The sequence below is a fragment of the Oryctolagus cuniculus genome, chromosome 5 (genome assembly GCF_964237555.1).
Source record: "Oryctolagus cuniculus chromosome 5, mOryCun1.1, whole genome shotgun sequence".
Lineage (NCBI taxonomy): Eukaryota > Metazoa > Chordata > Mammalia > Lagomorpha > Leporidae > Oryctolagus > Oryctolagus cuniculus.
Genome location: NC_091436.1, coordinates 44473098 through 44716890, shown reverse-complemented (window position 1 = coordinate 44716890; position 243793 = coordinate 44473098). Strand labels below are relative to the sequence as shown.

General features: G+C 42.5%; 2 protein-coding genes, 2 long non-coding RNA genes and 1 pseudogene across 21 annotated transcripts; 3 read left to right on the top strand and 2 right to left on the bottom strand.

The window, feature by feature from the left end:
* The first annotated feature begins 3949 nt into the window (after window positions 1-3949).
* TPD52L1 (TPD52 like 1) lies at window positions 3950-100161 on the top strand. Of its 17 annotated transcripts, none has more exons than XR_007922839.2 (9): window positions 3950-4180; window positions 67661-67776; window positions 77079-77227; window positions 86292-86393; window positions 91426-91464; window positions 94463-94523; window positions 94915-94994; window positions 95314-95369; window positions 99514-100161. XR_007922839.2 is itself a non-coding variant. In XM_017345350.3 (9 exons), the coding sequence occupies exons 1-8, from the start codon at window positions 4162-4164 to the stop codon at window positions 95024-95026; spliced, it is 540 nt and encodes a 179-aa protein (XP_017200839.1). In that variant the 5' UTR covers window positions 3950-4161; the 3' UTR covers window positions 95027-95072; window positions 99514-100161. The 17 variants fall into 17 exon arrangements, 14 of the variants coding, with proteins under 14 accessions (XP_017200839.1, XP_008261684.1, XP_069929733.1 ...); XM_017345350.3 differs by lacking the exon at window positions 95314-95369 and adding an exon at window positions 89857-89871 and having other exon boundaries at window positions 94988-95072; XM_008263462.4 differs by lacking the exon at window positions 95314-95369 and adding an exon at window positions 89857-89871.
* Window positions 24614-67765, bottom strand: LOC127492971 (uncharacterized). The gene is made up of 5 exons (XR_007922841.2): window positions 67057-67765; window positions 66116-66166; window positions 52266-52357; window positions 25489-25601; window positions 24614-24914 (listed from the first exon to the last, which is right to left on the bottom strand). It is a non-coding gene; the product is annotated as an uncharacterized lncRNA (long non-coding RNA).
* A 5908-nt stretch (window positions 100162-106069) lies between the features above and the next one.
* HDDC2 (HD domain containing 2) lies at window positions 106070-131039 on the bottom strand. 2 transcript variants are annotated; one of them, XM_002714715.5, is made up of 6 exons: window positions 130806-131039; window positions 128834-128955; window positions 127167-127269; window positions 119831-119899; window positions 110419-110557; window positions 106070-106446 (listed from the first exon to the last, which is right to left on the bottom strand). In XM_002714715.5, the coding sequence occupies exons 1-6, from the start codon at window positions 130887-130889 to the stop codon at window positions 106349-106351; spliced, it is 615 nt and encodes a 204-aa protein (XP_002714761.1). In that variant the 5' UTR covers window positions 130890-131039; the 3' UTR covers window positions 106070-106348. The 2 variants fall into 2 exon arrangements, with proteins under 2 accessions (XP_002714761.1, XP_069929732.1); XM_070073631.1 differs by having other exon boundaries at window positions 106401-107253.
* On the top strand, window positions 120100-121590 carry LOC127492970 (centromere protein N pseudogene; annotated as a pseudogene).
* Window positions 131040-136431: 5392 nt separating the features above from the next.
* On the top strand, window positions 136432-137919 carry LOC127493232 (uncharacterized). Its single transcript, XR_007923346.1, has 2 exons — window positions 136432-136583; window positions 137727-137919. It is a non-coding gene; the product is annotated as an uncharacterized lncRNA (long non-coding RNA).
* Window positions 137920-243793: the final 105874 nt, after the last annotated feature.

Below are 243793 nucleotides of genomic sequence, written 5' to 3'. Positions count from 1 at the left end.
ACATTACAGGGGACTTGAAGCTGGTTTAGACGAGGACTGTTGACAACACCATCCTTTTGGGCATTTGGTGACGACACCAAATTTTGGTCTACTGCATCCTCACTTCTGCAGAAAGATCAGCTCTTGAGTGAACCAGAAGTCACTAATTCAGCCAAACACGAGCTCATTGTTTCCCTTGAGGAGTAGCTGTAGAGATGAAGAACAGGAGGGTGAAGTTGGCTGTTCGACTATACTTTATAGAATTTAAGGGGCCAGCATTGTGGTGTAGTGGGAAAAGCTGCCATCTTTGGTGCCAGCATCCCATATGGGAGCTGGTTCGAGTCCTGGTTGCTCCACTTCTGATCCAGCTCCCTGCTAATGTGCCTGGGTAAGCAGCAAAATATGGCCCAAGTACTTGGGCCCCTGTACCCACATGGGAGACCCAGAAGAAGCTCCAGGCTCCTGGCTTTGGATTGGCCCAGCTCTGGTCTTTGTGGCAATTTGGGGAATTGTTGCTCCCCCATTCGTGGAGGAATGACACTAAACCCTGCGCTGTTCTTTTGTCTGCTCGGCCCTTCCCGGGTTTGCTGCTGGTCCTTCCCGGGTTGGCTGCCGACCCTTCCACCTCCGTGGAAGGGCGGCTCCCCCTGCCACTTTCCCCACTTCCACGGGGGAGCGGCACACTGCCGGCCGGCTCTCTTGGGGGCTGCTCAGATGTTATCCGGATGTTCCCTTTAGATGTTCCTGGTGCATGTTGTCTCTCTCCTCCTTTATAGTCCTCTTCCACCAATCCCAACTCTGCTACCCACACGCCGAGTATGCTGCTCTCCTCCAATCAGGAGCAGGATCAGCTCCTGCAGGTTATTGGTCGAACTGGAGGCAGCTGTGTAGAAGTTGTTTACTCTTCTCCCAGCGCCATATTGTGGGAGAGCAGATGCATAGAATAAGTCTTAATTCTGGTAACTTAGTCTAGTCCGAGTTGCTCCCCACAGGGAATGAACCAGTGAATGGAAGACCTTTCTCTCTGTCTTTCCTTCTCTTTGCCTATAACTCTACCTCTCAAATAAATAAATAAAGAATCTTCAAAAAAATTTAAGGTAATTCACCATTATAAGTGAGCAGGAAAAGGAAGGATACAAAAGTTAAACCTTCCTTTTATAACACATTCACTTCAGTAATAGTTTCCCTTGGCTAAACGCTTGTGTGGGGCCTAACCCAACTTACCCGGCTAGTTCCTTCATCCTTCCAGACTCAGCAAACATCCTCAGAGAAACATTCCCTTATCTTCTCTTGCCAATCTGAGGGAGGAGGCGTTGGTCTGTGCTCACAGCCTGGGCTTACCTCTGGCACACTTTCCACACTGCATTGCTTTTGAAAATAATTTATTTCCCTCTCTTTTTTGTCATCAGATCATGAACTTTCTGAACAAAAATGGCCATCTCCCTTTGCCGTGTTCTTAGCATCTTGCACAGCTCCTGGCACATGGAAGATGTTCATTAACTCTGAATGAATAGCAACATTTTATTATTATTATAAATAGTGATAACAGGCACTAAAGGGGCAGTGACTTAACATTTACAAATCAGAAAAATGAGTCAGTGTAGATGAAGGTTAGATGACTCAAACTGGAAACTCATGAACTATTTTTAGTTTATTTCAACAGCCAAGGGTCAACGCTAACCTGATGTTTAATTTCTAGGCAACTGCAAGGACCATAGAAATGGTTCAGTTACTCATGGGTCACTTCATGCATGCCTGGTCACTATCACCAAAACTAATTTAAAAGCCCTATGCTTGGTGTTCCAAAGAGAAATTGGTGACATCCTCAACACAATCAAAAATGTTGACTTGTTTGTACAAGAACCAGGAAATCATGAGTATTTCATCTTTTAAGGGAAAATGTGAGACTTCATTGTTTATTAGTCTATACTTTGAGAGTAACTGGAGCATGGATAAAATATAACCTACTGCTTAGTTCATTGTTTATTCAATATATCTTTCTTGTGCTATGAATTTGTATGAGGTTCTTTGGCAGAAATTATGGGAGGCTTAATATAATACTGACACACAACCCTGACAAGATTTATCACCTATTTCAAGAAAGAAAGAGAAAATTTAAAAAATCACAAAAAGTGGTAAACCATTGAAGACCAAATGTAGACAAATACTACATTGTATGAGGGTACTTCAAAAAAAAAATGCATAGAACAATTGAATCAAAGTATAGATAATTTGGCGCAAAAAATTTTTGAAATCCGTGAATAGTTTCATAACACACATTTCCCACAAGCTTTGTGAAGACCCCTCATATTTTACAGAGGATTTTTTTTTGTAGATGTTGAGAAAAAGGGGTGATCTCACATAGCTACAGAAGGGCTGAGGTGAGATATGAGCTGATCATTCTTTTTTGCTATACATTATTTATTCATTTGAAAGGCAAAGAGAAAAGGAAGGAGAGAGAAAGAGAGAGATCTTTCACCTGCTAGTTCACTCCTCAAATGTTCGCAACAGCCAGGCCTAGGCTAGGTCAAAGACAGGAGCCAGGAACTCTAACCTGGTCTCTGATGTTGGCGAGGGTCCAAGCACATGGGCTATCCAGAACGAAGTTCTATATGCTATATGTCTTCCCAGATGCATTAGCACAAAGCCGGTAGGAAGCAGAAGGGCCAGGGCTTGAAGCAGTCCTGATATGGGATGTGGCTGTCCCAAGCAGTGGCTTAACCTGCTGTGCCGCATTGCCCAGCCCTGAGCTGGTAATTCTTGTTCCTTGCCATGCTTCCTTCATCCTTCAAGATTCTGTAAGGCAAAGACCCTCAAAGAAGCCTTCCTTTATCACGTGGCCAGTCTCGGGCAGGGAGAGCCAGGGAAGTCTTAGACAGGACTGGGGTTTTCTAGTCTCTGCTGAAAACATGACTGCCCCATCAACCTACAAATACAGCCTGCAGGTTCTGGTTTAACATATATAGATAATATAAAAGCACATAATATATGTCACATTATATATTAATATATTCATGGAAAATGTGTTACAAAAAAATCTCTGGTTGGGTTTCAAAATAATTTTGCACCAAAATAAACTTGTCTCTTAAATCCACTTCCCCACCAATTTTATTGTTTTATTTTTGTGTGTTTGAAAGGCAGAGATAGAAGAGGATTTTTCATCCTCTGGTTTACTTCCCAAATGCTCACAACAGCCAGGTGTGGGCTAGGCCAAAGTCAGGAGCCTGGAACTCAATCTAAATCTCCCCCAGGACTGGAAGTATCCCAGGTAGCAGGAAGCTGCCCCAGAAGCCGAGCAGGAGCAGCATAGCAACCACTGCGTCAAACACAGGCCCCACACTAAAATGTCTGTAAGACTAAAACCAATGCTCTTAGTGCTTTCACTGTGACTGGGGGACTTGAATGGAGCGTTCAAAAGATTCATGGGGTTCCAACTAAGCTCAAATACGGTGGCTCTGCCTTCTTGTCTCAACTCCCATGCTACAAACAAGTTCCCCGTTCCCAGCCGGGGTGTGTGTGAGTACTTGTGTGGATTTTGCTATTTAAAATGGCCCCAAGCATAATGCTGTAGTGCTCTCGAGTGTTCGGTCCAAGATTACTATGACGTTAATTAGAAAATGTGTATGTTAAATAGGCTGAACCTTTGTTCTGGTAACAGTTAACAGTGCCGTTGACCTCAAGCTCGATGTCAATGAATAAACGATATACACAAATAAGGTGTAGTTAAAAGGAAAAGGATCTATATGTAAAACAAGGTTATGTATTGATCACTTGCCAGGTGTTGGGAACAAGGCTTGCAGCCCCTAATTCGATCTCCCAGAGGAGCAGGGATTCAGCGTTGTGAACTCAGGTCCCCTTCCTTCCTCCCAGGGCATTAACCACTACCAAGCCCATCTCCGCGCCAACTTCCCGTGGGTCGGTGGTGGACGCCTTCCGCCTGCTGTGCAGAGCGGCCGGTAGGTGGCGCTTTCCAGCGTGGCGAAGGCCAGGTGGACTGGAAGGGGCGGAGGTAAGCAGAAACTGCCAGCGGGGTCCGTCCGCGGTCACACATCCGTCCACGCCGCGACTGCAACACGCGTGCCTGGAGAGGGCGCCAGCGGCAGGGCCAGCTGCGTCCTGAGCTCTTTTCCAGCTGCCATCGGCTTCGCGTCCCCGCTGCGCGCAGTTCGAAAGTCGGCCACCATGGAGGCGCAGGCACAAGGTGAGTGGTCGCCAGTCGCCCCCGAGGGTTACGTCCTGCAGAGCCCATAGGGGCCGTTTTCCCTGCATCCGCTAACTTCGCTCTCGGAAAGGACGGATCGGTGCCACCCGCGTCCGAAACTCCGCGCCTGTCCGCGCCTTCGGGATCATGCCTGCTCCCCAAACTCGGGATTTGCTGTGGGGCTGGGGCTCAGTGAATGGAGAGGCCCCTCTGCAGGGAATGCTCCCGCGCAAGGCCCTAGCCCGTTCCACAGCCAGTCGCCCCTACGGCCCCAACCTGGCAGGTGCCCACAGGACCTGTTGTGCGAGGTCCGGAATCGGTTTCCTTCCCTTTGCCTCAGGGGACTGGGGAGGGAGAGCGCGCGACTCCCGTCGCCGGGGGCCGTGGGCTCGCGCTCCTCATCTCGCAAGTTGGCGGGTGAGCGGGACGCGCCCAGAGGTGGTGGCTCCGTGGGGCCCCGGTCTCCCGGCCGCGCGAGGGGCTTCCTGCGCCGGGACTGGCCTTCGGAGGCGAGGGTAGCGTCACCGCCCCCAAGACCCCCGGCGGATCAACACGTTGTGCCTGCGTTTGCTGCGGTGTGGACCGACCCGGGAGCGACCTCTGTTTCCCCAAGCGCGCGTGGGGTACTTGGCCCGGGTCTGGAGCAGCCCGCGGTGGCTTCGCGAGGGGCAGTCTCCGATCTAGGGGTCACACTTGGAGCGGGTGTGGGGGACTAAGTGGATGGAATCGTTTGAGAGTGAGGGCGAAGGGACGGTGGAAAGCGGCCGAGGTGGACGGACGAGGAGCTGGAGGCGGGGGTAGGAAGGAAATCAATTCGGGGCTCGGCCGTGGGAGCGGCGCCAGGGAGAGGTGGGCTGCGGAGTTGAGCCTTTTAAGCAATCCTCGCCTCCTTTCCTCACTGTAGGAAATTCTGGGGTGCCTTCTAACAGAAATAAAAGCCCGTATGGGGGGGGGGGGCGGTTCCTGACCCTGTGCGCTCGCCCCCTAGGGGCGGAAGTGCCCTAATGAGAGGAGCTGTGAGGGTGCGTGGGCCCGAAGTCACCCAACAGGTTTGTTGCCGGGAGCAGGAACCATACTCCTCCAGTCCATCCGCCAAGATCCTGCCCATGAAGCTGCTGCTTCCAATGGATTCCTTTTCTATCATCTAAATAGGAATGGAGAATTTAAGGGTGGGGGTAGGTGGTGTTAAAAAGGGTGCTCAATGCTTGTTATTGAAGCTTGGTAGGGAAGACTTAGTTCAGAGCCATCATGAGCGGTGTGGGGACAAGAGCAACTGGAGCTGGGCGGTGGGCTCAACCCCAAACACAGCATGGGGTGAGTGGGGAATGATTTGACCTATTAGGATTCTACTGAACACAGGCCAAGGCCATCAGAAGTCAGCTGGGGGATGGTGGATGGTGGGGAAGCTGACCAGATACTGGGTTCTGGCTGCACTCACTTAGCAGGCTTCTCTGCCAAAACGGGGTTTAACAGGCACAGATGGGCCCAGGAGAAGGTTCAGAAGGTTCAGAAGCCTGAGTGAGCTTGGGACCAAGCAAAGGATCTTTGTTTTTGGCCAAGTTCAAAAGCAGAGGTTGGGTTGGAGGCCTTCACAGCTGAACTGAAGGTGGTAGGAACAACACTGGAGCTGTCCAGCCTGACTTGCAGATGAGAAATTTGGAGATTCTTAAATGCCAGCCCTGGATGACCCCAATGATATTGGCATCTCTGGAGCTTTGGCATGGATATATTTGAAAGTGTCCTTGCTGATTGTATTATTCAATGCAAAATTGGAGAAGCCCTAAAGCAGACGGGAAACATTCATGCAAATTCTGGAAACATCTGAAGCTGCAGATTGAGAACCCCTGGTGTCACTGCTTTGCTTGATTTATTTAACAAATATTCCCACGTTCTCCTCTGCCAAGCACTGTGCTAGGCAGAGCAAAAACAGACTTGATTTTTCCTTGATAAAGTCTATGGTAGAGGAAGAGACATTAATTTGACAGTTACTTGATAAATAAAACCTAAAATTGCCAATGTCCCGAATGCTAGAAAAGAGGGTTGCATATTGCAGTGAGAACCTGGAAAAATTAGGCCTCGCAGGCAATAATCGAAGTAGTTCAGCTTATTTATTATGTCCCTACCTCTGATTTGTGTGACACATATGTATTTGTTTATTTTATATGAAATTATTTTGTATAAAATGTATTTGTTTATTTTATACGAAAGGCAAAGAGAGAGAGGGACATGTGGACAAGGGAAGAGCTCCCCTCCAGTGGTTTGTGCCCCAAAGGACTCCAGCGGCTACGCAGATGAAAGCTGGGAGCCAGGAACGCAGGCAGATTTCCCAAGTGGGTGGCAGGAACTCAATTACTCCAGCCATCACTGTTGCCTCCCAGGGTCTGCATTAGTGAGCAGCTGTAAATCAGGAGCCACAGGCAGGGATCAGCCCCAGGTGCTCTGATAGGGCACGTGGGTGTGCTAATTGGCATCTCTTAACTGCCAGGCCAAACGCCCACCCCTGCCTCACATATATTGACTCATTCATTGGCACAGCAGTCCCATGAGGTGGTTAGTGTTCTCTTGCTGGTTCTACAGAAAGGAAACATGCAAGGACAGAAATTCCGGGTCCACAGAAAAATGGGTAATGAGTAGCAAAGCTGATTCCGCAGTGACCCCGTTCCCACTCAGCTCCTGTAACTTTCAGAGCGAAGATGCAGCCGAAGTCTCTGCCTACCTCTCCTGCTGCCCTTGAGCACTCCGCCCCTTCTGGTGACTAGAGGGAGCGTCTGTGGGTGGGAGGGACACATGGAAGACACAGGAAAGACACGTGAAGCGGAGAAAAACGAACTGGTTTGAGGAATAGTTAGGAAGAAAGAAACCAGCATTATGTGGATTGGAAGGAGGGAGGGCAGGGTCAGAGAGGACCCCGGTTTCTTACTTGTTCAGCCTAACGGGTGATGTCTACGTCTTCAATCCTCATTTTCCAAGACTTTGAAAGAACTCATTTTCAGACAGTCTAGTTATTGAAGCAGCAGACATAGTAAGCTGGTTAATAATGAAGCGTTGTTGCAAACTGTTTATGTTAAAGGAAAATCGTCTTTTCACTTGGAGCACATTCCTGGCTAAATGCCTCTTAGATTCTAAGATAATCCGATGATTTCCAAAGTATAGGCTTCTACCTTCAGCACAGTTTATTTTAGAAATATCTAGAATGGGGCTGGCTTAATCTCCAGCAAAGCTGAGTGAGGCTAAGTGGGCAGCTGCTACTGAGATGTCCTCATTCAGGTGCTATGGACACTATTTGCATATCTAGCGCTGTAATTGCTGCAGCAGCTGGTCCTGGAAACTTTCTCATGACTGAAATTCTGCAAATGTATTCTTTGACTCTGTGCAAATCACTTGGTGATTGCTTCCAGCAAAACAGGCCATTCTGGTGTATTGGTAGGACGGAGATCATGAAGTAGGATTATGAGTGGAGTGATTGGATGAGAACAGACTGGAGAAGGGAGCGGAAGGGGAGTCTGCAGGAGGAAGCATTCCCAGCTGCTTTCCACTGGTCCTGCTTTAATACCTAATTGATACAGAGTCAGTGCAGACTTTTTTCCCAATGGTGCAAAAGCAATGTCCATTCAGAAGACACCATACTTTGAATTTCGGATTTTATTTATTTATATATTTTTAGATTTACAAGCAAGATTTATTAGTGTCAAAGACTTCCAGCCAGAGTGGCATGTGGTGGTGGTGGCGGGGGGGAGCTCCATGAGAGGCAAAACCCAAAGAGGTGGTGGCATTGGGGTTTTTAAGCACAGTTTGGGGGAATAAAACTTGACATTCAGTTACAAGGCAGGGACAAAGCCCATCAAAAGACCTGTCTGGCTTGCTTGTGATAAAACGAAAAGAGCCATCAGAATGGTGGGATACCTAATTTGTTTACAGTAAACTGGGAGCTCAGAAGGAATCTCCACTCCCTTGCTGTTCTGATAAGACTGGAAACATCCAAGGAATGGGCAGGCACTTTGACCTTACTAAAGACTACCCCAGGGAAAGCAAGCCCTTTGGACTCTAGATTTCCACCAGGACCACCCTGACTGCCCACTAACCCGTCTGAACCTCCATTTTCCCTCCCTCAGAAGAAGGGACCCTAACTTTTGTTAGGAGTATGGGATGATGACCGCTGTGGCTTCTTCAAGCTGAGTAGGGGTGGAGTGCAGTCAAGATAGGATTCCAGCAGCAGTTGGGGGACACTGTGCCAACTTGCAAAAACTGCTTCCATCTGAGGTTTCATGTATGTAGCCATCTAGAATTTCAAATCTGGAGAAAATGAATCTAACAAGCAGATTAAACTCCCAGGGTCTAAAACAAAGGACAGTGTCATTATTAGAGGACCTAAGAAAAGAGCTGTCTAAACCGTGAGGAAGTTTTCCCATTGAGAGGCAAATAGAAACTGACAGAAGGAGCTTGATAATAATCAGGTGGGCTTTAAAGCCTGGCTGGATATGAGGCCCAGACCTGCTGGAAGAGAGGGAGGCGTGAAACTCCTTAGGGAAGGTACGCTGTTGACTTCAGTCATTGAGCTGGCCTGGGAGGAGAGCTGGCCTGAACAGAAGGCAGGTGGCATCTCTAAAAGGAAATTTACAGTTCTGCCTGCAATGCTACTGACCCTCCTTGGCCATCCCCTCAGCAGCAGGGATTACTTTGGAAGCTGGGCTGAGTGAAGGGCTAAATTTCAGTTTAAAGCTAGCGGGGTCTCATGCTCTGTCCTGGGCGTCCTTCGACTCCAGGGCACTTCCGTTTCCAGTGACCCAGCTCTTGGCTGGCAGAGCTGCCAGGGCTCTTCATAAGCTGATTTCCGCTGAAGCCCAGGCTTTCCACATTGAAAGCCACTGCAGCGGACTGGCCTGTTGGGTCTCCTTGATGGCAGATCACTGTGTAAAGCAGCCACTAATTGGCCTGCCATCTTGTCTTTACATTGCTTCTGCTGCCTGGCTTGCTCCTCTTCCTCCCAATTTCTGGTAGACGAGAGGAAATCTTTAAGACGATGTAAGTCAAGGGGGTGCTCAGTCCCATTCCTAATCTTTGGTGGCCTAAGCTAGGAATCTATAGTCACAGGCATGTTCTGGTAGTGGCTTTTCTGTGAGGTAGACAGTGCCCATGAGGAAAACCATGTCCTCTCTTTAGAACTTGCTCTCTCCCTTCGTTTTGTTTGAAAAGGGAGGTTTTACCTCTTTACTGCACCCATGGCAAAGTAAATCTAGCTGTGAAATCATAATGTAAGCTCTCATTTTTGGCTATGCTATTATTACAGAAAAATGTTAGTCATCCTTTTATAAAGTCCAAAGATCAAACTGCACATCCTGGAGAGTCCTTCAGTATAGTTTCCATCTTGAAGAGCATAGGGAAATGAGGGAGCAAGTCAGCCTCTGCAGATCGCTTACTGTCAATAACTCTGTACCAACTGATTACTTAGCAAGCAATTTTAACTGTTAAATAACAACTTACGAAAACAAGTACTAAAGGTCCAATGCTTTCTAGAAATTTCAAGATAAGAGTACATTTGGAAACATTGCTTTAAATACCTAACGCAAGTGTGACTTGTTCGATCAGCAAACCCAAGTACAAACATGTAAATGACTTAAACATTTTTAGGTTCTTTCTACCAACAAATTTGAAACATCTGATACAGAGATTATTTAGATCATGTGAGCCAAAAAAGGTTTCTTCAATTAATTCAGCAGTTTAAATTTATGAGTAATCTTTTTATCTATAAGCCAATTAAAACAGAGCTCTTAATAAGTTTTCCCATGTGGACATATAATATGTACATACATATAATATACAAAGTAAAACAATAAAGCAGTTTCAGTAACAGCTTCTTAAAATCTTTAGCTATCTTTTTCTTAAAAAATTACCATCAATCTGTTAGAATTACTTCCTGCTGTTAGTAATCTGAATTAATCATACTTTTTCTGAGTTGGAACCTGTAGTACATTATTGGCTTTATCTGCTTACAGAACTCTCCCAAAGTATTGAACACAATTGAGGTCAGGGAAAAAGAAGTCCTTTGGAACTTGGAACCTAAGAGGACACATTTAAACATGGAACCAACAATGCTTTAACTTCATGAGCTGTAAATCTGATTTTTAGTGTTTGGAGAATCAACACTGTGGATGACAAAAGACTTTAACTACCCATGTTTAAAATTATAAACTCATTAGCCAACAAGAGGTACCTGCTTATTCCACACATATTTTTAATAGAAAACTTTTATTTAATAGATATAAATTTTGAAAAGTACAATTTTTGGATTATAGCAGTTCTTCCCCCCATAACCACCCTCACATCTGCAAACCATCCCATTTCCTACTCCCTTTCCTATCCCATTCTTCATTAAGATTCATTTTTAATTATCTTTATATACAGAAAATCAACTCTGTACTAAGTAAAGATTTCAACAATTTGCACCCACACAGACACACAAAGTAAAGTACTGTTTGAAGACTAGTTTTACTGTTAATAACTCATTAAGGACAGAGGTCCTACGTGGGGAGCAAATGCATATTCCACACAATATTTTGAAAGCACCTGTAGGAGTTTACAAAACATTTATCCCTTTTAGGCCTCTGGGCCTATCTTTTCATTTTTTTAAAGATTTATTTATTTATTTATTTATTTGAAAGTCAAAGTCAAAGTACTGCTGGCAGAGGTTTAGCCACTATGCCACAGCACTGGTCCCGATTCCTTTATTTTTAAGGAGCATTTACTTATTTGAAAAGCAGAGAGGCAGAGAGAGAGAGGGAGATAGAGAGAGTTCTTCCATACTCTGATTCACTCCCCTAAAGCCCATAACAGCCTGAAGTGGAACAGGCTGAATCAAGAATTCCATCCCACTCTCCCATGTATTGGCACAGACCCAAGCACTTGGGCTGCCATCAGCTGCTTTTCCAGGCTCATGAGCAGGAAGCTGCATGGGAAAGCAGACTTGTGGGGACTCAAAGGGGCATCTTTGGTATGGGATGCAGGTGTATCAAGCCCTGACTTTAACCAGTGTGACACAGTATCTGCCTCTCCTTGATCCTTTTAAATAACCTTTTAACATTTCATTATCTATTCCAAATGGAAATAACTTTGTTATGTCTGCCTTTCTGAAAGGCAAATTTCAATTTCAATTTGAAGTTAATAGAGAAAAACTTTCCATTTAACGCTTGTTATCCAAATGAAGAGTTTGTGTTAGTTTTCTATGTTTGCTGTTAAAAATTGGTCCCAAACTTGGTGGTGACAAACAGCAGAAATCTGCTATCTCATAGTTGTAGAGGCCAGAAGTCCAAAATCAATGTCACTGGGCCAAAATCAAGACATAAACAAGACTACACTGTTTCCAGAGGATGTAAGAATTTGTTCCTTGCCGCTTCCTGTTCCCCAGGCTCTGCCTCAGAGGTTACAATGCCTTCTCTCTCCGTGGCAGAACTCCCTCTTCCTCTGTCTTCTAAGGTCACCACTGATTTCATTCCTGGAAAAACCAGGAAGATCTATGCATCTCAAGATCCTTAACTTAAATGTTTACAATGACCTCTTTCCCATAGAAGGTCATATTCCAAGTTTTGCAGAGTAGGACCTGATACCTTTGGGGAGTATTATTTGTCTTACTACAATAACAAATTTTTATACTCAATTTTTATTTAGCTATTTTCATTTTGTTTGAAAGGCAGAGAGAGAGAGAGAGAGAGAGCAATTGTCCACCTGCTGGTTCACTCCCCAAATGCCAGCAACATCCAGGCTTGGCCAGGCTGAAGCCAGGAGCCCAGAACTTAATCCAGGTCTCCAACATGGGTGGTAGGGGCCCAAGTACTGGAGCCATCATCTACTATCTCTCAGGGTGCACATTGACCAGACATTCAACTCAGGAGGTTTCTCAGAAGTCCATGAATGATATAAGCTAATAACTATCAGGTTATTTGTTCTTGTTTGCCAATTCCATTAAGAGGAAAATGATACTTTGCTCATGGGACATTTATTTCCTCTAATCTTGTTTCAGGAAGTATTTAGGACAGCTTACATAAGAATATAAACAGCAATACAAGGTAAATTAGAAATAGATAAAAGAAAATAAACAAGGATAAGAACAGAAAATGAAGCAAGGGATTACACCTTAGAAAAATGCATGCAACTGTATCATTTTTATTTATTGACAGTGCATGGAAAACAGACTCTTGCTTTGTAAACAAAATACCATATTTTATGACCTGAGAGATAGTAGATGATGGCTCTAGTACTTGGGCCCCTACCACCCATGTTGGAGACCTGGATTAGGTTCTGGGCTCCTGGCTTCAGCCTGGCCAAGCCTGGATGCTGCTGGCATTTGGGGAGTGAACCAGCAGATGGACAGTCTCTCTCTGCCTTTCAAACAAAATGAAAATAGCTAAATAAAATATATTTTATGACCAAACAATAAATTAACACTTGCCTCACCCTACAAAATAAAGCAATAGGTCCCTTCTGTTATAGGTATCCGATTACTCAGGGTCAGGTGTTTTACATTTTATACTGTGTTTGATTTAATGTAATCTTGAGGCTCAAGTTATGGAAGCTGGATGTTACACATTTGGTATATGATCTTAAGAGTATTATTAAGACTTCATACTGTCTTATAAGCTATCACTTATGCTCTTATTTTCCCTCTAAGTAAAAGTTTTAAATCAGGTGATAGTGTATATGTTAGATGAAGTCAGTCAATCATACATTATTATTGCAATTAAAATTCTTATAAAATCTAAGCATACAAATTATGAATGTTGGAACCTATTTTGAATTGCCTTCCCTAACATATACCTTGTTTTCTTAAGTCTGTGAATAGGCAGAATCTAGAAAAGTTCTTCAAAAAAATGTATAAACAAGAGCGTCCACTTCTGTGACCTATCATCAGATTTGCTACTTAGCAAGGCAGTAATAAGTACTCCAGCAAATATCGATTTATTAAATAAATATTGCAACAACTATTTATTGATTATTGTAGTAGGAATAAATGTCCAACAAGCATTTAATATTGGGAGGCAGCAGAGTGGTTAAGGACATAGGGTCAAGGCAAGCCGCCTGGTTTTTCATGTGTCATCACTATTGATGTGACCATAAAGAAGTAATTAATCTCTCTGGGTCTTTGTTTCCTCTCTCTGTTAAGTGAGAATAATAGTAGCTCCAACATCATGTTATTGTAATATGGATTTGTAAAGGCAATATATGCAAGGTCCTATTTCTCTTGTTAACATATGCTAGGAACTTTGAATGCATTGTCTTACTGAGTCCTTATAAAGATACCATGAGTTAGATGCATTTTACCTTTAACTCATTTTAAAGACAGGGAAACTCTGGGCCAAAAAACATTAAGTGAGGAAGACAGGATTCAACTCCAAGTCCATTTGAGTCCAAAGTATGAGCTTAATCTGGCTCTGTATGTATGGGACAATACATGCCAGAGGGGAAAGAGAGATGGACTAGGCGTGGATCATCTTTTCAGAGAGGGTAGAATGAAGAGTTGAGAGTCATTTCTATGGTTAATAGCACATAGAGTGTAAGAGATAACTTAGTTCCAGCCTGATGAGATGTTTAGGTGTTGGAGTGTTAATTAGAACTAATTCACATGGAGGGAATAATAACAATATTATTTTAGAAATTTTTGTTTTTAGGCCAGATACCATGCTAATCAACATTTTTAAAAATACCATGTTTTTCAGGGTCAGGTGTTTGGGACAGTGGTTAAGTCGCTTGTTGGGGCTTCTGCATCCCATATCAAAGTGCCTGATTTGAATCCTGCTTCCTGCTATTGCACACCACGAGAGGCAGCAGATGATGGCTCCAGTAGTTAGGGTCCTGCACCCATGAGAGAGGCATGATTGAGTTCTGGGCTCCTAGCTTCATTCTGGCCTAGGCCTGGATGAGGCAGGCATTTTGGGGAGTGAACCAGTGAATGGAAGATCTGTGTCTCTCCTTCCCCTCTCTCCGCCTTTCAAATAAAATGAACATAAATAAAAATTGTAAAAAACATTGTTATTCAGTACATTATTCCATACAAAAAGTTCACAAGTAAAGTAATATTAATTTTCACTTTGTAGATAGATAAGGGAACTGGATGATGAAGTAGGTATACAACTTTCTCCAACTCATACAGCTTAGAAGTGTTGGAGCTGGGATTTGCAATCAGAGAGTTTGGTTCATACCTTGAGCTTTTAATTACTATTCTTTACCATTTCCTTACATTGATGTGCATAAGCAGTTAGCATGCAAATGTTCAAATCATGACATTGCTTTTTTTTTTTAAGATTTATTTATTTATTTGAAAGTCAGAGTTACACAGAGAGAGGAGAAGCAGAGAGAGAGAGAGAAAAGTCTTCCATCAGATGGTTCACTCTCCAACTGGCTGCAACGGCTGGAGCTGCACCGATCCGAAGCCAGGAGCCAGGAGCTTCTTCCAGGTCTCCCATGTGGGGGCAGGGGCCCAAGGACTTGGGCCATCTTCTTACTGCTTTCCTGGGCCATAGCAGAGAGCTGGATTGGAAGTGGAGCAGCTGGGTCTCTAAACGGCACCCATATGGGATGCCGGTGCTTTAGACCAAGGCGTTAACCCACTGTGCCACAGCGCCGGCCCCAAGTTGCTTTGTGTTTTATATTGTCAAAGGGGTTTCCAGAGGCCAGAATTTAATTGTTCTGTTCATACCAACTGGGAACAAGAATATGACTGAGTACACTGGGGGTCTTCAGTATGGCAAGGTAGGGGTGAGGGTTACTCATTTACCAATGGTTTGCTACTTTAATTCTGGTTTCCAGATGAAGAATATTTTAAAAGTCATAAAATTTGAATTATTAGGACCAGTGCAGCATGTTATCACTGGCTCAAGGAAAACCCAGTTTAGATGTGGGATGGTTCAGGGGTTTTCAAAAAGTCCATGGAAAAAAATATGCATTATGAAAAAAAAACTACACATATATTTCAAAACATTTTTGTACCAAAATAAACCTACATTTTTGAAAACAATTATTTATTTGAAAGGCAGAGTGATAAAGGGAGACATACATACATACATGAGCGTGTGCACACAGACACACAAACACAGACACACAGAGTGAAGAGTGAGAGGGGATCTTCTTTCTGCTGGTTCACTTTCCAAATATTTCCAACAGCTAAATTTAGGCCAGACTGAGGCCAGGAGCCAGGAACTCCATCTGAGTTTCCATCCGGGTCTCCCACATGGGTAGGAAAAACCAAGTACTTGGACCATCATCTGCTGTCTCCCAGGTGCTTTAGCAGGAAGTTGGGTCAGAAGTGGGGAGTAGCCAGGACTCGAACCAATGTGGGCATCCCAAATGGTGGCTTAACCCACTCTGTCATAATGCCCATCGCAAAGTTATATTTGAAATCCATTGTTCAGCAAGCTTTTTGAAGTACCCTCATATATTATTCCACTTGGTGTTCACCCGATCAGTCATCTCGGTACTTCAAAATAACTAAAGTCTCGGGAACTTGTATGACATTTTCTGGAAATTAGAATCTGCATTCTTCAGATGCCAACTCTCAGAACTAATTTCAATGAGTGCCCCCCAAAAGAAATTGTAGTGCCCTGTGAGTGTTATAATTACATTTTTTACATGTGTGTGTTTCATTCCTCTAACCATCTCCCAAACCTATTAGGACAATATCTACTTTAAGAACGTACTTGGCTGGCGCCGTGGCTCAATAGGCTAATCCTCTGCCTGCGGCGCCAGCACACCGGGTTCTAGTCCCAGTTGGGGCACCGGATTCTGTCCCGGTTGCCCCTCTTCCAGGCCAATTCTCTGCTGTGGCCAGGGAGTGCAGTGGAGGATGGCCCAGGTCCTTGGACCCTGCACCCACATGGAAGACCAGGAGAAGCACCTGGCTCCTGGCTTTGGATCGGTGCAGCTGCACCTGTGGCGGCCATTAGAGGGTGAACCAATGGTAAAAGGAAAACCTTTCTCTCTGTCTCTCTCTCTCACTGTCCACTCTGCCTGTCAAAACAAAACAAAACAAAACAAAACAAAACAAACAAAAAAAAAACCACATACTTAATCAAAGTGTTGGAACAAAGTAAATATTCAGGGGCAGGCATTTGTCATTGTTTACAGACACTGCTTGAGAAATCTGAATCCCATATCAGATTCCTTGGGATTGAGTCCTGGTTCCACTTCCAGACCAATTCCAGGTAATGTGCACCCTAGGAGGCCTCAGATGATGGCTCAAGTAGTTGGGTCCCTGCCATCCATGCAGGAAAATCAGAATGAGTACCAGGGCCCTTGCTTTGGCCTGACCAAGACCTGACTGTACCAAGCCTTGCAAGTAAACCAGTGGATGAAGATTCATTCTCTCTCTCTCTCTCTCTCTCTCTCTCTCTCTCTCTCTCTCTCTCCCTCTCATACATAAATAAACAAATTTTTAAAAAAATGAACAATCAGATGTTTTGTCCTTAAACTACCCTGGCAATCTCTGTTAAATCCTCATGGTTTAAAGTGGCAAGTGAACAAAAAAAGAATGCTTGTTTCTTTGATGCTGGCATAAATGCACACACAGTTTCTTGGGATGTCCCCAGCACCACCTTAAAGCCACTTATTGAATTAATTGAGTTAATTGTGTGGTTTAGGACAAATAAAAGATGGCCTCAATGAATGGATTTTTCAAGACTGTTATTCTGTTTTTCATTGTGTACTTAAGAAATAAATTGTAAAGTATTTAAAAGACTTGCATTAAATTAAGAATCATTAATCCACTGGGGAAGGAAGCAGAACATTTTAATGAATTTGAGTTGGCATAAAGGAAGCTTTCGATCTTCAAGCACAGATGAAGTCTAGTTTCTTACACTGTGAATCATTTATAAATATTGAGTTTTGATACAGAGGAAGTGAAATTCCCAGAATAAAACCACAAATCTCCAAGAATACTCTTAGTCATTGACATATTATATCTTTGCTAAAAGGCAAAAATCTAGCACTTTGCTCTAGCCTGTTAATGTACCATACACCGAATATGCATGTATATTACCAGGTTTCCAACTTACATGTTATTTGTATCTTACACAAATTACATTTTCTCTGACAAATATCTAAAGTACAGAAGCTCTTCAATCCCTTGGGATGCAATTCAAAAGAAAATGACAAATTAGAATGGGCATGGTGGGAAGAAATCTCTTCAGATCGCTCAGTTTTAAAATCTCTGGCTGTTGGATAGTTGTGGTTTTTCACTGATTTGCCCCTCCCTTCCACAAAATAAGGTAAGAGCAGTAATAAGAGCTAAAAACAATGTTGTAAATATTTCCCCACATTTTGGCTCCCCAGATGTATTCATCATTACCTAGAGACAGCATGGAAATATGACTTCCCTTCTTAAGGAGGCTAGTATAGTCCTTGGCTCCTGTTGTTCCGAATCTTGAACAGGTCCCTGACTAGAAGTTCTAAGATACCCATGGTACCTGCAAATGCTGTTTCTAGCAAACGTAACATACTGATAAAAACATGTTAACAGTAAGGGAGCTAGATGTTGGGTACACGGGAACTCTGCACTATCTCATGATTTTTGTTTTCATAAATTTAAAACTATTCAGAAATGAAACATTTAGAAAAATGATTGGTAGGTTTCCATAAGCACTGTAGGAGAGGAGAAACTTTTCCTGTATGCTTTTAGGTTAATTTTCTGGGGGCTTGTGAATTAAACTGACAACAAAAGAGATTAAAAGGAGAAAGGGTGTACTGATTTATTTATTTTTAAATTTTACCTGCATGTGGGTATCACGGAAAGAAGAGATGAAATTTGAGAGTCTTACATACCATCTTAATGGGGCATGGGAGCAGGAAAAAGGACAGTCTTGGGAGAGCAAATGACTTTTCTTTTTAAGATAAATAAGCCTGTAGGAGAACAGATGGGAGATAGGATGTTTGTAACAGAATCTAGAAGAAAAAGTTGCTCCCCTGGAGGGGATTTATGACAACTGAGTGCTTTGGGAGGCTCTGCCTTTGGGCAGATAAGGGATTTTAAAAACTTACATGGCTTCAGCATAAAATAGTTCTTACAGCAAAGTGGCATAATTTGAGATAGCATATCCAGACTCCTTTCAGCACCACTTGCTCATATTTTACCCAGTACTTGAAGGACATTACCGGCAAGGAAAATGGCTATTTACTGTTGCCTTACCCTATGTCTGGCATGGGTTCTGTCATTTATAAGAAGATACTCCATCAGGTCTTCATAGTCCATTCTCAAAGGTTCTGTCCCTCAAAGAAGGAAGCATATTCTGAGAATTAGGACTAGTAATTTTCACTGGGCATTAGTCATTTTTTTTTTTTTACTATAACTAAAACACCTGAGAAGATCTACTTAGGAAGAAAAAGATTTATTTTGACGGTTCACAGTCAAAGATTGGATGGCCCCATTGATTTAGGCATTGGCAAGCCAGGAAGCAGAGAGGCAGGGAACACACTCTAGTGAGAGCTGTCTTCCAAAGGCAAACCCCCAGTAACCTAAGGAGCTCCTACTAGATCCACCTCCCAGACCATAATTGGATCAAGCTCCCGTGCTTAACCCATCAACCATTAACATCACTACGTTAGGTAGCACCTGCATGAGTTGGGGAGTTCAGGCCATAACACACTATGACAATTTAGAGTATGAACAGAGATAAGAACATTTGGGAGTGCTTTTGCATTTTTTTTTTTTATTGAATGCATTGAGAAGAGGTGAGAGGGCTGTCAGCCAGAAGGCAAGCAATTACATCATGCAGTGCCTGGCACATACACTTAACAGATTCTCCTACAAATAGGAGAAGACCCACGACTCTGGCACCTCCTTTCCAGAAATTGCTTTGGCATCCATGAGAGAAAATAGCCCTGTACTCACCAAAAACAATTTTATCCATTTGAAAACCAAATCTTATCTAAGAAGGAAAAGGAGAAAAAGGGAGAGGAAGGGGAAGGGGAAAAAGAAGGAGGAGGGGAAAGAAAGAAAAAGACAAAGTGGGGCAGGTAAAGTAATAACCTATTTAGATCTAACTTCATCCCATATTTTTGGAATTTACTGTTAAATATGCTAGTGTGCAGTGACCCAAGAATTTATATTGAACTACCGTATCGTGAAGGTCTGACCTTAGGAAGAGAAGTAACTTGGTGCCACTGTTCTGTTCAGGTCTTCACCTGTCACAAGGGGCCCAGTGTCCTCCCATCGGATGATGCCCTGAGACCCACGACAAGCGGGAGCCTCCTCTCAGCACCCTCTCATTTTCCATGTTGCCCTGCACCTGCCTCAGCAGAGCTGGCCTCTGCTCTTCTCAGATTTTTGTTCCCCGTCACTGAGGGAAAATAAATGTTTTGGTTTAATGTACCAGGACTTGTCCTATCTGCTGCAGACATAATGGTCCCATGCAAAATCCACTGGATTTGGAGAAAGGGAAGACTAGGTTTTGCCTGTGCATCCCTCTCTCTGTCTCTGTCTCTCTCTCTCTCTCTGCCCTTCTCCCTCTCCCTCTCATACCAAACCCAGTTGGCAGTCCTCATCTTTGTTGAGCTGGCAGCCTTGCTTGGCACATTTGCTCACTATCTCCTCCTTGAGGCCTTTGTTCACTGGTTTGCAGGACACTGTACTTCCTTTGTATCCCTCCTCTTCACCATCCTTCTCGGTCTGTTTTGCCAGTTGCTGGCATGCCCCAGGGAGCTGTCCTTGGCCTGCTTCTCTTTTCCATCAGCATTCACTCTCTTGCTGATTTGCTTGTGGCTTGTAGTTTTAAATTTGATCCATAGGCCAGAAACCCCCCAAATTCTTTTTTCTGGCATGGACTTTGCCTCTCATTCATTCTGCCTACTTGCTATGTCTCTATGAGTGTTCAGCACACTTCTTTAGCTTAGCATGTCTAACGTGATCTCCTGGTCTTATTCATCCAGACTATCCCTGGTTCTCCCAGTCATCCCCATATCGGTTAATGGCAACTCTTTTTCAAATGCAGAAGCACAAAACCTAATCCCTAAGGCTTTGTTTGGTCCCCCTCCCCCAATTATACTGCATTTCCTGTCTATCACATCAGCTCTACTTTCCAAATATATCTAGAGTTGAACAAGTTCCCATTGCCTCCACTGATAATTGCCTTGGGCCAGGCCACCACAGTCTCTCACCTGGATTATTGTGGAGATTTCCTAATGGTCTTCTATCTTGGCCCTGGCCTAAGTCCAGTGGCCCCATTTAGTAACTAGACTGATTTTCTGAGTCCCAGTGTGTTCTGCCACTCTTTGAAAGTCTCCAGTCACTCCTTAGTGCTCTCAGAATAGACAATGTCTTTGCAGTAGCCTACAAAGATACTCACGCTGTTCCCTTTCCTTCCTGTTGTCCCAACTTAGTCTCCTAATGCTCTTCTCCTCAGTTCCCTTTGCTCCCCCTACACAGCCTTTCAATCTATTGATCCCTCTGCCTCAAAATTTCATCCTGGCTGGAATCTTCTTTTTTTTTTTTTTAAACCATTTTTGGTTCTTTACTCAAATGTTGTTATTCAGTATTACTCTTAAAACTGGCAACTAGACTCTTGTTACTGGGCATAGTTCTCCATAGTTCTTTCAAATTTTTGTACAACTCATCATCTGAGAAAGTGTTAACAGCGAATCTACTCTGGCCACTGCTATTACTGGTAGTAATAGATGATCTTATGTCTGTGACCCAGGAATCTTGCATCTTCTGCCAGTATCCTTGCAACTGACGGCTAATTTGTTGGCTTCCAAGTGGGGTAAAACCTTGCCCTTCATAATTCTTGACCCTTGTCCTAGGCCTTTGGCTTCTCAGAGCCCCACTTGGACCTCAGTCTCTGGATGAGCCTTTGTTCAGAGTAAATAGCTCATAGGTTCACCTGGAACAGGGCCTCCTCTTCTAGACCATGTCCTGGGTACCTGGAACTCTAGAATTCCCTTCCCAAGCAGCCCTGAAGGTGTTGCCATGCTTACTTGAGCCTTCCACGGACAGGCCATGCTGTTTCTCATCCCAAGAACTGGCTGATTTGGGTCGGCAGTGGGAATCGCTTGAACACACCAGCTATGAAATTAGTATCAGTTGCCTGACTGACACCAGCAGCTTCTCACTGGAACTTGATAGAAATGGAAATTCTTAGTCTCCACCCTAGGCCCATCACATCAGAAACATTGGGTGTGGGCTTTCTGTATTTTAGCACACCCTCCAGAGATTCTGAATCACACTCATGTTTGTGGATTGTGACATCAACTCACTGTCCACAGAAATATGCATAAAGCCTCTATCATTGCTTGTAGCAGACAGACCCCAAGGGGATCCCCAGTTGGCTCTGATTTCTGTTCGTCACATCTCTAGAATCCCTTCCCATAGAGCAGGGGCAAGACTTGCAACTTGGTTCCAATCAATTGGAATATGACAGACATGATGTGAGTCCCTTGATTCTGTTTTTATTTATTTATTTATTTATTTATTATTTGACAGGCAGAGTGGACAGTGAGAGAGAGAGAGAGAGAGAGAAAGGTCTTCCTTTGCCGTTGGTTCATCCTCCAATGGCCGCTGCGGCCGGCGCACCACGCTGATCCGATGGCAGGAGCCAGGTACTTCTCCTGGTCTCCCATGGGGTGCAGGGCCCAAGCACTTGGGCCATCCTCCACTGCACTCCCTGGCCACAGCAGAGAGCTGGCCTGGAAGAGGGGCAACAGCGACAGAATCCGGCGCCCTGACCGGGACTAGAACCCGGTGTGCCGGCGCCGCAAGGCGGAGGATTAGCCTAGTGAGCCGCGGCGCCGGCCTGATTCTGTTTTATTAATAAGTTTCCACCTTAGCAGACATAATCCAAGACCTTCTGTCTGAGTGGGGTGGAGTAAGCAGCATGTGGAAGAAGCTTATATGTAGAGAAACGGTGGGCAGCTGTTAGGAACTGGGTGTATTTTGGGACCCTAGGGAGGCAACAACAAAAACAAAGCTCTTGAGTTCTGTAGCTGCCAGGGAATGGGTTTTGCCAACAATATGCATGAACCTTGAAACGATTCTCTCCCAGTTGAGCCTCTAGATGAGAGTGCTGCCCAGCTGCACTGACTGCATCCTTCCGAGGCCCTGAACACAGGTTCCAGCCAAGCTGTGTGCGGATTTCTGATCCACAGCAACGCTAATAGAAGACGTGTGTGGCCGTAAGCAGCTAATCTTGGTGGCATTTGTTATGCAGTAGTAGATAGCAAACACAGTGTGGGGGTCTGTGTGGGAAGAGAGGATAGGCTGTGTATCTTGCTTTTTGTGCTTGCCTTGGGTTCTGCAAATGGTAGTGAGAGTTTTATCCTGGCCCCTTTATATGAAATTGCGCACTGCTCCCTTGCCAGCACACACAGATGCTTACTGTTTCCCTTCCGTGCTTTTTTGTTTTTTAGCAGTTATTGCCTTCTACCATTCTATATTGATATTTTGTAAATTTCCATATCTGATGTGCTGATTCATTTTGTTCCATGTCTCATCTCACCCTCCTGAATGTAAGTTCTGTGAGACCAAGATGTTCTGTTGGACATTGCTTATTCTCCAGCACCTAGGACAGGGCTTTGACCTCTAGTAGGGGTTCTGTCAGTATTAGCAAGCTACAAGCTTTTTGAGAGCCTGTTGATTCCTGATAAATGCTCTTCTAAAATCAACAGGCTCTTCCTGCTGTCTTCACTTAGTATCAGATAATTGCATGAATGATAAAAATAGATGTGGGGGAAGTAATATCAAGGAGTTAATAAATAAGTGAAAAAAATTGATTTCATTCCCTGGTCATCTTCCATTAAAAACTAAAAGAATAAATGGACCCTGGATTTGCTGTTCTTATCAGAGCCCTTCCACCAGTGTTGTTGTTGAATGTCAACAGCAGTTCTTTTCCAAACCATTGCAGTGTGGCTGCTGTGTGTTTGTATGGAAGCGCTAACACATGTTCCCAGGGGAACCCAAGAGGAAGAAAGAGTCCAACTTCCCTGCTAATCTCTGCCTCATTTTCCTTTCTCTTGTCCCTTAATTACAAGGTGGTTCCTGGTTCTGTCATTTGATCCAAAGGACTTTCCACTTTGAGTCAGGTACAAGGTACAAGAAATGGTCTCTAGAGGGCTTTGGTGGTCCTCCCCAGAAGAAATCTTAAGTTTTACTTGGTTTATTGCTTTTATTGTTCTCCATCATTCATCAGACCCTTCTGGCTGGCACGCTGTGGCCAGCGCACCGCGCTGATCCGAAAGCAGGAGCCAGGTGCTTCTCCTGGTCTCCCATGGGGTGCAGGGCCCAAGGACTTGGGCCATCCTCCACTGCACTCCCGGGCCACAGCAGAGAGCTAGCCTGGAAGAGGGGCAACCGGGACAGAATCCTGCGCCCCGACCGGGACTAGAACCCGGTGTGCCGGCACCACTAGGTGGAGGATTAGCCTAGTAAGCCATGGCGCTGGCCCCTAGCTTCTTCTTAAGAGGCTTGTTCAAATCCCTTCAACACAAGTTGATTTGTAAGTGTGTGTGTGTGTGTGTGTGTGTGTATTAATCTCTTCAATAAAGTATGTTTGCTTCCATTTCCTGTGTAAAAAGTTGGCAGAGAAATTGGCTATTTCCATTGTGTAATATAATTTCTAAAATCCTGCCTGGGATGCTGATACTCTTCATTTAGAGATGGCTACATAACCGCATAGGCCTTTCTCCTGTCTTAGATGACTGGTCATATAGGAGGAAGTCAGGAGCAAGAAAACAGAAGAAACCAAAAACAGAGGTACTGTCAGATAAGGGGACTCTTGCCTGGTGTTGAAGGGCATGGGTATTGTCACAAAGCTTTGGGTTCATTTCACAGTTTCGTCATTTCTTAGCTGGGTGACCTATAACTTACCCTCAACTCGGTTTGGTTATCTACTAAATGATGAAAAAGGGTGATGTGATGGTACTCATGACAGTTCTTGGATACTATTCTGGCAATGAAAAAGAAAGGTGGCTCATTTTCTAATTTCTCACAATATATATATTGAGCATCCCCCTGCTAGGTTCTGAACTGGTGTTAAGGGACAGATATAGACGAAACAAAGTCCCTTCTTGGTGAGCTTACCACCCTATTTTTGTCATAACAGTTATGTGTCAAATTACTATGTTTAATGAATTATTTTTTCAGAACATTCTTTGTATTTTTGTATACTACCTACCACAAAGTTAAAAATAGATTTCTGGTACTAAGGAAAGATGAGTAGGTGGAAGATAGAAATAAATATGTAAGTTGATGAAATTTGGACATCTGGCCCAAAAGCAAAATTCTTTTCTGAGGCATAAATTTTACCTACTAAAACACACTAGAATTTTGCTAGCATGATGATAAATGTTTTATATGGTTGCTGCTTTTGGTTTTTCCTTATTAACTAGGCTAAAAGGCTAATGATATGCATAACAGACATAGAAAGCAATAATTCATTGTTTGGATGCATTTTAAGGAAGGACAAATTTCATGTTGGGTTTATATTTTCATTGTATATCACAGTAATTTAATAAAGCATGAGTGGCAGTGCCCGCTGTGCTCATCTTTTCAGTTAGCAGATCTAACTTCTGGTCTTTGGGCTCCAGTGTTGAGGATAGCAGCACAGGTTTGTTCAAGGAATGCAAAGTCCACGGAGAAAGGTGCGTGTTCTGAATGGCAGGCTTTGAATGTCTTGGTGTCCGTTGCTTAGCAGCATTCCCAGATCTCTGAGTGTTCTGAAAAGCTTCTAGTTACTAGCGGAGATTTCAGCTCTTCCTGTTTCAGATGCTTCAAAAAATAAGGCACAAATTAAAACTTTTCATATATGTGTGTAGAAACATAAATACATGTATAGTGCATGTGTGTGTATGTGTTGCCATCATTGCCACCTTTACTCTGCCTTGTTTTGGTTTATAAAAACATGACTTTTTTTTTTTGACAGGCAGAGTTAGACAGTGAGAGAGAGAGAGAGACAGAGAGAAAGGTCTTCCTTCTGTTGATTCACCCCCAAAGTGGCCGCCACGGCCGGCGCACTGCGCCAATCCGAAGCCAGGAGCCAGGTGCTTCTTCCTGGTCTCCCATGCAGGTGCAGGGCCCAAGCACTTGGGCCGTCCTCCACTGCCTTCCTGGGCCACAGCAGAGAGCTGGACTGGAAGAGGAGCAACCGGGACAGAACCAGCTAGTTTATATGGATTTATGAGAAAACATATCCAACTTCTGCATACTGAGTGGCTCCTGAACTAATCCTGTGAAACGCTGATTTCCTTTTCTGAATGTGGCTCTTCCCAAAGTCCTCACTGATAGCCTGCTAGGTTTGAAATATTGATGAGTGTGAAGCCATTAATCTCCAGATTTCACTGACCTTTCTGTGGATGGTATTTTTAGCTTTGTTGAGGATTTTAGGCAAGGAAAATTGCCTCAAGAAATATCAGATTATGGGAGGATTCTTCTGTTTCATGGAACTCAGAATGGATTCTGTAAAATGAATATTTGGATTATTGGTGGCTTATGTAAATACACTGGTAAAAGATCATTTTTAAGTAAGATGCCAAGAAAGATTGGATAATTTAAATATATGCTTCTTGCACAGGCTAAATTACTACCAAGAGATATAATCGTTCTGGTAACCATTGTCTGTATAGGTCCTGTGTAAATGCCATCACTGTGCTATTCAACTGTCTCCATGTGCTAGTGGATATGGTACAGGCTGCTACTGATGGCAGTGGGTGAATTCCACTCTTCCTCAGACTCAATGGCTACTTCAGTGTTGGAGATTTCCTGGGACTTCCCCATTTTCCAAACCTACTTTCTGCTTCCACAGAGCCGAGCACTCATGTGGGTGGTTTTGTTCACCTGGAATGCTATTCCCTTTCGTTTCAACCTGGTGGATCCCACCCACATCAGCACCAGTAAACTCTTTGATTTTCTCCCTGGAAATAATCATCTTCACTCTCACAGTGTTTGGAATCTGTTTTATGCCCTTAAGGGACAGTATCATAATTTAAAGACAGAAGGGACTTCATAAAGGCTGTAGCACACAATCTCTGCGTTCTGTGGATGAAAGCACTTGCAAAAGCTGGGGATTGGCGTGGGCTGGTGTTTGTGGGTGGGAACACCAGAGCTGGATCTCAGGTTTTCTGGCTCATGGCCTGTGATCCTTTCTGTGATTACGGAGCCCTTCGTCTTCCTCAGCTCACTGTAGTGCTTCTTCCGGATGTCTTATTGAACGACTACTTGGAGGCTCATTTTTTCCATTTAAAAGTTAACATTTTGTGTAAGTTTCCACTTCAGGGAACTTAATACTACTGAATATAGCTTGGAGATCTTGTTCTTTATAAAGTGCACAAATGTGAATAATTACTTTTAAAGTAACATTGAATAGTATGATATTAACTGACATACAAATTTAATTAGTGTATTTGGTTTCATAGTTAAGTACTTCAATGTTCTAATTGATTAATCTTCCTAAGTACATAAATCTCAAAAATTAAACTTAAATATATGTGTAGTGACTCTAAAATTCTCTCAAATGTTCCAATATTACTTATAAATGTAGTAAAAGTTCCACTTAAAAACCACAAGTTTAAATTACTTACCTAATTAAATGTTTAAAATGATAACACTGACAGGTTCTCAATGACCAAATGATTGCAAACATAAATTAAATACTAAATATTCAGATGCCTTCCCCCCAACCACTAGTTCTGCATTTTCATTCATTCATTTATTCAATAATTATCTAAAATACATAAATAACAGGCAATAATCTAGCCTCTAGAAAACCAATAGCAAATAAAGAGAACCTTTTTTATCTTTGTGAAGTTATTAATTCTCAGGAAGAGGCAAACGTTAGCTAACATAAAGTGGTAAAACTTGCAGTGTGATAATTATTGGTAACCGCTAAGGAAAAAAATAAATTGATGAATGTACACGTGAAATGTGGGGCATAGGTGCAATGGTGGTTGTAGGTGGTTTTTCCTCTTTCTGGAATTAATACTCTGCACGGGACCCTTGTCAGTTAATTGGGGCTACTTTTCAACAGAGTGTACCTTCAGGTTACACTTGAGGTTGTCCAAGGACCAGTGATGGACTTAGGATCTTGACTGGGTATCCACTGGTGACTGGTCAATACTCTGACTTCTAATGAGAAACCTGCAGCCCCTTACATCACATGGATGGATTTTCTCTTTGACATCTAAAGTATGTAAATATACTTTTCTCTTAACTGTAAAGTCCTTTGATGTAAGCCTGAATACCTTCATATTCTTCAGATCATTCAGTCTTATGCTGAATTCCAGATTCCAGGCATCCCTCATCCCTCTTTTTTTTTTTTTTTTTTTTTTGCCTTGTAATTTGGACACAACTTCCCCAGTCACATTCCTGGTTGATTTTTGCTCCCCAGGAGGACAGTCAGCTTGAGAGAATAAGCAGTATGTCTTTGCTCTGATTGTGGTCTGTAGAACCAAGAAAGTTATTTGAGAAGAGCTTCAGTATGTGTTGTGTAAGGCAGTATAGTGGACCTCAAAGATATAGGCTCAGGTCCTCCCAGGCTCCTAGACTGGACATCCTCATGTACCATGTGAACTAAAGACCACTACATGAAGGCTAGTTTTCCTGACTATTAATGGTTGAATGTTTATTTTACAAATCTCCCAAAGCAACTTACAGATAGTCACTTTCCCTTTTTATTTAGATGTTCAGATAATTTATGCCACACCATTGTTTTATTTTTACAATGTTAATGATTCTAGAGTGTATATTTAAGGCATCTGGACTTTTCCCAAGGTAGTGTGAAAATAGCAGAATGAACTTTATTTCTTTTTGTCTATTGAGCTACCTTCTTCATTTCCTGTACCTTCAATTCCTTCACTCTAAATACTATTGATCTCTTTATGGATGGAAGTTCTGAGAAGACAGCTCTTACTTTTAGAAATAAATTAGATTTTTTTTTTTTTAAAGAGGGCTGTATTGTCCTGGGGAACAGCATTTGATGGACAACCTGGTTAAAGGAGTGTTTGAAAGCATTTGCAAGGAGGAAAGTCACTTTCTACCTGGACCTTGTGTGTACCAGAATCCACCACTGGGCAGAGTTGATGCCCTCTGATCAGCTTCACAAACATAGCCCCATTATTGGTGCTCATCAGTCCTCACTCTGCTACATGGGAATTTTTCCTATCACAGTCTTTGGGAATGTCTTAGTTTCCCTCTGTCCTTTAAAATAGTTATTGTAAGATCCCTAGTTGATTCCTATATGCTATAATTTTTTAGCTTATCATATATGATGTTGCAAGCTAGTTCATCTCTTTTACAGGAGTAGGTGGAAGGACGGGAAGGAAGAAAGGGAAAGCTAGGTCTATATTACTACATTTTCAAAGACAAATTTATTTGAAAGTGGGTCTGTCACCAGCATTCCCTACCACATGTTTTGGTTAGTTAGATGTACTTAGTGCCAAGTGTGCTTTTATAACTTTTTAAAAAAAATATTTATTTATTCATTTATTTTTGAAAAACAGAGTGGCAGAGAGAGTGGGAGAAACAGAGGAAGGGGGAAAGAGAGAGAGAGAGAGATCTTTTACCAGCTGATTCACTCCCCCATATAACTGTGACAGCCAGGTCTGGGCCAGTTGAAGCCAGGAGCTAAAAATTCCATCCTGGTGTCCCACATGGGTAGCAGGATCCCAAGCACTTGGACCATCATCTGCTGCTTTCCCAGGAGCATTAGCAGGGAGCTGGATTGGAAGCGCAGCAGCCAGGGCTCAAACCAGCACTCTGATATGAAGATGCTTAACCCACTATACTACAACGCCAGCCCTATAGAATTTTTCCAATTGAGCAAACCTTAACTTTGAAGATCTTAAAATTACAGACATTTAGGAACTTATAAATTAAAACATGGATTGTAATTTTACAATATCTTTATCTATTGTATGTATAGATATTTAGCTATTAAGTTGTTTCTTGATCAGAAAAGAGAGAGTGTTGATTACCCCATTCTGGAGAATTCATCTTACAATTTAAACGTGAAGTGGGCTTGTTTAACATCTGTATAGAATCCTTGTTTCCTGGTCCTTCAATAATATATTTGGATATTAAGAATGTTTTCCTTTCACTGCACAGAGTTCTTTTAAATAAAGAAACAGAATCACACCAGTTTCCTGCTCTAGGGGCCCACAGAGTTGCAGCCAAATGACTTGCTATTACCTTGGCCTTTTGTGTTTGCTGAATGCCTTTCAGTACCTCTAATTGAGAGCATTCACAGTACTTTCTGGTGGTGTGAAGGAGGCTGGTGGTGTTCTTGTGCAGATTACAATGCTAAAACCAAAAAAAGAGAGAGAGAAAAAGAGGGGGGAAAATGATGGCTTAACCTTATCTTGGAAGTAAGATCTGGAAAAGTAAAGAATCTGATGGCAATGAAGTCAGTAATTAATAGGATGTCAGAATTAATTAATCTATTTATACAGTCTGTTAATCAACCTGAAGTAATTAAGTAGCAAACCTGGATCATGTGTGATCAAAAGGATTAGGGTAAGAAACTATGCCAAGCTCCAATCTCAGGAAGACGAGGGGTCAAGAATATAAGATACCTCTTCAGGAGCACTTAGGAATAACCAAGAGAGATGAATAAGATTTAAGAGAACCCAGAAACATTTAGGCCAGGATGCAGCATAGGACTGAAGCAGTTAGGGAGCCCAGCAATGGTGTCGAGAGACAAACAAGCTATTTTACCTTACAATGCGCATGCTGTTTGTTTAGTAGAAAGAAGAGAGAAGAAACCAAACTAAGTTTTAACCAGCATCATGGACTTAAATATCAGACTTTGAACAGATAAAAAATGTGGGTGTTTTATTCTCGAGTTGAGAGCAGACCCAAATAGAAGCATGTGTTATTGGATGATAGTATTTATTTACTCACAAATATTGGGTGAGTGTCTTCTGTGTTCTAGGCATGGTCTGCAATCCAGGGATACAATGATGAGCCAGAATGGATGCTAAATGGTCTTTGAGTTCTCTCCCTTGCAGGTTGTCAAAGGCCAGGGTTTTCCAGGAGTACCAGTGTGATTCAGTATTGGATCTGCACTGATGTCAGGGACTAAAGAGTCTCTCAGACATTAAGATGATTCTAGGGCAGTTGGATTTTGATTAGGAAAGTTGGCTTTGAACTGCTGTTCCCCAGGTGACTCCTACCTAGATACCTCTTTGGGTCCTATGGGCAAGGCTACCCTAGGACTCTTTTGGCTTTGAGAAGGCACTGGCAGTCTCTGAAGCTTTACTTAATAGAAATGAGTTAAACATAATGACCAACAGCCATTTGGAGAGCAGGTAGGTAGAGTTGCTGAGTAACAGCCAGGCCACTTTATTAAGCTGACTGGGCATTGTACAAACCAATTTGAAAAGAATCTGCCTTCTCTAAGGCACATGTGCAAGCATCAGAAGCACTTAGAGGGCCAGGGAGAAATAGGCAAACACTGAGCAAGTGCACAGAGCTATGTCACTGCTCATGATATGTAAGCACAAGCTGTCTCTGTCAGAAGTCGTGAGCTGAAGTCGTGAGCAAAGTGTTGTAGGAGTTGCATTTTTAGGGAAAATGAGGTGGAGGTGAGTTCCTCTCTAATAGGCAGGAGAGAGCTGTTGAGGAGGTGGTTTTTGAGAGTTAGTTGAAGGTAGAAAGGGAGGGACCTGTCATCCGTATGTGAGATGATATTCACGGCATTGGGTACAGCATCTTCAAGTGGGCTTTGCTTCAGGAATATATTGAAAGAAAAGAACATTAAGTTAATTTGACAGCAAAGCTGAGGAGGTCAGGACGTTAGAGGTATGAGCTTGGCTGTCAGACACCATCATCCCTATAACGTCCTGGCCTTGGATCCTGAACAACTGCTAAGTAAGCACTGCCCAACAGGATTCTGTGTAATCTGCTGCAAAACCCAGCTGTGCAGTAGGTGACAGCAGCAGCATCTCATAGTTGAGCAAATGGAGGTTACAACATTTAAGTAACTTGTGTGCTAAGTGCTTACAAATTACAGAGTGTTTACAGACTGTATGTGAATTCACACACACATGTATGGTGGGATTAATACAAGGAATGTATATATGTGGCTTTTTTGGAGGAGGGGGTGCTTCATGCTAACCAGTGTTATAAACTGTGAGGATAGCCAAAAAGATCCATTCTTGCTTCTAAAGGGACTTCCATATAGTCAGAACTTACAAAGTAAAGAGAAAGGAAAAGAATATCTGGAAAGTAGCATCAAAGGTGGATAAAGCACACTGACACACCCAGAAGATTCCAGGGTGGCCAGACTGGGCAGGGCTACACAGTAGAATTTCTTGGAAGAGTGAACTCCAAATCCAGTTTTGTAGTTAGAAATGATAGGATGGGCTGTGGTGTGGATGTTGGTTTGGAGGTTGACTGTCCACAAAGGCCTGTTAAGGCTTGGTGCCCAGGGTGGCAGTATTAGGTTTTCAGGGACCCTTTAGGACATGAGGCCTCGTTGGGAGTTCCTTAGGTCGTCAAGGGCATTTCCCAAGAAGGTAGAAAGGTTGTTGTTAAAGCCTGACTCTGGGCGCATTTGTACTCTCTGCTTCCTACTCACCCTGAGAGACTTCCTCCAAACGTTTTATGCCATTGTTATCCATAGCCCTCACAAAGGTTGATGAATTTGGAACTTGAACTTCCAAAACTGTGAGGTAAATAAACCTTTTCCCATTATAAAGTTAGTTTCCTCCAATATTTGTTCTGGCATTGAAAAACTGACTAATACAGGATATAAATATTTGAAAGAAGCACAGATAGATAGAACGCTAACAAAGGGCCTTGAATAGAAGCAGTGATGTAGTTGCTATTTCTCTGTATGACTCTGCTGGAAGATCTTAAAGGAAGTATTTTTAATAGAGACAGCAAACAAAGCATCCAGCATCACTGGACTGTATAAGAATAAAACTGGAAAAGCATTTATGAAATCTGTGAAGGTGGCCAATAAAGAACTGTCAAGGAAGATAACCAAAGTGGTGGAGCATTGGTTTGGGATACTTAAAACAGAGTTAGGATACCCTAGTTAAACAGGTCTCAGGCCCATTCACAGCTAAATTTTTGAACTGAGTTATATCCACAGTTGAACTTCTGAACTGAACTTTTGAACTGAGCTGTCTGCACATACCCACCTGGGTACATGTTGACCTTGTGAACTGGGCCAAAAGCAATTTTTGGAACAAAATCTAGGCTTTGTTAACATTCATGAGGCCTTCCTCCTTGTTTCCTGAGACTGCCTAACCCCTTTCTTGCAAATTCATGTTGCACAATCACAACTTTTCACAAACAAGAGATGTAATTAACCAGCTCCATGCCATTCAAGTAATAAAAACTGCCACTATCTCATAACACCTCAGAGCATATATTCAAGACTATTTCAATGTTATGTCTCCTAAAGTGCAATCCTAATAAGCCCCCATGTCAGTTGGTAGAAAATAAGATAGGGACTGAGTTCCGGTAGTCCCAATTCCTGGCAACTTGGTTAACACTGAAATGTTGGCTAAATGTAAATGGGCAATGATAGTGACTGGGAATGTGTCATGTTAGCTAAATAAGGACTCTTGATAGAATATTGAAAGATAAACTTAGTGTAACACTAACAGTACCAAATTATTATTGTAAATCTTGGAGATCTACAGAGAAAAACAGGGAGTATCCAGCATAAAGGGTTCGGTTGCCAAGGACAGAATTCATGGGAGTAACTTGGTGTTTGTACAGCAATTAAGACACTGCTTGGGAATGCCCACATACCATGTTAGTGTGCTTGTTTCAAGTCCTGGCTCTGCTTCCAACTTCAGCTTCCTGCGAATGTGGTTGTGTCCCTGTCAACCATGTGGGAGAACCAAAATGAGTTGCTTGTTCCTGGTTTTGCCTTGGCCCAGCCCCAGCTGTCACAGGCATTTGGGGAGTAAAACACCAGATGCAAGAGTTCTCTCTTTTTCTATCTCTGTCTCTCTGTTGCTCTCTGCCTTTCAAATAAAATGAAAATGGATAAATAAAAAAGAAAATTGTGATCTAAATGTAAAAAAATAAAATCCACACATATGTTTTAAGGAAGGAGTTTGTAATAGAGCCAAGTTCAATGACCTCATGGTCTTTGTATGGCTGAAGTCTAGTCTCTGGCCTGAGATTTCATGACCAACTCAAAACTACTCCCCAGAAGTGGGGTTGGCTGCACGCTGCTGCCTGCATGGCTACTTGTTAAAAGCTGTTAGGATCAAGAAGCCACTGCCATCAGGACCAAGTTACTCTAGACTGTAGGACACCTGTTTCTGTGTGCATTAGCACAGGATGAGTCTCACTTTGTTTGTAACATTTTAAACAACTAATTGTTTTAAGCAGGTGGCATTATTTTTGTTTTTCAGAGATTATTTATTTGAAAGGTAGAGTTACAAAGAGAGAGAAGGAGAGACAGGGAAAGATCTTCCATCCGCTGGTTCACTCTCCAAATGGCCACAGTGGTTAGGGCTGCACCTGGCCAAAGCCAGGAGCCAGGAGCTTCTTCCGGGTCTCCCATGTGGGTGCAGGGACCCAGGGACTTGGTCCATCTTCTACTGCTTTCCCAGGCCCATTTTCAGGGAGCTGGATCAGAAGATGAGCATCTGGGACTTGAACTAGCATCCATATGGGGTGTCGGCACTGCAGGCCACGGCTGAACCCACTGGGCCACAGTGCTGGCCACATTAAAACCTAATTTTAAAATGTATTTATTTACTTGAAAAGCAGAGAAATTTCTGTGCACTTGCTCATTTCTCAAATGCCTGCAACAACTGGGGCTGGGCCAGGGCAAAGCCAGGAGCCTAAAACTGAATCTGGGTCTCCAACATAGGTGGCAATGACCCAAGTACTTGAGCCATCAGCTGCTGTGCATTAGCGGGAAGCTGGAATGGAAAGCGGAGCCGGGGATTAAATTTGGACACTTTGCTATGGATTGTGGTTGTCCCAGCTGGCATCTTACCTGCCTGCACTCACTCCTTGTTTTCTGACACTATGAAGTTAGGGGCAGAACCCTGGGACCTCAGCCACAGAAAACCAGTGCCTCCAAGACGTGCTTGGCTGTAGTGACAGCCTACATGGCAGCTGTCTCACAAGTCGCTTGGAAAAGGTACATAACTAACTTTCACCAAAGTCACGTTTCGCCCCGGCTTGGCCCTGAGGAGGCTGGCTTCCTGGACTTTGCTGTAAGGCAGACATGTCTGCACGGAGAGGGGAATCCTGGCTCTCATCTTGCAGGCCAAGGGGAAGGCATGTGACAGTAACGTAACTGGAAGGGAGAAAAGAATTGGTGTGTGGTTTGATTTCCTTGAGGTGCTAGTATGAAGGATTTTTGTCTTCAGAAGATTTTAATACAGTTACATGTGAAGAGAACACAATTACTTAGGGAATTGAGAAGAACAGTAGAACTTTAAAAACTAATAAGGGAAGAAAGGGAATGAACTGAAAGTCGACCAAGGCAACAAAATAGTAAAGAGGGAAAGAGGAGAAAACTACCAAGTGAACTAAGTTGTAAATAGAAAATGAGAAAAATATTTTAAAAATCAGATTCAGCTATATTACAACAAAATGGAAAAGGACTACATACTCCAATGTTGGGATAAAAATAAGAACATAGATAAGGGTTGATTACAAGAAATACACAATAAGCAATAGGTTTGAAAGGTTGTGGATTGAAGGGACAGGCAAAAATACACCAGACAAAGAGCAAACAGCACCAAAGTGGGAGCAATGTTGCTATGATGGGTAAAAGCATAAAACATTAAAAAAGTGGTGCAGTTTATAAAGTCATAAATTTGTATGCCCAGATAGCATAGCAACCATAGGAATAACCGAAAGCTATCCTAATTGCAGGGAGCACTGGTTAATAAGTCAGTCTTATTTATAATGGTGTGTTTTAGTGAGTAGATAGCAGATATTAGGTAAAGACAGAGGGGAATTGATCATTCACTTCCCAAATTAACTTAATAGGTATATGTTATAGAACTTTATGTAGAGTTTCATGTTCTTTTTCAAGCAACTTCAGTGCCATGAAACATTTAGAAAAAATTAAGTGCTTAGCCCAACTAAAAGCTTAAAAAATTCAAGAGCTTTTGCAGACCACATTATTTTATTAATGTTCAACGAAACTAGAAATTGGTATTTAAAATATAATAAAAAAATTTAGTAACTTGTCAGTGAAGAAACATACTTGGGCCAAAGATAAAAGCAAAATGCAATTCTGAACTACCAAGAAAACAATTAAAGGAAGAATATGCCAAAATATATGAGACCCAGAGAAACTGAAAGTAATAAAAATTAATACTTAAGAAACAAGGGAATAAGACCACTGTATGCTAAAAGAAGAGAGATTTGAAAGAGATGGAGGCAGAGGTTAATGAAATGGGAAACAAAAATAGAAAGGATAAGGAATTTCAAAACTTAATTTTTGGAAAGATACAAACCTATTGTGAACCTACTTCCAGAAAAAAGGAAAATAACATTAGAAATTAAAAAAGAAACATAACTAAAATGCTATAAAGAAATTTTAGAAGCTAGAGAATAGCAGGTATAACTTTTCGGAAGCTAAATTTTAAACCTAGAGCAGGTATATGAAAACTTTTTCCATAAAGACCAAATAGTGGCTATTTTCAGCTTTACGGCCTACATGGTTACAGTTGCTCAGTCTGACAAGGCTGGTCAGAAAGAACCACAATGCTTACAAAAACAAAGCAGGCATGACTGTGATCCAATAAAACTTTATTTAACAAAATAGGCAAGATTTCACCTGCTGACTACAGTTTGCTAACTCCTCAACTAGAGAAAAATAGCGACTTATAAACTATCAGGGTGATCCAAGATGAGCTTAAAATTTCATTAAATGACTTGATAACTACATTTAGTGTAATTCTATTTAAAATCCCAATAAAGATACTTCAGAATTGGGTGAAGTGCTCTTGGAGTACATAAAAGAATAGATTGTGAGAAAAGAATATATATTCTATCATAATAGAATATATCATGTTAACTACAATGAGAGGGGATTGCCTTCTGGGCTAGTAGTATATATCATCAAGTTGCTTTCGTCAAAACAGCTATTTGACACAATGCTATTTGACACAATGAGAATTACCACAAATAAAGAATACAGAATAGATGTTGAGAGTTTTCTATAATTTGTGGGAAATATGACTTATTTATAATAACCGACTATCTGAAAAATAAAATTTGACTTTTACTCTCTACATTTTAAAATTCTGTATGGATTAAAATTTTAATTATAAAAATAAAGCCAAGGTGGGTATGTGGCACAGAGTGCATCCTTTGTCAGGGCGCCTGGGTTGAGTCCCGTTTATTCCATTTCTAATCCAGCTTCCTTATAATGCACGTCGTGGGAGGCAGCAGTTGACAGCTCAGATACTCAGATCTCTGCTGCCCTAGGGGAGACCTGGAGTGAATTCGTGGTTCTTGGCTTTGGTCTGGCTCAGCCCTGGCTGTTATAGACATTTGAGGAGTGAACCAGTAGTTGGAAGATCTGTCTCTGTTTTCTCCCTGTCATCTCTGTCTCTCTCTCTGCCTTTCAGATAAAAATGAAAAATTAAAAAGATGTAAAACAGTATTTAAAGGTATTAAAAGAAAATGCCCATGCACAATACAGTAATTGAATAAAATATTTCAATCAAATTGCAAATGAAGAAAACAAAACAAGCATTTTATCCTATGTAAAACTTTAAATATTTGCATGGCAAAATATATCATCAAATTTAGTAGAAATAGATGGAAGAAAAAATTTCATAACTTATAATGTGGATTAATATTAATATGAAACATCTTCAGAAAGTACATGCAGAGCCGGCGCCATGGCTCACTTGGCTAATCCTCTGCTTGAGGCACCAGCATTCCAACCGGGTTCTAGTCCCGGTTGCTCCTCTTCCAGTCCAGCTCTCTGCTGTGGCCTGGGAGTGCAGCGGAGGATGGCCCAGGTGCTTGGGCCCCTGCACCCACATGGGAGACCAGGAGAAAGCACCTGGCTCCTGGCTTTGGATCAGTGCAGCACACCGGCTGTGGCAGCCATTTGGGGGGTGAACCAATGGAAAGAAGATCTTTCTCTGTGTGTCTCTCTCTCACTGTCTAACTCGATCTGTCAAATAAAAAAAATTTTAAAAAAAAGAAAGTACATGCATATATTTCCAGCTGTTATGGCATCAAAACTTTTTGGTTACATTTTTGCATGAACTTTTTGATGTACTCTCCCAGCAAGATGGAGAGGGTGTATAAAATATGATACCGTCTTTGTCAAATAGTGGCAAAAAGTGTGTGTGTGTATAATTACATATTGTGTAAATATATATACTCATATGTGTGCTTATAAGCTTTCCCTGCCAAGATATAAAAAGCTTGTGTGAAATTAAATCTAGAAACTGTCAGATGCACTTCATTTTTATTACCACCTCAGAGAGAAGATAAGGCATTGAACTATCCTCTCAAAATTAAAGTGAGTTTTTTTTTTTTTTTTTTGATGGTGTTGAAGAACACAAGGGTTTTAGCTGGGAGATGAGGGCAGAAGTAGGGAGAATTGTTTACATTTAAGAATAATTCATTGAGATTTTGTTTCAGAAGTTTCTTTTACAATGATATCTTGGTTTTATGGTGTCACCTATTTTATAAGAGTATTCCATAGTTATGCAAGTATGTTGTACATTCTGCCAAAGTTTTCACAGTTTGCTAGGTTTCAGAACAAGTTACCGTATCAGAAGACATCAGTGACTCAAATGGAAGCTTTACAGTGCTTCTCTCCCTATTAAGATACCCACATCATCAACTTGTTAATCCAAGTGGAAAGCATATTTTTATCCTCCAGTGCCTCTGTCTTCATATAGTAAGTAGTGATTCTTCTCCCACAGTGCTGTGCTGAGTACAGCTAGGAGTGCCTCACCATCCCGTTGACCCCATCCTTCTCTGGGGCATTATATAGAGAGCATGTGAAAATTTAGATTCAGAGAAGCAAGTCTATTTTCTATCAAGCTGTGTTGAGTTTGTGTGTGTGTGTATGTGTGTGTGTAAAATAATGACTGTAACAGAAATAAAGTTTCATGAATCGCTACTTGTACATGGTAAAGTATTCCTATTGACTTCTGCTCCATTCTATTCTATTTCATTTCATTTCATTTCATTTATAAAACCATTGATCACAGCTCACTGAACTGACATAGTGACTCATGCAATGGGTAGTGACCTGCAGGTTGAAAGAACACTGCATCAAAGGATTCCTATCAAAACTGAATGCAAGGCATTCCAGAGCTCTTCTGGACTGCAAGACAGTTACTCAGTGAGGTCAAACACAGACTGGCTATGTTTTGCTTCGTTTCATGCATACCTGTAAGATCAGCCTAGGTGGAAGACACTGTGATAGCAGGTTCCTTACGGTAGTTTTAAATCTGTACTAGGCAAACAAATTGGAGTGCTTTTAGAGAATTAGCTTGATATAGAGGCAAATAATTTTTTACTGCTGTGGTAGATGACAGAGGTAATGAGTTTTCTCCAACAGTTAGGACAGCCCGAGAAAGCTGGTCATCTGTGTATAAATAGAAGGCATCTCAGTTGATTTCACCTCCACCCTAAGCTTTCTTGGATTACCTTTTCCACTTACTCTTTAAAATAATATGCCCAAAGTGGAAAAGAAAAATTTCCATGCCAAACTAAACACCAGTTGTGTATATTCCTTTATAATTACCCCAGCTGGGCAACCTGTTAAATTAATTCTTTGAGCTGGTAGAGATCTGCTGTACACTGTGTTCCGAATACAGGATTTGTGTGGGTCATAAACACAGAAGTGACTTAATGTGCAGGCATTCAAAGTGCAAGTGTTTGAAAACCTGACTCCTACTCTGATTACAGAGGAAAATGAGGTGTGTTTCTGGGTTTGGAAGCAAAGAACCTCACAAAGCAGGTGGAAAATGGACTCTGCCTGTGCCGTCTCTAGTCTGCTTAGCTTAAGACGTGTGTAAGAAATATTTTTAGATATTCACTAGGAAGGAAAGGCTGCCGTAGCCTATTGTTAAGCGTCTTTTTTGATCTAACTTTGTTTTTCCTAATGATCAACATCAGTGCCTTTGATTTTGTGATTGTTGTCAAAAGACAGTTCATCACATGGGAAAAGAACAGAAATGAGGCTTGGCAACGCCTGTGCTTGGTGCTTTTCCATGAGTGTCCTTTCACCAAACACATTGTTGTTCCATTTTCACTCTGAAGTCGCTCCAAATCTGATATTGCAGGAACTTGATTTTATTTCCTGACCATGTAAGTAAATGAAGTAAATTGAGCCATTTCATTCATCAGGTCTATTTAACATCATCATGCAGAGAAGGCTATAAAATAAACTTAGCAAAAACAATAACATAATGGCTGACAAAATCCATAGCAAGAAAGGTACATGAAGATGTAGCCAAGTCAAGTAATAGGTACTCCAAAGTCCCCCTCTGATTTTCCTTGCTTTACTAGAAATCTCTACCAACATTGAAGTGTGTTGGGTGTTAGGATAAAAATATATATATTAAAAGAGCTCTCTGCTCCTACGGCATTTCCACTTCTATGACCGAAGATAAACTCAAAGTAACTCAAAGTGTCAGGTTGGACACTGTTTCTGTGAACTGCACAGTTCATAACTGGGCCTATTTCTATCAGCTATATCTTTTCCAGACAGAAATTAATTTGCATTTCTTGGTTGGTAGGACTGTGGAGATGTAAGCCACCAAGCTTGTAGTGTAAAGCCAACTATTGTCCCTGATACTCCATTTTCCATGCAGATTCCAGGTTATTCGCTCTGAAAATAGTACTGAAGTAGGTGGCAAGTGGGAGTCACCGCAAAACCAAACTGGTGACAGGAAACCAATCAGAGACTGGCTCAATCTACATCAGCATTATTGAGAGTTTTTAAAATAGTATAGAAACATCTATTCCTATCATCTCCACTCCACATATTGATTACAGTGATGTATTATGTCGTATGTATGATGTTATATGGAATCATCTAAATATGAATTTTAAAAATTATATTTATTTGAGAGAGAGAAAGAGCATCCCTGTCCACTGGTTTACTCTCCAAATGCCTGCAACAGCTGGGACTGGGTTGGGCTGAAGCCAGGAGCTGGGAACTGAATCCCTGTCTTCTATGTGGGTGGCAAGAACCCAATTACTTGAGCCATCACTGCTGCCTCCCCCGGGTATGCAGTAGCAGGAAGCTAGAAGCAGCAGCTATACCTAGGGACTGAACCTAAGTACTCCAGTGTGGGATATGGGCCTCCTAACTGGCCTCTTAGCCACTAGGACAAATGTCTGCCCCCTTAACATGCTTTTAAATTCAATTGTCTTCCAAGCTGTAATCAACATTTTTCTCTTAAATTGGATATTCCTTGAGTTTTGTTTTGTTTTTGTGGGAGCTTTTGCTGTTGCTTTTTGAAGCTACATTTTCTTTATTGTCAATAATATTCTTAATCTCATTTCTTCCTGGATGATTCTGCAGAACAGGTCACCCCCTGGCTCTTGGATCTCACCCACTGTCCACTTGTGTGATGGGTCTCCATGAGCACAGGCAACTGCTTCTCCTCTTCTAAGTTCAGAAGAGGGGGGACTGATGCCCTTTTCCAAGTTCCATCAACTTGTGGACCTACTTCCTTTTCCTTCATTCCAAGAGGAAATGGGGAAGCCGTGATGATGGGTTTCAAATGGTGTGACTGGTATTCTTTCTCTGACTGGAACAATGTAGAGGAATGTGGTGGAGTAGGACACCTGCAGCATTACAAATGCCCGGGCACCCCAGGGTTTCCCTTCTGGCTGGCTCTTCTCCCGTGTAGTCTGTCAAAACAGAGACAGGAATGCAGACATTCCGATTGCGCAAGACCAAACATGTTTGTCTCCCTGCATCTGAGGAGAGAGAGTGCCCTGGGCAAAGGAAGAAAAGAACAAATGTGGGCCACAGTCCCCCCTGGTCTGCAGAAATCTGTTCTTTCTCTCCCTTCCTTCTGTTCCCTGGAATACTGCTTTTTTAAAAAACAATGTAAGTTCAAGAAAAGTGGACCTGGTTATTCTGAGGCAGAACCTAAATATAATAGTTAAAGATTTGGGCAGAGTTATGAATGAGGACCCCCTGTAGCTACTGCATGCCCAACAGCTTTCCCGACAGTTCTGTAACATGCAGGTGAAGGAGAACTGTGCCTTCTTCTCCTTGCTCCCGCAGGGCCTTTGTTGCAGAACAGTGGAAATTTGTTTTTCTCATGAATTTAGCTAGCACTCATGGTCCCAAACATTTGTGGCCTTATGACTGTCACCCAGTAACACTGACACCTGCACGAGTTGCAGAACTTAGCAGAGCTGAGCAACCTGAACTTCTTGTGGGCCAATCTGTATCGATCTGAATTTGGAGAACAAAAGAAAATTCTGCTGTTCGTTGTTTAGCGGGGCCTCAGTCTGATTCCCAAATGTAATCCTGGTAACTGGGAGGAATCTGTCCCTGGAGAGAGACGGGCACAGGGCCTGCAATGTGACTTAGCTCCAACTTCGCTCCTTTCCGGAAGAAGACCTGCTGTGACCTCGCTTTGCCACCTGGGGCCGTGCTGCGCGTTCCCAGGAAGGAAGGAAGCTCACCTGGTGCTGCGGTCACCCTTTAGGAGTCCCCTCCTGCTGCCCTCTTTATTTCCCAAGGAAATAGCATCCGGTTTCTGTGTTCCCTTTGGTAACTTGCCAGCCGGCTCCTAGTCCACTTTTCTGAGGTAATGAGACTCCAGGGAGAAAAGAAATTATTAGCCATGGTCCAAACACTAACCAGGCACTTAGCTCTGTCTGCACTCAGTCACGTGGCTTTGCGTCTGTCCTGGTCCATGCCGGACCCACACACATACCTTGTTACCAAAGCCAGACCCACGTGGCCAGTGACAGCTGGATTTATCACAAGTGTCCCAGCTGATTTTCTTGGAAGGTTTTATTAGCATCCATGTCCTCTTTGCAAGCTGAGGGTGCTGATAGTGCAGTAAACTCTGTTTTGGTGGCTATTTATAATAAATCATTGCTAACATCTATTCGTTATCTGTATGTGTTAGGATACCCAACAGTTTATATAATTTAATTTCATTTAATCTTCCAAGCAACTATTTGCAATAGTCACTATTATTCCTGTTTTACAAAGGAGGATGAGTGAAGCTCAGAGGAGCTAAATGAGATACCTGCGATCATTCAACTAATGATTGTGTTGCTAGAGCTAGATTCAGGCCCATGTAACTCCAGAAGCTGACGTCTTAAATTATATTATGATTCTCAGTGTAATTTAAAAGGAATGGTTGGAGTTGCAGCTGAGAACTCTCTCCCTGTGGGGCATAGCAGAAGGACTGCAGGACTTTTTAACAAAATGCTAATGTTTATGTCCCCCTTTCCCATATCTCTCCCTCTCCTTGCTATTTGGATATGTTTCTGGGGGTAAGGATAGTGTCTTTCCCCACCTTTGAAGGTCACTGCCACACTGAGTTACTGCTTCTGCTGGGGTGTGCCATAGCCCTATTGTAACAGAAAACAGCTGAGAACCAGTGGGCTGGAGGATGACTGAGAAAATCCCCAAGCGAGTTTCTGTGACTCCCTGGGTGAGGAGCCCTCTCTGTGATGCCATAGCTTCAGGAGGCCCTGCACACACACACACACACACACACACACAACATACACATGCAGAACACATGCATAAGGACACTGCAGACAGTTTGTGAAATATGGAATTAAAAGATAAGTTTATTTTTATACAAAAGAGTTTTTGCAGTCCATGCAAAGATTTTTCAATATATGCATTTCCCAGGAACTTTTTGAAGACCCTGTATACATAGAAAATGTATACATATATTAAAATATATATTTGTAAAAATATATATACTGGATGCTGAATATTTATGTGCTTCCACGCCAGCATCAGAAAGGGTGCCAGCTGTATACATTCATTATACAGTACTTTTTGTTAAGCAGTCACTCGGTGCCTTGCAGAGTGAGCTGGGGAGTTGTTAGGGATGAAGGCCTTGCCCAGGCTTCCAAAGAGTTCACAACCTGATGGGCTTTTGCTTTTTCTTGAGGGAAATAGTGGGTGTTCTATTCATAGATCAGTTTTCTCAGGTCCTCATGATTCAGATAGAGAATTTATTGAAAAAGTTTCCCGAAAAGTAAGAAACAAGCTCCCATGCTTTTTAGTCTCTACTAGTGGATAAAGAACACCTTGTAAATTCAAGTTTTTTTTTTTTTTTACTTAATTATAGGATTAATATTAAATGTGATTTTTTTTGTTTGCCTTGGCAACTTTTGGTTTTTAATCACTAGAAATGGTAGCTGGCAGCTGCCCATCAACCCAAACTCAGAAACAGCAAAAGTAAAAAGGACTTGATTTTGGGTCTTTGGAATTCCAGTTTGGGAGACACAGGTTCATATAACCCTAAAAGGTGAGAGGTGGGCAAGAAAAGTGAGAGCGTATATGGGGTGTTGAATGTTAAGAAGGAATAGAAACTATGTGACTAACAGAAGATAAAGACTGTATAAACACAATGGCAGTGGCCACAAAACTTCTTTTTTCTGTATGCGAATGATACTCCAAAAAAATTTTTTTTTTTACTTATTTGAGAGGCAGAGAGAGCGTGCAGGTGAGAGAGAGAAAGAGAGAGAGAGAGAGAGAGAGAGAGATATCCTGTTTTCTGCTTTATTGCTAAATACACGCAACATCTGGAGTTGGGCCAGGCTGAAGCTGGGAGCTAGGAACTCAATCCAGGTCTCCCACACAGATGTCAGGGACTCAACTACTTAAGCAACAGCCACTGCCTCCCAGTGTGTCCATTAGCAGGAAGCTGGAGTAAGGAGCTGGACCTGGGTATTGAACCCAGGCTCTGATATGCAACAAGGGTGTCGTAACCCAGATCTTAACCACCAGGTCAAACACGCATTCATAATCCCTTGATATGGCTATTGAACCTCTGGGCAAAAAAGTCACTGTCCTGTCTTCTAGCTTGCTCCAGATGCCATCTGTCAAAGGGTGAGGGTGATTGAAGGTCACGCTGCAGTCGGCAGCTGGAGATCTGCGTGTCCTGCTTCCCAGTGACCTCTGACCCCATTTTCAAAAGCTCTCTCAGCGTTGCTTTCATCATCACTTTACTTTTCACAGTAGGGGAAGATCTGGAGAAACACTAACCCTACCTTTTTAGCATTTCTGAGTTTCTATTTAAAGTGGAAGTGCTCCTTAAAACTCATAGCCCTGAGTTTACCTGTGAAATACCTCATAGCATCAGCAGAGTCATCTGTTCTTTCCTAAGCCCACCACTCATCCAACCCTTTCCCTACTCAAACACCTGTGCTTCTCCACTTCCTTACTGAGGAATTAAGGTCCTCGAGGGTCCAGATCAAATACCCTTTTGTGGCATGTTTCCTTCCATCTTCCCTAGAACTTTAATCCCAGCTAATCAAGCAACTCTTCATTCTTTCCACATTTCTGAAATGACTGGTTCTGATACTTTGCCAGTGCCCTCTGTACAGGATACCCTCCCCAACTCTGCTAAAATCCTCTTATTTTGGGGCCAGCGCTATAGTGCAGTGGGCTCAGCCTTCATGTGGGCGCCAGTTCTAGTCCCAGCCGCTCCTTTTCTGGTCCAGCTCTCTGCTATGGCCTGGGATAGCAGCAGAAGATGGCCATGAATGGGCCTCTGCACCCACATGGGAGATCTGGAAGAAGCTCTTAGCCCCTGGCTTCAGATCAGCCCAGCTTCTGCTGTTGTGGCCATTTGGGGAGGGAACCAGTGGATGGAAGACATTTCTTTCTGTCTCTCCCTGTCTGACTGTAATTCTGTTTCTTAAATAAATAAATGAATCTTTTTTAAAAAAAAATCCTCTTATTTTGTAAGATCACTCTCAGGCAACTTTACCCCTATGAAGACCTGCAGGATCAGTTATCAGAATTAAAAGCTCTTATTTGTGCTAATAATATGCTGTTTAGACCTTGGCTAAAGCATTCGACACCCTCTATTTTGGTTTATAGTTATCTGGGTACATTGCGGATCTCTAAGACCTTTGAGGGTAAGAAGCACATTGTGTGCATTTTTGTGTCACCCTTCTTTTAGGAGAAGAGTAATTTTTAAATTTAATTTTATTTAAGTTATAAAGGTTTCATATATTTCAAATATGCAGATTTAGGAACATAGTGGGATTCCTCCCAAGCCCCATCCCCCACTCCAACCCTTCCTCCCCCTCCCGAAAAGAGTAATGTTTTTTAAAGATTTATTTATTTATTTGGAAGTCAGAGTTACTCAGAGAGAGAAGGAGAGGCAGAGAGAGGTCTTCCATCCGTTGGTTCACTCCCCAGTTGGCTGCAACTGTCAGAGCTGCGCTGATACAAAGCCAGGAGCCAGGAGCTTCTTCCAGGTCTTCCATGTGGGTGCAGGGGCCCAAGAACCTGGGCCATCTTCTACTGCTTTCCCAGGCCATCACAGAGAGCTGGATTGGAAGTGGAGTAGCTGGGACTCAAACCAGAGCCCATATGGGATGCAGGCATTGCAGGCAGCGGCTTTACCCACTACACCACAGCACCGGCCCTGAAAGAGTAATTTTTAAGTGGCTTAACATAAGTGAACTTTATACCTATGGAGAATGCACTTGTGTGGAATTCCCTGATACATACCACTGATACAAACCGGCATCGATGTCTAGAGTTTCTGTAGTTAACATTTGCACTTTTGATCCTTTGATGTACCGAGCACATTTTAACCTTAGGACATTTGAATTAGCTGTTAACTTCTTTCCTTTTGGAGCTTCACAGGGGAGTCCCTTCTTACGGGCAGTGTGATTGATCCTTCCTGGAGAGCCTTTGCCTGATTCTCAAGTTCTGCATTGAGGCAGAAGTCCTGTCTCTAGCCACTCTATGGCGATGCCCTTTTAGCACTGTCACAGCCAGATGAGTCCTTGCTTATCTGCTCATCAGGTGTTTCCAATGTGTGGCCTAACCTTAAGAAAATATTACATTATATATTATTTTATAAGGGGCAAGTTTATATGACTGACTAGTACTTTTTATTATATTCTACTTTTGCTAGGAAATAGACTTTACCTTTAAAAACTCCTTTCAGTACTTCTGCCTCTTAGGGTTCTGAACCCTGCACTTCTCAAAACAGTCTCTACCTCGGGCTTGGCAAGCTTCCCAAGGGCAGAGGCCCTGTCTGCTCTGATAATCCTTGTGTCTCCAATACCTAGACTGGTGCTGGGATCACATAGGGTGCCCCTTATATCATGTTGTCCTTGTGTTTTAAATGGTGATTTGTAACATTGAGTGTCCATCAGTATCACTTGTGGATCTTAGGAAAATACAGACCCACAAGGTTGACCTCAGAGTCTAGTTCTGTAGGCCTAGAATAATATTTGAAATTCAGTTTCAAATCATCAAGATTTAGGAAAGTAAAGAACGAATGATAAGCTTTTTGTAGTTTCCAGAGTCGTCATCGTTTGTAATGACATTGTTCCTCTGTATTTTATCTTAAATCTTCATTCCACATCCTTAATCCTGTGATGGTAGCAGAAAGTAAGAATTTACCTTAGCCACAAAATATCTGGGGTAATGCCAACGTCTTAATTATTGTTTCATTAAACTTCCTTGTTGTTTTAAGGTATAAACAAGTTTTGGTGTGTGCCCTACAAGGAAATGTAAGTAATTATCATGTTGGCCTCTGTTTTAAGAAATATATTGCATATCGAATGACTTATTGAATTATGTTTTCTCCTAGCTTGTATAAACTCCATGACTTTTAACACAAATTAGTAGCTTAAAACAGATGTTTGTTTTATCTGTAACATTTCTCTTGTGTTTATCAGATTTCCTTGAAATCATGCAAGTTGCCATGAAAACAGAACTTCCTTTTCTCCCCTCACATTTCCTATTTGCTCTCAGACTGCTTTGAGATGCTCTCTCCCACTTGTCACCGTGGTACCGAAACAGGATTAGAACATGACCTGCTGTCTCCCTCACATCACAGATGCAGCCCGGAGGCGCAAGTAGGAATTTGGTTCAGAACCACTTAGACAGCTAGTGGCAGATTCAGCATTCAAATTCCCCTTCCTTTGTATCACAGGTGTAGCCATCATGCTAAACATTGGGTAGAAAAACAAGAAAAGGAAGCAAAGGAAAAGAAACAAGAAAAAAAAATCCTTTGTCGAATCCTCTGGCCAGGTCTGTGCTTTTAATCAGCAGTCTTGGCTTGGAGCTCCCATTGGCATCTCCAGAAAAGATTTTGCCATCCATTTCTATACGAGGGAGAGCCGCGTTTAATTTGTACCGTGGGTGCCTGCTGAAGTTTCACTCCCTCTCGTTGCTGGCCTTCCAGCCTCTCTTTTTTTTATTTATTTATTTTTTGACAGGCAGAGTGGACAGTGAGAGAGAGAGAGAGAGACAGAGCGAAAGGTCTTCCTTTGCTGTTGGTTCACCCTCCAATGGCCGGCGTGCTGCGGCCGGCACACCGTGCTGATCCGAAGTAAGGAGCCAGGTGCTTCTCCTGGTCTCCCATGCGGGTGCAGGGCCCAAGGACTTGGGCCATCCTCCACTGCACTCCCGGGCCATAGCAGAGAGCTGGCCTGGAAGAGGGGCAACCGGGACAGAATCCGGCGCCCTGACCGGAACTAGAACCCGGTGTGCCGGCGCCACAAGGCAGAGGATTAGCCTAGTGAGCCGCGGCGCTGGCCCTTCCAGCCTCTTAATTATGTTATTTTCTCATCTTGGCAGGCCTGTTCTCTTCATAATCTCTCATTTAATAGCTCAAAAATGCACAAATCCTGGTAATCCTGTTCAATCCTGAGCAGGTATGAAGTGAGTTTGCAAACTCAGAACTGCAAGGAATGCAACTCTCCTTATTTTTCTGCAACTCATTTTCATTTCTATTTTGGGTTCCTTTTCTCCCAGGGATGATATTTGTACTCTAAATATCTGTACCCTAAATCAAGAGACACTGCCTTCTTCCTGCTTGCCAAGCCCGAGGTAAAAACTGTTTTGAGAAGTGCAGGGCTCAGAACCCTAAGAGGCAGAAGAATTGAAAGGAGTTTTTAAAGGTAAAGTCTATTTCCTAGCAAGAATAGAATACAATAAAAAGTACTAATCAGCTGTACAAACTTATCCCTTATAAAATAATATAATTTAATATTTTCTTAAGGTTTGGCCACTCTTTAGAAACAAGAATGAGTGCACTTCAAATCGTTACTCTCAATCAAGATGTACCCCCAAGGGCTGTAACCACTTGGTTAGTTGCTTTTCCTTACATTTTAGTACTAAGGATTCAGGTGATCAGTGAGTGGCAAGAGTCATGTGTGCAACTCATGGGTGAAGTGGGCATTAGAATCAAAAGAGAAATAAAATTCATGAAACCTTGGAGGCGAGGGGTTTTGTCATCTAATTTTCAGAGTTTAAAAAAGGCATTTGAGTGTCTGTTATGCAGCTGAAATAGTAGAGGCGCAAGGATCCCCAGAGACAAGGACACGAAAGAGGGAGGTAGGGCAGGTCGCAGCAGCTCACTGCTGGAGGCCACTTGGGAGAGGCTGGGCAAACACTGCCACTCCAGGTCAGCCCGGGGCAGGCCAGGGATCAGTTAGCCCTGGAAGCTCTGAGAGAGCTCTTGGCTGTGCTTATGCAGGAAGAAGCCAGGATCCGGGAAGGGCAATACAAAGACCTCTCAGGGTCTAGAACTGTATCCTGGGCTCCATGCCAATAGCAGGGCTCTCTGCCACGTCTGAGTGTGATCTTGAACTCTTGGCTCTCCGTGAGAAGGAGCCTGAGGTGTGGTTGCTCTCTCAGACTCGGGTCTGCAGTTGGTTTCCAGTGCATCTTGATTACTACCGGGCTATCCAAGAGGCCATCAGCTGCTGGGAGGCCCTTACAGTGCTGTAACTCCTTCGGGCAATTCGAGTGCCTGCTGTCTTTGCGAGGATGTCTCCTGTAGTGTTTGAGACTCGTTAGTGGCCAGGTTGCTAAGTGGTTTTTCAGCTGTTTACTGGAGATGGACAAATTGCAAATTTTCTCTCCATAGTCTCCATCACTACTCACTGACTAGTGAATTGAATTGCTACCTGATTCTATCTCTGCAAACACTTGCTTGAATGCATGGGGTAGGGGAAATCTGTTTACAAACCCATGACTATCAGTGTGTGACCAGTGTTAAAAACTGGAAGGGCCTAAGACACCCTGAGATCAGTTGGTTACTTAGGTAGAGTAAAAGCAGGAGAACCCAGATCCACCACTTCCTCTCTGCAAGCATAAATTTTCTCTTCCATGAATTAGGAATAGTGAAACACCCATGTGAAACAATGTGCATGAAAATCTTGATCTAGTGCACAAGTGTCGTTGTGAGCACAAGAGTCAGCCCCAGCAGGTATAACAGGACGTTAGGCTTGTCTCTCTGCCCAAGCAAGGCTTCCTCTGGGATTCTCAATGGAGCTCAGTTTTGCCCTACAGGGAACATCAAGCAGTATCTGGAGACATTTTTGATAGTCACAACTGGGAGGAAGGATACTACTGATAACTCATTGGCATAGGCCAAGTATACTGCCAAGCATTCTATAATGCTCAGGACAGGTTCCCCATGACAAAGAATTTTCCAGCCAAAAATTTCAGTTAAGTACTGAAGTTGAGAAACTCTAATTAAATACTCATAGTAAAAAAAGGATGAGGTTTGCTGATTTTCCCTCATCTTTAGGAATAAACACATGTTACCATACTAACATGTTCTGCACTTAAAAGGGGCCTCTGGCATTTTAAGAAACCACAAGCCTGTGGAATCTATACACGGCTGGGAAACTAAATCTGATTTTGGTGAGAGAGGACTTATCCTTGAGAACAGAAAAGTTGCTTTGAGTTCTATAAAGTAAAAGCCCCCCTAATTTAAATAGACAATTCAAACTCTGCAGTTGATTTACTGAACTATAGACTGAAGGAGTGAAGGCTGGATTGTATTGGCTTTAATGTTTACCAATAACAAAGCCTAAAAAGTGTCTTGCTAGATATGAGCGATTTACTAAATAATTATTGATATTTTCATAACATGTAGGAAAAAGAAAAGTCATTACTAAAGTTCTGTACATAGAAAGATTAATTTCAAAAAAGAAGAAAGATTAATTTCAAATCAAATGCAAGTCTAAAGGAAAAAATGGTAAGTATAGTTTGCCTGAAAAATACAAGTAAAATGTGTGAGAATTAAGCACTTATATCACAAAGTATTGGAAATAAAATGTCAATGGAATTTTGAAATGATTTTAGGGTATAAAAGGCATTGGAATCATAGGGTACTTTTCAAAGTTTGACTCATTGTTTTCCATGTTGATCCATTATTTTTGGTGATGTCTCCTTAGTGGATGGATCACCATATATATTTTCTATTTGTAGAAAAAGACTATAAGCAAGAAATGCACACAATCCTTAATAATTTCTCAATGCTATCACTGAAAGATTGAGACACTTGAAAAGACTCATCTATTCTTTTTACTTTTGCGCATATAAAAACCCTATCTTAGATGAGTATGGGTTAAAAAAAAAAGAAGAAAGACAATGGACCTTTGATTTTGACTTTTCAGTTGCAGCTTGTGAGATGGCTTCTTTTCTTTACGCTTTGTGACATTTTTGCTCAGGAAGAACTCACTGATCCAGTGATGTTTCCTGTTTTTCCTTGGTGATTTTTGGGTGATTTCACAGGATATAAAATTGTACTTCATTTTTACTCGACTGTATGCCTTTGTTTGCTAAGCACTTTTTAGCACCTATTATATGCCATGGCTGTGCTAGGTGCTGAAGGTCTAGACCGATTAAGACGGTGTCAGCTCTGGAAGTGTTTGTTTCTAAGTAGGGACTCACAGGCACTAACATCAGGTGCTAAAGTGGAACCAGCGGTCAAGGCTACGACCTGCACGAGGAAGAAGTTGTTTCAGAGGAACGCTTCACAGTGTAGGAACCATGTGACTTGGGTTTTGAGGATGAACAAGTTGGGACCCATGAAGATGGTAGGAAAAGGCATGATTCGTGAGAGGAGCATGAGCAGAGGAATGGCAGCAGGACGTACCCAAACCACAAGCTGGAGCATGGGCTACCCAGTGGAGAAAGGCTGGAAGGATCCAGTGTGGAGGGGCTCCTGGGTTGCTGGTCTAAGAGGGGTTTATTTTATTTCACACCCAGAGAAGAGTCTGCAGAAGCTCTACGGAGATTTCCAGGCCAGCTTCTCATTAGGTGTTGCAGGTTTCACTTAGAAGCCCAAGGAACTCAATCTAGGAGGATATGCTGTTTCTTCTTCTTCTTCTTCTTCTTCTTTTTTTTTTTTTTTTTTTTTTTTTTTTTTTTTTTTTTTTTTTGACAGGCAGAGTGGACAGTGTGAGAGAGAGACAGAGAGAAAGGTCTTCCTTTGCCGTTGGTTCACCCTACAATGGATGTTGCGGCCGGTGCGCTGCGACTGGTGCACCGCGCCGATCCGAAGCCGGGAGCCAGGTACTTCTCCTGGTCTCCCATGGGGTACAGGGCCCAAGCACTTGGGCCATCCTCCACGGCACTCCCTGGCCACAGCAGAGAGCTGGCCTGGAAGAGGGGCAACTGGGACAGAATCCGGCACCCTGACCGGGACTAGAACCCGGTGTGTCGGTGCCGCAAGGTGGAGGATTAGCCTATTGAGCTGCGGCGCTGGCCTGTTTCTTCTTAATATATGATTGCTATAGAAAATTTTTAAAATACAGGAAAATAGTTAAAAATAAATGAAAAAAATCACCCATGAGTCTACTTCCCAGTAATACTGATTGTTAAGGATGTTGTGAATATTTTCCTAATGGTCTCTTTCTGTGTGTTGAAAAAAGACATGCATTTCATATAATGTTTGATATAAAATTTGAAACCACAATTTTACTTATTTTAAAATTGACATGAAGTTTTGACCTCTATGTTGTTATTCATTGTTTTTCTGGAAAATGATGTTTTATGACACATAATATTCCTTTATTGGATTTACCATAATGTACACAAATCATCCTGTTTTTGTGGATGTCTAACACATCCCACCTTTTTGGTGTTGTCTACTTCAGCAGTGTTTTGCAATGCATCCCAGTTAATCCCATTAAAGTATAATAACTCACCAGTGATATTGTGTATTTGCATCTCCGCCAATCCCACCAAAGAGAATGGCAACAATAATTGTTGGTTGAGCAGAATCAGAATGAGGCATTTGCTACAATGGCAGAGAGAGTGATTTGAGTTAGATGGTGGAAAGGTCTCCTTTTTGATAATGATTGTGAAGAATACGTGTCAGCATGAGGCTCCTGCACCTCTAGTCCCATGTTCTGGATATTTTGAAAATAAGCAAAATTTATCAAAACTGACTTAGATGGAGTATTTTTGTCTTGCCATAAGATTTTCAGCTTCTGTAATCCTTTTGTATCTGTCTATATTAAATTTTTAATTAAAAATACAAGTTTAAGAACTGTTTAACAATTGTGCTTATTGTCACAGTCCAGTGACAGAGGAATGGGGAACAGAGTTCATCATCTTCCTCTCCCTGTCCAGTGTCAACTGTTGCAGTAGCCAGGATCAACAGTTTTCTGTGCATCCTTTTCACCTTCCTCAGTGTTGATACAAATGCTTGGGTAACCCTGTTTACATATGAAGGTATTTTTCTTCCTCTTCCAAGTAGATCATGTGCAATCATGACTCACCAACTTACTTTTTGAGTTCAGCAATATACCAAGGTGTCCAACATCAGATGAATAGACAAAGAAAATGTGGTATATATACATAATAGACTATTATTCAGCTATAAAAAAAAAGAATGAATTCTACCATTTGCAGCAAAATGGATGCAACTGGAGGACATCATGTGGCGTGAGATAAGCTGGACCCAGAAAGACAAACATCACATATTCTCCCTTATATTTACAATCTAAAATTAAAAAATTTAAAAAACAAGCAAAAAGAAAAAAAGTATATGTATTAGTATTGCTACAAATATAATTTTGTAAAATTTTGTTTTGTACCTTTGTGAAACCAGTGGTTAAGAATGCTATACTATACTACTATAATTTTAATGATCTGTAATTACTTTAAAATTTACTGTATATGGGTGAAATGGTCATTTTTTTCCATTCAATTATTGTTTATAGCCATTGTCTATATTCCTACTAAGCTAGGGTCTTTTTGCTATTTACTTGTTAAACATCTTATTTGGTGAGGTATTAAGCCTTTTTACTGTAATGAAAATTTAAAATATGTTATCTCAAAAACTAAAAAAATAAAATAGAAAAAGAAGGTGAGAGGGAGGGGGAGAGGGAGGATGGGAGGGAAGAAAGGAATATCCTTATATTCTTAGAATTGTATTTCCAATCACATTGAATCTGTTAAAAACTAATTAAAATTAAAATAAAAAGTATTCAATGGCCACCGCCCCCCCTCCCCCCAGGTTCTAGTCCAGGTCGGGGCGGGGGGGGGGGGGGGGGGGGGCGGATTCTGTCCAGGTTGCTCCTCTTCCAGGCCAGCTCTCTGCTGTGGCCCGGGAGTGCAGTGGAGGATGGCCCAAGTCTTTGGGCCCTGCACCCACACGGGAGACCAGGAGGAAGCACCTGGCTCGTGGCTTCAGATCAGCGCGGTCCGACTGCCGCAGCACACTGGCCACAGCAGCCATTTTGGGGGTGAACCAACGGTAAAGGAAGACCTTTCTCTCTGTCTCTCTCTCTCACTGTCCACTCTGACTGTCAAAAAAAAAAAAAAAAAGTATTCAATGAAAATTCCTCCTGGTCAAAATATGTTAATGGAATTCATTATTATTTTCCCATTTCTAGTACTTCTATTTTATGTTTTTATAATTTTTAAATACCAGGTAATCTTTCATTTTTAAAAAAATATTTTTATTAATTGATTTGATTTATTTGAAAGAGAGATAGCTCCCATTTGCTGGTTCACTCCTTAAATGCCTGCCGGGTTGGGTCAGGCTGATACCAGGAGCCAAGAACTCAATCTGAGTTTCCCACATGGGTGGCAGGTCCCAAGTGTTCCAGTCGTCACCTGCTGCTTCCCAGGGTCAGCATGAGCAGGAACGTGGAATGGAGAGCAGAGCTGAGACTTGAACGCAGGCACTCTGATATGAGATATGAGCTTCCTAAATGCCACACCAAACATCTGCCCCTATTTTTTTATTTTAAAATTACTTTTAATACCTGAAAAATAGTGTGCAATGTGGGTATCCTGTACTTGTTTGAATTGTTGCTCTCTTGATGGGCATTCAGGTTTTTGCAGTTTTCTACTGCTACCAGCAATGCTGCAGTAGATATTTTATGGGGATCTTTTTAGGTTCACTCCCCTTTTTCCATAAGATTGATTCTCAGAAGTGGAATCACAGGGTCAAAGACTCTCCAATCTCAGTGCAGTAGCCAAGGATGTGTTGCAGAATCCATTTCTTCACAATCTTGCCAACACAGGCTAATATCCCACCTTTGCATTTTTGCTAATCACTCAGATAAAAAAGTAGTATATCTTGGTGATTTTCATTTGTATTTCCCATATTAGCAGTGAGGTTAATTGTCTTTTCCTATTTCATTTGGCTGTTGCATTTTCTTTTTTATGACTTGAACTTTTCTAATTCTTCCACATTTTATTTTTTTTAAAGATTTGTTTATTTATTTGAAAGTCAAAGTTACAGAGAGGCAGAGGCAAAGGCAGAAGCAGAGGCAGAGAGAGAGAGAGAGAGAGAGAGAGAGGTTTTCCATCCACTGGTTCACTCCCCAATTGGCCTCAACTGCTGGAGCTGTGCCGATCCGAAGCCAGGACCCAGGAGCTTTTAGGTCTCCGACATAGGAGCAGGGGCCCAAGGACCTGGGCCATCTTCTGCTGCTTTCCTAGGCCATAGCCGAGAGCTGGATTGGAAGTGGAGCAGCCAGGACTCGAACCAGAGCCCATATAGGATGCAGGCACTGCAGGTCGCAGCTTTACCCACTTTGCCACAGCGCTGGCCCCCACATTTTATTCTTGATGAACACTTCATAGTTCAGAAACCACATATTTCCATTTTCTTTAGGATTTATTTTCTTAGCTAGGTTTCAGAAGGAAAGGGGATTTCTTCCTGGAATTGTCAGTGAAAGCTTCTGGAAATTCTAAAGATTTAATCAGAGTAACTGGAGAAAGGTGAGTGTTAGGAACTAATTCCTTTAAAGTCAAGGGAAAACTGTCAATGCCTCTGAGCAATGCTTTTCAGGGTTTGGCTGCAGTACCCATAGTCAACGTCTGTATTGATGACTGCTTCGTGGCATCACACAGTAGTCCTTATCACAGCCTTGACTTTGAATAAGGACTAGAGAGCATTAAAAACTCGGGCCTGCCTGAGATCTCTTTCTTACTATCTACCCCTTTCTTTAAGTATGCCTTGGGGTGAGTTACATTTTGTTCCACTTTGTGTTCATGGTGAATGTCTTCCATTGACAAGGAGATGATTTTACTATTTTCCCTGAACCAGCTCTGAACATAGCACTTCATAAAGATGGGTGAGCGTTCAAGGAACGACCCAGAGTCACATAGCCTGTCCACTGCAGCCGACTGCATGTCCAGCTGTGTCTGTCTCACTCCCTCAGGGGCTGGGCAGGTGAAAAAAGATCCCACAGCCCTTGGGTATACTTTGGGTGTCTCAGGAAGACTCAGGGAGCCAAATAAATGGATAAAGAATATATCTGTTTTTAAAAATGAAAGAGAATACAGTTCTCAAGTCTACTTTTGAAGGTAGGAGAAAAGAAGAGAAGAGGAAGAAGATGAGGACTTTTCTTCTTTTTTTTGTTATTTTATTTATTTATTTATTTATTTATTTTGACAGGCAGAGTGGACAGTGTGAGAGAGAGACAGAGAGAAAGGTCTTCCTTTGCCGTTGGTTCACCCTCCAATGGCCACCGCGGCCCTCGCGCTGCGGCCAGTGCACCACGCTGATCCGATGGCAGGAGCCAGGTGCTTCTCCTGGTCTCCCATGGGGTACAGGGCCCAAGCACTTGGGCCATCCTCCACTGCACTCCCTGGCCACAGCAGAGAGCTGGCCTGGAAGAAGGGCAACCGGGACAGAATCCGGCACCCTGACCGGGACTAGAACCCAGTGTGCCGGCGCCGCAAAGCGGAGGATTAGCCTAGTGAGCCGCGGCGCTGGCCGAGGACTTTTCTTCTTAAATGGAACAGGTGTTAATATTTATTAATGAGCTTGAATTCAAAATAATGCATTAACCAGAAGTTTGCCTTTAGCATAGTGAGATTGTCTCCCCTCTTGCTTAGGGCACAAATGTATGGCCTGGTGTTACATTTGGAGGTTTATCTTTTGTCAGGCTTAGCCTCTTTCTCCAAGTTCCATGAGAGGTGAATTTGACGTGAATGAGTGTGTGTATGTGTGTGTGTGAGGGATGTGTTGTGATGTGAGGGTGGGAGGCAGAGAAGAGGATGATTTGAAGGTTTGGTTGGCCCAGCTCTTTCTGGTTTGTCTCTACCTATTCCTGCAATATTTTTAGCTATTTTTCCTCATGCAATGTGGGAGTTTATTCAGAGAAAGAAGTTCCTGGAGTCCATCGGTCAGGTCCATAAATTTTTTTTTGTTTTGTCTTAACTGTTTGTTTAGTTTTTGTTCACAAATTTGTGGCTGTTGTATTTTTATGAGTTTATTTTTGGGTTGTTTTGGTGTGACTTGTATCTTATCCAATATGCAACCTAGGTTGCATGTGTCAAACAGTGCCTTTTAAGAGTAACAAGGAATGGTTTGAAATGGGAGAAATGTCCAAAATGCCCTAATCTTCTATTTGGAATGTAGGAGTTTGGACGAGCTGACATTTGTGAAAAATGTTTTGTATATTTTAATTGGCTTAGTGTTTTGCTCTGTGGTTTTGAGAGTGATGACAGAGGAGCTAAAACACAACAAATGAAGTCATGTGGCCTCATGTCAGGAATAAAAGCCCTGGTCTGAGCTGCTCACTCTTTGGTTGTGATTCAAGCTGCCCCCCAGTGGAGTGAAGTTCAGAAGCAGCCCCTGGAGGAGCACTTCTACCACCCTGTCTGTAAGGATCTTAAGCTTCTCTATTTCTGGCTTTCAGTTCAGAAAACCTGATGTTTCCTATGCTCATTCCCTTGACCTACTTCTAAAACAGTTTTTAAAGATCGTCTACAATGTTCACTATCAAGTAAAGCTTTCTTTTTGTTGATGTGTCCTAAACAACAATACTGAGGTTGGAAAACAGAACACAAGTATGTCGTGGTGACTTGAAGACTGACACCATTCTGCCATAGACAGTCGCAGAAATACCTGTCGATCGGTTTTCAACTTGTCCAGAGAGCGGATAAAATCTTGCTGTAGCTGCCTTCAGTTGCCAGATGGGGTTAACATTTCTACGGTCACCATCACGTCGTGAGGAGCCTGATTCATCTTAACCTTTCTCACCTTGCTTACGTGTGGCTTTTCTAAGAAAGCGACAACTTAGGGTTTGCTTCATCTGGAACTATTCAAATGTAAACTGGAGCAGGATGCTGTTAGAATGAAAGCTAGCCTCTGGCTTACTGTAGTCCTTGAAGGAGTCAATGCACTGAAACCAGAATGGAGTAATGGCACTGATGTGTGACGATTGTGGCATCTCTGTCACATATTATTTCCTGCCCTTATCAATGCCCATTGCCTTGGTCTAACATCTTGATCATTTCATCTTCAGTGCTGCAAGGAGAGAGAGGACCCCTTGCATGAGTGTCAGAATGAGTTTATAGACATTGAATGTGTCAGACCATGATGGTTAATTAAATTATTGCACACATATTTATAGAGTGTTTACTAGAAAAAAGGCAGTGGTGATATAAAGAAAAAGCACTTTACAATCTAAAGGAAGAAAAAGGCAACAAATCATGCAATTAAAATACAGCACATTAAGTGCTAGGATATTTTGAAATCATCCAGCTTTCCCTATTCTTCACAGTACTTATCACATAATCTTTTGCTGTTCTTTTGGTTTGTCAGGCAGATTTCATTCTGAGAATGTGAAAAGCACAGAATTTGCCATGGAAGATATTCGGTCTACTAGGCAATTCAGTCTCTCAGGAGACTTGTTAGTAGAAAGTATCATTAGAGAGGCTGATCACTATGGTGTGAAATGGCATAATAAAGTTTCAGGACCTAAAAAGCCACAGAAGATAGGGTGGAATATGATACCTCTGAGCTATGCGCCCACTTTGAGGATCCCAGCCTGGAGGTCTAGCTGATCTTACACTGTAGTTAAAGGTGAGTCCTGATGCACTGGCATTTTCGCTAGCAAGTCCAGCAAATGAAGGATATCCTGAAGTAAGCCACTCTCATGGATCTGGGCAGTATCATTGCAGCCACAGAAGAGGCCCTGCCCATCACTCCAATGCCTGGCAATACCTTCAGGACAGGACCATCCTGTGGGAATGGATTGATCATGCAACCAAAAAGCCTTGGATAAATGAGGCCAATCCAGGCTTGCTTGTGAGTCTTATCCTGAGGTGTGTTAGAGTACTGATCAGATGTTGGCCACAGAAGTGAAAAACAAGCCTATGTTACCCTGGAAACGTTGAACTGATTTGAGTTCCTTGAACACTGGAACTGTGTAGTATTTGGTTATCCATGGGATATCCCATATTTTCTGCTAATTTTAATTCTGTTGAATCTTGGTGACATCTATGATACACAGCTAACATAGGAATTTTACATCAATATATTTCCTTCTGCAGTAAGGAGACAGTCACATTGTACATATGAGTGAATGAGAAGTGGAAGGGAATGGTTCCTTATATTTGTTGACCACTTTATTTAATAGTATGTCACTTCCTTTTTTAGCCAAAGTTAGATTTTGGCCAGTCACAAACCTTTCTTCACATTAGAGTTAGTTTTAATCAGTATGTAAGAATTTGGACTGTCATCTAAATAGCGTATTTTACAATACCCAGAAAGACAAAGTATAAGGATTTAATATTCTACTATTTCAGAAGCATCTTTAAATAAAATGGTAGTAAAAGGCATAAAAATATTTATTCAGCTGATCAGAAACTCTCAAGCTGAGCATAACAGATATAATTGTTTCTAACCATATTATTAAATGAAACCACAGCTTTAGAAAACAGTACTATTAATAATGGTGACTCATGTGTTCTGCACTCTCTAATAGGGACAATACATGTTTACAGGACAGTATCTGAAACATTTGCATCAGAAACTTCTTCAACTGCAGTTACAGTAATATGTATTTTTATGTGTCTCAGTACAATTTATAATGCAACTTTTAATGATATTTATACTATATACAATATATAGTAGAATACATATTTTGGTATATGGTAAAAAAAGTCAACATTTTAGATCAAATTAAGGCACACAATATGACACTTGTTCTTCTAGTGTTTTGAGTAACTTGGTTTCTTAGAAGAGAAACCGGGTAGTAAGAGGAGAGAGGCTTTGGGGAGTGAGTTAAGTGGCACAAAAGCATTGGAATGAATGGAACATGATGGAGGAACACTGCATATGACAGTCCGGCTGGTTTAGAGGCTTTGGTGGGAAAATCATGGGCAATCTGATTAGAATCATCACTTGTAGCCAGCCATGGAAGGTTTTGAAAGCTAGCATAAGAATTTTCAGATTTGGGCTTGAGATCTGTCTATTGATTGATTGTCTTTTGGCTGGGTTTTGACATGCTGACAGTAATGTGTTCAAAATACTAACTCGAGTGTTGTGTAGATTTAGTGGTGGGAAAAGAGAATGCAAGCAGAGAGATGAAATTTAGCCAACATTTCAGTAGTCTGAGTATATAGGGAAAAGCCTGAATCATTTTCATAGTGACAAAAATTAAAAGGGTTAGACAAATGGCATAGATAATACACAAATGACACCAAGAAGACTTGATAATCTTGACTTTTTTTCACCTTAGGGAATTAATTCAACAAACTTGTTAACTTTCAAGTTGGGTAACATCTCAGACCTATTACAGTACTTGATGCCACCTTCCCAGTGTGCTTCTGGGGAGGATGAAACAAGAGAAGATAAAGTAACACACCTGGTGGATAGCACGTGGTTAAAAAGAAAAACACATATATTCTATTTCCTCCCTTAAGAAAATAATCGAGCAGCTGAGAGAAAGTTCCTGCAGGAGTGACAGCCATCATACAAGTCTGATTTCTTGGTTTCAGGATATATTTTGCATGATTCAGAGACAGGAACCCAGTACAGTTTAGGAGTGGTATGTTGTTATGCTGACTGGTTACAGCTGAGGATCTGGGGGTCCCTCACTAACTTTTCTCAATGTCAAGTACCATAAGAGAGCAACTAAGACCATCCCGATTTGTCTAAGATATTTTTTTAAAAAATAAAATGCTGATTTTCATCTACTTGAAAAGCACAGCAACAGAGACACAGAGAGAGGGATCTTCCATCTGCTGGATCACTGCTCAGGTGTCTGCAACACCCAGAGCTGGGGCTAGGATGAAGCTAAGTGCCTGAAGCTCCACTGAGGTCTCCTATGTGAGTAGCAAGGGCCCACGCACTTCATCCATAGTCTTCTGCCTACAAGGATTTATTAGTAGGAAGTGGATGGGAAGTAGTGTAGCAGGATCCTGGACCAGGCATTCTGATGTGGGATGCAGGCTTCCTAAACAGCAGCTTAACCTGTGGTGCCAAGTCATCGACTCCCTAAGATTGTTTTCTGTATGAGAGGAAAAAGGGGTTGGAACCTGGGCAAGAGGAGAGAAACTTCTCTCTCTCTCAGACACTGTCCAATTCAAGAAGAAAATGGAAGAAACTGTTTCTATAAGAAGGACTGAGAGTTCCCAGAGGGGTTGGTGAAGCAGGGGGTGTCACCCTTGCAATCTCCTGAGCTTCTACAGTTGTCTGATACTCTTTGTTAGCCTTTAATGTGATGTTCAGGTGACTGATCTTGGGCTTCTCTTTCTGGGAATATTTTCTCATCAGTGACTCTAGGCACAGGTGCATTTCACCCTTAGCTGTGATCTGCCCCTCCATCATTATGTTAGGAAATATTCAGCATGCCAGGGTGAACAAAACAGGTTTTCTGTTATTCTGTGCATTCTGGGAAGTAGACAGGACATGTCACCAAATAGACATGACACAGGACAGAGCAGTGAGTGCCTGAGAGTGGTCCAGGTGCTGATAAAGTGCTGTGTGACAGCTACACCAGTGCTGACAACATTACAGAGAAGCTTGATTTATTTCCCAGACACACTTTGAATTCCAACATTGGACTTTAGACCTGTGTCAGGCTACTTCATTTCTTGGAAAATAGCTTAACTTGTTTTAGTTTCTTGGGTTCAGGCTTAAGCCCTAGTAACCCCTGTCAACAGCTTTGAGACAGCCAAATCTTGGCTACCACCTATGGAGATGTGACCCAAAGGGAACCATGGGTTCTTTTTGGTCTGTGCTATCAGGAGACCCTTGTTGTTAAAGGCCAGGCATGTGGAGCTCAGCCTCTAAAAACAAGCCCATGGTTGTGGGGTCTTGGCTCATCTTCCCAAATACAGGCAACTCAGGAGACCAGGAAACTGGCCCTGTTCCCTCACCTGCAGGAAATTCCTGGTTGGCCTCTCCAGAAATCCTCATCGCAATTGCAGGGAAGTCCCAGCTTTCTGGTTTAACTAGGACCCCTGGGCTTTTCCCTGTGTGTGTACAGGGATATTTCCAGATAACCTGTCTTTAGGCCTAAACCTTATTAAAAGATTTGCCTTAGAACCCCAATAGAAACCGTAGACCAACAACTGATAGCTACAGTCTTCTCTGTCTCAGGGAATCCCAATGCCTTGAACAGTGCTGCTATGTTGATGTGTGCTGGAGGGAAAACGTGATTTGGTAACTAGTGCTCACTCCTAGCCCTCTGCAGTGCGAAGGGGACTGAGCTCAGGAAGCAAAGAAAGAAATTACCATTTATAGTTCAGGTATGATTTAGGCTCTGATCATTTATGTCAGACAAGATCTTAAACATTGTGCAAGTAACAAAGTGACCTGTGCACATTTAGAGAATGTCAGTTTGGGCCAACAAATACTTCCTTCAAGTTTTGATTAATTTAGTTTGAGGTCATGGCAACATACTGAAGTCATGGAGCTGAAACTTGGTGGAGAGTTCAGAATGATCTCTTTTACCTGAATTCTGTGGTACTATTGTCTTTGTTTATCTCAGAGTTTATTTGAAAAAAGAAAAAGACATTCACACTAGCTCAAGGGAAACCTGAGGTTTATTTTAAGGATAAGAAGAAGCTTAAGAAAATTCAGAAGTCAAACAGGCCTCAGCAGAGGCAGGCTAGTTAGATAAAGGGACCTTTGTAGCATTTAATTCTCAATAAATGTTTTTGAATGGATGGCTAGATGAGTGAATGAGCAGACGTCCTTGGGGAGCTCTGAGGAATATTTAGGTCTGTCTGTACTATTCTGCCCGTATCTACTTTAACCTTTCTCCCCTTATCTATCCTTTCTATCTTAGCTCAAAATCCCAAGAGAGGAATCCAGAGGCTACCCCTGGGTCAGGTGTCCATCCTTTAATCAATGGCCAGAAAGGGGAGTGTCCTCCTCTTCTCAGGACTGGACAGATTAAACTAGAACATTAAACTGAGCAGTGAGGCTAATTACAAGCTACCATGTAGTAGTGTTACGTAAAGCATCTGTGTCCACGGTGAAACTGAGCCGTGGTGCAGACCCAGGCCTTACAAGCAGTGTCTTGGTTGGCATTGTGGCAAAATAAATCAAGCTGACACCTGCAATGCCAGTATCCCGTATGAGCACCGGTTCAAGTCCCAGCTGCTCCACTTCTAATCCAGCTCCCTGCTAGTGGCCTGGGGAAAGCTGTGGAAAATGGTCCAAAGGTTTGGGTCCTGGCACCCATGTTGGGGGACCTGGATGGAGGTCCTGGCTCCTAGCTTTGGCTCTGACCCAGGGCTAGCCATTGCAGTCACCTGGGGAGTGAACCAGCAGATGGAAGATCTCTCTTTTCCTCTCTCTACTGCTCTCTGTAACTCCTGAGTTTCAATAAATAAATATATAAATAAATGATCTTTTTAAAAAAGAAAAGAAACAAGCAGCAGCTTAACCCTGGTACCAGTTGCTTGCCTCAAGGAACATTCTTTCCAACATCAATGCACCATCTTGCAATCACCTGATGAATCATTAATCAAAATATTTGGATGAATTTTCCAGGACAGAGCCAGGGCTCTTCCATAAGTCATTGTAATACTAGAGGAAAAGATGCCTAAGGAAAAGATACATAACCGCTAAGTGAATATGTTGTTGTGAACTGGCTATCAATTTTGGCAAACCAGCTCTAAATATATTATGGGATCCTTTGAGAATCTTTGATATGGTTAAGTTTTAGATGAGATGAAAAAGAATGAGAAAAGAAAAAAAGTATCCAATTACAAAACAGTGTTATCTCATTTTAATTACCTATGATATATATGTGTGTGTATATATAAATATATATATTAATGTAAGGTGCCAAAGATTTTAAGATAGCTATTGTATACCACTAAGAAAGAAAAAAATGCCAATTAATTATAAGGTTATAAGAAACATTCTGGGAGAGGGAGCAGGAGAGGGGAGGGTTGCGGGTGGGAGGGAAGTTATGGGGAGAAAAAGCCATTGTAATCCATAAGCTGTACTTTGGAAATTTATATTTATTAAATAAAAGTTAAAAAAAAAAAGAAGCATTCTGATTTCTGGGATGTTAAAATATCGGGGGAGGGGTAATGTGTGTGCTAAGGTGTGTAAGAAAATAGAAAGATGTGCATGCAGGTGGGATGGCCTTCCGGAGGTGGGAGTTTTTATTTGATTTGATGATTTGCTTTTGTACGCAAATTTCCGGCAAGGCCACTGTTTGCCTACTCCACTCTAGCCTCCCTCTCAAAGAATGGAAGCAGGTGACCCCAGCCCTGGACGAACCAGTTTTAGAGGGACGCTCCTGGCATGTTGTGCACTGGGGTTCAGTCCTTTGCTTTAGAATGTGAGGATGTAAAGCACCCATTGTGTTCTTCTTGACATTTGAAGCCTCTGCCAAAAAAACTTCCAGGACAAGAGGAACAAACGCTTTTGAAGTCCTTTCTGTTGTACCTGTGATTCAATAATAGGTGAGACATAAAGTCATTAACAAATGAATAAAAAGCACCTCAGTGACAGAGGTGCATGAAAAATATTTAGGACTTCATGGTAGTTTTATTAAATGTGCAGAAAGTAGAATTCTAATAAATAAGCTTGTTTTATGTCCTTAATTTTCACTGTTCTGGAATTGACTTATATTAGCTTTTTTGTGAATATAAAGATAATCATAAATCCATTGTAATAAGATTAGCTCAATAATTTTTCCTTTGGAGAATAAATGTAGATATTTTGATGTTTATGTTAAAAGGATACCTGAGTTATTTTTACCAAGCATCATGAAGCAATTATAATTAAGTTATAAATTTTATAGTCTTAACTCTATTATTTAAGACATAGTAAATTTGAATTTTAATCCTCTTTCTTGATTTCTTTTATTAAATATTTTTATTCTTTTGAAACTATACATTTTTCTCCCTTTGGTTATAACAGCCAGATTTGTTTAATTCCCTAATATACTACAGGATTATTTAACATTGAAAAGAAATTCTGTAACATTTAGCTGTTTGCCACAAATGTAGGATGTAGTTATTAATCTAAAATCATGGTTTGTAACCATTTTAACTGATAACTGTCATTGTTTAAACTGCTCTTCATTAACAAACTTTTTTTTAAAAGATTTGTTTATTTATTTGAAAGAGTTATACAGAGCCAGGAGCTCTGTATATCCCAAGCCAGGAGCCAGGAGCTTCTTCCGGGTCTCCCACGCGGGTACAGGGGCTTCTATTGCTTTCCCAGGCCTCAGCAGAGAGCTGGATCGGAAGTAGAGCAGCCGGGACTTGAACCTGCATTCATAAGGGATACTGGCAGTGCAGGCAGAGGCCTTACCAGCTACACCACAGCAGCAGCCCCAACATGTATTACTTATAAAAGAAGGAAATTACTTAGCATTGAAATTGGGATGGGGAGTAGGTGGAAGGGACCAGAGCTAATGAAGCTTAGATCAGCAACATACCATGTTAACTAGTGTGTGTTTGTGTGCTACTGGTGACACAGGATGTTAATGCACACTGTGAATTCAGACAGAAAGAATATTGTGGATACGTGAGACTCGAGACTGAGACCAGTTTCAGAGGAACTGTGCAAAATTGCACCCTGTTTTTTACTCTCTTTTCTTAAACTGTTCTGATTTTGCAAGATAATTTTTCTCATGCTCTTTTGACTTTAGACCAAATCCATTTTAATTGTTAATTTAGTTAACAAATTAATCCATTTAATTGTTAAATAATGATAATTGTACAAAAGAGTACTTAGAAAATAAGGGTAAGGTACAAAAATAGCCATGCCCAGAAATTCAGCATCCCAGAAATGGAGCATTATCATTAATCCTCTGAGGGTTTCTCTGGGTGCCCCCATTTCACATCTCTACCCCTCTATCATCAGAGAAAACCAGGATCCCCAATTTTTAAATCATAGTTGTGTTAGTCAGTTTTTCATTACTATAATGAAATACCTGAGACAGCTAACTATGACATGAGAAAGGATTATGTAGCTCGGTGTTGGATGTTTAAGTTCAAGACTAGGTATCCAATTGTTTTGTGTCTGCTGAGGTTGGTGGATGGCAACGGAGGAGCCCAGTGTGGAGGTAGGGTCATGTGGTAAGAAGAGGCAGAGAAAGTGGCTGGGAACGAACCCAGACTTTTTTTTTTTTTTAATCAATCCTGTTGCAAGAACTCAAGAGGTCACCAACACTTTACAGTACACCCCCAGTTACCTAAGGACCTTCTACCTTGCTCCACCTCCTAAAGTTTCTACCACCTCCCTGTAGCACCACTCTGGATGCACTTTTACACACAGGACTTGGGAGACACCCAAAAATATCCAAGCCATAATCATTACCTTATCCATTGACTGCTGAGTTTCAAGATGGGCCCCTTTCCTTGCAGATACCTATGGGGGACAAAGAGTTTAAAAAAAAAAAACTTAACATTTATTCTTGGATGTCCTTACATTCTTTTAAGGAGTTATTTATTTATTTGAAATGCAGAGTGACAGAGAGAGACGAGGAGACAGAAAGAAAGAGGTCTTCTATCTGCTGGTTCACTCCCCATGTGGCCACAATGGCCAAGGCTGGCTAGGCCAAAGCCAGGAGCCAGGTAATTCATCTGGGTCACCCACATGAATGCAGGGGCCCAAGCACTTGGGCCATCTTCTGCTGCTTTTTCAGACACATTAGCAGGGAGCAGGATGGAAAGTGGAGCAGCCAGGACTAGAACTGGTGCTCCGATATGGGATGGCAGCATTGCAGGGAGCAGCTTAACCCTCTGAGCCACAATGTCAGCCCAGGGCAAAGGATTTATCTCCTGGTCACCTGATTATCAGATGTAGCCCTGTGCAGGGGTCTCACATTAAACTCCTCTCCTGGGTGGCCTTGGCTTTGGTTCTGCCCCTTAACTCCCATGAGACTGTGAAAATCAAATAGGGAATTCACTTGTATGACAAATACAGAGTTAATTATATGAAAGCTTGTTTTGTTTATATCTCAGGTGTCCCATTTTCCCTTTATTTATTTGTGAGACAGAGGAGAGGAAGAGAGAAATTCCCCAAATTCTTGCAATGGCCTGGACCGGGCCAAGCCATGGCTGGGAGCCAGGAACCGAGATTGAGTCACCCAGGTTGGGGCAGGGACCCAATTGCTTGAGCTGTCACCTGCTGTCTCCTAGGTCTGCAGTAGCAGGAAGCTGGAGTCAGGAACTGGGGCCAGCTACCAGACCCTGGCACTCTGATTAGAGGGTGTGGGCGTCTTAACCAGCATCGTAACTGTGAGGCTGAACACTCACCCCTTACTGGTTCTTTGACTCCTTGGTGCTCCTCAGCCACTCAGGAAGGCGTCTGTCTTCCTTTTCTGGAATTTTTAGTTGTTTTCTCAGTGAAGTCATTGTATTAGTCAGCTTTTCCTAACTGTCAAATACCCAAAAGGAGCTCCCTGGGAAGGAAAAGGTTTATTTCAGATCACAATTTGGAGGTTCACAGTTCAGGATTGGGTGGCTCTGTTAGTGTGGCATCTGGTGGAGGCTGGCCTTGGTGGAGTGTGTGCAGAGGAGCCATCCCACGGTGAGCCTGCAAGCGGGAGAGTGATGCTAGGCCAAACTTGGCTTAACGAACCAACTGTGTTGCAAGAACTGCCTTCCAAGGGCAAACTCCAGTGACCTAAAGATCTCTCACCAGTCCCACCTCGAAGATGGTACAATTAGATCAAGTTTCCACTCTGAATCTTTCAGCCATTAACATAAGACTTCAGAATTTACACTTCTGCATAAGTTTGGGAAGCTAAATCCTGCTCAGTTCATTACCATCCATCAGTGTTTCTAGTCCACCTGGTTATGACAGAAATTGGCTAAACTTGTTTTAAAAATTGCATTGTTTTATATATTTTGCCTCAAGGTTTGCTGGAGACTGACCCATTGCAAGGAAGAGATGAAAGCACAGTAGCCAGTGCTGACTTCTCTAGCATGCTCTCTGAGGAGGAGAAGGAGGAGTTAAAGGCAGAATTAGTCCAGGTATGTTTAGTAAACTTGATGCTGTTTCTATCCCTGCATCTTGAGAGTTGCTATTAGTTTCAAATAAGTCTCATGTTGCAATTGTGTGGTTTTCATTTAATATATTTAATAAATGAGTGCATGGCAAGATGATTCATTTTTTTCCCATGGTATTTTTATAATGCTGACTGTCTGTTACCGTTGGTTACAGTGGTAAAATGAATGACTGGTCTGCTGAAGTTATAATCACAATTAGCTTTAAATGTGCACCACTTACTTTTTTTTATTACCAGAATATTCTGGGAGTAATAAATGACACACCTGATGGAACCCTTCATGACCATATTCTAGGTGCAGGCTCTTTCTTAAGAGTGGTTTATGTTTTAGGTCAGCAGCTTGGCTCAATAAACACTTCAAAATGATTTTAATGGAAAAGTCCATCATAGAAGCAATGGAATCTGCACTTTTGCAGAAGACTAAAGCTTAAAGGTGGAGAGGAAAGCTATGGTTAACTGAGACCCAGTTAGATCTTGTGTCATTGTGCTGGGGATATGGGCCAAGAAGGGCGGCGGATGCAGGGCTCATTGTGAAGACAGCCTTGGGTTCAAGCCTTTTGTTTGTGATGCACACTCAGCCTTGTACACACTCACCCTTAAACACCAGGCCAAAGGCCCTTCACTTTCTAGGAGGAGAGGGCTAGAGAAAGGGCTGCCCAGCTCCAGCAAGGCAGCAGGACAAGAGGAGCAGAGGCCAGCCTTGTCTCCTCATTCTGTGTCCTGTTCCCACCGGAAGCAGAAGTGAGGTCATTGCCTTCCTGCTCTGGCTGTCCCCAGGCGAGAGAGCATGCAGTTTGAGTTCCATCTTAATGCTACCCCCTTGCCCAGTCTCAACTCTTCAAGTTCTGACCCCTGGAGAGTGTGTTCTGACAGTTCATAGCACAATTAAAAACTAGATGCTTTTACAAGACATCCTGAAGTAAATTTCATTAAATATTCCTAATTTAAATTTTATTTTAATTGACATAATGGTTGTGTACATTCCCATGGGGTACAGTGTGATGTTTTAGTTCATGCATCTATTATATAGTGGTCAGAGCAAGATATGAGACATCCATCACCCAAACATTTGTCATTTCTTTGTGAGAGACATTCAAAAGCCTCTTTTCTAGTTTTGTTTTTAAATTCTTTAAAAATATTTATCTATTTATTTGGAAGCCAGAGTCATAGAGAGAGGGAGAGACAGAGAGAGTGAGGTCCTCTGTATGCTGGTTCATCACCCTAGTGGCCATAACAGCCAGGGCTGAGCCAGACCCAAGTCAGGAGCCAGGAGCTTCATCCAGATCTCCCACATGGGAGATGGGGCCCAAACATTTGGGCCATCTGCTACTGCTTTTTCCAGGCCATTAGCAGGGAGCTGGATTAGAAGTGGAGCAGCCAAGACATGAGCAGGTGCCTGTATGGGATGCCAGGATCCTAGGCAGAGGGTTTACCTTGTGTGCCACAACACAAGCTCCTCTTCTAGTTGTTTTAAAATAGTAAGATTCAATATTGTTGACTGTAGTCACCCTACTGTGCAAATAGAATGCCAGGACTTACTCCTCTTACCCAGCTGTAGGATTGCACCTATTGACCCCTATTGACCCCCGCCACTTCCCTCCCCAACTTCTGGTACATACTGCTCTGTTCTGTAACTTTTATGAGATAATTTTTTTTAGATTTCCCAAATGAGTGAGTCTTTCTGTGCCTGACTTTAAAATAATTTCACTTTCAATAAAGAGCAGCTTGTTCCTCTGGCACAGCCAGAAACGATTTCAGTAAGCTTAGTGCCTCAGATCAAGAAGCCTGGATTTTTTTTTAAAGATTGATTTATTTATTTGAAAGGCAAAGAGACAGAGAAAGAGAGAGAGAGGGAGGGAGGGAGGGAGGTCCTCTACCATCTGCTGGTTCACTCCCCAGATGGCCACACGGCCAGAACTGAGCCGATTTGAAGCCAGGAGCCAAGAGCTGCATTTGGGTCTCCCACATGAGTGCAGGGGCCCGAGGACTTGGGCCATCTTCTACTGCTTTCCCAGGCCACAGCAGAGAGCTTGATCAGAAGTGGGGCAGCCAGGTCTCAAACCTGCACCCATATGGGATGCTGGCACTACAGGCATCGGCTTCACCTGCTATGCCACAGTGCCAGGCTCTAGCCTGGATGTTTAGCTGGATCTGTGTGCAGCCACTGATTGACCCCACATACCAGAGAACACTGAGCAAAACGAGCCTTTTCAGACAATGAACTAGCTCCACATCTTTCTGCCTGAAATTCTGCTTCATGATCTGTATCCAAAGTTTGTGTCCTGCACACTGATATAACTAGCCAGTTCTAAGATAGGATAGTGATAGTTAACTTCAGCACAATCTGTGTTAACAGATTGACCACTATAAAATGCCTTGAATTTTTCAGGGTTTTGGGATTATTGGGATATATGTGCACAGATTAATGCATGTTCGTTTTTGTGCAGTGTTTTTATTTTTTTTTTTAATTTATTTTTTTGTTGGAGAGGCAGTTACAGAGATTTAGAGAGAGAGAGAGAGAGAGAGAGAGAGACCCCTTCGATCCACTGGTTCACTCCCCAAATGGCTGCAATGGTCAGGGCTGAGCCAGGCCAAAGCCAGTAGTCTGGAACTCCATCTGGGTGTCCCCCATGGGTGGCAGGGACCTATGCACTTGGGTCATCATCTGCTGCGTTTCCAGGTGCTTTAGCAGGGAGCTGGATCAGAAGTGGAGCAGCCAGGGCTTGAACTGGTACTCATACGGGATGCCAGCATTGCAGGCAATGTCTTAACCTGCTGTGCCACTACACCAGTCCCAGCATTCTGCATTCTTTTTTAAGATTTATTTATTTATTTAAAATTCAGAGTTACACAGAGAGAGAAGGTGAGAGAGAGGTCTTCCATCCGCTGGTTCACTCCCCAACTGGCTGCAACGGCGCCAATCCGAAGCCAGGAGCCAGGAGCTTCTTCCAGGTCTCCCATGCAGGTTCAGAGGCCCGAGCACGTAGGCCATCTTCTGCTTTCCCAGGCCACAGCAGAGAGCTGGATCAGAAGTGGAGCAGCCAGGACTCCAACTGGCGCCCATATGGGATGACAGCACTGCAGGCAGTGGCTTTACCTACTACGCCACAGCGCCGGTCCCAGCATTCTGTATTTTTCTAAATGTTCAACAATGACATATGCTACTTTTATAATGAAGAAAAAAGTAAGCATTGGATTTGTAGTGCCTTTTATTTTTAATTTGAGAGACAGAGAAAGCTCCCATCTACTGGTTCACTCCCCAAATGCCCACAGCGGCCCCCAACTGGGAGGGAATCCAGGAGCTGAAAATTCAACTGAGAGTTCCCACGTTGGGGACAGAAACTCAGTCACTTCAGCCATTGCTGCTGTCTCTCAGTCTGCATTAATAGAAGCCAGAATGAAGACCAGAGCTGGGTATGCAGCCCAGCATTCTGATAGGAGATGCTGATCTCTCTATGGGAATCCTGACACTGTGTAGGATCAGTTACTGGGATTCATGTGATCATACTTTACAGTGCTCTACCTCCGCATGTGCCTCTGACTTCTGGGCTCTTCCGAGATGAAGAAGTGCCACATGTTGCGAGGTGGCATGCTGACTTCTAGAGGCACAGGGCACAGCCGTCTGCCCCAGACCCAGTGAAAAGCAAAGGAAGTAGATCTTTGCCATTTTTCCTCTTTGTGCTTCCACTTCTCCCTTTCCTTCAGCCACCTCTGCTCTATGCTCATTCTTTCTTAAATCTGCTTTTACTATCCTTGCGTGTGTGCGCACACACACACATACCAAAGCACTTCTTTTACATCCCACATGCATTCAGATTTGACCTGCACTGCTAGGATTTAATTCTAAGAACACATTCAGACAGCCATTGAGGCGGTTGCACCTCTAGCTTTATAGGAGTAACTGGGATATCTGATAGACAACTCGGCTCCTCTGTCTTCTCTCCACAAACATTCTTCCTGGGACCCTAGTCACAAGCAGCTCTCTCTGCATCTGCGAAAGAACCTGCTGGGTCCTGTCACCACTCAAGAACCAAGGCATCTCAGGAGCCAGCCTGTTTGATCGCTGCCTTTGAGTCAGGCACTGTGTTGTGGCCATGAACCAAAGAGCCAGAGCAAGACTTCCTGTACCAGGATGTGTTAATCTCTGCTTTGCTGCAAGTGGGTCCTCAGTGTACCAGGTATCGCGTCTCCTCTCTGGTCCTCTCCTCTCCTTAGTGTCCCTGCATCCTCTGCCTGCTGGCTCCACTGGATCCCTGCATCTCCATCCTCCACTCTGCCTCCGCACCTTATTCTGCAGTGTTTTGTTGTTAATATTCCCATGAGGATGCCCTTAGACTTTGGAGAACCTCATAATTCCATTGCCCACATAGGCCAACATTTTTTGTGGGCTTACCAAGTGCTGGCAATAAGAAGGCTGCTTTTGGTGGGAGACATCATGTTTTGGAGGTTTATTCACATATATCAGTATTTCATTTCCTTTTATGGCATAAAAGCCGGTTGCAATTTGTCCATACATCCTTTGATGACCAGTTGAGGTGGTTCCACCTTTTGGCTGCCGAGAATAATATTGCTGTGAACTTGTGTGAACATGCATGTGTTTGGGTACATGCTGTCAATTCTTTGGGATATTTACTGTGTTAGGGTTCTACAGAGAGACAAAATCAACAGGACACACACATACAGTTGAGAGGGAATTTATCTACCAGGGGAATTGGCTGATGAGATTATGACAGCTGATAAATCCCACAACCAGTCATCTGTTGGCTGGAGATGCTGGGATACCAGTAGCACAGTCCAAGTCTCTAGGCCTCAGAATCAGGGAAGCAAGAGGTAAAATTCTTGGTTCTAGCTGAAAGCCTGAGTACCATGGAGCAGGTGAGTGGTGTAAGTCTTAGAAAGTTCTAAGGTCAGCCAGCCTGGAGCTCTAATGTCTAAGACCAACTCTCAGAGAGACTGATTGACCTTTTAGATTTGTTCTCCTCAGGTGCCCAGCCAGTTGATGGTGCCTGGTGTCTCTGATCTGACTCGGACTTGTTAATCTCACTTGGAAACACCCTTACAAACACACACAGAATAGCATTTTCCCAGGTTTCTTGTATTCCTTAATCTAGTCAAGTTGACACCTAAAACTAACCATCATGTACACCTAGTAGTAGAACTGCTGGGTTGTACAGTAATTCTGTGTTTAACATTTTGGGAAGTTGCCAGACTGTTTTCCATGTAGCTGAACCATTTTACATTCCAACCAGCCATGTACAAAGCTGCCAGTTCCCCTACATCTTTGCCAACATTTGTTATTTTCTTGGTAATTCCTTGTTAAACAATCATGTTTAATATAATCTTGGGTATAATATCCTACAAGGAGATCCTCTGGGAGTCAAGAAACCAAAGAACCACCCTATTGGTTTCTAACAAAGAAATAATTAATTTAAAATTAAAGGGGAAAGGATGCATTAAGTACCTATGAATTAATGTGATTTACCTGCACTCCACTTCATTCCAAATTTAATGTGGTTTACAACAGAACTAACCATATACAGTTCTGACATCATCTGTATCAGAATATCTGGAGATGTGTGTTAAATACTCAGGCCTCCTAAGCTTAGGACATCATAATCTTAGGGCATGAGGAAGGAAAATACACCTGAGAATATGCATTTTCCATATGCTGTCTTGGCAACTGACTCTTATGTAAACTGAAGTTGAGAACCACAAGTAGAACTAAGCCAAAAAAAAAAAAAATCCCATTAACAAATGAGACATTGAATTTCACCATCATCATCATTTAAATACTTTTGATTAAGACCTTGTTGTGGCCAAACTCTTAGCTGTGTAGAAAGAGAAGTGTTTGGTCATTTTGAATCTTGCAAGTTTATATAATTTAAGATTGTCGGTATTTCCTCTCCTGAAACTTGCTTAGTAGATTTTTGGTGTATATGTAGGTCTCAAGTAAATATGCTGAAAGTTTTGAGAAGTTTAAGCCCTACGTATTACTGAAGTGATTAGACTTTGTTCACAGCATCTGAGATGCTGTTTAGTAAATTGGCCATTTTATGTTTCTCTTTATCACGTTTTGGTATCAAGATTTAATTAAAAATCTAATAAAAATTCTGAATCCTCATAACTCCCATGTAATTAGTGAATAATTCACTGGCTCATTCATAGTATCTGGTGGAACATGGGTATGATACTGGGAATGTTAACATATTTAAGCCTTTCATCTTCTTTCTTTCATCTATAATCTTTTTTCTGTTACTTAAAATGTTCCCATTAATATTTTTTCAAAAGATTATTTATTTGAAAGGCAGAGTTACAGAGAAAGAGAATGAGAGACAGAGAGAGAGAGGAGTCTTCCATCTATTGGTTCATTCCTCAAATGGCTGCAACAGCAGGGACTGGGCCAGATTGTGGCCAGGAGCCAGGAGCTTCTTCCAGATCTCACACGTAGGTGTCAGCATACTTGGGCCATATTCTCCTGCTTTCCCAGGTGCATTAGCTGGGAGCTGGGTAGGAAGTGGAGCAGCTGGGACTTGAACCATTTTGGATGCTAGCACTACAGGCGATGGCTTAATAATCTGTGCCATAACGCTGGCACCACATTATTTTTATTACACAGTAGAACCTACAGCATATACCTTTTGTTAAGAAAGAAAATACCAGACTCCCAGTAATTTCAAGGACACAGAACCTGTTATGATCTAAAGGAAAGCAGAAAAGGGCTTTCTAGTAAAGAATTAATTTTTGACATGAAGCCCAAGCAAGAGATACAACCTTGAAAAATATGTTTAAAGATTTATTTTATTTATTTGAAAGGCAGAGTGACACAGAGAAAAGGAGAGACAGACAGAGAGAGAGAGAGAGAGAGAGAGAGATATTTTCGATAATGCTGGTTCATTTCCTAAATGACTGTTCTTTGGGGCTGGGCCAGGCTGAAGCCAGGAGCCAGGAACTCTATCCAGATCTCCCACATGCTAAGTACTTGGGCCATCTTCCCTGCTACTTTCCCAGTTGCATTAGCAGGGAATTAAACTGGAAGTGGAGCAACAGGGACTGGAACCGGTACTGCCATAGGGGATGCTGGTATCATAGGCGGAGGCTTAACCCACTGTCTCACAATGCCAGCACCAACCCTGAAAAATATCAAACAGCAGATCAAATGCAGAAGGATGCATAAACAAAGATGAAAAAATGTACTACAACATGATAACAAAAGAATGGAGGAGTTTAATTTTAAAATAACAATGTGCTCTCATTTAACAGAAAAGCTAGAAGCATTGTTCCTCTGGTGGTCCTGAGTATGCTGCTCTTGGAGTTGTCAGTGTGTGTGCCTAAGTGTGCCTACTGCAGACTCGTGCTTATTAGGAAAAGACAGAGTTCTATTGATTATGCCTGGTTAATGCAATGTATAACCTATTTTATGTTTTGGAAAGATTCTTGTGAACATATACAAATTTCTCCATCAACATCAAGAAATAGACAATGGTAGCTTACCAGGACTTTTATCGATAGCAAAAATCCTAATTATTGTTCTGATTCAATATTTCTGCCTGCCTTGCTGAAGTACTTACTTGTGGATCTGCAGATTCGCATTATTCCTGTCTGTGCACCATGGAGTCTTCCTTATACTAGTAAAATTGTTCTTTTTCCCAATAGCAGTCACCTTTCTTGACACTTTTCTAGCAGCTGTCTCTGGTGACTCAAGGGACATATTTGCAAAATGACTAACACAGTCAGTGGTATATTTTGTGGTCAAAAGTAGAGGGACACTTGGAATGTAAATGAGACAGAGCTTCTGCTTTTTGTCTGTCTGTTTGTTTTTTAAATAAGACATCTAGTAAAGTGGCAGACTTTTCTTATCTCCGGGCATGTAGGGGAGTTCTAATGATTCTTTTCTAGCTTAACAAAGAAAGTCCCAAGTCTTTATTCTTTTCTGAAAACAAAGATGTAAATTTAAACACTGTTACCAGAGCAATATATTCTAAAGTATGACAACCAATTTAAAATCGTAATTTTGTGGAAGTTCAAATTGATTTTCACAGACTATAACAACACTCACTGAAATCTGGATATTTTACAGAACTCCTTTGTTAGAAATGACAAGATGGATTTTATATTGCTGAAGAGATGGTGCTTATCTGTAGCATGGTAGAAAGAGGAACTATGTCCATTAAAAAATCTTGTACATGAATTTCAGTAGTAATTGTTTAAATAGATTTATGTTTGAAAGTTAAAGTGACAGAGAAAGATGGAGAAACAGAGAGAGAGAGATCTTCCATCTGCTGGTTAGCTCCCCAGTGCCACATCAGCTGGGATTACACCAGGTTGAGGGAGGAGGCAGGGACCCAGACACTCTTGCCTTCATCTGCTGCCTTCCCAGGTGCATTGACAGGAAGCTGGCTTGGAAGCTGAGTAGCAGGACTCCAACTGGGCACTCCAGTATGGGATATGGGTGTCCCAAGGGGACTGCTTAACCCATGGCACCACAATGCCGACTCAAGATGTTGTTTTATAAAAGAAAGTATAATAAAACATATTGTTCAAATATTATATCCAGGTACGGCTTCAGAGAAGTTCAGTGTTTTCCATTCATTTTTCTGTTGCTCTCGCACAGAATATCACCAACTGAGTAAATTGTAAGCAAAAAAAGTTCATTTGGCTCATGATTCTGGAGGCTGGCCGATCCAACATCAAGGGGCTGTGTCTGCTGAGGGCCTTTCCTACCTCATGATCAGCTAATGGAGAGAAGGAGGACGAGAGAGACAGACAGAGAGAGGATAGGCAGAACTCAACCTTTTGTCAGGAGCCCACCCTGAGACACCAAACCCACTCCCACAGAAACAGCATTAATCCATATCCTAATCATTAATCCTAATCACCTCTTCAAGATCTTAATCAGGTTGCAATGGCAACTAAATTTTAGCATGAACTTTGGAAGCAGTCATTCAACCCATAACATTTAGAAATAAATTGTTAAAAAGTGCTCATCTCCTGGTAGATTACAGATGATTTTTATTTTGTTTATGTTTTGCTGTACAATCTTTTTTTTTAACAAGGAGCACTGATTACCATTATGAACATTAAGACTAAACTCTGTATCATTAGCTGAGATATTAGCACGGCACCTGTACGGGCCACATTTGGTCCAGACAAGCATAGGACTGTAAGCCAGCAGATGCAGAATCTGCTGTGGGGCACCAAGAGCTCCAGGGGATGGACTTTGTCAGCTGGTCTGGCCCGTCTCCTTACCGTTTTCCCTCCTACCTGCAGCTGGAAGACGAAATCACGACACTACGACAAGTTCTGTCCGCGAAGGAAAGGCATCTGGTGGAGATCAAACAAAAACTCGGCATGAACCTGATGAATGAGTTGAAACAGAACTTCAGCAAAAGCTGGCACGACATGCAGACGACCACGGCGTGAGTAGACTGTCCGCAGAATTAAAAAATATTTACCTAGCTTGTGTTCTGTTTCTTCCTACCAGACTGAGCTGGAATTTGTAACTGGTAAAAAGATTTTCTCAAGAAGCAAAAATGAAGATGAGGAATCATTAAGTATGTGGCATGTGAAACAGACCATAAAGCAGCTTCATAAAACGAAACCTATTTCCACTCAGACTCCTTTTGTGGGATTTATGGTTGAAGTATTTTTTCTTTATTTCATTTTTATAAACATTTATTAAATGTATTTTTTTATTTTTCTCTTCAAAATTACAAGTAAGCAGGTATTTTTCTCTGAGAATCCTTGACATTCACTACATATTTTGCATTTCTATCAAAAATGGTTGGCAGCTTTAGTACAGACTTGTTGGAAATTAATTTAAGAATAAAAAAGTTGCACTGCTCATGTTTTAGGATGTACTTAAAAAAACTTTTAAAAAATTTACTTATTTATTTGAAAGGCAGAGTTACTGAGAGAGAGGGAGAGACAGAGAAAGAGATCTTCCATCCATCGGTTCAGTCCCCAAGTCTCAGGGACAGCCAGGACTGAGCCAGGCCGAAGCCAAGAGCCAGGAACTTCATCCTGGTCTCTCACATGGATGGCAGGAGCACCAGCACATGGGCCATCTTCCACTGCTTTTCTCAGGCCATTAATAGGGAACTGGATCGGAAGTGGAGCAGCAGAGACTTGAACAAGGGACACATGAGCAGGTGGTGGCTTTAGCCACTACACCACAATGCCAGCCCCAGGATGTATTTTTTTATCTTGATTACTCTAAGGAATGTTTAAAGCTGGATTTATACCAACAGAATGTTTCCTGCTTTGTCATGATCTCATCTTGTAGGGATAAGCAGCCTTGGTTATTCTACGATCATGGTTTCACTGGATTACTTTTAAAATGACGTGGAATATTTAACTATGTGGTACTTCTCTAATGTTTGAAGGCATTTTGCTTGCCAGGTGGCCTTGTACCAAAGAACAGATGATTACCACATATTTAATATGATTTTTCTTCATTTCATGTCCCTGGGGGCTGGGACTGGTGAGAAAAATCACAGACATCCTTTCTCTAACTTAACTTTAGCCCCAAAGTCCACCTTCCAGAAATTCTTGTCTTTGGATTATGTATTTTCTTCCCTAGTATGCCCTGCCAGTAGGCAAAGATACTGCCTTCCTAATTCTTAACTAGGAATCAGCTTTTCTTTGCTTATACTTTTCTCTGGATTTAGGAGGCCTGGTAATAGGAAGCGGTACTAATTATCTCACATTCGCCTACCATGTCCTAAGAACCAAGGTCTAAGACTTCTGTGCTCTTTGAATTAGGAGCTGGATCTGCAAGGAGCCTGAAGTCTCCCCACTGTAGCTCTCCCAGTTTCCAGCTGAAGGAGAGTGTTGCTCTCCCTCTGTAACATGGCCTTGCAGTCCTATGGACTGCTATTCTGTGTGCCCTAAGGACTGAACCTCACAGGTTCAGGGCACAGCCAAGAGTAGGGCAGCTCTTGTGGAGGTCATCAGAGTATCTCCAGGCTAACCAACCTGCGCCAACCTGATGATGACAATTAGGAAAGAAGATGAGAAACCATTCATTGATGTGCACCAATTCCAGATATATCTTGCACCACCTTGGGAGCAATCTCCTGAAAAGAATGGCTAGATTCTTAGCAAGCAATGCTTAATAAATAAGCTTGTCTATCAGAAGTTTTGAGCTCGTCTTTGCACTTTGGGGGCCAATACCAGTTAATGGCCGTGGAAGTGAGAGGCTGAATCTTCTCCAGTTCCATGGAACTGGTCACTTCTGCATTTGATTCAGGTCTGAGGTTTCATGTGACATAAACCTGAACTTCCTTCTGGGGTATAAGAGATATGAAGGTTTGCCCTGCTTGGCCTCCCTAATCACACTGCAGGGGTAGACTAACTGTATGGAAAGCGGGACAGATCTGTTGCTGAATGGAGGTGAGAGGAAGGAAGTGGAAGAAAGCAGAGGGTATATCAAATTTGCCCTGTGTCTGAAGGGGTGGAGGTGGAAGGTTAGCAGAGAGGGGAGAGATTCGTATTTGTTCTGGGATGTGCAATTAGAACAGGCAAGTTCAAGGAAGACTTCTAGCCACTTTACACTGGGGAGAATATGTGGTTTGCCTTTTCCCATGTTTGAAAAGCAAATTGGTTTTGCAGCCAGGCAGTCTGCTTTGTAATAACTTTTGGTTGGATGAAGAGAGCATATTTATTCTCTAGGGTTATGGAGTTTATGCTCTGGTCAGGAAGACAGAGTTTTGTTTTGGTTTTGGTTCAGTTTTTTACAAGTTAAGTGAAGAGTGATCCAAAGGAAAATACAGGGTATTGTGGGAGCCAGGTTTGGGGTCTCAGGGAAGATTTCAAGATTTAATCAGAGCTCTGGGGGATGAGTGGGAATGTCCTCCTACGGGAGGGGCAGGAGGAGCCGCCTGAACATGGATAGCACAGCCCAAGGAAGGCTCCAGGCAGAAGTGAAGGTGCCTCCTCTCAAAGGAAAGTTTCCAGTTAATTAGTGTTTTCTCAAGAGCTGGGAGTGGAGGGGTTAAGCTGTGGCATCTGTTAATAGAGTTATCTTGGCCCCAGGGCAGTAGAAAATCATTAAAAATGCCAGGACAATTCCATTTATTCAACGTGTTAATGAGTGTCCACTAGTAGGTGGTAATATGCAGAGGATAATCTAAGGTCCCAGGATATTAGAATTCAACAAAGACAGACAACATTCCAACTCTCATAGATTGTGGAGAAGGAAGTGAGAGAAGCAAGCAAGGAGATAAACACAGGAGGAGGTACCAGGAAGTGCTATGATGAAAACAGCACGGGGATGTGCTAGTGAGTGTCACAGAGCTGAGTGTGGACACTGCTTGGTGTGGGTCCCAGGCAGGGGAATCCTGTCCTAGGAGGTTGCTTCCAAGCTCAGACGTGAATGTCAAGAAATATCCAGTCTTACAGTGGTCTTGGGGAGAGCTCTGGAGCTGAGGAAACGTTTCTGCAAAGACCTGAATGCTGAACTAGCTGTAGGGACCCAAGGCACTCTCTAGAGTGAAGTGAGAGGACATGTGGTGGGAGCCTCTGGGACCTGCAGGCCATAGAGAGGAGTAGGGATTATCCTGGATGCCATGGGAGGGTTTGAAGCAGAAAGTGATCTGTTCTGATCCAACTCATAAACATAAACCTTGGGTACTTTGTGTACTGTAGATGGTGGAGGGCATGGGTGAAACTGAAGATCATTTGTGAGGCTCCTGTGGTTGTTTAGGTAGGGGATGACGTGAGGGAGAGTCATGGACCCAGAGGGGGTAGGATTTAGAGATTGGGCCAACAGGACTTCCCAGTGGTTATTTCCCAGTGGAGGTAGAATAGAGGGACCACATGTGACTCTTAGGTCATTGACTTGGGCTAATTGGTTAGTTTTGGTGCTGTTTACTGTGATCAGAGTATGGCATTGTGGTTAAGCTCCTGAGCTGTAGACTGGAGTGCTTGGAGTGCAATCTAGGGCCTTGCTCCCTCAGTAAAATAAGCTTATATTGGTACTTATCTGAAGGGTAGTGAGGATTTACTGAGGCAGTATTTGTAAAACATGCAGGACAGTGTCTAACACTAGGTGGTTAGGCAGTAGTTATTTACTGTTGTGAGAAAGCTGGAGAAACATGTCTGGAAGGGGAGGCCCAAGAATTCTGTTTCAGCACTCTGAGGTCTAACCTGTAATGTATAGACAGGTTTTGATACAATGAGGGCAATTCAAAGGAAAAGTTAAAGGCAGAGACATACATCTGGGAATCATCAGCATATACATATTGTGGGAAGCCACAGGACTCAGTAAGATTTCTCTGGTGGTTATTTAATAAATATAGATGATCATGGACACAATGACTTTCAAGAATGCAGTTAATTATCCTTTGTAGAAAACAATCAATCCTTTTCTTTCCTTCTTTCTTTTCTTTTTAGAATATTTATTTACTCAAAAGTCAGAGTTACAGAGAGAGAGAGAAAGATATCTTCTATCCACTGGTTTACTCCCCAGATGGCCACAAGGTCAGAGCTAGGCAAAGGCGAAGCCAGGAGCTAGGAGCTATATCCAGGTCTCCCACTTGGGTGGCAGAGGCCCAAGCACTTGGGCCATCTTCTACCGCTTTTCCCAGGCCATTAGCAGGGAACTGGATCGAAAGCAGAGCAGCCGGGACACAAACAGGCACCCATATGGGATGCTGGGAGTCACAGGTGATAATTTTACTCACTAGGCCACACCTGCTGACCCTCAATCCCTTTCTTAAGCAGGAGGTGTAAATCTGTCAAGCATATCATTTTGAGAGATTGTTTTCCCCAAACTCTTTTTTCCTTGGCTGCTGGGAGAAAAGGGAGGGTCTTAATCACATGTTAGGAGTCATAACAAAATCTGTTTTCTTCCTGACTTAATTAAGTCCCTGCTGTTAGTGCTCACAATGCCCATTCCAGGACAACAACTGCACCTCATATGAGGAGAACTTTGATGTCAGGAACTGATGAGCAGTGGTCGGGTTAGGGTGGGTAGAATTAGATTTCAAAGCACTAAAAAGAAGTTCAGCTGTCAGAGGATGTGTGTGATTCCCAGAGGCGGCACTTTGCATACTGATTAAGCAATCATGACCTATTTAGTTTGATTTATAATGAAAAGAAAATCTATGGTATGTTAGTGAAAACTCTTGGCGTATTTTTGTCTGCAGTAGGATTCAAATTGGAATAGGACCCAGTGAGTAGGAAAAATTACCTAGAAGCTTCAAATTATCTCCTTTATAGAAAGATTCCAGGACTACAGGAGCAGGTCATGGGATCATCTGTGTCCAGGGTTTGTTGTTGCTGGAGCTCTTGTCATAGATTTTTACATGGAGAGATTTGAAAGAATCTTAGAACACTCAAAAAAAAAGTCCCTCTCTTTTTTTTATTTTCTGTTGCATTTGCACTTCCAGGAAGCATTTAGGTGAAGAACCAGGAGTACTTGAATCTCTTCTGTAGGCAGAAGTAGCAATCAGGAAAAGCAGCTGCATGGTAGGTTGTTTGAGCTGACATGCTTTGTTGATTCAATGAGTATTCTGCTTTGCCAACTCATGAAATCCCCCCACTAATAAACCTCGCTGACTGAAGCCATAGGCCACATGGTGGGTCTACAGAGGGCAGAAGGTTATGGGATGGAATTTAAACTAGTCTGTATTTTTGAGAAGCTTAATAACTTCATCCTCTCTAACTTCAGCCTTTAAAAAGTCCTCAGTGCTTGAAATTGAAGTTTAGTTTATGATTTATTTGGTCTTTGATTTTGCACTTCTAAGACTTCAGGCCATTATGGTCGGGAATGATGAGTATCTCTTTTTTATGAGGAGCCTGTCAGAGCAATGTTGAGTTTGCAAGCGCTGATGAAGGGTATAGAGCTAATTTAAAAAGGTTGTGCACACCCAGCCTCACACTCGGATGCCTGTTCTTCCTATCTGTAGGCTTTCCTCTTACGACACTAGGCAGAGACATTTGTTCTCTAGATTTGGTGGTAAGTTTGTTCATGACATGGTTAGGGAGCTCTTGGAAGAAAATAATCCTTAATGTTTTTTGCATCTTTGGTGAAACTGCATGTGCAACCAGTAGAGGAGTGTTCCCTTTTAAATCCCATAACAGAAAAGACATTCGTGCTATGAAACATCTTCTTATAACAAGACTGTGGAATTTTTGTCTTCTAGTTGTGTATAGAAAAATGCATGAGCTCAAAATAGTTTAGAAGATGACGTGAATTCTCCTTTTGATTATTAACAGTGACTTTGAAGTTAGTAAGATGTGACAAGAGGACTGCATAAAACGTCAACAGAATACTTTTTAAAGTTATTATTTATTTTTTTAAATTCACTTGAAAAGCAGACAGAACAAGACAGAGACAGAGAGTTCCCATCCACTAGTTCACTCCCCAGATGCTCACAATAGCTGGCTCTGGGCCAGGTGGAAGCCAGAAGCCTGGAACTTGGTCCAGATCTCCCATGGGAGTGGTAGGGACCCACCTATCTGAGGCATCACCTGCCAATTTCTGGGGTGTGCATTAGTAGGAATTCATCTAGGCACTCTGATGTGGGATACGGGTGTCCCAGGTGGTGTCTATATCACTTAGCAAACGCCTGCCCCAGAGTAGTTTTTCTTTGGTTGCAGAGCCCCTTACCCTACACTACTGAAAGTTGCCTGTCAGTGTGCTAACCTGTCCTGGCCAGGAAATGCTGCCCATTGTAGTCACACTGGTAATGAAAAAAAAAGTCTCCTAGTTAATAGGAAGCCTCGGTTGTTCTCCAGAGCCAGGAACTTCACACTGGAAATGCCTGACTGCACCCGTAGCTGAAGTCTGGGAATCGAGCTGGACAGGACTTGTGTTTTCCTCCTTTGGATCCTGCTCTGGTTTCCTCAGGCATTGGACAAACATTGAGAATGAAGTAGATGTGACCCTCGGGAAGTTTAGGAGGTGTCAGAGAAAGACATTTTCAAAGAGCTGTGCAAAGAAGATTGGGGGAACACAGAGAAGAGGCACAGAACACAGATGTCTTTTTTAAAAAAATAATTTGTTATTTGAGTGAGAGAGAGATAGAGACAGAGAGTTCCTATCCTCTGGTTCAGTCATAAAATGCCTGTACAGTCTGGGCAGGGCCCAGCTAGAGCTGGAGCCAGGAACTCAATCCAGGTCTCCCCTATGACTGGCAGGGACCCATGTACTTAAGCCATCACCTGGGGCCTCCCAAGGGTATGCATGAACAGAAAGCTGGAATTGGGAGCAGAACCAGAACTTGAACCCAGGAACTCCAATATGGAATGTGCGTCTCTTAACTGCTAAGGCTAAATGCCTGCCCCAGAACACAGACTCCTTAAGTAATACTCCCAACTTGTCTGATGCACAATTGACATAAGTATATGTTACTATTTCTGCTTTTACTCAAGGAGAACTTATTATAACTCTGCTTTATGAAGTATGCAAGTTAGCAGTGCTGTAATCTATATTTAGCTTAAAATAAGAGATACTAATAATCTAAAATTCTAAACACTATTTCCATATAAATTACAAGGTTATCAGTCCAATCAGAAGATTAGTATTTAAGTTGTTTATTATTACTTGAATATTGTTGAACATAGTTATCTATGTTATCGCTGAAAAATGATTTTGCCTATCGGCAGTACTAACTGGAATCAAATTGAGTCAAATTTCATGGCATTAAAAAGAGAGTAAAATGCAAATACATCAACTTCTTTAGAGCTTATCAGTGGGCTGATAGGAGAATTTATTTTCAAGACTTAAGCTCCTGGTTTCTGGATGGCGATGCACATTACTAATTCAATTTTAAGATCGAGTTCAATCAAGTTGCAGCATCAGGTTACAGGGTCTGTGCAGTGAATAACTATGATGTGAGTGGTGCTCCTTGGTGCATTTTTGTTTGTTTGTTTAAAGATTTATCTATTTATTTGAAAGGCAGAGTTTCAGAGAGGCAGAGGCAGAGAGAGAGAAAGAAGTCTCCCATTTGCTGGTTCACTCCCCAAATGACCACAATGGGCAGAGCTGGGCTGTTTCGAAGCTAGGAACCAGGAGCTTCTTCCAGGTCTCCTCAATGGGTGCAGGGGCCCAAGCACTAGGTCATCTTCTACTGCTTTCCCAGGCCATAGCAGAGAGCTGGGTTGGAAGTAGAACAGCCGGGACTCGAACCGGCACCCATATGGGTGCCGGCACTGCAGGCAGTGGCTTTACCTCTAAGCCACAGCGTTGGCCCCTCCTTGGAGCTTTTAAGTACTCTGAGCCTGGGGTCCTATTTCCCATGGGGGCCCTGTTTGTTTTCTTTTTGTAATTAATTTTCCCACATAGAAACCTCTCTCATTGTAACATGAGTATATTTTTTAAACCTATGCAAAAACTTTTTCCTTTTACTATCACAAGTTACGTAAAAGTTTCCCCATCCTATAGGTAGTCCTATAGAGCTCTCCTTCCTGTTTTTATGCTCAAAATTGCAGGACAGATTTTTGTCTTGTTCTGCTTTGACTTGTATAATCTCCTGCCAGGTTATCTGTTCTCGATGGGTAATCTAGCATTCTCTCTGTTCCTGTGGCCCAGTTCAGTCACAGAAGACTGTTCTTTTTGACATCGTCCATTCGTTCATCGTGTGCTCCCTGAGTTTTTCCCTGTATGCCTCTCTGCCAGGTACTAGGGACACAAAGATGAAAAACTTCCCTGCCCTCAAGTAGGCGCAGTCTACTGGAGACACGGGCTCGTGCACAAATCTCACAGCGTGTTCGTAAAGCCATTTTGAGGGTGCGTGTTGTGGCTCAGTGGGTTAAGCCCTCATTTCAGAAAACAGCATCCCACAAAAGAGTCCCTGTCCAAGTCCTGGTCACTTCACTTCTTACTCAGTTTCCTTAATGCATCCTGGGGTGGCTCAAGTGTGTGGGCCATTTGGAGAGTAAACCAGCACGTGGATCTGTCTCTCTCTCTCTCGCCCCTTCAAGTAGATGAAAAAGTAAACTTTTTTTTAAACTATTTTTAAAAAGGCACCATATTTATATTTTGTTCCCTTATTATTCCCAGCAATAAATATTTAGAATATGTTAAGCAAGTAGTTATATTTTGCCTTTCCTGCTTAGTTTTACGCACATTAACAGTATAAGTTATTTCCCTTCATAGACTACATTTCTGAATTTATGTGTTACATCAGTGGCTGGTGCTTTCATTGACAAGCCTCTTTTTGTGGAATTATCTGCTCCCTTTAGCCTCTCTTTCTCTACTCTCTGTGCGGTCAGTGATTTGTGCTGGCAGACCTGCACATTGAGCTCTGTCTTTGCAAACGTAGGCTCCTCCTGAATTCAGGTCAGTGGTCTTTCTCGCTGCTGAACAGCAGTCAGCCTCATCCTGCCAAACAGGGTGCAAACAATTCCTTCTGTGGATCCTCTTCTTCCTGGAGGAAAGGGGATTTTCACCATAAGCACAGGGAAAGATGAATGTCTTACGGGAGATCATGAAATGGAAACTGCGATGCTTACTGTGGGTCTGTTCTGTTCTAGCTACAAGAAGACACACGAAACCCTGAGTCACGCAGGGCAGAAGGCAACTGCAGCTTTCAGCAACGTAGGGACGGCCATCAGCAAGAAATTCGGAGACATGAGGTACTGGGGGGCAGATCCTTGGGAGCCGGGCCAAAGGAGCGCTTTCTGTTGGCTGTTCTTGACATTTTAAAAGATGTCCACAGATAAATATGTTAGATGACTGATACACTTATGGATGACCAACATACACTTTTATATTGGGACATTTCTGCTTTGAGGATCAGCTTAGGGGACCTGGTCTCAGTGGCACCCTTTCCACTGGGACCTGAACCAGGAAAAATGGCGGATAGAGGGTAGTGAGGAGGGACTGCAAAAGAATGCAGCACATGATGTGATTTGCTAATCCTAATTTAAAGGATAAATTAAACTATATGTTCAGTGGAATGTGCCAGGTTACACTTTCGTATATATCCATGTAGTGTATCTTTTTCCACGCTAAATCCGTACATACAAGTTATATTTTTTTTATTCCAAAAGAAGCCATATGGTGTATACTTCCGGTGTTTTTCTTTCTTAGCAAGATACTGTTTAAATATTAATAAATATTTATTACGCTTTCATTTTTAATGGCTATTATCATCCATTGCTTAGCTATAGCAAGACTTTTAAATGAGTACTCTTGCATATTTTTATTATTTTCAGTATTCCACTATTATATAACACTAGGTTGGTCATCAAGGTAGGTTTTCAACTGAAAACCAAGTGTCCTCATAGTAGTTATCAGAAAATATGTGTCAAATGGGCCATTTATTTCATTATTTATTTCATTTATTTCATTATTTATTATGAGAGTTATCACTCTCATAATTTTTGTTTAAATACCTATCATAGTTTATTCCAAATTTGACTGATAGGCTGAATCAAATTTCTTTAGGAATCACTTTCATTTTTCTTTCTAGATCAGGCTCATCTAAAAAAATTTTTGAAGCAAATTTTCAATGTCTTTTTTAAAAATTTATAATCACTATACTTACTTCACTGGATTTTTAAATTCTTACATACTTTATTATCCTGTGACTTTGCCAACTAAAGGTAAATTTTTATGTTTGTGCTTAAATTATTTTTTCATCTTCAAAATTTGCTGGATTTTGCCAGTGTTCATGCACTATCTTACCAACTAGGCATTCATGAGGCTGGAGTTTAAAAAAGACCTTGGCAAAAACCTGAGTCCATTGTTTTTCTTTATTTTTACAAATAATATACTATCAAAAAGCAATATAAATTCCTCAGAGGCAGCATATGATAAACAGATAAATCTTCTAGATTATTAATTACTCCTAATGTTATTACAAATAAAATTTGAAGTCAATTTAGTGACATTAAAACATTTATCTTTTAAAGGCAGGAAAGATCCTATTACCTCTTATACCCAAGAAAATAGCTTTTGCGGTGTTTGTGAGAATTGTTCTCTGCATACTTGTCAGAGTCTTTTCACTTGAACACTGGGGCCTCAGCATCACACTGCCTGAAGTTTGCTTAAAATGCATCTTCACAGAATGCACTTCTCAGAGGTGGTGCCTCAGTAGGGCTTGGGGTGGATCAACGTTTGTAACAAGTTCCCAGGTGAGCTGGCTTCAGGTGGCCGGGTTATGAGGAGGATCAGTGCATCTTAACTCACCGTACCTGGCTGTTCTCACATCTAAAATGAGGGATAGGAATAGTACCACTGAGTTGTTATAAAAGCAGCAGAACAGAGTCTTGCTTGTATTATACACCCAATAAGTGCTAGTTTTTATCTTTATTCAGTGGTGAGTTGAGTTACAAGGTGACCCTACATAACGGAAATTAGAAGGAGTCCATTAGCAGGAGCTCACTGTATTTCTTAAAGGCTCCACTCATTGTTAAATAGTGAAGAATGACGACTCTGGCACAAATGTGAAATGGTGAGCTATTCATGTTCATACACTGACTGGGAATACTATCAAGGTTGCATTGATTGCTTTTCCTCCTGCTTCAATATGGATGTGTTTTAGCACACTGGATAACCTATTTCCAAATAACCAAGAGTTCCATACATTTTGTTAATCATTGTTTCATATAGAGGATAACACTTTCATTGTAAACTGGCTGGAAATATTTGAAAATGTAGCCCATGTTACTAGAGATTCAAATATAATCCTAAAATACTTTGTAGAAATTGAAGGCCTCATAGTTATATTTTTATGTAACATTTTATATTTTTATATTCTTTCAAACCATAATTGGCCTACCAAAAAGGATAACTCCCTGTGAAAACAAGTTTTTCAAATAGTTTTTAGTTTTGAATTATGCAACTAATACACATAAGAATCATCTTAAAGTTGATTAAGTTTAACTTAATAAAGACTTTTAAATGAAAAAATAGTTTGATTTTTTTCAAATGAATATGATAGTTTATATAATGATGGTGGGGAAATGTCAAAATTTTTATCACAGGCATTTTGCTTTAATTCCCCCTTCAGTTAAAAGTATCACATTAGTCTATATTTTTTGTTAGTTGCATTATAAAATTATTTTGTGCAATCTGGGAACAAATTTCTGAATTTATTCAAAAAGATTGCCAGCAAAATTTAAGTATTTCCAAAAAAAATCTCCCAGTTTTTCTTTTGAAAAATTCCGAATTAATAATCAGAGATTTTGAAAACTTACAATTTGGTCCTTTTAAAATGGAATGAAAGCACAATGTTAGGCTTTATTTTATATGTTTTGTAAAAATAAGTTATATTTCTGGATCCAAGTAAGAGTCTCATTTTAACCTGAAGTGACGTCACCTTGGCCCAGTCATGGGACCCTCCCCTCTCAATCTGTTCATCTGTAAAATCATGTTACTATTAGCCTAACCAAACATTTCCTGTGAAATTAAAATGAGACCACACTTAGGAAGGTAACTCTGAAGAAATCCAAGCTTTTTGGAGTTGTTTTCATTATAATACTGGCATCTTCTTGGAACTTCTCAATGAATTTGTTCAAACTGTGACCGCATGGGGATGGAATGTTTGGAGGAGGCATTTAATTTAATTTTATTAGAGAATCCAACCATTGCTGTGTATCCATGGGAATAGCAGAAGCCAAACAATTGGGTAAAATCATCTGTAACACACATGGAAAAGCCAATACAATTGTCCCTTATATCCATGGGGGATTGGTTCCAGGACCCCCACAGAGCCCAAAATCCATGGATGCAAAAGTGTTTGCGTATAATCTGAGTATTTCTTCCCATATGCTTTAAATCATCTTATAATATCCAGTACAATATAAATACTGTAAACATATCATCATATCCGTTGTTTAGGGAATAATGACAAGTCTGCACATGCTCAGTACAGAGACAATTTCCCTTCCCTCAAATATTTTTGATAGTCCATTGATTGAAGCCATGGATACAGAGTATCTGACTGTATACTCAGGAAGGAGTGGTGAATGGAGTTACCTAATCTTTGCTTTTGGGCTCTTGAATGAGGGGACAAGGACAGTGTGATCATTTCTTTGCATCCTATCTGCTAACCATGGCCCTCCTCTTCTCTATTGTGCTGCCTGGCTACAGATCTCACTCCATTGGGTAAGCACCACATGGTGGGTGGGGGTGGGTGGGCTCTGCCAGACGCCTGGCAGCTCCCTGGCTTCCCAGAGTCCTCTGTTTCTTTTGCACTGTGCCACAATGGAACAAGCTAGATTGTTTTCAAAACCAGGAAAATACGGACTACAGGACACTAATGCATTCGAATTTGTTTAAGCATGTATTTATCTCATCTCTGAATCACACCGATTTCACTTGCTGAGCAATCTCCTGGAAGTCTCTTTTTCTGCATCACTTCTTTCTGTGTTGGCAGAGGTCCATAGAATTCAAAGAATAATAAAAAGGGAAAGTAGAAATTGAGAATTGTATATTTTTGTAAAATGTACAGAAAGGAGAGAAACAGAAAACTATTTTTTCTAGATTATTTTGTTTCTCTGAATTTCTCATAACTTACTTGTGTTGATGTTTCACCTTCAACTTTCTGTATATTCTAGGAAAGCACCTGTGTTAAGATGCTTGCAACTGTCAGTCCCAGGCCCCTGAATTAAGCCTTTTATCAAAAAGAATCTTGTTATAAACTTTTAAAATATTGTTTCCTAATATTTAAGGAGATGAACAGGTTGGAAATGCTGCTGAATTTCTTTGAGAGATACTTTTTAAATTAACTTCTGGGGAACTATTTTGCCTGTAGTTTCTGTATGGAGTGCCTTGGATAAGAATATAAGCATTTCCCGAATTTGTCTTTTTCTTTTTGCATTCTAGTCAAGTGCTGTCCCCAGTAACAACCCTAGCAGATATTGTCAGGGGAGGGTGACAGATTTGAAACATGATCTGTTTGATTCTCGGGAGAAAGGAAAGGAGCGACCCTGTTGAGAAGTGGGATAGGGGCGCCAGCCTCAGCCAAGGGAAGTGGACCTCGGTTTCCTTCTTCTCTCTGCCCAGCATTATTTCTGAGTAGAATTCAATAGAAAATGACAGACAAGCAATCAGAGAAGATGAATCAGCTATTATAAAAAATTAAGTGGAGGAGAAAGCTCCCAGGAATGTGTATATTTGTCTGAGATCTTGACAGTTAAATCAAAAGGGAGGTATAAGTCCCTGCTTTTGCCTGCAACTATGTGAGTGGTGTTTGCTAGCATGGGCCTCTTTGAATGTATTTTGCTAACTCTGTGCATTCCTCTGGACAGTTTCTCTGCAGTGCAATGATTAGCTTCTACCTGCCTACCTCTACTGCCTAAGTATTGCTCTTTGCTGTGTACTGTGTTCCTGAGCAGGAGAAGGACCCAGGCTGGGTCTGGAGAGGATGCCCATGGGCTACTGGGTTGACCTGGGGGATACCAGCCAGTCTCAGCTTGCCTAACCTAGGCAGCCTACAGGAAAGAAGCTATTATGCAACAGTAGACCATCAACTCGTATATCCTGGGAAGCTGACCGTGGCCCATAAGACCCAACGACAACAAATATCATCTTGGTTGGGTGGGCAGGGAATATTTCAGATATTTGAAAAGCTGTTGTAGAACTGTTAACAGGGAGTCTCTCATGTACTTACTTTGTGTTATCTTTTTTTTTTTCCTTTAATCTACCTTTGCCCTGAAGGTACTCCATTCGCCATTCCATAAGTATGCCTGCTATGAGGTAAAGTGTGTAAAATATTTTCCATCATGTTAATGCAGAATGTGTATAGATTGATATTTGTTCCCCTTCCATTCTTTACATGAAAGAGAATTCCCACTTTGGGTCTCATTTTTAATTGCTCATAGTCTTCAGGAGGAAAAGCTGAGTATCTGTGGAAGTTTAGTGTAAAGGGCTTGGCCCTTTGACCATACCCAGCCTTCTCTGTGTAGTCTGAGACAAAAGGTGTCACTTACTTCTGTCTTCATCCTCTCATCTGAAAATTGCAGGAAATAAAACTACCTCGTGTAGTGGTAATTATAAGGCAAAACCAAAATAGCCTATGTAAAATCTTTAGCACAGGGCCTAGAACATTCTGAGTATGTCTGCAAAGGTGAAAATGCATTCCTTATTTTAGCAGACTTAAATGCAAGCCAGGGAGAAAGTTTAAGTGGCAGGGTAGAAGACCGCTAGATCTAAGGTTCCAGAAAGCATTTCGTTAGGATGTTTATGCAAGATATATATTGAGGTGAAATGTCTGTTAAACAATAAAATGTCATTAAGATCACTGGCTGGATAAACACTTGTGAGAAAATGTTCTTAGCCTCAAGTCTGCTTGGCTTGGTGATAACAATCAGAGAGAATCAAGCTGGTTGTAATAGAACCTGGGAGAATAAATGTGAGCTTAGGAATCAGAAGAGGCAGGTTGCAGCTCAGCTGTGCCATGGGTTAGCTTTGCAGACTTGGGAAAGTCACCCCAGTGGTATCAGTTTCGTCACATTTAAGACAAGGAAGTAGGAACAGACTTGCTGCTCATTGCAGGTGCTCCTGGAACCCTAGAGCTGCCTAGGCTTCCACTGATAAGGGAAGGAGATCAAGCCTTGGACCTTCCCCCACTTCCATCAGAAATGGTGTTACAAATGCCTCTTCTACTGCTTTATAGTGCACAGTGTGGATGGACTGCATTATAAAGGGGTTCAGTTATTCTAAAGAGTTTGGGACCATGGAAGCCAAATTCTTTCTAGAGTAATTTGTTGTGCTAAAAGTTTGTTGTAAATAATATTATTAAATGTAATTAAGTAGTTTTCTCTCTGTTCTCCAGCATGCACTCTAGGGCTATTTAATTAAAAGAATGATCTATTCTGTCAAATTGTCTCTTCTACTCTGGGTTTCTGTGGTTAATTGGTTGACTTAGAAATTTAGCCACAGTGTTTACTTTTCTGTATTTGGTGGTAAATAAGGAGCATAGATACAAGGCTGCTTTGATCATCTTGGAACGACTGTCCCTAGCATAAGAACACCCAATTAAGTAGTGCTGTCTGAGATCCTGAGCTCCTTACTTGTCATGTGTTAGGTCTGATTTCCAAAGAAGGCTTGCAAAAGATCAACATAGTTTTGCTCTGTGAAGCAGGAATTCATTTATTGACTTATGGATCAAATGCAATCCCCATGAGCACATTGAAATTAACTTTGAAAAAATGATTTTATTTATCTAACATATATACCTATGAACCATCAGGCTTAACTGTCTGCCCACCATGTGCCTGGGCAACTGATGGCTGAGGCTGTCATGTGAGCAGGCTCAGCCAATAAAACTTGCAGTGGAAGTGAAGGGTCAGTAAGTATATTCTTTTCATGCAAGTGTAATTTGACTGGTATTTCATCACAAAATGGCAGTATTATGAAGGTCTTCTTACAGGAATTTGACTCACATCTGGATCATAGACAAAGTTGAATGCCATTGCCTGGTTCTCTGAACTCACCATTGTTAGTCCATGAAACCTGAATGTTCCAGGTACATTTCTGACAAGGTAGAGCATCAGAGTTTAAAGAGACAATCTCCCCAAAAGCCAGATCAAAAATGTAGTCTCCCTGTTTGTTCTTTCTGATGGTAGTAGTGCCATGTTTCATCCCATACCATTCAGTGAAATCCATATTATATAGTCATTATCCCTTATGAAGCTTCACCAGGCCCTTCCTCTTATAATTTGCTTTTTCTGCACTCAAGACAGAGCAAGCAGCTATGAAACAGAGTAACATTTAGTTGGTGTTATTTGAGCTGAAAATGATGGCAGTCATTGCTTCTGAAAGCTGACATGAATACAAGATTGCAGATACATCTTTACTTCTGTTTCTGGTCCTTTAGTTGGACTTGGTAATATCACGTTTAATGACAACGATGTCATTGGATTGTAATGTCATTTGGCCATATCCACTGTAGGGAACCAGAAAGCACCACATGAACTATCTACACTCAAAGCCGACAGATAGTATACAGACTGTTTACACAATAAATGAACTGCAAACAAAATGCCAGTACGCTGTGAAGGTTCTCTCTGGGGAGAGCACAGATAGGTTTATCTTTTTTGAAAAGAAAAGTAACGTGTTTGTAACACCATTTTGATCAGGCACCAGATAGGTAATGGGTATATTTCAACTTAAAATAGTGAAGGCATTAACTTCAGAAATACCACATCATGAAAGTTGTCAAAATGATTTCTTTTTAAGGTATGGAAAGAAGAAAACTTGTGAACATTTTATTTTTCCTTGTGGTGTTTCAGTCTTATCTTAGATTCACTGAGTCAATCAACTTTAAAGTTTCAAGTAAGAAAATTCAAATGTGGTATTCTTTAGACAGAAACTGAGTCAGAAAGTAGAATATTGTGACGGAAATGATTAATTGGTAAGTGACAGATTGAGCTATTACTTCTCTGGCATGTTGGAAATAATTTACAGTGCACTGTGGAATTATTATAGTTGTATAATTGCCAAATGCTATATTATTTGTTCCTCAGTCGAGTATCTGATTGTTTTGCTTAGAAAAATTCCACATGAGGTTATGGTTTCTGGACCTACCTAGCTGAAGTGAAATGTATTTTAAAAGACAGTTGTCGTAGGTGGCAAAGTGACAGCTAGCTCTGGTGCAGAGGCAATGTTTATAAACAAGAGCAGAAAACCAAACAACACGGTTGCTAAGATAGCTAGGTCTTTGGAGCTGACCTCTCTTTTCTTGTTATTTTAGGAATTCTCCTACTTTCAAATCATTTGAGGAGAGGGTTGAGACAACTGTCACAAGCCTTAAGGTACAGATGAAGTGAATTTTGTGTGATTGGGTCCACTGAACCAGGACAGGGTAGCCAATTGTTGCATAAGTTTGCAAGGCAAGGCAGGACCACCAGCATTCAGTGCAGCCAAGAAGGCAGCTGGGCATGAAGTCAGATCATTTCATGCATATATCAATCTATAAAAAACCAGAGTTGAATCGTGTGCCCTTAGGGTTGTTGTATAAACCATAAAGAGAGTGAGAGGCCCTGTTGTAGATTCTTGATAGAATATTTAGGATCAAAACAAAAAGCTCAAAAACCCTAGGAATCAGTGTCTTGATCTTTGGTTTTCAGCCATAGGCATTCCAAGAAGGATGGATTCTGTTGCTTGTTAGTCAAGTTCTGACATAGGAGAAGTTGTACTTTTTAGGTTGTCTTTAGAAGAAGGAGATATGAAGAAGCGAAAGAAGAATAAAGAGCAACCTATTTTCCTTTGCTTTTAGGAAACTGGTAAGCTCATAGCGTATGGTGTAAGTGTTTGATCCACACTCTGAGCTGCTCCCTTTTCTCACCTCACCGGGATGGAAGGTATAGAGTCTGTCTCTTCCTTCAGATACGCACGAAACTAACTCAGCCCAGAGGACACTATCCTGTGTCAAGACTTCCTGAAAGTGGATTCTGTGCTCATCTGATAGCCCGTAGGCTTAGCAAGACTCACACCCCACAAATCTCCTATCTCATGACCAGTGTCTAATTTCTCTTTTTCTGCCTGCCCAGGCAATGGAGCATAGCTGATAACCATGCTTTGTGTTTGCTTCCCCTTCCTCAGGAGTGACAAATTCCTCATTTCTTTGTTCTTCTCAAGAATAAATAACAGATACAAAGGTATTTCAAAAAGTTCATGGAAAATGGAGTTTAAAAATAAGCTTATTTTGGTGTAATACATTTTGAAATCTATGCATTCATGGGATATTCAAAATTTTGTGGAAAATGTGTATTATGGAAAAAATGCATGGACTTCAATATTTTTGCACCAAAATAAACTTATCTTTGAATTCCCTTTCCTGTAAATTTTTGAATTCCTCTCACTGATTAACCCTTCTTTATACCCCTTATTTTCTGCGAAGATTGCTTTTGTGTACTAACTCTTCCCCCAGATTCCCATATCATTCTTGGGTCATGGATCGTGAGGTTATTTTCTGACTCATGAATCAGTAGGAGTTAGTGGAATGCCTGCCAGGTCTCCACGGTGTGCTTCCGTCTGCAGTCCTTCTGCAAGCTTGGTTGTTCTAATGCCACTGACAGAGACTGACGTCCATGTTTATTTTCTTTGAGAATTGTTCAGCTGTGAAGAGAAGCCCACTCCTGCCATCTCCTCACATGGCTGTCATGTACCATGTGGCACTTCTGCCAAACCTGTTGCTCTTTATACCAAATCTGTAGTTTGAATTTCCATGAGACAGTTTCTAATATATCATAGTCTAATAATATTTATCCCTGCCCACATCCTTCCAATTGATTACTTATGTCACCTCAGCTGATACCACCTGTATGGTCAATATGCATCCTTTCTATTTCATCCAAAATGTACAAATAAGCAGGCGTGGAACCAGTGGTCATGAAGGTGCATTTGGCATATTCAACCATGTTCCAGTGAATCATGATAACTGCATAGTCAAGTGGATCATACTTTTATTTTACCTCCTTTCGAATGAATGCATTCCATGGCCTGAATCTAAACTCTTTTAAAAAGGGACACAATATGTTCTGTTTTATATTTCTTTGTGTTCTGTCAACCAGCTATTTTATTATGAAAAAAGAGGAAGCCCAACCGGATAATTCGAATGAAATTTTCTGCCAAAAGCAAGTATAGTTTTGGCAACAGTGACACATTCTTGAATAGGAAGTCATTATGAAAGAAAGGGTCCAGCAGAGGTTTATTGTGCACATCTTGTCTTCAGCAGGTGAAGTCATTAAATTCATGATTGGGATGAGTGTTTGCCCAGTGGTTAAGTTGCCATTTAGGATACCCAGTTAGGAAGTCTGTGTCCCATATTGGAGTTCCTGGGTTTAATTCCTAGCTCCAACTCTTGATTCCAGCTTCTATTAATGTGGACCCTGGGAACAACAGTGATGCTCAAATAGTTGAGACCTGGATTGAGTGCCTGGTTCTTGGCTTCTGTCCAATCCAAGCCATTGTGGCATTTGGGTAGTGAACCAACAATTGGTAGTTTGTTCTCTCTCTCAAATAAATTTTAATTTTAAAAATCCACATAATTAAGAACCTCCTTTGTCCCATCCCTGGTTTGCCAAATTGATTTCTTTCAAAGCAGTTCCTTCCTCCTTTTTTTACTATTCTGATGCAAGAATATCAAGAAGTAGGAGAGAAGAATGAAACAAAGCCCAAAAGGAAATATCAGTAATCAGTATTCATGATTCAATACTGCCTGTGACTTCTGTGAAACATAAGCCGAAGAAAATGTGAATGGAAATTTTTAAAAACAGGAAAATGGAACTATTAATAGAGTAGATTACATTAAATTCATCTTATTTATGGCTCTCAGCAAAGAAATAAGCATTTCTTTGAATAATCACAGTTGAAGGCATCTCCCCCACACTCTACCCCTTCCCAGTGCTGAGGGAACACAGTGGAAGAATCAGTGCTGTGTGCCAGACGTCCACAAACCTATAGGCTACACCCAACTAGTCACCTGCTCTTGAATGACCTTTAAGCTAAGGATGGTTTTACACTTTTTAATGGTTGAAGAAAATCAAAATATTTCGTGACATGTGAAAATTGAATTGCACGGTAGTGTGATTTATTAGACCACATATAAGGTCATGCTTGCTCACTTACACAGCGTCCACCCCGCTTTCCACAGCAGCTGATCTGAGTATGTGTGACAGACTCTATGTGGCTCCCAAGCAATGTGGGGGGAAAAATTAGTTTAGTAATTGAATTTAAGAGACAGAGAGGGGTATTTTAGTGACTATTGGAAAATAAAGTGTTTTCTCTTTTACAACGATGGGGCTGCCTACTGAAGTCTGCAGAAGTGCAGGTCCGGCAGCTGGATCCTGTCCTAGCGTTGTTCATGTGCCTGTGAGCAGTCACTTCGATGTGGATATCAGTTCTCTGATTTCACCGTTACCTATTTCATAGCTTACTTTTCCACAGTGTTTTTCCACATTGGTTAGAAGTGGTTGAGGGAAGACCAGTGGCATTGATAAGACTTGCATGAAACATTTTGGACCATTCAATTTTCTTCTGAAAGGCTTAAAAAAGATTGATAGATTGTTTGATTGATTTGAGAGGAAGAGAGATCTTTCATCCACTGGTTCGCTTCCCAACTGCCCACAACAGTCCAAGATAGGCCAGACTACACTGAGGTCTCCCACATGAGTGGCAGAACCCCAAGTACTGGGGCCATCATGAACTAGCTCCGATGTGCATTAAGAGGAAGGTAGATTGGAAGCAGAGCAAGTGGGACTCGAGTCAGGCACACTCGTATGGGGTTCTGACATCCCAAGCTTTGGCATAACCTGCTGTACCACAACACCTGGCCTCTGAAGGGCTTTGTTAGGGAAATTTTTAAAACATTTAACCATATATATTTTTTAAATTGACTTGAGAGGCAAAGAGACAGAGAGGGAGAAAGAGAGAGATTGGTTTACTCCCCAAATACCCACAACAGCCAGGCCTGGACCACCCTGAAGCTGGGAGCCAGGAACTTAATCTTGGTCTGCTGTCACTGCTGCCTTTTAGAGTTCTCATTACCAGAAAGCTGGAATTGAGAACAGAGCTGACACTCAACCCCAGTCACTCTGATAGGCCATGTGGGCACCCAAATGGCATCTAAACTGCTGTGTCTAACGCATACCCCTTCTTTCACCTATTGACATCATTTCATTACTTTTTAAGCATTTGTATTTGAAAAGACAAACACTTGGGGTCGTCATGGTGGCATAGTGGGTAAAGCCACTGCCTGCGAAGCTGGCATTCCAAATGGGCATCAGTTGTAATCCCAGCTTCTCCATTTCCAAGCCAGCTCCCTGTTAATGCACCTGGGAAAGCAGAAAAAGATGGGCCCCTGCATTCACGTAGAAAACCCAGATAAAGCCCCTGGTCCTGGCCTAGCCTTGGCCATTGCAACCATTTGGAGAGTGAACACGTGGGTGGAAGATCTCTCTCTGACTCTCCTCCTCTCTGTCTTTCAAATAAATAAAAATTTTAAAAGAAAACCTATGTGAGAACCTTTTATTTATTAAAAAAAGAAAAAACACTTAAAACCATGCATAAACCAATGCATAGCATATTGAGTTATTAGAACAATATCCCCCTAACCATATTTATAAATTATAAGTGGACTTCTTAGTGTTTCTAATCTTTGTTAATAGCAAGAACCCAAAGAGAGCCTCATAAAACATTCTAACATTGCCTTGTAAGAGATGTTACTGAAGGCAACTGCCTAGAAACATTGAAACTAGCAGTACTTCAGACTTGATCCATCCCCAACCCTCAAAGCAGGCACCAGGAATCGTGTTCTGTGGAGCCACTCTGCTGTTTCATGAGAAATTTGTCAGAAATCTGGATTGCTCTGCTAAATCCCAATTAGAAAATTTAAGGTTAAGAGACCTTAGGACACTTACACATTTATGAAGTACCTTTTTGATGAGACTTACATGCCAGTTTGAGGAAGTCAGTTCTGTGGGTGTGTGTTGGGGATAGATTTTACCAAGTCCACAGGTCTGATAACGCTCCCAAAAGGATTAGACTCTTAGATGTAGATGGGCTAAGGAGAGCCTTGACAAAAGTGAAAGTTGGAATCCTAGCCCAGAACCCACGTAGGAATGTCATGCTGGCACTCTGCTAAAGGCAACTAACCTCTCTACCTCCTTCACTTGCCTCTGAAGATGCGAAGTGTTTCTGAATTCCATAGTAATCACAAGTTTGGCAATCTTTTCTTAAAAAAAAAGTTACAACGATGACAAGCAACTTTTAACTGCATGTTTGTATATCTGCCCATTTCAGACGAAAGTAGGCGGGATGAACCACAGCGGAGGCAGTTTTGAGGAGGTCCTCAGCTCCACGGCCCATGCCAGTGCCCAGAGCTCAGCGGGGGGGCCCCTGCGGGCCGAGGAGGAGGAGCTGCAGTGCTAGGTGCAGCCAGCTGGAGCAGCCTGCGGCCACATCCAGAAGCCCCCGCACCGCCCAGCCCAGCTCTGCCTGTGCAGATCCAGAAATGAAGACCAAAACCCCACTGGGAAAAGCTGGGGTCTTCACGCTATTAATCAAATGGCCTCTCCAGAAAGTTTAATAAAATGATTTCCATTTGTGTGTGTATTGATGATGAACCCACTTGACCAGCACGCTTGAGTATTCGTAGATTGTCAACATGTCTCAACATGCACAGGCACACAATTGGTCAAAATTCTTGTCTGTGTAATTCAATGTGTTTTTCCCAAACATGTAGCTCCTAGATATTTGCTTTGAGTTGTGCGTGGCCACCTTTGAGCATGGCCCTGATGGCTGAGGGAACAGTCCCTTTCTGTTCCTTTTCATGACTGTCTCTGGCAGCAGCAGGACTTCCTGCAAATTTCATCCACTGCTTGTGACCTTCCTCACCTACATCAACTATGTGTTTATTTAAACAATTAAAATAACTGATTTTGATGGTGATTTGGTATTTCGTAATTTCTTGGAGTCTTCAGGGCTATTGATGACCTTAAACGTGTGTAGCTATGATTCTATGGGTGTTGTTTTTAAACCTGCTAATTTGATGAATGTGAGGATACGATAATAATTATAGCCTTAGTTACCCCAGGGTTATCTGAATAATCTCCCCGTCCAGCACTGATGTTTGAAAAGGGGATTCATGAAAATGAGAGCTAGCAGAGGCTGGCAGCCCTTTCCATGGTTCTATTCACGTACTTGGGTTTCTGCCGTCACTTTTACCTTCTACATTAGATGGAGGGGTCTTCATAAAGCTCATGGAAAATGCTTATGATTAAAAAAAGCTACGCATGGATTCAAAATTTTTTGCACCAAGGTAAGTTTCCTGGTGTGCTTTTCTTCTTCTAAATGGCAACATACATTTATTACTAAGTAGCAATGACACAGCTTCAGATAACATTTATAAAATGCACACTTGAATAGGCCTATTAACTAAAAAACTCACATTTTAGAAACTCCCATACTATGTGTATTTGTTAGGTTTTTGTACTTATTATAGATGACATAGCAAAATTAAGCCAGTCTGAAAAAATTCCATTCAAATTAATGGAATATGTCAGTCAGTCCAGCCTGTACACTCAACTGACAGTCAAGCTGGATCAGGGCCATGTGATGTTCAGAGGCCTAGATCTTAGTCTCTATTCCCTAAAAGGGCAGATGACAATAGACCTGAATCAGTGGACACATGCAGAGAAAGAAGCCCTTCCACAAGGAGTGTGGGCATTCTCCCCAGTTTGTCCATCCAGCCTGCTGGCTGAAGTCATGGCCCTTTGGGCAGGAAGCCAGCCCTGTCCACCTGGCCTGGAGGCTGTGCTGGCTCTCCCACTGCAGCATGCAGCTACACAGTCTCTGTGCCCAATACCCGGTCGCCTGGTGAGTTCAACTTGTGTGACCTTCCACTGGCACTTCTTTTTTTAAACTGCATTCAGTGTACTGCATTATATTAGAGTTGTACTACAGCCAAGTATCTTCATTAGCCAAGCTACTCCTGCACATAATGGTCTGATCCTTATAAACTGAAAACACAGTGTTAACACTGGGAAGAAAAACAAAGTTAGTGTTAATATCTCACAACTTCTAATCCATTTTAGCTGCCCATTAATCCATCAAAATTCTAATTTAACCAATTTGATAAGCACTATTCACATCTCTATTAACCTAAACACTTGTATTATTCTGAATAATCTCTGTGTCCCGGGACTAATATTCATAGTGGTCATGATTAAGAATAGCCTTTTTTCATTTGACATATGTGAAGAAGGGGCCATTACTGTGGCACTGTGGGTTAAACTGCTACCTGGGATGCTAGCATTCTGTATCAGAGTAGAAGTTCAAGTGCTGGCTACTCCACTTCAGATCCCACTCTGTACTAGTGCACCTGGGAAACAGCAGCTGATGGTTCAGGCACTTGAGTTCCTGCCACCCATGTGGGAGTTTTCTAAATGGAGTCCTGGTCCATGGCTTCAGACTGGCCCAATCCTAGCTGTTGCAGTCTTTTGGGAAGTAAACCAACAAATGGAAGCTCTCTCTGATGCTCTGCCTTTTAAATAAATAAATACGTCTTTTAAAAAACAGTGTGACTATGCCAGATGCCTCAAATTAGAACCATCAACTCAGTTGTTGGTGGGTGAGCAATATTAGCCTATCAACTGTTGGCAGGTGAGTGGTCTCACCAGGGTTAGGGAGAGAGCCCAACCTCAGTCTGCCTCATCACTCAAGAGCTGCCTGCTTCTCACACACTTTGCCTGTGCAAACTCCTCATCTGATTGGCTGCCAAATTTCTCAGTCATGTCTAGCTGGTTCAGTTTCAGTTAACAAGCAGTAACTTACCAAGTGTTTCACAATTGCTAACAAAATAGTTGCATTCAATACACATAATACAAAATTACTTCAAGTCAACACTACGTATATGAAAGGATACCTCAACCAAAACCATATTTTAGTCATTAGAAATTCCAATGTGAATTAAGACTACAAAATAAACTGGCTTTTAAAAGAAGGTTGCCATTCTGGAATTTAACCATTGAACATTTTATTTTTTATTTTTTTAAAGATTTATTTATTTGTGGCCGGCGCCGCGGCTCACTAGGCTAATCCTCCGCCTAGCGGCGCCGGCACACCAGGTTCTAGTCCCGGTTGGGGCGCCGGATTCTGTCCCGGTTGCCCCTCTTCCAGGCCAGCTCTCTGCTGTGGCCAAGGAGTGCAGTGGAGGATGGCCCAGGTGCTTGGGCCCTGCACCCCATGGGAGACCAGGAAAAGCACCTGGCTCCTGGCTCCTGCCATCGGATCAGCGCGGTGCACCGGCCGCAGCGCGCCAGCCGCGGCGGCCATTGGAGGGTGAACCAACGGCAAAGGAAGACCTTTCTCTCTGCCTCTCTCTCTCACTGTCCACTCTGCCTGTCAAAAAAAAAAAAAAAGATTTATTTATTTATTTGAAAGAGTTAAACAGAAGGAGATGCAGAGAGAGAAAGGTCTTCCATCTGCTGGTTCACTCCCCAGTAGGCATCAATGTTTGGAGCTGTGCTAATCTGAAGAGCCAGAGCTTCTGGGTCTCCCATGTGGGTGCAGGGGCCCAAGGACTTAGGCCATCTTCCACTGCTTTCCCAGGCCATAGCAGAGAGCTGGATCAGAAGTGGAGCAGCCGGTCTCGACCCAGCGCCCATATGGGATGCCAGCACTGCAGGCAGCAGCTTTACCTGCTGTGCCACAGTGCTGGCTCCACCATTGAACACTTTAAATACCATTGCTATATGGAAAATATTTGTAAATTTACAGTGTAACTTATCTTTAATTTTTTTTAAAGATTTATTTGAAAGGCAGTTACAGAGAAGCAGAGGCAGAGAGAGAGAGATCTTCCATCTACTGGTTCACTCCCCGGATGGCCACAATGGCTGGAGCTGGGCCAATCCAAAGCCAGGAGCCTCTCGCTTCCAGGTCTCTTACATAGGTGCAGGGACCCAAGGACTTGGGCCATCTTCTGCTTCTTGCTGCTCTCTCAGGCCATAGCAGAGAGCTTGATTGGAAGTGAAGCAGCTAGGACTCGAACTGGCACCCATATGAGATGCTGACACCACAGGTATCTACCACACATATCTCCTAAGATTTTGACCATTGTTAGGTCGTGCCAGCAAGGCAATCTGTATCTTAGGTTAAATTACATATGTTGTTAGAGATCTTCTCATGAAAGACATAAAGCAGAAAAAAAAAATGCCTGTTTTATTGTAGCTGTGCCATGCCATCCATAGTGACCAACGTGGAGAAAAACTGGGGGACACAAGAAGCTCTTCTGTCATTGTTCATTGTTCCAAATCACCTGGTGCCTAAGGCAGTGAACTTCAACTCCCCTTCTTACTTTGCAACCAAAACTGCAAACCGGAGTGCAAGTGGGTTTAGCCAAGGGAGACAGCAGTAAGGGTAAGCAGTGATTTAATATGAAGTGTGATAACAATCTTCTTCAAACCTGGAGTTCAAGTACAATTCCAAGCTATGATATTTGGCAAAACCTTATGGTTACTTTTGATATTCACTGAGAATGGTATAATTACTTACCTACATTTCTACTTGACTTCCAGGTCATATTTTAGGGTGCACCTGCGTGATGGAGGGCAACCAAAAATAATATAAACTTAAGTCTTCTGCAGAAATCATGCCCCTTCACTGCCAAATACGAAGAGTGGCAAGTCACTTAGAGAAAAATACAGAGGCTGCTTTCTCACAAAGCAACAGTCATTTATCCCACAGTGTGGATCCTCACCACCAGTTTTGCAGTGGATCAATATTTTTCAAATAGGAGGACACTGAGAATTGTGTCATAGCCAGTGGGATGCCAGTCTACAGGGGTAAAACAGCAACAAAGAATTCATTTCTGTTCTGCTCAATCCAAGAATTACTTTGCATCAAAATTATAGGACTTAGTTTTTAGGTGCCCAATGCCAGGCAAGCATCTGCCAGGAAAAGTACCTTTAGGTAACAAGGTTCAAATATGTATAGATATTTCTGGTGGCTTCAATAGCTATCATTGATCTTCATTTTGCTCTTTTTTTTATTTTTATCTGTTTGAAAGGCATAGTGACACACACACACACACACACACACACACACAATCTTCCACCCATTGGTTCTCTCCCCAGGTGCCCACAACAGGCAGTACTAGACTAGGCAGAAGCCAGGAGCTAGGAACCCCTTCTGGGTCTCCCCTGTGGGTGGCAGGGATCCAACTACTTGGGCCATCATTGCTGCCTCTCAGGATGCACACAAGCAGGAAGCTGGATGGGGAGGCAGGATTTGATCTAGGCACTCTGATAGGGGAAACTGGTGTCCCAGGTGGTGGCTTAACCTACTGTGCCACAACACCTATCCTGTAGTTTTCTTGTTAAATGAGATTTATTGCACTATTACATTTCTTTTAACCAATTACTCAGGAGAGAAAGTTCAGGACTGTGAACCCACACTTGGCAGGTAACTGAGAGGCTGAGGTAATGATGAAGTCGCCAGGTGAAATCTGGCCCAGCAGAGGTTTCTAGAGTCTGTGTGAAATATGTTGGTAACTTATGCAAATGATGGCAGGTAAAACATTTAAAATATAACTCTAGGACCACAGAAATTTGTTTATAAATAATTGACCTTTATCTGGGATTATTTGGGGTGCATGCTTTCATACCAGGAGAGACCCCCAACAGTACTGATGGAGTTGTTTCCCTACTAACCTTGTCTCCAATGCTGATCAGTCTGAACTCTTCCTGCTTTTCAACGCAGAGCAACTCTGCGTACCCATGGGTGTTGCTACTGAGATCAGGCACCTTGCTTCCTGCCGACTGGGTATCCATGGATACTGCAGAGTTTCCAAAGAAACGCTGCCTAGAATTTTCACCATGCCAGCCTCAAAGGCCTTCTTCAAATGGAAACTGACATGTGAATTAAAGGGACAGGCATCCGTTCCTTACCATGGCACGCGGCAGGTTTGCATGGGTGGTCTTTTCTCCCGCTCTAGTGGATGCTTATGCATCATTTAAACACAAGCAAGCGTGGATTACTTATTCTGAGAAAGGGAAACTAGGAGAACAAACTAGGTTGATGGATTCCTTCTAAGGCTTAGAGACTCCAGCAATACTCTTCCTTTTCTGTATATCTTACCTGGTAATAAATGTTCTTATTATCAAGGATTCAAGATTTATAATTCAGACAGAGAAAAATACATAGGGAATCACGACTGGCATTTGAAATTGTATGCCCTGATTTATATCCCCAAATGACAAAAAGAGGGAAGGGGTAGGGGCGGGGCCTGTTAGCAGGGTTCTAAGTCTACGATCAGGACTTGAAGCAGGACACAATGAAAGTCAAAGTCAGGGGGCCAGCACTGTATCACAGAGGGTTAAGCCACGGCTTGCAGTTCCAGCATCCATTATGGTTCGAGTCCCAGCTGCTCCACTTCCCATCCAGCTCCCTGATAATGAACCTGGGAAAGCAGCTGAAGATGACCCAAGTGCTTGGACCCCTGCACCCATATGGGAGACCCGGAAAAAGTTCCTGGCTCCTGCTTTGGATTGGTCCAGCTCCAGCCGTTGCAGCCATTTGGGGATTGAATCAGCAGATGGAAGATCTTTCTGTCTCTCCCTCTCTCTTTAATTCTGCCTTTCAAATAAATAAATCTTTAAAAAAAATTCAAAGTCAGGCAGGAAACAGGGATCGTCTGAATAAGGCAGCACTTCTCTGAGGAAAGACTGCATTACTAACATTCCTTTCTGGATCCTTATCACTAAGCTCCATATTCTAAACAGCAATCATAATTAAATTTTCTATCACTTGGGCCTTCAGGGAGGTAGTCAGAATAAGATGACTTAAAATCCCCAATAAATACTGCGAAGTTTTAGGTATTTATTATTTATTTAGTTAGTCTATTAAAACAGCACTGTCCATCCAGTCTTCAGGCAGGCAGCGTGTTTTCATGGCCACTTTCTCTTCTGAGGCTACTTTGAGTGCCCAAATCACATCACATTTCCTGCTGATGTCCAGACAACTGAAAATATGTGGGCTTGCGATGGAGGAAATCAACACAGCAACACTGGCAAAACACAATCCCATGAAATGGAAAACTACAAGTCTGTCTCAGGAGGGCGGCCATGTGGAGAGCATCTTAGGGGGGCAGCTCACTGTCAGCTGCAGCTATGTTCGCGTTTCTTTCTGCCTCAAGTTCAGAAACAAGTTGGACAATCTCAGGGTGAGTGAATTTTCCTGCAAAGCAAAAAGACATCACCATATTGACAAGAGAATGCGTTCATTCCCCCAGCTGGCTCCCAGGGTTTAGCACATGCTTTTCTCTCTGAGCTGGTCTGCATACTTCACTCCAAAGCAAAGGATCCCAGGTCCTGTAAGGGGCCAAAGAGGACTACTCGGAGTTTTATCCACTGTCACTGCAGGTGCCACTCCGGGAGAATGTAAGGGTGAGACTCAGACAAAGAATCGTCAGTTAGGCAGAGAAGCTCGGCCCATTCTGCACCTGCAATTCATCAAGGGGGACTGCCAGTAGGACCAGGGCTTCCAGGCTAGGCAGGATGTAAACAAGAAAGCAGACATCTCTCTTACAGACACTTCTGCTGGCTGACGTGTGCTGTCGTCAGAGTCTGCAGCTCTCCCCAGACTCCTGCCCTGCATAGCCACCAAGCTCCAGGTTACAACAGGAAGGTGGTGGCTAACACAGGGGACTGTCGAACCCTGGCAGCATCTCCTCCCCACTGTCGTTTCCTGCCTGCACCAGTGGTTGCTTACTGTTCCTTCTGAATTAAATTCTCTTCCACTCATTCTCCACCCTCCACGTCTTCTCTGAACAGTCCTTTCCCTTGCTTGCCCTGAGCACATGGCTTCCCTATGGCCCAGCTGTCTCACACAAACCTTTCCATGGACCTGGGCCTGTCCTCCTAGGCTCCTGGCTGCTGCTTCCAAGCTGTCCTCAGCCCCACAGGGCAGAGGTCATCCTGTAGATCACACCACTCTCTGTCCTTCCAGGTTGCCATCACTAACAGCACTGGAGGCCACTCTTGCCTGCAAAATGACAGTGTCTGCTTCAGTGCCACCCTCCCTAATGCTGGGCTTCAGTGCTCTCTCCAATGACCCTTCTGAGAGCCTGGCCATGAACTCCTCTCCCAGAAGAATCCTCTGCTCCTGGGCGGCAGCCACGTCCTCCCGCAGGCACCCCTGGGATCCGTCACTGGCAACGACGTGGTAAGGATGAGCTGTCCCTGCTGCCAAGGCCGTTCCCCACTGCGCACTGTGCATCAGGTTCCACCCCAGCAGTTCTTGCCCCTTGACTGTTGTCATTCACATAGAAACACGCTCGTTTTTATCTCCCATCTTACAAGCAAACAAGCCTTCCTTTGACCATGCATCTCGCTTTGGCTTACTCTGCTTGTCTACTCCTCTATAAGTAAATTTTCAAAAGGAGAGTTTTACTGTAACTCTCATTCCTTTTAATAATAATAATAATAAATATATATATATGTATATATATTTGCCGAGTCATTTCAAAGGCAGAGAGACACACAGAAAGAGAGACACATAAACAGATCTTCTATCTGATGGTTCTTTCTCCAACTTCTAAAACAGCTAAGGCTGGGTCACGCTGAAGCCAGGAGCCTGGCATTCAATCCTGGCCTCTCATGTGGGTAGCAGGGACTCAATGACTTGAGTCATCACCTGCTTCCTTTCAGGGTAGGCACTGGCAGGAAGCTGGAACAGGAAGCAGAGGTGGGCTTGAACCCAGGCATTCTCATATGCAAGGAGGTGTCCCAAGCAGCATCTTAAACACTGCACCAAACACCTGGGCCTTTCCGAATTCTTCTACACCCTCAATTAGGCTTCTGCTACCACTATTTCATTGAGACTGCTCTGACAGGGAGCACCCATTGCCTCCATGTTGATAAATCTGATGGTTACTCTCTCCTTCTTGAAACACCTTCTTCCCTTGGCTTCTCAGACCCCTGATTCTCTTCCCTCACCGGCCCCCAGTCTGGTCACAACTCCACTCTTCTAGGAGCTCAGCCACAGTCCTTGGGACTCCTCTCTCAGATGCCCCACATGCAATCCCTCAGCAAGTCCTGAGAACCCTTATTCAGAACTGATCAGCACCTGGCCATTCCTTATTCCCTTTCCCACTGCCACCCTGGTTCAAACCACCATCATTTCCGGCTTGGTCACTGCAGTAGTCTCTGCTTCCAGCCCACATGCCTTTCCCAACACAAATCAGACCACACTGCTCCTGGGCGCCATGTCCTCCCAGGGTTCCCAGTCTCCCTCAGGGCACAAAGCAAGGTCTGACACAGGCCTGCCAGCTGCCAGTGCCTGGGCCCACGAGTCACTTTTCCAGACTCATCTCCCTCCCTGCCCTGGTGCAGCCCCACCAGGCAGGGCCTCTGTGCTGCTCTTCAGCACACAAAGTTTCAGAGCACAAAGACAGAAAAACAGCTGTGAAGTGAGTTAGACAAAACTCTGTCGTTGAACTAGAACTGTCAGGTCCCCTTCGAAATTCTCATAAACAGGCACAGTCTACGTAGGTCTTCAACTTGGTTAAACCTTTCTCCAAGCATGAGTCATTGAGGTAATTGAAAAAGGTATTTCGCAAAGCTCTGACATACTTTTTATGTATAAATTTTTTAATAGAAGCAGTGCACCGGTCTCCCCCCAGCCGCACTGTCACCTCACAACCCTTTCTGGGTTCCAGTCTCTTCCTCAGTATAAACTCGGAGACTCTTCCAGCTCACACTTGTGTTGATTTTTCTAGTATTCATTCTCAGTTTCCACTTCCTATTTTTCACTGTGAGTGTATTGCAAGCGAAGCTACCAGTGTGTCAAACACAAACAAAGAAGCACATAAACGTGACTTCTATTTTAGTGAGATAGACCTGGTCTGCAAGGAGCCAGCGAGTCAATACTGGGTTATTTGGGCTACACATTCTCTGCAGTAACCCAGTTCTGCTGTCACAGCACAAAAGCAGCACAGCCCATGCACAAAGAACGGGTGTGGCTACAGCTCAATAAAACGTCACTCAAGCAACCAGGCAGCAAGCCCCGCTCTGCTGACCTCTGGTTTCTAACATTGTTCTAGTTAACTGAAGTTAACATTTTCGGAGGACTGCCTGCATTAGGGCCTTTCAGCGGCTTACTATGGTGAGGGTAAACAAGTAGAGGCTTGGGGAGAGAACCCACAAGGCACATCATGAAGTGGAATGCAAGCCAGACTGGGAGAGAGCGGCAAGCTCCAGACACAGTGCAGACTGAGCACAAGGAAGGGAACACTGCATTCTGACGGGGAGGAATAGGAAAGGAGACAAGAGAGGTGGGTGGCCTTAGACTCCAAGGCTTTTTAGGCCACTCAGAAGCAACAGGGTTTTATTTCTTTAGAGAAAGAAAAGCCACAAGAGTATTAAAAATAAACATGTGCTGAGACTTCTCTCTACAAAGGAGGACGAACAGTGAGTCTTGCAGAAAGAACTCAAAAACCCCCGGGCAGAGGTTATAGCAACAGGACAACCCAGAAACCACGAGGGCTTTATCTAGGGCAGGGGCAGTGGAGCTGGAGAAAGAGAAAAGAAAGTGAATCAAGGTCGTTCTCATGCAAATCACATCTCAGGGCACAGAGTATAAGCTAGGGCCTTCCTCTGGTGAGGCCATGTGAGAGGTCAGATATCGCCAAGTGCTCTCAGGGGCCATGGAAACAGAGCTGAACCAACCCTGGACTTGAGACCACTGCTGTGGCACAGAGGGTTAAAGCCCCAGCCTGCAGCACTGGCATCCCATATGGTTGCCAGTTCAAGTCCCTGCTAATGCGCCTTGGAAAGCACTGGAAGATGCTCCAAGTGCTTGGGCTCCTGCACCCATGTGGGTGGCCCCAAAGAAGCTCCTGGCTTTGGACTGGCTCAGCTCCAACCATTGAGGCCATTTAGGGATTGAACCAGCAGACGGAAGACCTGTGTGTGTGTGTGTGTGTGTGTGTGTGTGTGTCTCTACCTCTCTCTGTAACTCTGTCTTTCAAATAAATAAAATCAATCTTAAAAAAAAAAAACCCACTGAGTATTATGATCCCCAATTTTCAGAGAAGGAAATGGAGACTGCCCAGGGGCTCACAGAAGCAGGTTTTCCTAACATAACATTAGTCACTGAACTAAGTCAACCACACTACGAGGGGTTCTTGTTGAAAACAGTGTTAAGTACCTGCTGTGGAATCGTAGAAGTCTTGCAGTCTCCCGGGTTTGTTCTCCAGATCTTCGTATTCAGATGCCTGAAGAATCATCTCACACTGGTCCAGCTGCTTCACGAATTTAGCTTCTGCGCTGGCTTGGGTCTCATACTCCTAAGGAGGGGGACGATCAGAGCAGCGTGATGGGGTACTGGATTCCCGCAGAATTCTGACTCTGTTCGTACCCGAAGGCACAGTCACAGCTAAAAGCACATTCTGTACAGACTTGCTTCTGTGACCTCACAGCTCAGCACCAGGACCACAGGCACGAAGGATGTGTGCACCACTCCACCCACTCCACTGGGCGCCTTGGTCTCATTTGCTCACCTTAGCGACTACCAAGCTCTTTTGTTTGTGATGAACAGCCTGTCTTCACCTCAAGATCATTCTTCTTTTTTTATTATTATTATTTGACAGGTAGAGTCATAGACAGTGAGAGAGAGAGAGACAGAGAGAAAGGTCTTCCTTCCGTTGGTTCACTCCCCAAAGGGCCGCTACAGCTGGCGCGCTGTGCCGATCCAAAGCCAGGAGCCAGGAGCTTCTTCCTGGTCTCCCATGCAGGTACAGGGCCCAAGCACTTGGGCCATCCTCCACTGCTATCCCAGGCCACAGCAGAGAGCTGGACTGGAAGAGGAGCAACCGGGACTAGAACCTGGTGCCCATATGGGATGCTGGCGCCACAGGTGGAGGATTAACTAAGTGAGCCATGGCGCCAGTCTCAATCATTCTTCTTTTCTTTAAAATTATTTATTTACTTCAAAGTCGGTTATATAGAGAGGGAGAGGTAGAGAGAGAGAGAGACAGAGACAGAGACAGAGAAATCTTCCACCTGCCGGTTCACTACTCAGATGACTGCATGGCTGGGGCTGGGCCAAGCCAAAGTCAGGAGCTGTGAGCTACATCACACAACCACAAATTCTAACACATACCTTATAGAGCCACTCTTCTATTAAGACTTAAGTGCTGAGGGCTGACATTGAGGCACAGTGGGTTAAGATGCTGCCTGCAACCCGGCATCCCACACGAACACCAGCTCAAGCCTTGGCGTCTTCACTTCTGATCCAGCTCCCTGCTAATGGCCTGGGAAAGCAGCAGCAGATGTCCCAAGTGCTTGGTCCCCTGCACCCACATGGGAGACACAGATGGAGTTCCAGACTCCTGGCTTTGGTATCACTAGCTCAGACCACTGCAGCTATTTGGGGAGGTAACCAGTGGACAGAAGACCTCTCTCTCTCTAACTCTGACTTTCAAATAAAATAAATAAATCAGGTCTCCCGGTACTTTGTAATTCTACCCTAGATGTGTTCAGATCATAAAGATGTCATATTCTTGGGCAGGGTGTCGTGGCAGGAATCACTGAGAGCTTTCTGGGTTTTTATTAGATGCCTACTCATACAAAGGCAGCTATTTGGATCTGACACAGCTGAATACTATGCAGGGGAACCATTTCAATATGAAAACAAATACACTTTGTTTCATCTCAAAGGCACTTAAAATAATTGCATTTAAGTGCTCATTCAGTCGTGGTTATATATTTACATTTGAAAAATGCAAGTTCATGAATTTAACAAAGGAAATGGAGTACTCAAAGCACAGCAGTCTAGAATTTTTTTTTTCTGTTGAAAACTGAAAGTGAGAAAAAGATTTCAAGACAATTAGGAAATACATTTTACAAATCCTGGTAAACTTACAGATGTACTTAAAACAATGTAAACTGTTGGAGTTTTTTCCACACAAAGTAATGGTAGAGGGGGTCTCCAATTTTATTTTCCAGTAGAGGCAGTGCAAGGAGAATACTGCAGACCAAGCCTCTGCGGTGAGGGCAGGTGGCACGTGAAGAAATGACCGTAAAGGACCCTGAGTATTGCAGGAGGCAAGAGCAGAGAGAAGAGGCTGAAGACGGAGGCAGGAGCCAGCTCCCGACAGGCCTGCGGTTCCTGCTCCGGTGCCGCAACTTCCCCTCAGCTGCTGGGCAGCACTGAAGGGGTTCAGGCAGCAGGACTCATGTTGAGATTTCCAAGTCACAAAGATGACACCAACTGCAACATGGATCACAGCTACAACGGAAGCGAGGGAATCGGGTCCCGAGACTTTGCTGGCACTAGCAGACACTTTATAAGACTTGGTCAAGATCATAGCAGTGAAGATGGGAGGATATAGGGGCATTTAAGAAACATCAAGCGAGAAGTGAACTAAAATATGCAAGTTGGGGGCAGATGTTTGGCAGATGTGATTAAGATGCTGGTTAAGACACACGACTCCCAGATTAGAGCACCTGGGGTAGATACCAGGTTTCAGTGCCTGACTCCAGCTTCCTGCTAATGCAGACCCTGAGAGGCAGCAGGTGATGGCTCAAATAATTGGGTCCCTGGCCAGTGGAAGAGTTTGAGTTCTCAGCTCCCATCTTCAACCTTGTCTTACCCCAACCATTGCAGGCATTTGAGGAGTTAAAAAGCAGATGGGAGCTCTATCTCTATTTCAAAAATAAAAATAAAATATCAAAGTGAATGAGGGGCAGGTGTTTGATGCAGCAGTTAATATGCCCACAACGCATATCAGAGTCCCTGGTTTAAGTTTGGCTCCTCTGCTTCTGATCCAGCTCCCTGCTAATGTCTGGGAGGCAGCAGACGATGGCTCAATTCCTGGCAGCCTGCCAACCCACATGGTAGACTTGGACTGAGTCCTGAACTTCTAGCATCAGTCTAGCCCAGCTCTGGCTGCTGTGGGCATTTGAGGAGTGAACCAGGGGATGGAAGATATCTACGCCTGCCTGCTTGTCTTTCTTATAAAATGAAAATAAATTAAAACAAATTTTAAGAGAAAACGAATGAAAGGCAAAGATGAAAATGACTTACTAGTTTCTGGCTTGAGTAACTAAGCAGATGGCAAAATAAGGGGCAAAAGAAAAAAAAAACAAGCAAAAAACTGACAGAGCAAAACCATTTACAACAAGATCAAGGAGCATGACATTTCCATGAACTTCAAAATATATGTAAGTGGGGACCAATCACCTCCAGTCGTAAGCCCTGCGTGCGAGCAACGCCTGTGTGGGAAGAAGCATGGAGGAGCTCAGAGTGTCTGATGGGCCAGAGAATAAAGATTCTGAAGAGCCTGCAGGTGACTGATGCTGGGGAAGATCCTGCCCACTGCAGCCATGGAGGAGCCCAAGCAGCTTACAGGAGAGAGAGTTCTGCCCGTGTGAATTCGCTAATCTGACCTTCAAGTATAAAAACACAGAGAAACTATAAATAACATGCAAGAATTCAGGGGGTAATTATCCTATGTGCCCTTCTTGAAAAACCTACTACAGACAAGTCTGAGAATGACGTGAGAACCTGCGGTAACAACTTTAGTTACTGTGGCAGAATAACTACATCAGACGTAAAAAAGCAGAGGTTACAATAGCGCTTCAATGTTTGGGGTATGCAAATATAGAACAACTATTTTTTAAAAGACACACCATGGAGATAGCGTAGGTAAAATAAATTTTAAGCTGTTTTCAGTCATCAGAATTGATGACGGTGGTGTATAAACTGCTCTTCTGAGACAGGGACGTGTCTAAGGAAGGATAAAGCAAATGAACATAAAATATTTTGGGCTAGCATCATCTGTGTACCACATAACCAGCATTCCTGGTGTGGGAGAAAGGGTACCGGAAATAGCAGTGTGAACTCACAGGGTGTTTTTCTCTCTCTCTCCCTTTCTTTCCTTTTCTCTCTTTCCCTTCTTCTCTCTGTAGTATGAACACTGAGCTCCTATTGTGGCTCTGAAATACCACTTCCCCTTTAAAACTAAGCAAACCAGAAAACAGAGCCGACCTGGATAGAACATGTTTAAGATGGGGCTGGAAAGGTCCACCTCTGCGGTCTCAGTGTCAAGCCTATTTAGCCGACCTTTCCTATATGAACTGCTACCACGGAGTAGACAAAGGGGAAGCATAACATTGTTTCAGCTACTACATGAAATTAAAGCCAAATATTAGAACATCCCCATTTTATAACACCAGAGGATTAGAACCTAAAAGCCACCCTCCAAAGTTTGCCTGAGGGATCCAACCTGAATCTCAACCAGCCTCTGGATGCAGCTGCCAACCTGCATGAAGTAAGAGGACTGAGGGACACTACCTGCACCAGGCGTGCTCAACTGGCAAAACCCAGACCAGGGCAAAGTAGTAGAAGCCAAATGCTCTGGATTCTTCAACAGATAATTTGTAAGAAAAGGAAAGGGAACCTGGATTAAGGGAGACTTAGAAGACATTTTCAGCTTTAACAAATGGGAAAGATTAAATTAAAACACCTAAGGATGAATGTATGAATGACAAAAGCATAAAGTCATTCAAATGAACACTATAAACATCAGGGTAGTGGTCACTTGTTTGGATGGGAAAGGCTTCTGGATTGAGTGACAAAGTCCCAAATCTTGAGCTGGGTGGTAGTTACATGCATATTCATCTTGCAATAACTCAGTATGCTATACAGTAGTTTTTGCATGGTTTTGAGTGTTTTATTTTTCAATAAAAAGGTTTCTAAAATAATGAAATGATGACGATAACAAGCATGGCCATGAACCTGTTGCACTGAGGTTCCTATGGCTATTCTGATGGAGCTGTTGATGAGGCTGCTGAGTGATGAGTCTGCAGCTGAGAACTTTTCAGGAGACATAGGAGGTCATCAGTGCCTGACCAGTGAAGCATGACAGGGGTGTGGAGAGAAGAGCAGGTAGCCAGGACTCGGTCCTGCGAGGGGCACATGCGGTATGAAGATGGGCGGAAGAGGAGGAACACTTCAAATGGAACTGCCGGAAGAGGGGAAGAAAAAAAAAGACCGAAGGGAGCTAAGGGGTAGCAGCGCTTCAGATGCAGCCGAGGGGTCAGGTGGCAGGTGGGCACAGATGGGCTTGCTGAATCCAATCACACACAGGCTGTCTGTGATAGTCCCAAGAACAGTGCATGGTGAAGCTGTCAGTCACACGGGGAAGCAGTCAGGCATGCAACCAGGTCTGTACCCATCTGGTTGTGAAGGGAAGTGAGGAAACGCAGGATCCAGGAGGCACTGAAAAGAGGACTATGTGGACACACGTACGAGGCTATCCTCAGCCTCTGATTTCTTAGTGAAGAAAGAGGGAAGATTATCTGCTGCCAAGTCAGGGGGCGGTGGCAAGGCAGATGCTTGAAGAGAGGAATGGACAGCCGACGTGGGGCCACTGGGTGGTGACTGGTAGCCGTGAGGCTCAGCAGAGCCAAGGCCATTACGGGCAGCGACTCCAGGTCCCAAGGTGCGGAGGGTCCTGACACCAGTGCCGCACAGCCTCCACGGAGGACTGCAAATGACAAATGGCTACCGACTCCGACTGGGCTCTGGCACCGGAAGGAGTCAAAGCAAGAAGGAGATGTGAACTCCAGGTCCTCAAAACAGAAGACTGAAAAAGAAGAATCCGGGAGGAAAACAGGATGATCCCAAAGGCCCTCCCTTTGCTAGAACGAAGTGTTACTGTGTACCGAGTCTACCTTGTGTATACCTCTGCTCTCCCACCTCCCAGTGGCTCTCCTGCCAGGGTCCTGGGATCCTCCCATGGCTCAACATCAAACGCGCTCTCATACTTTGAGGGTCAGACAGGGCAGACATTTTTAATTAGCCTTTAACTCAACTACATCGTAGAGAAAATGAACTTCTGACAAAGTAGAGAGAAAATCAATCCAAGGGCAGGGGCGGTGTCCCAGGCATTCAGCATTGAGGGGGAGCAGCACCCCTTGTGCCTCCAGGCTCAGAACTGTCTTTTCATCAAAACTCCGGTGTTAAGGCAGATAGCTTTCTGTGATACTTTCAGAAAAATAAAGGAGAAAATGTTTCCTCTTGGGATTCTTGAAATGTGATTTCACACCAGGGTGAGAGATAAACTATATTCAAGACTATTTAATCATTTAAAAAAGATGCCACCCTTTGGGATGATTTATGGCATTTATAGTGGTGAATAGCTGTCAGGGACTAAAATCTCAAAACTCAATCAACTGGCATTTTCTGTGGAACTAGTACTATTCTAGGTTCCATGGGTACAGAATGATCATTATATTTTCTTAAATGAATGCCAGGATGTGTGGGTTGGAGATGGAGAAAAATAAGGCATACTATATGCCAGGTGGTATTCACAGAGTTTTACATATATTAACCCTCATGGCCCTATAACATATTTATGTTATTATTATTACCATTGTATTGATGAGGAAATTTAGACATGAATTAAATAAGTTAATCACACAGGTAAGAAACGGAGGAGCCATTATTTGCATCTTGGAAGCCTGAAATTTGAAGCCCCGGTACTAATACTGGATATGAATTATAGAATACATATATCATTATGTATATGTCCTCCTGGAAGCTCTCAAATGTGATCTGTGGATGTGACCTTATTTGGAAACAGGGTCTTGGCAGAAGTGATCAAGTTAAGACATGGCCCTGCTAGATCAAAGTGGGCTCTAACCCAGTAGAGTGAAATTAAGACAATATTGACAACATGGCTAAAACCCGGTGACTCAGGGGCAGGTACCAGAGGGATGCAAGTGATGTGTCTACAAGCCAAGGAGTGCCAGGGACTATAATCACCAACAGCTAGAGAGAGGCAAAGAAGGACTCTCCCCTACTGCTTTCAAAGAGAAATCTTCAGCAAGCTTCATTAATTCAACCAATGATGCTTATGAGACAATGGAGTAGTTACCTGTTTGGGGGGTTATCAAGAGTATTAAATCCTCTATGTTTTACATTTATCCAAAATGCAAAGTCTTTCTAAGTAACCATTGTAGTGTTCCTTTTGCAAGAGAATTAATTTAAGTATTAATTTAAGTAAAGTTCGCAGTGAAATTTTTAGCCAGTAATTGATAACTATGAAAATAATTTAGGGGCTGATGTTGTGGCTTTGCAGGTAAAGCTGCCTCCTGCAATATGGGTATCCCATGTGGGTGCTGGTTCATGTCCCAGCTGCTCTGCTCCCAATCCAGCTCCCTGCTTAATGGCCTGGGAAAAGCAGCTCCATTTCCAATCCAGCTCCCGCTAATGGCCCGGGAAAAGCAGCAAAGGATGGCCCAAGTGATTGGGCCCCTACCCCCCATACAGGAGGACAGGATGAAACTCCTGGCTCATGGCTTTAGTTTGGCCCAGCCTTGGCTATTGCAGCTATGTGAAGAATGAACTAGAGGATGGAAGATCTCTGTCTCTCCCCTTCTCTCTGTAACTGTTTCCTTGTTCCTTCCTTCCTACCTACCTACCTTCCTTCCTTCCTTCCTTTCTTTTTAGAGACTCATTTATTTATTTGAGAGAGTTATAGATAGAGAAAAGGAGAGATAGAGAGGTCTTCCATCCACTGATTCACTGCCCAAATGATGGCAATGGCCGGAACTGGGCCAATCTGAAGCCAGGAGCCAGGAGCTTCTTCTGGGTCTCCCAAATGGGTGAAGGGGCTGAAGCACTTGGGCCATCTTCTACTGCTTTCCCAGGCCATTAGCAGGGAGCTGGATTGGAAGTGTAGCAACTGGGTATTGAACTGGCGCCCATATGGGATACTGGTACCACAGTCAGAGGCTTAACCTACTATGGCACAGCACTGGCCCCTGTAACTGACTCAAATAAATACATAAACTTAAATAATAATGAAAATAATCTAATAGATACTGCCATTATGTTTATAAAATTAGGTGGCACAAGGGTACAAATTCTTATAAAATGTTTTCAAATCACAACGGTGTTTCCTCCTTAAGAGACAATCAAGGGACAGTTTCATAAGCTCTGATGCCTGTTGGTTTTCTCCTTTTGTATGAGACACAAGCTAATTTCACTCCTTTACCTCCCATTTTACAAAGAGTGTTCCAAAGGTTCTCTTGAAAGCCTGTAATACAGACCACCTGGGCCAGGCTCCCAGCTAAATACCATGCATACTTTGCCAGATTTGATTCTTTCCTAATCATTCCATGCGGTAGGTGTTAAAAGTTCACAATGGGTTTCAGCATTTTCTTTTAGAAAAATAAAATACATGTATGTAGACCATTACAGAATACCTCTAGCAAGGTCTGGAGCAGCACTCAGTTACTGGACGAGTATTTCCTCATCCAACAGAGGAGATTTGACTTGCACACCAAGGGGACTGAAGAGCCTCATGCTGGTTATGATTTTCCTACAAAATGAGTTTGGGCTAAGTCTCTCAAAAACTGGTTCTCTGAGTGCTCTGAATCTCATAGTTGTGGATAAGGGCATGTGGACCTGTAAGACACTTATTTTCTAGAGCAGACACTGGCGTTAACTGGAGTCAAGTAACTCTTCCATGCACGGCACGTAGACGACTTGAGATTCAAACCCAGGTCTGCCTGGCTGCAAGGCCCTGGTCTCTGCACCACACCCCACTGCCTTGAAGGGGCTGTTATTCCCACAGTGGAGCCAAGCCCCAGAAATGCCAGTGCACTACACAATCTGCTGCTGTAGAACAAGGCATTACCAGGACAAAGATCTGGCCAGGGTTTCTACGACAGGCACATCCCATCTCGCTCCCAAGATGAGGGAAAACCTGACCCAGCACAAGAGGCAACAGGAAAGGGACTCTGCCAGCTTTGAGGCTCAGGGGAGAGGCAAGACAGGGGGTGGGATTCCGATTATGTGGAAAGAGAAGACGAGAGACTAGGCTCTGAAGAGGGGAGGAATGAATTAGGGCTTTAATGAAATATGAGAAGTGCCGAGTGGGAAGCAGGACTATCTCAGAGTAAGGAACCAGTGTGGACTGCACAGAAGTGAGAACCAACCTGTCGCTGGAGGAGGGGATTTTTTTCCTTCACAAATAAACAACCCTAGGAGAACAATGCAATGGGAGGCTTAATCTGCCCTTTCCTGCCAGGGTACCCTCCCCTGGCCAGCAGCAGTGCTGGAAGGGAAGCAAGCCTGGGAGGGCCACTGCTCCATGCCAGGCGTCTCAGCAGCTCTGCGCTTGGATGACATCCAGCCCTAGCAACCTTCCAGGGTTTTACAGATGGGCTACGGACCCAGTGAGGGGAACGCGCCCAAGGACGCGGTGCGGTAGAGGCGATCCTAGTTCTGAACTCTGCCCAGGTGCGTGCTCTTTTCAAGGATGAGAAACAGGTGGGCAGATGTGGGCAAAGCAGCAGGAAATCCAGGGGCTGGGAGTCAGGGTGTGGATTAGGCACGTGGGTGACAAAGGAAGTGGAGGACGTTAGAGCAAAGAAAACTTTCTATCAGGCATGGGAAATTTCTGCAGCAGCTCAAGGCGAGAACCAGAATCAAGCAAGATGGGAATGTTAGGATAGTTTGTTAAGATAGCACACCAACTTAAACATCAATGAACCACACCAATTCAATCACAGTCAATGGAAAGGAACTCTTCATATATACGTACTTCCCAAAGTTCGAAGAGCTCCTTTCTGAGGTCCTCTGGCAGGAGCTGGGTTATCTGCTTCATGGCTTCCTGAAAGACCAAATCATTATTTTAATTATGTTCACATTTATCTAAGTTAATAGCCAACCTACAAAATCCTAATAACAGGCTCATGCCCTTTTTAAATTTTAAGTTTTGCTTATTTATTTGAAAGTCAGAGTTGACAGAGAGACAAGGAGAAGCAGAGAGAGAGATCTTCCATATGCTGGTTCACTTCCCAAATGCCTGCAACAGCCAAGCTGGGCTAGGCTAAAGCCAGCAGCCAAGAACTCCATCCAAGTCTCCCATTTGGGTTGCAGGAACGCAAGTACTTGGATCGTTATCTGCTGCCTCCCAGGCACATTAGCAGAAATCTAGATCAGAAGCAGAGGTGAAACTCAATCCCAGGTACTCTGATATGGGGTGTGGACAGGGAACACAGGCAATCCCAAACAGTGGCTTCACCTGCTGCACAGAATGTCAACCCTGAAGGCTGACAATTTTACAAATAACCCCCACAGGTGTAACATTATAAACAGAGACATACTGGATAATATTTCTAACTCGCAAGGAAGGCAGTCATGGTATGTGAAATCAGTAAGTATATTTCTGCATATTATCTCCACTTAGTACTTTCTTCGTGGTCTCAGCACATTAGACAGACACACACATAAACACTCAAGCAAAAAATAAACGAGGAGGCTATCGGACAATTACAGAAATGTCAGGGAGTGAGACGGCTGGAGATGCGGGCCCTGCCACAGGGATGGACGAGCCGAGTTGATCAGGAGCATCGTCTTGAAAAGCCCCATGTCTGCAATGATGACAGTCCTGAAAGCCTGGAATTTTTCTGTCTGAAAATCAACTGTAGATGTTAAACTTCTGGCAGAGGAAGGAATCTCTTGCTCAAAGTGTGGTTCTGCTGTGTAAGGAGAAGTGTGCCAGTCTCAGCGATGCAGCCCTTTCAGACGTCGTTTGCACTCAGGTTCATCGGCACTAGAAAATCCGGGATGTGTATCAGATGAGTAAAGGACCAGGTGCAGAACTTGACCTTTTTGATTTAGAACAGTTCAAAAGTTCATTTACAAACATTCTTCGGAAGGCATTAAAAAAATGTGATGGTCAGCTTCAGCGATGCCAAGGAGAATACAGTCTGTATTCAAATCCCTTGGGGAGCACAGTATACTAAGCCAAAGCAGTACAAACCTACTTCCATGGTGTACTATTCCCACACGCCCTATGCCTTCACTTCTTCCTCCAGGCTCAGGAGCAATATCCCCCTTCTGGGTCAGGTACTGACAATCACTAGCAAACACCATCAGATCGTACAAATAGACCTGACAAGCAGATCCCTGGACTCTCTTAAGGCTATTGCTTTCATGTAGTCTAGTCAGAACTTTGAAATCCACAGCACTACAACACCTCAACAGAAAAGGAGCCTTTGGCTGGACATAAACACAGATTCAAGGATCATTCACGAAAATTCAGTAGAAAAAGACAAAGTCCAGAGAATAACCCAAGAAACTTTTGGAGACTATCCTCACACCACGACTAGAATTTGCATAATGGAAGCTTGAAACAAAGAATCACTGTGGTGCCTTATAAAAAAGTTCTCCAGCCCGCACCTTTTGGAAGCATTGAAATCCCTAGCACCAGCCAGAATTGCAGATGCACCACTTTCTCCACTGCTCACTTGCATACCCAACAAAGGAATGAATTATTTTAAAATTAGAGATAATTAAGATACATGGAGTTTTGTAAGTGCCTCAGTTCCTTGACTACAACTATTGCCTATGTATTTGTTAATGGGTGGTTGGGTAGCTTCTTTCTATAATTTTGTATTTTATAAATTAATTATTGGTATTGAAAGTTTAGAAACCTTCATATAATTGCTGGGATTGATTCCTTCCTCATTCCCATGTTCTGCTAGGGATGGCAGTTGTGGGCATTTGAGATTCCACAGGATATCGATGGCTCCAGACCTGACTCTGAGTACTTCACTGCTCTGAGTCAAGAAGGAGGCCTAGTGGTGCAGCCTACTGGGTATCATGTCCAGTGTCCTTTCTCCCACTCCTGCCTCTTCTCTACCCTGGGGATATCTGGTTTCAATTGCCAGTGTCCAGGGATTTCCTTGTAAACCTTGGATCACATAAAGAAACACCAAGAAACTTTACCTGACTCCAAACTTCTGGGAAAGTCATAAAATTAGTCTGTTCAGATGGAAGAGTTGAGCCCATGAAGTTGTTGTTGTAAGAGGCTCTTTGATGATTCAGTTATATAAAATCATTGTTTAGTTGTAAATCAGCTCTTCATAATCTTTTATCATGTGTAACATTCAAACTGACCATTATTATCCTGATTTGTGAACAAAGATACTGAAAACTTAAAAACAAAAGAAATATCAGAAGCAAGGTCAAGGATTTTACATCTCATGGATGAATCACAATATGACCCACATAAATGTCAAGCACAAGCATATTTGAGTTCAAAATAAACCAGAGTGGCGAGAAAGGGAAAGTAACACTGAATTATAAACTCAGCCCAGGCCACTTGGAGGCCATCTCCATGAAAATACAATGAAGATTAAAAAAATGGGATCGACCGTAGCCACTTCAAAATAAACCATTTTTGCCAGGGTGGACAATCTGCTCTTCCAAGTACAATCACCATCGTACATGGTGTGCAAATGGCTGTATTTTCATTTTCTCATCAGAGTTTGGGAGACAGAAAGCATGAAAAGAGGCCCAAGAATTAATAAAAACCCAAAGAAAGGCAGAAATCAAAGAACGAGAGCATGGTGGGTACCCTGGACTTATTGCTAGAATCCGAAATCCTGGGAGCTCCCCTTTTGCCCATCTCTTCCTTCATCTGAGTTGCTCCAGTAGCCTTCTAGAATATCACAACCTTTTCTCAAAGGGCTTCAAATTCTTCCACCATCCTCACTGCATTTTTACTCCTCCAACTGCAGAGGTTAGAGTACTTGCAAACACCATGGTTTTAGGTTTTGGCAACATAAAAGGCTTAACAAAATAGTGAGTTCAGGAAAAGCAATGAAAATGTGTGTGTTTTTATTACTGAGAGGAAAAGAAACGTCAGAGACCAGAGCAAGCCATATCTGCCAGTGTGGACAATCTGCTTTCCTAGGTACAACCACCGTCTTCAATGGTGTGTTCAATAACTGAGCTGTGGCATCCTACTGCCCTTAGTAGTATGGAATTCGGTGTATCCTGAGGTTGCTTGCTTCAGTCCCTTGCATCCTGTTCATAAATTTCAGCAAAATGTTTTGAGAAAATACTTTGTGTTTTCACAGATAAAAGGTGCCTTCATAGACCAGATCATCTTCTCTACACCTTTCAAGTTTGCCCATTCCTCTTGTTTGAAAAGAAACCACTGGATGACAAATATGTACAGGCACATCAAAATCTAAACATCTAAAATAAACATAAAAGCCTGGCCTTGGCACGGCATTATTTTATTCCCTTTGCTGTGATGCATCCAGCACTGAGCACCGTGATTTCCGCCTGGTCTGACCAACATGGAACAGGAAGGAATCGCCACTTCCTTCATGCTAGATGCCGCATGGGTGCCTCAGAAAGCTTGTGGGAAAAGCGCAATTAAAAGATGAGTTTCTTTTGGTGAAACATTTTGAAATCCATGTATAAAAGGGGTCTTCAAAGAGTTCATCGAAAATGGGTATTATGATAAAAGTATGCATGGGTTTCAAAAATGTTTTGCCCCAAAATAAAATCTCTTAATTTCACATTTCTGTAAAGTTTTTGAAGGCCCTTGTGCATTTCTATGAATGCAGCCTATGACCAAACCAATTTTTAGAGCTATCCAATTGCTGACTTTACTAACAAATTTTCTGTTGACCAAAATCCCTACATTCTTTGAAAAACAGACAACAAACAAGTAATTTTGCTCTCTTCTTGAAACTGATCAATGACTTTCTGGATCCAAGCTCATTGATGAGCCCTTTTAGATAGTCCATTCCCTGTTTGGTGGCATGTGCCACATAATCATATTCACACTTTAAAAGGAAGCTGCTGAAATCAACCTCAGTAAAATCCAGGGCACGCGGCTGCATTTCCCTTCCTTGTTGGTTGTAAGCCCTGCCATCCCCACTTCCGTACTGTTTCACCAGGCTGTTCATGCAGATTTACAGTGCCAATTTCCCTAGTTTCTTGCTCTGTTAGCAAAGCATGTCAAACCCTTGCCTGAAGTTCTGAGCTGAGTGCAGCTTTTAGAAAATGCCTTGTGTCAGCTTTGTGACAAGCATCCAGAAAGCACTGCTGGTCATGCACACTGCTCAGGCTGACGCAGTAGCACCTAACTGCAGACTCCAAGCCCAGACTGGGACTGGCACTAGTTCTGCATCTCTGAGGAACTTACTCAGCCTCATTGTCTCCCAAGTTTCTCATCTGCAAACGGCACCTACCCAACAGGACTATTACAAGGGTTGAGTGTCAGGTGCTCATATCCTCACACATGATCAGCACTTCGTAAAAGTTGCCTGTATTTTCATTTTCTCTATATTTCCATGTTCAACCTCATGATAAAGTTCTGTTCTTCTCCTTGTACCCTCCCAACTGTTAGTAATGTTAACCCCTGAAGACAGACACACACTGATACTTGTTCTTCAAACAACTTTTCCCTCCATAAAGGAGTCTCACGTGCCACCTCAAGTTCCATCCTCCTAGATCTGGTGATCCTGATCAGGTATCAGCTACCAACTCAGGTTATCATATAAAATTGTATTTTTACATATTATTGCATTATCACACTGAAGTATTGCTTTGGTCCCCCTTCCTAAATTCCTCTTGTGTCCTCCTTCTTTCTTTCATGTTGATATCTACTCTCCTCCAAAACAATCTTCCAATTGATCAAGTATTTCTTTTCCTTCCCACTTCAGTTTACAATCTTGCCGATCCAGTCTGCTAGCCTCTGGCAGATGATGCATCCTGCTTCTTGTTACGTGTGTGCCACTTCGAGCCAAGAAAGCCTCACTTAATTATCTTAATGCATGGTTCAGACATCCAAATCTTGTTCATAAACACCATCTGCATAGAGAATTGATCACCTCCCAGATCTTTCTCTCTGTCCCCAAATCCTGATCCATAGCAGGAAGAGGCAGTGGAAGATCAGTGCTCTCCAAGCCTTTGGTTTCTTGCCCAAGAACCTGTGGTTCTTTAAGATGTTTTTCCAGTCCCTTCTGCTGGTGACACTTACTCCCTTATGAATCAGCAGAATGGGCATCAGCCCGGGGGTTTAGTGATGCCAGAAAGGTTTTCATCCCAGCCAGGAAGCAGCATTCAGGAAGACAGCAGCACCTCTTGGACTGGTCCAGTCTCCTCTGGGCCCCTGCAGGGGGCGACACTAGCCAGCACCCAGCCCTTGTCAGGACTGTGGTAGATTTTTTCTCACCTCTAGTGGTTGGAGAGCCTTCACATCAATGCTGGTTCTTTTCCAGATGTTTCTGTCTTGTGTTAAACAAGGCTGAGACAGCCCTACATTTCTATTGTGTTAAACAAGGCATAGAACAAGCAAACGCCAATTTGCTGCTTACTCCAGCAGCTTTGCTTCCCTGTAGAGAAAACCTCAGATTCGTGGTGCAACCCCAGAAGGGACAGGGTGTCTGAAATCTTAAGTCTTCCTCTGTGTCACATTCCTGCACCTGGTCTCTGCTGATCCTCTGACGCTTGAGTTCGTTACTTCGCCTCTACTATGTCCAGGTGGTACCTTTGAATGAATGCCCGTCCATCCTGAGCGGAGCTACAAAACTGAGGCACCCTCCCCTCCTCCACGTTACATTTCACGACTCACCGTGTTGTTGTGCCAATTATTTCTGCAACTCAGAATCTTGATCTGTTTCCTTTTTTGACATTAATTCTGCCAACCAACCCAGGGACTTTATATCCCTGATGGTCTAGACTTAGAGGAACCTTTCTTTAGTTTTCCCCCATTCTTCTGTCTGCCTATATTCTCGCAGGAAAAACACAATCCTTACACTATTCTCCTTGTTCCCATGTTTCAGACTGGGTTTGAACTCCTAAACTAGGACTCTAATTCTTTATGGATTGGGGCCAGCATTGTGGCACAGCAGGTTAAGCCACCGCCTGCGAAGCCAGCATCCCATAGCAGAGTGCCAGTTTTGAGTCCTGAGTGCTCTGCTTCTGATCCAGCTCCCTGTTGGGAAAGCCGCAGAAGATGGCTCAAGTGTCTGGGCCCCTGCCATCCACAGGGAAGACCCAGATGGAGTTATGTGCTCCTGGCTTCAGCCTGGCTCAGTCCCTGTCACTGCAGCCATTGGGGGAATGAACCAGCAGATGGAGGGTCGATCTCTCTGTCTCCCTGTTCTTGCCTCTAAAGGGGCAAAGATCCTCTTGGCTATGGAGCTTTCCCATCTCCTGAGCTTTGAAAACAGCAGTTTAAGCCCTCTTGCCCTGAAAGGTCACCTCTGTAGACTCCCTCTACTCAGCCACTTAGAAAAAATCGCTAATACCTACAATGAAAGCCACCTGCCTTAGCCCTGAACTGGGAACCAGCCAGTGGTCAATATAAAAAGTCTTCCTGATTTTTCAGCCTCCACTTCAAAATGTCTTCCTCTTTGGCCATGGACTCTGGGCTTAGAGCTCACAGTAACACTGATGTAATATTAGTGATGCTACTTATTTTTTACTAATACAATTAATAGCCACTAACTTAAAAAAAACTAACTTAAAATTTACTAAATAGTAATAATGGTTATACTTGTGATTTACAAAACTTCCCTCTAAAGAGCTTAAAGAACACATAGAATTCCTACAAATTCACTTAAGCTGTTTCCATTGTTCCAATGAAAGCCATACTGTCCACATCCACATACTAATGAGAACTGGAACCGAAACCAACATCATTGTCTGTCCTTGTGTTGAAGATGACTGGGAGCAAGCAGCACATTCTCATTGTGTTAAATGTTTTTGCAAACAAGCAAACACCAATTTGCTGCTTACTCTAGGAAATCCCTGCTTCTGGAAGATAATCACTACAAACCACCCAAGACTCTCTTTAAGACTCTCTTGTTTTTCTCACCAGTCCCAAGCCAAGATGTCCTCAATTCCATGCAAATCCAGTTACCTACCTATCTTGGAAGATCCACCTTAACTTTCTCTAGATCAGGCTCTACAACTCTACAAATACCCTTCTCTCACCTCCCTTTCCTGGGATACTCCTAAGATGTGCAAGCGGAGTTCTCCTTTACAGCAATGGAACTGACAAACTTAGGTTTGCTCCAGCGATTTCCTGGCAGTCTTCTGCACAGTCAACAGCCACCACTGACCTCTTCTCGCCTATGTTTTTCTTCTTTAGGGATGTTATCTGCTGGTGCTATGTCCCCAACGATGCACTCTGCCATATCGTGAACCAGGGCTAGGCGGATACATCTGACCAAGCAAGAAATGTTAACAATTACACAGAATTATATTCACTACCAGTTCCTTGTCTATACTATTTTGAAGTTAACATAACACACTTTTCTTTCTCTACCCTCAGAGAAGACTTTAATACAGTATTTTCTAAAGTAATTATATTCCACCATCCTACATCCCTTCTGAACCACAACTGCTAGTTTTCAATCCAGGAAAATACAGAGGGAACTGTTAGAATGCTTTTTAATAGCTAATTTCTCAAATCTCACTTCAAACAGTTCATAAATTCAGATTGCAAGCCAGGAGATAGTCTGACTGCAGCATTTACTTACTGATGTAAAATTCTGTAACAATCATTTCCCCCAACCTATTAGGGAGATGCGAGAATGAAGCTGTTTACAGGGTCATTGGTAGAGCTAGACAGATGTGGTTTTGAACCTTGCAACCGACACTGATTAGCTAGATGACTTTTGCCAAATTATTTAATTTCTTAAGTGTCCAAATTTTTCACCCTTACTTTTACCATCTGTAAAACAGGGCTAGTAATACTTACCAGGTTGGTGAGAAAATTAAACTTGATAATTTATGTTTCTGGCACACGTTGCTCATTCATGGTTATTAGTGAGGAATGATCAGTAATTATGATAATCATCATCAAAATAACAAAGGCAACTAATGAGATAAACACCCCGGGGGCCAGTCTGCTTTACATTCTATCAAGGAGGCCTTGCCAGGCCTAACAGCCTCCTTTTAGGTTTCTCTGTCTCCAGTGTCTCAATCAGCTCAAATCTCAAATAATTCTTAAATTCTCCCCTATTTGACTTCACCTTCATCCAGTACTATTTACTAAAAATCTCCCAGTTCCATTCCCTCTGCTGAGTAAGAGGACTCCTCAGATTCCTTATTGTAATCAATTATTTGCTGTAGTCAAACTGATACACTTCTCGTTTCCAGAACATTCCTTTACTTTCCTCTACATCAACCCTTTAGAACCCAATGCAGGTTCTGCCTCCCCCAATAAAACTAACCCGGAAGAGCAATCCACCCTACTGCAGAATAATCTGCTAATTTTCTACCATAACTTATTTTGCACTTTCAGATTGTGCAATTCATTTGGGATTGATTTTTCTTATATTGCTAATAAACACTTATACTATGCTCAAAAGGCATTTTAAACACTTGTTGATTGACTAAAGTGGGAGAAGATTCCTCTTTTTCAACTATATATATGCAGTACAGCTCCACAAAGTCCTTTCTTAAATGGACAGGAACTATATAGGTTAAATAGGTTAAGCCTATTTCTTGAATAGGCTACTATTCATAAAAGGGCCTAAAAATACAGTGTGGGTCCCCTCCCCCCAGACCAAGGCAGCACCTTTCATTAGCCAACAGAACACAGGGTAGTTTACAACAACTGAAGCAATGAACACACAGCATTCCCTCTTCCCACGTAGTGAATCTCTACAATCTGGTAATTTTTTTTTTTTTTAAATAAACAAACCTACAAGAATGTGACACAGGCCTGTCATGAGAAGTGTGCACACCCATTATGGAGAGGACCTCCCAGCATGAAGCTTACCGGTCTTTATTAAGATGGTCATCTTGAGTCACCATGGCCATAACTGCCATCCGGTACATGTGATCGGATACGCTCTCTGGCTTCTCCACATTTCTGTATACCCAGCCAGTCCGTGGGACTCTCTGATAAATATGAAGAAAAAGAAGTTTTGGGTTTTTTTAATGTTACTGTCAAGTAATTGCATCTATTTTTTAAAAGATTATTTATTTATTTGAGAGGTATCTATAGGCAGAGAGGGGGAGCAACAGAAAGGTCTTCCATTCTCTGGTTCACTGCCCAGATGGCCGCAATGATTGGAGCTGGGTCCATCTGAACCCAGGAGTCAGGAGCTTCTTCTGGGTCTCCCACGTGGGTGCAGGGACCCAAACACTTGGGCCATCTTCAACTGGTTTCCCAGGCCATAGCAGAGAGCTGGATTGGAATTGGAACAGCCAAGACTGGAACTGGCATCCATATAGGATGCTGGCATACCAGGCAGAGGCTGGGCCACAGTACCGGCCCAGAAAAAGAAGTTAAAAAAAAAAAAACTGAATATTTTAGCCAACCTACTATGTTTTTTTATTTTTTTAAAGACTTATTTATTTTATTTGAAAGTCAGAGTTACACAGAGAGAGAGAGAGGTCTTCCATCCCATTGGTTCACTCCCCGGTTGGCCACAACAGCTGGAGCTGCACTGATCCGAAGCCAGGAGCCAGGAGCGTCTTCCAGATCTCCCACGCGGGTGCAGCAGCCCAAGGACTTGGGCCATCTTCCACTGCTTTTCCAGGCCAGAGCAGAGAGCTGGATGGGAAAAGGAGCAGCCGGGGCTTGAACCGGTGCCCATATGGTAAGCGGGAGCTTCAGGCCAGGGCGATAACCCGCTGCACCACAGCACCAGCCCTGAAAACTACAATGTTTAAAGAGACGCCCAGTGGGGGCCAGCCCTGTGGTCCAGCTGGCTGCTTGCGACCACGCCAGGATCCCACATCAGAGCTCCAGGGCTTCCATCCTGCTTCTGGCCCAGCTCCCTGCTAATGCACCTGGGAAAGCAGCAGATGATGGTCAAAGTGCGTGGCCCCTGCCACTCACTTGGGAGCAGTGGATGGAGTTCCAGGCTCTGGTCACTTGGGGAGTGAACCAGAGGGTAGAAAAGCACTCTCTCGCCTGGCTTGCTCCCTCTCTCTTCCTTTTGAGACGGCTAGTGAAGAGCACTCCAAAAGCCAGATGGCGAGAAGTCATTCACAAATGTACCAAAGTCCAACAGTGTCCTGTGTTACTGGTTTAGTTATGAAACTGATATGAGTGCTTTATTCACAAACACAAAACTACTTTTCCTAATTACAAGGGTCCAGGTTTTTTGCCTATAATCTCATGTGCAGAAGCAGAAAACACTGTGACTTCCAAACTCTCTGCAGAAGGGATTAGGGCGTTTCTCATTGCTTAGGACTCTGCCCTTGATTCAAACCACGGCCTCTTAGGTCCCTGCAGCTCAGAAAGCTTCACTTGTAAAGTGCATGTAAACCCGGGCGGGGAAATCACGTGATTTCGGGAAATAACTGCGGAGAATTCAACCCTCCGCCTCCGAGGGAGGCTGGTCTTCCTCCAGCTGCTCGGGATCACCCCCAACCACTCACAGGACACCGGGGCGCCGGCCCCGGAGGACCCGAGCGCAGGCGGGGCCTGTGCGCGGGACCGGGCAGTCTGAGCGCCCGCCGCTCCGTGGAAGCCTCCGGAAAGGCTGCCGGGCCGGGCTCGCGGCCCCAGACACCCGACACCCGATAGCTGGGCTTGGACCCCGATCCGGCCCCGGGCAGCCGGCCGCGCCGTCTCCGGTTCAGGCCTCGCGGCCCCGGCGGGAGGACGTTTTCCTTTCGGAACCGCGCGGGGCGGGGAACGGCGCAGGCAGCTCCAGGCCGCAGCCCGCCGGGACTCGGAGGGCCCGCAGCTTCCTCGTGGTGCCCGCCGGCAGCCTCCCGGCCCAGCGCCCGCTCACCTTGAGCCGCCCCACCAGCCGCAAGAACTGCAGCAGGGGCCGGGCCCCGCGGCTCGACAAGGCCGCGGAGGAGACCGAAGCCATGCGGAGGATCACGGCGAGGAGGTGCAGGCCACGTGGTCTCGGCCCGAAGCTCCTCCCTCCCCTCTTCTTCCTCCTCCCCTCCCTACTTCTTAAGCCTTTCTCCCCTTGCCCTCCTCCTCTTCCTCCTCTACTTCCTCCTCCCCCTTCTCCTCCCCTCTGTCTCCTCCCCTCCATCCCCTCTGTCCCCCTCTGTCCCCTCCACCTCCAATTCCTCACTGTGATTTTCTAGGGCCCTTCTGCCCAGTCTTCTACCTTGCTAGCCTCCCTGGCCGCCACTTGGGCAGTGTTTGGCACCACCAGGCACACCATCAAACTTCTTCAAGAATTCCAGTTTTCCAGTCCCAGTGGGAGGGGCGAGTGTGTGTGTGGAGGAGGAGGGCTGTGCAATGTTGCACAAAAACCTTACTGTTTAGGACTAACTCATTGTCTAATTAGGGAAAGAGAGAAGGAACTCTACTTCGGGGGGGGGGGGGGGATCCACAAACATTGTAACAGAAGGACCAGGAATACTTTGGAGGGGAATTAGGAGTGGTGGAAGAACTGGGAGAGTTTGCAGGGAGCCCTGAGTGTGCTCAGAGGAAGAGCAAGCCATTGGTGAAATCAGAAGCTTCCTAGCACCCAAGTGCTGAAGAATCTCTGACTCCCCAAAGATGGTCGGTTCTGTCTTGATTCCATCAACAACCAGTGGGACTTTTGTGGAAATACTTTTCCCAATTGTTTTATTCTTGCCCAAGTGTAAGATAAGAATTCAAAGCAGGTGCATAAATACAGCACAAAAATGAGAGCAACATTTTTTATGGAGTGTGTACACATTCAGATGTGAGAGTGGGAAGCCCCATGAGGAGGGATGCCAGAGAGAGGGCTACTATCTATGTCTGTGAGGGGAGAGGGAGGGCTGTGCTAGCCTATAAGGAGAGAGCAAGCCAGCCCCCGACTCTGGTGGGCCCGTTTATGGAGTAGGAGGTGGTGCCTTAACTGAGGATGCAAAAGAGTTGGACCTAGGGCAGAGTTCAGTGGTCATGATGTCCTCTGGGAAAGTTTCCATGCGGGCTGCAAACGGAGCTCAGTGTACACGCGTCCATCATGCATTTTCGAGGTGCTGGAGTCAGGTGCATCATGGGAAAGCAGTTGTACTGGATTGGTATGTAAGGGGTGAAGTTAGGGTGCAGGGCTAGAGACAAACTGCAGAAAATCTTCCAGCTCATTGTTCCCTGACCCCTTGCCTAGCCACATATCAGTACCAATTTTTATAGAGAGCAGCCAAAGAGATTGAAAGGCTCAAGGAGAGGGGAAGGGTGGAAAGGTATTGGGAATAAAAAGGAATTAAATTTTTTCTTTCACAGTACAAATGCCTGTCATTTATATACTTGGCGCAAGTACTGCTGGATCTGTGAACTAGACAGTGTTGGTCCTTAATTATTGTGTTGCTCATAGCCCCACGGTCTGTTCAATCATGGGCAGCACCAGGCATGGAGTTAGGAAAATTCACCTACACTAGTATATGCACCTACACTAGTAGTATAACACTAGTTATACTACACTAGTAGTTATACTACACTAGTAGTATAACTAGTAGTATAACAGCAAGAAGCTGTTCGTACAGAATACAACAGAACAGCTTGTACAGAACCCAACCTGAGACAGCCAGCCTCTGTTAGCTTTAAAGAAGTAATTAATGGGGTCAATGCAATGGCACAGTGAGTTAATGCCCTGGCCTGAAGTGCTGGCACCCCATATGAGCACCGGTTTGAGTCCCAGCTGCTTCACTTCAGATCCAGCTCTCTGCTATGGCCTGGGAAAGCAGTAGAAGATGGCCCAAGTCCTTGGGCCCCTGCCCCCACGTGGGAGACCTGGAAGAAGCTCCTGGCTCCTGGCTTCGGATCCACGCAGCTCCGGCCGTTGTGGCCAGCTGGGGAGTGAACCTCTCTCTCTCTCTCTCTGCCTCTCCTCTTTATTTTGTAATTCTGACTTTCAAATAAAAAATATTTATTTATTTCTATCAAGGTATTGCCTTGACAGATTGGTGGAACATGCAGCTTTCCCAGCAACCAATGTAGCCTGAGCAGTTTATGTCTAAGCAGCCTAGGCAGAGACCTTGGAGAATCGAGGCAACCTTGGATAGAGGTGAAGTGCCACAGGCTCTGGACTCTTCTTCCTGAATCCGGAGCCCAACTCCATCACTTCCCAGTTGTGTGATGTGGGCAGGTCATTCATCCCTAACCCTCAGTTTCTCCATATGTGCAGCAGCTACCTTGAAACAGTTCTGAAGTTAACTAAGCCAGTGCACAGGAAGCATCACTACTTGGAACCACTCTAGCTATTGTGATGTTATATGCAAAGAATTTACTTTATTTAAGATAATACCTACAAAATGGTCTTTAAAAAGTGAATGTTGACAGGGCTGGTGCTGTGTCACAGTGGACTAAAGCTTCCACCTGTGGCACCGGCATCCCACATGGGGACCGGTTCCAGCTCTCTTGTATGGCCTGGGAAAGCAGTGGAAGATGGCTCAAGTGCTTGGGCCCCTGCATCCGTGTGGGAGATCCAGAAGAAGCTTCTGGCTCCTGGCTTCAGATCGGCTCAGCTCCAGCCATTGTGGCCATTTGAGGAGTGAACTAGCAGGTGGAGGACCTCTTTCTCTCTGTCTCACCCTCTGTCTGTCTGTAGCTCTACCTCTCAAATAAATAAATAAAATGAGGGGAAAAAAGGAATGCTATTGAAAAAAAGTAAATGTTAACATGACCTCAGGGACTGCTATTTTCCTCAGTGGTAGCATTATAAATCCTCTGAATGCCTAGCAGCATAGGCTCAAGGATATACGAAAGTTAAGGATCATGTAACTAATCCAGCTCTAGTCCCCTTTCCCCCCAGTACTCCTGAGAAATACCGTGGAGGTTCTCAACTTGCAGTTCTAGGGAGGAAATGGCCATGTAGAAGGGGGCAGAATGGGAAAGAAGGAGTGAGTGATACAGGCAGTAAATCCTCTCGGGAAATTCCGATGTTTTAGTTTTGTTGGTCTGTTTTTGTTTTGTTTTCCTTTAAGAACAAGAGACTTGGTCCTTCAAGAATTTAATTGATTTAAGATTCATGCATGTTAGAAGTTCAGTTTTTATTCAAGAGAATACACCATTTACTCATTCAAACGCTTGTTGATTCCCTGACTTATGTTAAATACTGTTCTTGGCCCTGGGGACCTATAAATCAAAAAAATTCGCAAAGTTTCTGCCCTCATTAGACTTCTAGTTGAGGGAAGACAGGTAAAGACAGATAAACTAAAAAGAAAACCACATGTTAGAATGTTATTGAGCGGACCGGCGCCACGGCTCACTAGGCTAATCCTCCGCCTTGCAGCGCCAGCACAGCGGGTTCTAGTCCCGGTCGGGGCGCCGGATTCTGTACCGGTTGCCCCTCTTCCAGGCCAGCTCTCCGCTGTGGCCTGGGAAGGCAGTGGAGGATGGCCCAAGTGCTTGGACCCTGCACCTCATGGGAGACCAGGATAAGTACCTGGCTCCTGCCATCGGATCAGCGCGGTGCATTGTCCACAGCGCGCAGGCCGCGGCGGCCATTGGAGGGTGAACCAGCGGCAAAGGAAGACCTTTCTCTCTGTCTCTCTCTCTCACTGTCCACTCTGCCTGTCAAAAAAAAAAAAAATGTTATTGAGCAAGGACTGACTTCCCAGGGTGCATAGAAGTCAGTATAACGTCACTGACTTATGAGAAATAAAGACTTTATTGTGAGGTAGATTAGCAAGGAAACAGGAGAGGAGGCTCAAATGCATCTCCCTGATGTGGGATCTGGGGCAGGTCTTATAGGTTGGGGAAGACAGGCTGGTATGCAGAAACGCTGGCAAGACATGTTCTGGTTGTGAAGCTCTCTGGTGAATGGACTTCTGGCTTCTAAAGGGGTTATGGTACTCGGGGGTCCTGTCACACTCTTGTCTCCTTGGTTCCACAGGGAGGAAGCATTGGTTCTGTGTGTTATTTAATGTTAAGGATTTCCTCCTCTGTGCTTGCCCAGATTATGCAACTCACCGATTGTGCTCTGTTGTGGCTGTTGGCCATCACCTGTATTAGGATCTTTGCCAACAAATAAACATTCCTCAGGTACTTCCTCCCCACTACCACCACCAGTATTTTCCAATTCACAGTGATTGAAATTTAATCTGTGTAACTTTCTGGATTCAGTTAGGACCAGACAGAAACAGTTTGCCTTGAAATGTATAGCTTTGGGCAATCTTAGACTAAATCTTGGCCTGAGAACCCTACAACCACCTAGCGTATACCTCAGACTTCTGGGTCTGTCCCAGCAGACCAGTGCCATTTTGTGCCATGGATACTTGTTTGGATCCAGAGGACGCCAAGGGCTCAGTTCAAGGGGTCTTCATTGACTAGCAGAGCCCCAAGCCACTGGTGTTGACAGCAGGACCCGTTTGAGGTGATTTTTGCAATTCTATGATAAGAAATGCAGTAGAGAAAAATAAGCAGAGTAAGATGGCTAGAGATATGGGATATAGTGTGGGGAGCAGCCCGGACTGGACTGAGTTACTGGAATTAAGACTTATTCTATGCATCTGCTCTCCCACAATATGGCGCTGGGAGAGAAGTAAACAGCTTCCGCACAGCTGCCTCCAGTTCAGCTAATAAACTGTAGGACTTGCTCCTGATTGGAGGAGAGCAGCGTACTCGGCGTGTGGGCAGCCGAGTTAGGATTGGCGGAGGAGGACTATAAAGGAGGAGAGAGACGGCATGCACCAGGAACATCTAAGAGGAACATCTAGCTGAAGGAACACCTGTGCAGCCCCCGAGAGAGACGGCCGGCGGTGTGCCGCTCCCCTGCGGAAGTGGGGAATGTGGCCAGGGGGAACTGCCCTTCCACAGAGGTGGAAGGGATAGTAGCCAACCCGGGAAGAACCAGCAGCAAACCCGGGGAGGGCCGAGCAGACGAAAGAACAGCGCAGGGTCCTGTGTCGTTCCTCCACGAAGAGGGGGAGCGACAATATAGTTTTATACAAGGTAATCAGAGAAAACTCCACTCTGAAGGTAGTACTTGAGCAGAGACCTGAAGACAACAAGTGTGTCCCGAGTCTACCTGGGGACGGAAGAACAGGTGGAAAGGATTCTCGGTGCAAATGCCCAGAAGCTAAAGAATACATAGTGATCTCTAGACAAAAAAGAAAAAGACAATGGTGTGGCCGGAGTTGAGAATGTAAATGGGGGAGGAGGTGTTGGAGGGTTAAGGACAAAGAAGGAATAAAATAGTTGCTTGGAAAACAGTTCAGCAACAAGATTAAATGTGATTAAAAACTAAATGAATGCCAAGGACAGTGAGTCTTGTGTTCTTATTAAACATGATTACAATGATGAGCAGGAAACCATTTTTCTGATGTTAGGTGATGCCAAAAAAGGAGGATTGAGAGGTAAAGTAGTCAGACCCGTTGGAGGCAAAGAAATAAACAAAAGGTCCAAGAGAACAAATAAGATAAGGATGTTTGATTTGCAAAAGGGTATAATGAGGGACATTCTAGAGTTGGATCATAAAGCAATGGAACTGCAAGTGTGACTGTGATGTGCAGCCTTGTCCTTCTTTTTCCAGCAATGCCTTGGTTTCCATGGAGCTCTTCTTCATCTCTGCAGGTTTGGTTTAGACTTCATGGGAATCTCTATCTGTATTTGCAACTTTCTTTACAAAATGCATGTGAGTTCTTTTCACTTTGTGTAATGAATCTCGGGGACTTTTTCTAGTTACCCAAGTTATCAGGAGTTGAAAGACATTGAGTTCTGAGAAATTATGAATTGAATCTATATAGTTTTTAAAGGCCTCTATTGTAAAGATGATAGGGATTTATTGAGGGGTTATTATTCTCAAATTGTTATCCTGAGAGCTCAAAAAATACTGTTGACTTTTTGCTTTCTTTTTTTTTTAAAGATTTTTTATTTATTTTCCTTGAAAGTCAGTTACATAGAAAGAGGAGAGGCAGAGAGAGAGAGAGAGAGAGAGAGGTCTTCCATCCGATGGTTCACTCCCCAGACGGCCACAATGGCCGGAGCTGCGCCGATCTGAAGCCAGGAGCCAGGAGCCTCCTCCAGGTCTCCCATGTGGGTGCAGGGGCCCAAGGACTTGGGCCATTTTCTACTGCTTTCCCAGGCCATAGCAGAGAGCTGGATTGGAAGAGGAGCAGCCGGGACTTGAACCGGCGCCCATATGGGATGCTGGTTCTTCAGGCCAAGGCGTTAACCCACTGTGCCACAGTGCCAGCCCCAACTTTTTGCTTTCTTAAATGGCAAATGTTTGTAATAAGCTTGTAACAGGGTTTATTCCTGTCATGCTATCAAAACTACCAAGAAAAAATGACTGTAGTATGTAGAATAATGGCCTCCCAATGAAGATCACGTGCTAATCTCTAGAACTTGTAATATTGCTACTTGGGGGCTGGCGCTGTGGAGCAGTAGGTGAATCCTTTGCCTGTGGCGCTGGCATCCCACATGGGCACCAGTTCTAGTCCCGGCTGCTCCTCTTCCAATCCAGCTCTCTGTTGTGGCCTGGAAAAGCAATAGAAGATGGCCCAAGTGCTTGGACCCTTGTACCCACATGGGAGAACTGGAAGAAACTCCTGGCTCCTGGCTTCGGATTAGCACAGCGCCGGCCATTGAGGCCATTTGTGGAGCGAACCAGTGGAAGGAAGACCTTTCTCTCTGTCTCTCTCTCCCTGTCTGTAACTCTACCTGTCAAATAAATATAATAAATCTTTAAAAAATATTGCTACTTAACTTGGCAAAAAGGAGTGGTAGCAGATGGAATTAAGTTGCTAATCAACTGAATGTGTCCTATGTTATCCAGGTGAACACCTGTCACCATAGGGGTTTTTTAAAGTTGGAAGAGAAAGGCAGATGAATGAACCTCAAAATGATGCCATATGAAAAACACTCAACTCTCCATTGCTGGTTTTGAAGATGGAAGGATGTCACAAACTAAGGGGTACAAACAAACTCTGCAAGTTAGAAAAACAAGAAAATTAAAATATTTCCCTAGAGTGGCTTGTCTCTTCAATGATTCATGAGTTGGTCCTCAGTGTGGCAATGTCAAGAGGTGGTGGAACCTTTAAGAGGTGGGGCCTTGTGGGATGTCATAAGGTCATTGGTGGAGCTGCCCTCAGAAGATATTAAAGTCATTCTCATGGGACCTCTGTTGTGCTTCCAGAGCAAGTTGTTATAACAGCGGGCTTGATGGGGTTGTGGCCCTGTGGGTTAAGCTGCCCTCTGCGATGCCCACATCCTGGCTGCTCCACTTCCGATACACCTCCCTGCTAATGCACATGGGAAAGCAGCAGAAGATGGCTCAAGTCCTCTGGTCCCTGTACCCACATGTGAGATTTGAAGTTCCAGGCTCCTGGTTACAACCCGGCCCACCCCTTGTAGTCATTTGGGGAGTGAAACAGCAGATGGAAGATCTTTCTCTCTCTCTCTCTGTCTCTCCCTCTCCCCCTGTAACTCTGCCTTTCAAATAAATACTTTTTTTTTTGTTTTTAAAACAAGCTTGACCCCTCCCCACCCTCTGGCTTCTTGTCTTGCCTTGTGCTCTTTCCTTGTCTGTGTGCCCATCAGAATGCCACCTGCCCTGGAAGGGACCAGGTGCCTCCCCTCCCCCTCTCCCTCTCCCTCTCCAGAGCCATGTTGTTCACACTTTCAGCCACCAGAACTTTGAACTAAATCACTCTCTTTACAAGTTACCCAACCTCAGATATTTTGCTAAAGCAACAGAAAATGAACTAAGATGTTTTCCTAGGGCCTCTAGAAAGGAATGAAGCCTGGCCAATTCCTTGATTTTTTTTTTTTTTTTTTTGCTCATTGACGCCCATTTTGACTTCTAGAACTGTAAGTTAATAAGTTTGTGCACACTACCAAGTTTGTGGTAATTTGTTACAGCAGTAACAGGAAACTAATATAGTGGTTAATCACATTGGCCTGACCACTTTTTACCAATTATCTTTTTGGCCTTCCTTCCTGAAGAAGGGAAATTGGCAAATTTGTTTCTCCTCCACCCACCAATGACTTATTTCAAGGACACGTTGGCCAACCAAATTCCCCTAGCGTCAGTGGGAGTAGGAATCATTTCATTCGCACCAAAGGGTAGGGGAGTGCCAGTTCAAAGCCATGAGCAAAGAAGGCACCACTTACTTGAGTCAATTGCAGAGAAGACGTTTGAAATTAGAAGGCTCTCAGAGGGATTCTTGATTGGGTTCAATGTACACCTGAGGGAATTTGTCAATATCGCAACTGTGTATCAACAGTGCTGCTTATGAAGAGTTCTCTGGTTATCAGATCCTGAACGCGGTATGTGATCAGCATGGGAACACATCTTGCTGGAGCTGTGAAAGCTGCTTTAATATGCAGTTGTGGTACAGTGTGCAAAGTTCTGGGCTTGGTGCCACAGTTTTAAAAATCTAACTGGTTGTGAAGTAGGCAGGCATACAGGTTAAAATTGATCAGATTTGTGAACTGGAAGACCACGCCCCTGTGTGACCTCATGCTCCTACCTGATGCCTTTGCCACACCGCTGTGTGGCCTCATTCCCCTACCTGGCCACACCGGGGTGCCCACCAGCCAATCAGGTTAATTAACCACTCCCCTTTGGAGTGGGTTAAAAGCCTAGGGCATAGTGTGCTCCAGGCTCTGCCCTGCTCTTCTTCCCTGGCCTCTTGCCAGGACAGGGCTTGCTGTAGCCCTGCGCCTCCAGGGCGCATGGCCTTCGGGCCATGTGCTCTAGGCTTCCTGGCCTAGATGCTCATCCACGTGGCTGGTTCCTGGTGCTCGGTATGAACCCCTATTCACTTCTCTCCCCTAAATAAAGCTCTCACTCTCTTATGCATCTTCCTTACTAAATAAAAGCTTAAAATGTACCATGCTGCCTCGTTTATCTGTGCCGGTATTTAGAATTCTTCTCTAAATATTAGGCAAGAACCCTCTCGGGCTTATTAATATTGGGGATTTAGTAATAAGCCCGTGGTGAAATCGTAAGGCACCCCAAATTCCAGTAGCACATGTGGCACCCCAGATAGCATTTCTATGGAACTTTAAGGGGCCACATTTCAGTGTAAATGTTAGGGGGTCTTTTCCGATTTCAGTTGAGCCTCTGCTAGTAAGGTGCATCATTCCGTATTTTACCTCATGTAAATTCTCCCAGTGCCCCTCCACTACATTAACAGTTTTCTGCTTGAGGAAACAGGTGCACAGAAACTAAAGAACTGGCTCAGTCCCCATTGCTATGGGACAGGGTGCTAGAACAGAAGCTCTACCCTGTCCTTCTCCAGACCTCTCCTTTCATGACACCCTAATGCTCCCCAGTGGCTATCAGCACCTACTTCCTTTTAAAAAAAATGATTTATTTATTAAAAGGCAGAGAGTTACAGAGAGGCAGAGGCAAAAAGAAGAGGTCTTTCATCTGCTAGTTCACTCCCAGATGGCTGCAATGGCCAGAGCTGTGCTGATCCAAAACCAGGAGCCAGGAGCTTCCTCCAGGTCTCCCACACAGGTTCAGGGGCCCAAGCACTTGGGTCATCTTTTACTGCTTTCCCAGGCCATAGCAGAGAGCTGGATCAGAAGTGGAGCAGCTAGGACTTGAACTGGCACCCATATGGGATGCTGGCACTGCAGGCAGGGGCTTTACCCACTATGCCACAGCACTGGCCCCAGAACCCATTTCTTATTGTTGTGGAAATTAAATGAGAACTGATACAAGAAATAGATCTCAAAAACAGTTATTTTTGTGTAGACTGAACAAGAGAATGGATAGCAATCAATTGCTCTTAGAAAACTGCCAAGAAAACATTTGTATGGATGCTTTAGTTACTGACTGAAGAGCAGAGACCAAGTCTAACCCAAATCCTAGTTCTTTTTGTCCTCCCTTAAAATATCCAAGGGAAAAAAATGCTGCCACTACAACTGTATGTTCCTAAATACGAAGATTAATATTTGGGTCTACATCAATGATTCTCAATGTGGAGGGGGTTTGCCCCCAGGGGAACCTTGCCAATGTTTGGAGAAAGTTTTGGTCATGACAAATTGCAGGCAGAGGAGGGGACTTACAGCTAGTGGGTAGAGGCCAGGGTTGCTATTCAAATTCTTATAGGCTATGTGACAACAACCTTCTACAACAAAGTTATCTGGCAATAAAATATCAGTCGTGCTGACACTGAAAAACTAAATGTATTGGTCCATTTTTCATTACTGCATGGAGACATCTAAGTCAGGCTAGCTTTAAGAAGAGAAGAGGTTTATTTAGCTCACAGTGCTGGAGATTCCAGGGCACGATGCTGGCATCAGCTCAGCTTTGATGAGAACCTCATGGCACATGGCAGAACTGTGTGCGAGAGGGAGAGATTGCATTGCAAAACAAGAGGCTGGAGAGGGGCTTGTGGATCAGCAGTGCTGTGATGACAACTTGTTCTTGCAATGCCCGGTAACCCCTTCCCAGCAGCTTCCCCGGTGACCTAAGGACTTCCCACAGACTCTGCCTTTCAGAGCTTTCACACCACCTCCCCAGATCACCATCCTGGTCCAGGGCCAAGTTTCCAACATATGAACCTTTGGGGGATAGCCAAACCATAACTCACATGCTATGTGTTTGAGAAGAAGAGGTTTTATTTGCATTCCTCATGTTGCCTGTTGTCCATAACTTATAATCAGCAGAAAATCCATGCTGCTGTTTGCATATAAATGAAGAAATAGAGTAAACAAGATTCATATGGTAACTCCTTTTTAAAGTAGTGTAAAAATGCTCCCAAGTTTGCCTCTGACAGAGACTTCTGGAAAGACGAGAGGAATTGGGGAACAGTTTTGATCATTTATGTAACTAGGTTAAAGGAGAGCGATTCAGCTCAAAGAAGATAAATGCAGGATATTAAGTCTGAGAGCAAAGGAACATTGCACAAGGAATGTTTGTTCCAGGGGAGGAAATCAGACTTTTCTTCTACTTTTCCACTCTTCTTGCCTGTGGTCAAGTATTGCAGTGAAACCTCAGGATGTAAGGGGAACACTCCATTTCCCCCATAACACGCGCCATTAACCAAAGAGCCAAAAGAGGGCTTTCTGTACACAGCAGCAGCAGCAACCGGGGGAATCACGTCAGACAAAGCTGAGGGTGATGAGAAAGACATTACCTGAGAGAAGAGGGGCCTCCTTTCCAGCTGACCCCGGCCTCCAGGCTCCAAGCCAATCGGCATTCACAGATATGCTAATGCTGCCCGTAGACACCTGTGAGTCACATAGTGGAAGAGTTCTGCATGGATAAAGATGACATTTCTGGCTTTGTTTAAATTATCTGAGTAATCACTTACATTAGTCTTCTGATAAGCCCTCAGATCTTCTCCATAGACAACTACCTTCAGTGAGTAGGGATTCTCAGAATTATGCAAAAGTCTTTCTAGCTACCCTACCACTTCATTTGTACTGTATTGGATAGCCTTGAACTTCTATTCCTCAAGAGCTACCAACACTATGGTTAGTTGCTATTCATCTGCATATAAGGCATAGGGGCAGAGGTTCCAAGTGAATTTCATTTTTTAAAAAAGCTTTTATTTAATAAATATAAATTTCATAGGTACAGCTTTTGGAATATAGCATTTCTTCCCCCCATTACCACCCTCCCACCCCTACTCCTATCCCACTCCTACTCCCTCTCCCATCCCATTCTTCATTAAGATTCATTTTTAATTATCTTTATATACAGAAGACCAACTCTATACTAAGTAAAGATTTCAACAGTTTGCACCCACACAAACACACAAAGTATAAAGTACTGTTTGAAGACAAATTTTATCATTAATTCTCATGGTACAACTCATTAAGGACAGAGGTTCTACATGGGGAGTAAGTGCATAGTGACTCCCATTGTTGATTTAACAATTGACACTCTTATTTATGATGTCAGTGATCACCTGAAGCTCTTGTCATGAGTTTTCAAGGCTATAGAAGCCTTTTGAGTCCACAAACTCCATCAGCATTTAGACAGGGCCATATGCAAAGTGGAAGTTCTCTCCTCCCTTCAAAGAAAGGTACCTCCTTCTTTGATGGCCCCTTCTTTCCCCTGGGATCTCACTCACAGAGATCTTTCATGTAGGTCATTTTTTTGCCACAGGGTCTTGACTTTCCATGCCTGAAATGTTCTCATGGGCTTTTTAGCCAGATCTGAATGCCTTAAGGGCTGATTCTGAGGCCAGAGTGCTGTTTAGGGTTCTTATCATTCTATGAGTCTGCTGTGTGATCTGCTTCTCATCTTGGATCCTTCTCTCCTTTTTAATTCTATCTATTGTTATTAGCAGGCATCCAAGCAAATTTCACAGAGGTTCTTGAAGCCTGCTACTGCCTCTGAGTGCTGCTGCCCCGTGAACCATCAGGTACCTTAGAGCTGGTTGCATAATCCTCCGAACACAGAAAAATAAATGAAACAATGGTATTCAGCAGGGGTATTTTTCTTTTAAATAAATGAATATGATTATTCCTATAAAATAGTAGCAATGCTAAATAATAGATAATAAAGTTATACCAAAAGAGAACTAGGACAAATTTCTGGTATATTTCAGCTTTCAATCATTTAGAATAATTCTTTTTTAGTTCTAATTAATGTTCCAATGCATTCTTAGCTGTTTTAGGAATGGACTTAAAACATTTGCTGCGAAACCATGGCTATCATGGAAACTAAGGTTACAGTAATTTTCTGTGTCTGCAATGGCATGGAACCCAGAAGATTAAAAGGGGCAAGAAGTTAAAAATGTATCTAACAGGAAATAGGAGGTGGTGGGAGGGGAGAGAGGGAGAGAGACAAAACCCAGAGCACTCAACACCAAAACCATCAAGCCAAAATACTGATTAGAGCTGGCATAAGATGACACTTAGCACTTAGTGGTCTCTTGGTTTTATGTCCAGAAGGAATAGAGCCATTCCAGAGTCACTTAAGAGTCATAAACAACAAATCACCTCAGCATGCAAGCCAAGATATATACAAATATGATGGAGAAGAGAAGAAAACAAAAGGTGGAAGTGGCCAACCATAAAGGCTGCAAGTGGTAGCAAAACATATTGACACAGAGAAAGAAAGTGGACCAAAGAGAAATTACTAAAGCCACAGAATTTTGCTCCTTAAAAGCACAGGATAGTCGGGCCATCTCACTGGAAGGGCAGGGTGGTTACAGGACTGGGAAATGGGGCTTCAGGGCATGAGTACGAGTATTTGGATGACCATAATAAAATCTTTCTTTCTGTTTTATGTATTTATTTATTTATTTGAAAGAGAAAAGGGGAGAGAGAGAGATCCATCTTCTAGCCACTGGTTAACTTTCCAAATGGCTGCAATGGCTGGAGCTGAGCCAGGCCAAAGCCAGGACCTAGAAGATTCCTCAAGTCTCCCACATGGTTGCAAAGCACAAGTACTTAGGCCATCCTCCATTGCTTTCCTAGGCATATTAGCAGGGAGTTGGATCAGAAGCAGAGCAGCTGAGGGCCAGCACCGTGGCTCACTAGGCTAATCCTCTGCCTATGATGCCGGTACTCCGGGTTATAGTCCCAGTTGGGGTGCTGGTTCTGTCCTGGTTGCTCCTCTTCCAGTCCAGCTCTCTGCTGTGGCCTGGGAAGGCAGTGGAGGATGGCCCAAGTCCTTGGGCCCTGCACCCCATGGGAGACCAGGAGGAAGCACCTGGCTCCTGGCTTCAAATCGGCTCAGCGGCCATTTGGGGGGTGAACCAACAGCAAAGGAAGACCTTTCTCTCTGTCTCTCTCTCTCATTGTCCACTCTGCCTGTCAAAAAAAAAAAAAAAAACAAAAAAAAACAAAAAAAAACAGAGCAGCCAGGTCTTGAACCGACATCCATATGGGATGCAAGTGCTGCAGTAGAAGCTTAACCTTTTTAAGCCACAGTGCTGGCCCTGATAAGATCTTTCTTAAAAGAACAATTGATTTGTGCCCGGCACTCTGCTAGGAGCCCTATGCAATCGTTTGAACTCATACAACCTCTCAGAACATCACAATCTAGTTTCTGTAGGTAAAGCAATAGAACCAAGTGGTTAAACAAGTTATTCAAGGGCACACAACTGTTAAGTGGCTGTCCCGGGCTTCAAGCTTTATAGCACCATGGTTTATAGATTCTCAGTACCCGCACTGCCTCTTGGGGCTTTCCAAGACTGAACTGTAGGAATCTTGATAATCCCTGGGGGGATCATTCCTTGTGGGATCATACATTCACACAGTGAGAGGCTATGTCAGAACATGGCTCTGTAAATGCTGAGTGAATTGGAGGTGACAATATTGCCCAGAAATCACATTCAACCTAACTAATTCAATTTTAAGCCAAGGACCACAGACTGGGGCGGGGGTGGGGGGTGGGTAAGGGCTCCAACAATAAAGATTTATTCTCTTGGTTCTGGAGGTCATAAGGCTGAGATCAGTCTCTAGGAAGAGAATATGGCTGGTGAGGCCTCTCTTCTTGGGTCCCAAGGCGGAGGGAGAGGGTCCTGCAAGCTTTACAGGGCTTGGGTCCCCCACTTTCTCTATTTAGGATGCATGACCCCACTTTACAGTCAAAATCAAAGAGATCCGGGTGTGACAGACTAGATCTGAAACTTAGGGTTCCTGATGGTAAGTTTCACTCACCCGACCAATGGGACTGGGGAACAGGAACGGCAAAAGAAATCCAGTCCTTGCAAAATTGTCAAGCTGTGGGGCCAGCTCTGTGGCGTAGTGAGTTCAGCCTCTGCCTGCGGTGCTGGCATCCCATATGGGCACCGGTTTCAGTCCCAGCTGCTCCATTTCCAATCCTGCTTGTGGCCTAAGAAGGTAGTGGAAGGCGGCCCAAGTGCTTGGGCCCCTGCACCCATGTGGGAGACCTGAAGAAGCTCCTGGCTCCTGGCTTCAGCCTGGCCCAGCCCCAGCTGTTGCAGCCACTTGGGGTGTGAACCAGCAGATAGAAGACCTCTCTCTCTCTCTCTCTCTCTCTGTGACTCTGCCTCTCAAATAAATAAATAAATAAATCTTAAGGAAAAAAAAAGCCAAGCTGTTTTGAGGCCCTACTATGTGCTGGATACTATGGGAGGCCAGAAGAACACAAGGGCTCCTGACCACATGAAGCTTGGGGTCCAGCTGGGGAGAGAAGCTGCCTTTGAGGTAGGAATGTTATTCAGAATCCAAGAAAAAGTGCTTGAGAATTTAGAAAGGAATATTGAGCAGAAATATTAGTCTATATAAAGTCCATTTCAAGTGGCATGTGTGTTTTTGCATCATCATCCTAATCGAAAAGACATCATTTTAAATTTCTGAGTTATGTCAAGGTTCCTTTCTGATAGTTGCTCCTGTCATTTCAAAGTGAGACTTGACCTTAGAAAATGGAAAGTCCGGGGCTGGTGCTGTGGCACAGTGGGTTAAAGCCCTGGCCTGAAGCGCCAGCATCCCATCTGGGTGCCGGTTCTAGTCCCAACTGGTCCTCTTCCACTCCAGCTCTCTGCTATGGCCTGGGATAGCTGTGGAGGATGGCCCAACTCCTTGGGCCCCTGCACCCACGTAGGAGACCTGGAGGAGGCTCCTGGCTCCTGGCTTTGGATAGGTGTAGCTCTGGCAGTTGTGGCCATCTGGGGAGTAAACAAGTGGATGGAGGACCTCTCTCTCTGTCTCTACCTCTCTCTGTGTAACTCTGTCTTTCAAATAAATAAATCTTAAAAAAAAAAGTGGAAAATCCAATGGAAGCAAGAAGAATTCTCTAACTGCTAAAACTCTATTTCCATGGAGTATTGCTCAAGCAGTTCTGTCATGGTGCTGATACTGAAAGGTTGTTTAAGGGTACACACAGTGTAATCCGTCTCTAATCCTCAGAACCTAGAACCTAGCTTGACGTTTCCCTGTAACAGTGATGAGAAACTGGTAGCGGTGATGGCAAGGAGACCCATTTCAGGGGTGAAATCACCTTGCCCAGAGGCAAGGATGGATGAGCCATAAAGTGTTTGTAGAGTCGCACATGAATCAGGAGCTCCAATATGTTAATTTAATGAAGAAAACCAGTCAATTTGGGTGACACTTGCCAACTTCTACAGGAACAGATGCTGTGGGCTCAAAGGCCATGACGTGTCTGTAATCCGAGGTGCTCAGGTTGAGACGCTCCTGTGCCTCCCTTCTCCCGTGTGCAGGTCGAGGGGCTGGGCAAGAAGAATGGCCGGCTGCTGGGATGGCCCTTTCCTGTCTGCAAGGCCAAGGCCAGAGCTAAGAAACATCTGCTCTCCTCTCTCTGCTTCTTCCCATTCCCTCTTCATTTGCATTTTAAAACTGCCAGGAACAGGAGCCGCACTGAGCCCCAGGTTGTGCCTTCAGCTGTTTCTCATTCTCTCCTGGGCCCACTTTCTCCCCGCAAGTGACAGATCACAGAAGGTGTTTTACAGCCTGACTGGTTCATAGAGCCATCCTTTTCGTAACACAACCAAACACAGCCGTCTCGGCTAAAGAACGAAACATGAGATAGGTAAACACAGAACTCTGTCGCCCATCAAAGAAGCGGCTGCAACTTCTACTGTTCAAAGTGCTTCTAATTCTAAAATTCTAACTTTCAGAGCCCAAGTTCCTCATCATTCGTGGCTACGCTGCTTCATACTCGGGCTATCGGATTTTTCCCACATGGGTAGACTTGATTTCTCTTCATAGGTTCTGTTGCAAGCAAGTGAAGAGTAATATCAATTTAATTAAGCTTCTCCTTTTCTCCTTCCCGGGGAGTCAGGGCTGAATCAGATGGTGTCTATCGAGCTCTCACTTAGCGAGACTGAGGCTGGAAGTCAGTAGTTATCAATAAGTACAGGGTTGCAGGATGCAGTACCAGATTCATCATTCTCCCTTAATTTTCTTAACAATGACACTTTTTTCCTGCTTTTTGGGTGGGGAAAGAGAATCTAAATGGAGGTCAAGGCCACATTTTAATTTGAAGATGCCCGGAAGTATCTCATCATTCTCTGTGACTTTGTGACTGATTGATATGTTAGTTAATTGCTGCCCAGGTGCTAGAGAGAGGCTTGAACTATTAACGTAGGAAGAACAAGTGAAGCTGTGTAGTGTGGCTGAACAGATGGAGGTGCTGTCTACGGCTTCGCAGGACGGGTAAGAGAAAGAAGTGTGGGAACAAGCGATGCACTTGGAAACACTGTACCTACCTCCCCACCCACTCTGAGAAAACAGAAGGAATACGTGCAAGGCCCCTTCGCCAGTTACTCTCCTCTCTGCTGATTAGGTAGCTCCTGTAGTTTTAGGAGATGGCCGCTAAGTGGCGCCATCTCACTAGTGTTCTCTTCCATCAGTGTGACAAAGCTGACTGGCCCTCTATTCTAGGACCTTGGAATACATTTACTATCCTGTCTGTCTGTGTGCCGTGGCAAAAGGTTTCTACTCTTACCATGGCTCTCTGTGGGTTTTGTTGTTGTTTTCTTTTCTCCTTTCCCATGTTTTTCTTTCATTCTTAAGAATCTGAGCCAGTACCTAGGGATAGCTACAGAGGTAAAATCTTAATCATAGCAGACAACATAAAAGACAAAAGTGACAGTGACCTTTTATTGAGGACTCATTATATGTAAAGGATTTCCAGGCATGACTTCCAAAATTCACCAGACCTCTCTCTTCATTTTGTAAGTGAAGAAAATGACATTCAGAGAATTAAAATAGTTTTCCCACGTATGCCCAACAAATAGATTAATATGGATGGACACAGCAGGAATCCAAGTCTGTCTAATGTCAAGGCACCAGTGAACTTTGGATCATCCATGTAACTTGCTCATTGGAGATAGTGAGAAAAGATAGCAAGAATCTACTGTTCATGACATTCACAACCTTTTGTGGACTACAAATGAAGAAAAATGACTTCTTTATAAGTCCATACGGTTTATAAAGAGTCTGAGATTACTGGGGACACTTATGAGGTACACAGTCAAGAAATCATTTGGAAACCAACCCTTCTCTTGGAGTAGAATTTTCTGAATGGGACATAGTTCTGAAGATGAAAGTGAAGAGAGCTGAATCAAAAGCAGATATTCTTGGCTTTAGCCTTACAACTCATGAATCTTTACCAATGATGGTTTTGATTCAAGACATGTTACTTTGTTCTGTGTCCTTTGAAGTGATAGCTTAGCTAGAACTCTGTCATTTGGTGAAAGGGACCCAGATTCTTTACCCTACAGATCTGTAGGAAAAGCAAGAGCCAGGAATCTCATAATATGGAGAGAAACTGACGTTGATTTGCTGGGGGCTGGACCTCCCAGTTGGTGCCCTCCGTGCACCACTGTACTTCATCCTAACACAACCCGGTAGGCTGCACACTATGTTCCTATTCCCTGAGGATGTCGCACTTAGACAGCCTCAGTAACTGCAGAGGTCACACAACCAGCAAGTGGGGAAGCTGAGATTCCACCCAAATTGGCAGATCAAAGAGCCCAGCTTTTAACCTTTAACCACACCGCTTCCCCAGCAGGCCACATGGCACTTAGCAAATGCTCTGGCCAGTGTAGCGCTAACTGGAATTTGGTTAGAGTTTCAAGCATGTTATTGAATTTGGTGCTAACAACAATCCAGTAGAACTGCAGACTTTTTTCTTATGACCAAATTACTCTCAACATGCACACAGACTCCCCTCCAGCTGAATGGAGGTGACTTGGGTTAAGTTACAGTGGACAGCACTGGACTTGAACCCAAACATGCTCATCCTTAGCCCACTGTCTCTTTCTTGCAATTGCTACACCCCTTTATAGTGCATATTCCAGTGTGCAGTAAAATCTCTTTCATTGGCACTCGGAATACGACATCACCTCTAAATTTAATCATGTTATTTAGAAAAAGATATACAAACAACAAATAATACACACAAATATTTTAGATCATTTAAAATCTCCCTACAAAGAAGAAGAATCTGAAGAGGCTTTTTAAAAAATTTTACATGACTGTCCCAGAGGCATATACAAATTTAGGAACATAGTGATACTTCCCACCCTCCCTCCTGCCCACACTCCAACCCTCCTTCCTCCTCCCCCTCCTATTCCCATTCCCATTTTTTTTTACAAAGATCTATTTTCAATTTGCTTTATACTCATAAGGTCAATCCTACACTAAGAGTTTGACAAATAGTATGAAAAAAAAACTGTCTTTTTAAAATATTTGTTTTATTTATTTGAAAGGCAGAGTTACAGAGAGAGAGAGAGAAGGAGAAGCAGAGAGAGGAAGAGAGATCTTCCATTTGCTGGTTCATGCCCCGAAGTGGCCACAAGGATCGAGGTTAGGCCAGACTAAAGCTATGAGCCTGGAGCTTCTTCCAGGTTTCCCATGAGGGTACAGGGCCCCAAACACTTGGACCACCTTTGCACTGCTTTCTTAGGAGCATTCGCAGGGAGCTGGGTTGGAAGTGGAGCAGCCAGGACTCAAACTGGTGCTCATATGGGATGCCGGCGCTGCAGGCCATGGCTATAACCTGCTGTGCCACAGCACCTCCCCCAAGACACATAAAGAATGCAAAATGTTTAAGAATGGTTCAGATTGAGAAGTAGATTAAGAATTTTCTGGGGCCAGCACTGTGGTGTAATGGGTAAAGCTGCCACCTGCAGTGCTGACATCCTATGTGGGTGCCAGCTCAAGTCCTGGCTGCTCCACTTGTGATCCAGCTATCTGCTATGGCCTGGTAAAGCAGAAGATGGCCCAAGTCCTTGGGCACCTGCACCCTTGTGGGAGACCCATGAGAAGCTCCTGGCTCCTGGCTTCGGATTGGCACAGCTCTGGCCATTGTCACCATTTGGGGAGTGAACCAGTGGATGGAAACCATCCCCCACCTCTGCCTCTCTGTTACTCTGCCCTTCAAGTAAACAATAAATCTTTTTTTTTTTTTAAAAAGGAATTTTCCATTATCTTCTTTGAAAAATTAATTCATAAGTGATGAAAAAAATTCTGACATATAAATATGTTTTTTTTTTCATTTTTTTCATACATATCGCCTAGGCAATATGTATGGTGTTAGGCAGCTGACCCTGTGGAGTGCAAACAGCTACTGGAAGTTGTGCAAAGAGCAAGCTAGTGGTAGGGGATTCCCCCTTGGGCTGGCTGATCCTCTGGCATTGCTCCATCAGCGACCACCACGGTGTGCTGCTGAGAGGTGGCGCTCTTGCCCAAGAGATGGCCAACAAGGCTATGGTTCTGCGTTTGGTGGGCCCTGGGGCTTCCTCATCACATCTGCCTTTGAATGGACCACAGATGTTCAGAATAAATGAGTGTGAAATGCATGACTACCAAAAAAGTGATTATCAAAGTATCACACTCCCTTGGATGATAAACTTCATTTAGAATTCAAAAGAAGGGGGAGCAGGAGGAGTGGGGCACACATCTTAAATGACATCCCTTGTTCCAAGAGACCTTGGAATTGTCTTGTGCACTACTCCTGAGCTTATTTGAAAACTTGGGTTCCAAATGGCTGTGACAGAGATGTGGAGTTCAAGAGCTTTGGTGTGTGCATGCAGAAGGGAGTCTGTTTCCTGGACCTAGTAGCCACAGTGCTGCAACTGCTGAATCTAAGAGAATGCATCTTTTCAGACCCATCAAGTCATGGAATAGAAAATGTTGGATTTTTCTCTTGGTCTGCAGCCAGACCAGCCCTCTGTTAACCTCGCAGATCTGATCAGTTCTCCCACTGGGGTGCCAGTATCCCCAATTTATGCTTAAGTGCCTCCAAAGACAGAGAACTGTCACTCACAGAAGCCCACCTCAGTTAACACTTCATATGACATCGTTCTACTTACACTAAAATGAAGTTGTTAAAAAAATCCATCAACAACACAATAAATAATTCAAGGATGATTTCTGAGCATCTGCCATGTGCCAGACCCTGTTAGGCCTCAGGAATCCAATTTAGGGAATTATATATAGTTTAGCTGATGTAGTGGAATTTATAGTCCAATTCCATAGATCTCTCAATTTTCTCCATCCTAATATTTCTAAGAAATGGGTCATGCCGCCATGGAGACAGTGACTCTATTGCAAGCGCATTACTGTCTCAGCAGAGAAGGGGATTGTAACCTGAAGGAGACTACTTGCCACATGCCCCTGTTTAAGAATTGTTGGCTCTAACAACTTCATATACTCTTTTTTTTTTTTTTTTTTTTTTTTTTTTGGACAGGCAGTGTGGACAGTGAGAGAGAGAGACAAAGAGAAAGGTCTTCCTTTGCCCTCCAATGGCCGCCTCGGCCGGCGCACTGCGGCCAGCGCACCATGCTGATCCGATGGCAGGAGCCAGGTGTTTCTCCTGGTCTCCCATGGGGTGCAGGGCCCAAGCACTTGGGCCATCTTCCACTGCACTCCCTGGCCACAGCAGAGAGCTGGCCTGGAAGAGGGGCAACCGGGACAGAATCCGGCGCCCCGACCGGGACTAGAACCTGGTGTGCTGGCGCCGCAAGGCGGAGGATTAGCCTAGTGAGCCACGGCGCCGGCCTCCATATACTCTTATGGAAGTTCAATGCTACTTCAACAGGCTGGAGGTCAAATATCTGGAGTCCATTATAAATGAGATACTTCAAAGTTCATGGAGAGTGAAATTAAGGGATAAGTTTATTTTGCTGCAAAGCCTTTTTGAAATTCATGTGAGTTTTTTCATAATATACATGCTTCTCTTCTGTGATAATAATTTTATTAATTGAGGAAATATAACTTGTATGTGTAGTAGAGAATTTTTTTTTCAAAAACTCTGTGAATAATCAAGCTTTGGCTTATGAGTCCATTTTAAATATAGTTTTTACAGCTTCCCTCTTCTTTCTTTTTATTTTTAAAATTTATACAAGGTGAACAAATTCATATACACAGATTTAGGAGTATAATGATATGAATTTTAAATGTATTTTGATTTATTTACCTTTTTATTTATTTGAAAGGCAGAGTTACAGAGAGAGGTATTGAGAGAGAGAGAGAGAGAGAGAGGTCTTCCTTTTGCTGGTTCACTCTCCAAATGGCCACAATGACTGGGCTGTGCCAGGCCAAAGCCAGGAGCTTTTTCTGGGTCTCCCATATGGGTGCAGGGGCCCAAGCACTTGGGCAATCCTCTGCTGTTTTCCCAAGTGCATAGCAGGGAGCTGGATTGGAAGTGGAACATCTGGGACTCGAACTGGAGCCCATTTGGAATGCTGGCACTGCAGGTTGGGGCTTTAGCCTGCTGTACCACAGTGCCGGCACCATGATATGAAATTTTTTTTTTTTTTTTGACAGACAGAGTGTACAGTGAGAGAGAGAGACAGAGAGAAAGGTCTTCCTTTTGCTGTTGGTTCACCCTCCAAAGGCCGCCGCGGCCAAGGCACTGTGGCCGGCACATCGCGCTGATCCGAAGGCAGGAGCCAGGTGCTTCTCCTGGTCTCCCATGGGGTGCAGGGCCCAAGTACTTAGGCCATCCTCCTCTGCACTCCCAGGCCATAGCAGAGGGCTGGCCTGGAAGAGGGGTAACCGGGACAGAATCCGGCACCCCGACCGGGACTAGAACCCAGTGTGCCGGCGCCGCAAGGCGGAGGATTAGCCTAGTGAGCCGCGGCACCGGCCCATGATATGAATTTTTGAGGACTCCCCCTCATATGCATGGATCTCAAAAAAATTTACACAAAAATAAACTTACCTTTTAATTTCATTTTCCCCCAAATAACTGAAGAACCCTTGTATATCCTCACCCACCTCAGTCTTTGATTTTCAGGCTAAACACGCCATAGAATTCACGCTATAATAGCTATGTTCTCAGAGAAAAGATTGGTTCATAAAAGCTATTGCTAGCAGCTGTAAATGCTTCTACATCTATAGCAAGAGGTACTGAATCCATCAGACAGAACCAGTATCTGAGCAAAGGCATAGATGATGAGCAGAGAGAAGCTAGAGCTACATGCAGTGCTCCAGGGATGTGGTTTTCCCAGAAAAAGGCATGAGCAACTTGGAGAAGTAAAGGGAGAGGTGGGTGTCCTGCCCCGTCTTCAGCTGTCTTTCTTCCTTATAAGGCTCAGCAATAAATTGCTCCTTGATGGGGGTTGGGAAGGAAGTACAAGAAAGCATATTCTGTGCTGATTTGCAACACTTCAGATTTAAAGAGAGAGACAGAGAGAGGAAGAAGAAAAAAAGTACGTGAAGATAAAAATCATTCCAGTTTATAGAGCTGGGATGTTTATAATACAAAGAGACAGTTGCATTAAAGGATTAGGCCCCACGGCCTGATTAACATCATTTGATCTTTTGCTATTGAAAAGACCCTGTGTGTTTTCAAAGGCAGTAGATTTTTTAAATAAAACCAGGAATCTGGGTTAGCAGAGAGCTATAAGAAGAGAAAGCAGCTGATTTTTGATTTGTTTGTTTGCTTAGTGATCTTTTTGTCCTACCTGCTTCATAATCTTGCGTTTCTTCTCTCTGTCAGTAGAGGCTTCATCCGAATCTGAATATCTGGGCTCCGGGAGATTTCATATGACAAAACCAAACAAATAAAAAATAATTATGACTCAAATTGTTCAAATTGGACTTTTGGGGTACATTTTGTCTCCAGGTTTTCTCCAAGAATTTCATCACAAGGGAACTCCTTTTTTGTTTTGTTTTGCTCTGCTTTCCTTTTTCAAAAAAATTTTTTTGGCCAGCGCTGTGGCCCAATAGGCTAATCCTCTACCTGCGACGGTGGCACCCCAGGTTCTAGTCCCGGTCGGGGTGCCGGATTCTGTCCCGGTTGCTCCTCTTCCAGTCCAGCTCTCTGCTGTGGCCCAGGAAGGCAGTGGAGGATGGCCTAAGTCCTTGGGTCCTGCACCCACATGGGAGACCAGGGGAAGCACCTGGCTCCTGGCTTTGGATCAGTGTAGTGTGCCAGCCGCAGTGTGCCGGCCGCAGTGACCACTGGGGGGTGAACCAACGGAAAAAAGGAAGAGCTCTCTCTGTCTCTCTCTCTCTCACTGTCCACTCTGCCTGTGAAAAAAAATTTTTTTTGTATTTTTTAAAACTTGTTTGAAAGGGGAGAGAGAGAGAAAGAGAGAGAGAGCAAGCGAGCTCCTCCATCCACTGTTTCACTTGTCAAATGCCCTAAACACTTGGGACTGCTGTCGCGGACCTGGGAGCCAGGAAATCAGTCCAAGTCTCCCAGATGAGTGCCAGGGACCCAGGTACTTGAGCCATCACTGCTGTCTCCCAGAGTTTGCCTCAGCAGGAAGTTGGAACTGATATGGGATGCAGGGGTCCCAAGCAGCATCTTTACTGCTGTGTGTCAGCCCCTGGTTTTATTTTTAAATCTCTCCTTCTCTCTCCTCTTAGTCATTTGGGCAACAGTCACCCTGCAATTTCAGTAGGATGGTTAGCCCATCATTACACCATGTTATTTTTGTGATTTACTTTCTATCATGTTTATCTTCCTTCTTTTGCCACTTTCAGGTGAGAGCGGTGCTCCTCTTGAATTTGAAAATGAGCATCAGGAAGCCAAAATTTTCCATTAGCCAACTGGGTGTAGTATACTGGCGGTGGGAGTGGTGGTGGTGGTGGTGGTTGGGGGTGGGGCTGGGGGTGGGGGTTGGAGCATCTCTCCACCCATGCTGTCATCTCAGGGTGGCCAGGCTTTGTGGGAGGAAGGGCTTCTGGTTGTTGGAGAGGACCGAGCGGTCGTCATAACTAGCTCAGTCTCTGTGGCCCATTCAGCTCCCGGCATCGCTGCCCAGGCAGCCAACAAAGGAGCATTGTAATCCTGATGGTTTCCCAGCAATGACTGGACAGGCGCAGACCACCAACCAGCTCATTTAGCTTACACTGTTCACAAGTGAGACCATGAATGGAAACAAGTCACTGGCAAAAATCCCACATCCTGCTGGAGTCGGTGTGTGGATGCTTTCCTAGCAAGGGGAGTCTGTCAAGCTGGTCACCCACAGATCTCTTTCCTCTGTGTCTTTGTTTTTACATATAGTGCGTTTGAATGGTAATGCGTCATCTTCACAGAAATCCACCACAAATGAGGTTTGATTTAAAAAATAAACATATAGTATACAGAACGTTGGAGAACTGGAAGTATAATAAAAATGAAATGCCACAAATGTAAACAGATAACTTGAGATAAACTTAGAAGATAAGAAGTGAGGATTCTGGCTAGTGTGTGGCCACAGCAAATGTTGAAGAATTGAATTTTCGTTTTCAGCTATAAAATGTATCAACTATAATTCAATTCCAAATTTTTAAATGCAACGGGAAGTCTGCCCTTTCTATGGGCCAAAACAATGACATTCCCAACTCTGATTTAAAAAATCATGATACTTAAAATAAAATGTTTAAGAACAAAGCAAATTCAGTGCCATTTGTTATGGACTGCAATTTTTCAAATTTTTTTTCAAAGAGCATATGACAATTTTTATAATTCTAAAAAAAACCCTGTTGCTTTAAAAGAAATGTACATAGTTGTTGCAAGAATAATAATAATGAACCTGAATTCCCACCTCCCTTACTTTTATGGGTCGTTTTACTTAAGCACAATTCAAGTCAATCAATGCATTCATCTGTTACCCAGAGGCCCTGCTGAGGCAGAGTGTAATTTTTGATGTTGATTAGATTGATTTCAGGTCCTTTATTTTCTTCTTGATTTACTCCTAAATAACCCAACTTTGGCTGCTTCCCCCCTGCGCTGCCTGCGGGCTGGTTTGAGTTTGGGTCACCATGGAGAGAATGCTGTGTTCTGCTCTGCAGCGAGCCGTCCAGCACCTGCAGCCTGCAGGCTGTGGAATCCGGGTCTTTACTAAACCAGACCGAGGTGCTCCGCACTGGAAAGCCCAGCCTGTGTCAGGGGATGAGAACTGCCGGTGACAAGAGCTTTGTGCTCCTTTAGCCCAGCATTTTTTGCAATTTCATTTCAGAGACAGTGTCTTTTTCTACTAAACTCCAAGTGCACAGCAAAATGTGTCTCTCTAGCAATTCAGCTAGCAATTCACCCACTGTGTTCTCTGGAGCTTGGTTAGCCAGGTGGTTAAGAGCCATGCACTTTGGACTTAAGCTAAGGTTGGTAACCGGAGCCTCAGGCCAGGTGGGAAGGCACATGGGGACCTGGTCAGCATCCACATTTTAGAGAGCCCTGTCCTGGGCTCTGGGCCTTGAATCCAAAGAGTGCACATGTCCAGGGGAGCACCCTACTGGGGCCTCTGCTTCCTGTTCCCTTCCTGCCTTCTAGTCCAGGTCCCAGCAAAGTGGGAATTTTCTTCTTAAATAACTTAAATCTGTTCCTGAACTGTTCCGGCCTCTGCCCAGCTCTGTTCCTCTGAAAGTGCATTTCGCCTCTGAGGACAATCCCGAGTTCCAAGGCGGGGGCGGCGGGCCAAGTGCAGGCATTTTGTAGGGGATGTGGAAGGAGCTTGGTTGTCCAGCTTGGTTGGAGGGGTTGCAAAGACTGAGAACCATCAGCACCGTGTCTACCTCGCACTGAACGCTCAGCAAATGCTATTGCTGATACAGTCCCTTGGTATCTTATTACACGATATGCTCTCTTTTACAAAAGGCAAGAAAAAGTAACTGAGAAAACTAGCTTCTACAAGGGAATTCTATTTTAACGTTTGGTGTAATCCACAATGGAGTTTTTTTTTTTTCAATAACTGTACTATTGTCCTGGCCAAATTCCATTTCTCTGTATTCAAGCTAATTATATTCCTCCCCCACTGGATACATTATTCTTCACTTCCCCCATAAAAACCATCATGTTATACTTGTGAAACAAAATCGCTTCTGTGTTCTACCACACACGCAAAAACAAAAACAAAAAATGGCTGTATTTTAATCCGTAGTGTATTTCTCTGTGTGGTTGATCTGAAGGCTGCATCGGGATGTATTAAAGCAGGATGTGAGTTTAGACCAGCGAAGCTTCTGAATAGTGATACATTCCCTGTAAATGGAGCGATATCACAGGCAACACTGCCTGGCTAAGCTAACATGAGGCGATATTTTGAAGTCTTACTTGGGCTGAGACTAAGTACAGGTGAGCCACTGAGCCCACCTCTAAGTTACTACAGCCCCGAGCAGCCATTTCCCCATTATATTGATTTAAATGCTAGAGGTCCTGAGCATTCAGGAAGTGGTTCATCAGGTGCCCTGCATTCACTCCAAGTAATGAAGAGGTGCGATTTTGACCCAAAACTGGAGAGAAAAAGACTGAAGATTGTTAAGAAGTCACTAGCCCAGGGCTGGCACTGTGGTATAGTAGGTTAAGCCTCCACCTGAGGCACCAGCCTCCCACGTGGGCACCAGTTTGTTCCCGGCTGTTCCTCTTCCAATCCAGCTCTCTGCTTGTGGACTGGGAAAGCAGTAGAAGATGACCCAAGTCCTTGGGTCCCTGCACCCACATGGGAAATCTGGAAGAAGCTCCTGGCTCCTGGCTTCGGATTGACCCAGCTCTGGCCATTGTAGCCATTTGGGGGAGTGAACCAGTTGAAGAAAGACCTTTCTGTCTCTCCCTCTGTCTGTAACTCTACCTCTCAAATAAATAAATAAAACCTTAAAAAGGAAAAAAAGTCACTATCTCCTTTCTCTCTCTTTCTCTAAATTCTACACCACTTAAGTCAAAAGTCCCTTTTTGGTGATCGAGATACGAATGTGAATTTTGTTTAGAGCTTGGCAAAGGTGTCGAGGACTAAATAACTGTGACAAATTTGCATGAAGAAATAGCAACAGAGGGCCCCAGGTATGGTGGGGAGAGCATACCTGGTGCTGACCCCTTGAAGAAGTCCTATTGAAGGGAGGGAAGGCTGGCGGCAAAGAGGAAGGTTGTGATTCAGCGGAAAAGCCCTGTCCTCTATTGGCTCCAGAGACTGTAAAGCCTCTACCTGCTCCCAAGAAATAGCATCCCTAAATCTCCCTAAATTTTTTTTTTGCATTTATTTTATTTGCTTGAAAGGCAGCATTACAGAGAGAGGTAGAGACAGAGAGAAAGGTCTTCCATCTGCTGGTTCACTCCCCAAATGGCCATAATGGCTGGGGCTGTGACGATCCAAAGCCAGGAGCCAGGAGCTTCTTCTAGGTCTCCCACATGGGTGCAGGGACCCAAGGACTTGGGCCATCTTCTGCTGTTCTCCCAGGCACATTAGCAGAGAGCTGGATTGCAAGGGGAGCAACTGGGACTCAGTGCCCACATGAGATCCCAGCGCCACAGGCTGGGCTTCAACCCGCTGCACCACAGTGCCGGCCCCTCCAAACTGTTCTAAATCTTAGTTTTTGAAGATTTTAGACAAGACCTCTCACCAAGAGGGTTACCCTTGACTGCATTGCACCTGTCTGGAAGGGACTTTATTCTTACCAATGATGGATCATTCATGTCTCAAGTCCATGTGTGCATCCCTGTGGGCCAGGTACTGTGCTATTTCTCCACCTCCCTTGTATTTGAAGCCTTTCTAAATGATTGTTTCTTTTTCTTTTCTTTGACATGTAGAGTGGACAGCGAGAGAGAGAGACAGAGAGAAAGGTCTTCCTTTGCCGTTGGTTCACCCTCCAATGGCCGCCGCGGCTGGCGCGCTGCGGCCAGCGAACTGCACTTATCTGAAGCCAGGAGCCAGGTGCTTATCTTGGTCTCCCATGGGGTGCAGGGCCCAAGCACTTGGGCCATCCTCTACTGCACTCCCGGGCCACAGCAGAGAGCTGGCCTGGAAGAGGGGTAACCGGGACAGAATCCGGCGCCCCGACCCAGACTAGAACCTGGTGTGCCGGCGCCGCTAGGCGGAGGATTAGCCTATTGAGCCACAGCGCCGGCCCTAAATGATTGTTTCTAATTCAAGCTAAAGTAACCCAGGTCTGTGACTTTCCTCTTCTGGGTTTCTAACGTTTCAGTCTGAAATGTTCTTCTCATACTAAGTCTCCATTGATAAAGCAAAACAGATAATTGAGGCAATTATCTGAATTATTCAGGCTCAAACAATTATTTGGGAATGGAAGCAGTTGAATGATTCATTGAAAATAGCCCCTGTACCTGTTTGATTCTAAAGAAAAACCCCAATTATTTGTTTATATCTATCAAGGCATAATTTTTATTTGCAAAAAAAATTTATTGCCTCAATTTCTTTGCAAGGATTAGGCATGGAAAAAATTTATATTTGATTATAGTCCCCATTATTGTTATCATTTTGTGTACTAAGTGTATCCTTTTCTTCAAATGAGATTCAAATTGGTGACTCCAGAACAGAATTCTTCACCGTAAGAGTCCAATTGTATTCTGTAATGAGATTTCTGCATGGCTGCAGAATGCTATGCTTTATTTCCCAATGCATGTTTCTCCACAGAGGATGAACTATGGACATCTCTGTTTTCAATTTCTTCAGCAGATTGAAGTGCTTGACACATGGTATGTGTTCAATTGACTACAAGCTTAAAGCAATTAAGGACTTAGGGGTGCTGACTGCACTGGTTGATTAGCAGTTCAGTTTAATAACCAATGAGTTAGGAGCTAGTTAAAAGAACACTTACTAATTTTGTAAAGACCACCTGAGCACAACCTGTAGTTAAAAGCAAGAAATTTACACAGATACTAGAAAAGTGAAATCAGAAGCAACATGTACACCATTTGGAGCCATGGTCAGGATATGTTGGAGTCAGACTAGGTATGGACTGGGCATTGACTAGCCATGTGTCTGGGGACAAGTTTCTTAACATCTGACACTCCTCAGAGCCTAAATTTCATTATCATCAAAAAGAGGACAATAATAGCCTTCACAGTACCATTGTGTGTATTGCCATAATGTATAAAGAGCTAGCATTGCTTGGAACTATGCATTTATTTAGAAACCCCCATCATTTGCTGTTATATTATGAAAAGGAATATGAGCAAATTATATAAGACACTTTTCTTCATAAACACACAAAAAGCATCTCTTTAAAAAAATAACAAACTAGGGCCACTGCAGTGGTTAAACTTGACTGTAATGCCAGCATCCCATAGGATCACTGGTTCATGCTCCACCTGCTCCACTTTTGATTCAGCTCCCTGCTTATGGCTTGGTAAAGAAGTAGAAGATGTCCCAACTGTTTGGGCCCCTGCCACCCACGTGAGAGACTGGGAAGGAGCTCCTGGCACCTGGCTCCTAGCTCTTAGCTTCAGTCTGGCCCAACCATCTGGGGTGTGAACAAGCTGATGGAAGATCTGTGTGTGAGTGTGTGCATGCACGTGCATGTGTATGTGTGTGTCTCCCTCTTCTGTAACTCTGCCTTCAAATAAATAAATCTTTTTTAAAAATTCAAAATAAAAAACCTATATGAATGAGAAGAAAAACTTGCATATTGAGTCATAAGCCTTCATTGAAGCATGCAGGGTAGGCATCAGGAGTTTGAAACTTCACAAGCTTTGCTATACTTGAATGCCTCTAAAGAACAAAACAAAACAAGAGGAATATAATAGCAGTCTACGTAAAGCGAGTGTCTCTTTCTGGTTTCCATAGTCCTGTTGGTTGCATTATTCTCATTATTTTGATTCAAAACTCTCATTTTTGATGATTTTGCTCCTTTACTTCATAATCTCATAAATCAGTTATTGTGATATCACATCAAATTCTTCCTTCTGTTCTCATATCCGTCACCATAAGTAGAATATAGATAATCCATGCTTGTACGATTGCAGTAGTAACCACTGCCTGCAGATGAAGCTGGAAGCCCTTCTCTCCCTAATCCCTCTCCATGAGGAGTCATGTGACCTGGTTCCCAGGGATGGAATTGTCACAGGAAAGCATGGAGTAAGCCCATTGCAAGAGATACTTGGCAGCCCTCTGCTTTTGCAGCTGCTTGCTGTAACCACTAATACCGTGATGAGCCATGTTATACAGTTGTAAACGATCTGTTAAAACAAGTTCCAGTGATAATTTGGAAGACAAACATTTCGTCTACTAAACTGGTAGTTCTAGTGGAAGTGATTGGAAGAAATCAGTGGGAATGTGGACTACCATTCTGCCTTTGGTAAACAATTACCATTAAGAGATGATATCAGAAAGGGGCTAGTTCATAAGCAGAAATAGAAAGGGAAGAATTAGTCCTAAAATTTGTTGCATTTATGTGTAGGAAAAACTGGTAGCTACTAAATAACCCAATAGTAAGATGTAGGAACAACAACAATAACAAAAAGGATCTGAAGATAAAGAACCAGTAAAACTTCTTGATTAAACTAAACAAGTTAGACTTAACAGGAAAGATCAAATTAAGATGTGGCTTTCCCACCCATTGTTTCAGATAACTTTGAAAAATGGCCACTGTGTTGAAAGAGACAGGAGGAGCAAGAAAACTTGGTAATAAATCAGGTTTGAGGACCATATCTAAGAAACAACCATGGATGTGCTTATTTGCACAAGGAAGTGATGGAAGCAAATGGACAAATAACTTTCTATATTTTTGAGAAAATTAAATGACTGAAGAAAGCATGTTTCCAAATTAGAAAATAAAAAATTTTGACTGTTACTTAAAGCACCCTTTGGTTTTCATATTTGCACCAAAAGGAATTAGAAGTCCTACTCTTTCCAAATAGGTCAGACTCCTCAACTTCAGATGTGGCCATGGAGAAGAGTGACAAGGAAAAAAATATCAGAAAGAGAAGTCAAATACTGTATTGAACATTAGTAAAAGCAATTCTTTCTAGAAAACAGAGTCAGTGTACTGCAGGATTGAAACTTTAGAGAAAGGAGACTTTGTATGTGCCTGGCAAGATGTAAGAACAGTTTGAACCAGTGGCTGTGAGGGACCTATTTTTCCATTTTTCAATAAGAGTTTGTATTGTTTTTATCCTGTTCCTGTCTACTATGGAGTATCAGGAAAATGGGGTGAGTAGTTTTTCACTTAGATCACAGAGGACCAAATAGAGAGGGCAACACATCACCTAGAAATCCTGGAATTGAGCTGAATATAGTAATTAAATGGAACTAGAATTGCTTCCCATGGGATGAGTTAAATAAATATTTACTCTCCCTAAGTGGTACAGTGCTGTAAGGATTGGCTACCTGCTTACACAGTGTTTCTCCCAGATGGACATGGAGCTGGACTGCATTTTCTACCTTCCCTTATGGTTAAGTATGGCCACATGATTTTTGTCATTAAATAATACTCTATTGGATAGATGTACCAATGGTTGTTGTTCATTCAACTGTTGAGGGACAACTTGTCTGTTTCCAATTGGGCAATTATGAATTTTAGAAAGCATTGCTAATCAGGGGTCTATGCAGGCATAATTTTCAAAATATAACTAGGTAAATACTTAGTACTTTCGTAATTTGCTTACATGACGAGAATGTTTTTCTTTGTAAGAATTTGGTAGAATTCACCAGTGAATCCATCTGGGCCTGCAATTTTCTTTTCTGCAAAGTTATTGACTGAATTTATTTAGTGACTCTAGGCCTATTCAGATTATCTATTTTGCTCTGGTGAGTTTTGATAGTTTCTACCTTTGAAGGAATTGTTCTATTTCATCTAACTTATCAAATTAAAGATATACGATCATTCAGTGTACTCTTCAATTTTACTTTTTTTGTCCATGAGTTCAGTAGTGATGATTCTTCTTTCATTTAGATTGTTGGTACCTTAGTTCTTTTCTCTTTTCTTTTGCTTAGACTGGTAGAGGTTTAGCAACCTTGTTGATCTTTTCAAATAACTAAGTTTTAATTTGTTGGTTTTCTCCATTGATTACCAACTTTTCTGTTACTTTATTTTCAAAATTTTATCGTTTTATCAAAAATATTTCAAGGCCGGCGCCGTGGCTCAATAGGCTAATCCTCCACCTTGTGGCGCCGGCACACCGGGTTCTAGTCCCGGTCGGGGCGCCGGATTCTGTCCCGGTTACCCCTCTTCCAGGCCAGCTCTCTGCTATGGCCAGGGAGTGCAGTGGAGGATGGCCCAGGTGCTTGGGCCCTGCACCCCATGGGAGACCAGGAAAAGCACCTGGATCCTGGCTCCTGCCATCGGATCAGCGCAGTGCGCCGGCTGCAGCGGCGGCCATTGGAGGGTGAACCAACGGCAAAGGAAGACCTTTCTCTCTGTCTCTCTCTCTCACTCTCCACTCTGCCTATCAAAAAAAAAATATTTCAAATGATACAGAGGGATATAAAGAATTCAATCAGCACACAAATTTAGCTGTCATTAATATTTTACCATATTTGCTTCATATGTAAAAATTACTTTTATATATACATAAGTACAACTTTATTTTTGAAAACAGGGGTTGGTTTATTAATATCTCATAACTTTTTTGAAATTTCTCACCATCAAATAGCCTAAGTTCATGTTTGCAAATTGCCTGGCATATAGTTTGATTAAAAATTCAAATAAAATCTATACATAGGGATTACAGATCTCTAAACTCTGCTTTGGCCCTTGGCTTATTTTTGGTCCTAATTTATTTTTTCCTTGAAATTGTCTGTTGACAAAGCTGGCTCTTCTGCCCTATAGAACACCTTGCAGTCTGGATTTTGCTGATCACATCCAGGAAATGCAGTTTGATGTGTTTCTAGGTTTCCTATGTTCTTAGTAAACAGGTAGCTAAATCTAGAGCCTTGTTCAAATTCAAGTTCTATGTTTCTTAGCAAGATTACTTCATAAGTAAGTCCATATTACTTGTGTTTACTTCTCTCTCTCTCTCTCTTCCAATCTCTTTTTACTCACCTACCCTCCACCCCCACACTAGCAACCATTGATGATTATCTCCTAGATCCATTAATTTATTAATGCCGGCACAGTGATCAATTGATTCTATCATTTCTTTTTCATTTATTTGCTGGAATGTGATTACAAAGACTCACAGTCCTCATCATTTGGTCAACTGATGCATGCGTCATATAGGACAAGGCAGATAAATGCTTCATTCTTTCTGCTTATTCACCCAGTGTCAAAATAATGAATTAGTTGCTCAGCATCCTCCAAAGCTGTCCATGAGTGTTTTCCAATATGTTGTATACTCATGAATATGTATATGTTTGATAGAGTTCTATAATTACAGGTAACATTCTTTTTTTAAAGATTTATTATTTATTTTACTTGGAAGTCAGAGTTACAAAAAGAGAGAAGGAGAGGCAGAAAGAGAGACAGAAAGAGAGAGAGAGAGAGAATCTTTTATCCGCTGGTTCACTCCCCAATTGGCCAAAATGGCCGGAGCTGCGCTGATCTGAAGCCAGGAGCCAGAAGCTTCTTCCAGGTCTCCCACATGGGTGCAGGGGCCCAAGAACTTGGGCCATCTTCTACTGCTCTCCCAGGCCATAGCAGAGAGCTAGATCAGAAATGGAGCAGTCAGGCCTCGAACCAGCGCCCATATGGGATGCCAGCACTGCAGGAGGCAGCTTTACCCGCTATGCCACAGCGCCGGCCCCTACAGATAATACTCTTAGTAATGTTTATTATACCACATCTCTGGCCAGAGGGTATCTATTCAAGATGAGTTTAAACACTTTTTGCCATGACCATGATACTGAGATGACAAGATATTCCAGGTTTGTTCTACTTTTTCTGTTGTAAGCTTGAAATCAACCATCTCTCCAAGGAGATTGGGTTCTTTTCTGCTGCTTTCCTAGGCACATTAGCAGGGAACTTGATAAGAAGTAGAGCATCTGGGACTTGAAATGGCACTCCAAAATGGAATGCCAGTATTGGAATTAGCTTAATCCACTGAACTACAATACCAGCCCCTATATGTCCGTCTTTAAAAAAGTACCATACTGTTTCAATTAGTATGACTTCATAATATGTTTTAAAATTAGCTTTCTTCTCTTTTCATATTGCTTTGGTTATTCAAAAGTGCACCACTTTGCATTATTCTTTCTTGATATTGCTTTGGTTAGTCAAAATCTTTTTCATTTTTACATTAATTTTGGGATTTTTTTTCCATTTCTGTGAAAAGTATCATGGGATTTTCATGCATAGTGTTTTGTTCTTTCAACACTACTGTAAATGGAGTTGTTTTCTTAATTTGTTTTTGTATTCCCCATTGCCAGTATATAGAAATACAGTTCAGTTTTGTATATTGCTTCCCATCATGCAAACTTGCTGTACTGATTTATTAGTTCTATTTTTTTAGAGTATTCCTTAGGAGTTTTTATAAACAAAGTATGTCAGAATGATTGTGGAAAATTTGCATTCTCTTTTAATTCAATTTTTCCATGGAAGTTTTGAGACACTTGTAAGGCATCATGTCATCTACAAATAGGAATGGCTTTACTTCTTCATTTCAGTTTGGATGACTTTTAGTTTATTTTCCTATCTGATTGCCCTGGATACAGCCTTCAACATGGTGTAATTCTCAAAGTTATCATCTACTATGTCTATTTATTCTTTTATTTCTTCTTGTTTAGTCTAAAATTATGCTACCATTTTTCTTTATTACTAATTCTTTAATAAGTTCTGTCACATTTATTTTCAAAATGTGCTTTTTTCCAGTGACCTCATTTTTTTTAGTTTTTCCTTACTCTGGTTTATGCTGTTCTTTATATCATCCATCATTTTTTTCATTTCATTTAAGTAGGTTCTGAGTATTAGCTCCACTGTTTATCTTTTTTTGTGGGTATGCCCTTTTGACTCATCCTTCTTGTTTGTGTTGGATGCTGTTTTGCCACTTAACATCCCCACTCCACTGCCTTTCTGTCTCATTTATTAACTTTGTACGAGTGTTAACTCTAACATTATCATGATATTAATTTTTAAGGAAATGATTTTTCTGTGTTTTCTGAGTGGTGGTGGGGGGCAGTCTGGACAGTGTAGTGGCTCTAAAGATCTCTTTTCTGTTATTTTCATTGCATGTACCTGGTCCTTCTCTTTCTTCCATTTGTGTCACTGCTCTCTGCCCAGTGTGGATTCCATCTCATTGTGGATTTTAATCTGAAAGGAAGTTGAGGTGAAACCCTCCAGCCTGAGCTATTCTCTGACAGTGTGGGGGCCCCCAGGAAGAGCTCACTGGGGTTTCCTTAGTCTCAGGACTCCCAATGCCTTGTTGATTTTCTCTTCTTCCTCCTGCACTGAAGATGGCCCCACGTGGCTCTTGTGGATATGAGTACTTTGTCTCCTCATATCTTGGGTTGGTAGGGAATTCCTTTCCACCTAGGTTACTGCACACATTGCTCATGGATTTTTTTTTGTTTTGCTATCATAGTTGTTTGGCTTGTTCTACTTTAGGGGATTCGAGAATACCTAAGTACCATGCCTCTACTGCTACCATCTTTCCAGTATTCATGCAAGCCATTTAAAATGCTTTGTGATGGAAAGCAATTTGAAAAACAAATGAATAAATAAAACATGAACTTCTCTCTCATACACTCTATAAGCCTCTGTGTTACAGGTAAATAATTCATATATACAGATATACTCTAGTCCGGAGAGGGAAGAAATACAGCCAAGCTTTTGCACTTCCTGACAAGCTGCTTGCTTATTCATTCACTCTTTAAAGTCAATGCTTTGACTTTTGCTTCTCCCTGTTTTTAGGAAGGACCGTGTTGCATGCATTTCATAGAGATGAGAAACTGATCTGGTCAAAACCCAGAGAGGCAGTTCCCATTTCCTCTCCATTTCTTCCACTTGAGTGTTCCTGAGGCCATCCTTGGGGCAGGTGGAAAATGATTATTTTGGGGTTGTACTGTGAATATATTTGGAGGCTGCTTAATAGTGTTCGTCTCACAAACACAGGCCTATCTGTGGATCTCGTAAAAGCTCTTCAATGTTTGCGCCAGCTAAGTGGTGCACTTTGGTGATACTGTGTGTGAGGGTCAAGCAAGAATTACCTCTGAGCTCCTGCAGCCATTGGTGCTTGCTTTGAGAGACGATGTCACTGAGTATTCATTGTGAAAGCAAAATCGAGCGATACATTTCTGTGATTCATTCACCTAAAAAGTCATTCTCAGTAACCTTGTTTGTAAAACATATTTCCTACTTCTAAATTAGCATGCATTTTTTTCATTGATTACATCTGTTTTCAACTGACCACATTTCCAATTTATCACACTCTTTTGAAATTCAAAACTTATTCCCAAAGGTGAAAGAAAATAGTTTTGGCCCCTAAGTAGTCAAGTTTCTATTCAATTATTCATCCTATTAATGAAATTATTATGGGTTGAATCCGAAGCATTTAACTTTTCCAATGTTAGCAACATATACTTGCGGTCTATTACAGTTTTGTGAAATCCTTTAACAGAATAGGTCTGATTTAACTTTTAAACCTGCTTTTCAATCTGTGTAGATAGCACTCTGATTATCATGCGATTGTTAGTGGTCAATACTGTTGAAGGAAGAGGGGAAGTGAGAAAGGGAGAAACCTGAAGCTTAGTAGCACGTAGATGTGTGATGATAGACTAGTCTTGCAAAATGGACTTAGGCAAAAAGTGAGATCTGATTTTTATTTTTTTTGTGAGAAGACAGTGAAGGTGTACAACACTTCATATAAGCAAACTACGTAAGACCTTCTCATGTTACACAAACTAATGAAAAACTGGCAAATATCCCTGGTAGATGGGCACAACAGATGGGAAGACTGAGAAAACTAGATTTTTCTTTTACTTTTTTAAAAATAACTATTTATTTATTTGAGAACTAGGGTTACAGACAGAGAGAGGGACAGACAGAGAGAGGGGTCTTCCATCTTCCATCTGCTGGTTCACTCCTCAAATGATCACAATGGCTGGAGCTGAGAGGATGCAAAGCCAGGAACCAGGAGCTTCTTCTGGATCTCCGATGTGGGTGCAGGGGCCCAAGGACTTGAAGCATCCTCTACTGCTTTCCCAGACCATTGCAGAGAGCTGGATTGGAAGAGGAGCAGCCAGGACATGAACTGGGACCCATATGAGGATGCAGGTGCTGCAGGCGAAGGCTTAGCCTACTAGGCCACAACGCCAGCCCTGAAAACCAGATTTCTCTAAAGAAAATCTCAAGAGTTAAACTTTAGCTTTTATAGACTATTATTATGTTTTAAGATTAAAAATAAACCCTGATGAAAATATTTTATAAAGTGCTTCTACATACCTACATCATTCAGTATTTCCTTTTAAAGTGGATTGTATAGATGTTCTTGGACTTAACACATGATCAGTTTTAAAAATTCCCTCAAATTCTTATAGCTCATTCTTGAAGCTGAAGCTGAATTAAATAGTGATTTCTGTGTTATATATCCCTGTCAAAAACTAAACCAATGCTGGCGCCGCGGCTCTCTAGACTAATCCTCCACCTGCGGTGCCGGCACTGCGGGTTCTAGTCCCCGTTGGGGTGCCAGTTCTGTCCTGGTTGCTCCTCTTCCAGTCCAGCTCTCTGCTGTGGCCCAAGAAGGTAATGGAGGATGGCCCAAATGCTTGGGCCCTGCACCCACATGAGAGACCAGGAGGAAGCACCTGGCTCCTGCCTTTGGATCGGCACAGTGCAGTGGCCATAGCAGCCATTTGGGGGGTGAACCAACAGAAGGAAGACCTTTCTCTCTGTCTCTCTCTCTCTCACTAACTTTGCTTGTCAAAAAAAAAAAAAAAAAAACCCAACAAAAAAAAACTAAACTAAACCAAAAGGTAAGATTTATGTGTTCTGTGGCTTTGTTTCTTAGGATTATAGAACTAAAGCCAAACCTCACTTTACAATGACTTTATTATTACATAGATGTGGGTATAGTCAAAGGATAATTTTATAAGTTGGAAAGTTGTGTTTGTTACTATCCCCAACATGAGTATTGTTGTAAGTTTCCACTAAAAATATATGTGAATTTCTCTTTAGGTTTTTTAAAATGGAGAGTGTAACATAACCTTGTAGATTTTCAACTTGCTATTGCACCATTTCTTGGTCAGTCTCTTGCTACTTGACTTAATCACCAGGGTTTCAATACTTTTTAATAAACTGTATATACAGTTTTATGTGCTTCTTTGTCCATATGTATTGACCCTGCAAGTATTCTAGGCACACTTATATACTATAGGTGATCAATGTCTTGGTTTACAGGGCAACATGTTCGTGTGTCTCTGTCATGAGTCCTCTTACTCTCTGCTAGAAATGTGATTCCTGGTTTGTCTTCCCTACCAGGATCTTACCTTCTTGGGACTAGTGAAATAATTTGTCCATTTTTATCCTATAGGCCGATGACTGTTGCTGTGGATTCATTCTGAGAGGAGAAGTGCAGTGGGGGCAAGAGGCATGGAGTCACGACACAGACACCGGGAGTTGGGCGAAAGCAGGCCAGAGGTGAGCAGCTCGCAGACTCATTTATTTCAGTTGGTACAGCAGCTTATATAGCCGAGGCAGCCATTTGGGTCAAGGGGCAGTTTATGCCATAACCAATCACTGCCTGTTGCCAGGTAGGCTCCTTTGCCAGGTGGGTTCCAAAGCCATTTTCTGAATAACTGATGCTCACTTGCCAGCACCATCTTGGCATGGCCTTCTCATTCCACCACATTATGACCATTCCTGGTAGAAAGGAGGCCCTCTATAAATATTTATCCAATGAAATAAGATTTATAATTCATGGGGCATCTGAGAACTTTTCCTCAGTTATTACCTTGGTTTTTCATTATTTTGTAAAGGATGAAGAGTGTGCCCTTTCTCCAAACAGTTGGAGACATTAAATTAACATAAACATATTGAGATGTGAGAAAACATTTTTTGGCTATTCATGGACACAGTCTTTGATAGTCTTTAAAAAAGTACACTTTGTAAACTGATGTGCAGCATTTTTTGTCATAAAATTGATATTGTGTATTGACAAGTCACTGTGCTGGCAGCAGGAAGGTGATCAGGCCAGAAGAATGACTCAAAAATGAACAATAGAAATTGCTGTGGAGATTATTTGTTGAGTTAATCTAAAGAATGTAACAAAAAGGTGGAAGACTTGCTATTATTCAGCAGAATTTACAAAGGTTTAATAGTGTTAGATTTGGATTGTTGTATACCCTGTGGTAATGAATCAGGACAATCAAATTCATATTTGGTCTCTTATGGACTTCCTGTTTGGTTATATAAAACAAAATAGCTATGGCACATTTTTTCTTTTTCTTCTTTTCTTTCTCTTGTTCTTTCTTTCAATTCTTGTATCACTGTCAATTTCATATTGAAATTTGATTTTAGACACTTGAAGAGTGAGGAAAAATTTAAGTATGACAACCTTGACAAGTGTAGCTGGTCATGACTACAATGAATTATTTGTTGTGCAATATGGACACATTCTCAGCAAACATCAAGCAATAATATAGCTAGTTTCATCTGGTCATAGGCACAGGAAAATACATATTGGTCTTTTACATTTTCTATTGATTTGATTTTCATAGTGCATTATTGATTCTGTGCACTTTTCCTCTTCTTAGGGATAATGAAAAATGTGATATATATATTCTGACACAGCAGTTTCATCTTAGAGAATCTCCTTATACCAGAAATAAAGGTACCTTTGCATAGTCTCTCAATGAAGAAATTATCCCAGAGCAACAAATCGCAAATATCCTGACTGTGCATCTATAGCGTTGTGTTTGAATAAAATATGCTATGTATTTTATGTATAGATCTATTTATGTAGAAACAAAATTTTTAAAAAGAATCATACTTTATACATCATTCTTTTTCTTTATTATTTTAAATATATCTTGAGCATCCATCCAGGTTAATAGATTGTTATTCTTTAGCGTATATATATGCATATATTGTGTATATATATATATATATATATATATCACAAGTTCATGAGAGTGAGATTAGATGGAGAGAAGAGGATGGCGATTTTTATTTTCTCCATATATACCTCTTTGTTTGATTTGTGTCACTTTTGCTATTAAGAATATCTCATAAAGTGAAAAATGTGATGTAAGTATTCTTTCAGAGAAGGTTGGCTTGATTTTTGGAAACAACTTTGAATATGATGAGTATTCAAGATGATTAAGCAATTCTATGAAAAATTCAGAATGTGACTATGAAGTAATGAGTCTGTGCTTTGTTTTCAGGTTTCAAAATCTAAACCAAAGGTTTCTGCAATGGCAGTTGCACAATGCTTTTAAACAAAGGTAGTAGCACTGGAATAGCCACCTGCCTCCAGGACTGAGGAAGATAGTAATTTAGATATTCAAATTCTGGCATTTCAAAAGCAGTCAGTTATAATACTTACAGTCACATTCACTATGTATTTGACATTTGCATATATGTAGAAAGTGACCTTAGTTTACTTGAATTAATCAGCAGAAAAAGGAGAATGAATCCAAGTTGGCAAATCCATCAATGACACCCACTGTTGAGCAGCTAGAATTCATTCTAACGTACATTATTCTCATCCATTATTTATTTTTTATGCTAACACATCTGTGTTAGAGAGTCTTATGATTTTTCACTATTTAGGTATTTTAAAATCATATTGACATACTTTCCCCTGTCACGCTGGCCTTATGAGACAAGCATTTTAAGTGTTACAAGGAGGTGCTGTTACTTCTACAAAGGTTATTGTGGGAAGGATATAAGTACTCAGTTGGAAACAGTAGCGCCATACATGAGAAAAAAATGTCACACAGTCCCAGGAGCATTGTAACAAGAGTGGAGGGTACATAAATGATCTCAGGTCACCAGTTTAGTGCAGATAACAGAAGGCAAAATATGAACCCAAGTTCCCTCTATGGATATAAACTGGAAAATGCAGAGGAATCTGCAGCACGGTATCCTAGGAGCAGAACAGGGTGCGAACGTATCCTGTGACTGGTTATCTACAGAGTGCTGGGATTGGGTCCAAGTACTTTGATCCTCTAGAGGAGCAAGACAGCTTCACCATGTAAAGCTAATTTGGTAGAGTTCATGGGGAGTACAGAGCTGGGTCCTACCGCGGGCTGCCCTGGAGACCTCACTGCAGGGCACACAAGGTCTCCCCCAACAGAAATCCTTGATGCTGTTGCTATTGTTTTTTAGTTCCTGAGATGCAGTTTTGTCACCCCCCAGAACAATTACAAGGGAAATAAGAATTCACTGTGTTCTGATCTGCTGCTGCTTCTGACTGCAGGATATACGCAGTAGTCCTCATTAGAACAGGAGTCCTCTGTCCTTCCCAGCAGATGGTACTGTGGATGGAAATTTTTAGAGCATTCCAGTGGAAGCACTTGAGTGTGCGGCATCATTAGGTCCGGGCCCAGGAGCTGTGGAGGGTATTACCTTACCAAGAAAGGCCTGCCTTGCACTGCTTTGGCACTTGCAAAAGCGATCTTCACACTGAGAGTCCCAGAGCGTGCCTTACACAGTAATAAATTACATCACCAACAGCCGTTATGACCTCAGTGAGAGATGTGTGCAGCCAAGAGCAGCTACATGTTACTGACAGTTAATTAGTGTTGGTATTCATTAAAAGTAGGAGTGAGAGCCCGGAAACGATCCATTACTCATTGTGAATGGAGTCATGGGACAGCACAAAAGCTGTCCAAGCAACTACTGAGAGCAAGAACCAGGAAGCAGGATACAGATCAACGAATTGGTTAATAGATTATAGGTCTTTACACTGTTCAAACGCACTCATACAAAAACACACAGATTCCACACTTGCAAGTCCACACACTCATTTTCATTAGCTCCCAGTAGTTCTTATCACAGGTTGAATTGTAGCCTGCTCCCTCACCCCCACACCCTGCAAAATACTTGCTGAAGTCTTAATCCCTGGTACCTGCGAATGTGAATTTATTTGGAAACAGGATCTTGGTAGATGCAATAAATTAAATATGAGACCATGATCAATTAGAATTGATTCTAATCCAATATGACTGGTATCTCTGCACAAAAACAGATACAGACAGGGTAAAATGCTATGTGAAGACAGAGACACACAGGCACAGCCATTTAACAAGGGAGGCAGAGACGATAGGACGCTCCAAGCCAACAAATGCCCAGGGTTACGAGAGGTAGGAAAGGATACTGTTCTAAGGGATTTGCAACACCTGCCAACACTTTGATTTCAGACTTCAAGCCTCCAGAACTGTGAGGCAATAAATTCTAAGCCATCCAGATAACAGTATTTTGTTATGGCAGCCTTAGGAAGCTAATTGAGTTCACTTCCATGAGATGGACAACTTCACACGATGGCCTTTTCTGTGTGTATCTTCTGTCGTGCTTTCACGTTCAGGTTTATGTCCTCAAAACAGTTCAAACTTAAACACAAAAACTCACACGTGGTTACACCAATCAACTGAAGTTAGGTTGTTCTGAGTGATATGAAGGATGAGTCAGAATTGCAAGGTGGGTAGCTGTGGCTACATGCACTGCTATGGAAGTTTGGAAAATGTACCCATTTATTGATTATTCTTTAGCCCACAAGACAATTGTGGAATTATAGCAAAAGTCTATTTACTAACCTAAGTCTCATTACTAACCTAGTTTTTCTACAATAAACTTGTCCATAGAGAAAGTAGTTTTGTGTGGGACTTTTCATTTTTTCGATTGGTTTTAAAGATTTACTTGTTTGTTTAAGAGGCAGAGTTAGAGACAGACAGGGAGGGCTTCCATCTTGGTTCATTCCCCGAAATGGCCACAATGGCCGGAGCTGGGCCAATCTGAAGCCAGGAGCCAGGTGCTTCTTCCGGGTCCCCCACATGGGTACATTAGCGAGAGCTGGATCTGAAAAGGAGCAGCTGAGACTCGAACTGGCACCCATATAGAACATTGGGACCACAGGTGGAGGAGGCTTAACCTACTACGCCACAGTGCCAGCCCTGTAAGTTTTTCAATTTTTAACCAATCTGAAATTTGGGTAGGAAAAAAATGTGAATGTTTCAAACAAATTAAAAACATGTGGTTTTTAATTTTTTTTTTTTACCATTTAAAATTTTATTTATTTATTTATTATTTGAAAGGCAGAGTTATAGAGGGAGGGAAAGATAGAGAGGTCTTCCATCTGCTGGTTCATTCCCCAAATGGCGACAATTCCCGGAGCTGGGCTGATCCAAAGCCAGGAACCAAGAGCCTCTTCCAGGTCTCCCACGCAGGTGCAGGGGCCCAAGCACTTGGGCCATCTTCCACTGCTTTCCCAAGCCATAGCAGAGAGCTGGATCAGAAGTGGGGCAGCCGGCGCCCATATGGGATTCCGGCACTGCAGGCTTTACTTGCTATGCCACAGCACCGACCCCTTAACTATGTTTTAAATAAAAACCTTTCCGAGTGAACATTTATTTTTCTTCAAGACAATCTGTATAATTTACCTTCATACACATTTACTATTTACAATGATCATCATAGTTTATATTTGTGTGGTTGACATTATAGAAAGTATAAAAAGACAAAATGGTTCTTGCTATCCAAGTGTTTATAGACTGTGCAGTCTTCCTGAATTTATATCTCCTGTCCACCAAACTTTTTCTTTGAGCTCTTACTGATGATCTGAACCTCTAAATGTTTACGTACTTATCTTAAGCACATTTAGACTCAACACAGAGAAACCGACTTTTAATTTTTGCTATTGTTGTTGTGGTTATTCTGCTTGTTTCTCGCATTCCCTTTCCCCACAAATGGTGCCACAATCCCTCCAAGAAAAATCCATCTCGCCTGGCTCTCCATCATCCTACCCTGATCTAACTAAACAACACTATTTATTTTATTTTATTATTATTTTTTGACAGGCATAGTTAGTGAGAGAGAGAGAGACAGAGAGAAAGGTCTTCCTTTTCTGTTGGTTCACCCCCCAAATGGCTGCTACAGCTGGTGCACTGCGCCAATCTGAAGCCAAGAGCCAGGTACTTCCTCCTGGTCTCCCATGCGGGTGCAGGGCCCAAGCACTTGGGCCATCCTCCACTGCCTTCCCGGGCCACAGCAGAGAGCTGGACTGGAAGAGGAGCAACCAGGACAGAACTGGCCCCTCAACCGGGACTGGAACCCAGAGTACCATCGCTGCAGGCAGAGGATTAGCCAAGTGAGTTGCAGCACCAGCCAACACTATTTATTTTACCTCCTAAATATTTTTAGAGTGTTTTACAATTTCTCCATTTCTTGTACCACTAGTTTCATCCGAGCTACCTTGATCTTTCCACTAGATTGCTGCAGTAGCTACCTACTGGCAGGAAGGACATTAATAATAACCCCTGTGTCTCCAGTCTATTATTTCCCCTACAGTCAAAGGGATATTTTTACATGGTGGATCTACAATGCCACCCACCTGCTTGAGTGCATGATGATTTTCCAAAGTCCTCAGGATGTAGCCTGGAATCTTTAAGTTGGTCTGTCAGCCCTGAATACTTTTCTAGACCTCAGCTGCCTCCACTCCCCTCCTTTCTTGCACGTGGTGCCTTCTTAATGGTGTAACAAATGTGCTCTGTTCCTCCCAACGGCAGGGTTTTCACCCATTGTTTCTTCTCCCTAGAATGCTTTTCTCTCCTATTCCCCTCCCTGAATTCTTCCAACTAATGACCACTCGTCATTCAGGATTCCATTTACACAAGACTTCTTTGGGAAAGTCCTGTTATTCCAGAATAGATCAAGCCTCCTAGTTTATGTTTATTGATCCCTTAATTCATTCAACAATTACGGAGCATGACTGCATACTAGGCTCCCTTCTGGGCACTTTGGCCATGTCATTGGACATGACGACAAGGTCTCTGCTCACACAAGCTTATGATGCAGTTGAAGTGAAGAGATAATAAACAAGCAAATGAATAAGAAATCACCAGGCACTGATAAATTCTATGATTCAAATAGAATTGAGAAAGGCATTGGGTCTCTCTGACAGGGCGACAGCTAGGCTTAGATCTGAGTACCAAGGAGACGGGACATGAAATTCTATGGGAAGAGCATCCCATGGAGAAGTTTTAATGGGCAAGGGAGAGCTCTGGAGAAGTGGGAGATGGCTGGAGTGCATGGGTAAAGGGTGTCCAGTTATTCAGAAAAGATAATCGGGGCAGGATTACTCAGGTCAGGGTAAGGTGGTTAGATTTTACTCTGAGTGTGACGGAAGTCATGGGAGGGTTTTAAGAAAGGAAACTATGTGTTCTATTTACATTGTCAAAACATCGCTGTAGTTGCTGTGTGTAAAGGATAAAAGCATGCAAGAATCTAGGTAGAGCTGTCAGACAGGGGCTCCTGCTATGGTCCAGTTGAAAGAGAAAGGTGTCTTGGGCAAGGATAGCAGCAATGGAGGTGGAGAAAGATACACAAGCAGAGGACGTAAGTTGGAAGTAGAGCCGAGAGAAATTGCTGGCAAACTGAATATGGGGGCTGAGGGAAAAGGAAGAATCAGAGATGATTTTCTGATTGAGCAGCTAGTTGAATTTTTGACATGGGGATGCTGAGAAGCAGCAGTTTTGGGGATGGAGAGAAAAGAGTCAGTCCTGTGTTAGGCTTGTGACGTTTGAGGCCAAATGGATGTATCAGCCAGGCTGTGGCTTCTAAGAATCTAGAATTCCAGTGGTGGGTGATGCCTGGAGTCACAAAACAGAGAAATTACACCCACTGAGAAATTACATTGAAGTCATAGGCCTAGAAGGAACAGTGAGGCAGGACCAGGACTGTTTTAGGACATACTATCATTCGGAAGTGGCTCAGAGGACAGGCAGCAGGGGAGAGTGCCATTAAGGGGCAGCCAGTGAAAGAACACAACTGGTGTCAAGAGAGCCAGCAATAAAAATGATCACATTATCATAATCCTGCTTATGGTCTTCTATTACCATACTAAGTTTATCAAAGAAATTCATACAACCCCTTATTTTTAATGTTATTTGACAAAAATATGAATCCTGCTTCTACAAGCAAGTTTATTTCTCCTATCAATACAAGGTAATCACTCCCTTTGGGTAACAAATCTCATTCTCATTGAAGTAGATCTAATAGTCAATTTTCCTCTGATCCCCAATTCAATAATCCTGATGCACTTCTCGTGACCTCTCTTTTTAGATTTCAAATACCAATCAGGTAAAAGACAAATGTAAAACACCTAAAAATAATAAAGTTATGATGATCACAGCCAAATACATTCCCAGTAACATGTGAACACATAATACGTTGAAAGTAGGAGAAAGAGGGCCGGACATTGTGGTATAACATGTTAAGCCTCTGCCTGTGACACCAGTGTCCCATGTAGGCTCTGGTTTTTGACTTGACTGCTCCACTTCAGATCCATCTCCTTGCTAATATGCCTGGGAGAGCAGCAGAAGATGGACCAAGTGCTTGGGCTCCTGCACCCACATGGGAGACCCAGAAGAAGCTCCAGGATCCTGGCTTCAGCCTGGCCCAGCCTGGGCCATTGAGTCTATATGGGGAGCAAATAAGTAGATGGGAGAGCGACCTCTATCTGTCTTGCCCCCTCTCTCTGTAACTCTGCCTTTAAAACAAATAAAAAATAAATTTAAAAAAGTAGGAGGCAGGTTACTCAGTATGTAGTGAGTAATTTTATACGCAAGCAACTATACATATTTTAAAAAGTCAAGAAATATCAAAAGAAATGAAGTTTGGAAAAACAGGGAACAGGGAAAATAATCAAAGAGAACCATAAATGATTTGCCTTATCCAGGCATTTTCGACCCTGGGCACGTGTTTACATAAACTGATGTGTGAGTGTTTTAGGGTCAAGATCCGGCATGCTCACTTGGGGTGGCCGAGGCTTGTATCAAAGCATTCATCAAAACACAGGCTGCATTCCATTTCCACATCCCAATGTCAAGATTGCACAGAATTAGACAGCTAATGCAAGCTACCAAGGCTTTCAACTTTCCTCGGGGACCCCGGGGAGGAATTTCTGCTGAGCGCCGGCACTCAGACCTGATGCCTGTCAGGAATGAACGGTGTCGCAAGTTTCAGGGAGGGCTTCCGTTGTCAAAACAATAATAGCTGTAATTTTCTCTCCCTCTATTTACAGGAAACAAACTCTTCCTTCCTGTCCTCTGCCTGTAGCAGAAAACAGACAAGCCAAGCAGATGTCCAGGGATGGTGGAGGAGGGATGGCTGTGGCTTTCTTGGAGAGAATCAGCTTGAAGACAGCCTTTGGGGTTGGGGTCGGGGTTGGGGGTGGCAGTGACCGGGGCTGGAGGGCGGCGCGGGACTGTGTCCAGGTTCCTAACACCAGTAGCTGAGCCGCTTGCCATCTTTCTCTTCCTCCATGTCCTTTTGTCTTCTTTCCAACGACCGTGAGACAAATGAACTAAATATGGTCAGAGAACTCTGGGGGCGTGCAGTATTTTTAAACGCCGGAGGCCTCCTGTTTGCAGCGTCCTGTGACGGAGATGAACTAGATCCTGCGAGTTTCTCATGGGAATCCAGGATGCTGCTGGCTTTGGTGGCGTGCGATTTTGCCTCTTGGGAATGCCGACCTTGGGGTTCAGTTCACATCTTGAGGATTCCCTGACTGCGCCCAGACTGTATTGGAGAGGCTGTCTTCACCACAACTCGAAAGGGTGACACCCCGTTGCAGCCTGTGTAGCTGGAGGTTAAACTGCTAGGCATCCGAATGTAGACCTGGGGGCAGTAGGGAGGGAGAACTCGTTCTCAGAACATTCTAAGGGTACTTCATTGAGGAAGTCCTCATTGTTTTTGTTGTCATTAGGAGCAGGTTTTTTTTTTTTTCTTCTGTTTTCGTGCATGATCTAATTTTAGTCCGGCTGCTTTATAAATATGTGCCCCTGTCCCCTCCCTTCAGCATTTGCGTTTCCAGTGACATTTTATTTCTCTGAGATTCTCTTCCTGAGGTCCTTTTTTTTTTCCTGCAGGAAAAAATATTTCAAAATGTTTTGGAATAGAAAAGATTTTATTTTAATTAAGAAGCACATTTATTTTCAAGCAACTTAGTGAAGCTGTGTTTGAGGATGAAATGGAAGATAGGGAAACAACTCAGTGGCTGGGAGAAATTACCTGTAAAACAGAAGCACCTGTCTAACAAGCAAAAAGGGAAATTTGTTTCTGTGCAGTAGTTTGTTTTAGAATACCAAGCATAGTTAGTAGCCCAGGTTATGCATTAGGAAACTCTAGGTGTCACCATTCATACTTCAGAGTTAATTTACCACAGTGAATTTCTGTAGATACAATGTGCCTTTTCCTATTTTGTGCACAAGGACCACACGGATTGGTAGAAATCAACAATCCTTAAGTGTAAGTAATGAATCTTACCACTTTTCTCCCCATTGCAATTTACTTATCATTACCACCACTATTTACAGGAGAGCATCTTTGAGAACTTGTTTGCACGTTCTAGACAAGGAGTGCAGTGATTCTTGGCCAAAGACTGTTCTTCCTCTAGCAGGGATGGTCATCCTCTTTGACCAAATGCATAACTTTGAGAAGGACACACATGGAATGGTGAGGGAGGAAGGAGACACCTGCCTAGCCAGCCAGATCAGCCGAATCACCCCTGGTGATCAATGGGGTGACAGATGTCACAGCCAGTTTGCTCTCACATCCGGGGGACCAACTTTGTAACCGATTCTGGGATATTGTACTGAAATTGTATTGTACTGAAAACCAAGTTCAAAATAATAATAATAATGAAAGAACCCTGAGTTAGGTTTACCTAAGTGTGGATATCTTCTTTTTTTCTTTTTTTAAAAAAGGATTTAATTATTTTATTTGAAAGTCAGAAATATCAGAGAAGGAAAGACAGACAGACAGATACACACACACACACACACACACACACAGATCGTCCATTTGTTGGCTCACTCACCAAATGGCCGCATCAGGAGCCAGGCGCTTCATCCAGGTCTCCCACACAAGTGCAGAGCCCAAGGATTTGGACCATCTTCTACTGCTTTCCCAGGTGTATTAGCAGTGAGCTGGGTTGGAAGTGGAACAACCGCACTTGGGATTCTGACACTGCAGACAGTGGCTTAACCAGCTGTACCATGGAGCTGCTCCCAGTGTGAATATTTTCACCAACACCAAGTTCAAGCAACCAGAGTTCTTGAAGCTGCATGTAAAATTGTGAATGGATGATCACAATTACCTTTCTAAGCTAACATGCATTGGCTCCAGCACATGACTTGTTATAAGTATTATCAAGTGATAATTACTCTGGAAAATTTTATTATTATTATTATTATTATTATTATGCACTTTCATCTAAAGAAGCTGAGGCATGGGGAGGGTTATGTTACTTTGCAAATGACAGTAAGCAGTGAAGCCAGGCTATGAACCATACTGCCTAACTCTACAGCCCATGCTCATACCCCTACACCATTCTGCAGCAATAGTGCAAGTTTTCAGGAAATGATTTTTAAATGAGGAAATGTTAATTTCAAAAAGCACATTAGTCCTTGGCCGGCGCCGCGGCTCACTAGGCTAATCCTCCGCCTTGCGGCGCCGGCACACCGGGTTCTAGTCCCGGTCAGGGCGCCAGATTCTGTCCCGGTTGCCCCTCTTTCAGGCCAGCTCTCTGCTGTGGCCAGGGAGTGTAGTGGAGGATGGCCCAAGTACTTGGGCCCTGCACCCCATGGGAGACCAGGATAAGCACCTGGCTCCTGCCTTCGGATCAGTGTGGTGCGCCGGCCGCAGCGCGCCGGTTGTGGCGGCCATTGGAGGGTGAACCAACGGCAAAGGAAGACCTTTCTCTCTGTTTCTCTCTCTCACTGTCCACTCTGCCTGTCAAAAAAAAAAAAAAAAAGCACATTAGTCCTTTAAGTATTATATCAGAATTCTATAAGAGAAACAGATCTAGTAATAAATACATATGCAATTAATATAAATTCACATAATAAATATATTTATAATAAGTTCATATTATATATGGTATAAAATATATGTATAATATAAAGACATAAAATAAGTGTAAGTATAGATATATATGTGTATAGACTTAGTACAAGGATTTTGTTTACATGATTGTGGGTATGGCTAGAAACGTGCATACTCTACAGGACAGGGTGTCAGAAAAGGTGGGCAGGATCCCTTGAGCAGGAGCCAACATTGCGGTCCACACATGGAAACTCTTCCTCAAGGAAGACTCAATTCTTTATTCAGGTTTTTTGAGTCATTGAATTGGGCCAATCCAGATTATCTAGGCTAATTTTCCTCCCATAAAGCAAATTGCTGATAGACTTTAATCCCACCTACAAAGAAGCATCTTTACAAGGATCCTTTGTTATTGTTTCACTAACTGAGGACTACAGGCTAGCTAAATTAACCCATGAAGTATCGAGTTGAACTGTGTCCTCTCAAAAGTTGAAATTCTTAACCCCTGGTTTCTGTGAATATGACCTTATTTGAAATAGGGTCTTTATAGATGTAATCAAGCTAAGATTAGGTCATACTGGAGTTGGGTGGGCTCTTCATTGAATGCAGTTGTGTCCTTATGAGAAAAGGAGGGAAGTTGGAAAAAGACATGGAGGGTGCCATGTGACCATGGAAGCTGAGATTGGAACTGTGGGTGTACTAGCAAGGAATGAGTAGGATTGCTGAGAACACCAGGAGGCAGGAAAAGTCCAGGAAATCTTTATCTCTAGAAACTTCAGGGGGACCATACCCCGATTTTGAGTCTCTTGCCTTCAGAATGGTGAGACAATAAATTTCTGTTGTTTTCCGTAGCCTACGAAACTAGTACAGGGATCTCAAAAATGCTATTAAATGATAACAAAAACTCATGTAATCTCTTCTTCACCAATAACTAAAACTTGACTTCTATTAAAAATATATATGATGCTTACCATGTTGCTCATGACACTCTCCACAGAGGCTTTTTTGTAGACCTTTTCAGGTCTGAGGCATGTCCATAAACCAAGTTGAGTAGCTTTTACTTAATTAAGTGCATGCTGGAATTCATACACATTCCCATCAAAACAATCACTTGAAGAGACAATCTACTTACACTAGTGTGTTTGATACTGTAAATGCACCTCTGGTAGTGCATTGAAATAAATATTTATGAATGAATGGATAAGGAATAAATTCATGTATTGCTTTCAGAGTCAGTTATTCATTTTGGGTTTATATTAGCGTTAACAACTCTTTTTAAGGCTGAATATGATTTTGGGGAATAGTCACAAATCAAAGTCAGATGTGATGAGAAATTAAAATGGATTCAATTAATGTTTGCCGTAGCCTAAAATTGTCTCTTAGGACCTTTCCCAGGCAGAACAACTAAGAACATTTTCAGCAACAATAATAAAGTTAGAATAAATGTACACAAGCATCTTGTAGGCAACAGCTTTGGAGGTCACTAGTTTTTAACATGTAATTTTGCTACTTTATAATCACATCTGTGATGTCTTTGAAGTACTCCAAATGAATTACCACGCTAGTTGATGTGATCCAGTCAAAGACATTTAACTGAGTTCTATATGGTTGCCCAAAACTGAATTAGACGGACTCCAACGCCCAAGACTCATTCATAGACATTAATTGTAACATTGGACTGTTTTTCCACATATCTAGATACCTTTTATTTAAGGTATTCAAACTTCATGCATTTCATGAATACAACTTTAGAAATAGTGATTCTTCCCATCTGCTCTCCTTCACCCTCCTTGCTTTTTTATTCCCATTCTTATTTTTTACTGAGATCTATTTTAAATTAACTTTATACACATAAGATTAATTCTATACTAAGTAAAGGGTTCAACAAATAGTATGAAAAAAACTGTTCCTCAACAGTCGAGACAAGGGCTGTTCAAAGTCATTGTATCTCAAAGTGTCAATTTCACTTCTATAGATTACCTTTTAGGCGCTCTATCAGTTATCATAGATCAGGGAGAACGTATGGTATTTGTCCACAATGGACTTTTCATCCTTCATTTTTGACACTTTCTGCTGTATACAAAGGTATACAAATAGTTTGTGGTAAATGGAATGAAAAGATAAGTGTATTTTGGTGCAAAAATTTTCAAAATCCATGTAGATGACTAATATCATGTTTGTTAAGTAATTACTGCCTTATAGGAGGTACTATGATCTTCACCTCCCTTTATTACGAATGAGGAGACAACTAGGTAAAGCAACTTTCCCTGATCATACAACTAATAAGAGACAGATCTGGGAGTCTGTGTTAGGTAGTCTGAGTATAGCATCTGTTCTTGATACTTTAATAGTACAGATGTCCCATTCAACAGAATTTCCAGTACTTTGTGTTTATTTAAAATAGTGTTAAGAGAACCAGCACTGTGGCATAGCTGGTAAAGCCTGCTGCCTGCAGTACTGGCATTCCATTTGGGCTCTGGTTTGAGACCTGGCTGCTCCACTTCTTATCCAGCTCTCTGCTATGGCCTGGGAAAGCAGTGGAAGATGGCCCAAGTCCATGACCCCTGCACCCGTGAGGGAGACCCCATGGAAACGCCTGGCTTCTGGCTTCGTATAGGTGCAGCTCTGGCCATCTTGGCCAATTGAGAAGTGAATCAGTGGATGGAAGACCTTTCTCTCTCTCTCTCTCTCTCTCTCTCTCTCTCTGCCTCTCCTTCTCTCTCTGTGTAACTCTTCCTTTCAAATAAATAAATCTTTAAAAATAAAATAAAATAGTGTTCAGACATTAGCACTAAGGCAATAATTGCTGCAGAGATCTTATTTGGTGAGGACATGAGATGATTGCCCAAAAGCAAAGTGAAAAATAAACAACAAAAAATGTTTTTTCCAGATAATCTGCCAATAAAAGGTAGATTTAAAACTAATCAAAACCAAGCACTTTGCATACTCTTTCAGCTTAACTGAAAAGCTACTGTGTGCCATCCCCAACTACACTAACACATTGGATCAAAGCCAAGAGCAGCAGTAGGTTGCTAGGCCAGGTTATGAATAGGTGATGCCTCCTACTAAGCCTCCTGGATGGGGTGATTGCAAGTACTGAGCACCCTTATTTTAGATTCCAGGTGAGGGCCTTGGAGGTCTGACCTGTAGACAGGTGTTCTGGGTCCCTTTTCTATACAAAAACTCAGGACTCATAACTCACTCACTCTCTGGAAGAAATTTAAGTTGCAAGACAACTGAAGGAATGCTACTTTATATGTGGAAATAAAGGAGGATTCAAAAAATTCATGGAAAATCTAGCTACCTTTTAATTTTATCTTCCACAAACTTTGAAAAGACCCACTGTATGCTGAGGTTATGGATATGATTTGGTAATTATCTCTCTTTTTTATTTCTTTAATTCAAAAGACCAAGTTACAAAACATTTTATTTCAGAAAAGAAGGGATAACAGAAAAGCCATAGTAAGCTCTATAAATGACAATTTTTTTGGACATTAAGCATTCAGTTGAAATTCTCTGTATCTGATTTCTTACTATCTTATTTGCTTCAGAAACACGGCACACAAAAGAGATGATACATGAAACATTTGGACATATTTCGAATTAAATTATCTTCATTCTTTTTATTTGAATACATCATGAGAAAATTGAGCCCCAGAATGATCCTCCTGGTTATGCCTCGACAAAAACGTTCTTGTTTCCCTGCAGCCAAGAGGACTGTGAGAAAGGGCAAGAAGCGCCTGCTCTGTTTTCAGGGGGAGTGCTCCACTGTGAGAGTGGGTTTTCTCATAGCTGTCAGTTTCCAATGGAATTCCGTGGGTCAAGCATATAGTTAAATCAATTGCATGCCTATATGGGAAAAACTCCATCTTATCAAATGCTGCAGCGTAAATACACGAGTCTGGACTCTTTCACATACTTTCAGGTATTCAAATTATTTCAAAATGTATTTTAAGATTATGACTTCAAAATATTTTGAATGCTTCTAAGGATAAATCAACTGCAGGCTTTTCTAAGACCTTTAAAAATTAGTTACCACTCAGAGAGCATCTCTACCTGCTGTGGTCCATGCCTTTCAGATCCATAATTCTACCTCCAGTCACATTTCCACTCCACCAATGAGAACTGATACTCCCACTAGACCTTCATAACACGCTCCAGTGGTGTTGAAATATCTTGTTTTGTGATCAAATTTCATCCACTTGCAAAAATTCAATTCAAGATTTATCTCAAACAAGATAGCTACCTGGACTGGATTAACTAGTCTGTTTAGCCCAATCCACTTTTTTTTTTTTAATATTTATTTATTTATTTGAAAGGCAAAGTTACACAGAGAGAGGAGAGGCAGAGAGAGAGAGAGGGAGAGAGAGAGAGAGAGAGAGAGGTCTTCCATCCGCTGATTCATTTCCCAATTGGTCGCAACAGCCAGAGCTGCACTGATCTGAAGCCAGGTGCTTCTTCCTGGTCTCCCACGCGGGTGATGGGGCCCAAGGACTTGGGTCATCTTCTACTGCTTTCCCAGGCTATAGCAGAGAGCTGGATCAGAAGTGGAGCAGCTAGGTCTTGAACCGGCGCCCATTTGGGATGCCGGCACTTCAGGCCAGGGCGTTAACCCACTGCACCACAGCACCGGTCCCCCCAATCCACTTTTGAATATTCTATTTTTGGCCTATTCTATCCCACCTGCTTTTGAACAGTTTAGTGTGGGTTTAATCAAATCACCGTTCCCTTCAAAAAGTGATGCCAGATTAAGAACCACGGTTCTTCATCAGTGAAATTTCCACTTTTTCCCCTATAAGAGCTCACTGCTCTAGGAGCCGGTGCTGTGCCATCACGGGTAAAGGCACCGCCTCCAGTGTCAACAGCCCATATGGGCACCGGTTCTAGTTCCAGCTGCTCCACTTCCGATCCAGCTCTCTGCTGTGGCCTGGGAAAGCAGCAGAAGATGGCCCAAGTCCTTGGGCCCCTGCACTCATGTGGGAGACCCAGAAGAAGCCCCTGGCTCCTGGCTTCAGATGGACCCAGCTCTGGCCGTTGCTGCCATTTGGGGAGTGAACCAGCGGATGGAAGACCTCTCTTTCGGTCTCTCCCTCTCTCTCTCTGTAACTCTATCTCTCAAAGTAAATAAATATTTTTTTAAAAGAAGAAACCCACTCTGGAGTTAATGAAACCACTCCAGCAATGACAGCATGAATCTGTTCACAAAGACACAGCCCTTATAGACTCATCACCTGTTCAGGGACGTACCTTTTAATATTGTTAAAATAGCAGCTAAATTTCAACACGAATAAGAGAGAGCAAATGCTCAAACCATAGCACCAAGTAGAGATATCAGAGATCCAGAGTCCTTCTTTATTGGTGCCCTGCCATTGTTCTCAAGGTCATGAGGCAGCTTTTTAAAGGATATTTTTAATTATATATTTATTTGAAACGCAGAGAAAGAGCAAAAGAGATCTCCCATCAAAAGAGTCACTCCCCCAAATGCCTCCAATGTCTGGGGCTGGGCAGCTGGAACTTCTTAATCTAAGTTTCCCACATGAGTGGAAGGAACCCAAGTGCTTGAGCCGTCATTACTCCAATAGTATGCATTAGCAGGAAGTTAGAGTCAGGAGCTGGAGCTGAGTTTTTAATCTAAGAATTCAATTACAAGGTGTGGTGTCTTAACCAGGCTCTTAGCCACTAGGCTAACTACATACCCCAAGGGAGCAGTATTGAAGGATGGGAAAAATATGAGGGTATTTCAATTCTGCCAAGAAAGTACAAAGATATAGATAGAAGTTGATAGATGCAGATACAGAGATAGAGAGAGAAGGAGCGACACACACACAGAGATTTTATCTTCTGAATTGGGAGACATGGAAATAAAATTTCAAGAGAGATGATGTATAAGAAAATGGTCATGTGGCCAATATTGTGATGTAGCAGGTAAAGCCACAGCCTGTGTCACTGGCGTCTCATATGGGCACTGGTTTATGTTTTGGCTGCTCCACTTCCTGTCTAGCTCCCTGCTAACAGCCTGGAAAAGCAGCTGAGGATGGCCCACGTGCTTGGGCCCCTGACACCTTTGTGGGAGACCTAGAAGAAGCTCTTGGTTCCTGGGTTCAGCCTGGTCCAGCCCTGGCTGTCATGGCTGTCATGGCCAATTAGGGAGTGAGCAAGTGGATGTAAGACCTCACTCTCCTCTCTCTATAATTCTGATTTTCAAGTGGTCATAAATGGTCATAAAACTGAGAAGCCTGGGGAGGGCATTTGGCACCACAGTTAAGTCATTGCTTAGATCACAACCCACATTGGAGTGCATTGTTCAAGCCCTGGCTACTGTGCTTCCTACTGATGGACAGCTTGGGAGGCAGCAGATGGTGGCTGAAGTACTTGGGTCCCTGCTCTCCATGTGGGGGACCCAGCTCTGGCTGTTGAAAGCATTTGGGGGATAAACTAGTCAATGGAAGATCTTTATATCCATCTGCCCCCATGCCTTTCAAATAAAAATGAAAATAAATAAAAATCAAATAAAATAATCCAAGGAACATGTCTGAACTGCAGGTCATCCCCATAATTTTTGTGAAGTAGAAGTCACAATTCATAGATATAGAACAAGAATCATGGAAAAGACCAATATACTTTAAAATAGCTATTATTAACAATGAGAAAGATGGCAGAAGAGTGGGAAGTACAAAAGGGAACACTGTGAAAATCTCTTTTCCTGCCCTTGTCTCCAGTCATCTAGGTCCCTGTGGAAGAAGCATTACTCTCATTAATTCTTCTGTATTTGTTTTTAAGATTTATTTTATTTAAAAGCAGAGTAACAGAGAAGCAGTGACAGAGAGAGAGAGGTCTTCCGCCCGGTGGTTTACTCCCCAAATGGCTGCAACAGCCAGAGCTGGCCCTTCCAAAGCCAGGATCCAGGAGATTCTTCCTGGTCTCCAACATGGGTGCAGGGGCCCAAGGACTTGGGCCATCTTCTAATGCTTTTCCAGGCCGTAGCAGAGAGCTGGATCAGAAGTAGACATCCGGGACTCTAACCGGTGCCCATGCGGAATGCTAGCACTGCAGGCAGCAGCTTTACCCAACTAGGCCACAGCGCCGGCCCCAATTCTTGTGTATTTTTTCCAGCCATGTTCTATACCAATACAAGCAGACACTTATATTTATGTATCCCTCCCCTACTCCTTTACATGATGATTCATACTGTACATACTTACCTTGTTTTGGATAACTGAAATCTACATTAGTATCTTACTAATTCCCAAACCTCCATGGTACCATTATTGGCTCTTCCCTGTCCACCCACAAACTAGATGATCACAATTTAGAGAAGTTGTCTTTGAAGATCCATATGTGATAAGTAGCAAAACACAAAAGTGAATTCCACTATTATATTTGTATCAGGGAACTGGTATTGCATTTGCAACCGTTCTTCCAACCAGAAATTAAAACCTAAGTAAAAATATACTTGCCAATTTCACATCAAATGAGTGACCTAAATGCTCTGACTATATTACTATCATCATTAAATGTCCTAGTGTGGTGTCTTATTCTTATTTCAAAACTGCATAAAAGACCAGTTAATGGTTACCTCAATTAAATGATTCTAGTTAGCTTTGGGAAAGCAAATTTCTTATGCTCTTTTCAGAATTTCTCTTCGATTTACTTTGAGAAACAGTGGCCTTGTCCATTTTAGATCCCTCCTTCTCCCCAATTTGCATTTCAGCTTACTTACTTACTGACCCAAATGGCCAGTGATCCTCCTCCAGCAGTGATGAGCTCTAGCTCTGATTTCTACACTTGTGGCATTTTCTTGGAACTGCTGCTAACCCTGCCTCACTTGGTGCGATGGTTTGGTCATGGTTTGACTGTGTCCTTGAAGGTTTCCTGTGTTGGAAGCTTGGTCTCCATTGTGGCAGGGATGAGGTGGTGGAATCTTTAACAGATGGGGCCTAGTGGAAGGAAATTAGATCACTGGTGAGAGAGAAATAATGTAGATCTCATGGGACCCCAGTTTCCTCAATAGGAAGTTGTTATAAAAAGTGTGAGCCTGACCTCTGAATCTCTGTCTTCCGCATAACCACGTGATTTCTTCCACATGCACTCCTATGACAATGTCCTTGGACTTTTTTTTTTTTTTTAAAGATTTATTTATTTCTTTATTTGAAAGAGTTACACAGAGAGAGAAGGAGAGGCAGAGAGAGAGAGAGAGAGAGAGAGAGAGAGAGAGAGATCTTCCATCTGCTGGTTCACTCCCCAGTTGGCCACATCGGCCAGAGCTGCACCAATCTGAAGCCAGAAGCCAGGAGACAGGTCTCCCACATGGGTACAGGGGCCCAAGGACTTGGGCCATCTTCCACTGCTTTCCCAGGCCGCAGCAGAGAGCTGGATCGGAAGTGGGGCAGCCAGGACTCGAACTGATGCCCATATGGGATGCCAGCACTGGAGGCGGCGGCTTTACCTGCTACGCCACAGTGCCAGCCCCATCCTTGGACTTTTTGTAATGCAGTTGTGGAGACCCTTGCCACAGTCAGTGTCATGCTGTATGGAATTTCAACCTTCAGAATTGGTTTAATTTCTTTATAAAGTACCTACCCTCAGATATTTTGTTACAGCAACAGAAAATGGAACAAAATACTTGGATAACTTCTTTATCATCCAAACTTATTGCTGCAGTTTGAACAGGATTTTGCTCCCCAACTCATGCAGATGTTTAAACCCCAGACTCTTGTGTGAATGGTTAATGGTTGAATTAAGGGTGGAGCCTTTATTAAATTACTGTGATAAGGAGGTGAGCCTAGTAGGTTGTCCTTGGGTTACTGGGGGAAGGTAATTCTTGCAGGAGGGCTAGTTGTACAAATAGAATTCTGCTTATTCTCTCTCTCTCTCTCTCTCTCTCTGTCTGTCTCTCCCCCCACCCTTGGCTTCCTGGCTCACTTTCAGACTGTTTTTTTTTCAGCATGTATTTTGCCATCTACCACATTAATGAGATTCCACACCAGAGGGGACCTGATCTTAGACTGTAAACCTCCAAAACCATAAGCTGAAATAAACTGTCTTCTTTCATAAGTAATATCTCTTAGATATTTGTTATAAGTAAAGAAATGCTAATACACTTAGAGAAATTCACTTGTTCATCTCATGAATACACATCAAATGACTTTATGATGCAGAAAATGTTCTCAGAAGTTATGATGGATGCAAGTTGGGCAAGGGATCTGCCCTCAGGTATTTACAGTCTAGTGTGGAAATCAGATGATAAGAAGATATATTAACTTGATTTTGTTTGCAGTTCTATGAAACAAATATAGCAAGGTGCTGGAATGCGCTATTTTAGATTATCAGAGAGAAATGGTATTTAATTTAAGACTTCAAGGATAAGAAGAGGCAGCCTTGTGAATACCAGGAAAAGAATGTTCCAGAGGCAGGAAAAAAAGGACTACAGCCCTAAAAGAGAAAACAGACTTGACTTTTCTTACATCTCTACCACTCAGCAGTCCCGCCCTGGTTGGGGGTGGGGGAATGACAAGTTAGGTTCCCACATCCATATGGGCTCACTCACATTCCTGGAGCTTGCAGCATGTGCACTTTTGAAGATATTTGGTTCAAAAGGTGAAAAAGAGACTCTGCCATTTATCTGAAATAGACGGACACCACCCCCCCCCCCCCCAAGCCTCAACACATACACTCCATCTATGTGACTCACTGTTAAAAAAAAAAAAAAGACATCCTCTTGGAAATGATCCTTCAAAATAGAAAACACTGCTGTGGCTGAAAGGTGACATTGTTGGCATGTACACTGTGCATTGCATTACATTTCAATGCACACAGGATGTGGTTCCAAAGAACAAGTTTGTCCCTGGACGGACCTGAACAGATCTGTGTGTTTTTAACTCCAAGGACACCCAGAGTTTCACATGTTGCTGGTCCTGACCTTTCATGTGCTTAGACTGCCAGGGAGTGAAGCATCCACACAGCCCTTAGTCTGTTTCTAGGACAATGCGTAGCAGGTACGTGGGCTGCATCTGGCCTTCTCCCAGCTGTGTACACTCAGTGTCAGAGGACGCTGGTGGCCCTAGAGTGATTTCAGAAGGAAGAGCTGCCTGTCAGCCATGAGGAAGTGGTATCAAACAAATAAATGGCTCCCAGGCCCCTGGGTCTGTGCACTGTGTCAGTTCACCACTCCAACAGCTAATTCGTCTGTCTTCTTTTGCCTTTGATTGGCAAGATCACCAAGGGAAGCAGGTGAGAGAAGATGTGGCAACAGAAAGAGATGTGTGTTGACAAGGAGCGTGTGAGAGAGCTACAAGCACCTCTCCAACCTTGCAGCTCCAATTAAATGACTTCCCCTCTGGGGCTAGAGACAGGTCACCGAAGGATAAAATTATCAACCCAGGAAAGAGAAGATGTTTATAGCTTCTGCTACTTTTACAAAAATAGATGAAAGGAAAGATTGTTTTTTCCACCGTTAGCAGTCTGTGAACTTCCTTAGCTGTTTGCATAACTTGCTCAGTTTTCCAGAAATAGCGTTATGTTGTTGAATGCATTGCACATAAGGCACTTAACACCAGTGCAGACGGAGATCTTACTGCAATTTTTCCTTCGTCCTCCCTCGTCTTTCCTTTTTTTCCATTTGTCTCTCTCCGTGTGTATGTGTTTTCCTCTTTCTTTTAGCTTCATGACTTACAACTTTCATAACATAAATCCACTTGTTTTACATATACACTCCAGGATCTTTAGTAAATTTACAGAGTTATGCAACCACCGCCACACTCCAATTTTAGAACATTTCCATCACCTCCATAAAGACCCTCATGTCTTTAACATCCACTCTCTATTTTCAACTCCAGTCAATAACTTATCTACTTCCTATTTCTAGACTTACCTTTACTGGACATTCCATACAAGTGGAATCATATATACATTTATGTGTGTTTGGCTTCTTTCACTTAGCATAACTGTAGCCACACTGTAGCACGTGCGACTACTTTGTTTCTTTAACTGTGGATAGTATTGCTATGTATGGACATACCATAGTTTTGTTTATCTGTTAGTCAATTAATTGGTATTTGAATTGATTTCACCTTTTGGCAGTGCGAATAGTACTGCTGTGAACATACTTGTAAGTTTAGAGGGCATCCATACATAGAGGTGACATACAGGTTACACCTGCCACCTGGCTTGTCATTCTAACACACTGGAAAGAGGAACGTGTCAGGGTTGGTTTGTCCCACTTGTAGTCAGTGCACCTGGGAGCTACACTGAGATGTTCTGACCCAGGATGCACTTCAAAGACCATCCTGCTCCCCTCCCAAACAGGTGGGAGGTGAAGCTCTGGACAGTGGATCAAAAGCAAACTTGTTTCTTTACAAACATAGCTGGTAGACTGATAAGTTAGCCAATTTTTTAATCATTCTAATTTCTGCTTTTCCAAAATTTATGTTTTCTCCCAATAAAATTATATGTGTCTTGAGTCATTAATACAAATGTTAGGACATTTTGATCATTTTTTGTGTCATGGGGGCAGTATTTAATCTTCCATGCTCTTTTTGGACTTTTTATTAAACAGATAACTACTAATTTTCAGTCAATTATATTGGCTTTGCTTATAAACTTGGGTTTTCAATGAAATTCTTTAAAATTTTGTTTGTGGTTCAAGTTAATTGTATGAAAACTCACTGGTTAAAAATGAAAACTTATCATCATTAGCTCACACATTTTTGAATGTGTATTCTGGAATGTTTTTGTCATTTTAGACCAAATTTTTTAAGTTAATTGACTTTAAAAATTATAAACTAATGTCTAGCTGTTGGTGTTTACACTACCTATTTAGCAATACTCTAAACTGTTTTCATATCTATGTATTTTTATTTTCATTTTTTATTCTTGAAAGGAAAATTAAAACCTTCTAGAGGAAAGAAGAGCTGACCACTTTTATTGCAGTTCTTAATGAATATTACTGAAAAAGCATACCAGTGGTACTTGTTGCTCCAAAAGCAGGAAAGGAAAACCCAGGAAAGGATTGTTTTAATGTGTAATTAAATGAGTGACAGTAATTCATTCAGTAGAAACTCATTCCTTCACTTTTTAGAAATCATCATGTGTAGGCATAAAAAGTTGCCCCCTGTATTTTAAAAGTGTGAAAGGGGCCAGCGCTGTGGCACAGCAGGTTAAAGCCTTGGCTTGAAGTTCCGGTATCCCATATGGGCGCCGGTTCTAGTCCTGGCTGCTCCTCTTCCAATCCAGCTCTCTGCTAACGCCTGGGAAAGCAATAGAAGATGGCCCAAGTCCTTGGGCCCCTGCACCCGTGTGGGAGACCCGGAAGAAGCTTCTGGCTCCTGACTTCAGCTCAGCTCTGGACGTTGCGGCCATCTGGGGGGTGAACCAGTAGAAGGAAGATCTCTCTCTCTGCCTGCCTCTCTCTGTAACTCTGTCTTTCAAATAAATAAAGTAAATCTTAAAAAAAAAAAACCCAGAAGTGTGAAAGCAGATTGCAGAGCAGTGTGTGTAGTATGACTATTCTCATAGAATGGCACGTATACATATTTCTGTCTTTGCTTATGGAATGAACTGTGTGCAGGTTTCTAAACGTGCCCCACAGCAGCAATCCTCGGGCATAGAATGAGGTACTTCATATAGTGAGCAGCTTTTGATGTTTTCCCAAATAGGATTTTTTTTAAAATAATCAAACCTTTTGCATGTGTATCTGCCTAAAATTTGGCACATGTGTCCAATTCACCCATTTCTTCATCCACTTTTATTAATGGCCATCCTCTGTGCTGTATATGTGAGTATGTCTTTTGCAGAAGGCTTTCTTATTGCTTAAGCATTCATTTAATTCTTTCCATTGACGACCAATTTCTCGCATCTTTCCCCACACTCAAGGCCATGCCCTCCCCTTAGCAATGCAAACCTACCTGAATACGTCCTCTGAGCATATCCCTCTATGTCTTTTTTGCTCAAAAGTAGTCCATCCTCTCTTTCAAAGCCTTGCTGAGAGCTGCGTCTCTCCATGGAACATTAACCCAGCAGTGACTCTGAGAGCCCACAGTCATCACCGTGTTCCTCTGGGCTGCCTTGGTTCTTTCTTCTTCACATTGGTCATCTCTGTCTTTTTAGCCCACGAGGTCTACAGGCACACAAACAGCCTAAACTAAGAAAGAATATGATTTAGAGCTCTATGACTCCAGGTTAATTTTATAAACAAAAGAGGTTTACTTGGGTCACAGTTTTGGCGGTTGAAAGTTCAAATGTGTGATGCAAGTTCTAGGTAGGGCCTCCCTTCATTACGTCCGCTCGTGGTGGATGGCAATGGCCGGGGAGCAGGTGAGAGAAAGAGGGCACACCTCTCAACAGAAAGCCAGGAGAATCTGGGCAGCCCCAGGCGTGGGCTTTCCTGGCAACCCTCTGATGAGAACCAACCAGAGTTCTCCTAGAAATACCTTCGCCCCTTCTGAGGGCATGCCCTCAGTTGATCTAAGGACCTCCCAGGAGGCCCTCTACCACCTTCCAATACTGCCACCCTGGGGACCAACCTTCCAACATAGGAACCTTTGGGGGACAACAACCAAATCACAGTAAAGGGCCACTTGGCCTTGCAGAATTTTTGGTTAAAGTACATTTTGAAGAAAGGTTTCCAGATTTCATCTTTTCTCACACTTCAGAAGAACTCAGAAAAGCATTTTTGGGAAAATTTCAGGCTTTTGAAATGTGCCTTGACTAATTTATATTGGGGAATGTGTGTTTTGCTTTGCTTGTATCAAATATAATCGAGTAGTTGAAGAGATTTTTTTTTTCACTATCTATAAAGAGTTCTACATTGGGATTTAAGTAGTTGTTTCTTGTAGACTATAATATAAATCCGTGTTACTTAATTTAGTTATTTTATTTGGCTTTTGCTTGGGACTAGCAAGCCCAGTATTCCAAAATGAATTGAGCTCCTTAGTTCTTCCATGGCTACAGACTCTACAACTGTGTGCCCTTGGTCAGAGGTAGGTGTGACAGGATAAACGCCAGGTCAGAACTGAATGGAGCTAAGGAACAGATGTGACTTTTCTTTGACACTTGAAAATGTCCCTTAGTTTGCTATGTGCTCATTCATAAGTGACTTTTCAAAGTTATTGGACATCTAATAGGTATTGTCAAGGCTACATCAGTTAAGCAAGCAACTAATCTGTCTTTCCCAGGAAACAGAGAAAGATGAGGTATCTGGATACATTACTAACAGAGAATAATAATCGCTCAAGATAGATATAGGCAAGTATTAGTTGTTTTGAAGACAAAAGAAACATTTTACTTTTTTATGAAGAGGTTGGGAATATATTCATTGTAAAAGGGACTCTTGGTCTGGAATTTGGAGGACAAAGTTTCAATCAAGCAGTGAATGTTGTTTTATGTGGGGCACATGATACAAAAAGGGGGGGGGGAATGAGGCATGTCCAGGGGATGTTTGTAAAAAGATTTATTTATTTATTTGAAAGTCAGAGTTACAGAAAGGGAGAGGCACAGAGGACGGAGGGAAGGAGGGAAGGAGAGAAGGATGGAGGAAGAGAGAGAGAAAGAGAGAGAGAGAGAGAGAGAGAGTGTCTTCCATCTGCTGGTTCACTCCCCAAATGGCCAAAAGGGGCCCGGGCTGGGCCAGACTGAAGCCAGGAGCCAGAATCTTTACCTGAGTCTTTCACGTGGGTGCAGGGGCCCAAGGACTTGTGCCATCTTCTGCTGCTTTCCCAGGTACATTAGCAGGGAGCAAGATCGGAAGTGGAGCAGCCAGGATTCAAACTGGTGGCCATATGGGATGCCAGTGCTGCAGTCGACAGCTTTACTCACTATGCCACAGTGCCGGCCCCTCCAGGGCATTTTTGGAAATTTATTTAGACTGAATGGAGAGGAGGTGAATCACGTTGTAAAAAAAGGTCTTGCAAAGTCTTGACGTCAGATTAGAGTTGCATGTTTTGCTACAGAAAGGAGGAACCCGTGCCAGTGGAGATGGGCTGCCTGCGACAATATGGTGGCAACACCTGTCTGGGACTGGTGGGCAAGAGGTCTGGCCAGTAAGACAGCAGGCCCCTGCCAATGGTGGGGGAGAGAGCCAGGGCCAGATCAGAGAAAACACGAGGGGAAAAGACCCCTGTGAAAGCGCAGAGGAGGACGGCGGGCAGAATACACTGGGCAGGACAGAAGGCAAAGTCGAGGGGACCCGAGTTCTGTAAGTAGGTGACCAAGCTGATGTTTTTGGTACCCTCAGTAAACTGCACAGAAAAACTAATGAGAGAAAAATACGACCACGCCGGTTTTGTCACGTCTTATTTAAGAGCGGGAGAGGGAATTTCAGCAGGCGTTGGGAAGGCATTTGCCTAACCTCATCCAAGCCTCCATTTTTTAAAAAGAGCGCATTGCATCTCCAGTGTTCAGGGTCCTTCCCTCCGGGGAGAAGCGAGCGTGAATCACACGGAAAAGCTTCTGCCAGGAGGAAGCTCTTGGCAGATCCCATGCCTGTGGGGAACCCGGTTTCCTCGCCGCATGACAAACGAGGTACCGCGAAGCTACCGACGACAGCGGCGTGGCCTTTGTCTTCCCTGTCAGGTAGGAGTAAGGGGGCGGGTCACGCGCTGCCTGGGGCCGCGGCCCCGGCGCTGGGCTTTATCGGCGGCTGCACTCGCCGCTCCAGCCCGCAGACATTCCTGCTGCCTTCCGGTCCCACGGGACGGCTCCCAGGCTCCCTCTTCAACGGTAATAAATATAAAAGCCTCCCCGCGCAGCCGGCCAGCTTCATTCAATCATGCCGCTGACAGACCCTCCCTCTGCTAGCCGGCGTCGTTAACGTTCAGGGAGCGCCCAGGAGCAAGCCAAGCCCTCCTGGCGCTTCCGCGGCTGGGACGCGCCGTCCTGCGCGCCGGCGGGCGGCCGCTGGGACGAGAGCGTGGGGGGCCAGCGCGTCCCGTCCAGCTGCCGGCCTCGCCGGGGGAACAATGCATCTGTCACCCAGTGACGGATAGGGCCGCGAAAGCTGAAAGGGAGGCGCATGTCTGTCCAGTCTTCCCACCAGGCTGGCTTGTGCACCTCCCACTGCCTCTGGGCCAAGAGCCAGCAAAGGGGAGCCTTGGAAGGTTCTTGACAAGGTGCAGCCACAGCCTTCTGCGGCCCATAGGCCTTGAGTCTCCCTAGCACCTCTTCCCCAGACAGGCTGGAGGGCATGAGGACTGACAGATTCTCCAGCTATAGTGGGGAGCCTGCCCAGAACGCCTGCTGCCTGATTATCGCTCAGGAATCCTGCTGTGGCCTATTCCTGGCTCCCGGCCTAACGGGCTCTCTAAGCTCAGGCCGTCCCCTTTGATTGCCTTGCCGCTCAGTTTCCCCTTTTCATCAATACCCAGATGCCCTCTCTGACATAAACCAGGAGCCCTGCAGCAGAATGTCAGCGACTGCCACCACCTGGGAGTAGGCGAGTGTTTGGAAGATCCATCTGAACGAACAAAATCCTCTATCTGCTTTCTCACGTGGATATAAGCAGCTCTCAATGCACAGATGTACATATGCTCAGTTTATTTCACATCCACGTAGATTGGCTACAAATAGGCTTTAGACATTCCTTTAGGAGCTGCTAAAGTGAACAAGATAGCTATCACTAATTTAATCATTCGCTGACGGTTTTAAGATGATTTATCTTTTTAAACATAGCCCCTCTAATCCTGTTTCCATTTTATTTTGTTTAACGATCTTCAGGTGCCTGCGTGTCATTTCTCTCGAACCCAGGTTAACTTGAAAAATCTTAGGTTGCACAGAAGCACTAAACTTTCATGAGGTTGTCAAAATCAGGTTAGGGACAGACCTGGAATGGTCCCCAGGAGTCAGAATTCCTGATTCTGTACTCAACTTAGCATAGTCCATGGCTTATTCATGATCTGACTCCACAAGGAGTCTATAATTTTCCAGAAGGCAACGTTATGCCTCCCATCTCCACTTATTTTCCACATTGAGAACTGTGCCTTGCATATCATGCTGGGGTACTTCAAAAAGTCTGGGAAAATATACTTACAAGATAAATTTATTTTGATGCAAAAAATTGGGGGGAAATATATGCATAGTTCTTTTTCCATCCTACTTATATTCGGTGAACTACTTGAAGACTCTTCATAGGCATGGATTTCAAGAATTTTTGCAGCACGATAGCTGTACCTTTTAATTCTGTTTTTCCATGAACATTTAGCAGTGCCCTAAGTGCTGAATCACTGAACTTTTGCTACAGAACACACTGTCTTCTCCAAAAGTCCAGGAAGCAAATAAAGAGAAAACAGGAGCAGTTTAGTGTCACAAATGGAATAGAAAACTGCAGTTACCTATAAAATGCAAGAGAGGCCACAACAAAAAAGCAGAGGCAGACCACGCCTATACACAGAGTAACGTAGGGAATTTGGATCTCCTGGCACTTGGAATAATTCTGAGAGACATTTCCATGGCCAGAAAAAGGCCCATGAGTAAGTGCATATGAGGTAGGTCTTAGGAGAGGGGTAATTCAGGATGATTTTCCAAAAGAAATAAATAAAATAGAAAGTTCTGGGCAAGATTGAAAATCCCTGGCCTGATTTTGCAGGACAGGTCATAGATAAAAGTGTTCTGTGTCCAGACTCCTCAGAAGTTAAATAGTTGCCAAGAGAAGCTAAAGAAATATTGCAAAATTGTAAGTGAGACATTTGGCGGTTTTCATCAGGAAACTATGACAGTGAGGGAGACGTGTCTGTAACTCTACCTCTCAAATAAATAAATAAAATCTTTAAATAAATAAAAAAAAGAAGTGGATGGACTGGGAAGTCATTACATTTGACAAAATAAGCTGACCCAAGGAAGACAAATACTTTGGGATCTCAGTCATATTCATGTGTGCGCTGTAAAAGAAGCTGACTCGCAGAAGCGAAGAGAACAGTAGTGGCTGCCAAGAACTGGGAGTAGAGAAAATGGAGAAGTGTTGGCCAAGAGGTGCAGAGTTTACATAAAATTAGGCAGAAGGAGGAGACAGAGGAAGACAAGGAGGAGGAGGAAGGGAGACAGAAGCCAGAAAGCACTTTTGCCCAACTTACATTTGGAGTGCAGAAAGCAAACCTATCCAATATCTGTGAACTTGAAGAAACAAATATGTTAGAAGAGGAGAACAGTCAACAAAAATATATTCCATCTGGTAAGAGATGGCGGAGTACAGTATGGAGAACCTGAGAGTAAGGAAGAGAATAAGGGGCCGGTGTTTGGGCATGCTGGGTAAAGATGCTGTCTGCAACAACAGCTTCCCTTTTGGGTTGCTCCACTTCTGATCAAGCACCCTGCTAAAGTGCCTGGAAAGCAGCAGAAGATGGCCCAAGTGTTTGGGCCCCTGGCACCTACATAGGAGACCTGGATGAAGCTCCTGACTCTTGGCTCCTGGTTGTGTCTGGCCATTGTAGCCGTCTAGGGAGTGAACCAGCTGATGGAAGATCTCTCTCTCTCCCTCTCCCTCTTTCTCTCCCTCTCCCTTCCCCTCTCCCTCTCCCTCTCTGTAACTCTTCCAAGTAAATAAATAAATCTTTCTTAAAACAAATAAAAAGAATAAAAGAACAACCACATTAAATCTCTTTAGGATGACCGCTGCCAATACACTCACACTTGCAGCCTCCAAACCCAGCCTGTAATCTGATGTAGCAGGTTCCCAACAAGTATTTGTGAAAGCAAACCTTAACATACTTCCCAAGGGACAGGTGTTTGGTGCAGTGGGCTAAATCATTGTTTCTGGATGCTCACATCACATACTGAAGTGCTTGGTTCGAGTCCCACCTCTGTCTCTGATCCAGCTCACCCTAGGAGACAACAGACAATGGTTCATGTATTTGGGTCCCTACCACCTCTGTAGGAGGGAGTGTGGGTGGGAAGAATCACTGTGTTCCTGAAGTTTTGCTTCTGAAATGCATGAAGTTTGCATGCCTTAAATAAATGGTTTCTGGGGCAGCTGGGGGGAGTGGTGGGGCTGGCAGGGAGAAAGAAAGAAAAAGAATTAAGGAAAAAAAAAAAACAGATGGAGTTTCTGACTCTTGGCCTTGAGCTGGCCCAGCCTTTGCTGTTGCAGGCACTTGGAAAGTGAACCAGAGGGTGTAGGACCACACTCTCTTTCAAATAAAATATAAATAAATATTAGAAAGATTGTTTTAAAAGAAAACCGAAAAACCTCACCTACTTTCTAAGAAAGAATGGAAATCAGGGAAAGAAAGAGACGAAAGTAAAATGGGGCCGGGGGGTTGGCAGTGCTGTGGTGCAACAGGTGAAGTGGGCCCTGCAGAAAAGTCATCAGACACAGACCATCAGTCCTATTGTATTTGAGATCTTGAAAGCCAAATGGAACAGAGAAACCATTGAGAGGTATCTGATAATTTTATTAGGGAAGAAAGTGAATGAAAGAGAGGTTACGTATTCTTCCAAAGTACAAACAGCTGGTTTGTGGAAAAGCAAGTGCTTATTTCTGGGAATTTTGATTTAAAACTTGAATATTATCTAATAGGCCAGTATCTTACTCTAGTCTCTGAATAAAGGGAGCCTTGGCTTGATTTACAGAAGACCTGCCCAAGCTCCATCTCTGTCAACTTCTTTGTGTCATTCAGCAAGTCATGTAGAAGTTGAGCTTCTCATTTTATCTAAAGCATTTAGAAGATAGTAACAACCACTTCCACTCCACCCTGAAATTGTTACAAAAACCTAGAGCAAATATGTTGCAAGGATTGTTTACACTGAAAAACTTGCAAAGGTGTTTACCTATCATCAATGTCTGTCAGTATTTCATCAAAAAGTCTCACTTTCACTTATAAAGGAAAGTGTATCTTTCTTTTATTTTCTTACAAAAATCTGTGTCAGAACATAGAGACATTTTTTAAGGTGTGTATTGCTGAATTTCAAGTGATTAATAAAAGACATGTGGTCAGAGGCAGAGGTGGGACTCGAACTCATTAAAAAAAAAAAAAAAAACCTCTGTAGAAAAAGCATCTACCTGCCAGCCACATGGCAGGTCTTGTATGGATGGAGTTTAAATTTTTCTCTTTTATTCTATTTAAGTTATCTCACATTTATCTCTATGTATGTTTATCTTTAGTTTCAAGTTCCTAGAAGTGTGGCATCTTGAGCAATTTTGTTGTCTTCTGGAAAGGTTGAGTGAAAGGATTTGAAAGGATCCTGGTGATTTTTTCCTCCTAGGAGGGGAAGAAATGCAATAATGAACTCGGGAAGTCCCTTTTCAGGAACTTTGTGTTACTGCTCTCCTTGCTACTGTTTGAACTGGGAGACAGAAAGCACACAGCGAAATGAGGTGTTTCTACTTTCTCACTTGAAATGATGATAGGAGAATTGGTTCTTCTTCAAAAGGAAAAGATATGGGAGGGGGGCAAAATTGAAATAACATTGGCTGGGAAACAGACAATACTTGAAACATAAAAATGGAAAATGACTAGGCAGCTACCTTGGAGTAATCTTACAGAAAATAAGCTTCAGTTTGGAAGAGAACAACGCTAACTACATGTTAAGAAACATAACAGAATACAAATCCTTGGGAAATAGTAATCTTAAGAATACTTAATGATTATAAATAGAAGAATAAAGCAGAACCTATGGGGCCAGCGCTGTGGTGTAGCAGGTTGAGCTGCTGCCTTGCAATGCTGGCATCCCATATGGGCACTGATTCGAGTCCCAGTTGTACTACTCAGATCCAGCTCCCTGTTAATGCGCCTGGGAAAACAGTGAAAGATGGCTCAAACGCTTGGAGCACTGCCACCCTTGTGGGAGACTTGGATGAAGCTCTTGGCTAGTGGCTTCCACCTGGCCCAGACCTAGCTGATGCAGCCGTTTGGGGAGTGATCAGTGGATGGAAGACTCTCTGTATCTGTGTGTGTGGTGTGTGTGCATGCGTGTGTCTTGCCATAACTCTGCCTTTCAAACAAATAAATAAGTAAATCTTAAAGAAACACAACAAAACACAGAGTCCCCTGAGAATAGCAGGGCTGTGGTAAGAATCTGGGGAAAGGGCGGCATTTGAGGAATATAGAGGTGTTAGAAAGCGTGGATGAGTGAATATATAGGTAATGTGAAAATGTAATGAAAAACTGCTAGTACTGGGTTGAGCCACAAAAAGTAATGGTTTAGGAAGAAGATGGACACTACAAGCATTCTTAGAAGAAATAATTTAGAAGAAATAAACAATGCAATCAGAAATATTATTAAGGAAAAATAGAAACTATAAAGGAAGTTGTACAAGCTAGAGAATGGAGAAATGATGGAAGAAATAAAATGAGGAAAGTTACCCAGCACGGATGGTTGTTTGGTTTGGTTTGGTTTGGTGGTAGGTTTGCAGGTTTGACATTTCATACATTAAAGTAAACAAGGCAAATAGCTAATCACCATGGTGCTAGAGACAATGATAAAACCAAGTATAATTTAAAGAGTTAAAAGAATTTTTAAAATGGATTTAAATAGCATCTAGGAAGTTTCTACAAGATTTAAGAGGAGACTCTCCTGTAACTCCATACGTTTCTGTGAAAAAAGAGGAGGAAGCCTGCTTTGTATGAAGCGCAGGCATTTTCTTAGTTTATATCTGTAAGGAGATTCAGATGACTACAAATTATAAGTTTTTAAAAGAGGCAGGATATAAAAGGAGGAAGCCCAAAGTAACTTGTGAGTGATGGTTTTAATATCTAATACTTACCACATGGTAAGTGCATCTCTGTTCCCAGGAGTTTTAAAAATATTAAAATAAAGAGTATCAGATAAAATTGTTGTTTTACTCTCTGTGTTTTTTCTTTAAACAATCACACTTCTGTCAATGTTGATATTTCAGTTATCAAATATTGACTTTTATATCATGGGGAAAATGTCACTGGAGCCTCAGGAAGTATTTTATGGAACTGTCTATCATCAGAACTTTGTGAACTATCAGGGGACATACGGTAAATTAAAAATTCTCTCGCACCTGGTTTTCATTTTTGCATTAATACTCAGGCCAAGGTGTCAATTGATACATTTTTGTCAAATTATTTGCTTCATAGATCAGTGACAGTTTATTTGAGCCTTGTTTTCAGGGCGAAACATGGACTTTTTTGGGAAATCTGGTGAGCCTAAATGTACAGATGTACCTGTTTGCTGCTGCTCTGAGAGCGCAGCCAATCTCTCTGTGTGACAGGATCACACCACGGCTCCTAGGTGCTCTGTGCAATAATCTGCAAGCGATAAAGACTACACAGGGCAGACTCACATGCGTACTTGTGGAAAGGCCTCTGTCAGAGCCAGCAGGTGCCGGGGACATCTGAGAGTGGATTAGCAGACCTGACACGGCCAGCAGCTCACGAAGCCCCTTGGGAAGCAGGAGCAGGACTCCGTGCGTGTGACTCTGATGGGGCAGGTGGTCCCCGAGAACACCATTTACCCACAGAGCCACTTGGGGCTTCAAGAAGAACAATGTTAAACATGGACTTGAGCCTTAAGATGACAGCAGTTGCTGAGCAAAAATGAATCATTTCAAAAATACCAGTGGAAAGAGTTTTGAGCTCACAGGGAAATGTTTCTTCTTGGAATAAAATGAAAAAGTGAATTTGGCGAGTAAGCCTGGGGTGTGGAGTGTTAGCTTCTCTTCTCAAGCTGGGATCCTTAAGGCATCACACCCATGCAACTCCCTCACCAGCGCTGAATAAATGGGGCATAATTCTCTCAGCTGGAATAAATTGCATCCATCTTCACAGAATGAAGTATTGGAGCCTCACTGTATTTGAACAAACATATCAAATAAATTCTTGTATAAACATGACCCTGGGCCATTTAACCAGATAAATACATTTCTCTCACTTTAAACTCTTTTGGATTTTATTTTATTTTGGAAAAGGCAAGTGCATGTATTAATTTCTAATTTACTTCTCAGGTCACCACAGAAAGAAGCAAATGCATGTGGGTGATGTTGGTTGTGGCATAATGGGTTAAGTTGCTACCTGCAATGCAGGTATCTTATATGGGTAGCAGTTCGAGTCCTGGTTGCTCCATTTCTGATTCAGCTCCCTGCTAATGGTCTGGGAAAAGCAGCAGAAGATGTCACAAATGTTGGGCCCCTGCCACCCACATGGGAGACCCAGAAGAAGCTCCTGGCTCTTGGATTTGGCCTGTCCCAGCACCAGCCATTGCAGCCATTTTAGGAGTGAACCAGCAGATGGAAAATCTCTCCCTCCCACTCTTTCTCTGTAACTCTAGCTTTCATAAAAATAAAATAAATAAAAAAAAAACCAAAGAGTGCATATCCAAAGGAATAGACTGTATTTTCAAAAACTAATGTATTTATTTCCTTTTATTTGAAAGGCAGAGAGACAGCATAATATCTCCCATCCACTGATCCACTCCCCAAATGCTGGCAGCAGTTGAGCTGGGCCAGTTGGAATGAGGAGTCTGGACTCAATTTGAGTCTCTCACATGGGTGGCAGGGACCCAAGCACTTGTGTCATTACCTGTTGCCTCCCAGGTTACACAACAGTAGAAAAGCTAGAATTGGAAGGGAACCTCTGACCACGCACTCTGAGAGGGAGCTGGTCTCAGAAAGCATCTCAACCACTGCACCGAATGCCTGCCCCAACTTTTGAATTTTAAAGTTCAATATAAAGAGAGCTTAAACAATAAATCTTAGAATGATTAAATCATGCAAATATTTTGATTTCCAGGAAACTTGAGATTCCACAGATGCATTTTCTTTCTTTTTTTTTTTTAACTTTTATTTAATGAATATAAATTTCCAAAGTACAGCTTATGGATTACAATGGCTTCCCCCCCCATAACGTCCCTCCAACCCGCAACCCTCCCCTTTCCCACTCCCTCTCCCCTTCCATTCACATCAAGATTCATTTTCATTTCTCTTTATATACAGAAGATCAGTTTAGCATACATTAAGTAAAGATTTCAACAGTTTGCTCCCACACAGAAACATAAAGTGAAAAATACTGTTTGAGTACTCGTTATAGCATTAAATCTCAATGTACAGCACACTAAGGACAAAGATCCTACATGAGGAGTAAATGCACAGTGACTCCTGTTGTTGACTTAACAAATTGACACTCTTGTTTATGGCATCAGTAATCAACCTAGGCTCTTGTCATGAGCTGCCAAGGCTATGGAAGCCCCCTGAGTTCACTGACTCTGAAAATTTTTAGACAAGGCCATGGTCAAAGTGGAAGTTCTTTCCTCCCTTCAGAGAAAGGTACCTCCTTCTTTGATGACCCATTCTTTCCACTGGGATCTCACTCACAGAGATCTTTCATTTAGGTTTTTTTTTTTCCCCAGAGTGTGTTGGCTTTCCATGCCTGAAATACTCTCATGGTCTTTTCAGCCGGATCCGCATGCCTTAAGGGCTGATTCTGAGGCCAGAGTGCTGTTTAGGACATCTGCCATTCTATGTGTCTGCTGTGTATCTCACTTCCCATGTTGGATTGTTCTCTCCCTTTTTGATTCTATCAGCTAGTATTTGCAGACACTATTCTTGTTTATGTGATCCCTCTGGTTCTTAGTCCTATCATTATGATCAATTGTGGACATAAATTGATCACTGGGACTAGTGAGATGGCATTGGTACATGCCACCTCGATGGGATTGAATTGGAATCCCCTGGTATGTTTCTAACTCTACTGTTTGAGGTAAGTCAGCTTGAGCATGTCCCGAATTGCACATCTCTTCCCTCTCTTATTCCCACTCTTATATTTAACAGTGATCACTTTTCAGTTAAGTTTCAGCACTTAAGAATAACTGTGTATTGATTACAGTATTCAACCAAAAGTATTAAGTAGAACAAACAAAAAAATACTAAGAGGGATAACATATCAAGTTGCTCATCAACAGTCAGGGTGAGGGCTGATCAAGTCACCGTTTCTCATAGTGTTCATTTCACTTTAACAGGTTTCCTTTTTGGTGCTCAGTTAGTTGTCACCTATCAAGGAGAACAAGTGGTATTTGTCCCTTTGGGATTGGCTTATTTCACTCAGCATAATGTTTTCCAAATTTCTAACAGGGATCACTTTTCAGTTAAAATTTAAACACCTAAGAATAATTGTGTGTTAATTACAGAGTTCAACCAATGGTACTAGAACAAAAAAAATACTAAAATGGATAAAGTATTACATTGTACATCAACCGTCAGGACAAGAGCTGATCAAGTCACTGTCTCTATGAGATGCATTTTCTTAATATCATTGTATATAAATAGAATTATTTCACCTTTGTTCTTATTTATCTGTGGATTTTTTCTTTTAAAAAAGGCATGAGTTAGTACCTTTAATCTAATGATTTGGCTTATTTTAAACAAGCACAAAACCTTGGGGGAAGGGATCTGTATGGGGTTTGTGATAATTTTCTAGTGTGATCATTTGGTTATTTGTATAATGTTACCTAGATTATTTTCATTTTTATTCATTAACTTCATTTCTAAATAACTGCAGGTTTACTAAAAAAAATCAAAATAACATTGAAAATTTGGTTATCTGTCACCATTAAAGACATTTAAATAACAGGCATTAGGAAACAAGTGAGAAGAGAAAAAACAGTTTTGCAACAATAGATAGCATCAACATTGGTAAAACTTTCACAAAAGAATTCCTTCATAGTTAAACTTCTGACAGTTCCCCTAACTACCTAGAGGGGATAAATATATGGGTGGAAATGATCTTAGAATGACAAGAAATGAAGCCTTGCTCCGTTCTAGGTTGGTTACATTTTTTTCTATTTTATTTTTTTCCCAGAAACATTTTATTTAAGGAATATAAGCTTCACACATTTCATAAATACAACTTTAAGGATATAATGATTCTTCCCACTGTACTCATCCTCCCACCCACACTCCTGCCTTTCTTCCTCCTCCCTCTCCTATTGCCATTATTATTTTTTACTAAGATTTATTTTCAAATAAATTTATACATATATGATTAACTCTATACTAAGTAAAGAGTTAAACAAATTGTGTGAAAAAAAAAAGCTATTCCTCAACAGTTGAGAAAAGGACTGCTCAGTCATTGCATCTTGAAGTTTTAATTTCATTTCTATATATTACATTTTAGGTGCTCTACTAATTATCACAGATCAGGGAGAACGTATGATATTTATCCCTTTGGGACTGGCTTATGTCACTAAGTATGATGTTTTCCAGTGTAATCAATTTTGTTGCAAACAATAGGACTTCTTTTTTTTGGTATCATGTAGTATTCTACGGTGTATATATCCCATAATTTCTTCATCCAGTCTTCAGCTGTGGGGCATTCAGGTTGATTCCATATCTTAGCTATTGTGAATTTAGCAGCAATGAACATGAGGATACAGATAACTCTTTCAAATGCTGATTCCATTTCCCTTGGGTAAATTCCCAGGAGTGGGATGGCTAGGTCATTTGGCAAATCTATATACAGATTTCTGAGATATCTTGTTACTGTCTTCCACAGTGGCTATACCAGTTGACATTCCCACCAAGAGTGGATTAGGGTACCTTTTTCCCCACATCCTCGCCAGCATCTGTTGTTTGTTGATTTCTGTATGAAAGCCATTGTAACTGGGTTAAGGCAAAACCTCATTGTGGTTTTAATTTCAATTTCCCTGATAGCAAGTGATCCTGAGCATTTTTTCATGTGTCTGTTGGACATTTGGATTTCCTCTTTTGAAAAATGTCTGGTTAAGTCCTTTGCCCATTTCTTCATTGGGTTATTTGTTTTGTTGTTGTTGAGTTTCTTGAGCTCTTTATATATTCTATTTTTTTTATCAGTTGCATAATTTGTAAATAATTTCTCCAATTCTGTCAGCTGCCTCTTCACTTTGCTGAATGTTTTATTGGCAGTGCAGAAGCTTTTCATTTTGATGAAATCCCATTTGTCAATTTTGGATTTGACTGCCTGTGCCTCTGGGGTCTTTTCCAGAAACTTTTTGCCTATGCCAATGTCTTGAAGGATTTCCCCAATGTTTTTTTTTTTTTTTTTTTTTTTTTTTTTTTTGACAGGCAGAGTGGACAGTGAGAGAGAGACAGAGAGAAAGGTCTTCCTTTGCCGTTGGTTCACCCTCCAATGGCCGCCACAGCCGGTGCACCGCGCTGATCTGAAGGCAGGAGCCAGGTACTTATCCTGGTCTCCCATGGGGTGCAGGGCCCAAGGACTTGGGCCATCCTCCACTGCACTCCCGGGTCACAGCAGAGAGCTGGCCTGGAAGAGGGGCAACCGGGACAGAATCCGGCACCCCGACCGGGACTAGAACCCGGTGTGCCGGCGCCACAAGGCAGAGGATTAGCCTAGTGAGCCATGGCGCCGGCTCTCCCCAATGTTTTAATACTTTGATGGTATCTTTTCCTAGATTTAGATATTTAATCCATTTTCAGTGGATTTTGTGTAAGGTGTAAAGTAGGGGTCTTGCTTCATACTTCTTCTTGTGGAGATCCAGTTTTTCCAGCACCATTTGTTGAAGAGACTTTCCTTACTCCAGGGATTCATTTGAGCTCCTTTGTCAGAGATAAGTTGGTTGTAGATGTGTGTGTTGACTTCTGGCATTTCTATTATGCTCCATTGGTCTATCCATCTGTTTTTGTGCCAGGACCAGGCAGTTTTGATTATAACTGCCCTGTAGTATATCTTTAAGTCTGGTATTATGATGTCTCTGGCTTTGTTTTTGTTGTATAAGATGGCTTTAGCTATTTGGGATCTCCTGTGTTTCCATATGAATTTCTGCATCATTTTTTCTAGATCTGAGAAGAATGTCCTTGGTGTTTTGATTGGAATTACACTGAATCTGTAAATTGCTTTTGGTAGTATGGACATTTGAATGATATTGATTCTTCCAATCCATGAACATAGATTTTTCTTTTTGTGTCTTCCTCTATTTCTTTAATGTTTTGTAATTCTCTTCATAGAGATCTTTGACATTCTTAGTTAAATTTATTCTAAGATATATGATTTTTTGTAGCTATTGTGAATGGGATTGATCTTAGAAGTTCTTTCTCAATCATGGCATTTCTGTGTATACAAAGGCTATTGATTTTTTTTGACAGGCAGAGTTAGACAGTGAGAGAGACAGAGAGAGAGTTATAGACAGTGAGAGAGAGACAGAGAGAAAAGTCATCCTTCACTCCTCTAATGGCCACTACGGCTGGCACTGGGCCAATCCAAAGCCAGGAGCCGGGTGCTTCCTCCTGGTCTCCCATGCAGGTGCAGGGCCCAAGCACTTGGGCCATCCTCCACTGCACTCCCGGGCCACAGTAGAGAGCTGGACTGGAAGAGGAGCAACCGGGACTAGTACCCGACACCCCAACCAGGACCACAGGTAGGGGATTAGCCTAGTGAGCTATGGCGCCGGCCGTGGCTATTGATTTTTTTTGTGTTCATTTTATATCCTGCCATGTTACCAAACTTTTTTATGAGTTCCAATAGTCATAATGGAGTCTTTTGGATCCCCTATACATAGAATCATGTCATCAGCAAATAGGAATAGTTTGACTTCCTCCTTCCCAATTTATATCCCTTTGATTTCTTTTTCTTTTCTAATAGATCTGGCTAAAACTTCCAGGAACTTATTGAATAGCAAATTTAGAGTAGGCATCCTTGTCTGATTCTGGATCTCAGCAGGAACGCTTCCAGCTTTTCCCCATTGAATAGGACACTGGTTGTGGTTTTGTTATAAAATTTCCTTGATTGTGTTGAATAATGTTCCTTCTATATCCAACTTGCTTAGAGTTTTCATCATGAAAGGGTGTTGTATTTTATCAAATGCTTTCTCTGCATCTATTGAGATAATCATATGGTTTTTGTTCTTCAATTTGATGATGTGATGTATCACATTGATAAATTTGCAAATGTTGAAACATCCCTGTATACCTGGGATAAATCCCACCTGATCTGGGTGAATGATCTTTCTGATGTGTTGTTGGATTCAATTAGCCAGTATTTTTTGAGGATTTTTGTGTCTATGTTCATCAGGAAAATTAGACTATAATTCTCTTTCTCTGTTGTATATTTTTCAGGTTTAGGAATTAAGCTGATGCTGGTTTCATAGAAGGAGTTTGGTAAGATTCCCTCCCTTTCAATCATTTTGAATAGCTTGAGTGGAATTGCAGTTAATTCTTCTTTAAACATCTGATAGATTTCAGCACTGATCCCATCCAGTCCTGGGCTTTTCTTTGCTGGGATGGTCTCTAATAGTGATTCAATTTCCATCTTGGTTATTGGTCTGTTTAAGTTTTCTATCTCTTCATGGCTCAATTTAGGCAGGTTGTATGTGTCCAAGAATCCAGATGATGTCCATTTCTTCCGGATTTCCCTGTTTGTTGACATATGGCTCTTTGTAGTAATTTCTAATGATTCTTTTAATTTCTGTGGAAATGTTGTTACATTTCCTTTTTTATCTCTATTTTTATTGACTTTGGTCTTTTCTCTCTTTTTCTTTTTTTGGTTAGTTGGGCCAATGGTGTGTCAGTTTTGTTTATTTTTTCAAAAAATAACTTTTCATTTTGCTGATCTTTCGTATTTTTTGTTTCAATTTTGTTTATTCTCTAATTTAATTATTTCCTTTCTCCTATTAGTTTTGGGTTTGGTTTGCTGTTGTTTTTCTAGGTCCTTGAGATGTATCAATAGCTCATTTATTTGGTGCCTTTCTGATTTCTTGATGTAGGCACTAACTGCTGTATATTTTCTTCATAATACTACTTTTGCTGTATCCCATAACTTTTGATATGTTGTATTGCTGTCTTCATTCATTTCTAGAAACTTTTTAATTTCTCTTTTTTTAAAGACTTATTTATTTATTTGAAAGGCAGAGCTACACAGAGAGAGAAGGAGATGTGGAGTGGGGGGTCTTCCATCTGCTGGTTCACTCCCCAATTTGCCACAACAGCCAGAACTGAGCTGATCCAAAGCCAGGAGCCAGGAGCTTCTTCCGGGTCTCCCATGTGAGTGCAAGGGCCCAAGGACTTGGACCATCTTCCACTGCCTTCCCAGGCCACAGAAGAGAGCTGGGTCATAAATGGAGTAGCCAAGATTTGAACCAGTGCCAATATGGGATGCTGTCACTGCAGGTGGCAGTTTTACCCACTATGCCACAGCACCAGTCCTTGATTTATCTTTTGATTTCTTCTATGACCCACTGTTCATTCAGGAGCATATTGTTCAATCTCCATGTGTTTGCATATGTTCTAGAGATTCTTGAGTTGTTGATTTCCAGCTTCATTCAATTGTAGTCAAAGACCAGGCATGACATGATTTCAACTTTTTTTAATTTGATGGGACTTGCTTTATGGCCTAGCATGTGGTCAATCCCAGAGAAGCTTCCAGACACTGGTAAGAAGAATGTGTATTGTGCAACTGTATGATGAAACATTCTGTGGATATCTGTTATGTCCATTTGTTCTGTAGTGTTGAATGACTCTGTTGTTTCCTTGCTGATTTTCTATCTGCTTGATCTCTCCATTGCTGAAAGTGTAGTACTGAAGTCCCCCATTACTATGGTATTAGAGTCTATCTCTCCCTTCAGATCCATTAACATTTCTTCTAAATAGCCATATGACCTATAATTAGGTGCATATACATTTACAACAGTCACATCTTCCTGTTGAATTGATCCATTAATCATTACATAGTGACATTCTTTGTCTCTTTTAACAGTTTTTGTGTTAAAGTCTACGTTGTCTGTTGTTAAGATGGCTACACCAGCTCTCTCTTGGTTTCTGTAGGCATGGAATATGTTTTTCAATCCTTTCACTTTCAGTCTTTGTGTACCTTTGTTGGTGAGATGTGTTTCTTGTAGGCAGCAAATAGTTGGTTTTTTTTTTTAATCCATTCAGACAGTCTGTATCTTTTAACTGGAGATTGAGGCCATTTACATTCAAGGTGACTATTGCTAAGTAGTGATTTGGTCCTATCATTTTTCCATTAATATTCATATTTTTTTAATTTGGATTTTCTTTGCACTTTTACTGGGAGATTTTTGCCTTCACCTTCTTTCACAGTGATGACCCTGTTTCTGTATTTTTGTGTATAGCACATCCTTAAGCATCCTTAAGGCTGGACAAGTGGTGACAATTTTTTAAAATTTCTATTTGTTATGGAAGGTCTTTATTTCACCTTCATTCATAAATGACAGCTTTTCAGGGTACAGTATTCTGGGTTGAGAGTTTTTTTCTCTTAAGACTTGGCATATATCTTGCTATTCTCTCCTAGCCTGTAGGGTTTCTATTAAGTCAGTTGTGAGTCTATTGAAAAGCCTCTGAAAGTAATCTGTCATTTCTCTCTTGCATATTTTAGAATCTTTTCTTTATGTTTTACTGTGGAGAGTTTGATTACAGTGTGTCATGGTGAAGATCTTTTCTGGTCATGTCTATTAGGATTTCTGTATGCTTCCTATACTTGGATGTCCATTTCTTTCTCAAAATTAAGGAAGTCTTCAGTAATTATTTCACCAAAAAGGGCTTCTAATCTATTCTCTCTTTCCACATCTTCAGGAACTCCTAAGACCCATATGTTGGCTTGTTTGATAGTATTCCATAAATCTCCAACACTGTTTTTAATTTTTTCAATTCCATTTCTGGCATTTCTTCAATCTTTTCATCTTCCCTCTCTTGTATTAAAGTGCAGTGTCATGTTGTCTTTCTTACTGTTGTCTCTTGAATTGCTGTGTTTATTATTAGGCATTTGTGTTGATACTTGTTAGATTTTTTTTCTCCCCGTGATGGCTTTTGTCTTTGAACTATGTAGCTTAGTGGAGTGCCCGCTCTTTCAATGAATATGTAGAGGAGTATGCTGAGTGTGGTCAGGGAGCTCTGTTCAGTGCTCCAAGGTGAGAGGAGTGTCCAAGGTGACACCCAAGTTGGGCATGGTAAATCTCTCTCTCATTTTTTTTTTATCAAAGAGAGTTTTATTCTGCTGTGTTGACATATTCTCATGCTCATCTCCTTTCCTCAAAGAAGAACAATACCTGGGCATTAGCTCCAGAGGGTACAATTTTCATCCACACTGCCACAGTAACCACATAAAGGATCCATACAGTCCTTGGTGTGAACACATATCCTGAAGCAATGACCCTCACCAGGGAATCAGGGAGCCCTGATCATGTGGAGCCACCCCCAGTGGCTGCTCAAAGTCCCAGCCACAGCCTGCACTCTCACATGCAGCCACAGTGTTTTCACAGTCCCAGCACACAAGGCTCCCACATTCACAAGCTCCCTGCCCCTGTTAATTCTCCTAGCCAGTCTCAGGTGTCTCCTCTTTACTGGTTGCTTGGCCTGCAGACACGAGCTGGTGCAGCTGTTAAGTATGTCCAAAATGACACCCACACTCTCTCAGGATATAGGATCCTATAACTTATAGGATATGTATTGATATATCCTATAACTCTTCTCAGTTATAGGATGCTGATGCTGGGTGATCAGGGAGAGAGAAATGTGTCCCCCCCTTTTCAGCTCTAGATTAGCATGTAAGCTGTCCCCCACAGGGCTCCAGCTGGAATCCCACCAGGCTCTTTCCTCAACTTTATCACCACTGGCTTGGCCTACTGCAGTCTGGTCTCACTTCACTCCAAAGCTGGTGCTGAGGCTCTTGGCTTCTGGTGTCCTGAGTTGTGCATGTCCACATCCTCCATGGAGATCCACAGTGTCCATCTAATTTGCATGGTGATTCCTCCCTAACTCTTCCCTGATGTTGCTCTCTCTCCACTTTTTTAAACTATCTTCTCCTAGACTAGAGCGATAAACTCCGTCCTTATCCTGCCATCTTTTTCCACTCTCTCAGTGGTTTACATTTCAGTCTCCTGTCGTTTTGCCCCTTGCTGGTGCAGTCGGATTGCTTTCAGTCCAGCTGGACTCCATTGCAAAGATAAACCATTACTGAAATTGAAGATAGTATTAATATAATAATAGTTAATATTTATTGAGCATTTATCATATTTCAAGCCTCTGAAATAAGGAGCCATCTTCCAATGACAAGACATCAAAGTATGCTTTCTTAGTTGTATGTAAAATAATGGGGTATCTTATAATTGATTATGTCTTAGACTGGAAGGCACATAGTACTTTTTTCCCCTCATTTTTTGGAGTTTCAAATGAAGGTTAACATGAGTGAGAGTCCTGTTGAGGGTCACATAATCAGCAGGACCCCAGCAGTCTACAGCAGAGCCCTGCTCATAAGCCATGCTTGCCTTCCAAGGTGTCAGTCTCTAAAATTTGCTATGGCCCATTTGTGGGGTATTTATCACAAAATCATAAGCCCTCTCTCAAGAAGAGAGAGAAGAAAGAGTTCATGCAACCTGCATTTAAACATATCTCTGATTTATATGAAAACCAGCAACTCTAAAGCTTTATGAGCAGAAAACACCAATTAAAATTATTTTGTCTAAAATTAAAAAAGAAATGAAAAAGGTAAAAAACCCAAAGTTACTCTTGACTTTATACTATTTTATTCCAATTCAATCACAAAAAATAATTAAACTTTTAGATGAGATAATGTTTTGCTAATCAGGGAAAAAGACATTCATTTATGCAATCAAGCTCCACATGCTAATTTATGTTTGATATTGTACCCAATGGCCAAAAACCAGCAGGGTTTACATTGCTTGTTTTCATTTTTCCTTCTTTTAACCATAAATTTCAGTTGATCAGAAGGAATTTTCTGTGGTTTTAAGTTAAATTTAGAATAAAAACATTGAGTACATGGTCACTATGTTGTGGAAAGAGTATGACTACATGCATTATCTGTGTGAGCTCTCTTTGTCTTTCTATTTTTGTTAAATCACTTCCTTCAGCTTGTCAAAAGTGGTATCCAGTAACATAACCAGCAAGTAAATGCCAACAAGTTCATGTTTAACATTCTTAAAATTTAAATGATCAAATTTGTTTTCCGTGAGTGTGCTAAAACAACTTAAAGGGAAAATATTTATATTTTGTAATACATTGGCTATGAAGTGCATAAATAAATCATGCTATAGTTTTAGACAACATTTTTACATTTAAGAAATGCATGGATGCCTTAATGAAAGGCATTTAGTGGAACAATATGTAGACACTTGGCATCTTTATATTTGAAAGCATTCTGCTCTTTACTGATAATACACTTAAAATAATATTGCATTGGAGCTCACAGTTGTGCAGGCAGGAATGACTTATTAATCTTCTGCCATGCACCAGGTCTGAGCTTATATCCACAAGTAGCTAGAATGGAGATCCTCCCCTCCTGGGGCTCATGGTGCTTTCATAGGGCTGGAGAAACACAGCTCTGGGTTGTACAACAACACTGACATGTATGACCCTGCTATGGGAGAAGTTGGTTCCATTCACACTCAGTTGCACATAGGTGTGGATACTGTCTTATTTTCAGACTATCTATCCTTCAACAGCTTCACAATCTTACCTCTTCTTAGAATTTGTAAGCCTCTCGTTTGCTGTGTTTCTCCCAGTAGTACTGGCACTGCTTCAGTTGATCAAGATCTTTGCTGACTGATCGTCCTCACCACTTGCCCTTCAGCCTGAGCTGAAAGGAAGGCATTTGTCTTCTTTGAAAACTGGGCACGTGGAAAACTCCATAAAAACTGACAGTGTAGGGACTGGCACCATGGCTCACTTGGTTAATCCTCCGCCTGCGGCGCCGGCATCCCATATGGGTGCCGGGTTCTAGTCCCGGTTGCTCCTCTTCCAGTCCAGCTCTCTACTGTGGCCCGGGAGGGCAGTGGAAGATGGCTCAGGTGCTTGGGCCCTGCACCCACATGGGAGACCAGGAGGAAGCACCTGGCTCCTGGCTTCGGATTGGCGCAGCGCCGGCCATAGCAGCCATTTGGGGGGTGAACCAACGGAAGGAAGACCTTTCTCTCTGTCTCTCTCTCTCTCACTCTCTATAACTCTACCTGTCAAAAAAAAAGAAAAAAAAAACTGACAGTGTAATCATCAAGATGAAAGAAAAAATGGCAATCTCTATATTTATGCTTTCCTCTGCATTACACTATATAACACTACCTATTTCTGGCTCCACAATAGGAAACAGGAAATATGGAAATTTTCTCACATTGTACGAGAATAAGCATCATTTTCACTCAGATTAAAAAATTCAAAAGATTGGGGCAGGCACTGTGGTGCAGCTGGTTAAAGCCACAGCATCCCATAAGGATGCCAGTTCCAGTCTCAGCTGCTTCACTTTTGATGCAGCTTCCTGCCAATGCACCTGGGAAAGCAGCAGCGGATGGCTCCAGTGCTTGGGCCCCTCCACCCAAGCAGGAGACCCAGAAGAAGCCCTGGACTCCTGACTTTGGCCTGGCCCAGCCCTGGTCTTTGTAGCCATTTGGGAGAGTGAACCAGTGGATGGAAGATTCTCTCTCTCCCTCTCTCCCCTCCCTCCCTGTAACTCTGTCTTTCAAATAAGTAAGTAAATCTTAAAAAATTCAAAAGACAAAATCTTTCAAAATATTAAAAGGATACACAGTACCTGCTCTAGCTGCCAGCTGCAATCACAGGAGACCCAGCGTTCAGACAGAGGTATTTCAAGGGAATGTCCCTTCCTCTCCATTCTCTCCTCCTCCTTTTCCTCTTTCTCTTTTTCCTCTTCCTTGCTCTCCTTACAGTTCTTTCCCCTTCCCTCCCTCCTGTCCTCTCTCCCTTCTTTCTTTCCTTCCTCCCCTAATTTAAACACGTCTTACACAATACTGTTATTTCATTCTTTCCTTTGACTTTTTTTCATTTAAAACATATCTTGTGGCTATTCCACACTAATACATGATAAGCTTCGTCATTTTAAAAAACAGCTCCATGCTAGTGCCTTGAATAGTTGTATCAAAATATACTGAGTAGCCCTCATTCATGAGTAAACTTGAACATATGTCATGTGACTAACGAATAAGTGTATAGACTTATGGCAGATTCTTAAAGAATGAAATGTTGAATTGAAGGATATTTCTTTTGGTCTATAAGAGATACTACTAAACAACCAAAGATCTAATATTGAGTTTGATAATTTTAAGGAGTGTCTTGAGACTGCAATTAAAATAAAAGACAACCAGCATGGTTTCCACAGTACCAGGAGTATCTGGTACTTAGTTAATTTGCTATTTTCCAGGTTTCACCCTTTTGTACTTTCCTTTGCAGATATAATAAAGGTTATCTGCTGAGTAGAAAAACAGCATGAAATCCAGCGAGTATGGAGATGTCTCACAATAATGGCTTAATCGTAGACGTAAAGTTTGCAGATAGAAATTTGAATTCTATTCCACCTTTGTCTTCTCTCTTCTCCATCATTTTGGGCACTGAGATTCAAAGCAAATCTGTCTTTAATATAGTTACTAAACTTTGTAGGATTTGGGTAATCTTTTTGCATGCTTTTATAAGCTGGAATTAGAGACAGCAACCCAATTCAGCCTCTTGCTGTGGAAACCACAGACTTCTAAAGGGCACTCTGCCTGGACATCACTTCATAGAGAATAAGCTCTGTCCCTGGGCGCCTCAAAGACTCCCCGCAGGACTTGTTGCATCACGTGACTTTGGCAGTACACTTAAATTCAAACCAGAGACGAACCGAGAGTATTTCACCTTTTAGCAGTTGAAATCCCTCCAATCTCCCTGAACACTTCCTTCCCATTATACCATCTCAGTTCATCACTAAGCATTCCTGGTTTAAAACTCATGTAAAATGGTCCATTTAACCCTGAAGACCATTTAATATGGGCCAAGGGGCACAAAGCATAGAATTTATCACCCTAATGAGGAAGGGGGAGGGAAAGACTATTAGTTAAATCTGTCTTCGAGGCACCGTCTACAGTGCCAGCATCCCATATGGGTTCCTGTTCAAGTCCCAGCAGCTCCGCTTCAGATTCAGCTTCCTGCTGGTGGTCTGGGAAGTCAGTGGAGGATGATCCAGTCCTTGGGCCCCTGTACTCATGTGGGAGACCCCAAGGAAGCTTATGATTCCTGGCTTCAGCCTGGCCCAGCCCTAGCCATTGCAGCCATTTGGGGAGTGAACCAGTGGATGGGCGATCTCTCTTTCTCTCTGTCTCTCCCACTGTTTCTGTAATTATAACTTTCAAATAGATAAATATACAAATATTTAAAAAGAAACAAAAAAATTCTACCTAATATGCAGGGATCATGAGAATCTGCCTGTTGATTTGTGGGACTGTTCATTTAGGCAAGAGAATCCCCAAATTAAGATGGTTTTGTGTTGTGTGGTGTGGTGAGAAGTTGTATTGTATGTTGTGTGGTGAATATGTTGCCCCGTGTTTTCATGAGCTGCCTTTAGGGAGTTGGGGCAAGTTGGAGTTTAGGAGCCAAGTGCATGGATTGTTGTCCTGTCTTTGGTTATGTTGGCAAGTGAGAATTTTCTCCCCAAGAGAAACCAATTTGTAAAATCTAGTTGTGGGGAGCAACTCGGACTAGACTGTTACTGGAATTAAGACTTATTCTATGCATCTGCTCTCCCACAATATGGCGCTGGGAGAGGAGAAAACAGCTTCTACGCAGCTGCCTCTCGCCAACTTGAGTGATGACCTGCAGGAGCTGATCCTGCTCCTGATTGGAGGAGAGCAGCATACTCGGCATGTGGGTAGCAGAGTTGGGATTGGTGGAAGAGGACTATAAAGGAGGAGAGAGACAACATGCACCAGGAACATCTAAAGGGAACACCTGAGCATGGAGGTGGAAGGGTCGGTAGCCAACCCGGGAAGAACCAGCAGCAAACCCGGGAAGGGCTGAGCAGACAAAAGAACAGCGCAGGGTCCTGTGTCGTTCCTCCATGAAGAGGGGGAGCGACACTAGTCAGCAACATCTCTGTATTTCTACAATGGCAGTGCGTTCAATGACTCACTGAGGAGGAAAATGAGAATAGAATTCTCACCCTCCTTTTCTTAGCACACTGCTTTGTTTTCTGACCACCTAAGAAAGGTCTCCTTCAGGGAGACGCCTAACAAGACAGCCAAGGCTCTAGAAAAACCACGCTGCTTTATATAAGATGGCAAGGCATGATGACACATTGCTTAGTCAATGTTCTATTAGTCAAGTCTTGTAGCAGTGTTGACTTTGGGAAAATAAGAATGAAGCTCCGTCAAGGCCTGAAGTCCTATGGGTGGCAGAAGAGCCAAGGCAAAGGTAGCGAATGGCTGCTGGGAAGATGAGAAGGGAAATTCCACCACCTCTAGTCCATGCTGAGCTATGAAAGGAAAGACAGAAGGTGAGTAATCCATATGGCCATGGAAACCATTGAAACTGTCCAACAAAGAAGTCATTCTAAAAGACAATGGCAGTGAAAATAGTGGGAAAGCACACAGAAGGAGTGATGGAGCTAAAGCACTTTATCAAGGAGAAAGAATAGAAGGAACTGCTTGTCATTTGACCAGGTGGTGAGATTAATGAGATGCTAAAAGAGGAAAAGGAGCTGTTGAGATTAGTCTGGGAAGTAGGTCTTGGAAAAGTTTTTAAAAAACAAGCAGTGGGGCTGGCCCTGTGGCATAGCAGGAAAAGTTGCTACCTGCGGTGCCGGCATCCCATACGGGTGTGGGTTCGAATGCCGGCTACTCCACTTCCAATCCAGCTCTCTGCTACGGCCTGGGAAAGCAGTAGAAGATGGCCCAAGTTCTTGGGCCCTTGCACCCGCATGGGGAACCCGGGATAAACTCCTGGCTCCTGTCTTTGGATCTGCGCAGCTCCAGCTGTCGCGGCCAACTGGGGAGTGAAGGAGCAGATGGAAGACCTCTCTCTCTCTCTCTCTCTCTCTGCCTCTCCTTCTCTCTCTGTGCAACTCTGACTTTCAAATAAAATAAATAAATCTTTAAAAAAATCAAGCAGTGATCTAAGTGCTTTGGTATGAATATTTTTAAAAAAGAGTTATTTGTTGGCCGGCGCCAAGGCTCAATAGGCTAATCCTCCACCTAGCGGCGCCAGCACACCAGGTTCCAGTCCCGGTCGGGGCGCCGGATTCTGTACCACTCTCTGCTGTGGCCCAGGAAGGCAGTGGAGGATGGCCCAAGTGCTTGGGCCCTGCACCCCATGGGAGACCAGGAGAAGCACCTGGCTCTTGCCTTTGGATCAGCGTGGTGCACCAGCCACAGCGCGCCAGCCGCGGCGGCCATTGGAGGGTGAACCAACGGCAGAGGAAGACCTTTCTCTCTGTCTCTCTCTCTCACTATCCACTCTGCCTGTCAAAAAAAAAAAAAGAGTTATTTGTTTATTTTTATTTATTTGAAAGGCAGTGTTACAGAGAGAGACAGAGAGAGAGAGAGAGAGAAGGAAAGACAGATAGAGGTTTTCCATCCACTGATTGACTCCCCAAATGGTCACAACCCCTGGAACAGATCTGGTACAAAGGCAGGAGCCAGGAGTTTCATCCTGGTCTCCCACATGGGTGCAGGGGTCCAAGCACTTGCTCCATCTTCTGCTGCTTTCCTAGGCACATTAGCAAGGAGGTGGATTGGAAGTGGAGCAGCCAGGTGTCAAGTTGGCACTGATATGGGCTGCCACCATCACAGGCAGAGGATTAACCCACCACCCCACCATGGTAGCCCCAACCTTTTTTTTTTTTTTTTTTAAGAGGAAAGGAATTAATATTGAGTCTGTTGTAAGGCCCAACACCCAGACTTCAGGATCTCATGGGCAAAGTGTCACCCTACCAGATATCCCGCAGCTGTCCTGGAAGCTCTGGCTGTCAGGAGGGCCTGGCTGCTGGCAAGATTAAACACCTCCACCAGCACCAGCAGCATTGATAAGCCCTTGACACTGCAGCCCCGAGTTGCGGGTATTCCCAGAGAACAGGAATACGCAGGGTGTACTCTGGGGGAGAATTATTTTGTGACCCCATACAATGTTGCTCAATTTTCTCCTTTCCTTCCTGGGCAAAGCAGAGTGGTGACTGAATCTTATTCCAGGTTCTGCTTCCTGTGAGGGACACATGGGCCCTTGCTGCTCAGGCTAAATTCTCCATGTACGTGAGCTGCCTCTGAGTCCTTAGAAAGCCGCATATGGTTTCATTTCCAATGACATCTGGAAAGCGCCGGGTCAAATATCATCTTGTGGAGATGTCCTTCCTAGGGAACATAGGGAATGGGACGACTCTGTTCTCTTCGGGAGATTAGCAGGGAGTGAAGCGCTCAGCTTGATGTGGATGGAATTTAAGTGAGGAATTAGAATAGCGTTTCTTTCCTTTACTGTCTTTCTCAGATTACCTTCAAGAGGAGAGGTAAGGGCAGAAAAAAGCAGAAGAGGAGGGCAGAAAGAGCTCCTGGGGTAAACACAGGAATTTAAATACATTTAAAGAAAATCACAACTCTCTGAACCTCGTTTAACTACTTACCTTATGCGTCGGCACTGAGTGGATTTTCATGAATATTTTAGATGGGAAGAATTTAGAAATAGTCACTGCAATTTGTTTCTTAAGGGAAAATAATTTTCATTTACTTTTAAATGATAAAACAAGATAGACCTTGTCACATTTACACAGGTAAAAATATAACTGGCAATAGAGAACCCATATTCTGTCCATAACAGAAACAATTTATGAGCAGCCTCTCCCCTCCCCAGAATTGGCACTGAGAAACCTGATAGCACAATAGAAGGATGGAGCAGAAAGCACCCCTCCCCCTCCCTAACATCTAACAAGTTCCCTCAAGTCTAATCCCCCCAGCAAGGGATCCCACATTTTTCATTAATACAATACAAAAACATATGGTTAAGAAAAGAAAAAGAACATAAAGAAATGAGTAGAAGAGTTACAGAATTCAAAGAAAACACATTCCCTAGTTCATACCCACATCTAACTGCCTAAGAAATTTCAATGAAAATCAGATGTGATTTTCAACATGAATTTTGCTCAAATAAAATATGAGCGACATATAAGGATTTCTCTATGGAGCGGTAACAATATTATCTTCACTTGCATCGAGTTCTAATTATATAGGGCTATTGGGAGAATTAAAATGAGATAATATTTATACACTCTTCAAGAATTATATAAATATATATTCCCAAGTTATGAAACTATATTCTTACTATTCAGGGAGTATGGACATAGTTTAGGCAGAGACGAAAAGATAGATTTTTGGTCTAACTATGTATTAACATTAACATAAATTGGAAGTTGTTTTCAGAGAAAAAAAGATTCTGCTATCACTTTTGTTATTTTATTGTTTTTAGAATTTGTTCTTTTTTCCTAAAAGAAAACTCCAGAGAAAAGTAACTAGTATTTGTCTGTGTATGAGTGTGTGTGTGTGAATAGTGTGTGTGAGTGTGTGTGGCTTTCCCAGTGGGAACAACATGTAGGGAGAAAACCCTGCCCTACAGGTTCCAATTTTCTCAGCTAATCCTGAAATCAGGATGAAAGAATGAAAGGAGAGAAGAGAGGAGGAAATAAAGGGGACAAGAGAAAGAAGAGGAGGAGAGGGGAGGAATAAAGTAGGAAAGAAAGCCAAGGGCGGGCGCAGCAAGCAAATGGTGTTAGCTCCTGAAGAGTAACTTGTGTTTTTCTGTGCGTACTGGCTACAGCACAGTGCCACTCTTTAGGTCATCTTTTAATCCCAGGCTTTGACTTCCTTTCATCTTTCTGAATCTGATCTAGTTCCTCTTTGGAAGGTGCTTAAGGGACTGACCACAAAATCTCACTCTACGGAAGATTAAGACAAATAACAGGTTGAGGAAGAATTTGCTCTTCCGTTTGATTTCAGGCCTGTGAGAATATTTCCATCTTTATTTCTATTTTAAGAAAAATGTAATTCCTTTGCTGGGGTTGAAAGCTGACATCCTAACATCAGCAGCAAGGAATATCTATTCTGCATTTGTCGACATGGGACGGCGGGTTGTGTGTGAGTACGAATGCCAACAAAAGCCCAACTTTGCTCCTCCAAAGTGCACAGCCATTCCTCCCATCAACACTAAAGACCTACTGTGTGGCATGCATTCACTCTTCAGGCTCTGTGAATACAGGAAGGAACAAAACAGAAAAAATCCTTATTCTCAAGGGTGAGAAGTCAGGTAGCAAAAATTGGTTGTACCCTAAAACATCAATTAATTGTCAAAGGTTATTTGCTTTGAGTACTCTCATAGTAACTCTGAGTAAGATATATGATTTTTTTGAAATTCTAGATCCAGGAAATATATGTTCTGAAAATCCTAGAACATTTTATGAAATTGGAGTATATACAAAATAGTCATTTTGAAACAAATCTACGATTATTTTGTTAGTTTGAAGAACAAAAATAAGTTACTGTAATGTTTGTTAAAATTTTGTTTTGATTTTTCAAATTTAGAAACTTATTTTTCCAATCTGCTTCATAGAACAGGCATGGATTGGAGGGAAAAGTTCTTTAAAATATCTCCCTAGGAAGGAACACTGGGATCATATGGAGAAATAAGACTAGAAGATCCATCTGCTATACCTGTCCAAGGCATTTTCGCTATGGCCTCGCTAATCAGTCAAGCCCCTTTATGCCTCATGCACACTTCCTCTTCTTCTTCCTACAATCTGGGTTCATTGCCCCACAACGTTGTGTGGCCTAGTTGTCCCTCTCCCAGGCCTGCCCCCTATTAGTCGCCACTACTCTTCACACCCAATGCATGTGGCTGCAACAGCATTTACTCGTCATATTCCCCTGCCTCATGAAAACATAAAGGTACCTCTTACCACATGATCACGTGTATAGCACCAGAAACAGGGGCATTCTTTCTCTATGGTAACCAGGCACGCATCTGCCTCCTCACCAACTGGACATGGACCTGTACACTCACCTTCCGCTTTCCTCCTTTGTCCTAGACACTAGACCAACCTCTATTTTTTTTTTTTTTTTTTTTTGACAGGCAAAGTGGACAGTGAAAGAGAGAGACAGAGAGAAAGGTCTTCCTTTTGCCGTTGGTTCACCCTCCAATGGCTGGCACGGCCAGCGTGCAGCCACCGGTGCGCATCATGCTGATCTGAAGCCAGGAGCCAGGTGCTTCTCCTGGTCTCCCATGTGGGTGCAGGGCCCAAGTAGACTAACCTCTATTTTCTGTTCCTATAACCCACTGCATCAAGAGGGATTTGGGACTCACCCCCTTGATAATCTCACTGGGTATCTTAATAGGAACCAGAACAGGAAGGACTGAACTGGCCATTTCAGGAGACAAGGCAAATAAAATTGAAGGTCTATCTCTCAGTCTCAAAGAAAACCTAAACGACCTAGCAGAGCAACTGTCTCACCTCCAGGATCAGGTGGATTCACTGGCAGCAGTACTCCAGAACCGGCAGGGACTAGACCTCTTCACAGCTGAGAGAGGAGGGCTTTGTCTCTTTATGAGTGACGAATGCTGCTTTTACACCAATAAATTGGGTGTGGCAAGAGATGGGATTGAATACATAAAAAGACATGCTAATGAAATGTATTCACAAAGTAACTGCTTCATTTTGTCCATCGTTTCTAGCATGGGCAATGTCTCTAGTATCCTCTCTTGTCCTCATAATCATAGTGCTATTATTTCTGCCATGTATAATTAACTTATTCCTAAGGTTTCTGCAGGAACGAATAACTGCTATATCTCAAGCCACCTTGCAGGAGCAACACAAGACCACTCTTCTTCTTGAATCAATCCGATCTTGAGTATAGATCCCCACTCAAGCCCTGGCTCCATGTCTATGCTCAGTATCAGGAAGTAGCCAGAGATAAATCAGTGCCCCATCTCCTTATCTATACTCAGATTGATGGAACAAAAACACAAGCCTTAGCCATTCTTGCTCACTGCCCAAAAGATTGATAAACATTGGAATTTATTCTCAGTCACTGAATCTCAGTTGGGTCTCACACCCTATTGCCTTCACACCCCACCCTGCATTCCAGGTTCCCAAGGCCCTGTCCAGTCCCAGGAATTCCCCTCTGCTTGCTCTCCTTAGCCCTCCTAAAATATAAAATGGCCTGGCCCCTGGGGGCTGGGGCTTTCTGCCATGTGTTCCATCAATGTGCACGCTGGCAGTTGATCACCCACCTCTATGAATTTATTTTCTCCGAATAAATTCGGTCTGGCTGTAAACTCGTTAAAAAATTAAAAATAAGAATAAAATAAAATAAAATGTGTCCCTTGGGGCTGGCACTGTGGCATAGCAGGTAAAGTCACCACTTGCAGTGCTGGCATCCCAGCTGCTCCACTTCTGATCCAGCTCTCTGCTATGACCTGGGAAAGCAGTAGAAGATGGCCCATGTCCTTGGGCCCCTGCACTCACGCGGGAGACCTGGAAGAAGCTCCTGGCTCCTGACTTCTGTTCGGTGCAGCTCCGGCCATTGTGGCCATCTGGGGAGTGAACCAGTGGATGGAAGACCTCTCTCTCTCTCTCTCTCACTCTGCCTCTCCTTCTCTCTCTGTGTAACTCTGACTTTAAATAAATAAATAAATCTTTAAAAAAAGAAATGTTGATAAAAAATAAAATAATAAAATAAAATAAAATATATCCCTCAAAGCTTTCCAGTTTCTCTTTTGTTGTGTTTCCACAGAGCCCAGACCAACATCATGCATTTCATAGCTTTTCAGGGAACACATATCACTTTGCAAGGGAGTATAAGACAGATTCTTCATTTAGAGAGCTCTTTAAATTCATTCCAGAACAAAACACTTCATGAGTTTGGATCTGAAAAATAATCATATTATTACATGGTTTATAATTCAAACTTTTTGATCTTTAAGAACCCAATCTTTGCTTTTGGAAATGGGCAGTGCTGCTTATTCAAAATTTATTGGCAGAGATGACACTGCCTTACTTTTCATTTCATTAAAAAAAGCTTTAATGTCTTTAAAATAATAAAAGTGCTTTATTATTTTATACTTCAGAAATTCTGTACTATGAAATTACATCAAGTGTGACTTGGTCTTTCCTAGCATAGGATGAGGACAAAATGGCCTGCTTTGCCAGTGAGTATTGGACAGACTGATAATGTGATGGCAGACATAATGGGAGCATAGTTTGTAAAGAAACTGTGATCAAAATATTGGATGTGATTTGTGGTCCAGGAGGTGGGTTGTTAGGGGTCTGCTAAGACTGATTTCTAGGAGGTAAGTAAGAGAAGTGCCAGAGACACAGCTGGGAGATGAGTGGAAAATCTGTTACCAATAAGACTAACCTACAAACTAAAGGCAGGAGCATGGGAAAACTAGTAATTCAAATGACTTATCTTTTTAAAATATTTATTTATTTATTTATTTATTCATTCATTCATTCATTCTTTCAGGTGGCTCTTTAGTCTGCTGGTGTGCTGTTAAGGACCTTACAACATACTTCTATGCAGTGTCTTAATGGTACTGCCTAACCCCTGCCTACTACAACGAATGGATTTTACTTTATGGAAGAAGTAGACAGTTTTCCAAAGAATTACCAATGGATTCAATAGGATCAATGGCTGTTCTATCATTCGTTATTCACTGTTGCATAACAAAGTCATCTAAAATTTAGGAGCTTAAAACTGCAAGCATTCAGCCTACCGTTTCTGTGTGCCAGGAATCCAGGTATAACTTAGCTGAGTATCTCCGGCTCAGGGTTTTTCCCAAGGTTACCATTAAGGTGTGAGTTGGAGCTGCAGTCATCTCAAGTAGGCGCACTGGAGAAGACCTGCTTCCATGATCACGTGTGTGGTTGTAGGCTGCAGACCTCAGTTCCTTCCCACATAGGCCTTTCAGCAAGACAACTCACAACACGGCAACCTGGCCTCCTTCAGAGCAAATGAACAACAGAGTGGGAGAGTGAGCAAGGGGGAAATCACCACCTTTGCAACTTCGTCTCCAAAGTGGCCTTACAACATTTTTACCCTCATCCATAGGTAAGAGTGAGTTACTATGTTCAGCCTACACCCAAAGCAGAGAGGATTACACACAGGCATGAAAGTTAGAAAGTGGAGGCTGCTATACACAGTACTTCACAAAGAGATCTATATCATTATGCATTTTATATCAACATTGTAGAATTTGTATTTATTTCAAAGGGAGGTGGGAGCAGAGAAAGAATGAGAGAGAGAGAGAGAGAGAGAGAGAGAGAGCCTTTCCATCTTTTGATTCACATCCCAAATTCCAACCACCAGGCTGAACCAGACCAAAGCCAAGAAGTGAGAACTCACTCAATGCTGGTCTCCCACATGGTTGATGGGGAACCATCATCTATTGACTCCGAGAGTACACATTTGTAGGAACCTGGAGTCAGGAGTGCAACTGGAATTCAAACCCAGATGTCTTGACATAGAATGCAGATATCCCAAGCATCAGACACATGCACCAGACACCTGCTCTTCCCATTATATATTTTAGAACAGAAGAGACAAGATATGTAAGGAATAGGTATTCACCTGCCCCAAAGCAGAAACTAATGTTTTCTCAAAATACCTTTCACTCCTGTGATTACATTCTGTGTAGTATAATAATAATTGGTTAGCTCTCCTGACATACTGTGGTAGTTCAACCTTTGTTGTATGGAGGCCAAAGTCTTCTTTTTATAACTTCTTGAAGGAGAAGCTTATACAAGAACCTTGAAGATATTCATGGAAAAGCAGGCATTTAGTCTAGTGTAAGGATGCTGCATCCCACAGGGAAGTGCCTAGGTCGGATTCCTGCCTTTGGTTCTTGATTCCAGCTTTCTGCCAATACAGACTCTGGGAGGCAATGGTGATGGCACAAGTAATAGGGTTCCTGACACCCACACTGGAGATGTGCACTGGGGTCTCAGCTCCTGGCTCTGGTCTTGGCCCAGCCCTGGTCACTGTCTGCATTTGGGGATGAGAACTCTGTCTTCTGGTTGTCTATCTCTCTCTCTCTCTCTCAAAAAATATAAATTTTTTTAAACAGTCAAAAATGTGTATTATGAAAAAACTGTGCATGGATTTCTAAACTTTTTGCACCAAAATAAACCTGTGCTAACTTTTTACATTTCTTAACAGGATCTAGTTTGAAATATTGAGAATGATAAGATACCATTTTAAAATGACATCCTATCAGAGTAACATATTTTGCTAAAGTGGAAGCAATAACAAACATCAAATTTATGTTGAAGTTTGGATGGAAGAATGGTAAAATCACTGGGAGTTTCTGAAAAGTGTATGGAGACAGTGCCCCAAAGAAACCATATGGGTGTCGGTTCTAGTCCCAGCTGCTCCTCTTCTGATCCAGCTCTCTGCTACAGCCTGAGAGAGCAGTGGAAGGTGGCATGGGTACTTAGGCCCCTACACCCACATGGGATACCCAGAAGAAGCTCCTGGCTCCTAGCTTCAGATCAGAACAGCTCTGGCCATTGTGGCCAATTGGGGAGTGAACCAGGAGATGAAACGCCTTTTCCTCTGTCTCTCTCTCTTACTATCTGTAACTCTATCCCTCAAATAAAGTAAATAAAATTTTTAAAAAAAAAAGAAACCAGTAGTATACAAATAAGTATCTCACTTTAAGTAGGAATAAGACTACATTAAAGATGAAGTTTGCAGTGGCAGGCCATCTGCCTAAATTTTGGAGGAAAAAAATTCATCTTGTTTATGTCCTGATTGAAGATGACTGATGACTAACAAGAGAAACAACAGCCAGCACTATCAACAGCTCAACTAGTTCTGCTTACATGATTCTGGTTGAAAAATTAAAATGGAGCAAACTTTCTGCTTGATGGATTCCAAAACTGTTGTGCCCAGATCAGCTGCAGATAAGAGCAGAACTTTCAATGGGAATTTTAAACAAGCAGTATCAACATCCTGAAGCATTTGTTCTAAGAACTGTCACAGGAGATGAAACATGGCTTTAGCAGCGTGAGCCTGAAGACAAAGCACAATCAAAGCAATGACTACCAAAAGATGGAAGGGCTCCAATCAAAGCAAAAACACTGATCGTGGACAGATCTCATAGCCAGAGTTTTTCTGGGGGAGGTTCAGGCATGTTTTTTTCTCTAAGTGGCCAAAGAAAAATAATATCAGCCTATTAGGAGAGTGTCTTGAGAAAGATGGTGAAAGCTTTGGATTTAGCAGAAAAACTCCCTGGACAGTTCCACTAGAGCGTCCTTCTTCACCGTGACAATGCTCCTGCCCATTCTTCTCATCAAGCAAGGGCAACCACTGTGGATTAGGCATTCACCTTCAGGTCCCGGTTTGTCTTCCTTTGACTTCTTTTTGTTTTCTAATCTTAAAGCCATCTTTAATGTCTGGCATTGTGGTGCGGCTGGTTAATCTGAGGATGATGCAAATATCCCATATGAGTGCTGGTTTGAGTCCTAACTGTTCTGCTTCCTATAGCTGCTCATGTCCCTGGGAAAGCAGTGGAAGATGGTCCAAGTGCTTGGGCCCCTGCAACCACCTGGTGGACCTGAGTGGAGTTCCAGACTCTGGCTTCCGCCTGGCCTGGCCCTGGCTGCTGTGGCCATTTGGTGGAGTGAACCAGCAGATGGAATCTCTCTCTGTTTTTCTCTGTATCTCCCTCTCCCTCTATAACTCTGCCTTTAAATTAAATAAATCTTAGAAAAAGAAAAAGGATGAAACAAAGAAAAAAGAAAGAGAGCAAGGACACACATTTTTCATCAATAATAATATAAAAAAGACTTCTTGATGTGGTTAAATTCCCAAGCCATCACTTATCGAAGTGTCTCAAACTTAATTTTTTATTTTTCTTTTGATTTCATTTTCCATGAACTTTTGAAGTCTTTCCATGTTATTGCTTTCTGTCTTTTTTTTCTAATATGAAGAATTAGAGTTAGAAATTTCTCTGTATGCACTGCTTATACCTACATTTCCCATGTTTTGATATACTGTATTATTATTATTTAGTTCCAAATATTTACTAGTTTCCTTTGGAATTTTTTTTATCTATAAGTGTTGTTTAATTTCCAAATATGTTAAGATTTCCAAATATACATTTGATATATATTTCAAATATATTCCTTTATTAGTAGTAGTTGTTTTAAGATTAATAACATGCATTTTAATGTATCAGAGTCTACCCTCAATAATATTAAACTAAGTATGTGTAAGAATCTCACAAAGGTCTAACTCCCTTTTCTCCTTTCTCAGTTTTTGTTATCGCTTGCTATATATGTTATAAACCTCATGATATCTTATTTAGGTGTTAAAGAGTCAATGGATAAAGAAATTACAATATGAAAAAATTTTATATTTATGAGTATACTAACTATATCTGGCACTTTATTCCATTAGCCTTCACTTGAAGATCTTCCTTACATGCTTAGTATAGTTCAAGTCTCCTGGAAATGAATTCTCTCGGATTTTGTCAATCTGATAATTCTTTACTTCAACTTCACTTTTGGAGGAAACCATCTGGTTATAATTTTAGGTTCATAGTCTTTTTTTATTTTAAGAAAAATTGATGACTTGCTATTCTGCTTTCTATTATTCCTGATTAGAATGCAGCAATCCTTGTTATTATCACTCTCCTATAGACAATGTGTGTTTTCCTATCTGCTTTTAAGACTGTGTTCATTGGAACAATCACTTCATCTTTGCCTTCTCTGTCAGGGCTCTCAGTCCTGTTCTGTCTGTTGTTCAACATCTGAACTAGGTGTAGGTGTTTGGTGCAGTGATGAGACACTGTTGGGACATCGACATCCCATATCAGAGTACCTGGGCTGAAGTCCTGGCTCTGCTTCTAATTCCAGCTTCCTGCTGATACACACTCTGGGAGGCAGTAGATAATGATGATTCAAATAGTTAGATCCTTGCCATCCATGTAGGATAACTGAATGAAGTTTGTCGTTCCTGATTTGGGCCTGGGAGGTTGCAGTCATCTGGGTATTGAACCATCAGATATTTGTATAATTTTGATCAGTTATATAGTTGCTTGTGTTTTAGGGAAAGATTAGTCCCAACATCATGGCTATAAAGTACCAACACTAAAACTGAGGCACAGAGAGGGAAGAGTAGGAGATTCTGTAGACTTAGATGAGGCAGACATGAGCCAGCCCAGGAGTGGCTGACGGGCATGCATTCTGCTCAGAAGTCAGTAAATGCACAGAAAGGGAGAAATTTAGCATAGATTAGAAGAAAGTAAAAGGGAGAGGCCCACAAATTTGGGACCAACTGAGAGATCTCATTTTGAAAGACTTAGTAAAATCAACAATGGAGCTGTGGCCGAGTATGAAGTAGAAAGTGTTCTAGGGATAAAAGGAAGATAGTTAAGACCAGATTTGTTTCTTTAATAGAGATGCAACTGGTTATTATTGAGATTAAGAAAGAAAAAAAAGCAACAGAGTTACCTTTGTGTAATCCCCCATGGGTCTCATAGCAGCTGGATGGGGAAAGCCCTAGTCACGGTCAGATCTCCGCCAGGGAGGAGAAGCCTCTCCTGGCTTCCGGCATCAGAGCAGCACAGTACGATGCCAGGGCAGCCCGCTTATTTCTCTGCTCGAAGATGTAGTTAGAAAGTTTGGATTTTATAATCTGAGTCTGCTTCCGAAATGGTTTCTGTGGGCTTTTTCCAGAAGGATTTTTATAAACAAAGCAGTTCCTAAAAGAAACCTGTATCTGGAAGGCAGAGGAAAGCTCAAAGGGGTATTTTTTTTTTTTTTTAATTGCGGTTGGCAGATACATTTTCATCACCTGGTCACAGTATTCCTAAATTCTGAATGTCGGGCTATTTTAATTAGTGAAATCAGAATCTGGAAAGCTCATTACACATCTCACCGAGGCAGCCTCTTCTATAAATGAGAAAGACAGTGGCAGAGCCTCTCTCTGTTCACAGATATCAAGAGATTGTTACAAGTCGACCCACGTAATTTCCCAGAGTAACCAACTAGTAAACGACAGATCCAGGATTTGATTCCAAGTCTGACTCTATACGCTGATTCAGCATCCCGGAGTTGTTGCTTTGCCGCGTTTCTGCTGCACTTCTTGTCCATTGTTCTGTTGGTATCAGTGAAAGCCTGAACAGACACTTCTATCAAGAGATCACTGATAGATTGATAGACTAGTGAAAAGCAAAGGAGCAGGACTACTAAAACTGACCACACTGTTGAACTCAGATTCTGATTGCAGGAAATACAATGCTGGTGAAGAAAACGTAGGTTTTCCTCCTTGGTGGCCCTGCAACCCTATACTTCCTCTTTCTCAGGCCACACTGTCTCGAAGAATTACACATCTGGGCTAATCACAGGCCCAACGCACCAGATCTAAATCTTTTCCCACTCATAAACAGGCTCCCATAAGACCAGTGTTTTTCCAACTGAGGATCGTGACCCATTAGTGCACCACGAAATTAATTCAGTGGGTCATGACTAATGTAGTTTCTTTTTTTTTAATTAAATAAAACAGAGTGCATTCTCTACCACTCTACCCCCACTCGTATTTTAGGCTTGAAGGAGATTTTCTTTGATTCATATTGGGTGGCCTAGGGTAGAAGTAGTTTCTTTTCATTTCAATTTTTCTTGAGTTAACATTCATTCCATATTTAGTTTACTGGAATCAGCAGAAATCCTGACCAAGAAAAGTCTCTTGCAGAGGCTCCTTAAAAGAAGAGACCCTGTTTCCTTGGAGCTGTTTATATAATAATTAACTCAGGGTGCTGTAGCAGTCCTCCCAGCTTTCTCCTTGCCTGGGGCTCTCAATCTATAGACTTCTCAGGTTAATTGCGCCACTCTAATTCCTGCCTCCTCGGTGCAAGCTAGAGCCTAAGTGTCTCCTGGTGGAGCCTGGAGGGCTCTTTGAAGCTCCAGCTGCCGCCATACCGCCATAACGTGGGGCCAGAGGCTGAGATTCAGCTGGGGTTTGAGTTAGTCCCACTCCCTCCCCAAATGGAAAACCACATTGAAATGTTTCTACTCTGTGCTTTGTTCCTAAAACAAACAATATTTAGCTAACGATGGTGTAAGGGGTTACCATTTGCCACAGTGATAAATAAACTGGTAACCACAATGATGAGGGATGAGGGGAGCATTTTGTGGTCTTGGAGGAATGGGAAGTTCTCCTCCACTGGAGACAGACTGCAAAGGATGAAAACCATCAAAATGAGGAAATAGATCTGTTCCTTAGAACAGAAGCTTTGTTGGCTGCAATGGGTGAGCGTGCTTTGTATTTGCAGGTGATTGCTTATTAACAGGTGGAGGACTTTGTCAAATGATTTCTCTGATGCAGACTCCAAGGGTGGAGATATAGCTATTTTCCCTATTTTTTTTATTAAAAAACTTTTCATTTGGGGACTTATAAAATCTGAAAAAAAATCAGATAACTGAAGTTTATGGATCAAAGTAAATTTAATGAGATAAAATTTAAAAATAGGGTAATTAAAATTTAGATGTGGATAGTTTCTCAAAGTAATTCACAAGAATCCATCTTTTCTATCATTATATTGTAAGTCTTCTTATTTATGTAAGTATTTGGTTTTAAGGAGATTTGGTGAAATTTGCACTCTTTAGGCTCCTGGGATACAAATTAGTGCTTAAAAAAACCAAACCATGTAAGTTTTTACAGTGTCTACTAACCAGAGGCATATCTAAATTTACACTTATTTTTCTAAAAGATAAAAATATGATCTTGCCAATATAATCTATTTTTGTATATTATTTTTAGATCCCAGACATGTTCCAAAAGATAAAAGCACTACAGGAAAGACACTCTTGAAGTTCCATTTATATTAAAAGGTTTTTGAATAATCTGTAATTGAAATTTGACCACGAACTATTTGTCATTGTGGTAGTTTAGAGTGGCACAATTATTCAAAATGAGCTTTCTCAAGGTTAGAATCTATTTCCAACAGCATCTGCAATATCCGTAATTTAAAACAGTCCTGAATTTTTTCTAGATATACAATGTTCAGAGTTCAAAGAGATCCTTCCTAATTCTAAGATTTAAGAAAAGTTGGTGTTCACCTCGTCCATGAACGCTCTTAACAATTTTATAGGTTTATGCAATAGTTCCTTTCAGACCTTCTTAATAGATTTAAAAATCATACTTTTGCCAGGTATGGAAATATATTTATAACATTTCAGAGTGTATCTTTGAAGTCATTATTTACAGATAGCTTATTTGTACTTATAATCATATTGAATATGTAAGTTTCTTTTTTTTTTTTAAAGATTTTTTGATAGAATTACAGAGAGGAGAGACAGAAAGAGATTTCCCACTATCTGGCTCACTTTCCAGATGGCTATAATGGCCAGGGCTGGGTCAGGCTGAAGCCAGGAACCAGGAGATTCATCCAGATCTCCCACTTGGGTGCAGGGGCTCAAGCACTTGGACCATCATCTGCCACCTTCCCAGGCACATTAGCAGGGAGTGGGATTGGAAGTGGAGCACCCAGGACTTGAACTGGCACCCATGTGGGGTGCCAGCACTGCAGATGGCAGGTTAATCCCCTGTGCTGCAGTGCCAGCCCTGTAAGTTTCTTGAAACATTATCATAACTATTCACTCATATCAGTAAAAATCAATAAAAATATAATTTCATAGTTGTGTAGCATTTCATCATATAACTCGTTATACTTTATTCTACAATGTCATGGGAAAATTTGTTGTTCCTATTTGTTATATAAAATAATACTGTTATTGATGTATTTGTTGAGGAATTTTGAGTTTCTTTTGTGTTAATAGATTTTAGACAGTGAATTAATTTCAGACAGTGAGAATACCTGTTGAAAAATATCTTCCCCAGCTGGCGCCGTGGCTCAATAGGCTAATCCTCTGCCTGTGGCACCAGCACCCTGGGTTCTAGTCCCAGTTGAGGCGCTGGTTCTGTCCTGGTTGCTCCTCTTCCAGTCTGGCTCTCTGCTGTGGCTTGGGAAGGCAGTGGAGAATGGCCCAAGTGCTTGGGCCCTGCACCCGCATGGGAGACCAAGAGGAAGCGCCTGGCTCCTGGCTTTGGATTGGCACAGTGTGCCTGCTGCAGCGCGCCAGCCGTAGTGGCCATTTGGGGGTGAACCAATGGAAGGAAGACCTTTCTCTCTGTCTCTCTGTCTCTCTAACTCTGCCTGTCAAAAAAAAAAAAAAAAAGAAAAGAAAAGAAAAATATCTTCCCCGTTGACTTAAAATGCTTCTATTATCATCTATTAGGTTCTTGTATATTATGGCAAAATCTTCCCTATATATCCTATTATATTAACTTATCCAAAATATCAATATCATATAAAATTTTATATAGTTTTGATTTTAATAAAGTAAGTTCCTCCTTAGCTACTCTTTTAAAATTTGTTTAAAGCTTTTTACCCCTGAATATTCCTGGCTGGATTTGCCTCTCTATTCTTCTAAGTAAAGTTCAGAATTATTCTTTTTTTAAAATTACAAAAAGTTATTATTTATTTAAGAGACAGAGAAGTGACATTTTGGCACAGAGAGCGCGCACTACCAGCCACTTATTCACTCCCCAAATACCCATAATGGCCATGGCTGGTCCTCAGGCCAGAGCAGGAGCTAGGAATTCAATTCAGTTCTACCACATGGGTGGCAGGGACCTAATTACCTGAGCCATCACTGCTGCTTCCCAGGATCTGTGTTAGCAGGAAGCTGGAGTCAGGAGCCAGAGCTGAGTACTGAATCCAGGTACTCTGATATGGAACATGGACATCTATCTTAACTGCTGGGATAAATGTTCACCCCGATTGCTTTTTAACATTCTAACATTATGCCACGTGCATTTGCATTGGAATCGGATAAAAATATAAATGAATTTGTGAAGCATTAACTTATGTACTGTAGTCCATCTAGTCCATCTTTCTTTTTTTTATTTTACTTTTTTTTTTTTTTTTTTTTTGGACAGGCAGAATTAGACAGTGCGAGAGAGAGAGAGAGAAAGGTCTTCCTTTTCCATTGGTTCACCCCCCCCCAAATGGTTGCTATGGCTGGCGCACCGCACCGATCTGAAGCCAGGAGCCAGGTGCTTCTCCTGGTCTCCCATGGGGTGCAGGGCCCAAGCACTTGGGCCATCCTCCACGGCACTCCTGGGCCACAGCAGAGAGCTGGACTGGAAGAGGAGCAACAGGGACAGAACCAGCACCACAACTGGAACTAGAACCCAGAGTACCACTGCCGCAGGCGGAGGATTAGCCTAGTGAGCCGTGGCACCTGCCTATAGTCCATCTTTCTTGAAATATAATACATTTCTATATAATCTTTTTTATATCTCAGTAAACATTTGCTGTATTATCATAAAACTTGTACATTTGTTCGTATTACGTTTAACTATTAGATCACTAGATCTTTATTATGACTAATACTTAAGTTTTACAACTACTTGTTGTGAACATATAGCTTTATTAATTACTTTGTTGATTAGTTTAAGTTTCCTCAGAAAGCGAATCATATTATCTATAAATTTTGTTGTTCATTCAATGACAGCTAAGTATCTGCTACCCTAATCAAACATTTTATGCTTTTAACATACAGTATTGAAAATGTAAAAACAAAGAAATAAAATAAACATATTATGGAGTTATGTTTCCAACAGCAGAGTAGAATAATAAACCACAGTTTACAAAAGTTATGTGTTGATTAAGATAGTGCAAAGGAAAAATAATTGAGCAATGACAAAGTTTATGAAAAAAGAAAGTAAGTGTTTAGATTACAGAGAAATTCTAACAAAGAATGTGACTTCTGAGTAAAGAAGTTAGAGCAAATCAAAAAGAAGTTAGTCATAAATGAGATTTTAAGAAATGTAATGAAAGACCACATTGTGGAAGTTCTTATGGGTCACAGTAAGACTTTGGAGCTTTTACTTGGAATGATTTGGGTAGCATTGGATGGTTTTGATAAAAAAAAAAGAAGAAGAATAAAAATCCTATGAAATACTCTGGATTCTGTGGTTCTGGAGATTACTTTGAGAACTGAGTTAAGAGGAAGGAAGCAAGGACACCAGCCATCAGGAAGTGGAGCAGAAGTTGTGGCTGTCTTACCCATACGGCCTTGGTTAGCTCCAGACAGCACCTGTCGACGACCGAGTGTCTCCTTTTTCTTTGCCTGAGGAATCGAGGAAGCGAATGTGCCCGGGAGTTATGCCTAGAATTGACCCTCGGCAGAAGGTGAAGGGAATTGGTGAATAAAGATCAGTGTCTCTCAGTGGAGAATTCTGGCGTGTGTTCTACAGAGGCTTTCAAAGAATCCCGCAAAAACTGAGCTCCAGTGATCCATAGCAGTAAGTCATTCATTGATACACAATTCATCAACTTCCCCAGTTCCACCTTCCCATGTTTCCTGGGATCACTCCCTTTAAAGTGAGTGTTTGTAGAAACCCAGCTAAGGCTGGAGAAGATTGTAATAATCCAGGCAAGACAGGATGATACCTTGGACCAAAGCGTGTCCTTAAAGGGAAATTGATATAATGCTGGATACACTTTAGAGAGGAGTTGGAAGAATTTGCTGATTTATTTGCTATGAAATATGGAAGAAAAAGGAATGGGGATGACTTCAAGATTTTCTGTGTGAGCAACTGGAAGGATAAAGCATCCATTAACTGAAATGACAAAGAGTCTATCCATCTGGAAAAGAATTAGTAAATGCTGTGATGTTGGAGTCATTTAAAACTATATGGATAGTCTGTTGATCCAGCACCATTTACAGAACGGAGCCTTCTTTCTGCACTACAGTATTATTTTGTCAAAAACCAAGTGACCCAATATGTGAGCATTTGTCTGTATTTTATGTTCTGTGCCATTAGCCTGTATCTTCTTACACAAATACCCTAATTTCTTAATCTCTGTAAATTCTAGTAAGTCATAATAGTTGGCAATGTAACTTATCCAACTCTGTTATTCCTGAAAACTACTTTTTATAGCATTATAAGTCTTGTAACTTTAGGATAAATCTTAATATCCATTATGTAGCTCCTTTAGCTCTGTTCTTCTTAAAGATCACTCTTAAAACTTTGTGGTAGATTTTAATGTTTAGTAATACAATTCCCCCAGCTCTGTTATTCTTGAGGCTATTCTCAGTTCTATGCAATTTCATAAAACATTAGAAGCTGCTTATCATTTTACACACACACAGACACACACACAATGTTTATCTTGACTAATTTGTGGAGAATTTAGGTCAATTTCAGTTGATAAACTGCTCATTGATTTAGATTGGTAAATTTGGATCAATTGGGGGAGAAATATCTTTCCTGTATTGAGTTTCCTGTTCAAGATAATTTTTATTGGGGAAAATAATGACATTTTTCTATATTCATTTTAATAATTTAGTAAACAGGGGGAAATGATGATATAATATGAGTAGACAGTTGGAGCAACATTCCGAGATGGAAAACAGTGGATATGATTTAGTGCCCAAGTGGTGGGATGACCTTAGCTAGGAACAAGGTCAGCTTGTCAATAATAATAGAAAAGGAATAAAGTGTCACATATTCAAGCAGGTGAGTAAAGCTGTAATGATGGAACCTTTTGTTGAAGGACAAAGCAGCCTGATGGTGAGGATGGGGAATGAGGAATTAGAAACTTAAGGAAGAGCAAACAGTACAATCTGCCATCTAGCAGAATGGGAAAGTGAATGAATAGTAAACACCGTGGATTTTCAGGGCAATGTTATACTACCACTCGGGCTAAAAATTTCACCCAATGTCAGTCTTTGTCACTGTAGGTTTTTTCCAAGTCATGGTCAACTTCAAGAATATAAGAGAGAAAGTGGTGTAAAGTAAAATAATGCTGTCTTTTAAAATCTAAAATCATCACTTGTGTAATTATGTCCCCTTATTGCATACGCTAAAAGAACACAAGAAATTCCAATGGTTAGAGAAAATGTCCTTAGGTGGCTCTGGGGGTTTTTAATGAAAATGCCTCTGGTAGGGCATCATTAAGTGTAATGATGGCGTCTGTTTAAGATACTATTCCATCTCCTTTAAAAACAACCTTCACTCTTTATCCATAAGTTTTGAGACTGATGTGCACTGGTTTTAGTTACTTTTACTTTCTCTTAGTATGAAAATCCTGTAGTATGACATTTTCATGTGATTCTTCAGGTTTTGTGCAAGGAAAGGATGGATCTATGGGAGTACTTCAAAACTTCATGAATCAACAGGTGTTTATTTTGGTATAAAAATTTTGAAATCTATACATATGGTGGTCCTCAAAAACTTTGTAGAAAATGCAAACTATGCATGGATTTAAAAAGATTTTGCACCAAAATAAGTTTATCTTTTAATTTCACTTTCTGTGAACTTTCCAAAGTGGCCTCACATGTCATAGTGGTGATGGTGGGATTCTGTATCTCATGTATATTAGACAATGTTTGGCCTTTTTTTTTTTTTTTTTTTTTGTCCTGGGAAGATATTAGAAATCATCTAGGGGCCGGTGCTATGCCGCAGCGGCTTAATGCCCTGGCCTGAAGTGCCAGCATCCCATAGGGACACTGGTTTGAGACCCGGCTGCTCCACTTCTGATCCAGCTCTCTGCTATGGCCTGGGAAGGCAGTGGAAGATGGCCCAAGTCCTTGGGCCCCTGCACCCATGTGGGAGACCCAGAGGAGGCTCCTGGCTCCTGGCTTCGGATCGGCGCAGCTCCGGCCGTTGTGGCCATCTGGGGAGTGAACCAGCAGATGGAAGACCTCTCTCTCTCTCTCTGCCTCTCCTCTCTCTGTGTAACGCTGACTTTCAAATAAATAAATAAATCTTAAAAAAAAAAAAAGAAATCATCTACAACTATTGTGTCATTGCTAGCTTAGAGTTTCTTTGGTAGTCCAAGACAACTTTTTGTGACTATAACTTTCCATTGCCTATAATCCAATTCCCACCTCAAAACAAAATTTTCCCTAATTCCAGTGCCATATATAGAAGTCAGAATTTGAAGGGTTACATCCAGACTGTCGAGTTTTCATCAGGGATTATAGTAGGTGACACAAACAAGGTAAGCAAAGCATAGCGCTGCTGGAGAGGTAGAATTATATGCCTTCGGTAGGCAGGTTAAGTGTGGTGTCAATCTTCAGATAAAGATCCTACAACTGAATTGGGGCTGGAGATGTGGGTGGAGAGTATGAGATAAGAGTTAATACCATAAAAAACTTTTTTTTTTTTTTTTAACCATAAAAGACTGGGGTGGAAATGGGTGGCCAATTTGTGACTATAACTTTCCACTGCCTATCATCCAATTCCCTGAGAAACTAGTCTTAGGAAAGAGCGGGAAAGTGAAATGGAACCAGTGCAGGAACTGGGAAACCAAGGTGAGTGTCTAATGAGAAACAAAAGCTGTCGACATAGGGTCCATGAAAAATACAGAAACCAAACTTGTCAGAAGAGGCAGAGAGATTGCAGTGCTCCCCATGAATTGTGTCTGATGCTTAGTTCACAGGGCAAGAGGTCTTTAGGGCATATGCCTGACCTACAATTCTAGGTGAGCTTCACCTTGTTTACAAGATCATAGAGATAAACCAGCGCTTTATGCTGATCACTCCATTGTGTACAAATAAATACTTTCCCGCTTCCAAAAGCTTCCCTAAATATGCTGTTTCCAATGATTATGAAGTTTTTCTTCCATGAAATAAGCAGCTCCTTCTCTCTTTAAAATGGTCTTTTCTCCAATCACAAGCCATCCAATTTAATAGGTGCTATCAATCTCTATTTTTGTTCCATTTATTACCTGAAATATGACAGAAACATCTTATGGTGAATATGGAAAGTACACATCTTCCTTATACTCTGTTCTTAGACTGTATTATTTTTATAAAAAATGAAAGCAAAATTTCACCCTAAGTCAACATGTGAACTTTTTTCCTTTCATTTTTCACAATCTTTTTTTTTTTTTTTTAAACTTTTATTTAATGCATATAAATTTCCAAAGTACGACTTATGGATTACAATGGCTTTCCCCCCATACTGTCCCTCCCACCCACAACCCTCCCCTTTCCCACTCCCTCTCCCCTTCCATTCACATCAAGATTCATTTTCGATTATCTTAATATACAGAAGATCAGCTTAGTATACATTAAGTATGGATTTCAACAGTTTGCTCCCACACAGAAACATAAAGTGAAAAATAATAAATGATTTTTTAAAATGATGATGAAATCAGAGCAGACCTATTGTCATGTTTAATCCCAGTGAGAGTCAAGTTGGGAATTGATAATTTCTTTTTTTTTTTTTTTTTTTAACAGAGGATCAGTTTAGTATGCATTAAGTAAGGATTTCAACAGTTTGCACCCCCATAGAAACACAAAGTGAAATATATTGTTTGAGTACTCGTTATAGCATTAAATCTCAATGTACAGCACATTAAGGACAGAGATCCTACATGAGGAGTAAGTGCACAGTGACTCCTGTTGTTGACTTTACCAATTGACACTCCTGTCTATGGCATCAGTAATCTCCCTATGCTCCAGTCATGAGTTTCCAAGGCTATGGAAGCCCTCTGAGTTCTCCGATTCTTATCTTGTTTAGACAAGCTCATAGTCAAAGCGGAGGTTCTCTCCTCCCTTCAGAGAAAGGTACCTCCTTCTTTGATGACCTGTTCTTTCCACTGGGATCTCACTCGCAGAGATCTTTTGCCAGAGTGTCTTGGCTTTCCATGCCTGAAATACTCTCATGAGCTTTTCAGCCAGCTCCGAATGCCTTTAGGGCTGATTCTGAGGCCAGAGTGCTATTTAGGACATCTGCCATTCTATGAGTCTGCTGAGATTCTCACTTCCCATGTTGGATCACTCTCCCCTTTATTTACTCCATCAGTTAGCGTTAGCAGGTACTAGACTTGTCTATGTGCTCCCTTTGACTCCCAGTCCCTTCACCATGACCAACTGTGAACTGAAACTGATCACCTGGAACAGTGAGATGGCATTGGTACATACCACCTCGATGGGATTGAATTGGAATCCCCTGGTATGCTTCCAACTCCACCACTTGGGGCAAGTCAGCCTGAGCATGTCCCAAATTATACATCTCTTCCCTCTCCCATTCCCACCACCATGTTCAACAGGGATCACATTTCAGTTAATTTTCAACACTTAAGAATAACTGTGCATCAATTACAGAATTAAACCAGTCATATTAAGTAGAACAGATAAAAAAAACTACTAAGAGGGATAATGTATTTAGTTGTTCATTAACAGTCAGGGCTATGCTGATCAAGCCACCATTTCCCATAGTGTCCACCTCACTCCAACAGGTTTCCCTCTTGGTGTTCAGTCAGTCGTCACCGATCAGGGAGAACATATGGTATTTGTCCCTTTGGGACTGGCTTATTTCACTCAGCATGATGTGTTCCAGATTCCTCCATTTTGTTGCAAATGACTGGATTTCGTTGTTTCTTACTGCGGTATAGTATTCTAAAGAGTACATATCCCATAATTTCTTTATCCAGTCTATCGTTGATGGGCATTTAGGTTGGTTCCAGGTCTTAGCTATTGTGAATTGAGCTGCAATAAACATTAGGGTGCAGACCTCTTTTTTGTTTGCCAATTTAAATTCCTTTGGGTAAATTCCAAGGAGTGGGATGGCTGGGTCGAACGGTAGGGTTATCTTCAGGTTTCTGAGGAATCTCCAGACTGACTTCCATAGTGGCTTGACCAGTTTGCATTCCCACCAACAGTGGGTTAGTGTCCCTTTTTCCCCACATCCTCGCCAGCATCTGTTGTTGGTAGATTTCTGCATGTGAGCCATTCTAACCGGGGTGAGGTGAAACCTCATTGTGGTTTTGATTTGCATTTCCCTGATTGCTAATGACCTTGAACATTTTTTCATGTGCCTGTTGGCCATTTGGATTTCCTCTTTTGAAAAATGTCTATTGAGGTCCTTGGCCCATCTCTTAAGTGGGTTGTTGGTTTTGTTTTTGTGGAGTTTCTTGATCTCTTTGTAGATTCTGGTTATTAACCCTTTGTCTGTTGCATAGTTTGCAAATATTTTTTCCCATTCTGTCGGTTGTCTTTTCACTCTCCTCACTGTTTCTTTTACAGTACAGAAACTTCTCAATTTGATGCAATCCCAATAGTTAATTTTGGCTTTGACTGCCTGTGCCTCCTGGGTCTTTTCCAGAAATTCTTTGCCTGTGCCAATATCTTGAAGGGTTTCTCCAATGTTCTCTAGTAACTTGATGGTGTCAGGTCGTAGATTTAGGTCTTTAATCCATGTGGAGTGGATTTTTGTGTAAGGTGTAAGGTAGGGGTCTTGCTTCATGATTCTGCATGTGGAAATCCAATTTTCCCAGCACCATTTATTGAATAGACTGTCCTTGCTCCAGGAATTGGTTTAGATCCTTGATCAAATATAAGTTGGCTGTAGATGTTTGGGTTGATTTCTGGTGTTTCAATTCTGTTCCATTGGTCTATCCATCTGTTTCTGTACCAGTACCATGCTGTTTTAATTACAACTGCCCTGTAGTATGTCCTGAAATCTGGTATTGTGATGCCTCCGGCTTTGTTTTTGTTGTACAAGATTGCTTTAGCTATTCGAGGTCTCTTGTGCCTCCATATAAATTTCAGCACCATTTTTTTCACAATCTTTTTTATATTGGCTTTGCTTTATCATAGACCAAATGGATTGTATGCCAGGCACACTTTATTTTTTTTA

Bases quoted from the DNA above. Each gene is read 5' to 3' on its own strand.
- HDDC2 (XM_002714715.5), bottom strand. From the start codon at position 130,889: ATGGCTTCGGTCTCCTCCGCGGCCTTGTCGAGCCGCGGGGCCCGGCCC. The intron at 110,558-119,830 runs GTACGTATATAT...CCCCCTCCTTAG, and splicing joins AGCTCTTCGAACTTTGGGAA to GAGTATGAGACCCAAGCCAG. The intron at 106,447-110,418 runs GTACTTAACACT...TTTGCTTTGCAG, and splicing joins CTTCTACGATTCCACAGCAG to GAAAATTCACTCACCCTGAG.
- TPD52L1 (XM_008263458.4), top strand. The intron at 77,228-86,291 runs GTGAGTAGACTG...GTTCTGTTCTAG, and splicing joins GACATGCAGACGACCACGGC to CTACAAGAAGACACACGAAA. The intron at 91,465-94,462 runs GTAAAGTGTGTA...TTGTTATTTTAG, and splicing joins ATAAGTATGCCTGCTATGAG to GAATTCTCCTACTTTCAAAT.